Source organism: Bombina bombina, chromosome 5 (assembly GCF_027579735.1).
Source record: "Bombina bombina isolate aBomBom1 chromosome 5, aBomBom1.pri, whole genome shotgun sequence".
Lineage (NCBI taxonomy): Eukaryota > Metazoa > Chordata > Amphibia > Anura > Bombinatoridae > Bombina > Bombina bombina.
In genome coordinates this window covers 64570789-64859146 of record NC_069503.1, presented here as the reverse complement: position 1 = coordinate 64859146, position 288358 = coordinate 64570789, and the positions used below count along the sequence as shown (strand labels likewise).

At 39.5% G+C, this 288358-nt stretch overlaps 1 protein-coding gene and 1 pseudogene across 1 annotated transcript; both read right to left on the bottom strand.

Moving 5' to 3' along the window:
• Positions 1 to 69488: 69488 nt before the first annotated feature.
• Positions 69489 to 233288, bottom strand: LOC128659868 (gastrula zinc finger protein XlCGF26.1-like; the record flags this gene model as incomplete). The annotated part of the gene is made up of 3 exons (XM_053713445.1): positions 233278 to 233288; positions 137651 to 137767; positions 69489 to 70735 (listed from the first exon to the last, which is right to left on the bottom strand). Coding segments are annotated over exons 2-3 (1266 nt in total), but the record flags the coding sequence as incomplete, so codon positions are not given.
• Positions 233289 to 278128: 44840 nt separating this feature from the next.
• LOC128659205 (oocyte zinc finger protein XlCOF6-like) lies at positions 278129 to 279066 on the bottom strand (annotated as a pseudogene).
• Between the last annotated feature and the right edge of the window lie 9292 nt (positions 279067 to 288358).

Genomic DNA, 288358 nt, shown 5'->3' with positions numbered 1-288358 from the left:
AAACACTTAACAATTTAAAGAATTTTTAGCAGTCAAATATATGGTTTGAAGTATATATAAATATGTTATAATGTGGACTTAAGTGTTTGGATGTGCGCCAATACTTCTTGTTGTGTTGTTATGTTTAAATGTGGTAGATCAAGGTGCAAAACCGTGTGAACATGTCCTTTTGGGAGATAAGTTTAAATCTACGGGCAACACAGGAAAGCTTTGATATTCGTAGTTGCTTAAATTGCACTTGTAATTTTGTTATATACCTTATAACATGTACCCTCATGTTTTCTTCAATATGTCGGTCTTACAACTAGGGGATGTTAATTCCCGTATCAGAAAACATCTCTCAGTTATACATATAGGTAAAGCTAAACTCCCTTGGTACAGCACTTTACTTATTTTCACAATAAAAGTACTGACACCTTAGCCTGGAATATCACTGAAAGGAACCCTATATTAGGTAGAGGTGGGGATAGGAACAAACGCCTTGAACGTCAGGAAATGTTCTGGATATTCCGGCTAAAAAACAGGGTACCAACAGGATTAAACTCTGAATATGATTTAATTAATTTTTGGCAATAGATTTAGTGTTCTATTTTCTTATTTTATTCCTTTAGTTCTTTGTGTATTACCTTTTCACTATATATCTACATATTACATATTCACTTTATATCTGTTTGATTACATAGCAATATATTGTTTGTAATTCTACGCTATAATACACGATTTGACTGCATCTTTGAATCTTATTCTGCTTATAGATAACTTGTGGGAGGTTTGTTTGTACTTGCCAGAAATGGGATAATGTATCTATCTGACAATATGATTTTTTTGCAATAATTTTGGATTAGGTTTGATACTCATAAATCTTGGGTATGGTATATGTCATTTATCTGTATACATAATAGAATAAGGGCATATAGATTAGTTTGTTTGGCATCAACTTTTTTGTTCCCTTGTGAGACTGCCCATTGTTTCTCGCCTTTTTGTAACTTGAATTGAATTAAATTAATATCTCTCTCTATACCCTTTTCTACTACTATTTTGTATATCAGTTTCAGGTGTATCTCTTATATGGTTGTAGGCAAGATGTATATATACCTTGATATGTTTGCTGAATGATTATATGTTCATCCTGGGCAGCACTGGTAACATGTAACATTTGTTAGAGGGTGTGTTTATGCAAATTTTAATTTGTCAATTAACAATGAATACCTTTTTTTTAAAAAAAAAAATAGGTGCAGTGTACCACGATAGATCAGGCTATGACTATGGCTTTCGCCAAAATGCGTAAGCCTGATACACTACACCCTCTATGTTGTACCATGGACTCTGAGGTCTTTTTTTAAACCTGTGGAAATAAAGAATCTTTTATTTGTATACGGACCAATCGCTCTTGTCCTTTGTTGAAAGTTAAAAGGGAGAGGAAAACCCAGACTCCCAAGCTGCATAGAATCAAGGGACTATAGAAAATGCCCTTAAAACTGAAAGGGAGAAGAAAGAACCCCTTCTCCCTCCGTAGTGCTGGACTCCGCACCCAGGATCGAGCAAAACCGAAAGACAAATTGTCCCCGGGAGCCACTGAAGAACAGCATCAGAATATCTGAATATGTTCCTCCGAAAGTCATAGGGCTTCCAGCTGCAAAGGAAGATCTTAGCGAACACAAGCCCGCCTACCGAGCTAGTAAACCTGCACAGGAACTGACTTCAGAAGGAAGAACTCCAAAGTAGTGCAAACCACTCCGTCCCAAAAAGTCTGGAAGAGAAGAAACAGAAAAACAGCAACCAGCAGGGAAAACCTACCTGCCGAGGAGGGATCCACCGCGAAACCTCCAACCTAAGGAAGGCTCACAGGATCTCAACTATGATACGCAGTCAAAGATTCAACAGATCAAACAGATCCCTGACCCCTTGCCTCCGGGCAACGGGCCCCAGCACCCAAGTGACTGAACAAGTCTGAAAGACAAGAGAATTAAAACCCCTCAATCATCTTCTAAACAGCTAGCTAGCACACAATCAAGGTGCAAGAGCTGCAGCTGATTTCAAACTGCAAAACCTTTTGCTTGTTAGGCCAGCTAATCTAACCATCAGGTACAACACACTGGCCCAAGACCTTCAGGAAGGAAAAGGGAGGGACTACTGCCCTCTCTAAAAACGAAAAGAGCTTGGGTTCCAGAACCCAGACAGAGCTCCCTTCCCGAAGACTAAGGACACTCCCAAAAAGAGACTTCTACTGAAACTACAGTAATAGCATGTCACCAGAATCCAGCCCTTCACTCTGAACATCCTGCACTCAAGGCAGAGGAAACAGCCCCACTGAATAGGGGAGGAAAGAACCTTCACAAACCAGGCGGATACTGTAGAATGCCAAGACCACCCTAAAAGAGGAAAAACAAAAACAGAACAGCTCACCCGCACATTGGAATGGAGTGAAGCTGTAGGTGGACACAAAAAAGTCCAGCACCGAATGAAGAACCATCTGGTCGCTACGACCGGCCCAGTAGAAAAATCTAACTCTCTGAAAGAGATAAAAATTCTCCCATAGGAACATAAGATGTCCCAGAACCGGGAAACTGGGCTGTCCCAAATCATCCCTAAGGGACCTGGATACAGAACCCCCAAAATGTCCAGTCAAGAACCAGGACAAAAAAAAACCCGGGGACACCTGGAACCTGGATCCGGCTTTAAACAACCAATAAACACTGAGGAACCACCGGGTTACCCCATGTGGAGCAAATTGTGCACCACAGTTGGTGCAATCAAAGACATAACAAAGGCACCTTGGACACTGAACACTCACGTAAGTGTCCCAGACACAGAGTGCTTAGAAGACACCCACAGCGGGATTCAAACTCCCAACCTAAAGGGTGCTAGGCATAGATGAAGCCACACATTTAATCTGACTGACCCTAAAGGCTCTAGGGACAACCCCACTAAGTCCAATGACTAAGGGAAAATGTACAAAAGAACAGAGCCCAAACCTTAAAATCTGGATAAGAATATAACAGACTCCAAGATCCTTGCAGGATCTTCTTCCCAGAAGCCCCTACAGCTTGAGGATTAATGAATGAATGAGCATCCTAACCCCTTGCGGTTAAAAACCCAAAACGCCTAAGCAGGGGCAAACACAGGAAAAAAGGGAGACCACCTAATCTGCAAACCTTCAAAAATATGGAAGCAGACGAAACCCGGAAGTAGAAAATGGCCAAATATGCCCTAACTTCCTTAAAAAAGCTTGCTAGCACACCTTCAACGTGCAATTAGTAGCAGTTGATTTCAAACCTGAAACAGATGACCAGAAGGCCAACCCCCAAGGAAGGGAAAAAAAAGAGGCCCATTCAGCCTCGACCCATCATCAAGGAAACAGAGACCAAGCATGGACAATCCACAGGAAGCCTCAAGAAGAGATGCAGAAACTAACACCAGAACCTGGCTTCCCAAATCTCCATGGATCCTCTGAACCCTCCAACCCACTGAGCAAAAGAAGGTTCATAGGGCGCGTGCCTCGCGGGATGTGGACCTCCTCAGGGGTGGATGGCTTAGCAGACTCCAAGTTCCCCGATTCCAGGGCAGAGAGCACTCTTAAGCGGCATTTGGAACATAACTGATGGGAATGAATCACCCGGCGGGCCTCATATTCCTTTGCGAGAAGTAGAAATCTGAATCAAAGACAATCGTCTCAAAAAAATCTGATTCCTCCATAACTTGGAGATTATAAATATGGACAAAAAATAAACGGCACTTACACTCCCAATGGCTGGGGCCTCACACACCACTCCTATGACCTAGACTCTAGCAAAACAGATTCTCTCTGTCGCCACATGGTCCAGGAATATGATAAATGGAGGGCAAAAAAACGTGACCACACCCGATCACGACGCGCACCTTTCAGTCCAAACAAAAAAGCTTGCCAGTCCGTGAAGACAACACAGCTTGCAAAAAAGGCCTGTAATGCTCCGAATTAGCCATGAGCCCCTAATATTGCTGCACATTAGCAGCCAGAATCACATAACAAATATGATTTAAGTCCCCCCTCTGTTCAATAACCCTTAGGAGATCTTAACCCTTGATTCCAAAGACAAAAGGAGTCTCACCCTGGACCCTGTCTTCATCATTAACAATTCTATTCCATATTGAAAGTAAAATGAAACTATCTTACCAGACTATATACGCCGTGGAACAGGAACAACGGCTCTTCAAGTGTGACAGATTAGTAGCGTCACTTCTGACATGGACTTGAGGAGAGAAAGCAGGCAGCGAAACTCGGTCAACACTGATTGCTAATGGAGCTGTTAATACGATTTGGGTTGGCATCACAGAAAGACTCTTTCTGCATCTTCTGGACTCTAACTTTCATCCATGCTCTCGCTGAGAGGCTGACAGGACTACTCAGTCCCATTCCGAAGAGTACAACCCTCCATAAGAGACCTAAACCAAAATCATCTGACACTTCTCTGCCACCACCTCTGTGATAAGTGGCAAGAATGACTGGGGATGAGGGAAGTGGGGGCGGTATTTTAAGTCGTTGGCTGGGGGTGTTATTGCCCTCCTCCTGGTGGCCAAGTTCTGAATTCCAAAAGTAATGAATGCAGCTGTGGACTCTTCCCATTTATTAAGAAAATACACATATACACACACACAGACATACCCACCCATAAATACACACACACATAAAATACACATATACACACACAAACACACATATACACACACAGTCATACATACACATTTATTAAAGAAAAAAAAAATCTGTCTCCTAAAAGTATTTTGGCTGGCTCCTAGACTTAAAACAAATTTTTTAAAGCCCTGACTTACCTTTTCTGCTATGTGCTGTTACCCTGTACCACACTGGAGTTCAGGAAGGGGGAGGAAATGGACACGAGCATACACACACAACGTAACATACACAACGTACATACACACAGATACATACACACATACATACATACACACATAGCTAGATACATACATACAAACACACAGATACATACACACATAGCTAGATACATACATACAAAACACACACCACAGATACAACACAGATGCATACAAACACAGATACACACACACCACACACAGATACATACACACAGATACACACACACACACACACACACAGATACATACATACACACACACACACACACACAGATACATACACAAACACACAGATACATAACACACACAGAGATACATACATACACCACACACACACACAGATACATAACACACACACACAGGTACACAGATAGATAATACACACAGATGCATACACACACACACATACAGAGATACATACACAATACATACATACACACAAACACAGAGATACACACAAAACACACCACACAGGCCCGGACTGACCATAGGGCATACCGGGCATTTGTCCCGGTTGGGCTTGCCTAGTTACTTTAGCCCCACCCACTATTACAGCACATAGCGAGTGCTTGCAGTGTGGCAAAAAGGGCCGTTTCCCAAGCAGGCAGACCAGGCTGTTCCATTGTGCACAGTGACTGGGGATCTCTTACTTTTATTTTAAAAAACTTTTTTTGATTGTTGCAGTGCAGTCATTGGGGCAAGAGCGCTAACTGATGAAGCCTAAGGAGCACTTTGAAGCCTAAGGAGCACCCCTGCTGCTAACTGATGTAGAGCTGATTGTAGGCAGTTAGGCAGTTAGCCAGTTAGCGCGGGAATGCTCTTCATTCAGTCTGCGAGTGCTGCAGAGGCAGTTAGCGCGGGAGCAGGGAGTACGTTTTTTTTAGGTCACCAGTGTCTTTGGGACTGCAGTAGGTAAACAGCCGTATTTGAAGCTCCTCTACTCTTCTTTGAGAGACTGTCACTGCGTGACCTGACCTTACTAAACTCACCTCGCTAGAGTCAATTTAATTAAATATTTATTAGGTTTAAGGTATGCTCAAGAGCAGCAGAGGTTGTCCGTGGCTCAGCCGATCATCCCAGGGCCAGACAGCACTGTGTGAAGAATTATTACACTGATACGGATGCGACAGCCTCTGCAAGCAACGTAATTCTCCCAGATAAGCAGAGAATGTGGCAGTCACAGAAGTGTTGGAAGCATGATTCGGTGGACTAAGTTTGTGACAACAACAACACATAGGCTGTGTTGTACTATTGTACAAACAAGAATCGTTAGAAATGCCCTAAAATAATAATGGTTACAATTTCATTTCTATGTATAAAAACATTTAGGCAGCACAGAAAAATAGTATACAGACCCCACACACTTAAATAACAAAAGGCACTGTGTAAAGACATTACAGGAGCAGCACAGAATAATTGTATACAGACCCCACACAAATAAATAAACAAAAGGCACTGTGTAAAGACATTACAGGAGAGTGTAGGAGTGAATGAGGTAACAGGGGGGATGTAAATAATGTGTGCTGCCATGCAGGGCAGGACATAAAGGCTCCCAGCAGAACTCATGCTTTTCATTAACTTGTATGCTCCTGTTAGAAATAGTTGTTATGCTGTGAAAATTGCTTGTTCTCTAATCTTCCTCCTTTTTTTCTCCTTAATTTTAATATTTTTTTCCCATGTATGGGTCAGCATGCAATAGTTATACACACACACTTTCTAAAAGGGTGCCCCTCTCTGGGTGTTTGAAGATGTTGGGAGGTATAGTTAGGGTTGCCACCTTGGCCATGTTTTCCTGAACACTTATGAGTTACACATGCTGTAGGGTTTGTAGTCATATGATGTCCAGAGACACAGTACATGTTCCTCCCTGCTTACCCTGCAGCATGTGTAACATGTACGTGTCCAGGAAAAAACATGGCCGAGGTGGCAACCCTAGGTATAGTTCAATGACAGTGTTTTGAACCTCACTGATTCAGGAATCAAAACCATCGAATAACAATTAAAAAAAATCATTCAAAATACTTAATAACCACAAGTTACTAGTGCAGAATGTTTTCTTGTGCTGGTTGGGTTTCCCTACAATATTTCAATTGACCTTTATCCTAATTTGCAGTGCAATCAGTCCTGTAACAGTATTTTTTATAAATGGTCTATGAAAAGCCCACAGTAAATTAAAGAGTGTTATATTTATTTACACACTCATCACATATTATACATATTTATATATGTGGTATGCATGTTGTAGTGCGCATATGTAGGTGTATGTGTTGTGCGCATGTATAGGAGTGTGTTGTGTGTATATATGGTGTATGTGCATATGAGTGTGGTGGTGTATGTGTGGTGTGCATGCATATGTGTGTATGTATGAGTAATGAGCATGCATATGCGTGTTTAATGTGTGTGTGCCGTGCATATGGTGTGTTTATGTGGGCGGTTAAATAAAAAAATGGTGGTAATTCGTGGGCTGCTTTGTCTTAAAATGCCTGGGCCTATTTTTGGTCCCAGTCCGGCCCTGCATACACACACAGATACATACACAGATACATATATACACACACACATTTACACATACATACACACACAGATACATATATACACACACACACATTTACACATACATACATACACACACACACACACAGATACATACACACACAGATACATATATACACACACACATTTACACATACATACACACACAGATACATATATACACACACACACACATTTACACATACATACACACACAGATACATATATACACACACACACATTTACACATACATACACACACAGATACATATATACACACACACATATTTACACATACATACACACACAGATACATACATACACACACACACACACACACACATACACAGATACACACACACACACACACAGATACATACACACACAGATACATATATACACACACACACATTTACACATACATACATACACACACACGCATTAATGAACACAGCAAAACAAAAATCTGGCTCCTAAGTATTTTGGTTGGCTCCTAGAATAAATTTGTGGTTACCCTGTACCATACTGGAGTCCAAAAAAGGGAAGGAAAATGAAATAGAGGAGCATAGAAATTATTTACACTGAGATAGAATGGAACAGTGACACCTGCAGGTAGAAATTAAAAGTGCAGGCAAAAAAAATTTCTGCAGAAACAGTACATTTTCCGTGATTAGTTCGCACATTGCAGTATGTTCTGCCTTGGGGGTTATGGGTGTTCCATGAGCGAGGTCAGGGCAGGTGAAGTTGTTGGTGTTCTGAGTACAGAACCAGGTCACAGGGTGAGGTTAGGCCAGTTGTTAGACATGATCTGTCTAAAACAACAGAGGGGGAGAAATATTTTTTACCCTCCTCCACAGCTCAATGGGGGTTGCTCCTTCTTTATAACATCACTGACACAAAAGTTCTTAAAATATGCAGATATAAATATAATAGTTTATATTTGTTTAATGAGTGATCTATTTTATTTTCCCAGTAATTAAAGCCAGCATAATATCTATTTTACTCACCTAACTCATATGAGTTCATGCTGATAACAGGCTCCAATGTCTGTGCTCAGGAAGAAGGTTCCCTTATTCACTCCAGTTACATCAACACCGGATATCTCTCAGTGCTCTGGCCGTGTCTGTAAATACATATGTATAGAAACACATGCATATATATTTATATAAATATCTATATTTATACATGCGTTCCTATGGATCTCTATGTAAAACCACTTTTTTTTCTAACACCTGACATCGCATATCTTTCAGCACTTAAAATTTTTTTTTTTTTATTAGATATTGTTATTATTAGTGTAACTGTACTTTTAATTTCCCTTTTAAGTCTGGGATCATGTGACATAAACAGCAGCAGCTGAAGGTGCAGAATACACTTACTAAGGTCTTTACTAACAACAAGAATCAGTCACAGATCAGTGGGATAAACGTTCTGATGATAAACAGGTGCAGCTAATAGAAGTAAGAAATGTATTATAAAATAACCTCATTAGAAATAAAATAATATGCAGATCACAAGATATTTATGATTAGATCAGTATATGTGATGAGACTGATACAACAGGGCCATAAGCTGAGTGATATTTATTACTGGAGCAAATAGCAGCTTCACACTAATATTAAATGAAAATGGTTTATCTGGGCTCTACAGTTAATTATAAACCTATAGGGAAATACAGGATTCTGGTTGGCTGATACTTAAGAATCTGTTGCTTATTAGATAACAGGAACAACCCCCACAAATGTATTATTGGACAGACCTCCTCAAGCTTGAAAATATGGTTATGATTAAACTACAAACCTTCATTTTACAAAACTGCTATAAATCATTATATATTAAATTAGTTTTTCTAATGGAAGAACTAAACACATTTATTTGAGTGGTCTAGGAGAGAAGAACACAGAGGCGCCCAATGGCCTAATACCATATACCAGGTAAGCAAAAGTGAATACCTCACAATCAGGGACAGCACCCTAGGGTGCAACCAAGCAGATGGAACCTCACAGTTGCCCAGCTAACTGGATAGAAACAGCCAGAAGGTTCAGAGGGGGAATCCCCACTTGTAGAATCTCAAGATGTTCCTATATAGAGGGAAAACAGAGCCAACTATAGCCCAGCACAATTTGGTACAGGGGGGTGTTTATTAAGGGAATAAATACACTTACCATATTCCAAAGCACCTCCAGGTGCAATAAAAACAGGCTGGAGCATCTCAGCCGCCCAGCTGACTGATTCCAAGGGTTCAGCAGGTAACCAAAGTAACTCCCAAAAAGGTTCAGGGATAGTAAATATCACCAGATAAAACAGCAGCAAGTGTATAGATAAAAAAAATACTTTATTAAAAATAAAAAATAAATACATTTATTACCACATAGTGAAAATGATAGAAAACAAATTAAATAAATACAGTTGAATTTTTTTTATATAAACTCTGTTGTCTTAGTATGAAGTGAAATATTTTCTCTTTATCATAACAAAATACAGAACAATATTTTCTCATCATTATATAAAACACAACAGTGTGAGGCTGTTAATAAAGATTTATGTCAGGGTTTGCACATTACCGTTAGCAGAAGCTCTGTAAGTATGAAGTCTCTCTGGTTCCTCCTGTGATATCACTGAGTGTTACACAGATATTTATACTAATTTGTGAGTGTCACCTTTCTCTGTGTGACTCACATGAGTACAACTTGTCAGTTGGGAGACAATGAGAAGGGTCACACCTGGACTTTTGTTCTCATATAGAGGTATATTGTCCCTCTGGTGTCACATGAATACAGAGTCCCTGCCTCCCCCTCAGGGTGTGATTATCATATGGATAAGTAAGGAGGAAACAAACTGTTTATTTAAATGTAAGTTTGTTTCTGTTGTGCACCTAAAATATGTTTTTATTGATGGAAATTGTTATTTTAACAGAACTTAGTTGCAAACAGATGTATATATATTAACCTGTTATTAGATACATATGAGATACATATATAGGAGCAGTAATACACTACTGGGAGCTAGCTGAAACACATCTAGTTAGCCAATCACAAGAGATAAATGTGTGCAGGCACCAATCAGTAGCTACCTCTCACTAGTGTAGGATATGTGTGTATTCTTTTTAAACAAGAGATAAATGTGTGCAGGCACCAATCAGTAGCTAGCTCTCACTAGTGTAGGATATGTGCGTATTCTTTTTAACAAGAGATAAATGTGTGCAGGCACCAATCAGTAGCTAGCTCTCACTAGTGTAGGATATGTGCGTATTCTTTTTAACAAGAGATAAATGTGTGCAGGCACCAATCAGTAGCTACCTCTCACTAGTGTAGGATATGTGTGTATTCTTTTTAAACATGGGATACAAAGAAAACAAAATTAAATATAAAGTTATGTGTATGTGCGCTAACAGCTATGGGGATACATAGATGAAGGGATGGATATTTATGGTCTCTGTATCAGCTGAAATAAACAACCATATCTTATCTATGGTCTCTATACCAGCTTAAAAAAAGATAATGAAAATGATACAATGGCTGCTAAAAATGTAAACATTTATTATGATACAAACAATATTTCTAAAAATGCATACATATGACCGATCATAAAAATATATATTATATATATATATATATATATATAATAAATATATATATATATATGTAGCTGCAAAAAGGTAAGATATAAAATATGTAAAACGCAATATCTATGTATTGCTCAATGAACTAATAGTCCGTGCAAACTTTTAAAAGCAATAGTGGACTGGATAGGCAGTATCCTATTATCACGCGGTTATCTCCTTATGTCGCTTGGTAGTTGGAAATAATTCCTATTAACCAGTCTTGTGTACTTGTTGTGTAAACCTTAATAGGTATAATGGTAACCACCTCCGTATCTAATGATGTCAATCAGGTACTCAACTATAGTAATGTAAATGGAAATACACACGAAAGGTGGACACAACACCATAGAAGTAATCAACAAACACGAAATGAGTGGAAAGACCCTATTAATCAGAGGGATGACCAGTATAACTCACATGAATATAATAAGCATTCACAAAGGAACAGACAACAATACAAAGATCGGAACACAAATACATATACAGAAAAAAGACAATATCCTAAACCAATGGGAAATTAGCACACATAACAGATTTAGTTCACTGACTGAGGACAATACAATCACTGACAAACCATCACAAGCGACAAAAGCAAGTACATTGAAGTTTTTTTAGAAGAGGGCCCAATCCAGTCACAACGACCCTCCAAAAGGAACAAAGAAGACTAGAGGAGGTAGAGGAAGGGGAACCAGAAAGTGTAAAGAAGGCAACAAAGAAGTCAAAGTAAAAACAAAGGGTGATTTTTAATCTCAGTAAAATAGAACTAAGCCAAGAACAAACATCAATACTAAGCAAAGGTTTATCATTTGCTCCTGCTAACAAACTAAATAAGTTTGAAACTTTAATTAATGTGAACCAACTCACTAGAAAACTAGCCTCTAAAAAAATATTTCCGAAAAAAACCCGATTACAAATTCCTTAAACTATGACCCATCCACGTTTATACATACCAATTTAAAACAGAAATCGAGTTTTTTTTCCAACTCAAAAAAAAGGGATTGCGATAGAGATGTTTGAGAGAAAAGTGAAGGAAGACATTGACAAAATAGATACAAATAGGGAAATAAAATGGAACATGACTAAAAAAGAAAATTTGACCCGCAAAGGACTCTAAGAGAATAAAAACATCAATATAAACAGGTAGACAAGGGGGGAGGGTTTGTCATTATGGATACTGACAAATATCTTAAAGAAGCATACAGACTATTAGATGATTCAGTAACATATAAAAAACTCAAAAACAACCCGATAAAGAAAATGAAAAATACCTAGACAGTATGCTGTCAGAAGCCAAAGGAAAAGGAATAATTAACAACCAAGAACTAAAATTCCTGACAATAGAACACCCTAGAACACCTGGTGTTCTATTTTTTGCCAAAAATACATAAAGACCATTTTAAATCCACCAGGACCTCCCATAATATTGGGGATAGACTCACTAACCTCCAACCTTTCACAGTATGTGGGATTTTTTTCTCCAGAAATACGTAAGAAATATTACATCACACTTAAAAGATACAAAACATTCCTTAATATAATAAAAGATATTGAATGGTGTGAAAATTATATTACTGGCAACTTGTGACGTTAGCTCCCTATACACCTGCATAGAGCACACCAAAGGGCTAGAAGCTACGGAAAATAATTAAAAAAAGATCAAGATATGAATTCTACACACACAAAAATTCATTTTAGATTGTATGGCTTTTATTTTATGTAACAATTACTTCAAATTTGATGGTAACATACTATCTGCAACAAAGAGGGACTGCAATGGGCACGAGATTCGCACCCAGCTATGCCCACTTATTTGTGGGACAATTTGAGAAGATTTCTTAACAACAACTCCCTGGGGTGCGAATCTCGTGCTCTCCAAACGCTTCATAGATGATGTATTCATCATCTGGAAGGGTGATCAAGAGCTATTTCCCCTATTTATAGAAGATCTTAATAGCAATAACTTAGGACTAAAATTCAGTCATGAATCCAGTAAAGAACGAATTAGTTTCCTAGACATAGAGATATCCATACTAGACAACAAAATTACCACCACATTCTTTAAAAAAGTTGATGCCAATAACTACATCGAATATAACAGCAGTCACCCACGAAAAGTGGAAAAGAAACATACCAACAAGGGCAATTTTCACGAATTAGACGAAATTGTACGGATATCAATAGACTATGATAGACATGCACTAATTCTACAAAGAAAGGTTTTTAGAGAAAGGTTATAATGAAACAAAAAATTGTGGATACAAAAAATAAAGTCAGAGACATAGACAGAGAGAAACTATTGGAAGACCAATAAGCAAGAATATACAGAAGAAGGGGAATCTGATACATTTAATATACCAAACGCGGTAGAAACCTGATTACAATTTTGATTTGGAACAGAGTGAGCAGTGAGTAAAGCCACCAAATAGTCAAGCTCCAGAGGAGTTTCAGTGTCGGTTGGGATACGTGTGAATACCCAGTGAGATGACCAGTAAGCACAGAGACCGAGATGAGACAACTCACAAAGACACAAGCGGTGTGGACTAAGAGGCTCACAGCATCTAGAGGAAGTCCCGCCATTGGGAAATCTACCACTAACGAAGATCAGAACCCATTGGTACAACCAGTAAATGGGGGCTGGGAGACACAGCACTCCACTGGTCTTCATTCTTAACAACAACTCCCTGGGGTGCGAATCTCGTGCTCTACAAACGCTTCATAGATGATGTATTCATCATCTGGAAGGGTGATCAAGAGCTATTTCCCCTATTATAGAAGATCTTAATAGCAATAACTTAGGGACTAAAATTCAGTCATGAATCCAGTAAAGAACGAATTAGTTTCCTAGACATAGAGATATCCATACTAGACAACAAAATTAATACCACCACATTCTTTAAAAAAAGTTGATGCCAATAACTACATCGAATATAACAGCAGTCACCTACGAAAAGTTCCCCCATAAAAAAAACAGCCACCACGAAAAGTGGAAAAGATACATCCAAAAGGGCAATTTTCACGAATTAGACGAAAATTGTACGGATATCATAGACTATGATAGACAAGCACTAATTCTACAAGAAGGTTTTTAGAGAAAGGTTATAATGAAAACAAAAATTGTGGATACAAAAAATAAAGTCAGAGACATAGACAGAGAGAAACTATTGGAAGACAATAAGCAAGAATATACAGAAGAAGGGGAATCTGATACATTAATATACCAAAACCGTAGAAACCTGATTACAATTTGATTTGGAACAGAGGTGAGCAGTGAGTTAAAGCCACCAAATAGTCAAGCTCCAGAGGAGTTCAGTGTCGGTTTGGGATACGTGTGAATACCCAGTGAGATGACCAGTAAGCACAGAGACCGAGATGAGACAACTCACCAAAGACACAAGCGGTGTGGACTAAGAGGCTCACAGCATCTAGAGGATGTCCCGCCATTGGGAAATCTACCACTAAACGAAGATCAGAACCCATTGGTACAACCAGTAAATGGGGGCTGGGAGACACAGCACTCCACTGGTCTTCATTCTTAACAACAACTCCTGGGGTGCGAATCTCGTGCTCTACAAACGCTTCATAGATGATGTATTCATCATCTGGAAGGGTGATCAAGAGCTATTTCCCCTATTTATAGAAGATCTTATAGCAATAACTTAGGACTAAAATTCAGGTCATGAATCCAGTAAAAGAACGAGATTAGTTTTCCGTAGACATAGAGATATCCATACTAGACAACAAAATTAATACCACCACATTCTTTAAAAAAGTTGATGCCAATAACTACATCGAATATAACAGCAGTCACCACGAAAAAGTGGAAAAGAAACATACCAAAAGGGCAATTTTCACGAATTAGACGCAAATTGTACGGATATCATAGACTATGATAGACAAGCACTAATTCTACAAGAAAGGTTTTTAGAGAAAGGTTATAATGAAACAAAAATTGTGGATACAAAAAATAAAGTCAGAGACATAGACAGAGAGAAACTATTGGAAGACCATAAGCAAGAATATACAGAAGAAGGGGAATCTGATACATTTAATATACCATTTATAACAACATACTCAGCACAACATAAACAAATACAAAGTATCATAAAAAAAACACTGGCATCTAGCCAGAAGTGATCCAGTTATAGGGAAAAGACTCAATTTACACCAGATATAATATTCAGAAAAGCTACAAATTTAAAAAATATAATTTCACCAAGTGAATACAAACCTAAAATAACTAATAATCTAGTAAATCTAAAAGGGGAAAGAATAACAGGCTTTTTCCCTTGTCATGACTGCAAATCTTGTCAATACAGTTCTAAAACAAAATCAATAAAATCAACAAGCAACAACATGGTATTCAAGATTAATGAAATCATAAGATGTACAGATAATAACATCATATACATACTCCAGTGCTCGTGTAAGTTACAATATTTGGGTCCAAACGAGCAGAATTAGGGAACACTTTCGATGTATAGAACTGGAAAAAGATAAGTACTAGACTATATGCACATTTCAAAGAAACACCATAATAGCAATCTGAAGGAACTAACCTACTGGGGTATAAAAAAAGTAAGAGAGGAAGATAGAGGAGGAAACATGGAGAAGTTACTCCATAAGGAAGCTGAACTAATTTTCAAAATGGGAACTTTGTTCCCAAAAGGATTGAATAGTGAAACTGGACCTCAATTCCATCATCTAGATACATGACAGAATAGATATCTTTATAAAAAACAGCAAAAGGAAATGAAATAATAAATTGCAGATATATAGACTTTGGCCCATTTTAAGCCAAAGACTTTGTATCATGCAAGTTGGATTCAGATATAAACATAGGAAATCTAGTCTAAGACTAGGGCCGGCACCTCATTTATAGGCCTATATAAATTTCATTTACAGGCCTATATAAACTTAAGGTACCATTAAACACTATACCCAAAGCTATATACTCCCCTTTTGTGTCATATACATCCATTTTTTATGTATATCTACTTAGGCTTAAACCTATCTATATGAGTAACAAAGAAAAAGTTCACTAAGGCCTAGATTTAGAGTTCTGCGGTAGCCGTGAAAACCAGCGTTAGAGGCTCCTAACGCTGGTTTTGGCCGCCCGCTGGTATTTGGAGTCAGTGATTAAAGGTGTCTAACGCTCACTTTACAGCCGCGACTTTTCCATACCGCAGATCCCCCTACGCCATTTGCGTATCCTATCTTTTCAATGGGATCTTCCTAACGCCCGGTATTTAGAGTCGTTTCTGAAGTGAGCGTTAGAGCTCTAACGACAAAACTCCAGCCGCCCTGAAAATAGCAGGAGTTAAGAGCTTTCTGGGCTAACGCCAGTTCATAAAGCTCTTAACTACTGTACCCTAAAGTACACTAACACCCATAAACTACCTATGTACCCCTAAACCGAGCTCCCCCCACATCGCCGCCACTCGATTAAATATTTTAACCCCTAATCTGCCGACCCCGCCACCTACGTTATACTTATGTACCCCTAATCTGCTGCCCCTAACACCGCCGACCCCTATATTATATTTATTAACCCCTAACCTGCCCCCCACAACGTCGCCGCCAGCTACTTAAAAATAATTAACCCTAATCTTCCGACCCGCAAAGCGCCGCCACCTACGTTATCCCTATGTACCCCTAATCTGCTGCCACCTAACACCGCCGACCCCTATATTATATTTATTAACCCCTAATCTGCCCCCCCTCAACGTCGCCGACACCTGCCTACACTTATTAACCCCTAATCTGCCGAGCGGACCCGCACCGCTACTATAATAAAGTTATTAACCCCTAACCCGCCTCACTAACCCTATCATAAATAGTATTAACCCCCTAATCTGCCCTCCCTAACATCGCCGACACCTAACTTCAATTATTAACCCCTAATCTGACGACCGGAGCTCATCGCTACTATAATAAATGGATTAACCCCTAAAGCTAAGTCTAACCCTAACACTAACACCCCCCTAACTTAAATATAATTTACATCTAACGAAATTAATTAACTCTTATTAAATAAATGATTCCTATTTAAAGCTAAATACTTACCTGTAAAATAAATCCTAATATAGCTACAATATAAATTCATAATTATATTATAGCTATTTTAGGATTAATATTTATTTTTACAGGCAACTTTGTAATTATTTTAACCAGGTACAATAGCTATTAAATAGTTAAGAACTAATTTAATAGTTACCTAGTTAAAATAATAACAAATTTACCTGTAAAATAAATCCTAACCTAAGATATAATTAAACCTAACACTACCCTATCAATAAATTAATTAAATAACTACCTACAATTACCTACAATTAACCTAACACTACACTATCAATAAATTAATTAAACACAATTCCTACAAATAAATACAATTAAATAAACTAGCTAAAGTACAAAAAATAAAAAAGAACTAAGTTACAAAAAATAAAAAAATATTTACAAACATAAGAAAAATATTACAACAATTTTAAAACTAATTACACCTACTCTAAGCCCCCCTAATAAAATAACAAAGCCCCCCCAAAATAAAAAATTCCCTACCCTATTCTAATTAAAAAAGTTACAAGCTCTTTTACCTTACCAGCCCTGAACAGGGCCCTTTGCGGGGCATGCCCCAAGAATTTCAGCTCTTTTGCCTGTAAAAAAAACATACAATACACCCCCCCAACATTACAACCCACCACCCACATACCCCTAATCTAACCCAAACCCCCCTTAAATAAACCTAACACTAAGCCCCTGAAGATCTTCCTACCGTGTCTTCACCATCCAGGTTCACCGATCCGTCCTGAAGAGCTCTTCCGATGTCCTGATCCAAGCCCAAGCGGGGGGCTGAAGAGGTCCATGATCCGGTCAAAGTCTTCATCCAAGCGGGGCAGAAGAGGATCTTCCATCCGATTGAAGTCATCATCCAGGCGGCATCTTCTATGGTCTTCCATCCGGAGCGAAGCGGCAGGATCCTGAAGACCTCCAGCGCGGAACATCCATCCGGCCCGACGACTGAACGACGAATGACTGTTCCTTTAAGGGACGTCATCCAAGATGGCGTCCCTCGAATTCCGATTGGCTGATAGGATTCTATCAGCCAATCGGAATTAAGGTAGGAATTTTCTGATTGGCTGATGGAATCAGCCAATCAGAATCAAGTTCAATCCGATTGGCTGATCCAATCAGCCAATCAGATTGAGCTCGCATTCTATTGGCTGATCGGAAACAGCCAATAGAATGCAAGCTCAATCTGATTGGCTGATTGGATCAGCCAATCGGATTGAACTTGATTCTGATTGGCTGATTCCATCAGCCAATCAGAAAATTTCTACCTTAATTCCGATTGGCTGATAGAATCCTATCAGCCAATCGGAATTCGAGGGACGCCATCTTGGATGACGTCCCTTAAAGGAACAGTCATTCGTCGTTCAGTCGTCGGGCCGGATGGATGTTCCGCGCTGGAGGTCTTCAGGATCCTGCCGCTTCGCTCCGGATGGAAGACCATAGAAGATGCCGCCTGGATGATGACTTCAATCGGATGGAAGATCCTCTTCTGCCCCGCTTGGATGAGGACTTTGACCGGATCATGGACCTCTTCAGCCCCCCCGCTTGGGCTTGGATCAGGACATCGGAGGAGCTCTTCAGGACGGATCGGTGAACCTGGATGGTGAAGACAAGGTAGGAAGATCTTCAGGGGCTTAGTGTTAGGTTTATTTAAGGGGGGGTTTGGGTTAGATTAGGGGTATGTGGGTGGTGGGTTGTAATGTTGGGGGGGGTGTATTGTATGTTTTTTTTACAGGCAAAAGAGCTGAAATTCTTGGGGCATGCCCCGCAAAGGGCCCTGTTCAGGGCTGGTAAGGTGAAAGAGCTTGTAACTTTTTTAATTTAGAATAGGGTAGGGAATTTTTTATTTTGGGGGGCTTTGTTATTTTATTAGGGGGCTTAGAGTAGGTGTAATTAGTTTAAAATTGTTGTAATATTTTTCTTATGTTTGTAAATATTTTTTTATTTTTTGTAACTTAGTTCTTTTTTATTTTTTTGTACTTTAGCTAGTTTATTTAATTGTATTTATTCGTAGGAATTGTGTTTAATTAATTTATTGATAGTGTAGTGTTAGGTTAATTGTAGGTAATTGTAGGTAGTTTATTTAATTAATTTATTGATAGGGTAGTGTTAGGTTTAATTATATCTTAGGTTAGGATTTATTTTACAGGTAAATTTGTAATTATTTTTAACTAGGTAACTAATTAAATAGTTCTTAACTATTTAATAGCTATTGTACCTGGTTAAAATAATTACAAAGTTGCCCTGTAAAATAATATTAATCCTAAAATAGCTATAATATAATTATAATTTATATTGTAGCTATATTAGGATTTATTTTACAGGTAAGTATTTAGCTTTAAATAGGAATCATTTATTTAATAAGAGTTAATTATTTCGTTAGATGTAAATTATATTTAAGTTAGGGGGGTGTTAGTGTTAGGGTTAGACTTAGCTTTAGGGGTTAATACATTTATTAGAATAGCGGTGAGCTCCGGTCGTCAGATTAGGGGTTAATAATTGAAGGTAGGTGTCGGCGATGTTAGGGAGGGCAGATTAGGGGTTAATACTATTTATGATAGGGTTAGTGAGGCGGATTAGGGGTTAATAACTTTATTATAGTAGCGCTCAGGTCCGCTCGGCAGATTAGGGGTTATTAAGTGTAGGCAGGTGGAGGCGACGTTGTGGGGGGCAGATTAGGGGTTAATAAATATAATATAGGGGTCGGCGATGTTAGGGCAGCAGATTAGGGGTACATAGGGATAACGTAGGGTTGCGGCGGTTTACCGGAGCGGCAGATTAGGGGTTAAAAAAAATATGCAGGGGTCAGCGATAGCGGGGGCGACAGATTAGAGGTTAATAAGTGTAAGGTTAGGTTGTTTAGACTCGGGGTTCATGTTAGAGTGTTAGGTGCAGACGTAGGAAGTGTTTCCCCATAGAAAACAATGGGGCTCGCGTTAGGAGCTGAACGCTGCTTTTTTGCAGGTGTTAGGTTTTTTTTTCAGCTCAAACAGCCCCATTGTTTCCTATGGGAGAATCGTGCACGAGCACGTTTTTGAGGCTGGCCGCGTCCGTAAGCAACTCTGGTATCGAGAGTTGCATTTGCGGTAAAAAAGCTCTACGCTCCTTTTTTTGAGCCTAACGCAGCATTTGTTTGAACTCTCGATACCAGAGTTAAATTTATGGTGCGGCCAGAAAAAAAGCCCGCGGAGCGGTTAACAGCCCTTCTACCGCAAAACTCCAAATCTAGGCCTAAGTTTCTCAATGATACATTATAAGAGTAGGCTATTAAAATATTCCAAAGTTGATATGATATTATTCATAACAGTGGCAATTAAGAAAAATCATAACTAAGAGTATATATATTTAAAAAATTGGCAATACTAAGGATCACAAACGAACAAAGATTGAGACAAAATAAAAAATAAAAAAAGACAATATTATTCTGAACATCAGGAAAAGAAAGAAAGGCATTCAAGGGGTTAAGTAAAAAATCATGGAAGACGCTTCAAAACGGCCATAAGCTGTTGAATCAGGTATCTTGAGAAAGGCACAATGCCGAAACGCGTAGAAACCTGATTACAATTTGATTTGGAACAGAGTGAGCAGTGAGTAAAAGCCACCAATTAGTATAAACTCCAGAGGAGTTCAGTGTCGGTTGGGATACGTGTGAATAACCAGTGAGATGACCAGTAAGCACAGAGACCGAGATGAGACAACTCACAAAGACACAAGCGGTGTGGACTAAGAGGCTCACAGCATCTAGAGGAAGTCCCGCCATTGGGAAATCTACCACTAACGAAGATCAGAACCCATTGGTACAACCAGTAAATGGGGGCTGGGAGACACAGCACTCCACTGGTCTTCATTGTACAAACAGGGAAAACAGCTCAACAACAGTGCACTGTTCGATGTAAGGAGCTCACACATGCAGCGGAAAAAACGTATGTAACAAGCTGATAATTTAACTGCTCAAGTTTTGTAGAAAGGAGGACGCAAAGTAAGAATACACTCTGTATAAAAAGTACGAACAGTAAGGTGCCTAATCCTCAACATTGCAGCAACTGAAGTGTCAGTTTGTTTGTTTGTTTGTTTTTTCATAAGAAAAGAGAATAACCTATGGGAAGTGATTAACCCCAATATTGCCTTCACTCTTTATATATTGAAAAACGGACATTACTGTGTTGATACAATTTTCATGACCTCTATTACAAAGCTTATTCTGAGGGCTGTATATACCCTTTAAAGTGTAAACTTGTAGAGACATGTTTAACACTGTATAGGAAGATTTGTTAATTTGTTTCAATTATTTTAATTGCTACTGTTTCTTACAAAGTCTAGACTTATTTTACTTTATTTATATATATATCAATCTAACCTATTTTATTGTTTTTTTACTGGCCTATATCGGAACAGCCAATAGAATGCAGAGCTCAATCTGATTGGCTGATTGGATCAGCCAATCGGATTGAACTTGAATCTGATTGGCTGATTCAATCAGCCAATCAGATTTTTCCTACCTTAATTCCGATTGGCTGATAGAATCCTATCAGCCAATCAGAATTCGAGGGGCGCCATCTTGGATGACGTCACTTAAAGGAACCTTCATTCATCGGGAGTCGTCGGGAAGAAGAGGATGGATCCGCGTCGGCTGCTTCAAGATGGTCCCGCTCAGCGCCGGATGGATGAAGATAGAAGACGACGCCTGGATGAACATGTCTACCGGTCCCAGATGTCCACTTCTTGCCAGATAGGATGAAGACTTCGGACCCTCTTCTGGACGGATCGGTGATACCCGGCGTGGTGAAGATAAGGTAGGGAGATCTTCAGGGGCTTAGTGTTAGGTTTTTTTAAGGGGTGTTTGGGTTAGATTAGGGGTATGTGGGTGGTGGGTTGTAATGTTGGGGGGGGTATTGTATGTTTTTTTTAAATGCAAAAGAGCTGTTTTCTTTGGGGCATGCCCTGCAAAAGGCCCTTTTTAAGGGCTGGTAAGGTAAAAGAGCTGTTAAATTTTTATTTTAGAATAGGGTAGGGCATTTTTTTATTTTGGGGGGCTTTTGTTATTTTTTTAGGGGGCTTAGAGTAGGTGTAATTAGTTTTAAAATTCTTGTAATCTTTTTTATTTTTTGTAATTTAGTGTTTTTTTTTTGTAATTTAGTTTAGTTGATTTAATTGTAGATAATTGTAGATAGTTTAGTTAATTAATTTATTGATAGTGTAGTGTTAGGTTTAATTGTAACTTAGGTTAGGATTTATTTTACAGGTAATTTTGTAATTATTTTAACTAGGTAGCTATTAAATAGTTATTAACTATTTAATAGCTATTGTACCGAGTTAAAATAAATACAAAGTTGCCTGTAAAATAAATATAAATCCTAAAATAGCTACAATATAATTTAAAAATTACATTGTAGCTATTTTAGGGTTTATTTACAGGTAAGTATTTAGCTTTAAATGGGATTAATTCTATTTAATAAGATTTATTTTATTTCGTTAGATTTAAATTATATTAAACTTAGGGGGGTGTTAGTGTTAGGGTTAGACTTAGCTTTAGGGGGTTAATACATTTATTAGAGTAGCGGCGAGGTCCGGTCGGCAGATTAGGAGGTTAATACTTGAATTTAGGTTGTCGGCGATGTTAGGGAGGGCAGATTAGGGGTTAATACCTATTTATTATAGGGTTTTTTGAGGCGGGAGTGAGGCGGTTTTAGGGGTTAATACATTTATTATAGTGGCGGCGAGGTGTCCGGTCGGCAGATTAGAGGTCAATAAGTGTAGGTAGGTAGCGGCGACGTTGGGGGGGGGGCAGATTAGGGGTTAATAAATATAATATAGGGGTCGGCGATGTTAGGGGCAGCAGATTAGGGGTACATAGCTTTAATGTAGGTTGCGGCGGTGTACGGAACGGCAGAGTTAGGGGTTAATAATAAAATGCAGGGGTCAGCGATAGCGGGGGCGGCAGATTAGGGGTTAATAAGTGTAAGGTTAGGGGTGTTTAGACTCGGGGGTACATGTTAGGGTGTTAGGTGCAGACTTAGGAAGTGTTTCCCCATAGGAAACAATGGGGCTGCGTTAGGAGCTGAACGCTGCTTTTTTGCAGGTTGTTAGTTTTTTTTAAGCTCAAACTGCCCCGTTGTTTCCTATGGGGATATCGTGCACGAGCACGTTTTTGAAGCTGGCCGCGTCCGTAAGCAACGCTGGTATTTAGAGTTGAAGTGGCAGTAAATTATGCTCTAACGCTCCCTTTTTGGAGCCTAACGCAGCCCTTCAGAGAACTCTAAATACAAGCGTTGTTTAAAAGGTGCGGGGGAAAAAAAACATGCGTAGCTAACGCACTTCTTCTAACGCAAAACTCTAAATCTAGGTGAATGTGAGATATAGATAGTGCAAGAGGAGGAGAGAGAGTGATAGAGAGAGATTAATAGAGAGACAAATAAAGATAGATAAAAGTATATATATATATATATAGAATATAATATAGATATATATTTAAAAATAAATAAAAAAAGAGAGAGCGATCAAACTAAAATAGAGAGAGAGAAAGAGAGAAATAGAACTTATAAAGAGAGAGGTAGAAATAGAGAGAGTGTTGAAAGAGAGAGAGATGTAAGAGAAGATAGCAATAAAGTCATAAAGAAAGAGAGAGATAGAGAGAATGGTGTGTGTGACAGAGTAATATATAATTATTATTTGGAGTAGTGTGAGATAGAGAGAGAGCAAGATGGGGGAGAAGTATAAAGATAGATATAAAGAGAGAGTGAGCAAAATAAAGAGAGAAAGATAATGAAAGATAGAGACAAACATTTTTGAGAAAGATAAATAGAAAAAAGAAAGTTATTTACTAATCGAAATAATTTATAGATAGAAAAAAAAGAAAATGAAAAATAGATAAAGAAAGATAGAGGAGATAGAGGGGAAGAGAGAGAGAGAGAAAGAAATAGAGATAGAGAGTGAAAAATACAGTGGATGATAGAGAGAGTGGGGCAGAGAGAGAAATAAAAAGAGTTAGAGCAATAGACAGAGAGAATGTGTGTGTGAGAGAGAAATATAGAATTTGTGTTTTTTAATAGTGTTAGATAGAGACAAAGATAATTAAAAAGAGATAGAAAGAGATAGATATAGTCTTTGTGAGAGAACTATATAATTTGTGTTTGTGATAGTATGTGTGTGTGTGTGAGTGACTGAGTGAGTAATAGAGAGAGAGTGTGTGAGAGTACTATATAATGTGTTTTTTGTTTGTGTGAGTTATAGAGAATTGATAGAGAATATCAAAAATTAGGTGTGTGTGTGTGAGATTTAGTGAGTGATATTGGTGTCAGAAGATTGAGAAAGAGAGATAGAGAGAGATAGAGAGAGAGAGAGAGAGAGAGAGGAGAGAGAGAGAGAGAGAGAGGAGAGAGAGAGAGAGAGAGATAAGGAGAGAGAAAGAGTGAGAGAGAGAGAGAGAGAAGAGAGAGAGAGAGAGGAGTGTGTGTGTGTGTGTTTGTGATATAAAAAAAGAAAATTTGTGTTTATATGTTTGTTTCTAAAGTGTGGTTGACAGATAAAGAAGGATCTTATTTTTCCCTATCTATCGCCTAGATTTAGACTTCTGCGGCCAACAGGGGTGCGTTAGCTAACGCGTGCTTTTTTTCCCCCGCACCTTTTAAATACCGCTGGTATTTAGAGTTCACAGAATGGCTGGCTTTTCAGTGCGTTAGGCTCCAAAAAGGGAGCGTAGAGCATAATTTAAACGCCACTGCAACTCTAGATACCAGCCGTGCTTACGGACGCGGCCAGCTTCAAAAACGTGCTCGTGCACGATATCCCATAGAAAACAATGAGGTCATTTGAGCTGAAAAAAAAACTAACACCTGCAAAAAAAGCCGCGTTCAGCTCCTAACGCAGCCCCATTGTTTTCTATGGGGAAACACTTCCTACGTCTGCACCCTAACACTCTAACATGTACCCCCGAGTCTAAACACCCCTAACCTTACACTTATTAACCTCTAATCTGCCGCCCCCGCTATCGCTGACACCTGCATATTATTATTAACCCCTAATCTGCCGCTCCGTATACCGCCGCAGCATACATTATCCCAATGTACCCCTAATATTCTGCCCCTAACACTGCCGACCCCTATATTATATTTATTAACCCCCTAATCTGCCCCCCACAACGTCACCCCCCGCCAGCTACCTACAATAATTAACCCCTAATCTGCTGAGCGGAGCTCACCGCTACTATAATACATTTTTTAACCCCTAAAGCTAATTCTAACCCTAACACCCCCCTAAGTTAAATATAATTTTTATCTAACGAAATAAATTATTTCTTATTAAATAAATTATTCCTATTTAAAGCTAAATACTTACCTGTAAAATAAACCCTAATATAGCTACATATAAATTATAATTATATTATAGCTATTTTAGGATTTATATTTATTTTACAGGCAACTTTGTATTTATTTTAACCAGGTACAATAGCTATTAAATAGTAAAGAACTATTTAATAGTTACCTAGTTAAAATAATTACAAATTTACCTGTAAAATAAATCCTAACCTAAGTTACAATTAAACCTAACACTACACTATCATTAAATTAATTACATAAAATACCTCCAATTACCTACAATTAAACCTAACACTACACTATCAATAAATTAATTAAATACAATACCTACAAATAACTACAATTAAATAAACTAACTAAAGTACAAAAAATAAAAAAGAACTAAGTTAAAAAAATAAAAAAATATTTACAAACATTAGAAAAATATTACAACAATTTTAAACTAATTACACCTACTCTAAGCCCCCTAATAAAATAACAAAGACCCCCAAAATAAAAAAATGCCCTACCCTATTCTAAATTACAAAAGTTCAATGCTCTTTTACCTTACCAGCCCTTAAAAGGACCTTTTGTGGGGCATGCCCCAAAGAATTCAGCTCTTTTGCCTGTAAAAAAAAACATACAATACCCCCCCCCAACATTAAAACCCACCACCCACATACCCCTAATCTAACCCAAACCCCCCTTAAATAAACCTAACACTAAGCCCCTGAAGATCTTCCTACCTTATCTTCACCTCGCCGGGTATCACCGATCGGTCCTGGCTCCGAAATCTTCATCCAACCCAAGCGGGGGCTGGCGATCCATAATCCTGCGGCTGAAGAGGTCCAGAAGAGGCTCCAAAGTCTTCATCCTATCCGGGAAGAAGAGGCGATCCAGACCGGCAACCATCTTGATCCCAAGCGGCATCTTCTATCTTCATCCGATGAGGAACGGCTCCATCGTGAAGACCTCCAGCGCGGACCAATCTTCTTCCTCCGACGTCCAACTGAAGAATGACGGTTCCTTTAAGGGACGTCATCCAAGATGGCGTCCCTCGAATTCCGATTGGCTGATAGGATTCCATCAGCCAATCAGAATTTTCCTACCTTCATTCCGATTGGCTGATAGAATCCTATCTTAGCCAATCTTGGATGACGTCCCTTAAAGGAACCGTCATTCTTCAGTTGGACGTCGGAGGAAGAAGATTGGTCCGCGCTGGAGGTCTTCACGATGGAGCCGTTGCTCATCGGATGAAGATAGAAGATGCCGCTTGGATCAAGATGGTTGCCGGTCTGGATCGCCTCTTCTTCCCGGATAGGATGAAGACTTTGGAGCCTCTTCTGGACCTCTTCAGCCGCAGGATTATGGATCGCCAGCCCCCGCTTGGGTTGGATGAAGATTTCGGAGCCAGGACCGATCGGTGATACCCGGCGAGGTGAAGATAAGGTAGGAAGATCTTCAGGGGCTTAGTGTTAGGTTTATTTAAGGGGGGTTTGGGTTAGATTAGGGGTATGTGGGTGGTGGGTTTTAATGTTGGGGGGAGTATTGTATGTTTTTTTTTTTACAGGCAAAAAGCTGAATTCTTTGGGGCATGCCCCACAAAAGGTCATTTTAAGGGCTGGTAAGGTAAAAGAGCTTTGAACTTTTGTAATTTAGAATAGGGTAGGGCATTTTTTTATTTTGGGGGTCTTTGTTATTTTATTAGGGGGCTTAGAGTAGGTGTAATTAGTTTAAAATTGTTGTAATATTTTTCTAATGTTTGTAAATATTTTTTATTTTTTTGTAACAGTTCTTTTTTATTTTTTTGTACTTTAGTTAGTTTATTTAATTGTAGTTATTTGTAGGTATTGTATTTAATTAATTAATTTATTGATAGTGTAGTGTTAGGTTTAATTGTAGGTAATTGTAGGTATTTTATTTAATTAATTTATTGATAGTGTAGTGTTAGGTTTAATTGTAACTTAGGTTAGGATTTATTTTACAGGTAAATTTGTAATTATTTTAACTAGGTAACTATTAAATAGTTCTTAACTATTTAATAGCTATTGTACCTGGTTAAAATAAATACAAAGTTGCCTGTAAAATAAATATAAATCCTAAAATAGCTATAATATAATTATAATTTATATTGTAGCTATATTAGGGTTTATTTTACAGGTAAGTATTTAGCTTTAAATAGGAATAATTTATTTAATAAGAAATAATTTATTTCGTTAGATAAAAATTATATTTAACTTAGGGGGGTGTTAGGGTTAGACTTAGCTTTAAGGGGTTAATACATTTATTACAGTAGGGGCGAGATTAGGTCGGCAGATTAGGGGTTAATAATTGAAGTTAGGTGTCGGCGATGTTAGGGAGGGCAGATTAGGGGTTAATACTATTTATTATATGGTTATTGAGGCTGGGAGTGAGGCGGATTAGGGGTTAATAACTTTATTATAGTAGCGGTGCGGTCCGCGCTCAGCAGATTAGGGGTTAATAAGTGTAGGCAGGTGGAGGCGACATTGAGGGGGGCAGATTAGGGGTTAATAAATATAATATAGGGGTCGGCGGTGTTAGGGGCAGCAGATGGTAGGGGTACATAGCTATAATGTAGGTGGCGGTGGTGTACGGAGCGGCAGATTAGGGGTTAATAATAATATGCAGGGGTCATCGATAGCGGGGGCGGCAGATTAGGGGTTAATAAATATAATATAGGGGTCGGCGGTGTTAGGGGCAGCAGATTAGGGGTACATAGGGATAACGTAGTTGGCGGCAGTGTACGGAGCGGAAGATTAGGGGTTAAAAAATTTAAATATAGTGGCGGCGATGTGGGGGGACCTCGGTTTAGGGGTACATAGGTAGTTTATGGGTGTTAGTGTACTTTAGAGCACAGTAGTTAAGAGCTTTATAAACCGGCGTTAGCCCAGAAAGCTCTTAACTACTGACTTTTTTCTGCGGCTGGAGTTTTGTCGTTAGATTTCTAACGTTCACTTCAGCCACGACTCTAAATACCGGCGTTAGAAAGATCCCATTGAAAAGATAGGATACGCAATTGACGTAAGGGGATCTGCGGTATGGAAAAGTCGCGGCTGCAAAGTGAGCGTTAGACCCTTTCCTGACTGACTCCAAATACCGGCGGTAGCCCAAAACCAGCGTTAGGAGCCTCTAACGCTGGTTTTGACGGCTACCGCCCAACTCTAAATCTAGGCCTAAGTGTTTATTTCTATATAGATAGATAAATAGATAATGTACAATATATATATATATATATATATATAAATATATAACTTTTATTTATATATATATGTGTGATTTAAGAATATAGATAGATAAATAGATAATGATTGTGTCAGGAAAAGAAATATAAAATGTCTGTTTGTAAGATATAGCGAAAATTATTGTGTGAATTGAAAAGATGTTATATATATATATGTGTGTCTGTAAGTGTGTGTGAGTGTATATGATTGAGAAATATATATAAATACTTATTAATGAAATAGACTTATAGATAATTAATATATGTTTTTAGTTATGTGATTTAAACAAATAATGACATATACATAGCAAAAAACATTAAAATAATAATAAATAATAAATTCATATGTTATTACTTCACAACAGAGTGATTATAATATATATACATTTTATAAACCAAATTGCTATAACAATGTTAAATCAGTGATGATCAATATGATAATTAAAAAGTAATAAAGAATATATATATATAACATAATCAAGGGTCAATCAATGTAAAGATAAATAAAAACTTTTACATTTATTGACTTAGAAAAAAAATATATGTTTTTAACTACAAAATGATCAATCTATATAGATAATTATACTTCAATATATGAATACATAGGAATAGACAATATAATAACATATAAATATATTAACACTATTGTTCAATTCATAATGAATGTTCTAAATGCGAACAAAGAAAGAAAATGAATGCATAAACTAATTTGGTAAAAGATTTGGCATGATTATTCAATTGATGACGAAAATGTGTTAAAAAATAAATTAAATAGTGCATTTATGTTCCATATTAAAAATGAATATCAAAAAAATTAATGGCTAAGGTCCCAAAAGTTAATTTTAATTTTTTTATACTGACAAACATTCAAACATACAACTGGATGAATTAATTTGATTATTATAAGACATTGCAATATTAGGAGATCTAAAGATAAGCAAATATTTAGTATCATAGAAGAATATTAAAAAAAGATAATACAGATAAAGAGAAATATAAATAAAAAGTTATTAAAAAAATAGTGTATGCAATGTATAATCTATGCAATATAAATATATAGTTTTGTAACTTCAAATAAAGTAATCAACGATTTGCTATCTACACCTTATATATATGAGAGTCAGAAATATCCATTTTTAACAGATAAAGTAAAACAATACTTAGAACATATGCATAACTTTATCTATGTATTTATATTTTTAAACTATTGTAAATATCAAATTTTCAATAATGTAGAATTTATAATAATTAATGTCTTTATTATCAATATCTTTTTTTTAAAATGGGTTAATCAGTATCTTACATTAGAGATGCAGTTGTATAGAGTGATTATATTTTCATATAGAATACATCGTAAATGTCAATTTTATCATTAGTGAGAATCAAAGTAATATTCATAGTAAAGGTTTTAATATTACTGCCAAACTAATTGTTCGTTATTAAAGTTGAAATGTTTAACAACAGTCACTTTTATGGGCATTTGGAGATACGATATTTACCTGTTTTGATGGATCGAAACGACAGTGTAATTTTCCCCTGCTTTGTTCTATTGCGATCAGTAGTGACTGAGTCAATGTATCTAATTCCGACAGACCGGCTAATAAGCATGCACAAATCGTGAATGAGCATGACGACTAGGACGACACACGCAGTTACACGAATGCGCAATACTGAATGATGACGCGGGTAAAAAGGGGCAGGACGCCACGGTGGAAGTAAAGCAATTGGTTAGGAATTTCTGAAAATCTGTCAATCAAAAACGGATAAATGTCGGACGGACAATTGCAGCAATACGGATGGTAAATATAAATTAAAAAAACAAACGACATGCATAATTTTATAAAAATTGATGAATGAACATTATACTATTTTCAAAAGTTACTTAGGATACTGTTAACTTGAGAGGCGGACTTGACCTTCACTTTAAGGAAAGTATTCATAGCAACTTGACATTATACACCTTATAGTAAGATATAACTCCTGGGTCAAAAAGAAGCCACTGCTGGACAGATATGAGATGCTGCTATGTGCACTTTTAGTTTTCAGGACAAAAAATACACAATTTTCAGGCTTAAAGGGGACAGTCAAATCCAAAAAAACCTTTCATGATTCAAATAAAGAATGTAATTTTTAACAACTTTCCAATTTACTTTTATCACAAATTTTGCTTTGTTCTCTTGGTATTCTTAGTTGAAAGCTAAACCTAGGAGGCACATATGCTAATTTCTTAGACCTTGAAGGCCGCCTCTTCATTTGACAGTTTTTTCATCCCTAGAGGGTGTTAGTTTCATGTGTGTCATATAGATAACATTGAGCTCATGCATGTGAATTTACCGGAAGAGTGAGCACTAATTGGCTAAAATGCAAAAGAAAGAACTGAAGGGGGCAGTCTGCAGAGGCTTAGATACAAGGTAATTACAGAGGTAAACAGAATAATCCTAGGTGAACTCAGGAGCGTGCATGTGTCTTCAGACAGCAGAGTTTGCAAGAACATTTATAGCATTGTTTTACATAGTTACAAATACTGCTGCACAGAGTACTAAATACACGTGCACGCCCCTAAGCTCATGTAATATTAGCTTTCCTAGGTTTACTCTATAACAAAGGATACTAAAAAAAACAAACAAAGCAGGGTAATCAGGGGGGGGGGGGGGGGGGGCGGAGCTAACCGCCATTTAGGACAGCTCGCATGTTTGTGGGAGCTCAGCTAAGAAAAGCACAAAATACAGTGTTATCTGCTCCTTAAACTGTCTCAATCCACGTTTGAAGGACTAAACTTTGTGTCCCTACACAAAAGTGACCTCTTAGTGACTCTTTTGAGGTGTTCTGGCAGCACTTCTCACTAACTTTTGGGCCTTACAACTTGTGACGGAGATCTCCACGACACGGCACTCTCTTCTCAACACCCAAGTTTATGTCCTCCGGAGGGTCGGGGCTCCGCTCCAGGGACTAGATACCTGAGTGCACTTACTTTGGCTGGCAATAGCAGTGACCTATTACCCAGTGGCCTGAGACTGGATCGCCGGTGGAACCTGCTCCGGGGGCGTGTGGGGAGTACCCCTCGCATATACTCCAACCAAGAAGACCAGCTACACATCACTGCTGCACCGGAGGGTCGGGCTCCGCTCCGGTGTAGCTACACGACCCAGACTGCCAGACCGAGTCTTGTGTGAGGCCCTGGTGCACCCACGTGGCTCTTAGCCTTTTCAGATCTGCTTAAGGAGGGAGCCTGAACGGAAGCCTTGTGGAGCCTGTCTCTGCGGGGCAAGAAGACCGCTTAGAAGCCCACACAGAGCCCAGCCACCTCTACATCTACCGCTCTGGCTGGGAACATCGCCTGCAGCTCACAAGGCGCGAAAGGCCGCCATCTTGCATCATCGGCCTACCGGTCCTCTACTGTACTCCGCAGTCTGTACTTGATAATCCAGGAGGCCGCATCCCTGTACTACCTTAGGTGATACCCCTTATATTTTATACACTGCCCTCCCTCAGCCTCCCCCACCTCTACAACTCTCCTCCACACACTGCAGGGGGTCACGGAATCTACAATCCAGATCTGCCCCATCAGATTAACTCCTCAGGTTCCGGATCCCTATTATTGCCATTTGGGGGTTAAAAATACTAAGGATCTACGTCTAGTGGACTATTTTCAGGACATAAAAGGGTCCCCTTCTCCTATCAGGGCTGTCTCTAGAAGTCACAAAGGGGTATCAATTTGACCCATCTCCACAGAAGCTGATTATCTAAGGTGCCCCAGGCACTGGAATTTCCCACAGCCCCTGGGCAAGTTTGTATTCAGGCCCTCATAAAAGTTGTGTTCTTGCTTACCACATACACACTCCCACTAACTAAGGGATATAATTCAGGAACTTTTCTTGGTACTTTTATCTTTCCCCCTGACTGCAAAACCTCAGGAGGCTCATTCATGTTTACCCTCACCTCATCTGGCTATTTTTAGAAGACTTACCTCCAACTAAGCTGTGAGGCTGGGACAGGTACTTTAAGGCCATTTGTTCACTTACACAACAGGACCTGTGGCATTGAGGGCCCTGCACCTGCTTTCTCAGAAAGATTTGGTATACTGTATTGTCATACTCGCTTATAAATCACAACCTGCTGCACATATAGAACTGTGGTGTTGACTGTGTCTTTTAGTTAAGCTGACGTGGACTCTTAGATTGCATAACTCGAAGTCTCGGCTTCTGCGTTAGCTCAGGTGTCCCTGAACTTCCGCATTCAGGGTGTAGTGTTGTTGATCTAACCTGCATTTCTTTTTACAGGTACTAACTTATGGTGCACACACCACACTAGCCTAACACACCACTACATAACACCACTGGTTCAGATTAGTTCCTGATACACACCCCTCACTATTAATATTTCTGAGCAAATTGACCTAAGCCTACACTCGGATAATAGTGTGCACACTCCACGTTAGCCCAGCACATACTTAGACCACGCTGCTGGGTCAAATCAGACTTAATATACATTCCTCACTGTACACCCATGAGAACAAATAGAGTTAAGCTTACACTTAGGCAATAATACGCTACAAAGCTATACCTTTAGAGACTTGCCTTGAATAACATTGTATTGGTATTTACCGTATTTTTAGTTTGTTTGCAAGACCTTTCTGTGATAATAAGCCCCTAGGTGTTATCCCTGTGTGCTCATCCCTCACCTTTCCGCTCCTGCCCTGCTAGTCTGGGTGGGTCACTTCCATCTCCCCTTTTCCTTCCTACGGGTCGCATCCCCAAGTCCCCCTGAGGTGAGGGACTAGGCCTAACGCCCCTAGGTATCCCAAGGTACCCACTTTTTCTTGATCTTTTTTGTATTGTGTATTCCTACCATTTGTCTGTGAATCAAAAAGGTTAACCACTGTTTTCCAATCCCTCACCTCCCCGCTCCTGCCCGGCTCGTCCGGGGTGGGTCACCTCCAATCCCCTCTCCCCTTCCCTTTGGGTCGTATCCCCATTTCCCCTGAGGTGAGGGACCAGATTTGATGTATTGTATGTGAGTACTTACACCTAACATGCGATTGTTATAAATTATATGATAATCAGGCCCCGCTCTGGAGTAATACTTGACATTTACATGTGATTCACTAACTCTCTTTTCAGCAGAATTGTATAGCCCTTTGCAGATATACCTCAAATACCCTTTCTTTGGGGGCCATTGCCAGAACTTAGCCTTTACAACATGCCGCACTTAGGCAGGAAGCCACTTAATCAACATCGAAATCCAAGAAGACAGTCTACGGACCACTTCTCACAACAGCCTAAGGGCCCCCAGACATGGAACCCCAAGGAGAGTTGAGTGACCCTGACTCGCAAGATGAGAGTGTCCCAATCTAGTATTCAATCTGCGTCTGCCTCACAACACTACATTACTGAGAAAACACTAAAGAAATTGTTAGCCTAACAGACACAGGAAATTCAACGGAGTTCAGCAGAGCTCAAAAAAAGAGATCTCGGAAATTGGAGAGAGAGTGGACGCCCTAGAACGGAAGCCAAGATGACATAGTGGTGGACCAATCTAACCTCTTAGCCTACTAAGAAAGCCTGGCTGACCAAATCTCTCAATTGGAACTCAAGTTGGCAGATGTAGAGGACAGATCCAGGTGCAATAACATCGAGATTCCGCAGAATCCCCGAGTCGGTTGCGCCAACCGAGCTGCAGGACTTTTTGAGGGAACTGTTTTATACTTTGATAGGCAACCCAGAAGGCTTAACCAATACCATGGAGCGTGCACATAGGGCGCTGCACTCTAGAAACGTGGCTCAAGACAAACCGCGTGATGTAATAGTGTGCTTCCACAGTTTTCTATATAAGGATAGACTGATGCAAGCAGCCTTCAAGTAGCCATCTCTCAGCGAGAAATTTAAAGACATTCAGCTCCTCCCTGATCTCTCAGCTCACACTCTCCAACAGAGACGGCATTATCAATCTGTCACTATTACTCTACAGAAAAACAACATTAAGTACAGATGGGGGTACCCAGACTCGCCTTATCATCACTAAGGACAATCAAACCTTTGTGGCTGCAACTTTGGCCCCACGGCCTGGCTCTCCTTACCAACTAGGGTCTTAGACCAGAGCCTTCCCCCCAACGGGACCATCCCTACCCTAAGCTGCGCGCTTCCACGCCTGAGTGGTCTGTTAATGACCACAGTAGTAAAAAGGCAAAACTGCCCCAACCCACAATCATCTCTTGAAACCCATGGGCTTGCACTCTTCAACTTTTATATGGGTCTAATTTTGACCCCAAATCACAGCCACTTTGTGAACTTATGTTCTCATGTTTACTAGATTTATATTTGCAATACCTGTTGTATTTGTTTTTTGTCAAGTATGTTCTACTGATTATTATCACACTGTTTTAGACAAATGACTTATTACTCTTTCACTTTTAGTTTGTATTTTAGTACATATATGTTGCAGAGCGGGGCTGCTGTTGATGATGTTCTCAACTCTGTGTACTGCTCCGCCCCCACATAGAAGTCCACTCCAGGACTCTCTGAGGTGGACTATTTCCACCACACTTTTGGGCACTCTTCTTTGTGCCCCCCTACCTCCTCCCTTCTCCTCCCAATACTTCTCCCTCTACCCCTGCCCCTTGTTAACGACATAGTCTAAATACTCCATAGGGCTCTATACCCCCCACTCTTACCATCTGCTATGTCCACCATTAGGCTACTGACACATAATGTTAGAGGTCTTAGTTCTCCCCATAAACATAGCCTGTTACTTAGGTCACTAAAACACCATAACCCAGACGTGGTATTCCTACAGGAGACCCACTGGCTAGACAAAGAGCCTCTCAGGCTCACTTCCAAGTCCTATACTCATATTGAAACTGCCTCTTATGTTAAAAAAGCCAGAGGAGTAGCAATACTGTTACACAAGCGTCTGGCCTTTTGAACTTGTACAAGTCATCAGAGACCCTCAGGCAAGATACGTCATACTCATTTGTAAACTAAATCATGTCACTTACACCCTAGTGTCCATATATCTCCCGAACTCCAATCAGCCAAGATACCTTAAACACATCCTTCATGTCCTCTCCCAGGTTCAGCAGGGGAGGGTCCCTCATAGCTGGGGACTTTAACATGGTCCTGGGATCACACAATAGACAGAAGAACCAGGTCTCCAAATACAACACCCTCCCCAGCCAAACAACTTTCAATTAGTTTCCGACAAATAATGTCTGCCTCGGGCCTTTATGATATTTGGAGAGCTCTACACCCACGCGACCACGACTATACCCACTTCTCGCACCCCCACAAACTATACTCAAGGCTAGATTACATTTTTCTCCATGGCTGATACCCTTGATTTGATTAAGATGGCCAAAATATCCCTTTGTGCCTGGTCAGACCATGACCTAGTCCAGTCTGACATAACTTCTACTAACACTACTCATATTAGACCCAAATGGAGGTTACCCCACCAGATTCTGGAGGACGTACCCTTCAGAGAGGAACTTCGCAGAGATATTACTCACTTCATTCAAACTAACGACAATCTTTCTGTTAGAGACAACACTTTATGGGGAGCAGCCAAAGCTACAATTAGAGGTCTCCTTATTACTAAACAATCACACCTTAGAAAGCAGGCAGGCCTCACCCTCTCACAAGCTCATATCAAGTTGAGGCAACTAGAAGCACGCAATAGAAGTGCTGTCACCGCAAATACCACATCCCAAATTATTGCACTTAAAGATCACATTTCCCAGATTGAACTACGTAGAACCAAGCTTAACCTTACCAAGCTCAAGCACTTATTCTACTATAAAAGTAATAAGGCTAATACTCTGCTAGCGAACAAAATTAGAAATAGGTTGGGGGCACCCCGAATTCATTCCATAAGGTCCTCAGGTTCCCTTCTTCAGATTCCGTCCCAGATAGGCGAGGCTTTTGCTGATTACTACGCCAAGCTTTATAATATAGCCACAGCTGAGTCGCCTAGGTCCACTCCTCAGGAGGTTCTGGAGACTTATCTTGAGACTTTGTCACTCCCCATGCTAGCCCCGGAACAAGCTCCCCTTTTTCTCTCCCAGAAATTTTGAGAGTTATCAAGAACGCGAAGTCCTTCAAGTCCCCTGGCCCGGATGGCTACCCGGTTCATTTTTATAAGGTCTTTTATAAGAACTTGCCCCTTTACTATTAAAGTTTAATAATTTAGCTAGAAAAGAAGGCCGCTTTTAGAGAGAATTCCTAGAAGCCAATATTGTCACCATCCTAAAACCTGACAAGGACCCATCCCTTTGCGCGAGCTACAGGCCTATCTCCCTGATAAACACGGACATTAAGTTCTATTCAAAGATACTAGCTAATCGTCTCGCCAATCTGTTGCCTTCCCTGATTGACCCGGATCAGGTGGGATTCGTCCCTCTAAGAGAGGGCCCCAGACAACAAGAGGCGACTCCTCAATATTCTCACTCTTGCTTCATGACTTCGAAGGCCACTTGAGGTCATTTCTCTTGACGCCAAGAAGGCTTTCGACCGGGTCAGATGGCAATATCTTTGGGCGGTCCTCGAGAGATTTCACTTTCCCCCTGACTTCATAACGGCCATTCAGGCCCTCTACTCCACTCCTACTGCATCTGTGAGTGGTCTGGGCTTCCACTCCCCTCTCCATTACAAACGGCACCAGACAGGGGTGTCCCCTCTCGCCGCTTTTGTTCGCCCTCTCGATCGAACCCCTTGCAGAGCAGATAATATATGATCCCCAAATAAAGGGTGTCACCCTGTCGGGTACCTCGCACAAGATTGCACTATTTGCCGACGACGTCACCCTCTTCTCGTCGCATCCTGAGCATAGTATTCCCAGACTCCTGGATATACTCACCACTTTCGGCGCCCCACTCTTACTACAAACTGAATTTATCAAAAACTCAAGTGTATACACAAGGGTTTACAAGTGCGCAATTAGCTCCCCTCACTAAGAGTTATAATTTTACCTGGACAGAACAATCCGTTCTACACTTGGGTGTCCGGATCTCTAGCAGCCTTCCTCAAATAATTAAAGATAACTATCTCCCTCTCTTAACTTCACTTCACTCCTTGCGAAAAGACTGGATCCTGGCTAGGTAGGATCACGGCGTTGAAAATGTCGTTCCTCCCCAGGCCGACGTACTTATTCCGCTGCCTACCCATTAAAATACCGAGACATTTACTTCTCCAATTCCAGAGCGGGTATACCAAATTTATCTGGATGGGCAAACCGCCTAGAGTCGCACATAGAGTACTTCAACTCCCTAAATCCTCGGGTGGCATAGCTTCCCTGTCGGTGATCCGGTACTATGAAGGTGCAATGCTCACCCATGTTTCCCAATGGGGAGTAAAGACTTCTGATGCTAAATGGAAAACCATTGAACAGGCCTCACTACCCTTTCAAGTTACCTTGCGGGACATAATCTGGACCCCGTCACATTGCCGAAGAGAACTGGCCTTGGTCAACCCTGTTGTATGTGAATGTCTCTTCGGGCCTACAAGACTCTCATCCCAATAAATGGGCCCAATTAGGAATTAATCTTATATCGGACCTTTGGTTTTCGTCTCCCCGGGACTCCTTCAAACAACTATCCCAAATTAGCGGAGATATCCAGGTCCCTTCGTACTCATCTTTTGAATATCACAGGATTAAGAGTTTATTAAGCAGTTGGGGTTTTAAGCCCAACTTAGCTAGGCCATTAACCCTATGGGAGTCCATCTGAGCCAGGGGAAATAGGCTGTGTAGGCCCCTCTCTACTCATTACGTGCTATTAGGTGGCTCACAATGCCTGGAAACTCCTGCCCATCTGTCCCACTGGCAAACACTGATAGGGAAGCACACTACCCCTGAGGAGTGGGAGCGAGCCTTCTCTCTGACCCAGAAAGATATTCATTGCACAACGTTGTAAGAGACCTACTTTAAACTTATCTCTCACTGGTATTATGTACCCACTAGGTTAGCGAAAATCTTCCCGAGTGCGTCCCCTAAATGCTGGCGAAAACTGTGGCCACAGGGGCAATGCTTACCATATATGATGGGAGTGTCCTGTGATTCAACCTCTATGGCAAAAATGCTTTTCGGTCCTACAGAGTATCGGCATTAGGCTCCCCAGGCTGTTTACTTCAGCTCTTCTCCACCTAAACCTACATCCCCTACCTAAACACCACGCGTATATCTGTATTTACCTGTTTATGACTATCAAATACTCTATAGCATGCTCTTGGAAAAAGGAACTACCTCCCAGCTGGTCTGTAGTTTGTAATAATATGGCTTATATATATACCATGGAAAAGGATATCTTTTACAAATTAAATAAATCTGATCTGTTTGAGCTGGTCTGGGCAGATTGGAAAGAGCTTCACAACACAGACTGGAAACCCAACGCAGCTGCCCAGGACGCTTAGCTTTTTGACTGTACCCTCCCCACGTCTATTACCCATTTAACATGACTGCAACCACGCTTCAACTACCCCCATTCTATTCTCTCCCCAGACCCCCCCTTCCTCAACCCCCCCTCTTACTACCCCTCTCTTACATAAGGATTCTTGATACTTAGTGGTTATGATACCCTCTCCTTACTTTCAAGCTTATCATCCATGTTTAAAGGTTTGATAAGACAAGTTCAAACTCAGCATTTTTCATTAAGTGAAACTTTTTTCTTTAATTTTGACGCAATTGATTGTCTGTTATATTTCTGAGATCTGTCTCGACGAATTGGAGCTGCGTCTCCTTAAAATATGTACATTCATTTCACTGTTTCTCAATAAAAATATTTAAATCTTAAAAAAAACAAAAAAACACAAAGCAAAATAAAGTAAATTGAAAAGTTGGGTAAAATTGCTGCTCTATCTGAATTATCAGCGTTTAATTTTCACTGTCAGATTTGGCTTCTGTCTGATGTTGTTTTCCTAATTATTCTGTGATATTGGGTGTTTAATAATACAAAAAACACAAAATACTGGTCTGGATTACAATCACTTTTTATTTGCATGAAAAACATTGTATATCATTATATAGTAAACAGCAGCATTACATGATATATGCACACAATGGTATAAATATACCTAACACTTGTGCTCTTGATACAAAGGGATTTATCAGACATATAATGTTCCCTTTATATATACAGTATGTGCTATTATCAGTTCTTGTGGCTTCTAACTAACATGAAAACATCTAACAGACATAATATCAAGTTACAGAACATGACACACATATTACATACCCAGTATACATGTAGGTTATAGTAGCCATTTAAATTAAACTGATTATGATCACATGACACACATATTACATACCCAGTATACATGTAGGTTATAGTAGCCATTTAAATTAAACTGATTATGATCACATATGTACCGGTTACTGATATTGTGTCTCATGAAATAAAAAGGAAATTTATGCTTACCTGATAAATTGATTTCTTCTACGATACGACGAGTCCACAGATTCATCCTTACTTGTGGGATATTATCCTCCTGCTAACAGGAAGTGGCAAAGAGCACCACAGCAGAGCTGTCTATATAGCGCCTCCCTAGACTCCACCCCCCAGTCATTCGACCGAAGGTATAGGAAGAAAAAGGAGAAACTAAAAAGGTGCAGAGGTGACTGAAGTTTTGAAAAATAAAATAAATCTGTCTAAAAAGACAGGGCGGGCCGTGGACTCGTCGTATCATAGAAGAAATCAATTTATCAGGTAAGCATAAATAAAGAGATGATGAGTCCACGGATTCATCCTTACTTGTGGGATACAATACCAAAGCAACAGGACACGGATGAACGGGAGGGACAAGACAGATACCTAAATGGAAGGCACCACTGCTTAAAGAACCTTTCTCCCAAAAATAGCCTCAGAAGAAGCAAAAGTATCAAATTTGGAAAAATTGGAAAAAGTATGAAGGGAGGACCAAGTCGCAGCCTTACAAATCTGTTCAACAGAAGCATCGTTCTTAAAAGCCTATGTGGATGCCACAGCTCTAGTGGAATGAGCCGTAATTTTTTCAGGAGGCTGCTGTCCAGCAGTCTCGTATGCCAGGCGGATGATGCTTTTCAGCCAAAAAGAGAGAGAGGTAGCTGTAGCTTTTTGACCCCTATGTTTTCCAGAATTAACAATCAATAGAGAAGATGTTTGACGGAAATCCTTGGTCGCTTGTAAGTAAAACTTCAAGGCACGAACCACGTCCAAGTTATGTAACAGATGTTCCTTCTTAGAAGAAGGATTATGACACAAGGAAGGAACAAAAATTTCCTGATTAATATTCTTATTTGAAAAAACCTTAGGAAGGAATCCAGGTTTAGTACGCAAAACCACCTTATCAGAATGGAATATAAGGTAAGGTGAATCACATTGTAACGCAGAAAGCTCAGAAACTTTTCGAGCAGAAGAGATAGCAACTAAAAACAAAACTTTCCAAGATAACAGCTTAATATCTATGGAATACATGGGTTCAAACGGAACCCCTTGAAGAACATTAGAACTAAATTCAAACTCCATGGCGGAGCAATAGGTTTAAACACAGGCTTGATTCTGATTAAAGCCTGACAAAAAGACTGAACGTCTGGGACATCCGCCAGACGCCTGTGTAGTAAAATTGACAAAGCAGAAATTTGTCCCTTTAAGGAACTAGCTGATAATCCCTTCTCCAATCCTTCTTGGAGAAAGGACAAAATCCTAGGAATCCTAACCCTACTCCATGAGTAGCCCTTGGATTCACACCAATAAAGATATTTACTCCATATCTTATGGTAAATTTTTCTCGTGACAGGCTTGCAAGCCTGAATCAAAGTATTATTTACCGACTCAGAGAATCTCCGCTTAGATAAAATCAAGCGTTCAATCTCCAGGCAGTCAGCTGCAGAGAATTTAGATTTGGATGTTGGAACGGACCTTGAATGAGAAGGTCCTGCCTCAATGGTAGTTTCCACTGAGGTAGAGACGACATGTCCATTAGATCCGCATACCAAGTCCTGTGTGGCCACGCAGGCACTATTAGAATTACTGAAGCTCTCTCCTGTTTGATTCTTGCAATCACACGAGGCAGGAGAGGAAATGGTGGAAACACATAAGCCAGGTTGAACGACCAAAATACTGCTAGAGCATCTATCAGTACAGCCTGGGGATCCCTTGACCTGGACCCGTAGAGTGGAAGTTTGGCATTCTGTCGAGATGCCATCAGATCTAATTCCGGTGTGCCCCATTGATGAATCAAATTTGCAAACACCTCCGGATGGAGTTCCCATTCCCCCGGATGAAAAGTCTGACGACTTAGAAAATCCGCTTCCCAGTTTTCTACTCCTGGGATATAGATCGCTGAAAGATGGCAGGAGTGAGTCTCCGCCCATCGGATTATTTTGGATACCTCTATCATCGCTAGAGAACTCCTTGTTCCCCCCTGATGATTGATATATGCCACAGTCGTGATATTGTCCGACTGGAATCCTATGAATTTGGCCGAATCCAACTGAGGCCACGCCTGAAGCGTGTTGAATATCGCTCTCAATTCCAGAATATTGATTGGCAGTTGAGACTCCACCTGAGTCCACACACCCTGAGCCTTCAGGGAATCCCAGACTGCACCCCAGCCCAGGAGGCTGGCGTCCGTCGTCACTATTACCCCATGATATATGCAATAGTAACACCAGCACTTAGTTGTCATTGAATAAACTTTTATTGGAGTTACATATAAAGCAGCAATGTTTCGTGGTTAAACCACTTAGTCATGCTCTTTGAGCATGACTAAGTGGTTTAACCACGAAACGTTGCTGCTTTTTATGTAACTCCAATAAAAGTTTATTCAATGACAACTAAGTGCTGGTGTTACTATTGCATACATTAAGCTATTTGGGGAGACTGCAGCTGCCCCTTACACCGAGCACTCTTGGACACTGCAGTGCTGCATACCTTTATAACTGTTTGCTATTACCCCATGATGGCCTGCGGAAGCACATCCCCTGGGACAGATGATCCTGTGACAACCACCACCGAAGAGAGTCTTTGGTCCAGATTTATCTGAGGAGATAAATTCGCATAATCCCAATTCCACTGTCTTAGCATGCACAGCTGCAGTGGCCTGAGATGAAACCGAGCAAACGGGATGATGTCCATTGCCGCTACCATTAATCCAATGACTTCCATACACTGAGCCACTGATGGCCGAGAGATGGACTGCAGAGCTCGGCAAGTATTTCGAATTTTTGATTTTCTGACCTCCGTCAGAAATATTTTCATGTTTACCGAGTCTATCAGAGTTCCCAAGAATGGAACTCTTGTTTGTGGCACTAGTGAACTCTTTTCTACATTCACTTTCCAACCATGAGTTCTTAGAAATGACAACACAATGTCCGTGTGAGATTTGGTCAGATGATAAGTTGATGCCTGGATCAAAATATCATCCAGATAGGGCGCCACCGCTATGCCCCGCGGCCTGAGAACTGCTAGAAGGGACCCTAGGACTTTTGTGAAGATTCTGGGAGCTGTGGCCAACCCGAAGGGAAGAGCCACAAACTGATAATGTTTGTCCTGAAAGGCAAATCTTAGAAACTGATGATGATCCTTGTGGATAGGAATGTGTCATGATCCGGTGTACATGCGCTCAGGACACAGACCCTCGGGGCAGTGGTAGGGATTTGAAGACACCGACCCCTGACCCGGGGAAGAGTATCCTGGACGTGGATAGATGATATTCTGTGATTCATAGTTGCTAGAAGTTATTGTAGAATAAATGGAGAGTGCAACATTTGTATACAATATATTCTGACTTCACTGTGACTTATAGTTAGTTAATAGATGTAACTGCAGGATTCCATGAGAGAAAAAATATAGCAATGTGGAATGTTCAGGCTTTCAAAGTAATCTAGTAAAAGATTGACACTTAGATGCAAACTAAGGTTTGTTGCAGGTTCACAGTACATAATATTATATAAAGCTGTATGTCAGAGTTTAAGCACAGCTGCACAGGTACTTAGACAAGCTGCAAGTTTAGGCATTAATTACTGTTTGTGCATTTAGATGCAAACTTGGTTTGTTGCAGGTTCACAGTATATAATATTATAAAGAGCTGTATGTCAGTAATTAGCAGAGCAGCACAGGTGAAAGTTAAGTTTAAGGCATCAATTACTGTTTGCACATATATTGGAGAATCACATGAAAGCTTTTAATTGAACACATAGATGCAGAGTTCAGAATATGTTAACATATTTGCAGCAGGATATTTCAGCAATGACAACTTGTAGCAGAGAAATAGTTATAAAGTTCTGAGTAAGATGCTGTTGTAATTAGAGAGTGATGATAACCAAAAGTATGCTTGATTTATAATAAAGTTCTGAGTTTGTTAAGTAGCAGTGTCCAGGAAACAGAAAATGGAATTATTTGGATACTTGCGATTTGATGATTTTAGGCATTTGAATAGAAAATGCTGTAGGTTGAAATAGTTGGTAAATTCATACAGGAAACAGTCACAGACCTCTGTTGTTCAGGATCACAGCTTCAATGTTAATGCCCAGCACATTAGACCTGAGAAGGCTTAAAAAGAGGCTGAGGTAATCAGGTGCATGAATGATTAATCAGGCAGGCAAGCAAGCTGAATGTGAATACTGCCCAAATGCAGCAGTCAGAGAAGGAAGTCTTAAAGGGATAGTGACATTAGGCTGAGATATGTTACAGATCGCCCTCCTTAAAGGCGACCTCCGGGCGCCCAACACAATCCAAAAGGAGAGAGAACAAAAATGATATGGAGAACCGGTAGTAGGTGTATGGAGGTAGTGAGTCCAATTGGAAATCAAGAAAGGAGGGTTGGAGATCTCTTGAAAAAGTTGAATGACGAAGTAAAGGCCATGTAATTCAGGTATCAAAAGATCTTGAAAATGATGAGAGCAAAACTTGAAGTCAACTTTTTTGTAGTCATAGTGAGAATGCATGAACGCCACATACAATGAGGTTCCTACCACAGAATCATCCTGAGGGTAGATAGGCGTATGTTCTTCATGATAGATGAGCATGTACATAGCCAATGAAATGGCAGCCAGTCCTAGAGATATGAATAGGCTTTCCTCAGCTTCAGAAATAGAGATGCAGCATTCTGGATTGATAACCAGATTAACCACCTTTGGGTCAGAGATTTGAGTATCCTCAGAATTAACCTCTTGGCTGAGGATTAGATATACTCCAAAAGAAAAAGCTATAGCCACTTCTAACGCAATAGCAGGGCTTTCTTCAAAGTAGGAGATAGGAGTGTAGAGTGCAAGATTTGTCCAGTTCTTGCCATCTTCTAATTCAATATGAAATGTCTCCTTACTGGATTCAGAATCAAAAGTGTCCTCACTAAGAACAGGTATATGAATGCCCACACCAGGGCCAGGTTCAGGAATACCCACATCTGGGCAAGGTTCAGGAATATCCTCAATAGGATCAAGTGTAGGAATGCCCATGCCAGGGCAAGGTTCAGAAGTACCCACATCTGGGCAAGGTTCAGGAATATCCTCAGTAGGATCGGGTGAAGGAATGCCCATGCCAGGGCAAGGTTCAACTATAGAGAAAGGAAAAGAACCCACTTTAGAGCCAGGAACCATACTCTCTTCTGAGCAGAGGGCAAGGCTTTCTTCAGGGTTCATAAACAAAGAATTAACAAGACCCACTTTACAGCCAAGAACCATACTCGCTTCTGAGTAGAGGGCATGGCTATCTTCAGGATCAAGTATTATTACACCCATTTCTGGGTTAAACAAAGGAATACCCATACCAGGGTCAAAAACAGGAGAGTCCACCTTGATGTCAGGTTTAGTAGTATAATCATGGAAAACAGGAACAGGAATGGGCACAGGGGAATCTTCTTGAAGAACTTTTGTACAAGTTTCAGGTTCAAGAATGTCCACTTGCGAACTTGGTTCAAAGTTGTCCTCACAGGATTGAGTATCAGGAATCCCTGTACAGGAAACTGATGTAGTAGAAAATGTAGGTTGGTGCAAAGTATCTCCCAAGGGAAACAATTTCTTAGATGCAGTAACAGAAGAATTTTGAGAAGGTGATGTGTACTGAAATATGCCACACTCAGGTAGATGCGGAGGAATTGTGACACAAGATTCTGACTGAGAAGTTATCTGGAGTTCAGCAGGCATGCTTATTTGAGTTTGAATATCAGAGCTAAATTCTCCAGGGATTATCTCTGGTAAACTGAAAGGTTGTATATCTGGAACAGAATTATCTTTTGCTTCTAGCACAGGGTTTACAGGTATTGAGGCAGCATGAGAGGAATGCAAGAAATCAATAGTTGGAAACAGTTTTTGTAGTTGTTGTAGAGTCTGAGAAGAGATACCATTAGATGCTTTAAGAACAGACTGATAGTGACTATAGACATCATCCAGCTTGGTGTTGACAGTGTCAGGAGGCAAGAGAGGGTCTGGTACAACAGAAACTAAAACAGGGGAATCAGGCTGAGTTTCCTCTTTGCACTTCTGATTTTCTGTGGGCAGAAGGATTTTCTTCTTCTTCTTCTTCTTCTTCTTTTTCTTAGAGAGCTTAGATTTCTTCCCAGTATGAGGCTTCTTAGGTTGCTGCCATTGTGGCTTGTAGTAAGGTTGAGAACAGAAATCTTCTTCATCACTGGATGCATAATTCTGATGTGATAAATCAGCATGGTAGTTGAGGGGACCTTTTCTCCAAACAGCAGTCTGTAAACCAGATGTCTTTTCTTGCAGCTCTGAATCTGTCCAATCCAACGAATCCATGGTAATATCAGAAATAGGAAGATCAGTATTTCCATGAGAGGTTTCATGATGGGAGCTGTCTGTATCTTCCATATTATAAATATAACAACCAAGGATGTCATTATAGCCAATAGGTTGAGGTTTTGTCTGAGTTTGTGGCAAATTAAAGTTGCGCTCATACCAGTCTAATGCCAGTTCAGCTGGATCTGTGAAGTCATCCTCCATGTTGACATATTCAGACTCAGAATCAGTATCACCAGGATAGGTATTACAAACAGGAGGAGTAGATGGTTTTCTGGAACAGTAGTCATGTCTCTTTAAATCTTTAAAGGTCTGAATTTTTTCTGCTGAATCTATGAATGCATCCTCTTCAGTTACATAGTCAGACTCAGAATCAGTTTCACCAAAATGGAAATCACGTACATGAGGAACAGATGAAATTCTAGAATAGTGGTTCTGTCTCTTTAAATCTTTGAAAGCCTGATTTTTTTCTGCTGAAGCTATGGTTAAATCCTCTCCATTTTCATAGTCAGATTCAGGATCAGTTTCACCAAAATGGTAAGCACGAAATTGAGGAACAGATGACATTTTAGAAAAGTGGTTCTGTCTCTTTAAATCTTTAAAAATCTGAATTTTTTCTGCTGAAGCTATGGTTAAATCCTCTTCATTTTCATAGTCAGATTCAGGATCAGTTTCACCAAAATGGTAACCACGAACATGAGTAGAGGATTGTCTAGAATGGGAGTACTGTGTCTTTAAATTTTTTAAAGTTTGAAAATCTTCTGTTTTTCCTTTAGGGATTGCTTGGGTCTGAGTTATGTTGTAATTTTTTATTTTCCTTTGAGGGTCGGTGCATCCACTACCATTGCGGATCCCTTTTTTGGGCATTAACATTCTGTCATGATCCGGTGTACATGCGCTCAGGACACAGACCCTCGGGGCAGTGGTAGGGATTTGAAGACACCGACCCCTGACCCGGGGAAGAGTATCCTGGACGTGGATAGATGATATTCTGTGATTCATAGTTGCTAGAAGTTATTGTAGAATAAATGGAGAGTGCAACATTTGTATACAATATATTCTGACTTCACTGTGACTTATAGTTAGTTAATAGATGTAACTGCAGGATTCCATGAGAGAAAAAATATAGCAATGTGGAATGTTCAGGCTTTCAAAGTAATCTAGTAAAAGATTGACACTTAGATGCAAACTAAGGTTTGTTGCAGGTTCACAGTACATAATATTATATAAAGCTGTATGTCAGAGTTTAAGCACAGCTGCACAGGTACTTAGACAAGCTGCAAGTTTAGGCATTAATTACTGTTTGTGCATTTAGATGCAAACTTGGTTTGTTGCAGGTTCACAGTATATAATATTATAAAGAGCTGTATGTCAGTAATTAGCAGAGCAGCACAGGTGAAAGTTAAGTTTAAGGCATCAATTACTGTTTGCACATATATTGGAGAATCACATGAAAGCTTTTAATTGAACACATAGATGCAGAGTTCAGAATATGTTAACATATTTGCAGCAGGATATTTCAGCAATGACAACTTGTAGCAGAGAAATAGTTATAAAGTTCTGAGTAAGATGCTGTTGTAATTAGAGAGTGATGATAACCAAAAGTATGCTTGATTTATAATAAAGTTCTGAGTTTGTTAAGTAGCAGTGTCCAGGAAACAGAAAATGGAATTATTTGGATACTTGCGATTTGATGATTTTAGGCATTGGAATAGAAAATGCTGTAGGTTGAAATAGTTGGTAAATTCATACAGGAAACAGTCACAGACCTCTGTTGTTCAGGATCACAACTTCAATGTTAATGCCCAGCACATTAGACCTGAGAAGGCTTAAAAAGAGGCTGAGGTAATCAGGTGCATGAATGATTAATCAGGCAGGCAAGCAAGCTGAATGTGAATACTGCCCAAATGCAGCAGTCAGAGAAGGAAGTCTTAAAGGGATAGTGACATTAGGCTGAGATATGTTACAGAATGTGAAGGTACGTATCCTTCAGGTCCACGATGGTCATGTATTGACCCTCCTGGATCATTGGCAAAATTGTACGAATGGTCTCCATCTTGAACGATGGGACTCGGGAGAAATTTGTTTAGACATTTGAGATCTAAAATTGGTCTGAAGGTTCCCTCTTTTTTGGGAACCACAAATAGATTTGAGTAAAACCCCTGACCCTGTTCCAGTTTTGGAACTGGGCAAATTACACCTATTGTGTAGAGGTCTTTTACACAGTGTAAGAACGCCTTTCTTTTTTGTCTGGTCTACAGACAAACGTGAAAGATGAAATCTCCCCCTTGGGAGAAAATCCTTGAATTCCAGTTGGTACCCCTGGGTCACAATTTCCAATGCCCAGGGATCCTGTACATCCCTTGCCCAAGCCTGAGCAAAGAGAGAGAGTCTGCCCCCTACTAGATCCGGTCCCGGATCGGGGGTTGCCCCTTCATGCTGTCTTGGTAGCAGCAGCGGGCTTCTTGGCTTGTTTACCTTTATTCCAGGCCTGGTTAGATCTCCAGACCGACTTGGATTGAGCAAAGTTCCCTTCCTGCTTAGTGGAAGAAGAGGAAGCAGAGGGTACTCTGTTAAAATTTTGAAAGAAACGAAAATTATTGTCTTTACCCCTCATTTTGAGGGACTGGTCTTGAGGTAGGGCGTGGCCCTTACCTCCAGTAATGTCAGAGATGATTTCCTTCAGCTCTGGCCCGAATAGGCTCTTACCCTTGAAGGGAAAAGCTAAAAGCTTAGATTAGAGGATACGTCAGCAGACCATGATTTTAGCCATAACACTCTTTCGCCACTAATTTTGCAATTTGAAAAGCAGCATAAATAATAAATGAATTAGCTAACTTAAGAGCCTTTATTCTGTCTAAAATGTCCTCTAAAGGCGCCTCTACCTTCAGGGACTCCTCCAGAGCGTCAAACCAAAAAGCAGCTGCAGTAGTTACTGGAACAATGCAGGCTGTGGGCTGTAAGAGAAAACCCTGGTGAACAAACAACTTCTTTAGAAGGCCCTCTAATTTTTTATCCATAGGGTCTTTAAAAGCACAACTGTGCTCAATGGGTATAGTTGTACGCTTAGCTAGAGTCGATATAGCTCCCTCCACCTTAGGGACCAATTGCCAGGAGTCCTGTATGGTGTCAGCTATAGGGAACATTTTCTTAAAGTTAGGAGGGGGAGAAAACGGTATACCTGGTCTGTCCCATTCCCTTTAAACAATTTCCGAAATTCTCTTAGGAACCGGAAAAACATCCGTGTAAGTAGGTACCTCTAGATACTTATCCATCTTACACAATTTTTCTGGGGGAATTGTGATAGGGTCACAATCATCCAGAGTCGCCAAAACCTCCCTGGGCAACAGGGGGAGGTGTTCAAGTTTAAATTGAAAGATGTGACATCCGAATCTGTCTGAGGTAACCCATTTCCTGATTCTGAAATTTCTCCCTCAGACAGCAATTCCCTGACCCCCAAATCAGAACACTGAGAGGGTACATCGGAAATGGCCAATAAGGCATCAGAGGGTTCAGTATCTACATTAATACCTGGCCTACTGCGTTTACCCTGCAAAACTGGCAGTTTAGATAATACCTCTGTAAGGGTAGTTGACATAACTGCAGCCATATCTTGCAGAGTAAAAGAATTAGACGCACTAGAAGTACTTGGCTTCGCTTGAGTGGGCGTTAAAAGTTGTGACACATGGGGAGAATTAGATGGCATATCCTGATTCTCTTCAGACTGAGAATCATCCTTAGACACACTTTCTTTATTCAAAATATGTTCTTTACAGTGTAAGGCCCTTTCAGTACAAGAAGGACACAATGTAAGGGAGGTTCCACAATGGCTTATAAACACATAGAACACTGACTTTCTTCAATGTCAGACATGTTGAACAGACTAATAATAACAATACCAGTCGTTAAACCCTTTATTATATTTGAAAAAACTAATTTAGCAAAAACGGGTACTGCGCCTTTAAGAAATAAAAATGTACACTTTTTAAAAAAAAATATTTGTTATTTTTATTGAAAATTTTGATAGTTACAGACAATCTTTTTTGGTCGACATATGTCTTAACAGTGATATATAACATTATAATATAACAATTTTGGGTAGGTATCAATAGTACTGACCCCCTCCCAGAGTAATGCTACAACGTCCTATCATGTCCATAGTCTTTTAAGATCCTGTATTGCAGGCAGGATAGGATAGGCAGGGTGATCTAATACTCCAACGGGACATTGTTGAAATAACTAGGGGGGAGAGTAACAGTAAAACAGACAAACCAGCAAATTTGAATTAAACTTTAAACATGTGATATTTCATTCTGCAAAGTATCTTCATTTTTCTATTGAAGTCTTAATACGTATGTTCACTTTAGTACTATATTGATTACATACTATAAGACTATTAGACAGTAGACTAAAACAAAACAAAACAGGACAGGCATTCACTCAGTACTTCTGATCTTACCTTATGGGTATTTTATATATGTATGGTGTCAATTCTTTGGTCTACTAGGCATCACCGGCGACATCAAAGTACTCATGGCTCGCTGTCTCTAATGCAAAAGGTGCCTGGGGGGGGGGGGGTCATTATTGCCTATGTGACGGCTATCTTATGGAGCGACTCTTGCCATATAAATTTAACATTTAGGAAAGTGTCCATTTTATTACGACAGAGGTAGCCGTATTGTTCTAAGGATAGCTGATCCTCGATTTCCTCTAACCACATTGTCTCAGAGATAGTCGTGGGTTTTTTCCAGTGGCGAGCTATTAATTTCCTCGCACTGTTGAGGCCTATCTGTAGTACTAGTAATTTTAAGCGGCAGGTTAATTTGGGTAGGTCATTTAACAGGGCTATATTTGGGTTTAGTATGAACTCAGCGGAAAGGCTCTGCTTAAAGTGTGCCTCCACTGAGTTCCAAAGTGGACGAATTCTAGGGCACTGCCACCACATATGCATTAAGCTACCATGCCTACCGCAACCCCTCCAGCATCTGTCTGATGTGTTTGGATAGATACTATTTAGCCTCGACGGGGTTAAATACCAGCGAAGGAGAATTTTTAAACTTAGTTCTAATATCGACGCCGATGTTGAGGATCTCTTAATTAATCTGAAAATATTAGCCCAACTATCATGATCTAAGCTGATGGCTAGATCTAAATTCCATTTAGTGGTGAATGGTGGCAGGGAGTCAGCGTGGTTCTTAATGAGGAGTTTACGGGATAAGGATAGTGTACCTCTCGGTATGTGGCCTCCATAACATATTTGTTCAAAAGCGGTAAGCTTTCTTAGGTCAGTTTTAAACGGAGAGGTGTGAATAAAATGTTGCAACTGTGCATATTTTAACCAGTTTGTGAATCTACCGTCTGCTAGGTCGGTTAGTTTGTCTCTTTCTAAGAGTTTGCCTGCTTCAGTGAAATTAAATAACGGGATAGTGTAGTCCCATTCTGTAAGCCTTTGAAATCCTTTGTCTAATCCTCCCACCATCTCTACATTTAACACTATTGGGAATAAGGGAGATCTGATAGTGGAAATGTGTGGTTTAGAGGCTACTATGTGGTCCAAATTTTTAAATAATTATTTGTGTATGTCTAACTGTCGGCATTGCGGGGGCCTTAACTCACTCGGTACCCAGCATAGGGCGTGTACTAAGGGTGCTTTGAGTATGTGTGAGTCCAATGTGACCCAAGCTTTGTTCTCCTGCCTTTTGTGCCAGTCCATAATCCTTTGAAGTGTCACTGCCTGATAGTACTCTTCAATTTTGGGTAGGCCTAGTCCCCCATCCGTAGTTGGTCTGTACATTGTGTCCCTACTAATTCTAGGTTTGCATTTTCCCCAGACAAATGAGTTGAGGCTGTTTTGTAGTCGGGTCATATACCATCGGGGGATATGCATTGGAAGGGTCTTTAGGATGTAGGTGATTCTAGGGAGTGTGGTCATCTTTAAGGCCTGTATTCATCCCCACCAGGACAGTGGTTTATTGGTCCATGTCTTAAGATCTCTTTGCGTGTTGACAAGTAACGTGTTGTAATTTCTGTCGAAGAGTGTCACTTGGCTAGGGGAAAGATGTATTCCCAAATATTTGATTGCATCAGTTTTTAGTTTTAGTGGGCATATTGTAGATAGGGATTGGAATTGTGTGTCTGAAAGCGTGATGTTTAGGATTTCAGACTTTTGTTTGTTGACAAGGAAGTTAGAGTAATGACCAAATCTATCGAGCTCATTTAGTATTTCTGGGATAGTTGTGTGAGGGGAGGATACCGAAAACAAGAGGTCATCTGCATAGGCGGCTATTTTATAGTTTTGTTGGCCGAGTGAAATCCCTTCAATTTTGGGGTTCTTGCGGATATGGGAGGTTAAGACTTCCATCATTAAGATAAATAGAATTGGGGATAAGGGGCATCCCTGCCGCGTACCATTACGTATGGGGAGTGTGTCTGAAAGGGTGCCATTGACTTTGACTTTTGCATTTGGACAGGAATATAGACTGAAAATTCTATTGGTGATTTTTGGGCCGAATCCTATACTTTTTAGTGTTTCTAATAAAAATTGCCAATCTGTCCGATCGAATGCCTTTTCGGCATCTATGGCCATCAGCACCGACTCGATGTTGTGTTTCTTAGCATATTCTACGAGGGTCAAGGCTCTGAGGGTGTTGTCCCTGGCCTCTCGACCAGGGACAAAGCCCACCTGATCTGTGTGTACAATGTCTCGGAGGACTAGGTTTAAGCGATTAGCTAGAATTTTTCCCAATATCTTAATGTCTGTGTTGAGTAATGATATGGGCGATAGCTGCCCGGGTCCTCTTGCGGCTTATTAGGTTTCAAGATTACTGAGATGTGAGCAGCTAAAGAGTCTTTGGAAAATTGTACTCCCTCGTCTAGAGAGTTGAAGAGTTTAAGTAGATGAGGGGCCAGGATTGTGCTGTAAGTTTTATAATATTGGTTGGGGAGTCCGTCTGGCCCTGGACTCTTGCCTGTAGGTAGTTCTTTAATAGCTTTCAGAATCTCTGTTAGGGTGATAGGTGCCTCTAAGTTTGTCGCTTGTGTCTGTGTTAGTTTGTTTAGGGTGGCTGACTCTATATACGCCACTATATCTTGCGTGTGGGTTGGGGATACATTTATAGGTAAGTTGTATAATTACTGGTAGAAGGTTCTGAAGTGGGAAGCTATGTTTTTACTATCTAAGATTTGATCTCCTTGTCTAGTCTCTAGTTTATGGATGTATGTAAGAGTGTTCTTGTCTCTTAAGGTATTTGCAAGAATTTTGCCCGGTCAGTTCCCCTCGTAGAAATATTTTTTCCTAAGCGTCAGGGCCTTTCTCTGAGCTTCCGAGTAAAGCAGGGTCTTAAGCTCTTTTCTGGTGGAAGTCAGGGCTGTTAATGTGGATCGGTCTAAAGGAGAGCGTTTATGTTGCTCCTCTAGGGTGTGTAGTTTGCTAGCCAGCATATTGAGTTGGGTGTCGTGTTGTTTTTTAATGTATGCTTTATGTTTGATACATTCCCCACGGAACACTGCTTTGTGTGCTTCCCAGATATAACGTGGTTGTGTCTCAGGGATTGCGTTGAGGCTAAAATACTCGGTTAAGGTAGATGTAAGTTTTTGCGCTATGGGCGGGTGGTGTATCAGATAATTGTCTAACCTCCACATGAAAGGGTGTATTGGGGAATCCGGCCAGTTTATTGTCATGGAGATCATTGAGTGGTCCAACCAGGCCGTTGGTACAATCTCAGTATCTACCAATAAGGAGAGACTGGATTGGTCAAGGTACAGGTAGTCAATCCTAGAGTACATGGACCAGGGGTGGGAATAGAAGGAGTAACCTCGTTGTGTAGGATGTTGCACCCTCCAAGTGTCTATCAATCCTGATCGTTTGATGCAATTGTATGTTGAGTTAGGGGGACGTGGTGATTTATGTGTGTTGGCGGATGTGGTGTCTAAAGTCGGGTCCATAATGACGTTTAGGTCCCCTCCCATGACCACTGTGCCTTTTCTGGTGTCCCTTATCATCGATGTGAGTTTCTTATAAAATCTGCTCTTATTTGTATTTGGGGCGTACACGTTGACTAAGGTGATTGGTCTATTATGTATGAGGCCCACTAGTATTAGCACCCTACCCTCCTTGTCTGATGCAGTATGAAGCAATTTAAAGAGCAGGGAGCTATGTAGGAGAATACCCACACTGTTCTTTTTTTTCTCGTGGGAATTAAAGAAGCCTAGTGGAAAGTGTTTATTGGAAAACTTAGGTTCCTCTGCTCGAGGGAAATGTGTCTCTTGGACAAACACTATAGAACACTTTTGTTTCGCGAACCAGTTCAGGGCCACTGATCTTTTGGTGGGCGAATTCAGTCCCTTGGCGTTTTGCGTGGTCAATTTTAATCGTCTAGAAGTCATGTCTGTGTCGCGTGGTGGAGTTAGCTAGAGTGTTTGATGTGAACGTCTTACGGTAAACAGATGCCATATATTGGTAGTAGAGCTTTATGGTATTGCACGTGGTGAGGGGCCGTAGATGCCTTTGTAACATGTCAGCGGCGATGCCTGTAGTGATTGCGCACCGACAAGTTATTCTATACCTTGCAGAGATACTATAACAAAATACAAAGAAAACATTAAAAAACATGACAAAACATTTTATAAACAAAATCACATAACAATAACCTAAACTATACTCAGGGTTAGGGAAGTATTCCCAAGTCCCAATAGTAAACAATCGGGGGGAAGTAGTGATACTAAAAACAAACCACTTCTATTCCCCTCTCAGGGCTAGATTAATGTTCTTATAGATATTGAATTCCAGGGGTTTTTTTTGTTTTTTTTTCCCTTTTGTATTAAATTGAGTCTATTTCAAAAGCGGCCATATTTTCTTACAGGCCTGTCTCAGGTGGGTCGGCCTAAGCATTAGTAGGTAGAATAAGGTTATCAAGATAATCAGGGTGGGTCTGATGTAGGAGTCGGTGCTTTGTGGGAAGAAGCGTTGGCCATTTTACGTTTCCTCACTACCGTAGTCCACCTTTGTCTCTGTGGTTTTGAAAGTGGAAGGTCTGTGGTTGGGTCGTTATCTTCCTGTTCTGCCAGCTGAGGTATTTGCTTCGGTAAAGGGATATGAAGTTGTGAGCAAAAAGGGTTTAAGTCCTCTAATTCTTTAGAAGTGAATTCTTTATTGTCTTTAGACACTCTAATTGCGAAGGGGAATCCCCAGCGATAAGGGATGTTGTGCTCTTGTAGGTGAGCAGTGAGAAATTTGACATTTCTTCGTCTGGTGAGAGTGAGCGGACTAAGGTCCGCAAAGATTTGTATATTGTCACCATCTTTGTGGATTGGCGCTTTCTTTCTGGCAGCCGTTAGCAATCTTTCTTTGTCTTTATAGCTATGGCAGTGAAGTATGACATCTCTCGGTGGTGTTTTGGGCGGTGGTTTGGGTCGTAGTGCCCTATGTACTCTGTCCAAAGAGATGTTGGCTGCTTCTTCGTCATCTAAGAGAAATTCAAACAGGCCTTGTAGGTATTGTGGAAGTGCTGCAGCTTGAATGTTTTCGGATATGCCTCTAATTCTTAGGTTCTGGCGTCTGCCACGGTTGTCCAGATCTTCTATTTGCATCTGCATCTGTCTCATTTCCTCTGCTTGATGTTGTAACTGCATGGTGTGTAAATTTATTGGTTCTGATATTTCTTCTGCATGATCTTCCAGCTGAAGCACTCTGTTACCCAAGTCTGTGACATCTTTTTTGACATCTGCAAGGCCCTCTTTGATGAGTTGGCTGACTTGACTCATAAAGGACGCAAAGTCCTCTTTTGTCGGGAGAGATTGCAGGTCAGCTTTGGTTATAGGGGTATGAGAGTATGTGTGCATAGAGCCTGAATCTTCTTCTTGAAAACTGTCACTTGAGCCAGGGGAATTAGGTGGTATGGCGGTGCTTGTGTCCACAGTCTTGAAGTATGTGTTTAATTTTGTGGATGTTATTGCTGCTGCTTTGTTTTTGTCCCCTTTGGGGAGGCGTTTGGACGCCATTTTAGTATCTGCTAAGCGGTCTGGGCTGCTGTTTGCAATTATGGCAGACTGCCAGTGTAGAAGGTGGTGCAGGCACAGATGTCTTTTAACTTGTTTGGGAGTTGAAAATAATTTAATTTAATTCTTTCCTTTTTTATTATTATTATTTTTTTCCCCCTTTACTTTTCCTTCTCTTTTCTTATCCTTTTTGTTGATGTTAAGCTGCCTAGATAGGGCTAAATGAAAAAGGGCTGTGTGTGGGCTGAGGCCTCAGTACTGCTACGTGTGCTTTCAGTTGGGCTGTGAAGAGTCTGATGCCCTGTCTCTGTATCGAGTAAACGTTAGTTTCCAGAGGTAGATGAGGACCTAACTTCTCCTCTCAATCTGGCAAGGCTGCTTTAATTAAGCTCCTTATTCGTAGTGCTAGCTAGGTCAAAGTGATATGGTGGCCTCGCGGGCGCTCTACAGCCCAGTTAAGTAGAGCCGTTCCTTGCGTGATCCCAGCGGTGCTTTCTGCAATATTGGGGCGATAGTTTATTTGCCCTTTGTACCGCTGTTAGGTATGTGTGGGCCTTGCGGTTGTTATGTGCTGCGCTGCCGGGGTGTTGTGTGATCAGCTAGTTAAAATGGCGCTTCACTGCGCTATCTCACCCATCTGCCGACTACTGTAAATCCGTCATGTGAAGTGCTTGACAGTTGTGTTGGGCATTGATTTGCCCTCCGGGATTCACTGTGCGTCTTCTCAGACCTCTTGCTGTTTTTTTTTGCCTGGATTTCTCCGTTAATAAGCCCTTTGAGGGGAAATCCAAACGGAGCTTCACATATTTGCGGCCATGCTGGTGTCTGGCTCGGCTCCGCCCCCATAACTACTCAGTTTTAACAGTATATGTCCCAAAGTGCAATCGGATATTGCACCACAAGTAATCAGGACAATCAAACCGCTTTTTAGGTTAATATAAACACAAAAACGTTATGGAGACAAAAGTTTTCTAAAAACTGCCCCAGCACCTTGCCCCAGTTCTGCTGTGGCGCCTACCTGCCCTCAATTAGATAACCAACGGTCCGGTATCACTCTGGTACTTGTCCTCTAAGTCTGGGCCCAAACGGAGCTGATGGCTGCTGTTTTCAGAAAGAACTAACTGTGCACTAGAAGCACCAAAAAGAGGCTCCGCCCATCATGAACTATGTCCTGCCTGCCTCAGTAACCGCATGCGAATCAGTTTTAGCACAGCCATGAGGGATAAAGAACCTGCAATCAAAGTGAAACACTCAAATAACATAGCCATGTGAAACCCCAGAATCGCAAACATTGCAAGCCATGAACAATTTTATATGAAAAATAAATGTTAGGCTGCCCCAGTGTCTAATAGTTAGCCCTGAATTTTCTTTGCATCATGACAAAGTTAAACTCCATAGGATTTCAGTACCACCCTGATACACATAGGTCTACTGCTTACCCCTTCCCACCTTGGGAAACATGTCAGCCAATTCTGATATACTATAGTCTCTGTCAGAATAAATGACTGCACATACCTCAATGCTGCTTGTAGCATGAAAACGTTCCCCACACTGAAGATGTCTCCTGTACTCCTCAGCAACTCTGTGGGAACCGACATGGATCTAATTGACAACTGCTAAGATCATCAACCTCATGGCAGTAATCTTCTTCTATCTCCTGCCTGAGGAAAAATAGTACTTCCCGGTATCATTTAAAATAAAAAACTTCTTGATTGAAGAAAATAAAACTATAATTTTATCACCACTATCACTTTACCCTTCCTATTTCTAGCATAGGCAAAGAGAATGACTGGGGGTGGAGTCTAGGGAGGAGTTATATAGACAGCTCTGCTGTTGTGCTCTTTGCCACTTCCTGTTAGCAGGAGGATAATATCCCACAGGTAAGGATGAATCCGTGGACTCGTCGTATCTTGTAGAAGAAATCAGTTTCCTCTCAGTAATTCCTCTGGTATATAACATGTACAATGCTAAGCATCTATTGCTATAAGAAAAGGTTTATCCACATGATGTGAACATTAAATATATCTCCCAGATGTCAATCATTTGAGACTGATTTTTTTTTATTTATTTTTTTTAAATTTTATTATATCTTCAACATAATACACAGCATAGTCTATACAACCCGTGACAGACATCCATTCCTGTCTGTCCTGGTTGTTTACAGCTGCAAAATTATATTTAATATAGCAAGAGACATGATTCAAAGAAAAAAAAAAACAACAAAAGGGTACGTCAAAAAAGAGAGACAAGAAAAAGAGCACCAAGGAAACAGATTTAACGTCGGAATTAGAAGCAGAATCAATTAACATTTCTACAACTATCTTATTGTATACATCAAGCCACCTACTTGATTCCCTATGTGTGAGAATCATTATTGAGATCCTGTCGACCCATATTATAATAGATTCTGGCTAACTCTCAGTTACCTGATATTATTAAAACTTCTGTTTCCACCCTACTTATCAGGCAGCTCATGTACATAATTAATAATTATGCTTGCGAGGCTTCTTGCTTTTGTCCTGATTAACAGGGATAGCCTATATTTAATTCAGATAGCTGCCTGGTTCTACCCTGTCTGCTGATCAATGGTTAGGGCGTAGAGAAGCGAAAGAAAAAAAAAAAAAAAAAAAGGGGGGGGGGGGGGAGAAACCCCTCCCTCTCCCACATTTTCGGCAAAGTTATTCATCTTCAAACCAGACACTAGGCAGTGACCCCTGTTCAATCTGTTGTTGCACCCAACTAGACGTTTTGAACGGCCTGGTGAGTTGATATTGGGCTTGACTCGGGAGAAAATGGATGTAATACTTCCATTTATTAAAGAACCGGGCAATTTGTTTGGGGCTAGGGTTTCGTAAATTAAGCTGGTCCATAACGCTCTGGTATTGAATAGCATTTAATTTAATCTCCCCGCACAATTTCTGCCATGCGGCCATGATGAATTTAAATGAATAGAGTTGAGAGATGTTACCGGGGAGTTTAGCTGCGGGGTAGTGTAAGATTGCCTGCAGCGAAAATGGAGCTACCAGGCTGGGTTCTATTTCCAGAAATGTCACTCGCTCCCTCCCGACTATCCAATCTACCGCATACTTACATAGGGAAGCATAATTATAATATTTAATATTTGGACAAGCCATGCCACCAAATCTTCTAGGTAGGATTAATTTAGAAAGAGATATACGGGGTTTCTTATCCTTCCAAATAAATTTATTGAAGATCCTGTTGAGATATATAATATCTTTTTTATACAGGAGGAGGGGGAGATTCTGTAAGAAATACAGTAGTTTAGGAAATAGAACTACTTTAATCAACATGATCCTGGCTGTTAATGTTAATGGAAGATCCCCCCATAAAAGGAGTTTCTCCGTCATATCTCTAATGCACTGGTCGAAGTTTAGGGCATACCATAGTTTGGGGTTGCATGTCAGAACAATCCCCAGGTATCTAATTTGTTCCGTTTCATGAAATGGATGCGGTATAGGATTAGTGGGTTTATTTATCCAGAGCAGTTCTGATTTCTCGAAGTTAATTTTGTAGCCTGAGAAGGCGCTAAATAGGTTAAAGATCGAAAGTGCTCGTGGGATCGCCACTGCTGCATTGCTCAAATAGAGGAGTAGCTCATCTGCAAAAAGCGACAATACTACCTTTTGCCTCGCTAGATAGATACCTTGTAGCTCTTGTCTCAGTAGAATCTCGAGTGGTTCGAGAGCGATGTTGAATAGTAGGGGCGATAGTGGGCACCCTTGTCTCGTGCCTCTTTTTAGAGGGAACCTCCCTGTAGTGTCACCATTCACAATGATCGATGATAGAGGGATGTGGTATAGCGGGCGTATAAATTGCTGAATCACTCCGATCAAGCCAAACCTCTCTAAAGATGTAAAAAGGTGGTCGCATATAATAGAGTCAAACGCTTTTTCAGCGTCGACCGTAAGAATGGAGAGGTCCGGCTTGTGACGCGATCCCTTACCCTCATATTTGTTCCAAAAGTAATCCAATGCCAGCTGAACCCTACGCAGGTTCTTGACTGGGTTTCTGCCTGCCATGAAACCTGTTTGATCAACATGTATAATATGCTCTAGAGAAGATTTCAGCCTATTTGCTATGATGGCGGTAAGTATCTTGTAATCTTGGTTAAGTAAGGATATTGGCCTGTAGGATGTAGGTGACTCTGGGTCTTTACCTTTCTTAAGAATCAACACAATGTTGGATTCTGCGAATAGATGAGACTGTGTCTGACTATTGATATAATAGTCATTGAATAGTGTACAAAGACTGGTAGGTATCAAATCAATTAAGAGTTTATAGAACTCCGCTGGTAATGAGTCTGGGCCCGGGGCTTTTCCTATTTTGAGTTTCTTAATTATATTAATAATTTCTGTTGTCGTAATAGGCTCGCTTAGCTTCTGTAATTCTGATTGCTCTACTTGCGCCAAGATAATCTTCCGCCAAAATTGCTCCTTACTCTGAAGGTCAATGTTTTTGTGTGCATATAATTCCTGAAAAAAAAAATCCGAAAACGCCTTCCTAATTCCTGGAGCTTCAGTAAACCTCTTGTCTTTATATTTTAGAGCTGTAATGAAGTTCTTAGCTTGTCTGATTTTGGAAATTTTAACCAAGTACTTTGCTGAGTTTCCTTGGAACCCTGTAAAAAATGCTTTCCGCTTTTGGTCTTCGAGTATTGTGTATTGTTTAAGTTCTATATCGCGAGCTATTTTACTATCCTTATATTTTTTCCATGTAGTCGTAGAAGGGTCATTAATATAATCCCTATAATGGTTTCTAAGGATATTCGAGAGTTGTTCTTCTCTTTTTATCCTAATAGTCTTAACCCTGACCAGGTACGCTTTGATCTCCCCTCTAAATACTGCCTTGGCAGTTTCCTAAAATATCTCTGGTTTGTGACTGTACTCTGCATTCTCCGCCACGAACTGTCTCCATCTATTCTGTAACCATGATTTAAATTGCTTATTGTTAACAAGATACTGTGGGAAGAACAACCTAGAGTTACGTACCGAGAGGGGATCTTTTAAACCTATTTCTAATGTAATGATAGCGTGATCCGATACAATTTCCTGAATATTTGGCTTAATACCCATCCGTATTAGTTGTTTAGATACTAAGAAGAAATCTATTCTGGAAAAGGACTTGTGCACTACCGAGACACACGTATATTCTCTAATATCCGGGTTCTGTGCCCGCCATGTATCTTGTAGCACGAGTTTCTGGCATAGTCTTCGCAATATTTTTGCTTCTTGTGACTTCCTAGGAGTGTTCCTTACTCTAGACCGATCTAAAACATGCGAAAAGGCCATATTAAAATCTACTACCATCACAATATCTTTCAATATGTGGGGGAACAGTTTCAGACTAACAGTCTTCCAAAACATTACATCTACTGTGTTTGGCCCATACACATTACAGAATATAAAAGGGTTCCCCTTAAAGGGACAGTCTACACCTATACAAACATTCGCCCATACCTTAGATCCGGTGCCGATTTTCATAACTTACCCCTTCAACCCTAATGAGTCAGCGACAAAACTGAAGTTATTTGAAATCAAAAGTTTGATTTTATTAGTTAAAAATGGCTGACAAACGCCGCCCAATCCATTCTTCTCCTACCTTATCGTGGTGTTCTTTTTCTAGATAATACTCGTGCATGTAGCACCAAGTGACGTTGATATTCTCAAAACATGCCTGCGCATCTTTAGGGAAGTGAGGAAGCGGAATATGTCTAAGCTCTCTGTTTGAGATGTTTTGGTTCCGGATTTCTGGTTCCACTACTAGTGCGCATGCGCAAAATAACAAAAGCGCGAGACAGAATTTTAACTGGTGATCTACTTTTGATTGGACCATTGAAATTAACACGTCTACGATGTCGTCCTTAGGCGGAGCTGGGCGGCCATTTCTAACTGTCAAAATCAAACTTTTGATTTCAAATAACTTCAGTTGTGTCACTGACTCGTTAGGGTTGAAGGGGTGAGTTATGAAAATCGGCACTGGATCTAAGGTATGGGCGAATGTTTGTATAGGTATAGACTGTCCCTTTAACAACTATTTCCAAGATTTGATATCTCCCCTCTGCGTCGTTATCTACTGAGACAATATGATATTGCAGCTTCTTATGTAACAGAATTGTCAATCCTCTCTTTGTTTTCTCATAAGGAGTGTAAATCACCTCCCTGACCCACTTACATTTGAGTTTCACCGCCTCTGTTGGTTTCAGATGCGTCTCTTGGACAAAGGCTATGTCTGGATTCCTAGCCCCCAAATGTCTGATCATTAGTTTTCTTTTCATAGATGTGGAAATCCCACCTATGTTCCAAGAGGCCAGTTTTAGTTTAACCATCTATCTTAGTGTGTGTATGGGAAGAGAGCCGGAGAGGGAAAGCGAGGGAGAGAGAGAGAAGAAAAAAATAAATAAATAAAATAAAACCCTTCCACGCCCATTCCTTCTGCCTTGGTCCTACAGAAGTACATGTATTAGTGTAGCCAGCATTAGACTTCGATGTTTAAGGGGGAGTCCTGGCATACTTTCTTTACTACACTCCTTTGAATTTTGTGCCCTAAAGGTCCTAAAAGCAAATAAAAACTCCCTTCTTGGGAGAAAACTGTATTTTGCCATATCTCTTTTAAAATCTATCATAAACATTGACACTTTTTGTTTAAAAATCTATTGAGTCACCTAATAACTTGGTGGTAATCTTTTATTCAACCCCCATATTCCGGAAGAATTGTTGAATATCCTCCACTTTATTGAAAATGTTAATTTCACCTTCCCTGTCAATAATAATCTTGGCCGGGTAAACCAATCTAGCTTTATTGTTTGCCTTAATCAATTTAGAACAAAATGGTGCCTTTTGTCTACGCTTATTCTGAGTCTCGACAGAGAAATCCTGAAATAGTAGGATCTTATGTGGGCCCAGCATTATGTTGTTATTTTTACGGTATAGCCTCAGGATATGGAATTTGTCCTGGAAATTCAAAAACCTAATAATGACCACTCTAGGTCTAATTAATCCATCTGGGTTCTTTCTGGCGGCTCCCATTCTATGGGCTCTTTCTATCGGTAACCTTACATTTTCAGTATTGCTACCGACCATCTGGGGCAGTCTAGTAGAAGCAAAACTGATTAGGTCCTGATATTCTCCTGTCTCCGCAACCACTGATCTGTCCTCAAGGTCTGAGACCCTTGCTTCTATTTCATTCATCCTGGCAGAAAATTGCTTAACTTCACTGGTCAATGTGACCATCTCCTGTCTAAGTGTATCAAACTGTGGGGTAATAAGTGCTGAAATCTGTTGTAATAACAGAGTATTGTCTTGGTTATCCATACCTACTTCATTATGTACCTCTATGGTACTATCATTAGGTTTGGTTTTCTTCTCTCTCTGCTTAGGTGGCATGGTGGGTGAGTTAGACTTAGTGTGAGAAATAAACCTTTCCATAAGGAGATCCTAGTGATATATACAAATTATTGGCTCTCGCCTCAAGTGTGCACTATCAATTACGCTGTGAAGGAAAAACTAATACAATACAGTGATATTCTACTGACTCCTAATTCTCATAAGATAGTGTGTGTGGTGAAAATCAAGAAAAAATCAATCCAGAAGGAAAAAAAGAAAAAATCAAGCTTGTGAATGAGGTGAAACTGAGAATCTACTACTATGCAACCTAACAGTTGCAACGTGTAGGAATCTTTTTAAAAATGTGCAAAAATTTATAAACTAAGTGGGAGAGATCAAAGAAAGCCAGGAGATTGTTGCAATTAAGGTGACAGGCTTTGTAAGATTTGAACTGGTATGTGTATCTTTGCACTATCAAATAGTGTAGCTATAATACAACAACTCTACTTGCTCTAGTACTTCTAGGGAGTTTTCCTCTTATATCTCCCCTGATACTATTTCTGGACACAATAACCAGTGTTCAGGCTAAGTACATGTGTTTTTACCCCAAAAACTGAGTAATGCTCAAATATATAGGGTATTATATCCCCTTTTTAAGTCTGCTCCAACCTTTCATAATCTTACAGTCAAAACAATAATATTTCCTATAACGAGGAAGAAGTATAAACACACAATCCTCTTGCTAAATAGTAGACAGGAGAGGATAGGTTTACACATGCATGCATAATACATCAGTTAGGAGGACATAGGAGGGAGCAGGATAACGCTAAACAAGATCACATCCCTAAGCAACATTAATAGTTCCTTTCAACATTAGGCCTTTTTCAATATCCCCTTATAGCCAGTTAAGCCAAGCAAAGTTAGTAAAGTGGTTAATACAGTTCCCTGTTGCTTGAACCAGTGGTGACTCGGCGTCTCTCCCTAGCACTTTAACTAGTGCTGGGTAGCTTTACGGCAGCTATACTTTCTAGAGGGAATTGAAAGCTCCTATGCGGACTAGTAACTCAAAACGGTCTCCCTGGAGCCGGGGCCTTGCTGTACTTTACTTCTGTATAGTAAGACCGGTCACCTGATGCTTATAAAACAGACACTTATTTTGAAGCAGGCTTGTAGTGTTAGTATAAGCAGAAAAGCATGCAAGTCATTAGGGGCTGTTCAGCCAAAGCAAATATCATAGCAGCAACTGCTAGTTTTTAGCGTTGTTTCCGTGAGACTCTGGTCTATAGTCGCCCGTATTATTTAGTCAGCTCTAGCCACCAGATATGTTTAGCAGAGCCTTTAGCAGTGGACAAGCCTTGTCAGAGTCAAAGTGGAGTAGGCAGACCAAAACAAGGAGAGGGCCGGTACATGGTGTTAGTACAATTTTTATGAATGCAGCCAGCTTCAATGTCTCCCCCTTACCCCACTTAATATAGTGTGTCTTCGGCCATTGCTATGTTATCCAACTTATAGAATTTCATATAGGGGTGGGCTGTTCTTTAGTGTGGGGCCGTTTTCCTTATACTAGATTCAGGCTAGCCCCCTACTTTTGCTGCAGCGAAGTTCTTTAATATACAGCAAGCTTACTCTCCTCCAGCAGTGTTTGAATATAGTCAGACAAGACTACCACATTATTATGCAGTATTAGGATACCTCCCCCTACTCCTCCACACTGACTACACATCTTATGTGGTTAAGTAACCAGTGCCCGGTACCTTAATGTCCCGCCTCAGCTTCCACACAAGTGTCCAGTACCTGGCAGTATCTGTAGTGGTTTTAGATCAGACCGTTGGTCTTTTACCTCTGCACTCTGGATTACGCCTTGATACAATGTCAGGTGCGCCGGGCTGCAGGCTGTTCCGTCTACGGCGTTAGTTCAGCCGCCTCCTAGATGCGCCCACTCTGAGGTCCGGGTAGATCCTTCCGCGGCACTTCAGTTACTGCTGTTCAGGAGGCACCGTTATAGGAGGTGAGTGAACGGTTGAACGCCAAACGGCGTTATGACTCCGCTTGTGAGTCAAGTTGCGATGCGGTGCTTCTGGCACTACCAGCGTATAGGATCCGGACTCGGTATGTGCCAAACCGGCCAAGGATACAGGCAGTCTTGGGGAGTTGGAAATCGCTCTTCAGACTAGAGCTTCAAGCTAGCGCTCCGCACCACAGCTAGCTCCACCCCCGGAAGCTCCTGATGTTTTTTTTTTGTTTATATAATTTTCTAACACTCTATTCATATAAAGACTCCTTTATTCTGTAAATATAATTATATTCTCCTCTATGTAAAACAAACGTACAACTCCTAACACTGGCATATTAATAAACACTGGGGGTGCATTGGGGGTGAATGGTTGTGTAAACTGTTCAGTATGACGACAGATTTGTATATTCCTGTGTGGTGTTTAGATTCTATCACTTTTATATGAGAGAAACTGAGGTGCACATATATAGAGGAACAAAGGACAGCAGTAGAGCACTTCCAATCTGGGGCTTTTATAACTGGGATTTTGAAAGTATTATTGACAATAGGATCCTTTTTGATGCTTCTATTTAGAGAGTTTGTCCTCTTTAGGATAATTGTAAAGAGGTTTGTACACTGTGTATATAAAGTTTATTTGTGTGTAAATATTTGGTGTTACGGTATAACCCGGATATCAAGGGTTAATACCAGATGAAAGATGCCCTGAATACGGGATCAGCAACACACGAACCCAGTTAATTCCCCCCAAACATGAGACTAAGCTCCATCTTGAGGGTAAAACAGAATGAGTTTAATTGAGGGCTATATGCCCAGTATTTATGCAGGTCTCCCACCTGGTTGACACTCCCTAGGTGGGGGATTGGAAGAGTATAGTACATTAGATAGAGGGAAGACGCCCTTTTACAGGATACAATAGAATTACATTACTTAACCAAATAAACAATTAAACAAAAGAAAACAAGGGAGTCCTTCTTGGCACCTGACAGTCTGATTAAACAATGTGAAAACTTATCACTTAAACTTAATTACAGTAAACAATAGCTGATGTCAGGAAACCTGTTTTCAGAAAATAGTTTCTCAAAGCTGAACAAAGTTAACCCTTCCAGTACTGACAGAGGGGTCTGTCACACGGCTCCCTCCTGGTGGGATACTCCGGCACACCCGGCTTGGCCCTTTGGCAGGTCAACTTGAGGATGACCAGACTAGGAGGTGGTAGGAATGTCAGTTTGCCGGGACAATCCATCTGCATTCCTGTTATGAGAGAGAATTCCTGTCCGTATAAATTATGGTTCAACTTATTCAGTGCCCAGACCAGGGCTAAACAGTCCTTCAAGTTTTTGTTTTCAGAGACGCTTCTTTCCAGTTGGAAACAAATCTCATCTGCTTCTTTATGAGATTTTTGTACCTGCTCTTTATAGGTATCCACAAGCCCTTCATTCTGACGTAAGTTGCCCTTGAGTTTCTGCACCTCACTATGAGCCAGCGTCAGCTTTTTCTCCAGTGTCGCTAAGTTTGTCTTTACTGTTTCATGTTCCACTCTCAAGCTGGTGTTTTCTGTGGTCTGTCGGTACAGCTTGTCTAGCAGAGATTCCCATTCTAAACGTGCTTTTTCCTTTGCGCTCCTCTTGTCTCCCGCTAGCACTGTTATGTGATAGTTTAACATGACCATTTCATCCTCTACTTGACTCTTCTCCTTCATCACTACATTGTAACGGGACTTCCACGTATCAATAGCGGATAGAGATTTACTGAGCTCAGCGTCCTGGGGCTTAGCAGCAGGTGGGTTGGTCTTGGTGGCATGGGTCTGGGCACGGGTAGTCACAGGGTTAACAGGTAGGCGGAACACAGTGCCCCCTGCTACCCTCACAGCCACAGTGTCTCTGCTGTGCTGGTTCTCAGACACCAAGTTCTTTTGGAGCAAGGTCATGGTAGCCCCAGTATACAGTAGACCACTGATCTCCTTCCCATTCACTTTAACCAGTTGCCGGTGCTGTTGCCGGTTATCCCGGTGGGCAGCTTGCACAGGATCTGCTTCATGTAGGATGCCCCAGCATTCTTCCTCCTCTACACAGTGGGATGCAGGCAGAGGGTTACGTGGGTTTCCGCCGGGGGGTCTCCTCCAGGACTGTGCTTGGTTCGCTGTGTTTAGGGGACACTCTGGTCTCTTGTGCCCTAGTTACTTAAATCCAAAGCACCGAATAGGTTGTGAGTGGTCCCGTGAGTTGAACCGGGCTGTCTGAGGATAGTTTGTGGCTGAAGGCGGTGTGGTAGAGTGGTGTGCTGGGGGCTGGTAACTGGTAGCTGCTGGGGTGACTGTGGGTCAGTACTCCACTCTGGCAGGGGGCTTAGTGGTAGCAGTGTCCAGTTTGCGGGCATCCGTATACTCATCTGCCGAACGAGCAGCTTCATGCAGGGTGGAGGGTTTACGGTCCCGAACCCACTCTCTAACTCCTGCTGATAACTTGTCAAAGCAATGTTCCAACAGGAATAGCTGCAGCACCTCTTCCCCAGATACGGCTTGGCACCCCGCCATCCTGTGAGCTGCTGTGCGGTGCACCTTACATGCCCACTCAACGTAGGAATCTCCAGCTAGTTTAACAGTGTCTCTGAACCACCTCCTGTATGCCTGCGGTGTAATTGCATACCTGGAGAGCAGCGCCTCTTTTACAACATTATAATTCCCGACTTCCTCAACCGGAATGGCTCGAAAAGCCTCACTGGCCCGGCCGGATAATTTTCCGGATAATATTGTGACCCAGTCCTCTGCAGGTACCTTGTGTAGGGCACATTAATTCTCAAAATCCGCAAGGTACCCATCAATCTCTCCTTCTGTTTCCAGGAAGTTTTTAAAAGCTGCAAAATGTACCTTTCTCTTTTCCACTGGGGTTGCTGTGACTTGGGCTGCTGCAGCGCCGCTTTGGCGAAGTAGGTTGGCCTCCATAGCTGCTATGACCCGGTCGATAATTTCGTCAGACGGGTTGGGGCCATAATGTGCCAGTCTTATTTTAACCGCCCAGTCAAAGCTTGCTTCTTCGGGGGTTCTGTCTGATATGCTGGGCTCATTGGTTCCTTTGGGCCCTGGTACTCTGTCCATCTTGGTCAGTATTGTAATAATCTCCCTCTTCCTGAGGTTACTGGCTTGTCGGTCCCTTTGTTCTAGCAGGTCTTTAAGGGTTGCTCTTTTCAGCCTTTCACACGGTATTCCTATTAGGTCCGGATGTGTAGTTGCTCTTCTGGGCGATGAGGACCATCCCGTTGCTTGCCACCAATTATTATGGTATAACCCGGATATCAAGGGTTAATACCTGATGAAAGATGCCCTGAATACGGCATCAGCAACACACGAACCCAGTTAATTCCCCCCAAACATGAGACCAAGCTCCATCTTGAGGGTAAAACAGAATGAGTTTTATTGAGGGCTATATGCCCAGTATTTATGCAGGTCTCCAACCTGGTTGACACTCCCTAGTTGGGGGATTGGAAGAGTATAGTACATTAGATAAAGGGAAGATGCCATTTTACAGGATACAATAGAATTACATTACTTAACCAAATAAACAATTAAACACAAGAAAACAAGGGAGTCCTTCTTGACACCTGGCAGTGTGATTAAACAATGTGAACGCTTATCACTTAAACTTAATTACAGTAAACAATAGCTGATGTCAGGAAGCCTGTTTTCAGAAAATAGTTTCTCAAAGCTGAACAAAGTTAACCCGAGGGGTCTGTCACATTTGGTGTTTTGCAAAACCTGATTTAAAAAAAAAACTTTTTCCACTTTCTAAACATGTGAAAGGTTTCTTCCCTTGTGAATCCTTTCATGAGTTTTCAGATTACTCTTTTGTGTAAAACTTTTTCCACACTCTGTACATGTGAAAGGCTTTTCTGCTGTGTGAATCCTTCCATGACATTTCAGACTATTTATTTGTGTAAAACTTTTTCCACACTCTGTACATGTGAAAGGCTTTTCTCCTGTGTGAATCCTTTCATGCTTTTTCAGATCACTGTTTTGTGTAAAACATTTTCCACACTCTGTACATGTGAAAGGCTTTTCTCCTGTGTGAATACTTTCATGCTTTTTCAGACTACCCTTTTCTGTAAAACATTTTCCACACTCTGTACATGTGAAAGGCTTTTCTCCTGTGTGAATCATTTCATGAGTTTTCAGACTACCCTTTGCTGTAAAACCTTTTCCACACTCTATACACTCGAAAGGCTTTTCTCCTGTGTGAATCCTTTCATGAGTTTTCAGATGACTCTTTTGTGTAAAACCTTTCCCACACTCTGAACATGTGAAAGGCTTTTCTCCTGTGTGAATCCTTTCATGATTTTTCAGTTCACTGTTTTGTGTAAAACATTTTCCACACTCTGTACATGTGAAAGGCTTTTCTCCTGTGTGAATCCTTTCATGCTTTTTCAGATCACTGTTTTGTGTAAAACATTTTCCACACTCTGTACATGTGAACGATTTTTCTCCTGTGTGACTCCTTTCATGACTTTTCAGATTACTCATTTTTGTAAAACTTTTTCCACACTCTGTACATGTGAAATAATTTTCTCCTGTGTGAATCTTTTTATGACTTTTCAGATTTTCCATTCTTGTAAAACATTTGCCGCACTCAGTACATGTGTGTGGTTTCTCACCTGTGTGAATTTTGTAATGTTCTAGTAGAGAAGACTTCCATCTAAAGCTTTTCTCACATTCTGTACATTTGAAAGGTTTCTCCTTTGTATGAATCATTTTGCTAGACTGTAGACTTTTCCCTTCTTTAATATGTTTTGAAAACTCAGTAAATGTGTGTGGTTTATCCTCAGGGATAATAATTTCACTAGATAAGTCATAAATGTTGTCCTCTTGTTTGATGACTAAATTACTCTCTGTACATAATGATTGCTGCCAAGTCCCTGCCAAATCACCATCTCCTTTAAACATCTGCTGTGATATCCTCAATGTTTGTGAATTGTCATTGGTGTCTAAGACTATTGGAGTTTGCGGTATCATTCTGATGCTTCCTGAAGTGAAGGATGGATATGAACTATTGACGTGTTTGTCTACTTGAAAAGAAATGGAATAAAGAAAAATAAGACTGTTTATTCTTTATAATATAATCCATCTCAATAAAAAACATTTTTTATACTTGAAAATGTCTTCCGTTTTGTATTTTTAAATTTATTTACCTGTAAATCATAAATTAAAAAAGGATGACATAGAATGTAAACATTACTACATCATAGCAACCTAAATTACTGATTACTGATGAAAACAAGTTATAAGGCTCTATTAAACAAGGTGCGTGTGGATAATGTTCTGAGCCAGGGAACAAGTACATCTGTATTCTGGGCAAGAGAGGTGGCATCCACCATCCTCATTTAACATTGCACAAGCAAGTGCACATCCAGGCCTGCCCAGCTCATGCTCAACCAGTTGGTGAGAACGTGATGTCTTAATCATCAAAGACTAATAATCAGTGTGAGATGTTTTGAGAGGGTAAGAAGCAGTGTCCTTATGATATTCTTTAGCTTTCGACTGTGGTTGTTCTATTTAAATAAACAGCCAAAAACTTTATTAGTTTAAGAATACTTACTGGAAAATTAAGCACACAAATCAGTGGTTGTTTGTGGGGTAGGGAACACTCACTGGAGGAGTTGTGGGTGTTCCACACATGGGAACAAGCTAGGCTTAAAGGGCCATGATACCCACATGTTGAAACACTTGAAAGTGCTGCAGCATAGCTGTAAAAAGCTGACAGGGAAATATCACCTGAACATCTCTATGTAAAAAAGAAAGAAAGAAAGATATTTTACCTCAAAATGTCCTAAGTATTCACATCCCACTGTAAAGTGCTTTAAGCAGCAAATCAGTATTCCTGTCACGGGACAGGCAAGGGAGTGAGCATCGTGCACCCTCATCTTATTTTATTTCATTTCTTCCTTCCTTCCTTTTTTTTTTTTTTTTACCTGCAGCTGGACAGAAGATAAAGCATAACTTTTTACACAGCACTAAAAAATCTTCCTTTTGTACATAAAGATTATCAGGTGATATTTTCCTATCAGCTTTTTACAGTTATGCTGCATCACTTTCAAGTGATTAACCATATAAGTATTATGTCCCTTTAAGTGTAGTTATGGGCCCAGAGGCAGAACTTTTTTTTATTTTCTGCGATGAGAATTTTTTTAGTGTAAATGTTTCTGCAGTGTCTCAATGGACACACATATATATATATATATATATATATATATATATATATATATATATATATATATATATATATATAAATACACACACACTAGTTGAGGGATCCAAGCACTCACTGTTCGTTGTATTGCCTGGGTGCACTGTATGGTAGATAGGTAGAAACTTCTCAAGTAAAGAAGAGGCACTCACAGGTCTTAATAGGCATAAAGATTTTATTAGTTCATAGGTTCAGTCAACGTTTCGGTCCTCACAGAGACCTTTGTCAAGACTGTTCTCGGCTTACATCTATGTCTGGCGATCAGCAGTGAGGAAGAAGGTAACTTATTTTACACACCTTTGAAACGCGTTAGGAGATTACACTATTGAAAGACTTTTGCACTTGGATTTACCACTGCATACTGAATGATTCAGATACGAGTGTCAATCTGGAAAGTGTCTTTGATGTTGTAACTGATACCTCATATTGGATTGAGGTTTTTAAATGTGAGAATTGATTCTATATGTTTAATAAAATATTGTATTGGTTTGCATACAGTGTTGCACTATTTGTTTGTTCTTGCTCTTCCCTTATATAACCGCCATTTGGGACTGTGGAGAGGAACTGGCAGGACAGACTGGGAGGAAGAAAGTGTTCTTCTACCATACTGAGGTGGCATTGAAGTGGATATCTGAACTGCTGCACTGGAGACTGGCTTTCTTAAAGGTAAATCAGCCTTCTTAAAGGGACACAATACTTACCTCATTTGATTGGGGTAATTTCTTGTAAGTGGGCACTCTATTTATTATATGTATGGATCTTTTATGAGTAAACCCTGCATGCCATATATGGTGACCTGCTTACAGCTTTGATTTCTAAATGAAACTGTGTTGTATGGACTAATCCATTCATTTTATGGACTTACATTAACAAGAGGTTTGGGAGCGTGGATATATATACATACTTTATAGAGCATATGAATAGTTTAATTCATAACTGATTTGAAATTCACTGTGTATAATTTACCCAGATATCCGGTCCTTTTTCACTATTTGTCCTCTGTCTTATGATATCTTTAATGTGAACAGTGCGCCTGTAATACCACTCTTTTTACACACATTTCTCTATCTATTGGATCTAGGAGACTGTTAGGTGGGGACCTGACTTTTGTCCTCCTTCCAGGTATTAGGCTGCTGGCTCACATATTTAACACCTAGATCATTAGTCTTGGGGCTACACACTTAGCACTGAATTCTCTTTTCATACACACACATATATATATATATATATATACACACATATATATATATATACATACATATACACACACACATATATATATATATATATATACTTATAGGTGTATGTGTGTGCGTAGATATATATATATATACACACACACACACACACAGAGAAGCACACTCACAGGAACGAACAACTGGCTCAATACTATTGTTAGCCTTCTATGGCTATTTACCACCTGGGTGCAGCTTCTTTTAGAAGTAACAATAGTAACAGTAGTATTGAGCCAGTTGTTCTTTAAAAAGATGCACCCAGGTGGCAAATTGCCATAGAACAGGCTAACAATGGTATTGAGACAGTTGTTCATTCCTGTGAGTGCACTTCTCTCTGTGTGTATTTAGTCTCCCTATGGGAAAAAGGGGCAACCAGACGTGGACTCCTTGCTCAGTGTGCTTAGAGGAATATGGCTACACCTCACTGACGAGGCCCAATGAAGACCGAAAACGACCGTCTGGGGTTGCTGTGTTCTTTGTTCAGAGAGGAATTGCCTGGTATTTTGGCGCTGAACAGACCGTAATAGGCAGGATCAGACTGATATACTACAGGAAAGTTCTACTCTGTGAAAAGCATTACTGGGCAAAAAGAAGCTGCACCCAGGTGGTAAATCACCATAGAATAGGCTAACAATGGTATTGAGCCAGTTGTTTGTTCTTGTGAGTGCACTTCTCTATGTGTATATATATATATATATATATATATATATATATATATATATATATATATATATATATATATGATATAAAAAGTCTACACACCCCTGTTAAAATGTCAGGTTTCTGTGATGTAAAAAAATGAGACAAAGATAAATCATTTCAGAACTTTTTCCACCTTTAATGTGACCTATAAACTGTACAACTTGATTGAAAAACAAACTGAAACTTCTAGGTGAAGGGAAGTAAAAATAAAAACTAAAATAATATGGTTGTATACGTGTGAATACCCTCTTATAACCGGGGATGTAGCTGTGTTTAGAATTGAGCAATCAGATTCAAAATCATGTTAAATAGGAGTCAGTACACAACTGCCATCATTTAAAATGCTTCTGATTAAACCCAAATAAAGTTCAGCTGTTCTAGTAGGTCTTTCCTGACATTTTCTTAGTCGCAACCTACAGCAAAAGCCATGGTTCGCAGAGAACTTCCAAAGCATCAGAGGGATCTCATTGTTAAAAGGTATCAGTCAGGAGAATGGTACAAAAGAATTTCAAAGGCATTAGATATACCATGGAACACAGTGAAGACAGTCATCATCAAGTGGAGAAAATATGGCGCAACAGTGACATCACCAAGAACTGGACGTCCCTCCAAAATTGATGAAAAGACGAGAAGAAAACTGGTCCGGGAGGCTGCCAAGAGGCCTACAGCACCATTAAAGGAGCTGCAGGAATATCTGGCAAGTACTGGCTGTGTGATGCATTTGACAACAATTGCCATATTTTTCATATGTCTGGGCTATGGGGTAGAGTGGCAAGATGGAAGCCTTTGCTTACGAAAAAAACATCCAAGCCCAGCTAAATTTTGCAAAAACACATCTGAAGTGTCCCAAAAGCATGTCACAAAAGGTGTTCTGGTTTCATGAAACCAAGATTAAACTTTTTGGCCATAATTCCAAAAGATAACACTGCATATAACCAGAAGAACACCATACCCACAGTGAAGCATTTTGGTGGCAGCATCATGCTTTGGGGCTGTTTTTCTTCAGCTGGAACTGGGGCCTTAGTCAAGGTAGAGGGAATAATGAACAGTTCCAAATACCAGACAATATTGGCACAAAACCTTTAGGCTTCTGCTAGAAAGCTGAACATGAAGAGGAACTTCATCTTTCAGCATGACAACGACCCAAAGCATACATCCAAATCAACAAAGGAATGGCTTCACCAGAAGAAGATTAAAGTTTTGGAATGGCCCAGTCAGAGCCCAGAACTGAATCCAATCAAAAATCTGTGGGGTGATCTTAAGTGGGCTGTGCACAAGAGATGCCCTCACAATCTGACAGATTTGGAGTGTTTTTGCAAAGAAGAGTGGTCAAATTTTGCTAAGTCAAGATGTGCCATGCTGAAAAACTCATACCCAAAAAGACTGAGTGCTGTAATAAAATCAAAGGGTGCTTCAACAAAGTATTAGTTTAAGGGTGTGCACACTTATGCAACCATATTATTTTAGTTTTGTATTTCTACTTCCCTCCACCTAAAAGATTTTAGTTTGGTTTGCAATTGAGTTGTACAGTTTATAGGTCACATTAAAGGTGGAAAAATTTCTGAAATTATTTATCTTTGTCTCATTTTTTACATCACAGAAACATGACATTTTAACAGGGGTGTGTAGACTTTTTATATCCACTGTATATATATAGTATATATATATATATATATATATATATATGTCTGTGTGTGTATATATATATACATATATATATATATATATATATACACACACACACACATTATTTATATATATATATATATATATATATATATATATATATATATATATATATATATATATATATATATACATACACACATATACATACATACATACACATACGCACATATACACTCACACACACATACCCATACATGCATACATACACACAAAAACTTAAATTATGCTTACCTGATAATTTTCATTTCTTCAGACGGGAAGAGTCCACAGCTGCATTCATTACTTTTGGGAATTCCGAACCTAGCCTAGATGGAGGCAAAAACACCCCAGCCAAAGGCTTAAATACCTCCCCCACTTCCCTCATACCCCAGTCATTCTGCCGAGGGAACAAGGAACAGTAGGAAAAATATTAGGATGAAAAAGGTGCCAGAAGAACAAAAAAACATAATTTATGCAAGAACTTACCTGATAAATTAATTTCTTTCATATTGGCAAGAGTCCATGAGCTAGTGACGTATGGGATATACATTCCTACCAGGAGGGGCAAAGTTTCCCAAACCTTAAAATGCCTATAAATACACCCCTCACCACACCCACAATTCAGTTTTTTAATAACTTTATTTTTGCAAAATTTTTTTTACAGGTAAGCTTAAACACTACCACATAGCATTGTACAATATCTTGTCATCATAAGGTAATAACAATATGAAGTGTAACATGATCTTTTCATGGAATCTGAGTCTGAATTATGTCCATCGGATTATCCTGAGCCATGTGGAGCGGTCAAGTTCCCCGTATAATTAGGACTTTTAAGAGACCAAAAACTATACAAAACAATACAAAACAAAAACATAAATAGGTGTTGGCTAACTGCATCAATGAGTCTAGAGGATATTACAGGGTGGCATCATACCCAACAAGGGAAGAAATATGTGCCGGAGTAGTAACTGCACTATATTGGTGTCTACTTTCACACTCTGTTAGAATTATGTTGCATTTATAATAGTAGTGCAAAGTCAGGTTTTCCATGATAGGTATTGATGTCTGAGGATTCTAGCTATGTCAATAGGCCGATGCAGTCATGCCATCTAACAACATAAAAACATACAACATTAACTCATGACAATTTAAGTACCTTTGAGCTGTAGATAAAAGGGTAATCAAGTTGCTGCGTTGCTGCGTCGTCGGCGGATGGATGCGCCCAAGTCTCTGGGTCCCCACATGCAGTCATCAAGACTTCCAATGAGGTAGTGACTGTGTCAGTCTAGGTTAGTAGTGTGTTAGTTGGGAGTCAGGGTCTGAATTCGACTCTGGTATGCACCAGCGTCCTCGCAGATTCTCATTTAGCATGAATATGGAGTTTTGGAAGGGGCGCAGGAGTTTCTTCCTCAGTCCAACTGGTAGATACAACAAGTACGGGTCCCACTTAGTCATAAATGATTTAACTCTAACATCTCGGTCACTTTGTGTGTCTGCGTGTTCTGCCAGAAACTGTTGATGTATGGCATGGGTTAGTTTTTTAAAAGGAGGCTCTCTATTCTTGGCCCAATATTGCAGAATTAGTTTCCTAGCTACCAGCACCACCATATTATCGAATTTTCGGTGTTTTAGTGGTAATGAAATGTCTTGAAAGAAAAATATGACGGCTGCGTTTAGAGTTATGTGAACTGTGAGTACCTTAGATAGCCAAAATTTGACCTTGCCCCAAAACCTCTGCAGCTTAGGGCAGTCCCAAACTAGGTGTGTCCAGTCCGGGGCAGACAGTGAACATTTGGGGCAATCACTCGCCACATCTTTCACCCATTTAGCTCTGATTGTCGGTGTTATGTATGCGTGATGTAAGAATTTTACTTGTGTTTCTCTTAAGCTCGCGGACAAAGTCGTTTGTCTGACTGTAGCTATGCTACCCAAGATGTGTTCTGTTGTGACCTCAGGTACCCTTTGCCCCTGCCATTTAGCAATGATGCCCTGCAGTGTTTGCGTTTCATGGTGTGTGGCTATTGCCTTGTAAATGGGAGAGATTGAGTGGCTACCCTGGGAGGCCAAATTACATAGAGCGACAATTTTGTTAGAGGTTGGCGAGGTTAGTCCCTCAGTCAGAAGAGTTTGTGTGTAATGTCTACTCTGGAAATAGGCAAATTTGTGTGAGGCTGGTAGGGTGTATTGTGTTTGAAGGTCTGAAAAGGGGAGTGTCTGTTGCGTCGTAGGATTGATCAGTTGTGCTACCATAGTCAGTCCTTGTCGTTCCCAATGTTTAAAGGCAGTGGTGGTGTATCCCGGGAGAAAGTTAGGGTTCCCTTGAAGTGGTAAGTATTTGCTAAATTTGAATTCCATCCCCCACGTTTTGCAAAGTTTGGTCCAAGCTCTCAAGGTGTCCCTAAATAGTATATTGTGTTTTACGTGCGGGGGGAGCGAGGCTAGAGAGGTATGTGGCAAGAAGGCCGGATGTGTAGGTGCTAGGAGTTCTTTCTCTACGGGGGGTGAAAAATAATCAGATTGTGTTAGCCATCCTACGACTATTTTTGTTAGGGATGCCCAGTTGTACCACCTAAGATTGGGAAGACTGAGTCCACCAGAATCAACTGACATTGCAAGGTGGAGCCTGTTAATTCTTGGTTTCTTGTATTGCCAGACGAAGTTACCAAACATAGTCGTCAATGCATTTAAATCGCGCTTAGTCAATAGTAGAGGAAGCATTTGGAGGGGGTAGAGTAGTTTTGGTAATATAATCATTTTCAAAAGATGAATTCTCCCTGTAAGGGATAGTGGCAAGTTTCTCCAACCAGCCAGCTGGTTTTTAACAAGGGTTAGGGTTCTACTTATATTTAGATGGTACAACCTGTTCATGTCAGTGTGTAGCTGTATCCCCAAGTATGTGAAAGTGCCAGAGGTCACCTTTAGGCCTGTGTCCTGCAGTTGTGTTTTCTTAGTGTTTCGTAACCATGTGAGTTCAGATTTATCTAAGTTGATTTTGTAACCAGAAATCGCACTGAATTTGTCTAAGATACATAGGAGTTTGGGTATATTAATATGTGGGTTAGAGACATACAGAAGTAGGTCGTCCGCGTATAAAGATAGGTGTACTGTCTGCTTATGAATTTTTAGGCCTGCACTATGTTGGCGGATGTAACATGCGAGCGGTTCCATTGCCAAGTTGAAGAGCAGCGGGGAAAGAGGGCATCCCTGCCTGGTTCCCCTTTCCAATAGGAATGAGGGAGACACCTGACCATTGATTATAATAGAGGCTGAGGGTGAAGCATAGAGTTGTTGGAGTGTATTGAGAAAATTCCCTGAGATGCCAAATCTATCTAGTGAGGTATAGAGGTGGTCCCACTCTATTCGATCGAACGCTTTTTCAGCGTCGATGGCGAGCAGGCATGCGTCTCTGGGTTTCTGGTGTTCTGAATAGTGTGTGTTGTTGTAGTGAGATATGACTGCCAGTGTTTTTCTGATATCTATCACTGAGGTTCGTCTTTTAATAAAGCCCGTCTGATCTGGATGGACCAGATCAGGCAGTATCTCAGCTAGCCGCTCCGCCAGTATCTTAGTATATAACTTATAGTCGCTGTTAAGCAGCGAGATTGGTCTATATGAGGAGGGCATTGTATGATCCTTATTCGGCTTTTGTAGAACGCATATGTTGGCGTCAGTGAATCTCGTATCTGGGGTGGAAGTCCCTAGAAGGTAGTTGGTGTATGTGGAAGCTAGCGTTGGGGCTATGTCAGTGCTAAGGATCTTGTAGTACTCGATAGGAAGGAAGTCTGGGCCTGCGGCTTTCCCTATTTTTGAGCTACTAATGGCTCTCAGCACTTCCTGCACTTGTATGGGGGAGTTTAAGCTCTCTCTCTGGGGTTCAGACAGTCGGGGTAACAATGTGTTGTTCCAGAACGCATGCTTGTCCGTTTCTGCAATGTTTTGACTAGTGTATAATGTTTTATAATAAGTTATGAACTCCCTCATTATGTCCTTTGTATCAGTCCTGAGGTGTGTCCCAGATTTGATTGCAGATATGAAGGATTTAGGTGTATGAATTTTGACCAGGTTTGCTAGGAGTCTACCTGCCTTGTTACCGTGCCGGTAAAATCTGCCTTGTCTATGTATGTTAAATATATGGTCTAAAATTTGTAGGTGTGAGTCCCGTTCTTGTTTAGCATCATAATATTTGTGGCGATTCTGTGCTGTGGGGTTATTTAAATAGGTGTTGTAGGTAGAAGTCAGGTTAAAAAGTAGTTGTGTGGCAGTTTTCTTCTGCGACTTAGAATGATGTGCTGTGTAAGCTGTAATTCTGCCTCTAATAACTGTTTTGGACGCATGCCAAAATAAATCAGTGTTAGTTCTATGGCTGTCGTTGTCCAAGGTGTATTGTAGCCAGAAGGCCTTCAGTTGTTGTCGAAATTCTGCGTTAGTGTACAGATATGAGGGGAACTTCCAGGACTTTTTAAAAGGTGTTGTTTTGAAGAGTTGTAAAGTTAGTTTTATGGGAGCATGATCTGAAATTGTAATTGGGAGAATGGTGGTGTTTAGTATGTTAGGAGTGAGTTGAGGGGATGTGAGGAAGTAGTCGATGCGTGAGAAAGTGTGGTGCGTTTTCGAGACACAGGTATAGTCTTTGTGGTCAGGGTGTTGTAGCCTCCAGAGATCGTGTAATCCCAACCCCTCTCTAAATGCTGATATGATCTGCGTTTCTTGTTTGTGTTTGGGGTGCATTCTTTGTTTTGAAGAGGGGCGAGTTTGGTCATAGAACCTGTCTAATGGGCACGCTTGCGCCATATTAAAGTCTCCCCCCACTATAACCTGGGAGTCTGAGTGTTGGGCGATGAGTGACTGCATGGATGCCCAGAACTTCACATCGGAGTGATTGGGCCCGTACACATTACATAATTGGAATTTGTAGTCTTTGGAGTGTATGGAGGTGAAGATGTAACGTCCCTCATCATCTATTTTTGTGTTGGTGAAAGTTATAGGTAAGTTTTTCCTTACTAAGATTGCCACTCCACGTCTCCTTCCCCCTGAAGGTGAGTAGAGGATGTGCCCCACCCACCGTATTTTAAGTTTTTCATGTTCCTCAGCAGTGAGGTGTGTCTCTTGCAACATAGCTATGTCTGCATGTATGGAGTTAAGGTATTGTATAATTCTGCTCCTCTTGGCCGGGGAGGTAATTCCTCCCACATTCCAAGAGACTATATTAAGGTTTACGGCCATGTGTGAGGTCAATGAGGGAATGTGGGCACCAAGCACAATCCAGGATGAAAGTGGGAGGTGTCACAGAGAGTAGTGAGTCCAACCTGGGTCTGTATGTTGTCGGGGGAGGAGGAGTGTATATGTGCAGTAGTAATGCTGTTAGGACTTGGAATGGGGAGTATTGTGAAAGGAGACTTACTGGCATTAGAAATGAAGGACAGTCAGGTAGGGAGTTCATCTGTGGTCCAGTTGTCTGTGTGCAGCCAATCCATCCGCCGACCGCAGCCCCTAGGTATTCTGTTATGAGGGAAAGAAAAAGGAGGTTAAGGCACATTTGGCATTTGAAAGTATCTGCTAGGAGCAGTTGTTGCAAGGTGTACCCTGCGTATATGCATGTACATAGTAACTGAAAAAAGGGGGATAAGCCCACAACGTTAAACAAGTCGGTTAAGGAGACATTGTATGCGGTACTAAAAGAAATAAGATAACATACAGAAGAGAACAGTGAAAAAAGACAAATACATTCAAACAACAAAATAATAACTAGCAGGAACTGTCTCCCCAGGGAGTCTGGGGACTCTGTAGTGAAGAGAGTGGCAGGCCGCCAGGGCCACTCCCGCTCCTTGTCAATGTCCTGCAGAGTGGCTTTCCCAAGAGCAACCAGTCCAGCAATGGGAATGTCCACGGCCATGGGGGTTTCCTGTGTCCAGCGACACATGTAACCACAATCCAGCATCTGGAGGAAAAAAACGGATCACCTGTGGCATAGAGCATGATCAAATCTATTGGTCAGGTTGCAGTTTTTTCAGCGTCTAGGAAGGCTTTCAGCTCCTTAGGAGAGCGAAAGAATTTGGCACCTCTTGGGGTCTGTAATCTGAGCTTGGCCGGGTAGAGAAGCGCCACCTGTCTGCCCTCTTCATAGAGCTGTGAGCAGTAGGGGGCAAATTCTTTACGAAGTTTGGTCACCTCTGCCGAAAAGTCCTGAAATAGCAGAAGTTTTTTGCCCTCAAAGAGGACCTCCCCATCGTGAGATCTGTAAGCCCTTAACAGTGCCAGTTTTTCTTGGTAATTCAGGCATTTGAATATAACCTGACGAGGTCTAGCAGCTGTGGTGGTAGAAAGGCCAGTGTCTGGGCCAATGCGGTGGGCTCTTTCCACATCTAGTGGGAGGCGGTCTGGATCCATGCCCAAGATCTTAGGGAATGTGAGGGCTGTGAACTCCAATAAATCTTTGTTTTTGATACTTTCTGGGATCCCTATTATACGTAGGTTGTTTCGCCTACTGCGATTCTCAAGGTCGTCAACCTTGTCCTGGAGCGCCTGATTCTGACGTAGCAGTTGTCTGAGAGAGGTGGAGGTGTTATTCTGACGGTCTTCCATGTCTGAAATCCTCTGTTCCGCCTGATTCATTCTCGTTGAAAATTGGCGTACTTCACTAGTTAAAGTGTCCATACCTGCTTGCAGAGATTCCATTTTGGGCAGAAAGAAAGACTTCAGCTCCTGCAGGAGATTTGCTGAATCAGTAATCGCTAGATGAGCGGAGCTTGGTGAAGGAGGATTTTCAATCTGTGTTTCTGTAGTATGTCGTTGCCTCCTGTCAGTCTGCTTTGATTTGGACGTCATCTTGCCCTCTAGTGTGCTGGTAAGGGGTTTAAAGTACTTATCAACCTTCATGTGAGATGTAGGAAACTCTGATAATGCAGCAGCACAGTTCAGATAGGATTGTAGTAGAAAGTGATTATGCCACTAGGTGTCCCTGTTGATTAAAGATGAGGGAAGAATGTGTAAAAGACTTGCAGGGAGCACTCCTGTTTATCCTTTGTCAAAGGAAAAAAGTTTGAATCATGCAGTAACTTTACAGCTTCGTAGAGCGTGGTGTAGCCACATCAGCAGGGCCTGGAGAAAGTATGCTGCGGCTTTTATGATGTGTAAATGATTCTAATATTGTGGTACTCAAAATTTCAGGCTTAAATGGCATGGGCAAGTGTGTGAGGATTAAATACAAAAGGAAACAAGCAGTCTGTGAGATTGTGCTGTTTTCCGCCCGGCCTATGATGTTATTTGGGGCCTTCCCTTGATGTGAGCCTGTATCCCAGTACCTTGAGTGTGTCACCTTCCCTTGGCTTTACTTTTAAGTGCAATTGTGTGCTGTAGGGTTCTTTTCTACTTGCCAGATCCCCTCCGGTGTGTAGATCCGTGGGCAACAATAGCCCCTCTGCTTGCGGAGTAGTGCGGTGCACGTGGCAGGGGTCCGCTCTGGTATGGTGCAGTCTTGCGAGATTCTGTGGAATTTCCTCAGCTGTAGTCGGTACTCAGTCTCTAAGGCACCTCCTATATCCAAGGAGCTTGAGATGGATGCTCTGGGCCCGTTAGTGAGCTCCGGTGCGTAGCTTGATGCATGTGGGCTCAATCTAAGATGGCGCCCGGCAGTTTCTGTTTCTTCGCGCAGCGTTGCGCAATTATGTTTTCCCGGGGGCGAGGGCGATTTAAAAACCCTCCACTGAATGTCGCCGGTAGGGATTTACTCTCACCCCACAAGGCTGATGTGTGGGAAGGCGACTGGCAGCGAAAATAAAGAAGTTTGTAGCCCCAAGTTCACGGAGCTCTCACTCCCTGCTGCCAGTCGCTAGCTCCGCCCACCGGAAGTCCCCACCCACAATTCAGTTTAACGAATAGCCAAGAAGTGGGGTGATAAGAAAGGAGCGAAAGCATCAAAAATAAGGAATTGGAATAATTGTGCTTTATACAAAAAAAATCATAACCACACAAAAAGGGTGGGCCTCATGGACTCTTGCTAATATGAAAGAAATGAATTTATCAGGTAAGTTCTTACATAAATTATGTTTTATTTCATGTAATTAGCAAGAGTCCATGAGCTAGTGACGTATGGGATAGCAGATACCCAAGATGAGGAACTTCCACGCAAGAGTCACTAGAGAGGGAGGGATAAAATAAAGACAGCCAATTCCGCTGAAAAAATAATCCACAACCCAAATCAAAAAGTTTTAATCTTATAATGAAAAAAACTGAAATTATATGCAGAAGAATCAAACTGAAACAGCTGCCTGAAGTACTTTTCTACCAAAAACTGCTTCAGAAGAAGAAAAAACATAAAAATGGTAGAATTTAGTAAAAGTATGCAAAGAAGACCAAGTTGCTGCTTTGCAAATCTGATCAACAGAAGCTTCATTCCTAAAAGCCCAGGAAGTAGAAACTGACCTAGTAGAATGAGCCGTAATCCTTTGAGGCGGGGATTTACCAGACTCCACATAAACATGATGAATCAAAGACTTTAACCAAGACGCCAATGAAATGGCAGAAGCCTTCTGACATTTCCTAGAACCAGAAAAGATAACAAATAGACTAGAAGTCTTTCTGAAATCTTTAGTAGCTTCAACATAATATTTCAAAGCTCTTACTACATCCAAAGAATGTAAAGATCTCTCCAGAGAATTTTTAGGATTAGGACACAATGCAGGGACAACAATTTCTCTACTAATATTGTTAGAATTCACAACTTTAGGTAAAAAAATTAAATGAAGTCCGCAACACCGCCTTATCCTGATGAAAAATCAGAAAAGGAGATTCACAAGAAAGAGCAGATAACTCAGAAACTCTTCTAGCAGAAGAGATGGCCAAAAGGAACAAAACTTTCCAGGAAAGTAATTTAATATCCAGAGAATGCATAGGTTCAAACAGAGGAGCCTGTAAAGCCCTCAGAACCAAATTAAGACTCCAAGGAGGAGAGATTGACTTAATGAAAGGCTTGATACGAACCAAAGCCTGTACAAAACAATGAATATCAGGATGATTAGCAATCTTTCTGTGACAAAAAACAGAAAGAGCAAGGTACTTGCAGACAAACCTTTTTCCAAACCATCCTGAAGAAACTGTAAAATTCTAGGAATTCTAAAAGAATGCCAAGAGAATTTAAGTGAGGAACACCAAGAAATGTAAGTCTTCCAGACTCGGTAATAGATCTTTCTAGACACAGATTTACGAGCCTGTAACATAGTATTAATCACTGAGTCAGAGAAACCTCTATGACTAAGTATTAAGCGTTCAATCTCCATACCTTCAAATTTAATGATTTGAGATCCTGATGGAAAAATGGGCCTTGAGATAGAAGGTCTGGTCTTAACGGAAGTGTCCAAGGTTGGCAACTGGCCATCCAAACGAAATCCGCATACCAAAGCCTGTGTGGCCATGCTGGAGCCACCAGCAGTACAAACGAATGCTTTATTAGGATTTTGGAAATCACTTTTGGAAGAAGAACTAGAGGTGGAAAGATATAAGCAGGTTGATAATTCCAAGGAAGTGACAACACGTCCACCGCTTCCGCCTGAGGATCCCTGGATCTGGACAGATACCTAGGAAGTTTCTTGTTTAGATGAGAGGCCATCAGATCTATTTCTGGAAGTCCCCAGATTTGAACAATCTGAAGAAATACCTCTGGGTGAAGAGACCATTCGCCCGGATGTAACGTCTGGCGACTGAGATAATCCGCTTCCCAATTGTCTATACCTGGGATGTGAACCGCAGAAACTAGAAAGGAGCTGGATTCCACCCAAACAAGTATCCGAGATACTTCTTTCATAGCCTGAGGACTGTGAGTCCCCCCTTGATGATTGACATATGCCACGGTTGTGACATTGTCTGTCTGAAAACAAATAAACAATTCTCTCTTCAGAAGAGGCCAGAACTGAAGAGCTCTGAAAATCGCACGGAGTTCCAAAATGTTGATTGGTAATCTCGCCTCCTGAGATTCCCAAATCCCCTGCGCTGTCAGAGATCCCCATACAGCTCCCCAACCTGAAAGACTCGCATCTGTTGAGATCACAGTCCAGGTTGGACGAACAAAAGAGTTCCCTTGAACTAAACGATGGTGATCCAACCACCAAGTCAGAGAAGATCGAACATTGGGATTTAAGGATATTAATTGTGATATCTTTGTATAATCCCTGCACCATTGATTCAGCATACAAAGCTGGAGAGGTCTCATGTGAAAACGAGCAAACGGGATTGCGTCCGATGCAGCAGTTATGAGACCTAAAATTTCCATGCACAAAGCTACCGAAGGGAAAGATTGAGACTGAAGGTTTCGACAAGCTGAAACCAATTTCAGACGTCTTTTCTCTGTCAGAGACAAAGTCATGTACACTGAATCTATTTGGAAACCCAAAAAGTTACCCTTGTCTGAGGAATCAAGGAACTCTTTGGTAAATTGATCCTCCAACCATGTCTTTGAAGAAACAACACAAGTTGATTCGTGTGAGATTCTGCAGAATGTAAAGACTGAGCAAGTACCAAGATATCGTCCAAATAAGGAAATACCGCAATACCCTGCTCCCTGATTACAGAGAGAAGGGCACCGAGAACCTTCGAAAAGATCCTTGGAGCTGTTGCTAGGCCAAAAGGAAGAGCAACAAACTGGTAATGCTTGTCTAGAAAAGAGAATCTCAGGAACTGATAGTGGTCCGGATGAATTGGAATATGAAGATATGCATCCTGTAAGTCTATTGTGGACATATAATGCCCTTGCTGAACAAAAGGCAGAATAGTCCTTATAGTCACCATTTTGAATGTTGGTATCCTTACATAACGATTCAATATTTTTAGATCCAGAACTGGTCTGAAAGAATTCTCTTTCTTTGGAACAATGAACAGATTTGAATAAAACCCCAGGCCCCGTTCCAGAATTGGAACTGGCACAATTACCCCAGCTGACTCCAGGTCTGAAACACATTTCAGAAATGCTTGAGGCTTTACTGGGTTTACTGGAATGCGTGAGAGAAAGAATCTTCTCACAGGCGGTCTTACCTTGAAACCTTTTTGTACCCTTGTGAAACAATGTTCTGAATCCAAAGACTTTGAATCGAATTGATCCAGACATCTTTGAAAAATCGTAACCTGCCCCCTACCAGCTGTGCTGGAATGAGGGCCGCACCTTCCTGCGGATTTGGGAGCTGGTTTTGACTTTCTAAAAGGCTTCGATTTATTCCAGACTGGAGAAGGTTTCCAAATGGAAACTGTTCCTTTAGGGGAAGGGTCAGGCTTTTGTTCCTTATTCTGACGAAAGGAACGAAAATGATTAGTAGCCCTATATTTTTTATCCTGGGGCAAAAAGGCTCCCTTCCCCCCAGTAACAGTTGAAATTATTGAGTCTAACTGAGAACCAAATAATGTATTACCTTGGAAAGAAAGAGAAAGCAAAGTTGACTTAGAAGTCATATCTGCATTCCAAGACTTAAGCCATAAAGCTCTTCTGGCTAAAATAGCTAAAGACATATACCTGACATCAATTATAATGATATCAAAAATGGCATCACAAACAAAGTTATTAGCATGTTTAAGGAGTTTAACAAAGCTATAAGCATTATGGTCTGACACTTGTTGCTGCAGCTTCAACTTTCTGGTTGGAGGCTTTAGCGCAACATCAGCCAAAGAAATAGCAGGTCTAAGAAGATTACCTGAACACAAATAAGCCTTCCTTAGAAAGGATTCAAGCTTCCTATCTAAAGGATCTTTAAACGAAGTACTATCTGCCGTAGGAATAGTAGTACGTTTAGCAAGAGTAGAGATAGCCCCATCAACTTTGGGGATTTTCTCCCAAAACTCTAATCTATCAGACGGCAAAGGGTACAATTTCTTAAATCTTGGAGAAGGAGTAAATGAAGTACCCAGACTATTCCATTCCCTAGAAATTACTTCTGAAATAGCATCAGGAACTGGAAAAACTTCTGGAATAACTACATGAGGTTTAAAAACTGAATTTATTAGTTTTAATATCAAGAGGACTAGACTCCTCCATATCTAATGCAATCAACACTTATTTAAGTAAAGAACGAATAAACTCCATCTTAAACAAATATGAAGATTTATCAGTGTCAATATCTGAGGTAGAATCTTGTGAACCAGATAGATCCTCATCAGAAATAGATAAGTCAGAATGATGGCGGTCATTTAAAAATGAATCTGAAATATGAGAAGTTTAAAAAGACCTCTTACGTTTACTAAAAGGAGGAATAACAGACAGAGCCATCTGAATAGAATTAGAAACAAATTCTTTAACATTAACAGGAACATCCTGAGCATTAGGTGTTGAAGGAACAACAACAGGTAATGGATTATTACTAATGGAAATGCTATCTGCGTTTGATAGCTTATCATGACAACTAACACAAACTACAGCCGGAGGAACAGTTACCAAAAGTTTACAACAAATGCACTTAGCTTTGGTAGAACCGACAACAGGTAGCGCTTTTCCAGAAGTAGATTCTGATCCAGGGTCAGGTAGTGACATCTTGCAATATGTAAAAGAAAAAACAACATATAAATCAAAATGATCAAATTCCTTAAATGGCAGTTTCAGTAATGGGAAAAAATGCAAAATGAAAAACAAGCCTCTAGAAAACCAGAAGCAACTAAAAAGTGAGACTGAAATAATGTGAAAAAAACTGGCGCCAAGTATGACGCCCACATTTTTGGCGCCAAGTATAACGCCCACATATTTTGGCGCCAAGAATGACGCCCATATTTTTTGGCGCCAAAAAAATGTCCGCAATACACATATGTCAAAAAATGACGCAATTACGTGAAAACTTCCAGCGCAAATTATGACGCCGGAAATGACGAAATTGCATTATGCAATTTCCCAAAAAAATGAAACTGACAGTCTGAATGAAGGAATACTGAGTATCCTGAATCATGGCAAATATAAGTTTAAACACATATATTTAGAACTTTACATATAAAGTGCCCAACCATAGCTTTGAGCGTCATAAATAGAAATAAGACTTACTTACCCTAAGACACTCATCTACATATAGTAGATAGCCAAACCAGTACTGAAACGAGAATCAGTAGAGGTAATGGTATATAAGAGTATATAGTCGATCTGAAAAGGGAGGTAGGAGAAGAAATCTCTACGACCGATAACAGAGAACCTATGAAATAGATCCCCTAGAGGAAGACCATGGTATTCAAATAGGCAATACTCTCTTCACATCCCTCAGACATTCACTGCACTCTGAGAGGAAAACCGGGCTTCAGCCTGCTGCGAAGCGCATATCAACGTAGAAATCTAGCACAAACTTACTTCACCACCTCCATGGGAGGCAAAGTTTGTAAAACTGAATTGTGGGTGTGGTGAGGGGTGTATTTATAGGCATTTTAAGGTTTGGGAAACTTTGCCCCTCCTGGTAGGAATGTATATCCCATACGTCACTAGCTCATGGACTCTTGCTAATTACATGAAAGAAAAACAAAATTCATGCTTACCTGATAAATTTCTTTCTCTTGCGATGTATCGAGTCCACAGATTCATCCAATACTTGTGGGATATTCTCCTTCCCAACAGGAAGTGGCAAAGAGAGCACCCACAGCAGAGCTCTCTATATAGCTCCTCCTTTAACTCCACCACCCAATCATTCGACCAAAGGCTAGGAAGAAAAAGGAGAAACTATAGGGTGCAGAGGTGACTGAAGTTTTATAATAAAATATACTACCTGTCTTAAATAGACAAGGCGGGCTGTGGACTTGATACATCGCGAAAGAGAAAGAAATTTATCAGGTAAGCATACATTTTGTTTTCTCTTGCAAGATGTATTGAGTCCACGGATTCATCCAATACTTGTGGGATACCAATACCAAAGCTTTAGGACACGGATGAAGGGAGGGACAAGACAGGTACCTAAACGGAAGGCACCACTGCATGTAGAACCTTTCTCCCAAAAATAGCCTCCGAAGAAGCAAAAGTATCAAATTTGGAAAATTTGGAAAAAGTATGAAGCGAAAACCAAGTCGCCGCCTTACAAAACTGTTCAACAGAAGCCTCATTTTTAAAAGCCCATGTGGAAGCCACCGCTCTAGTAGAGTGAGCAGTAATCCTTTCAGGAGGCTGCTGGCCAGCAGTCTCATAAGCCAAACGGATGATGCTTTTCAGCCAAAAAGAAAGAGAGGTTGCCGTAGCCTTTTGACCTCTCCGCTTTCCAGGATAGACAGCAAACAATGATGATGTTTGACGGAAATCTTTAGTTGCTTGTAAGTAGAACTTTAAAGCACGAACCACATCTAGGTTGTACAACAGACGTTCCTTCTTGGAAGAAGGATTAGGACACAGAGAAGGAACAACAATTTCCTGATTGATATTCCTATTAGAAACAACCTTAGACAGAAATCCAGGTTTGGTACGCAAAACCACCTTATCAGCATGGAAAACAAGATAAGGTGAGTCACACTGTAAAGCAGATAATTCAGAAACTCTTCGAGCTGAAGAGATAGCTACTAAAAACAGAACTTTCCAAGATAAGAGCTTAATATCTATGGAATGCATAGGTTCAAACGGAACCCCTTGAAGAACTTTAAGAACTAAATTTAAACTCTATAGCGGAGCAACAGGTTTCAACACAGCCTGACAAAACGCCTGAACGTCTGGAACATCCGCCAGACGCTTGTGTAAAAGGATAGACAAAGCAAATATTTGTCCCTTTAAGGAACTAGCTGATAATCCCTTCTCCAATCCTTCTTGGAGAAAGGATAATAGCCTAGGAATCCTGATCTTACTCCATGAGTAACCCTTGGAATCACACCAGTAAAGATATTTACACCATAGCTTATGATAGATTTTTCTGGTGACAGGCTTTCGAGCCTGAATCAAGGTATCAATGACCGATTCAGAGAAACCACACTTTGCTAAAATCAAGCGTTCAATCTCCAAGCAGTCAGACGCAGAGAAAGTAGGTTTGGATGCTTGAATGGACCTTGAATCAGAATGTCCTGCCTCAGCGGCAGAGTCCATGGTGGGATGGATGACATGTCCACCAGGTCTGCATACCAAGTCCTGCGTGGCCACGCAGGTGCTATCAAAATTACAGAAGCTCTCTCCTGTTTGATTCTGGCAATCAGACGAGGAAGGAGAGGGAACGGTGGAAACACATAGGCCAGGATGAAGGACCAGGGCACTGCTAGAGCATCTATCAATACTGCCTGGGGATCCCTTGACCTGGACCCGTAACAAGGAAGCTTGACGTTCTGACGAGATGCCATCAGATCCACTTCTGGTGTTCCCCAAAGCTGAATCAGTTGGGCAAACACCTCCGGATGGAGCTCCCACTCCCCCGGATGAAAAGTCTGACGACTTAGGAAATCAGCCTCCCAGTTTTCTACCCCTGGGATATGGATTGCTGAAAGATGGCAAGAGTGAGTCTGACGACTTAGGAAATCTGCCTCCAAGTTCTCTACCCCTGGGATATGGATTGCTGAAAGGTGGCAAGAGTGAGTCGCTGCCCATCGGATTATTTTGGAAACCTCTATCATCGCTACAGAACTCAGTGTTCCCCCTTAATGATTGATATAAGCTACAGTCGTGATGATGTCCGACTGAAATCTGATGAATTTGGCCGCAGCCAGTTGAGGCCACGCCTGAAGTGCATTGAATATCGCTCTCAGTTCTAGAATGTTTATCTGGAGGAGAGTCTCCTCCTGAGACCATAACCCCTGTGCTTTCAGGGAGTTCCAGACTGCACCCCAGCCCAGTAGGCTGGCATCTGTCGTAACTATGACCCACTCTGGTCTGCGGAAACACATTCCCCGAGACAGGTGAACCTGTGACAACCACCAGAGAAGAGAATCTCTGGTCTCCTGATCCAGATCTATCTGAGGAGATAAATCTGCATAATCCCCATTTCACTGTTCGAGCATGCATAGTTGCAGTGGTCTGAGGTGTAAGCGAGCAAACGGAACTATGTCCATTGCCGCTGCCATTAGTCCGATTACCTCGATACACTGAGCCACTGACGGCCGAGGAATGGAATGAAGAGCTCGGCAGGTGGTTACGAGTTTTAATTTCCTGACCTCCGTCAGAAATATTTTCATTTCTACAGAGTCTATCAGAGTTCCTAGGAAGGAAACTCTTGTGAGGGGGAGAGAGAACTATTTTTTTTATGTTCACCTTCCACCCATGAGATCTCAGAAAAGCCAACACGATGTCTGTGTGAGACTTGGCTAGTTGGAAAGTTGACGCTTGAATTAAGATGTCGTCTAGATAAGGCGCCACTGCTATGCCCCGCGGTCTTAGAACCGTCAGAAGGGACCCTAGCACTTTTGTGAAAATTATGGGAGCCGTGGCCAACCCGAAGGGAAGGGCCACGAACTGGTAATGTCTGTCCAGGAAGGCGAACCTGAGAAATTGGTGATGATCTCTGTGAATAGGGATGTGCAGATACACATCCTTTAAGTCCACGGTGGCCATATATTGACCCTCCTGGATCAGTGGCAGAATAGTCTGAATAGTCTCAATCTTGAAAGACGGGACCCTGAGGAATTTGTTTAGGATCTTGAGATCCAAGATTGGTCTGAAAGTTCCTTCTTTTTTGGGAACCACAAACAGGTTGGAGTAAAACCCTTGCCCCTGTTCCACTCTTGGAACTGGGTGAATCACTCCCATGGTATGTAGGTCTACACAGTGTAAGAACGCCTCTCCTTTTGTCTGGTTTGCAGACAATTGGGGGGGAATCTTTGAAGTCCAGAAGATATCCCTGGGAAACTATTTCTAAAGCCCAGGAATCCTGAACATCTCTTGCCCAAGCCTGAGCAAAGAGAGAGTGTCTGCCCCCTACTAGATCCGGTCCCGGATCGGGGGCTACCCCTTCATGCTGTCTTGGAGGCAGCTGCAGGCTTCTTGGCCTGTTTACCCTTGTTCCAAGCCTGGTTAGCTCTCAAGACTGACTTGGATTGAGTAAAATTCCCCTTTTGCTTTGCAGCAGGGGAAGCTGAAGCGGGACCACTCTTGAAGTTTCGAAAAGAATGAAAATTATTTTGTTTGGTCCTCATCTTATTTGTATTATCCTGAGGGAGGGTATGGCCTTTCCCTCCATTGATGTCTGAAATAATTTCCTTCAGTTCAGGCCCAATTAGGGTCTTTCCTTTGAAAGGGATGGTCAAAAGCTTTGATTTTTATGACACATCAGCTGACCAGGACTTAAGCCATAACACTCTACGCGCTAAAATGGCAAAACCTGATTTTTTTGCCGCTAATTTAGCCAGTTGAAAAGCAGCATCTGTAATGAAAGAATTAGCCAGCTTAAGAGCCTTAATTCTATCCAGAATATCATCTAATGGGGTCTCCCCCTGAATAGCCTCTTCTAGAGCCTCAAACCAAAAAGCAGCTGCAGTAGTTACAGGAACAATGCACGCAATAGGTTGGAGAAGAAAATCTTGATGAACAAAAAATTTCTTTAGGTCTGGACCCTCTAATTTTTTATCCATAGGATCTTTGAAAGCACAACTGTCTTCAATAGGTCTAGTTGTACGCTTAGCTAGTGTAGAAACAGCTCCCTCCACCTTAGGGACCGTCTGCCACGAGTCCCGCATGGTGTCCACCATCCTCTTAGGGACCGGAAAAACGTCAGTGTAAGCAGGAACCTCTAAGTATTTGTCCATTTTACACAATTTCTCTGGAACCACAATAGTGTCACAATCATCCAGAGTCGCTAATACCTCCCTGAGCAACAAGTGGAGGTGTTCTAGCTTAAATTTAAAGGCCGTCGTATCAGAGTCTGTCTGAGGGAGCGTCTTTCATGAATCAGAAATCTCTCCCTCAGACAGCAAATCCCGTACCAACTATTTGTTCCCCATGTGGTGGGAAGAACAAACAAAACCCTTATGTGGCAGTCCAATGTGGATATCTCTAAATAGAGTCACAAGATTCGTGGATATATCAACACTTACCCCCCTTTTCACGGCTAATTATTCCCCGATGTACGGTACCTGTGTTTGTAGAAGCCGTTAGGTGGAAATCTCCCTATGCTGTCACCGATCTGTGTATCTAGCCCGGAGCTTCCACGCTCAACCAAGCCACTTCGTCAAGCGCCGCACACTGACTCACCCGGCTCACAGGTGTAACGTCACCAAAGGATGCCGACTTGTGGGGGGTAAGGAGTCCCTGATTCTTTAATTCAATCGTTGGTCCTCACTCATCCACTTCGTAGGAATACAGACTGGAACTTGTTAATTTTTTGAGTATGGAACTGCAGACTCCAAATACCGGCTTGATTCAGTGCATACAAAGAAATGCAGGAGTCGCAGAGGTAAAGTCAATTTCGTCAGCATTTATTTCCGATAAAACAGGTACACAAAAGAACAGCCCTTCAGTGGTATACAAGCTTACGCGTTTCGGCTTTATGCCGTAATCATAGCTCAGAGCTATGATTACGGGATAAAGCCGAAACACGTAAGCTTGTATACCACTGAAGGGCTGTTCTTTTGTATACCTGTTTTATTTGAAATAAATGCTGACAAAATTTACTTTACCTCTGCGACTCCTGCATTTCTTTGTATGCAGCAAATCCCGTACCCCTAATTCAGAACATTGTGAGGGTATATCGGATACGGCTACTAAAGCGTCAGAAAGCTCAGCATTTGTTCTTAACCCATAGCTATATCACGCTTCCCTTGTAACCCAGGTAGTTTAGATAAAACCTCTGTGAGGGTAGAATTCATAACTGCTGCCATGTCTTGTAAGGTAAATGAAGTAGACGCACTAGAGGTACTTGGCATCACTTGTGCGGGAGTTACTGGATGTGACACTTGGGGAGAACTAGATGGCATAACCTCATTTCTTTCTGTCTGAGAATCCTCTAACGCTACATTTTTAAGTGCTACAATATGCTCTTTAAAATTTATAGACATATCAGTACAAGTGGGACACATTCTAAGAGGGGGTTCCACAATGGCTTCTAAACATATTGAACAAGGAGTTTCCTTGTTGTCAGACATCTTTAACAGGCTAGTAATGAGACAAGCAAGCTTGGAAAACACTTTATTCAATGTAAAAACAACAATTTAAAAAAAACAGTACTGTGCCTTTAAGAGAAAAAAACATGTACACGTTCTGCAAAACTGCTTAAAAATGCAGCAAACTTTTCGAAATGTTTACAGTATATGCAGTAAGCCTTAGTAAGGTTGCCCCACTAGCAAAAACATAATTTTTGCTTACCTGACAAATTTCTCTTGTGGTGTATCCAGTCCACGGATCATCCATTACTTGTGGGATATTCTCATTCCCAACAGGAATTTGCAAGAGGACACCCACAGCAGAGCTGTTATATAGCACCTCCCCTAACTGCCATATCCAGTCATTCGACCGAAAACAAGCCGAGAAAGGAGAAACCATAGGGTGCAGTGGTGACTGTAGTTTAGATTTAAAAATTACCTGCCTTAAAATGACAGGGCGGGCCGTGGACTGGATACACCACAAGAGAAATAAATTTAGCAGGTAAGCATACATTATGTTTTCTCTTGTAAGGTGTATCCAGTCCACGGATCATCCATTACTTGTGGGATACCAATACCAAAGCTAAAGTACACGGATGAAGGGAGGGACAAGGCAGGTACTTAAACGGAATGTACCACTGCCTGTAAAACCTTTCTCCCAAAAATATCCTCCGAAGAAGCAAAAGTATAAAATTTGTAAAATTTTGAAAAAGTATGAAGCGAAGACCAAGTCGCCGACTTGCAAATCTGATCAACAGAAGCCTCATTTTTAAAGGCCCAAGTGGAAGCCACAGCTGTAGTAGAATGAGCTGTAATCCTTTCAGGAGGCTGCTGGCCAGCAGTCTCATAGGCTTAGCGGATTATGCTAGTTAAGCCAAAAAGAAAGAGAGGTTGCCGAAGCCTTTTGACCTCTCCTCTGTCCAGAGTAGACAACAAACAAAGCAGATGTTTGACTAAAATCTTTAGTAGCTTGTAAGTAAAACTTTAAAGCACGAACCACGTCCAGATTGTGTAATAGACGTTCCTTCTTTGAAGAAGGATTAGAACACAAGGATGGAACAACAATCTCTTGATTGATATTCTTGTTAGATACCACCTTAGGTAAAAACCCAGGTTTGGTACGCAGAACTACCTTATCCGTATGGAAGATCAGATAAGGAGAATCACATTGTAAAGCAGATAACTCGGAGACTCTACGAGCCGAGGAAAACAGAATTTATGTTTACCTGATAAATTACTTTCTCCAACGGTGTGTCCGGTCCACGGCGTCATCCTTACTTGTGGGATATTCTCTTCCCCAACAGGAAATGGCAAAGAGCCCAGCAAAGCTGGTCACATGATCCCTCCTAGGCTCCGCCTACCCCAGTCATTCGACCGACGTAAAGGAGGAATATTTGCATAGGAGAAACCATATGATACCGTGGTGACTGTAGTTAAAGAAAATAAATTATCAGACCTGATTAAAAAACCAGGGCGGGCCGTGGACTGGACACACCGTTGGAGAAAGTAATTTATCAGGTAAACATAAATTCTGTTTTCTCCAACATAGGTGTGTCCGGTCCACGGCGTCATCCTTACTTGTGGGAACCAATACCAAAGCTTTAGGACACGGATGAAGGGAGGGAGCAAATCAGGTCACCTAAATGGAAGGCACCACGGCTTGCAAAACCTTTCTCCCAAAAATAGCCTCAGAAGAAGCAAAAGTATCAAACTTGTAAAATTTGGTAAAAGTGTGCAGTGAAGACCAAGTCGCTGCCCGACATATCTGATCAACAGAAGCCTCGTTCTTGAAGGCCCATGTGGAAGCTACAGCCCTAGTGGAATGAGCTGTGATTCTTTCAGGAGGCTGCCGTCCGGCAGTCTCATAAGCCAATCTGATGATGCTTTTAATCCAAAAAGAGAGAGAGGTAGAAGTTGCTTTTTGACCTCTCCTTTTACCAGAATAAAAAACAAACAAGGAAGATGTTTGTCTAAAATCCTTTGTAGCATCTAAATAGAATTTTAGAGCGCGAACAACATCCAAATTGTGCAACAAACGTTCCTTCTTTGAAACTGGATTCGGACACAAAGAAGGCACGACTATCTCCTGGTTAATGTTTTTGTTAGAAACAACTTTCGGAAGAAAACCAGGTTTAGTACGTAAAACCACCTTATCTGCATGGAACACCAGATAAGGAGGAGAACACTGCAGAGCAGATAATTCTGAAACTCTTCTAGCAGAAGAAATTGCAACCAAAAACAAAACTTTCCAAGATAATAACTTAATATCAACGGAATGTAAGGGTTCAAACGGAACCCCCTGAAGAACTGAAAGAACTAAGTTGAGACTCCAAGGAGGAGTCAAAGGTTTGTAAACAGGCTTGATTCTAACCAGAGCCTGAACAAAGGCTTGAACATCTGGCACAGCTGCCAGCTTTTTGTGAAGTAACACAGACAAGGCAGAAATCTGTCCCTTCAAGGAACTTGCAGATAATCCTTTCTCCAATCCTTCTTGAAGAAAGGATAGAATCTTAGGAATTTTTACCTTGTCCCAAGGGAATCCTTTAGATTCACACCAACAGATATATTTTTTCCATATTTTGTGGTAAATTTTTCTAGTTACAGGCTTTCTGGCCTGAACAAGAGTATCAATAACAGAATCTGAGAACCCTCGTTTTGATAAGATCAAGCGTTCAATCTCCAAGCAGTCAGTTGGAGTGAGACCAGATTCGGATGTTCGAAAGGACCTTGAACAAGAAGGTCTCGTCTCAAAGGTAGCTTCCATGGTGGAGCCGATGACATATTCACCAGATCTGCATACCAAGTCCTGCGTGGCCACGCAGGAGCTATCAAGATCACCGATGCCCTCTCCTGATTGATCCTGGCTACCAGCCTGGGGATGAGAGGAAACGGCGGGAATACATAAGCTAGTTTGAAGGTCCAAGGTGCTACTAGTGCATCTACTAGAGTCGCCTTGGGATCCCTGGATCTGGACCCGTAGCAAGGAACCTTGAAGTTCTGACGAGAGGCCATCAGATCCATGTCTGGAATGCCCCACAGTTGAGTAATTTGGGCAAAGATTTCCGGATGGAGTTCCCACTCCCCCGGATGTAATGTCTGACGACTCAGAAAATCCGCTTCCCAATTTTCCACTCCTGGGATGTGGATTGCAGACAGGTGGCAGGAGTGAGTCTCCGCCCATTGAATGATTTTGGTCACTTCTTCCATCGCCAGGGAACTCCTTGTTCCCCCCTGATGGTTGATGTACGCAACAGTCGTCATGTTGTCTGATTGAAACCGTATGAACTTGGCCTTTGCTAGCTGAGGCCAAGCCTTGAGAGCATTGAGTATCGCTCTCAGTTCCAGAATATTTATCGGTAGAAGAGATTCTTCCCGAGACCAAAGACCCTGAGCTTTCAGGGGTCCCCAGACCGCGCCCCAGCCCATCAGACTGGCGTCGGTCGTGACAATGACCCATTCTGGCCTGCGGAAGTTCATCCCTTGTGACAGGTTGTCCAGGGACAGCCACCAACGGAGTGAATCTCTGGTCCTCTGATTTACTTGTATCGTCGGAGACAAGTCTGTATAGTCTCCATTCCACTGACTGAGCATGCACAGTTGTAATGGTCTTAGATGAATGCGCGCAAAAGGAACTATGTCCATTGCCGCTACCATCAAACCTATTACTTCCATGCACTGCGCTATGGAAGGAAGAGGAACGGAATGAAGTATTTGACAAGAGTTTAGAAGTTTTGTTTTTCTGGCCTCTGTCAGAAAAATCTTAATTTCTAAGGAGTCTATTATTGTTCCCAAGAAGGGAACCCTTGTTGACGGAGATAGAGAACTCTTTTCTACGTTCACTTTCCATCCGTGAGATCTGAGAAAGGCCAGGACTATGTCCGTGTGAGCCTTTGCTTGAGGAAGGGACGACGCTTGAATCAGAATGTCGTCCAAGTAAGGTACTACTGCAATGCCCCTTGGTCTTAGCACCGCTAGAAGGGACCCTAGTACCTTTGTGAAAATCCTTGGAGCAGTGGCTAATCCGAAAGGAAGTGCCACGAACTGGTAATGCTTGTCCAGGAATGCGAACCTTAGGAACCGATGATGTTCCTTGTGGATAGGAATATGTAGATACGCATCCTTTAAATCCACCGTGGTCATGAATTGACCTTCCTGGATGGAAGGAAGAATTGTTCGAATGGTTTCCATTTTGAACGATGGAACCTTGAGAAACTTGTTTAGGATCTTGAGATCTAAGATTGGTCTGAACGTTCCCTCTTTTTTGGGAACTACGAACAGATTGGAGTAGAACCCCATCCCTTGTTCCCCTAATGGAACAGGATGAATCACTCCCATTTTTAACAGGTCTTCTACACAATGTAAGAATGCCTGTTTTTTCATGTGGTCTGAAGACAATTGAGACCTGTGGAACCTCCCCCTTGGGGGAAGCCCCTTGAATTCCAGAAGATAACCTTGGGAGACTATTTCTAGTGCCCAAGGATCCAGAACATCTCTTGCCCAAGCCTGAGCGAAGAGAGAGAGTCTGCCCCCCACCAGATCCGGTCCCGGATCGGGGGCCAACATTTCATGCTGTCTTGGTAGCAGTGGCAGGTTTCTTGGCCTGCTTTCCCTTGTTCCAGCCTTGCATTGGTCTCCAGGCTGGCTTGGCTTGAGAAGTATTACCCTCTTGCTTAGAGGACGTAGCACTTGGGGCTGGTCCGTTTCTACGAAAGGGACGAAAATTAGGTTTATTTTTGGCCTTGAAAGACCTATCCTGAGGAAGGGCGTGGCCCTTACCCCCAGTGATATCAGAGATAATCTCTTTCAAGTCAGGGCCAAACAGCGTTTTCCCCTTGAAAGGAATGTTAAGCAATTTGTTCTTGGAAGACGCATCCGCTGACCAAGATTTCAACCAAAGCGCTCTGCGCGCCACAATAGCAAACCCAGAATTTTTCGCCGCTAACCTAGCCAATTGCAAAGTGGCGTCTAGGGTGAAAGAATTAGCCAATTTGAGAGCACGGATTCTGTCCATAATCTCCTCATAAGGAGGAGAATCACTAGTGATCGCCTTTTCTAGCTCATCGAACCAGAAACACGCGGCTGTAGTGACAGGGACAATGCATGAAATTGGTTGTAGAAGGTAACCTTGCTGAACAAACATCTTTTTAAGCAAACCTTCTAATTTTTTATCCATAGGATCTTTGAAAGCACAACTATCTTCTATGGGTATAGTGGTGCGTTTGTTTAAAGTAGAAACCGCCCCCTCGACCTTGGGGACTGTCTGCCATAAGTCCTTTCTGGGGTCGACCATAGGAAACAATTTTTTAAATATGGGGGGAGGGACGAAAGGTATACCGGGCCTTTCCCATTCTTTATTTACAATGTCCGCCACCCGCTTGGGTATAGGAAAAGCTTCTGGGGGCCCCGGGACCTCTAGGAACTTGTCCATTTTACATAGTTTCTCTGGGATGATCAAATTCTCACAATCATCCAGAGTGGATAACACCTCCTTAAGCAGAGCGCGGAGATGTTCCAACTTAAATTTAAATGTAATCACATCAGGTTCAGCTTGTTGAGAAATTTTCCCTGAATCTGAAATTTCTCCCTCAGACAAAACCTCCCTGGCCCCCTCAGACTGGTGTAGGGGCCCTTCAGAAACAATATCATCAGCGTCCTCATGCTCTTCAGTATTATCTAAAACAGAGCAGTCGCGCTTACGCTGATAAGTGGGCATTTTGGCTAAAATGTTTTTGATAGAATTATCCATTACAGCCGTTAATTGTTGCATAGTAAGGAGTATTGGCGCGCTAGATGTACTAGGGGCCTCCTGAGTGGGCAAGACTGGTGTAGACGAAGGAGGGGATGATGCAGTACCATGCTTACTCCCCTCACTTGAGGAATCATCTTGGGCATCATTTTCTCTAAATTTTGTGTCACATAAATCACATCTATTTAAATGAGAAGGAACCTTGGCTTCCCCACATTCAGAACACAGTCTATCTGGTAGTTCAGACATGTTAAACAGGCATAAACTTGATAACAAAGTACAAAAAAACGTTTTAAAATAAAACCGTTACTGTCACTTTAAATTTTAAACTGAACACACTTTATTACTGCAATTGCGAAAAAGTATGAAGGAATTGTTCAAAATTCACCAAAATTTCACCACAGTGTCTTAAAGCCTTAAAAGTATTGCACACCAAATTTGGAAGCTTTAACCCTTAAAATAACGGAACCGGAGCCGTTTTTATCTTTAACCCCTTTACAGTCCCTGGTATCTGCTTTGCTGAGACCCAACCAAGCCCAAAGGGGAATACGATACCAAATGACGCCTTCAGAAAGTCTTTTCTATGTATCAGAGCTCCTCACACATGCGACTGCATGTCATGCTTCTCAAAAACAAGTGCGCAATACCGGCGCGAAAATGAGACTCTGCCTATGATTAGGGAAAGCCCCTAGAGAATAAGGTGTCCAAAACAGTGCCTGCCGATATTATTTTACAAAATACCCAGATTAAAATGATTCCTCAAGGCTAAATATGTTTATATATGAATCGATTTAGCCCAGAAAATGTCTACAGTCTTAAAAAGCCCGTGTGAAGCCCTTATTTATTGTCTGTAATAAAAATGGCTTACCGGATCCCATAGGGAAAATGACAGCTTCCAGCATTACATCGTCTTGTTAGAATGTGTCATACCTCAAGCAGTAAAATTCTGCTCACTGTTCCCTCAACTGAAGTTAATTCCTCTCAACAGTCCTGTGTGGAACAGCCATCGATTTTAGTAACGGTTGCTAAAATCATTTTCCTCTTACAAACAGAAATCTTCATCTCTTTTCTGTTTCAGAGTAAATAGTACATACCAGCACTATTTTAAAATAACAAACTCTTGATTGAATAATAAAAACTACAGTTAAACACTAAAAAACTCTAAGCCATCTCCGTGGAGATGTTGCCTGTACAACGGCAAAGAGAATGACTGGGGTAGGCGGAGCCTAGGAGGGATCATGTGACCAGCTTTGCTGGGCTCTTTGCCATTTCCTGTTGGGGAAGAGAATATCCCACAAGTAAGGATGACGCCGTGGACCGGACACACCTATGTTGGAGAAATAGCTACCAAAAAAAGAACTTTCCAAGATAAAAGTTTGATATCTATGGAATGAAGAGGATCAAACGGAACTCCTTGAAGAACCTTAAGAACCAGATTTAAGCTCCATGGCGGAGCAACAGGTTTAAACACAGGCTTGATTCTAACTAAAGCCTGACAAAATGCCTGAACGTCTGGAACATCTGCCAGACGCTTGTGCAAAAGAATAGACAGAGCAGAAATCTGTCCCTTTAAGGAACTAGCTGACAATCCTTTTTCCAATCCTTCTTGGAGAAAAACATAATTTATGCTTACCTGATAAATTTATTTCTCTTGTAGTGTATCCAGTCCACGGATCATCCATTACTTGTGGGATATTCTCCTTCCCAACAGGAAGTTGCAAGAGGATCACCCACAGCAGAGCTGCTATATAGCTCCTCCCCTCACTGCCATATCCAGTCATTCGACCGAAACAAGCAGAGAAAGGAGAAACCATAGGGTGCAGTGGTGACTGTAGTTTAATTAAAATTTATACCTGCCTGAAAAGGACAGGGCAGGCCGTGGACTGGATACACTACAAGAGAAATAAATTTATCAGGTAAGCATAAATTATGTTTTCTCTTGTTAAGTGTATCCAGTCCACGGATCATCCATTACTTGTGGGATACCAATACCAAAGCTAAAGTACACGGATGATGGGAGGGACAAGGCAGGAACTTAAACGGAAGGAACCACTGCCTGTAGAACCTTTCTCCCAAAAACATCCTCCGAAGAAGCAAAAGTATCAAATTTGTAAAATTTGGAAAAAGTATGAAGCGAAGACCAAGTTGCAGCCTTGCAAATCTGTTCAACAGAGGCCTTATTTTTAAAGGCCCAGGTGGAAGCCACAGCTCTAGTAGAATGAGCTGTAATCCTTTCAGGAGGCTGCTGTCCAGCAGTCTCATAGGCTAAACGGATTATACTCTGAAGCCAAAAAGAAAGAGAGGTTGCCGAGGCAGGTTAGATGTTTGGTGAAAATCTTTAGTAGCCTGTAAGTAAAACTTCAAGGCACGGACTACGTCTAGATTATGCAAAAGACGTTATTTCTTTGAAGAAGGATTAGGACATAATGATGGAACAACAATCTCTTGATTGATATTCTTGTTAGAAACCACCTTAGGTAAAAACCCAGGTTTTGTACGCAGAACAACTTTATCTGAATGAAAGATCAGATAAGGAGAATCACAATGTAAGGCAGATAACTCCGAGACTCTTCGAGCCGAGGAAATAGCCAACAGAAAAAGAACTTTCCATGAAAGAAGTTTGATATCAATAGAATGAAGGGGTTAAAACGGAACCCCTTGAAGAACTTTAAGAACCAAGTTTAAGCTCCATGGAGGAGCAACAGGTTTAAACACAGGCTTAATTCTAACTAAAGCCTGACAAAATGCCTGAACGTCTGGAACTTCTGCCAGACGCTTCTGTAAAAGAATAGACAGAGCAGAAATCTGTCCCTTTAAAGAACTAGCTGATAATCCTTTGTCCAAACCCTCTTGGAGGAAGGACAATATCCTAGGAATCCTAACCCTACTCCATGAGTAATTCTGGGATTCACACCAATGAAGATATTTACGCCATATCTTGTGGTAAATTTTCCTGGTGACAGGCTTTCGTGCCTGTATTAAGGTATCAATTACTGACTCGGAGAAGCCACGCTTTGATAGGATGAATCGTTCAATCTCCATGCAGTCAGTCTCAGAGAAAGTAGATTCGGATGATTGAAAGGACCTTGTATTAGAAGGTCTTGTCTAAGAGGCAGAGTCCATGGTGGAAAGGATGACATGTCCACTAGGTCTGCATATCAGGTCCTGCGTGGCCACGCAGGCGCTATCAATATCACTGATGCTCTTTCCTGTTTGATTTTGGCAATCAGACGAGGGAGCAGAGGAAACGGTGGAAACACATAAGCCAGGTTGAAGAACCAAGGCGCTGCTAGAGCATCTATCAGTGCCGCTTCTGGGTCCCTGGACCTGGATCCGTAACAAGGAAGCTTGGCGTTCTGGCAAGACGCCATGAGATCCAATTCTGGTTTGCCCCAACGGAGAACCAATTGAGCAAACACCTCCGGATGGATCGCTGACAGGTGGCAAGAGTGAGTCTCTGCCCAGCGAATTATCTTGGAGACTTCTGACATCGCTAGGGAACTCCTGGTTCCCCCTTGATGGTTGATGTAAGCCACAGTCGTGATGTTGTCCGACTGAAATCTGATGAACCTCAGTGTTGCTAGCTGAGGCCAGGCGAGCATTGAATATTGCTCTTAACTCCAGAATATTTATTGGGAGGAGTTTCTCCTCCTGAGTCCATGAACCCTGAGCCTTCAGGGAGTTCCAGACTGCACCCCAACCTAGAAGGCTGGCATCTGTTGTTACAATTGTCCAATCTGGTCTGCGAAAGGTCATACCCTTGGACAGATGGGCCCGAGATAACCACCAGAGAAGAGAATCTCTGGTTTCCTGATCCAGATTTAGTAGAGGGGACAAATCTGTGTAATCCCCATTCCACTGACTGAGCATGCATAATTGCAGCGGTCTGAGATGCAGGCGCGCAAATGGCACTATGTCCATCGCCGCTACCATTAAGCCGATTACTTCCATGCACTGAGCCACCATGGGGCGCGGAATGGAGTGAAGAACATGGCAAGCATTTAGAAGTTTTGATAACCTGGACTCCGTCAGGTAAATTTTCATTTCTACAGAATCTATTAGAGTCCCTAGGAAGGAAACCCTTGTGAGAGGAGATAGAGAACTCTTTTCTTCGTTCACTTTCCACCCATGCGACCTCAGGAATGCCAGAACTATCTCTGTATGAGATTTGGCAATTTGAAAGCTTGACGCCTGTATCAGGATGTCGTCCAGGTAAGGAGCCACCGCTATGCCTCGCGGTCTTAGGACCGCCAGAAGTGAGCCCAGAACCTTTGTAAAAATTCTTGGGGCTGTAGCCAACCCGAATGGAAGAGCTACAAATTGGTAATGCCTGTCTAGAAAGGCAAACCTCAGGAACTGATGATGATTCTTGTGAATCGGAATGTGAAGGTAGGCATCCTTTAAGTCCACTGTGGTCATGTACTGACCCTCTTGGATCATGGGTAAAATGGTTCGAATAGTTTCCATCTTGAATGACGGAACTCTGAGGAATTTGTTTAGAATCTTTAAATCCAAAATTGGTCTGAAGGTTCCCTCTTTTTTGGGAACCACAAACAGATTTGAATAAAACCCCTGTCCTTGTTCCGTCCGCGGAACTGGATGGATCACTCCCATTACAAGGAGATCTTGTACGCAGCTTAGGAATGCCTCTTTCTTTATCTGGTTTGCAGATAATCTTGAAAGGTGAAATCTCCCTTGTGGAGGAGAAGCTTTGAAGTCCAGAAGATATCCCTGAGATATGATCTCCAACTCCCAGGGATCCTGAACATCTCTTGCCCACGCCTGGGCGAAGAGAGAGAGTCTGCCCCCTAGTAGATCCGCTGTCAGATAGGGGGCCGCTCCTTCATGCTGTCTTAGAGGCAGCAGCAGGCTTTCTGGCCTGCTTTCCCTTGTTCCAGGACTGGTTAGGTTTCCAGGCCTGCTTGGATTGAGCAAAAGTTCCCTCTTGTTTTGAAGCAGAGGAAGTTGATGCTGCACCTGCCTTGAAATTTCGAAAGGCACGAAAATTAGACTGTTTGGCCTTTGATTTGGCCCTGTCCTGAGGAAGGGTATGACCCTTACCTCCAGTAATGTCAGCAATAATTTCTTTCAAACCAGGCCCGAATAAGGTCTGCCCCTTGAAAGGAATGTTGAGTAATTTAGACTTTGAAGTCACATCAGCTGACCAGGATTTGAGCCATAGCGCCCTACGCGCCTGGATGGCGAATCCGGAATTCTTAGCCATTAGTTTAGTCAAATGAACAATGGCATCAGAAACAAATGAGTTAGCTAGCTTAAGAGTTCTAAGCTTGTCAACAATTTCAGTCAATGGAGCTATATGGATGGCCTCTTCCAGGGCCTCAAACCAGAATGCCGCCGCAGCAGTGACAGGCGCAATGCATGCAAGGGGCTGTAAAATAAAACCTTGTTGAATAAACATTTTCTTAAGGTAACTCTCTAATTTTTTATCCATTGGATCTGAAAAAGCACAACTGTCCTCAACCGGGATAGTGGTACGCTTTGCTAAAGTAGAAACTGCTCCCTCCACCTTAGGGACAGTCTGCCATAAGTCCCGTGTAGTGGCATCTATTGGAAACATTTTTCTAAATATAGGAGGTGGGGAAAAGGGCACACCGGGCCTATCCCACTCCTTACTAATAATTTCTGTAAGCCTTTTAGGTATTGGAAAAACATCAGTACTCACCGGCACTGCATAGTATTTATCCAGCCTACACAATTTCTCTGGCACTGCAATTGTGTCACAGTCATTCAGAGCAGCTAATACCTCCCCAAGCAATACACGGAGGTTCTCAAGCTTAAATTTAAAATTAGAAATCTCTGAATCAGGTCTCCGCGATTCAGAGACGTCACCCACAGACTGAAGCTCTCCGTCCTCAGGTTCTGCATATTGTGACGCAGTATCAGACATGGCTCTTACAGCATCTACGCGCTCTGTATCTCGTCTAACCCCAGAGCTATCACGCTTGCCTCTCAATTCAGGCAATCTGGATAATACCTCTGACAGGGTATTATTCATGATTGCAGCCATGTCCTGCAAAGTAATCGCTATGGGCGTCCCTGATGTACTTGGCGTCATATTAGCGTGCGTCCCTTGAGCGGGAGGCGAAGGGTCCGACACGTGGGGAGAGTTAGTCGCATAACTTCCCCCTCGACAGACCCCTCTGGTGACAATTCTTTTATAGATAAAGACTGATCTTTACTGTTTAAGGTGAAATCAATACATTTAGTACACATTCTCCTATGGGGCTCCACCATGGCTTTTAAACATAATGAACAAGTATCCTCTGTTTCAGACATGTTTATACAGACTAGCAATGAGACTAGCAAGCTTGGAAAACACTTTAAAGCAAGTTAACAAGCAATATAAAAAACGTTACTGTGCCTTTAAGAGAAACAAATTTTGACAAAATTTGAAATAACAGTGAAAAAAGGCAGTTACACTAACAAAATTTTTACAGTGTATGTAACACGTCAGCAGAGCATTGCACCCACTTGCACCTTAATAACAAAAAACGGAATAATAAATGACAAAAACGTTTTTTAAACACAGTCACAATAACTGCCACAGTCTACTGTGGTTGTTACCCTCCTCAAACACGACTTTGAAGCCTTTTGAGCCCTTCAGAGATGTCCTGTATCATGCAGAGGGAAGCTGAATGTCTCTGTCAGTATTTTTATCTGCACAGAAAAGCACTAAAATAGGCCCTTCCCACTCATATTACAACAGTGGAAAGCCTCAGGAAACTGTTTCTAGGCAAAAATCAAGCCAGCCATGTGGAAAAAAACTAGGCCCCAATAAGTCCTATCACCAAGCATATATAAAAACGATTAAACATGCCAGCAAACGTTTTATATTGCACTTTTATAAGAGTATGTATCTCTGTTAATAAGCCTGATACCAGTCGCTATCACTGCATTTAAGGCTTAAAGGGCCACTGTAAGTAAATATTTTCTATGCCTGTTACTAACTAACTACCCCAAATACACTTTTTATCAATAGCATTTCATTAACATATCTCTACCGTATATCAGAAATCTTGTCTGCAAATTTAATTGTTTTCCAAACCCACTCCGTGGGTATCCTTTGCTCTGTACCAATCCGTTTACAATACCTAGGTTTCAAAATGGCGCTTTAAACACAAAGTTATTGGTTTAAGTATTTTGAACACTCAGTGCTGAAAATAGTGGGCAGGATAACGTGACATCATCGGCGAATAAAAGATATAACTTTTAGGACGTTATGAAACTTCGTTTTGGAGAAAATATAGGTCAGTAGGTTTTAATTAATGTTTATTAACTTTAATATGTTAGTTGTTTGGCTTAAAAATTATAACAGAAAGTAATCCTTTAACTTACATTAATCCGGTATCAGCAGCATTTTTCTAGCAAATTCCATCCCTAGAAATATGTTAACTGCACATACCTTATTGCAGGAAAACCTGCACGCCATTCCCCCCCTGAAGTTACCTCACTCCTCAGAATATGTGAGAACGGCAGTGGATCTTAGTTACTTCTGCTAAGATCATAGAAATCACAGGCAGATTCTTCTTCTAATGCTGCCTGAGATGAAACAGTACACTCCGGTACCATTTAAAAATAACAAACTTTTGATTGAAGTTAAAAAACTAACTATAATACACCACTCTCCTCTTACTACGTCCATCTTTGTTGAGAGTTGCAAGAGAATGACTGGGTATGGCAGTGAGGGGAGGAGCTATATAGCAGCTCTGCTGTGGGTGATCCTCTTGCAACTTCCTGTTGGGAAGGAGAATATCCCACAAGTAATGGATGATCCGTGGACTGGATACACTTAACAAGAGAAAGATAATATCCTGGGAATCCTGACCCTACTCCATGAGTAACCCTTGGATTCACACCAATAAAGATATTTACTCCATATCTTATGGTAAATTTTCCTGGTGACAGGCTTTCGTGCCTGTATTAAGGTATCAATGACTGACTCGGAGAAACCACGCTTTGATAAAATCAATCATTCAATCTCCAGGCAGTCAGTCTCAGAGAAATTAGATTTGGATGATTGAAAGGACCTTGTAGTAGAAGGTCTTGTCTTAACAGCAGAGTCCAAGGTGGAAAGGATGACATCTCCACTAGATCTGCATACCAGGTCCTGCATGGCAACGCAGGCGCTATCAAAATCACTGATGCTCTCTCCTGCTTGATCTTGGCAATCAGTCGAGGGAGCAGAGGAAACGGTGGAAACACATAGGCCAGGTTGAAAGTCCAAGGCGCTGCTAGAGCATCTATCAGCATTGCCTCGGGATCCCTGGACCTGGATCCGTAACAAGGAAGCTTGGCGTTCTGGCGAGACGCCATGAGATCCAGTTCTGGTTTGCCCCAATGATGAATCAATTGAGCAAACACCTTCGCCTCCCAGTTCTCTACACCTGGGATATGGATAGCTGATAGGTGGCAAGAGTGAATCTCTGCCCAGCGAATTATCTTTGAAACTTCTAACATCGCTAGGGAACTCCTTGTTCCCCCTTGATGGTTGATGTAAGCCACAGTCGTGATGTTGTCTGACTGAAATCTGATGAACCTCAGAGTTACTAACTGAGGCCAAGCCTCAAGAGCATTGAATATCGCTCTCAGTTCCAGAATATTTATTGGAAGGAGTGTCTCCTCCTGAGTCCACGATCCCTGAGCCTTCAGGGAGTTCCAGACTGCACCCCAACCTAGAAGGTTGGCATCTGTCGTTACAATTGTCCAATCTTTCCTGCGAAAGGTCATACCTTTGGACAGATGGACCCGAGATAGCCACCAGAGAAGAGAATCCCTGGTCTCTTGATCCAGATTTAGTAGAGGCGACAAATCGGTGTAATCCCCATTCCACTGACTGAGCATGCATAGTTGCAGCGGTCTGAGACGTAGGCGTGCAAATGGCACTATGTCCATTGCCGCTACAATTAAGCTGATTACTTCCATGCACTGAGCCACCGAAGGGCGCGGAATGGAATGAAGAACACGGCAGGAATTTAGAAGCTTTGATGACCTGGATTCCGTCAGGTAAATTTTCATTTCCACAGAATCTATCAGAGTCCCTAGGAAGGAAACTCTTGTGAGTGGGGATAGAGAACTCTTTTCCTTGTTCACTTTCCACCCATACGACCTCAGAAATGCCAGTACTATGTCCGTATGAGACTTGGCAATTTGGAAGTTTGACACCTGTATCAGGATGTCGTCTAAATAAGGGGCCACTGCTATGCCCCGCGGCCTTAGGACCGCCAGAAGCGACCCCAGAACCTTCGTAAAAATTCTTGTGGCTGTAGCTAACCCAAAGGGAAGAGCTACAAACTGGTAATGCCTATCTAGAAAGGCAAACCTGAGAAACCGATGATGATCTTTGTGTATCGGAATGTGAAGATAAGCATCCTTTAAATCCACTGTAGTCATATATTGACCCTCCTGGATCATAGGTAGGATGGTACGAATAGTTTCCATCTTGAATGATGGAACTCTGAGGAATTTGTTTAAGATCTTTAGATCCAAAATTGGTCTGAAGGTTCCCTCTTTTTTGGGAACCACAAACAGATTTGAGTAAAATCCCTGTCCCTGTTCCTCCTTTGGAACTGGATGGATCACTCCCATAACTAGGAGGTCTTGTACACAGTGTAAGAATGCCTCTCTCTTTATCTGGTTTGCAGATAAATGTGAAAGGTGAAATCTCCCTTTTGGGGGGGAAGCTTTGAAGTCCAGAAGATATCCCTGAGATATAATTTCCAACGCCCAGGGATCCTGGACATCTCTTGCCCACGCCTGGGCGAAGAGTGAAAGTCTGCCCCCTACTAGATCCATTACCGGATAGGGGGCCGTTCCTTCATGCTGTCTTAGAGGCAGCAGCAGGCTTTTTGGCCTGCTTACCTTTGTTCCAGGTGTGGTTAGGTCTCCAGACCGTCTTGGACTGAGCAAAAGTTCACTCTTATTTTGCATTAGAGGAAGTTGATGCCGCACCTGCCTCTAAGTTTCGAAAGGTACGAAAATTAGACTGTTTGGCCCTTGATTTGGGCCTGTCCTGAGGAAGGGCATGACCTTTTCCTCCAGTGATATCAGTAATAATCTCCTTCAAACGAGGCCCAAATAGGGTCTGCCCCTTGAAGGGAATGTTAAGCAGCTTAGACTTTGAAGTAACGTCAGCTGACCATGATTTAAGCCATAGCGCTCTACGCGCCTGGATAGCAAAACCAGAATTCTTAGCCGTTAGTTTAGTCAAATGAACAATGGCATCAGAAACAAAAGAATTGGCTAGCTTAAGTGCTCTAAGCTTGTCAAGTATGTCATCCAATGGAGTCGCTACCTGTAAAGCCTCTTCCAGAGACTCAAACCAGAACGCCGCAGCAGCAGTGACAGGAGCAATGCATGCAAGGGACTGTAGGATAAAACCTTGTTGAATAAACATTTTCTTAAGGTAACCCTCTAATTTTTTTATCCATTGGATCTAAAAAAGCACAACTGTCCTCGACAGGGATAGTAGTACGCTTTGCTAGAGTAGAAATGGCTCCCTCCACCTTAGGGACTGTCTGCCATAAGTCCCGTGTGGTGGCGTCTATGGGAAACATTTTTCTAAAAATAGGAGGGGGAGAGAACGGCACACCTGGTCTATCCCATTCCTTATTAATAATTTCTGTAAACCTTTTAGGTATTGGAAAAACATCAGTACACACCGGCACTGCATAGTATTTATCCAGTCTACACAATTTCTCTGGCACTGCAATTGTATCACAGTCATTCAGAGCAGCTAAAACCTCCCTGAGCAACACGCGGAGGTGTTCAAGCTTAAATTTAAATGTAGAAATATCAGAATCAGGTTGCATCATCTTCCCTGAGTCAGAAACGTTACCTACAGACTGAAGCTCTCCTTCCTCAGCTTCTGCATATTGTGAGGCAGTATCAGACATGGTTCTTAAAGCGTCCGTATGCTCTGTATTTCGTCTAACCCCAGAGCTATCCCGCTTTCCTCTAAATTCAGGTAGTCTGGCTAATACCGCTGACAGTGTATTATCCATGACTGCCGCCATGTCTTGTAAAGTAAACGCTATGGGCGCCCTAGATGTACTTGGCGCCATTTGAGTGTGAGTCCCTTGAGCGGGAGTCAAAGGATCTGACACATGGGGAGAGTTAGTCGGCATAACTTCCCCCTCGTCAGATTCCTCTGGTGATAAATTTTTTAAAGACAGAATATGATCTTTATTGCTTAAAGTGAAATCAGTACATTTGGTACACATTCTAAGAGGGGGTTCCACCATGGCTTTTAAACATAATGAACAAGGAGTTTCCTCTATGTCAGATATGTTTGTACAGACTAGCAATGAGACTAGCAAGCTTGGAAAACACTTTAAATCAAGTTAACAAGCAAATATAAAAAAAACGGTACTGTGCCTTTAAGAGAAACAAATTTTGTCAGAATTTGAAAAACAGTGAAAAAAGGCAGTAAATCAAATGAAATTTTTACAGTGTATGTAATAAGCTAACAGAGCATTGCACCCACTTGCAAATGGATGATTAACCCCTTAGTTCAAAAAACGGATAAAAAAAACGATAGACGTTTTTTAACAGTCACAACAAACTGCCACAGCTCTGCTGTGGCCCTACCTTCCCCAATAAACGACTTTGGAAAGCCTTTGAGCCCTTTAGAGATGTCCTATAGCATTCAGGGGACTCCTGAGGGAAGCTGGATGTCTCAGTCTGTAATTTTAACTGCGCAAAAAAGCGCTAAAATAGGCCCCTCCCACTCATGCTACAACAGTGGAAAGCCTCAGGAAACGGTTTCTAGGCAAAATTTAAGCCAGCCATGTGGAAAAACTAGGCCCCAATAAAGTTTTATCACCAATATATATATAAAAACGCTTAAACATGCCAGCAAACGTTTTATATTGCAATTTTATAAGAGTATTACCTCTGAGAGTAAGCATGATACCAGTCGCTATTAAATCACTGTATCCAGGCTTACCTTACATTAATACGGTATCAGCAGCATTTTCTAGCATTTACATCTCTAGAAAAAATTGTAACTGCACATACCTCATAGCAGGATAACCTGCACGCCATTCTCCCGCTGAAGTTACCTCTCTCCTCAGACATATGTGAGAACAGCAATGGATCTTAGTTACAACCTGCTAAGATCATAGAAAACACAGGCAGATTCTTCTTCTATTTACTGCCTGGGATAAAATAGTACAACTCCGGTACCATTTAAAAATAACAAACTTTTGATTGAAGAAAAAAAACTAACTATATTTCCCCACTCTCTCTTACTACCTCCATGCTTGTTGAGAGTTGCAAGAGAATGACTGGATATGGCAGTTAGGGGAGGAGCTATATAACAGCTCTGCTGTGGGTGTCCTCTTGCAACTTCCTGTTGGGAATGAGAATATCCCACAAGTAATGGATGATCTGTGGACTGGATACACTTTACAAGAGAAAGAAGAAATTAAGCCCTTAATAACGAAACCCGATTGACAAGTATCAAAAAAACGGAAAAAACACAGTCAGCACCTTGCCACAGCTCTGCTGTGGCGCCTACCTGCCCTTAGGGGTTGAATCTGAGGGAACAAGGCTTCGTTTTGGCCCCAAATCGAGTCAGGACCCTCCTGTGTTGCAGCTTGCTGTCCAGTTAATGAAAAACAACTGCGCATCTAAGGCGCAAAATTAGGCCCCACCCACCTCTTACTCGATGTCTGTAAGGCCTTAAAGTAACACCATGTGTTTCAAACAGCCATGTGGGTTGTAAAACCTCAAAATAAGCCAAATAAGCCCTCTAAATAAAAGTCCCAAAAACGTTTTACCATTTTCTCAATAAAAACGTTTGCTCTATTATATAAGTGTCAACCAGAAGTAACTTAGCCCTTATGCAAGCTTGTAATACTACAATAAGTCTCTGATTACAGCTTCCCCTTCCCCTCATGGGGATACTGTCAGCCTTTTCTTGAAATATCACAGTCTTTCTAGAAAAAAATGACTGAACATACCTCAGTGCAGCATAGCATGCAAACCGTTCCTCAACTGAAGTTTCCTGTACTCCTCAGCCTCTGTGGGAACAGCAGTGGATCTTAGTTACAAATGCTAAGATCATTATCCTCCAGGCAGAAATCTTCATCTCTTTTCTGGTTGAGAGTAAATAGTACACACCAGTACCATTTAAAATAACAAACTCTTGCTAGAGAAAATAAAAACAAAATTTTTTGTCACCACAATCACTTTACCCTTCCTATTGCTTAGAGTCGGCAAAGAGAATGACTGGGGGGTGGAGTTAGGGGAGGAGCTATATAAACAGCTCTGCTGTGGGTGCTCTCTTTGCCACTTCCTGTTGGGAAGGAGAATATCCCACAAGTATTGGATGAATCCGTGGACTCGACACATAGCAAGAGAAACAAAAATTACAGCCGCCCCATATATATATATATATATATATATATATATATATATATATATATATATATATATATATATTATCAGGTATTTGTAGAGCGCCAACAGGTTCCGCAGCGCTGTAAACATAGTCGGGGTACAGGATAGCTTTTGTAGGGGTCAAGTGGGTAGAGGGCCCTGCCGAGAGTTTCACTGTTGTAGTCGGCTCTTATGAAGCGATCTGTAAACAGCTGGGCCCATAGGCTTACAATCTAAGGGGTTCAAGGGGAAAGCAATGGCGTTGGGAAAGGTTAGTGTTGGTTGTATGCATCCCTGAATAGTAGAGTTTTTAGGGAGTGCTTGAAGCTGTTAAAACTAGGGGAGAGTCTTATGGAGCGAGGCAGGGAATTCCACAAGATGGGGGCCAGTCTGGAGAAGTCCTGTAAACGTGAATGTGAGGAAGTAACAAGAGAGGAGGAGAGGAGGAGATCCTGAGCTGATCAAAGGGGAAGGGAGGGAGAGCATCTAGAGACAAATTCTGAGATGTAGGGGGGAGCAGTGCATTTGAGAGCTTTATATGTCAGGGTGAGGATTTTATGTTTAATCCTAGAGGCAAGAGGAAGCCAGTGAAGGAATTGGCAGAGAGGTGCAGCAGATGAAGAGGGACGAGTAAGGAAGATGAGCCTGGCAGAGGCATTCATAATGGATTGTAAAGGAGCTATGCGGCAGCTAGGTAGACCAGAGAGGACGGAATTGCAGTAGTCGAGGCGGGAAAGGATGAGAGAGTGGATTAAAATCTTGGTTGTATCTTGTGTAAGGAAATGTCTAATTTTAGCAATGTTTTTAAAGTGAAGCGGCAGGCTTTAGCAAAGGACTGGATGTGAGGAATGAAGTAAAGATCTGAGTCAAGTGTGACCCCAAGACATCGGGCGAGCGGGGTAGGGGTAATGATGGAATTATCAACAGTTATAGAAATTTTGGGGGTGGAAACATTGGAAGAAGGGGGAAAAAACATAATTTATGCTTACCTGATAAATTTATTTCTCTTGTAGTGTATCCAGTCCACGGATCATCCATTACTTGTGGGATATTCTCCTTCCCAACAGGAAGTTGCAAGAGGATCACCCACAGCAGAGCTGCTATATAGCTCCTCCCCTCACTGTCATATCCAGTCATTCGACCGAAACAAGACGAGAAAGGAGAAACCATAGGGTGCAGTGGTGACTGTAGTTTAATTAAAATTTAGACCTGCCTTAAAAGGACAGGGCGGGCCATGGACTGGATACACTACAAGAGAAATAAATTTATCAGGTAAGCATAAATTATGTTTTCTCTTGTTAAGTGTATCCAGTCCACGAATCATCCATTACTTGTGGGATACCAATACCAAAGCTAAAGTACACGGATAATGGGAGGGACAAGGCAGGAACCTAAACGGAAGGAACCACTGCCTGTAGAACCTTTCTCCCAAAAACAGCCTCCGAAGAAGCAAAAGTGTCAAATTTGTAAAATTTTGAAAATGTGTGAAGCGAAGACCAAGTCGCAGCCTTGCAAATCCATTCAACAGAGGCCTCATTTTTAAAGGCCCAGGTGGAAGCCACAGCTCTAGTAGAATGAGCTGTAATCCTTTCAGGGGGCTGCTGTCTCATAGGCTAAGCGTATTATGCTCCGAAGCGAGAGGTTGCCGAAGCTCTCCTCTGTCCAGAGTAAACGACAAACAGGGCAGATGTTTGACGAAAATCTTTAGTAGCCTGTAAGTAAAACTTCAAGGCACGGACTACGTCCAGATTATGTATAAGACGTTCCTTCTTTGAAGAAGGATTAGGACACAATGATGGAACAACAATCTATTGATTGATATTCCTGTTAGAAACCACCTTAGGTAAAAACCCAGGTTTGGTACACAGAACTACCTTGTCTGAATGAAAAATCAGATAAGGAGAATCACAATGTAAGGCAGATAACTCAGAGACTCTTCGAGCCGAGGAAATAGCCATCAAAAACAGAACTTTCCAAGATAAAAGTTTAATATCAATGGAATGAAGGGGTTCAAACGGAACTCCCTGAAGAACTTTAAGAACCAAGTTTAAGCTCCACGGGGGAGCAACAGTTTTAAACACAGGCTTAATCCTAACCAAAGCCTGACAAAATGCCTGGACGTCTGGAACTTCTGCCAGACGCTTGTGCAAAAGAATAGACAGAGCAGAGATCTGTCCTTTTAAAGAACTAGCTGATAAGCCTTTGTCCAAACCCTCTTGGAGAAAGAATCCTAACCTTACTCCATGAGTAACTCTTGGATTCACACCAATAAAGATATTTACACCATATCTTATGGTAGATTTTCCTGGTGACAGGCTTCCAAACCTGTATTAAGGTATCAATGACTGACTCGGAGAAGCCACGCCTTGATAGAATCAAGCGTTCAATCTCCATGCAGCCAGTCTCAGAGAAAGTAGATTTGGATGATTGAAAGGACCTTGTATTAGAAGGTCCTGCCTCAGAGGCAGAGTCAATGGTGGAAGAGATGACATGTCCACTAGGTCTGCATACCAGGTCCTGCGTGGCCACGCAGGCGCTATCAGAATCACCAATGCTCTCTCCTGTTTGATTTTGGCAATCAGTCGAGGGAGTAGAGGAAATGGTGGAAACACATAGGCCAGGTTGAAGAACCAAGGAGCTGCTAGAGCATCTATCAGCGTTGCTCCCGGGTCCCTGGACCTGGATCCGTAATAAGGAAGCTTGGCGTTCTGGCGAGACGCCATGAGATCCAGTTCTGGTTTGCCCCAACGATGGACCAGTTGAGCAAACACCTCCGGATGGAGTTCCCACTCCCCCGGATGAAAAGTCTGACGACTTAGAAAATCCGCCTCCCAGTTCTCTACGCCTGGGATGTGGATCGCTGACAGGTGGCAAGAGTGAGACTCTGCCCAGCGAATTATCTTTGAGACTTCTAACATCGCTAGGGAACTCCTGGTTCCCCCTTGATGGTTGATGTAAGCCACAGTCGTGATGTTGTCCGACTGAAATCTGATGAACCTCAGTGTTGCTAACTGAGGCCAAGCTAGAAGAGCATTGAATATTGCTCTTAACTCCAGAATATTTATTGGGAGGAATTTCTCCTCCTGAGTCCATGATCCCTGAGCCTTCAGGGAGTTCCAGACTGCGCCCCAACCTAGAAGGCTGGCATCTGTTGTTACAATCGTCCAATCTGGCCTGCGAAAGGTCATGAGTAATCCCCATTCCACTGACTTAGCATGCATAATTGCAACGGTCTGAGATGCAGGCGCGCAAATGGCACTATGTTCATTGCCACTACCATTAAGCCGATTACTTCCATGCACTGAGCCACTGACGGGCGTGGAATGGAATGAAGGACACGGCAAGCATTTAGAAGTTTTGATAACCTGGACTCCGTCAGGTAAATTTTCATCTCTACAGAATCTATAAGAGTCCCTAGGAAGGAGACTCTTGTGAGTGGTGATAGAGAACTCTTTTCCACGTTCACTTTCCACCCATGCGACCTCAGAAATGCCAGAACTATCTCTGTATGAGACTTGGCAATTTGAAAGCTTGACGCCTGTATCAGGATGTCGTCTAGATACGGAGCCACCGCTATGCCTCGCGGTCTTAGAACCTCCAGAAGTGAGCCCAGAACCTTTGTAAAAATTCTCAGGGCAGTGGCCAACCCGAAGGGAAGAGCTACAAATTGGTAATGCCTGTCTAGAAAGGCAAACCTTAGGAACGGATGATGATCTTTGTAAATCGGTATGTGAAGGTAGGCATCCTTTAAGTCCACTGTGGTCATGTACTGACCCTCTTGGATCATGGGTAGGATGGTCCGAATAGTTTCCATTTTGAATGATGGAACTCTGAGGAATTTGTTTAAGATCTTTAGATCCAAGATTGGTCTGAAGGTTCCCTCTTTCTTTGGAACCACAAACAGATTTGAATAAAATCCCTGTCCTTGTTCCATCCGCGGAACTGGATGGATCACTCCCATTACTAGGAGGTCTTGCACACAGCTTAGGAATGCCTCTTTCTTTATCTGGTTTGATGATAACCTTGAAAGATGAAATCTCCCTTGTGGAGGAGAAGCTTTGAAGTCCAGAAGATATCCCTGAGATATGATCTCCAACGCCCAGGGATCCTGAACATCTCTTGCCCACGCCTGGAGCGGAGAGAAAGTCTGCCCCCCACTAGATCCGTTTCCGGATAGGGGGCCGTTCCTTCATGCTGTCTTGGGGGCAGCAGCAGGCTTCCTGGCCTGCTTGCCTTTGTTCCAGGACTGGTTAGGTTTCCAGGCCTGTCTGGAATGAGCAACAGTTCCCTCTTGTTTTGAAGCGGAGGAAGTTGATGCTGCTCCTGCCTTGAAATTTCGAAAGGCACGAAAATTAGACTGTTTGGCCTTTGATTTGGCCCTGTCCTGAGGAATGGTATGACCCTTGCCTCCAGTAATGTCAGCAATAATTTCCTTCAAGCCAGGCCCGAATAAGGTCTGCCCCTTGAAAGGAATGTTGAGTAATTTAGACTTTGAAGTCACATCAGCTGACCAGGATTTAAGCCATAGCGCCCTACGCGCCTGGATGGCGAATCCGGAATTCTTAGCCGTTAGTTTAGTCAAATGAACAATGGCATCAGAAACAAATGAGTTAGCTAGCTTAAGCGTTCTAAGCTTGTCAATAATTTCATTCAATGGAGCTGTCTGGATGGCCTCAAACCAGAATGCCGCCGCAGCAGTGACAGGCGCAATGCATGCAAGGGGCTGTAAAATAAAACCTTGTTGAATAAACATTTTCTTAAGGTAACCCTCCAATTTTTTATCCATTGGATCTGAAAAAGCACAACTGTCCTCAACCGGGATAGTGGTACGCTTTGCTAAAGTAGAAACTGCTCCCTCCACCTTAGCGACCGTCTGCTATAAGTCCTGTGTAGTGGCGTCTATTGGAAACATTTTTCTAAATATAGGAGGTGGGGAAAAGGGCACACCGGATCTATCCCACTCCTTGCTAATAATTTCTGTAAGCCTTTTAGGTATAGGAAAAACGTCAGTACACACCGGCACCGCATAGTATCTATCCAGCCTACACAATTTCTCTGGAATTGCAACTGTGTTACAGTCATTCAGAGCAGCTAATATCTCCCCAAGCAATACACGGAGGTTCTCAAGCTCAAATTTAAAATTAGAAATCTCTGAATCAGGTTTCCCCGAGTCAGAGATGTCACCCACAGACTGAAGCTCTCCGTCCTCATGTTCTGCATACTGTGACGCAGTATCAGACATGGCTCTAACAGCATTTGCGCGCTCTGTATCTCTCCTAACCCCAGAGCTATCACGCTTGCCTCTTAATTCAGGCAATCTAGATAATACCTCTGACAGGGTATTATTCATGATTGCAGCCATGTCCTGCAAGGTAATCGCTATGGGCGTCCCTGATGTAATTGGCGCCATATTAGCGTGCGTCCCCTGAGCGGGAGGCGAAGGGTCTGACACGTGGGGAGAGTTAGTCAGCATAACTTCCCCCTCGACAGAACCCTCTGGTGATAATTCTTTTATAGATAAAGACTGATCTTTACTGTTTAAGGTGAAATCAATACATTTAGTACAGATTCTCCTATGGGGCTCCACCATGGCTTTCAAACATAATGAACAAGTAGGTTCCTCTGTGTCAGACATGTTTAAACAGACTAGCAATGAGACTAGCAAGCTTGGAAAACACTTTAAAACAAGTTTACAAGCAATATAAAAAACGTTACTGCGCCTTTAAGAAACACAAATTTTCCCAAATTTTGAAATAACAGTGAAAAAATGCAGTTACACTAACGAAATTTTTACAGTGTATGTAATAAGTTAGCAGAGCATTGCACCCACTTGCAAATGGATGATTAACCCCTTAATACCAAAAACGGAATAACAAATGACAAAAACGTTTTTTATGTTGAAAAGATTTTATTTAAGGATTTTACAAATACAATAAATCAATAATCAAATATTCCAATAGTCAAAGGTCATTCCAATAATAGAGTGAATACTCCAAAAATACATGTAATGTTATACAGGTTCGGAGTTAATACAGTTCGTTCTATGCATTCAATGTAGATGTTACAAACAATATTTCGCCTGGCCTAGTCCGCGTCCGCCCCCCCTCTCCTCCTGGTAGCTTCGTGATAATGTATGAAAGGTTCCCATTGTAACAGGAATGTTTTTTATCATTTAGGTATTCTGCTGAGGCACTTGCTTTATCAAAATGGTATATCATCTTTTTTTTTATCAGTTCGAAGCTCGGGGGGAGTCCCTTCCAAAATTGGGCTATACTTAGTCTAACTATTGTGCAAACCCATCTTCCTAGTTTGTTATTGTGTCTAGAGAGTCCCGGGATCGGGAAGTGGAGCAGCGCTTGTTCCATGGTTAGCTTTATTGTTTTTTCGAAGATCTTGCTCAAGAAATTTGAGGCTTGATCCCATATCTCTTTAACGTATCTACATTCCCACCACATATGTGGGTATGTCCCAAGCTCCCCACATCCTCTATAGCAGAACTTGGTCAATGGGTCCTCTTTTCCCCCTGATCTAGTCGGGAATAGGTACCATCTGAAGGCTACTTTAATAAAATTTTCTTTGAGGGTTTCGTTTTGTGTGAAAGATAAGCCATCGCTGAGATTTTCTCTCCAAGTCTCAATTGACCAAGTCCTCCCAGTGTCATTTTCCCATTTAAACATTAAGGGGGATTTGATATCAGAAGGGGGGTTGTTAAATAAGGTGTAAAGGGTTGAGATTCCACCTCTTATATGATAATCAGCCAGACAGAGCTTTTCTAGTGTGGTGGTTACAGGAGCTCTCTCGGCCCCCATGATTTGATATACTCTAGATTTAAGTTGGAGGTAATGGTACCAGATGTTCCTATCTTCTGTGTCTAGGGCCTGATATTGTGTAAAGGAAATAATTTTACCCTCTTTATATACATCTGCAATCCTGTAAAGCCCTTTGTTATGCCATTTCTGTTGTACAGTTCTATCGAATGAGGACGTTTGGGTTATCAATGGTGTGATCGTTGATCTTTTATTTAGTAATGGGAATTTAGAGTTCAATATCTTCCAGATGTGTAAAGTGTGTTGAATTGCAATGAATTCGCTTTTCTTATGAGTGGTGGGGGTATCTGGGGTCCATAATAGGTGTGAGAGTGGTGTAGTGTTCATAACGGCCGATTCAATGTTTAGCCACTGTGAATTGTTTTTAGTTTTGAACCAGTGTAAAGTTTGGGCAATGTGGGCTGAGTAATAGTATGGAATTAGATTTGGGAGACCCACTTCTCCTATCTTTTTGGGGGAACACATAAGTGTTTTGTTGATTCTGGCTCGTTTCCCCTGCCACACAAATCGTAAGATGTCTTTTTGAAGTTTATGTAAGTCAGAATGAGGAAGGGTGATGGGTAAGGAGCGAAATAAGTATAGTAATTTGGGTAATAGAGACATCTTGACTGAGATAATTCTACCATAAAGGGAGATTTTAAGTTTCATCCACTTGGTTAAAAGGGCTCTGATTTTCTTAAACATGGGGAGATAATTTATATTGTATAGAGAATGTATATTGTTGGTAAGATGGATTCCTAAATATTTAATAGACTTCTTGGGCCATCCAAAGGAAACGTTTAGCTCTATTAATTTTTTGGTGTGGGCTGGAATTCCAACTCCCAGAGCTTCGCATTTATCTCCGTTAATTTTATAGCCCGATAAAGTCCCGAATTGTTGGATGATTTTATATACTAGAGGAAGGGATAGTAGTGGTTTTGTTAATGTCAATATTACGTCATCCGCGAATAGAGAGATCTTGTGTTCAGAGTGTCCCACCTCAATTCCTGAAATGTCCCTACTTTCTCTGATTTTGATGGCCAGTGGTTCAATGCTTAAAGCAAATAAAAGTGGGGACAACGGGCAACCTTGTCTGGTGGCGTTGTTAATATGTATTGGTGAAGATTGGTAGCCAGATAATTTAACAAAAGCTGTCGGGAATGAATATAGAGATTTGATAGCATCATAAAACTCCCCTTTGATACCTACTCTTTCAAGTACTGCAAACATAAAACCCCAGTCAACTCTATCGAATGCCTTCTCTGCATCCAAAGACAGAAACAGAGAAGGCACCCGTCCCACAGTGGCCACGTTAATAAGATCTATAATTTTCCTCGTGTTATCTGGGGCTTCTCTTTGGGAAATAAATCCCACTTGATCTGGGTGAATTAATTTAAGAAGAAGTGGATTTAGACGATTTGCTAGAATTTTGGTAAATAGTTTGATATCCTGATTAATCAGGGAGATGGGCCTATAATTTTGGCAGTGTTGTTTGTTCTTGCCTGGTTTTGGGATCACTGAAATTCTGGCCATCAACATTTCTCTTGGTATTTCCTTACCCTGCATCAAAGCGTTGAATACTTTAACTAGTTGTGGTACTAGTAGTGGCTGTAGTGTTTTGTAGAAGATGCCAGGATAGCCGTCAGGGCCTGGGGCTTTGGATCCTTTAAGGTTTTTGATACTAAGTTTTATTTCTTCTTGTGTTATGGGGCGATTTAAGGAGTCTAATTCTTCCTCTGTTAGTGTTGGTAATTTACTATCTCCAAGAAACGATATTAAGTCTGGTGTTTTATTTTTGCCTTTATGTGAGTTAGGAATATTATACAGTTTATTGTAGTAATCGGCAAATAAGTTAGCAATATCTTGTGGGTCATTAGTGATTTTATTATCTGGGCATTGTATTTGTGGGACGGTTGTGGCCCTGACAATCTCTTTCAATTTATTTGCTAGCATCCGGTCTGGCTTGTTTCCGTAAATATAATATTGCGTGTTGACTACTCTGATTGATCTGATGGCCTCTGAGTTTAAGAGTGAATCTAATTCCGCGTTTTTGTTTTTAAGCTGGGTAGTTAGTGATCGTGAAGGATTGTTTCCTAGTTGTGACCTAAGTCGATTAGTCTCTAATTTTAAGCTTAGTAGTTTAGCCTCTCTCTGTTTTTTTTGCTTACTAGATTCGGATATGAGTAGGCCTCGTGTGTAGGCTTTCAATGCCCCCCATTCTAGTGCTGGATTGTTAGTAGAGTTATTGTTAATTTCTATGAATTCAGCCATTTGTTGTTTAATCAATTCTAAAGTTGGGCCTTCTTTAAGTAGTGATGCATTGAGTGTCCAAGATTTTGTTCTTTGTGGGTTAACTAGTCCCGCCATCGTTGTCTCCACTATGGAGTGGTCTGACCAAGAACAATTAGTAATGGTTGTATTGATTATTAGGTGGACCAGAATTTGGCTTATGAATATGTAGTCTATTCTTGATTGTGATGCATGCATGGGAGAGTAATATGTGTAGTCATGTACCCCTTGATTGAAAAAAACGTTTTTTAAACAGTCACAACAACTGCCACAGCTCTACTGTGGCTTTTTACCTCCCTCAATACGACTTTTGAAGCCTTTTGAGCCCTTCAGATAAGTCCTGGATCATGCAGGAAGAAGCTGGATGTCTGTGTCTGTAATTTTTGCTGTGCAAAAAAATGCCCAAATAGGCCCCTCCCACTCATATTACAACAGTGGGAAGCCTCAGGGAACTGTTTCTAGGCAAAATTCAAGCCAGCCATGTGGAAAAAACTAGGCCCCAATAAGTTTTATCACCAAACATATGTAAAAAAAATAAAAAATATTTTAACTGCACATACCTTATTGCAGGAAAACCTGACGCTATTCCCCCTCTGAAGTTACCTCACTCCTCAGAATATGTGAGAACAGCAAAGGATCTTAGTTACTTCTGCTAAGATCATAGAAAACGCAGGCAGATTCTTCTTCTAAATACTGCCTGAGATAAACAGTACACTCCGGTACCATTTAAAAATAACAAAATTTTGATTGAAGAAATAAACTAAGTATAAAACACCACAGTCCTCTTACAACCTCCATCTTAGTTGAGAGTTGCAAGAGAATGACTGGATATGGCAGTGAGGGGAGGAGCTATATAGCAGCTCTGCTGTGGGTGATCCTCTTGCAACTTCCTGTTGGGAAGGAGAATATCCCACAAGTAATGGATGATCCGTGGACTGGATACACTTAAGAGAAATAAGGAGTTCAGTTTTGGAGAGATTTAGCTTAAGGTAGTGAGAGGACATCCAAGAAGAGATGTGAGAAAGACAGTTAGTGACACGGGTTAGTAAGGAAGGAGGTAGGTCTGGTGTAGAGAGGTAGATTTGGGTGTCATGGGCATACAAAATGGTATTGAAACCCATGGGACTTTATTAAGGAACCTAGTGACGACGTGTAGATTGAGAAGAGAAGGGGACCAAGGTCAGAGCCTTGAGGTACCCCAACAGAAAGTGGTAACGGGGCAGAGGATGCTCCGGAGAAGGCTACACTAAATGTACGGTTAGTCAGATAGGAAGAGAACCACGAGAGAGCTGTGTCACAGATGCCGAAGGATTGGAGGGTTTGGAGCAGAAGAGGGTGGTCAACAGTGTCAAAGGCTGCAGACAGGTCAAGGAGGATAAGCAGAGAGAAGTGGCCTTTGGATTTTGCTGTAAGTAGGTCATTGGTAACCTTGACATATGCTGTCTCTGTAGAGTGATGGGAACGAAATCCAGATTGCAGGGGGTCAAGAAGAGAGTTTAGTGTAAGGAAATGGGATAGACGTGCGTAAACTAGCTTTTCGAGGAGCTTTGAGGCAAGAGGGAGTAGGGATATAGGGCGGTAATTGGAAGGGGATTTTGGATAAAGGGAAGGTTTTTTGAGGATAGGTGTGACCAGTGCATGTTTTATAGATGAGGGAAATATACCAGTGCTGAGGGAGAGGTTGAAAATGTGTGCGAGTATGGGGGTGAGGGTAGAAGAGAGGGAGGGGAGTAGCTGTGAGGGGATGGGGTTGAGGGGACGGGTAGTGAGGTGGGAGGACAGTATAAGGGCAGAATCTTCATCCTCATTAACAGGGGCAAAAGAGCTGCATTTTTGGATATTTGGGTTTTGGGTGATCCTGAGCTTTTGAGGGGGTGGGAGATTGGAAGTATGTTGAGAGCTGATTTCACTTCTGATGGAGTCAATTGTGTTGTTGAAGTGGCTTGCAAAATCTTGAGCTGAGAGAGAGGTTGTGTTAGGAGGTGGGGGTGGGCGGAGAAGAGTGTTGAACGTGTTGAACAGACATTTAGGGTTAGAGGAAAGAGTAGAGATGAGATTAGAAAAATATTGTTGCTTATAAAGATTAAGGGCAGAATAGCAGGAGTTCAGGATGAACTTGTAGTGAAGAAAGCCAGCTAAACTCAGAGATTTCCTCCAATGTCGCTTAGCAGTACGGGAGCATCTGCGTAGGTATCGTGTCAGAGGAGTATGCCAGGGCTTAGGATGAGAGTGGGGTTTCTGAGCTAAGGTTGGAGGGGCCAGAGTGTCAATGACCGATGTAAGGGTGGAATTATACTGGCAGAAGGATTGGTCAGGGCAGGAAAAGGAGGTGATGGATGAGAGGAGAGGTTTGAGAGAGAGCTAACGAGCTGATGCAGATCTAGTGACTTGGTGCTTCTGTGAAGTTTGGTGTGAGGGGTAGAGAGAGGGGGAGTTGTATAAAAAAACACAGGCGGTATGAGGTAAGCATAATTTAAGTTTTTCTTCATAAACGGGAAGAGTTCACAGCTGCATTCATTACTTTTGGGAAAACAATACCCAAGCTATAGAGGACACTGAATGCAAAACTGGGGGGGTACAAAAGGCGGCCCATTCTGAGGTTACCGCAGCCTGAAAACACCCAAACTCCCAAAGAAAAAACAGCTTCACCAGAAGCAGGAGGTAACTAAAAGGAAAAGGCCCAAGGAACCATCCAACAGTTAGAACCAGCAAGGCCCTTGTTAGAGACTGCTCAGGTTACTAGACTCAACTGAGTCAAAATGTCTCTGGGGAGACAAAGTCCCGCAGGCACTCAGCCTGCAAAATAAACTCACCCCTGACTAGAAGGGGAACATCTACATTCCCCCTGAAGGGAAGAAAAAGGACCCAGATAAGGGAGTCTAAAAGAACCCTCAGAACACAAAGGACTAGGGCAATAAAGAAAATCCAGGGTAACTCCAAGATAGTAAACCAGGATGAAATAGGGCAAAACCTGTGAAGGAACCCTACCGACCCAGGAGAGCAAAGGGAGGAAAACCCAGACCCCAATCTGCTCAGAAACCAAGGAACTAGAGAAATGCCCTGAAAACTGAAAGGGAGAAGAAAGAACCCCTCTCCTCGCCGAGTGCTAACTCGCACCCAGGATAGAGCAACCAAAAGACAAATCATCCCCACGAGCCACTGAAGAACAGCATTAGAATATCTGACTATGCTCCTCCAAAGCCATAGGCTTCCAGCTGCAAAGGAGATTTTAGCGAACACAAGCCGCCTACCCTAGCTAGTAAACTGCACAGGACTGTCTTCAGAAAGGAAGAACTCCAAAGTAGTGCAAAACCACTCTGTCCCAAAAAGGCTGGAAGAGAAGAAACATAAAAACAGAACCAGCAGGGAAAACTACCTGCCGAGGAGGGATCCACAGCGAAACCTCCAACTTAAGGAAGGCTCACAAGATCTAACTATGATACACTGGTCAAAGATCAACAGATCAAACAGATCCCTGACCCTCGCTCCGGGGCAACGGACCAGCACCCAAGTGACCAAAGAAGTCCGAAAGACAAGAGAATTAAAACCTCCCGATCATCTTCTAAACAGCTAGCTAGCACACAATCAAGCTGCAAAGTGCTGCAGCTAATTTCAGACTGCAAACATTTCGCTTGTTAGGCAGCTAATCTAACCATCAGGCTACAACAGCTGGCCCAAGAACTTCAGGAAGGAAAAGGGAGGGATCCGGCCCTCCCAAAAAGAGCTTGGGTTCCAGAACCCAGACAGAGCTCCCTTTCTGAAGACTAAGGAAACTCCTAAAAGGAGACCCTCTACTGAAACTACAGTAATAGCATGTCACCAGAAATCCAGCCCTTCACTCTGAACATCCTGCATGCAAGGTGGAGGAGACAAACCCACTGCATAGGGGAGGAAAGAACCTTCACGAACCAGGCGGATACTGTAGAATGCCAAGACCACCCCAAAAGGAGGGAAAACAAAGACAGAACAGCTCACCTGCACATAGGAATTAAGTGAAGCTGTAGGTGGACACAAAAAAGTCCAGCACCGAATTAAGAACCATCCGGTCCCTACAGCTGGCCCAGTAGAAAAATCTAACGCTCTGAAAGAGATCAAAATTATCCCCTAGGAACATAAGATGTCCCGGAACCGGGAAACAGGGCTGTCCTGAATTATCCCTAAGGGACCTGGATACAGAAACCCCAAAATGTCCAGTCAAGGACCAAGACAAAAAAAAAAAAACCCGGACACCCAGAATCTGGATCCAGCTTTAAACAACCAATAACCCCTGAGGAACCGCCGGGTTACCCCATCTGGAGCTAATTGTGCACCACAGTTGGCGCAATCATAGACATATCCAAGGCACTTTGGACACTGAACACTCACATAAGTGTCCCAGACACAGAGTGATTAGGAGACACCCACAGTAGGATTCAAACTCCCAACCTAAAGGTGCTAGGCAAAGATGAAGCCACACAGCTACTAACTGACCCTAAAGAATCTAGGGACAACCCCACTAAGTCCAAAGACTAAGGGAAAACATACAAGCCCAAACCTTAAAATCTGGATAAAAATATAACAGACTCCAAGATCCTTGCAGGATCATCTTCAAAGAAGCCCCTACAGCTTGAGGATTAATGAATGAACGAGCATCCTAACCCCTGGTGGTTGAAAACCCAAAACGCCTAAGCAGGGGCGAACACAGGAAAAAAAGGAGACCACCCAATCTGCAAACCTACAAAAATATGGAAGCAGACAAAAGCCGGAAGTAGAAAATGGCCAAATATGCCCTAACTTCCTTAAAACAGCTTGCTAGCACACCTTCAATGTGCAATTAGTAGCAGCTGGTTTCAAACCTGAAACAGATGACCAGAAGGCCAACCCCAAGAAAGGGAACAAAAAAGGCCCATAAGCCTTGACCCAAAGGAAGAGGTACCGTCATCAAGGAAACAGAATCCAAGAGGACAATCCCACAGAAGCCTAAAGAGGAGACGCAGAAACCGACACCAGAACCTGGCAACACGAATCTCCATGGATCCTCTGAACCTCCAACCCACTGGGCAGGAGAGAAACTCTAGCACCTGATCCAACAGAACCCAGGAGCCTACAGAGTACGCCTTAGCAGGATCCGACCTCGAAAAACCCGTCAGCTAAGTATGGAAGGACAATTAGGACTGAGGACAGTCCCCTCTTTTGCCCCCAGAAGAACAAACGAGGACCAGCCTAACGTCTAGGAACAAAGGGTCCCCTATAACTTGTAACAAAAACAAGAAACGAACTCCAAACAAGATAGAGCCACTCGGCACCCCAACTGGACCAGCCAAGTATAATGGGCACCACGTGTCTGAGAAAGACCCCAAGGGACAGAGAAAACTAGTATCCAATCAAGACCAGTCTGACACATAGGGCACCCAAGAAAATCCAAGGTCACAGAAGTCGCAGCCCTAAAAGGGATAGACAAATTAACAGACAAAACGGTAGACATAATATATCCTAACTTTTCACAAAACTTCCGTAGAAACCAATGCGACTACAAAATCGCTAGTATCAACTTCCAGAGAAGAAAATGTTTCCAAGGAAACAAAAATTACCACAAACATGAGCTTGTAAGTAAATAAAACACATCCTAACCGGATCAACATAATTAAGGGCAACACCCGCAGGTTAACGCCCAAGAAGACCGAACACACTAACAGGACCAGCCAGTCAGAGATTCATGTCTTTCAAAGCTCAGAACTGGAAGAAGATAACCAAAATGGAAAAATAAACATCAAAAGGAGATAAGGAGAGTATTACATCCCCATTTGTCTAACTTTGCTTGCCGTCTGGAACGGAAGACCGAGAATCCGCCAACCCATTAGGACTGGGATCCTCCAGCACTGCTAAAACATGCCTCAGCAGGACACGAAGGCGCGCCAGTCTATAACAAAATGCAAGACTTACCTCCACCGGAGCCACTGATGACCCTGGCCCTGAGGGCTGGACCCCTGAAAGCTCAGAGGAAACCACTTTCCCAGAGGGCTGAACTGGACCAGGCAATCCCATGCCTGACGCGCCCTGGTTAGTGGAACACGGACAATATCTGGGAAGATGTAAATGCACCAACACCAAAGATATGGCTATGGGGAACCATGCTGTAACTTCTGGAGGAAATAAACCACCTTCCGGAGAATGGGTACCGGCATGTGGGACACCTGCTTGCATAGCAAAAGAAGGTTCTAGGGTGCGTGCCTCACGGGATGTGGAATCTTCAGGGGCAGATGGCTCAGCAGACTCTAAGTTCCCCGATTCCGGGGCAGAGAGCAGTTTAAAGTGGCATTGGGAACATAACTTATGGGAATGAATCACCCAGGCCAATTCATATTCTTCGCAAGAAGCAGAATCTGAATCAGAATCCTCCATAACTTGGAGATTGTAAATATGGACATCAAATAAACGGCACCTTACACCTCCAATGGCTGGGGCACACCACCTCCTATGACCCAGACTCTAGTGAAACAGATTCTCTCTGTTGCCTCCGTCAGGAATACGGAAATGGAGGACAAAAAAACGTTACCACGCTCAATCACAAGGCGCACCTTTCAGTCCAAGAAAAAAGTGTGTCAATCCGTGAAGACCGCACGGTTTGCAATAAAAGGCCTGTATGCTCTGAAATAGCCACAAGCCCAAATATATTGCTACACATTAGCTATTGCTACACATTAGCAGACAGAATCACATAAACATGATTAAAGTTGACTTCCGGTGGGCGGACCTCAAGAGTGGAAGCAAAACTTCACAGCTCCGCTCTTGAAAACAAAAAAGGTACCACATTACCCCCCTTTTTCTTGGATCCGAGCTGAAAAGACCTTGGAGGGACAAGTCTCACACCCTCCCGGACACCAAAGCTGGGGTATTCATCAGATCCCCCTGCTGCACAGTCACCACGGGAGCGCGACACAGAGCGGCTCGAAATAAAGGCCGCAGGGGCACAGTCGCCACGAATCCCTGACCGCATTCACAGCATCGGAAACAGTCTAGCTGTCTAGGTACCTGGGGTTGGAGAGCAGCGCAGAACCCGGTAAGAAACTTGGCGATTGAAGGCCCTCATCTCCGGTGATTAGACACGTGGCACACCAGCTAAATCTGCAGTCCTGCAGCGCAACCATAAAAGCTGTTGATACAGGTGAACGCAACAACACTAGTGGTAAGGGAGGCTTGCTAATCACACATCGACCTGTTATTGGGACTCTAAAGCCCCCAACAAACTTTGGGGCTTTGTCTGGCAGATGCACAAATAAGGCAACCAGATTCGTCTAGCAATCATTGCAGCCTAAAGGATTGTTACAGTAAAAACTGGTGCGAATCTCCTTATTTGCAGCACGACTCTTTCTCCCATACCCCCTTTCTCATACTGTGGTGACAACACTGTAATGGAGGAGTAGGAGATGCGGTAGTCTCCCCCCCAAATACCCCACAACATCTTCTCAGCCTCACCTTTTATCTATATTAGTACACCAGTCCCTTATATTAGCTGAAAGACTGTAGTATCACTTGCATGAGGAGATATTACCTCCCTTACCAAAAACAAACGATCACTATGTCCAAACAGGGGCAACAAGAGAGGAGACTTAAGCAGCAAGTAGGAGGTGGCTGGGTCACAATCTGAGTCAATAGAGCCCTCTGACAACCCGCCTCAAGACACGCACCCTATTGTCTCGCAGCTTTCTGCTTTGTTTTTGCCGAAAATAGAACAGTTGCAAACGGGTCTTGATTCCCTTTCCTCTGAATTTAAAACTTTCTCAGCAAGGCTAAATGGGGTTGAACAGAGAGTGGCTGATACTGAAACGCAGCAAAGAGAAACTTCTTCAGGTATACTAGCTCTGCAAAAACAGAATAAGGATCTCAAAGAAAAACTGGATGACCTAGAAAATAGGTCACGGAGGAACAATATCAGAGTAGTAGGTGTTGCAGAATCGGTCCCGAGCTCAGAATTAGTGGACTTTGCTGAAAGGATTCTTCCAGAACTGCTACACTTCCCGCAGTCCCAAATCCCCTGTGTAGTCGAGAGGGCACACAGAGTGGGGCCCCAGCAGCGCAGAGACGAACCCCTAAGAACACACCAAATTATGATAAAATATCTCTGCTTCCAAGATAAAACTGCTTTATTAAAAGCCTACAGACAGAACCAGGGTCTCACATACGAAGGGAAGAAGGTATTCTTGTTTCAGGATTACTCTGCAGATGTCGCAAAGAAGAGAAGGGAGTTCTCTCCCTATTGCAAAGAGCTCCTGGAGAAGGGAGAAATGGTCTTGTTGCTATACCTGGCCCGCCTGAAACTGCAGACCAGAAATGGACCAAAGCTGTTTGACTCTCCGAAGCAATTACAGATCTTCCTCCAATCAGAAGAACAGCGACAGGCTCCTCGGAGGAGGGAGAGCCCCATACGAAATAATGAGGATCCTTGAACACTAGAGCTTATAGAAGTTGAGGTTGCCTTTGGGAACTTTCTTGGGACTGGTTTACACTACTTCATCATGCTGTTTTTTCCAGACTGAGGACGCTATCTAATTATCTTTGTACTGCCTGAAGCTGCAGTGCAGGACATATCCTTTTGACAATGTGGGGGGGGGGGGGGTTATTGTTTATTTAAGAAGTTACTAAAAACACTTAAGTATTGGTTCATAGTTGGTTTTGCACTTGAACAAAGTTTATAGTTTTATGCTCTGCCATTAGCGGTCACACAAGTTGTATGTTGGATCAGGGAACTATACTGTATTTTATACAACCTCAATGCCCATGCAAATGTTAATCTCTGTCTGGTTCTTACTCTCACTCTTTCTACTATCAAAGAACTCGGAGCAGGGTGTGGGGCGGTTCTGTTGGTCCTCCCTGGGGCGCCAGGTGGTGAGTACAGTCATCTTATTTCTCAGGTTATTGTAAAATCCCACTTTAACATATCTGCTGTTGCACATTTCCAGGGCTTCATTTCGCACACCCCCAGATCACCTTAGGGAATACCCCAATAACACGATATCACCTCAACATGAGTCTACGGGTTATGTCCTGGAATGTGGGGGGCATAACTTCCCCCATTAAGCGCAAATCCATCCTGAAGTATCTTAACTCTAAAAAAGTAGATATAGCTATTCTAGAAGAAACTCATCTCAAACTCAAACAGGGATGGGTTGGGGAGGTGATATTCACCCAGTATGAGGCGAGTAGGGCGCGGGAGGTAGCATTTCTGTTCCGGAAAAACCTCAACTACCAAATTATACACACTGTGTTGGACCCAGAGGGGAGATATGTCTTACTTAGAGTTAGGGTGGAGGGAACCCCCCCTGATTTTGGGAGGTGTATATGGTCCTCGTACACATAAGTCTGAGTTTTGGAGCTCCTTAAGAGTTAAACTTCTCCGTTTGGAAGGAGCTCCCCTTATTGTAGGGGGGGATTTTAATATAGCGCCAAAGGTCCCGGCAGACAGATATTATAACCCCACACTATCTCCTGCACACAAAAACTCATACAAAAACTCGAAAAGGGACTCCCTTGTACTGTCCAAATTCGCTGCAGGCATCTCATTGGTGGACATCTGGAGACAAAGAAACCCAGAGGTCAGGGACTTTACTTGCACCACACTTGCTAAAAACACGCACTCCTGAATAGACCTATTCTTAGTTTCGGTTGAACAACTTTCAAGAATTGAGGATACCAGAATAGAAGCCCCGCTCCTATCAGACCATGCTCTGATCCTCTTAAAGTTAAAGGTAGGGCAGGTAAGGAACCCCCCAGGGACATGGTCATTCCCAAAGTATCTATATCGAGACACCAATTTTAAAAATTGCCTAATTGGGGAGTGGCTGACGTTTAAAACTATGAACCAGCAACATGCAGGGAACCCCATCCTTTACTGGGAAACATGTAAGGCAGTACTTAGATGGGCGACAATGTCTTATGTAGCAGGAGCTAAGAGAAAAAGGAAATCTAGAGAGGAATTACTTCTTAAACAGCTCCTGAATGCAAGGAATAAATATCTTAGAAATCCCTCAGAACTAAATAGGAATCCATACAAAGAAATCAAATCTAGAAGAGACAACTCTAGCACAAAATGCAGTGAAGGATCTAAACTTTAACCATGCAAAATTTTACCGATATGGTAACAAGACAGGACAATTACTGGCCAGACTAACTAAACTGACAAAACCTGGTACTCGAATATATCTGCTATTAGACAGGGACAGACAACTCACACGACCAAAGAAAGAATCCAGGAGGCCTTTAGGGATTATTACATTAACCTATACAAAGGATAGGGGATACTAGACTCTGACAAAGAGACCTTTTGGTCCTCAGTGGATCTACCCACATTGCCTGAATCACAACTGAACTCGCTTAATACCCCAATTGTTGCCCAAGAAGTAGTAAAAATAATTGGGAAGGCCCCTCTTGAAAAAACGCCCGGCCCGGATGGACTCCCATCCGAGTTTTACAAGATTCTATCTGGTGAGGTTACAGAGACACTAACTGAGCTGTTTAATGGTATTCTGACAGGAGTGATCAATTTATCGTCGAGATTCACGGAGGCAAATGTCTGCCTGATCCTGAAACCTGACAGAGATCCTCTCAACACGGCATCATATCGTCCCATTTCATTGATGAATGTGGACTATAAACTTTTCACCAAAATTATGGCAGACAGGTTAGCGGTCATCCTCCCCAATATCATTCACCCCGATCAGATGGGCTTTGTGAAAGGGAGATCTGCGGTCACTAACCTCCGCACTTTACAGTATGTGTTAACACATCATTGGAATACCAATAACCTGGATAAAAGGCAGAATACATCAGAGGCCTGCGTTCTACTTGTAGATGCAGAAAAAGCCTTTGATATGGTCCTTTGGGACCACCTCTTCTTCACCCACACCAAACTGGGCATAACGGGCAATTTCGTGAGAGCTTTAAGAGCTAGCTACACTACTCCGGCAGCGTCGATAATAGTAGATATAACACCCACGAGACCTTTTAAGTTGGAAAGAGGCACGAGACAGGGATGCCCCCTGTCACCCCTCCTGTTTGATATAGCGCTCGAACCCCTGGCCATTAAGATCAGGAAGGAAACAGAGGGATTGAAAATAGGGCAGGAAACAAAACACTTATCCCTTTTTGCCGATGACATGTTGTTATATATATCCAACCCTGTAGTAAATATCAACAAAATAATGTCCATTCTCTGTGATTTTTGGAGAATATTGGGCTACAAAGTCAATACGGACAAAACGGAACTGGTCTGGTTGACCCCACACAGAGCTGAGGGTGTTTCACAATTTGACTTTAAAGTCGTACATAAATCTTTTAAGTACCTAGGCATTAAACTCTCGGCGGATCCACACTCGTGGTATGCAGCTAATTACTCCCCTCTGAAAAAAGAGGCGCAGGACATGGTGGCTCATTGGGCCAAAATTCCCCTTTCGGTCTCAGGCAGGATAGGACTTGTAAAGATGATACTTTTTCCAAAAATATTGTACCTCCTACAAATGATACCCTATGTTCTTAACAAAGGGGACTTAAAATTCTTGAACTCGTTGATTTTTCGCTTTATATGGGCCAATAAGAAGCATAGAATCAAAAGACAAAAGATGTATGGACCGGTGAAGACGGGGGGGCTATCAGTCCCCAATCTCGAATTGTATGCTTGGGCAGCCCAGGCCAAATATGTTTTGGACTGGCTAACAGATAAGCAAAATTTCACGATCCCTGGCTTGGAGAAACAAGCTATAACGCCGTGAACCCTCTAGGCTCTCCCTCACTTAAAGGCGACGCAAGCAGATAGATTACTGACTAAATACCCCCTCATGCAGCAACCGCTGTATGCCTGGAGGAAAATATGCAAGAAGCTTCAAATTAATCATGAGTTCACGAAATTTCTGCCAATACAAGGTAACCCCAACTTTATTCCGGGGCTTACCTCCAAACATTTCAGAGAGTGGAGGGATAGAGGTATTGACTCTGTCTCAAAGCTACTGGAACCGGATGGGAAGACAGTTTGTACATTTGTAAGTCTACAGACAGCCTTCAATATACCGAGGTCACACCACTTTGCATATCTGCAAATAAAACACTACATAACGTCATTGATCTCGCTAGGTGACATGCCGAGAAAGGACAGCCCTGTTAACTCACTGACCTCCACAATTCAACAAGGTTACACTTCCATATCACCAGTTTACAGACTGTTGGGGCGGGGAGACAATACTAATCAGTTAAGGACACTCAGTGAAAAATGGTCAGTCACCCTGAACACAGAAATCACACTTTCATCAGTACAGGATAGTATACAGAGGGTCAGGAAAGCATCTTTGGCCTTAGACATCAGGGAGACACACACAAAACTTATCAACCAGGCATTCATCACACCCAAGCTGTATAATGTCTGGGATCCAAACTCAGAGGGTAATTGTCCGAGATGCGCAGCGCCCAATGCAAACTTAATGCATATGATTTGGTATTGTCCAAGAGTGTACAAATTTTGGGGTATGCTGGCCTTTTGGGCGGGTAAGACACTCAATTCCCCCCTGTCCCTCTTGCCTCAGGACATGATCTTTTTGGGCTTCCATGGACAACCTCGAGACACAAAGGTACTTCTACATATAATAGTCTTGCAGGCTAGGAAACTCATCCTAACATTCTGGTTAAAAGGAGATCCACCCACACTTGCTCACCTTAAGGGAGAAATCCACCAACAGATGCTATATGAACAGGCAGATGCCTTGGGAGATCTGCAGGGTAGGTCAACACAATTTATGAAAAAATGGGGGACATTTATTAAAACATTGACCACTCCACAACAAACCCAGATACTATTCCCGCTCAGAAACACAATCTGCTTCCTAGATGCGCAACTAAGGGGGGAGTGGAGTCTTATCTTTATAGGGGATAGAGGTAGCGAGTCCCTAACTCAGGTTTATGCGTGGGAATGTGCCTGGCGCCCTGAGGAGTTGACCTTCAGAGATGGAAGGAGGGAGTTGGACTTTAGGATGGACACTACACTGGCTCTTTTAGGTCGAGGATGTAAGTTCTTTGGTGTCCCTTCCCTGGATGGAGGAGGGAAGGGGCAGACTGGAAGGATTAAGTGGTGGCTTTTAGGTAATTAAACTGGAAAAAATGTTGGCGTGCAGTGATAACTGTTGAAAGAGAAACTGTGAAACAATCAACCGTTATTTTATGTATGCTTATGATCATATTCTGTAAACAGAGGATATTCGCTTTCTTATTATTACATTTGTATCTCCAGGAATGTCGGAGACATCACTAACAGTCTACCTCTGTAAAACCATGGTGAATTTTCTTGAAATGTCATATTATTGTTTTTCTCTTTTTGTCTCTGTATTCCTTCAAATAAATAAAATATTTAAAAAACAAAAACAAAAAAAAAAAACATGATTAAAGTTCCCCCCTGTTCAATAACCCCTCTCAGGAGATATTAACCCTTTATTCCAAAGATAAAAAGAGCCCCACTGAGACCCTGTCTTCATCAACATTACATTCCATATTGAAAGTAAAATGAAACGATCTTACTGGAATCTATGCCGTGGAACAGGAACACAGCCCTTCAAGTGTGACAGATAGCAGCGTCCATGCTCTCGCTGAGAGTCTGACAAGACTACTTAAAACTCCAGTCCCATACCAAAGAGTACAACCCTCCATAAGAAACTAAACCAAAATCATCTGACACTTCTCTGCCAACCTCCTGTGACGAGAGGCAAAGAATGACTGGGGGATGAGGGAAGTGGGGCAGGTATTTAAGCCTTTGTCTGGGGTGTCTTTGCCTCCTCCTGGTGGCCAGGTTCTGAATTCCTAAAAGTAATGAATGCAGCTGTGGACTCTTCCCGTTTATGAAGAAAATACACATATACACACACACACACAGACATACCCACACATACATACATACACACACAAAAACACATATACACAAACACACATATACACACACAAAGTCATACATACAGACATACACACACATACATATACACACATACACATTTATTAAAGGAAAAAAAAATCTGGCTCCCAAAAGTATTTTTGTTGGCTCCTAGACTTAAAATGAATTTTTTAAGCCCTGACTTACCATTTCTGCTATGTGCTGTTACCCTGTACCACACTGGAGTTCAGGGAGGGGGATGAAATTGACACATACATACATACACACACACACACACACACACACACACACAGATACATACACACACAGATCCACACAGATACATACACACACAAACACAGATACATATATACACACACATACATACACACACACAGATACAAACACAGATACAAATATACATTTACACATACATACATGCACACACACATTAAAGAACAAAAAAACTAAAATCTGGCTCCTAAGTATTTTGGTTGGCTCTTAGACTCCTAGAATAAATTTGTTGTTACCCTGTACCGCACTGTGCGGTTACCCTGTACCGCACTGGAGTTCAGGAAGGGGAAGGAAATTGAAATAGAGGAATGTAGAAAATATTTACACTGAGATAGAATTTAACAGTGACACCTGCAGGCAGAAATTAAAAGTGCAGGCAAAAAAGAATTTCTGCAGAAACAGTAAATTTTCTGCAATGAGATCGTACATCTCAGTATGTTCTGCCTTGGCAGTTATGGGTGTTCCATGAGCGAGGTCAGGGCAGGTGAAGGCGATGGTGTTCTGAGTACAGAACCAGGTCAGAGGGTGAGGTTAGGCAGTTGTTAGACATGATCTGTCTAAAACAACAGAGGGGGGAGAGTATTTTTTACCTTCCTCCTCAGCTCAGTGGGGGTTGCTCCTTCTTTATAACGTCATTGACACCAAAGATGCAGATATAAATATAATAGCTTATTTGTTTAATGAGTGATCTGTTCTATTTTCCTGTAATTAAAGTCAGCATAATATCTATTTTACTCACCTAACACATATGAGTTCATGCTGATAACCAGGCTCCAATGTCTGTGCTCGGGAAAAAGGTTCCCTTATTCACTGCAATTACATCAATATCTGATATCTCTGAGTGCTCTGGTCGTGTCTGTAAAAAGTATATTAAATGGTTTTGTCAGGGTATAAGAATATCATCAAATAATATACACATGTATACTTATAAATAATAATATATCTATCTGTGTACACTAAATAATTCATTTAGTTTATGGAACCCAAAATGGACACTGTATGTAAACCAGCCCCCTCTCTCACTCATCAAATGAATTACTTGCAGAACAAAGAAATGTTTTCAAAGTAATCTTAGAGGAGACATTTGGTCTATTTAAAAAGTAATTTCAAAGAAAATAACAAAAGCTTAAACTGCTATTATAGATAGGACCATTGAACCATTTCTGTTAGGAATTATTGATAGCATGACTAGCACCATCTTGTTCTTCACCGCCATTTTGTCTTAGGCATCCATCTTGTCTAATGAATCTTTTATTATAGTGGTTTATTATGCAGTGAGAAATATGCTGATGTTTGGGAGACTTGCATAGATAGAATAGCCCTGAGAAAGACCCTGACGATGTGCTTGGATGCATCGTTATCTCTACAAGATGTCAAACGGCTGTGATTAGTGCTGGGCTAGGAGGCCCAGTTACTGTTTATCTGAAGTTAGGTATTTCTGTAGAAATGACTCCCTAACACTCATTTTCTTCCAATTATATTTTAAATGAGTTTCTTTGTTCTTATAGAAATACTATGTGAAATGATGTAATTATGAATACGTCACTTGTTAAACCTATATGCTGTAACTCTTGGCTATAAAAGTGCCTTACCACTTGTAAAAAACAGAATAGTTTTTGGAATCATAGCTGCTTGGTCTGAAATCTATTCTCATGGATATCCTCATCAAATACAGTAATTTCCAGCTGATATGGTGTATTCCCGGCCAAGCCCTGACTGACACGGCCCCCCTCTGACAACAACATCTAACAATTTCAAAAGACAAAAATTTCAATAAGAGATGGTCAATCTATAATAGCTATATATTCCAGGTTTTAGATCAGTGAAGATACACTTCTCCTAATTAAGATAGCACTTAAATTGCTTCAAAAGGAATGACCATGTTTATGTGTGTGTTATAAATCTTGGATCAAGCGTGATGATTCCCCTTCCTGATAAACAGGACATAGGAGAACCAGATTAAGATAGATAAACCCATGCAGGGATTTATATGGACAAAATGTCAGAGAAATAGATGGATTTCTTTTACAACTAAATTATCTTTTCAAACAAAGATAAACATAGTACTTAAGTGACAGGAAACCTGTGGTTGGTAGAGTCAATGGTCTGTACTTTGGGGGAGGATATGCTCAGAAGTCCTCTGAAATCTCTCACCCAAATCTTTGTGACTTGAAAAGAAACATGCTAACAGACACATGCGATAACAACACAATGGCTCACTGAATCTCTGACACTTGAATATATGTAATGCAGACATACATCTGGGGGAGGATAACACACAGCAAAAGCACAAGGCTTGCATTATAATTTCAAATTTCACTGTTTTAAAATAACTTGCACTTAGATTTCAGTAAAACATACTTCAGACAAAATGCATAAAATGTCTTAGCCTCTGTGTTTTTATGCATATGAATATAGATATTTGTGGACCTAAAAAGAAATGATTAATAACACTTATTTTTATTTCAGATCTACATAGACAAGATTCATGCATTCAGGATTTATTAGAAATATGAAATATATTATATTCATGTTGAGATGCAGTGCAGTACTGAATAAAAAATATGCTGTATTTGTATGAATATATATATCAGGATTTTAAATGCTATTAATTTTGGAGTAGTTAGCAGTATAAATTACTTTGATATAATATAATGTTAAAAACATAACTGTATTTAGCATTGGAATAATCAGAAAATTCACATGATGCTATCCTGCCTGGAATTCAGAGTGTAAGTAATTAACGCAAGAAATGATGATGATATTAAATAATCATTATATGGAAGATATTTAAATTGTATGGGATAAATGTTAGAAATGGTTAAATGAATGTTTGTTTGTCCACTGCCCACCGATGGCCAGAATCCAGTATAAAGATGCATTTCCATAGTGACAATACATTCCATAGGGCCAATCAAAGAGATGCTTCCCAGGTGACCAATGGGATGATCAATTTTCGCAAGGGCCTCCCACATGGTTTCATAAATGATTGAAAACATATTTAAGTCAATGCAAAAAGAGGAAAGGGAGGCTGCTGGGCTGACTTGTAACTGGAAATTGGCTGCGGTTGAAATACAAGTATTACAGCAATGCTAGCTAACTTTTCTCATTAATTGCAAAATATACTTATATTGTCTTCTGAGATGAAACAAGTTTTCTGAAGATTGCATTATCGATTTTGGTCATTCTGGTAAAGTATCTACATTTAAGATAAGCATTCTTTGTTGCTGTAGTAAATAAAATTAAAATAGTGCAGTTTGTATTTTATTACATTCATAGTCTGAGTACTTTAAAACATATATCCTAAATGCTAAGTTTATCTTTGCAAATATAGAGTTTTAACTCAGAATTGGTTTTAAATTGTAAGTAAATAAGAATTTATGTCAACTTAGATAAATTAGCAAAGGACAATTGTTTTTTGCATAGATAATAGATACTATTTTGATGTTTTAAATTATAATTGTGTTAGAATCAATTGTGACTATATAGTTAATTTTACCAGTCTGAATGTTAGCAGCTAATATCTGGGAATCTCATTGTGTTATTTGAATTAATTTCAATTGTAAATAAGGTTAGTTATAAAGCTAGTTTGGGTTGCTTTGTAAAGAGTATAGCATATTTTAATAATTCAAACGTGTATAGTATTGATTCATATTCTGATTCCTACAAATATATTTCAATGTGTTTATAGATATTAACTAATAAAAAAGAATTCAGGAATTTATATTAATTTTATGGTTTCTAGTATATGCATATTTTATTGTTTTTTTTAGTTTAAAGGATAATTATTAAATAGATTGTGTTATAACCCAGCCATATACTGACAGTTTATACAGATAATAATAAATAATGGTTCTGATTAACTGTACCTATGGTATGATTAAAGGCACGCATAACAATTCATGTGAAACAGATCAGCTGATTAGGTTATTAAATATGTGTTATTGATTCAGCACAAGAATTTAGTACAGTTAGCTCTGTGGGTGTTATAATTGCCATTAAATATGAATCTTCACAGTTTTATACAACATAATGGTAGAAAATCTATTTAAGTGGGGCCATATCACAACTTTACAAATAAATTATAATCTTTGTTTTCTATCATTTATATGAAACAATATTTTCTCCTGAAAGAAATGTTAAATATCAGTTGTTTAAATATAAGTTAAATTGCATACTGCAGTATTGGTATTGTACTTCCTACTAATTCTCCCTGTCAGACATTTTGTCATGTGCTCCACCCCCAATCCTTTAACTTCTCTTGGTCAATACTTAGTTGTCAGAATATACCAAGATGTACCCAATACAGAGGTGTTTTCAACTGGAACAGGTAGAATTAAGCTGGCTATTTCAGGTTCAGCAACAAGTGTGGATAATAACAATGTCCCTTTTTTAATATATTGACACTGAATCCTTTTAATCTTGTGACCAAATAAGATTATAATCCACCAAGGGGGAGAGGGGGGGACTGGTCATTTATTGCCACATTTCCAGTACCAGGGAAACAGCATGTTATACCTGGGAGGCCCCTAGGTCTATATTTAAAAATGGTCTTTTAAGCAAACCATATGACAGGGATTAATCCATGTTGGCCCATTCTCCCGGCACAAAAATACACAAGAACTCTTACCGTCCTCTGTCTCCCAGGAATCAGGCAGGTTCTTCACCCCACTCCTCTCCCTTACCTCTTTGCTCTGGCGTGCGCCACAATGCCTAAGTAGGCATTATATCGACTTCCTTCAATAAGATGCTCACATCTCAGTGCCTCCGGCCCAAGAATATCACCCTGCGCCTGGAGGCTGATTGATAGGGGAACGCTGAAAATCCCTGCAACACTTCCTGCTTCTTGCTCCACCCCAACGGAACATTATTTAATAATGTTCTAGAAGCGCAGGAATTACTGGCTGCTATTTAAATTGTTTCTTTTAAGTAACCAAGGTTCATCCCTATGGAAAATAGGGTCAATAAAATTTGTTTTTGTTTCTGTTGTCAGAGTGACCAAAGGTTAATTAACATAGGATATTTGCTCGGTAGGGGTATGTTAGGAGTTTTCTTTTGTGCTGTGTGGGGTTTTTTTTTGTATGCTTTGTCGCTCCATCTCTCTATGCATCATTTAAGTATACAGAATATCTTTAAATGGGGACACAGTTGAATATACTGTCATGGAATGTCGGGGGAATTTCCTCCCCAATAAAACATAAGCAAATAATAGTACAGCTGGGTAGACACGGCCCCGACATCGTCATGATTCAAGAAACACATCTTAAGGAGAATTAATTAAGCAAAGAGAATTCTAAATTTAATACCTGCCTGTCCGGTCAATGGAAAGAATTCCATCATAATAATAGAGGGCATTAGGATAAAATTGAAGTATATTGGGAAACAGCAAAAGCGGTTCTGAGGGGAAAGATAAAAGCATATATGTGTAATTGGAAAAGAAAACGGCAAGCTAGGGAATTACAACTATCTAATAAGCTCCGGAATGTATTAATACGATATAGATCGGAGAACACTAAGATCAATTGGGATAAATATTGTCATGCTAGAACACGAAAGAAACTTATTCTTAAAGCAAAAGTGTTTAAAGGAAGACAAGAAAATCAATAATCGATATAAGGGATATATTGGTTGCTCGGCTAAATATTTAGCAAAAATAACTAAGAATAGGAAGAGTAAAAACTACATAGCAGCAATGAAGGAAGGGGGCCATAGATATACTGATAACAAAAATATCAGAGGTCTTTTTTAAATTTTATCAAAATTTATATAAAAAAAGTTGAAGAAGATCTATCAAATAGAACAAACTTCTGGTCCAAAATTTTTGCTCCCAAGGTTTCAGAAAATGATTTTGAACTGATCAATAAACTATTCTCAGTATGTGAGATTTGTGAGGCTATTGGGGAATACAAACTGAATAAAGCGTCTGGCCCAGATTGGCTCCCTGCAGAGTTTTACAAAATTTTAGTAGAAGACATTAAATATACACTGACTAAACTGTTCACTTCGTATTATACTACTAATATGCTAATATCAAGTTATTTTTCCGCAGCTAACCCTCACGTCTATGCTAGCGAACAGATTAAATAAATGTCTGTATAAAATAATACAACTATCACCAAAAAAACATAATTTATGTAAGAACTTACCTGATAAATTCATTTCTTTCATATTAGCAAGAGTCCATGAGCTAGTGATGTATGGGATATACATTCCTACCAGGAGGGGCAAAGTTTCCCAAACCTCAAAATGCCTATAAATACACCCCTCACCACACCCACAAATCAGTTTAACGAATAGCCAAGAAGTGGGGTGATAAGAAAAAAAGTGCGAAAGCATAAAAAATAAGGAATTGGAATAATTGTGCTTTATACAAAAAAATCATAACCACCACAAAAAAGGGTGGGCCTCATGGACTCTTGCTAATATGAAAGAAATGAATTTATCAGGTAAGTTCTTACATAAATTATGTTTTCTTTCATGTAATTAGCAAGAGTCCATGAGCTAGTGACGTATGGGATAATGACTACCCAAGATATGGATCTTCCACGCAAGAGTCACTAGAGAGGGAGGGATAAAATAAAGACAGCCAATTCCGCTGAAAATAATCCACACCCAAAATAAAGTTTAAATCTTATAATGAAAAAAACTGAAATTATAAGCAGAAGAATCAAACTGAAACAGCTGTCTGAAGTACTTTTCTACCAAAAACTGCTTCAGAAGAAGAAAACACATCAAAATGGTAGAATTTAGTAAAAGTATGCAAAGAAGACCAAGTTGCTGCTTTGCAAATCTGATCAACAGAAGCTTCATTCCTAAAAGCCCAGGAAGTAGAAACTGACCTAGTAGAATGAGCTGTAATCCTTTGAGGCGGAGTTTTACCCGACTCGAAATAAGCATGATGAATTAAAGATTTCAACCAAGATGCCAAAGAAATGGCAGAGGCCTTCTGACCTTTCCTAGAACCGGAAAAGATAACAAATAGACTAGAAGTCTTTCGGAAATTCTTAGTAGCTTCAACATAATATTTCAAAGCTCTAACTACATCCAAGGAATGCAATGATTTCTCCTTAGAATTCTTAGGATTAGGACATAATGAAGGAACCACAATTTCTCTACTAATGTTGTTAGAATTCACAACCTTAGGTAAAAATTGAAAAGAAGTTCGCAACACCGCCTTATCCTGATGAAAAATCGGAAAAGGAGACTCACAAGAAAGAGCAGATAATTCAGAAACTCTTCTAGCAGAAGAGATGGCCAAAAGAAACAAAACTTTCCAAGAAAGAAATTTAATGTCCAATGAATGCATAGGTTCAAACGGAGGAGCTTGAAGAGCCCCCAGAACCAAATTCAAACTCCAAGGAGGAGAAATTGACTTAATGACAGGTTTTATACGAACCAAAGCTTGTACAAAACAATGAATATCAGGAAGATTAGCAATCTTTCTGTGAAAAAGAACAGAAAGAGCAGAGATTTGTCCTTTCAAGGAACTTGCAGACAAACCTTTATCCAAACCATCCTGAAGAAACTGTAAAATTCTCGGAATTCTAAAAGAATGCCAGGAAAAATGAAGAGAAAGACACCAAGAAATGTAAGTCTTCCAGACTCTATAATATATCTTCCTAGATACAGATTTACGAGCCTGTAACATAGTATTAATCACAGAGTCAGAGAAACCTCTTTGACTAAGAATCAAGCGTTCAATCTCCATACCTTTAAATTTAAGGATTTGAGATCCTGATGGAAAAAAGGACCTTGCGACAGAAGGTCTGGTCTTAACGGAAGAGTCCACGGTTGGCAAGAGGCCATCCGGACAAGATCCGCATACCAAAACCTGTGAGGCCATGCTGGAGCCACCAGCAGAACAAACGAGCATTCCTTCAGAATCTTGGAGATTACTCTTGGAAGAAGAACTAGAGGCGGAAAGATATAGGCAGGATGATACTTCCAAGGAAGTGACAATGCATCCACTGCTTCCGCTTGAGGATCCCTGGATCTGGACAGATACCTGGGAAGTTTCTTGTTCAGATGAGAAGCCATCAGATCTATTACTGGAAGTCCCCACATTTGAACAATCTGAAGAAATACCTCTGGGTGAAGAGACCATTCGCCCGGATGTAACGTTTGGCGGCTGAGATAATCCGCTTCCCAATTGTCTATACCTGGGATATGAACCGCAGAAATTAGACAGGAGCTGGATTCCGCCCAAACCAGAATTCGAGATACTTCTTTCATAGCCAGAGGACTGTGAGTCCCTCCTTGATGATTGATATATGCCACAGTTGTGACATTGTCTGTCTGAAAACAAATGAACGATTCTCTCTTTAGAAGAGGCCATGACTGAAGAGCTCTGAAAATTGCACGGAGTTCCAAAATATTGATTGGTAATCTCACCTCCTGAGATTCCCAAACCCCTTGTGCTGTCAGAGACCCCCAAACTGCTCCCCAACCTGTCAGACTTGCATCTGTTGAAATCACAGTCCAGGTTGGAAGAACAAAAGAAGCCACCTGAACTAAACGTTGGTGATCTGTCCACCACGTCAGAGAGTGTCGTACAAACGGTTTTAAAGATATCAATTTATGTATCTTTGTGAAATCCCTGCACCACTGGTTCAGCATACAGAGCTGAAGAGGTCGCATGTGAAAACGAGCAAAGGGGATCGCGTCCGATGCAGCAGTCATAAGACCTAGAATTTCCATGCATAAGGCTACCGAAGGGAATGATTGAGACTGAAGGTTTCGACAAGCTGAAACCAATTTTAGACGTATCTTGTCTGTCAGAGACAGAGTCATGGACACTGAATATATCTGGAAACCTAAAAAGGTTACCCTTGTCTGAGGAATCAATGAACTTTTCGGCAAATTGATCCTCCAACCATGATCTCGAAGAAACAATACGAGTCGATTCGTATGAGATTCTGCTAAATGTGAAGACTGAGCAAGTACCAAGATATCGTCCAAATAAGGAAATACCACAATACCCTGTTCTCTGATTACAGACAGAAGGGCACAGAGAACCTTTGTAAAAATCCTTGGAGCTGTTGCTAGGCCAAACGGCAGAGCCACAAATTGGTAATGCTTGTTTAGGAAAGAGAATCTCAGAAACTGATAGTGATCTGGATGAATCAGAATATGCAGATATGCATCCTGTAAATCTATTGTGGACATATAATGCCCTTGCTGAACAAAAGGCAGGATAGTCCTTATAGTTACCATTTTGAATGTTGGTATCCTTACATAATGATTCAATATTTTTAGATCCAGAACTGGTCTGAAGGAATTCTCCTTCTTTGGTACAATGAAGAGATTTGAATAAAACCCCAGTCCCTGTTCCAGAACTGGAACTGGCATAATTACTCCAGCCAACTCTAGATCTGAAACACATTTCAGAAATGCTTGAGCCTTCGCTGGATTTACTGGGACACGGGAAAGAAAAAATCTCTTTGCAGGAGGCCTTATTTTGAAGCCAATTCTGTACCCTTCTGAAACAATGTTCTGAATCCAAAGATTGTGAATTGAATTGATCCAAATTTCTTTGAAAAATCGTAATCTGCCCCCTACCAGCTGAGCTGGAATGAGGGCCGCACCTTCATGTGGACTTGGGAGCTGGCTTTAGTTTTCTAAAAGGCTTGGATTTATTCCAGACTGGAGAAGGTTTCCAAACTGATACCGCTCCTGTGGATGAAGGATCAGGCTTTTGTTCCTTATTGTGACGAAAGGAACGAAAATGATTATTAGACCTAAATTTACCTTTAGATTTTTTATCCTGTGGTAAAAAAGTTCCTTTCCCTCCAGTAACAGTTGAGATAATAGAATCCAACTGAGAACCAAATAATTTATTACCCTGGAAAGAAAGGGAAAGCAAAGTTGACTTAGAAGACATATCAGCATTCCAAGTTTTAAGCCATAAAGCTCTTCTAGCTAAAATAGCTAGAGACATATACCTGACATCAACTCTAATGATATCAAAGATGGCATCACAAATAAAGTTATTAGCATGTTGAAGAAGATTAACAATGCTATGAGAATTATGATCTGTTACTTGTTGCGCTAAAGCTTCTAACCAAAAAGTTGAAGCTGCAGCAACATCCGCTAAAGATATAGCAGGTCTAAGAAGATTACCTGAATATAAGTAAGCTTTCCTTAGAAAGGATTCAATCTTCCTATCTAAAGGATCCTTAAAGGAAGTACTATCTGCCGTAGGAATAGTAGTACGTTTAGCAAGAGTAGAGATAGCCCCATCAACTTTAGGGATTTTGTCCCAAAACTCTAATCTGTCAGTTGGCACAGGATATAATTGCTTAAAACGTTTAGAAGGAGTAAATGAATTACCCAAATTATTCCATTCCCTGGAGATTACTTCAGAAATAGCATCAGGGACAGGAAAAACTTCTGGAATAACTACAGGAGATTTAAAAACCTTATTTAAACGTTTAGATTTAGTATCAAGAGGACCAGAATCCTCTATTTCTAATGCAATTAATACTTCTTTAAGTAAAGAACGAATAAATTCCATTTTGAATAAATATGAAGATTTATCAGTATCAACCTCTGAAACAGAATCCTCTGAACCAGAAGAATCATTATCAGAATCAGAATGATGATGTTCATTTAAAAATTCATCTGAAAAATTAGAAGTTTTAAAAGACCTTTTACGTTTACTAGAAGGAGGAATAACAGACATAGCCTTCTTAATGGATTTAGACACAAAATCTCTTATGTTAACAGGAACACTAGTATTAGATGTTGATGGAACTGCAACAGGTAATGTAGTATTACTAAAGGAAATATTATCTGCATTAACAAGTTTGTCATGACATTCATTACAAACAACAGCTGGAGGAACAGATACCACAAGTTTACAGCAGATACACTTAACTTTGGTAGATCCAGCACCAGGCAGTGATTTTCCAGTAGTATCTTCTGACTCAGGGTCAATCTGGGACATCTTGCAATATGTAATAGAAAAAACATATAAAGCAAAATTGATCAAATTCCTTAAATGACAGTTTCAGGAATGGGAAAAAATGCCAGTGAACAAGCTTCTAGCAACCAGAAGCAATAAATAATGAGACTTAAATAATGTGGAGACAATAATGACGCCCATATTTTTTAGCGCCAAAAAAGACGCCCACATTATTTGGCGCCTAAATGCTTTTGGCCGCAAAAACGTCAAAAAAATGACGTAACTTCCAGCGACACGTATGACGCCGGAAATAGAAAAAAAAATTTGCGCCAAAAAAGTCCGCGCCAAGAATGACGCAATAAAATGAAGCATTTTCAGCCCCCGTGAGCCTAACAGCCCACAGGAAAAAAAGTCAATTTTAAGGTAAGAAAAAATGATAAATTCATATGCATTATCCCAAATATGAAACTGACTGTCTGAAATAAGGAACGTTGAACATCCTGAGTCAAGGCAAATAAATGTTTGAACACATATATTTAGAACTTTATAAAAAAGTGCCCAACCATAGCTTAGAGTGTCACAGAAAATAAGACTTACTTACCCCAGGACACTCATCTACACGTAGTAGAAAGCCAAACCAGTACTGAAACGAGAATCAGTAGAGGTAATGGTATATATAAGAGTATATCGTCGATCTGAAAAGGGAGGTAAGAGATGAATCTCTACGACCGATAACAGAGAACCTATGAAATAGACCCCGTAGAAGGAGATCATTGAATTCAAATAGGCAATACTCTCCTCACATCCCTCTGACATTCACTGCACGCTGAGAGGAAAACCGGGCTCCAACCTGCTGCGGAGCGCATATCAACGTAGAATCTAGCACAAACTTACTTCACCACCTCCATAGGAGGCAAAGTTTGTAAAACTGATTTGTGGGTGTGGTGAGGGGTGTATTTATAGGCATTTTGAGGTTTGGGAAACTTTGCCCCTCCTGGTAGGAATGTATATCCCATACGTCACTAGCTCATGGACTCTTGCTAATTACATGAAAGAAATGCAGCAGCACCACTTCTCATCATGAGTGGTGCTGCTGCATTTTTTGGTGATATTTGATTCTATTTGGATCTTTGCAGTGATCCTGTGTCAGCTTGCACACACCTTGGGTCTGAGTGCTGGATTTTCATTGCGTTTTCTGTATAAAATAATACATCCTGATCAAACGGGTTTTATACAGGGAAGGAATATGTCTCTAAACTTGCGCAAAGTGGAAGTCATTTTGGATTATTTTTGGAATACAAATCCTCAACAATTACCAAAAAAATCCAATAAAAAGAAGATGTTTGATACAGACTTGGCTCTGCTTTCGTTAGACGCAGAGAAAGCTTTTGACTCTATTTCTTGAAATCATCTGCTAGATTCATTATCTCAGTTTGGATTTATTGGAAGTTTTGTAGGTTTTATCCGGAAATTATATACAAATCCCTATTCTTATTTATTAATTAATGGTAACCCCTCAGCTAGAATTTTACTAGATCGTGGGACTAGATAAGGATGTCCCCTCTCCCCGTTGTTGTTCAATATATCTATAGAATCCTTTGCTATATGGCTCCGGTCTGAATTGATAGGGGTGAAATTTGGAACTGAGAAAATTAAATTATTATTGTATTCTGATGACTTACTGGTTTTCTTGGAAAACTCAAAAAAATCTATACCTTTATTATTAGATATGCTCACTATCTTTAGCTCGATTTCAGGTTATAAAATTAATCTGGAAAAAAGCGAATTGATGTAGATTATGAAGAAATCAGATAGCTATGTACATCATCCTTTTAAAACAACAGATTATATAAAATATCTGGGGATACAACTTCATAAAAATCCGAAATTTTGGTACAAGATGAATTTTCCCCAGGTCTTTAGTAAATCCTAGATCTTAAAAACTGGATGATCTCCCCATTTCTTTGTCTGCTAGAATCACCTTGATAAAAACAATCATATTTCCACAAATTTTGTACTTATTACAGAATTTACCAATTTTTAAAAAGAAAATAAATAAAATTGTATTCAATTTGTTCACAATTTTTATGGAAAAAGCAAAAAGCCAGCATATCAATAGTAAAACTCACAAAAAAAAAAGAAAATGTTGGGCTGGGGTTTCCAGATATTAAACTGTACAATTTGTAACGTTAGCTAGGACCGCTATGGACTGGCTAACGAATCTTAATAAATTCACCTCTAATGAACTTGAAACAGAAATAATCTAACCATTTTCTCTCAAGGCGATTCTGCACTGCTCAATAGGGAATCTCCCTAGCACTCTAACAAATCTAATAACCTTTAAGAATGTTATCACTGCATGGCAGAAGATTTGCTCCAATTTGGGAAAAGACGTTTAATGCTCTTCCCTTCTTCCGATATGTGGGAATCCAGAATTTATACCAGGAATCCAACAAACATTTTTTTAAATCATGGTCTCAAAAGGGGTTGATATATATATAGCTACTGTGTTGATGGTCCGAGATCAATATATGCATCAGAAAATTTTCTGTAGGCAAATGTTCTATTTCGTTATTGTAGGCTATTCTGCTTTCTAAACAGGGTCAGTTATATTTAAATAAAATTCAAGCTTCTTAGGCAATGCATTTTCCAGCAGTAGACTCTATTAATATTAGACATAGTCTTATGTTAATAGAAAAGCTTACAATTCCTATCGGTTGGAAGGAATCACATATCAAATTGATTCACAATGTTTATTTCTCTCCCTCTAAATTGACAAAATGCTTCCCAAACAATGATTTTTACTGTTCTAAATGCCATCTAGACAAAGCAGATATTCTACATATATTCTGGAAATGTCCAAAAATATCACAATTAAGGTCCAAATTGAATTTTTGGTACAACAAACTTTTTTCGGATCATTTTACGCTTAATGGTAGCTATATTTTTTCCTGCCGGACTCGGCAATTATTAGACCTTACTACTATCATAGTTATTGTACAATGATAATGATAATGCGGTACATGATATTGAAGAAGTGGAAGGATACTTCTCCAACTAGCTTTTCTAGTTTCATAAGTACCCTCTTACAACACATTACGTTTGAGATTCAGAATATTCATTTATTAAATGATAATAAGAGCCAGGATTTTTTTGACAAATGGTTGCCACTAATTAAAGCTCAAACATTGGTGATTCAAAAACAGTTATTATCTCCATTACTTAACACTAAATCATTTCTGTTGGCTGCTAAAGCTGGGCTGTTTCCTATTTCCTGGATGCCTGCTACTTTTGTAGCATAGTGGTTTGAAGACTATGTTAAAAAGAACAGTGTTGTAGAGGGATGGAGCGATTTATTTATTATTTATGGTTATGGTTTGTTTTTGTTTTTTGGGGGGATAAAAGGAAAAAAAATCTGCTCGGCTCACATGCATGATAGTACCAAAAGATTTAGGGATAATAAATATAGGTATTGCCCCTTATTGGTTTTTGAAATTAGGGTAATTTATCCAAATTGAGATAAATTTTTAGAAGATATGTGGTATTCATTTATTTTTCTGTGGTTTATGTATTTACTTATTATTTGTCATTTGTTTTATGCACATGAAATGTATGTAACTCCCTATTGCATGTCTGTCTTGTGAACTGGTTTAATAAAATAATTAAAAAAAAAAAATACTTAGTTGTCTTAAATCACACTGCAAGGGATGTGGGAGAGATAGGCACTAAAATGTTAATTTCAATTGTTTTCTTGGATGGAGTTAAGAAAATAAAGAATTTGTGTTTACATAGAGTGATAATATAATGAGATGTTCTTTTGGCAAATTCAGATTATTTAAAAGGACCATAAAATATAGAATTACAAAACCACAGATGCATAATAAAAATACAATGAAATAAAAGTTACTATGAAAGTTAAAAGAGCAAAAGGTTGTTTTCTGATAAATGTAGTTCTGCACCTGTACCATGTGACAGCTATCAGCCAATAACAGACTCCTGTACCATGTGACAGCTATCAGCCAATAACAGACTCCTGTACCATGTGACAGCTATCAGCCAATAACAGACTCCTGTACCATGTGACAGCTATCAGCCAATAACAGAGTCATATTTTTATATAATGTGATCTCCTGCATATGCTAAGTAGGAGCCGGAGCCTCAGGTCATTTAAAAGGCTGTGTACAATTTAATAATGAAAATAAATTACAAACAGCAAACAGTTATTTTACATAAAAATAAAGCTAAAGGTGAAATTTCCCATACACTTTATACTATTTTATACACCGGTAAAACAAGTCATTAGAAACACATTAAAGGGACAGCAAAGTCAAAATTTAAAACTTTTAAGATTCAAATATAAACATCTTTCTAATTTCCTTATATTATCAAATCTGCTTTATTCCCTTGCGGACCTTTGTGGCAAAGCATATAATGCACTATGGTGCGCTAGCTGCTGATTAGTGGCACATACAAGCCTCTTGCCATTGGCTCACCTTATGTGCTCAACTAGCTCCCAATAGTGCATTGGGCCTGCTTCAAAAAAGGATATACAGAGAATGAATCAAATATAATTGAAGTCAGTTGGAAAGTTGTTGAAAATTATATGTTGTATTTAAATGATGAAAAACATTTGAGGTTTCTTGTTATTTTAAGGGGAAAACAAATTTACAGGACACTGTCCCTTTAAGTCTGTGATCATGTGACAAACAGCAGCAGCTGAAGGTGCAGAATACACTTACTAAGGTCTTTACTAACAACAAGAATCAGTCACAGATCAGTGGGATAAACGTTCTGATGATAAACAGGTGCAGCTAATAGAAATAAGAAATGTATTATAAAATAACCTCATTAGAAATAAAATAATATGCAGATCACAAGATATTTATGATTAGATCAGTATATGTGATGAGACTGATACAACAGGGCCATAAGCTGAGTGATATTTATTACTGGAGCAAATAGCAGCTTCAGACTAATATTAAATGAAAATGGTTTAGCTGGGCTCTACAGTTAATTATAAACCTATAGGGAAATACAGGATTCAGGTTGGCTGATACCCAAGAGTCTGTTGCTCATTGGATAACAGGAACAACCCCCACAAATGTATTATAGGACAGACCTCCTCCAGCTTGAAAATATGGTTTGGTTTTGCTACAAACATTCATTATACAAAATGCTATAAATCATTATGTATTAAATTGGGATTTTTAAATGAAAGAACTTAAAGGGCCATGATACCCAAATGTTGAATCACTTGAAACTGATGAAGTATAACTGTAAAAAGCAGAGTAGAAAATATCAAATGAACATCTCTATGTAAAAAAGGAAGATATTTCACCTCAAATTCGGCTAGATTACGAGTTTTGTCGGTAAAAACTTGCGTTGCTAACAAAGCTTTTTTTTCCAGCGCTGACTTTAAACAACGCTGGTATTACAAGTTTTCTGAATGGCTGTGTTAGCCTCAAAAAAGTAAGCGTTGAGCAAATTTAGCTCCACTTCTCACTGTAATACCAGCGTTGCTTACGGTAGCGGTAAGCTGGCTAAAACGTGCTCGTGCACGATTTCCCCATAGGAAACAATGGGGCTGAGATGGCTGAAAAAAAAAACTAACACCTGCAAAAAAGCAGCATCCAGCTTCTAACGCAGCCCCATTGTTTCCTATGGGAAAATACTTTTAATGTCTACACCTAACATGAACCCCGAGTCTAAACACCCCTAATCTGCCGCCCCCGACATGGTCGCCATTTACATTATATTATTAACCCCTAATCTGCCACTCCGGACACCGCCGCCACCTACATTATACCTATGAACCCCTAATCTGCTGCCCCTAACACCGCCGCCACCTACATTATATTTATTAACCCCTAATCTGCCGTCCCCAATGTCGCCGCCACCTACCTATAATTATTAACCCCTAATCTGCTGCCCCAACGTCGCCGCCACTATACTGAATGTATTAACCCCTAAACCTAAGTCTAACCCTAACACCCCCCTAAGTTAAATATTATTTAAATAAATCTAAATAAAATTACTATAATTAAATAAATTAATCCTATTTAAAACTAAATACTTACTTATAAAATAAACCCTAATATAGCTACAATATAACTAATAGTTACATTATAGCTATTTTAGGAATTATTTTTATTTTACAGGCAACTTTGTATTTATTTTAACTAGGTACAATAGTTATTAAATAGTTATTAACTATTTAATATCTACCTAGATAAAATAAATACAAATATACCTGTAAAATAAACCCTAACCTAAGTTACAATTAGACCTAACACTACTCTATAATTAAATTAATTACTTAAACTACCTACAATTAAATACAATTAAATTAAATAAACTAAATTATGGAGAAAAAAAACACTAAATTACAGAAAATAAAAGAAATTACAATATTTTAAACTAATTACACCTAATCTAATCACCCTAATAAAATAAAAAAGTTCCCCAAAATAATAAAATTCCCTACCCTATACTAAATTACAAATAGGTAATTGATTTCATTATAGAGTAGTGTTATGTGTAATTGTAACTTAGGTTAGGGTTTATTTTACAGGTATATTTGTATTTATTTTATCTATGTAGTTATTAAATATTTAATAACTATTGTACCTAGTTAAAATAAATACAAAGTTGCCTGTAAAATAAAAACAAATCCTAAAATAGCTATAATGTAACTATTAGTTATATTGTAGCTATATTTTATAGGTAAGTATTTAGTTTTAAATAGGAATAATTTATTTAATTATAGTAATTTTATTTAGATTTATTAAAAATAGATTTAAGTTAGGGGAGTGTTAGGGTTAGACTTAGGTTTAGGGGTTAATTAATTTAATATAGTAGCGGCAACGTTGGGGGCAGCAGATTAGGGGTTAATAATTGTAGGTAGGTGGCGGCGATGTTAGGGACAGCAGACTAGGGGTTAATAAAAAAATTCTAGTATTTGGGAGGCGGGAGTGCGGCGGTTTTAGGGGTTAATACCTTTAATGTTAAATTCATTAACACAGAATAAAAATATAGAAAATAAATTAAATAAGTACAGTTGAGTTTTTTTTATATAGTTTCTTATATGAAGTGAAATATTTTATTTTTATCATAACAAAATACAGAACAATATTATCTCATCATTATATAAAACACAACAGTGTGAGGCTGTTAATAAAGATTTATGTCAGATTTTGCATATTACCGTTTAGCAGAAGCTCTGTAAGTATGAAGTCTCTCTGGTTCCTCCTGTGATATCACTGAGTGTTACATAGATATTTATACTAATGTGGGAGTGTCACCTTTCTCTGTGTGACTCACATGAGTACAACTTGTCAGTTGGGAGACAATGAGAGGGTCACAGCTGGACTTTTGTTCTCATATAGATGTCTATTGTCCCCTCTGGTGTCATATGAATACAGAGTCCCTGCCTCCCCCTCAGGGTGTGATTATCATATGGATAAGTAAGGAGGAAACAAACTGTTTATTTAAATGTAAGAGATTTTTCTGTTGTGCCCTAAAATATCTCAGGATACAGCATTATATTATGTTTTTATTGATGGAAATAGTTATTTTAACACAATTTAGTTGCAAACAGATTATAATATTAACATGTTATTAGATATATATGAGATACAATGCTGAATATATCAATACTAATAATTTGATAATTTTATTATTTTTTCAATAACTGTATTATCTAATGCTTCAGATGGTTTGAGAGGATAAGAAGCAGTGATCTTATAATAATTTAAGATTGTAGGTGCAGATGTTTGATTTAAACAGCCTAAAGAAATTGGGGTTCATGTCCCTTTAAGAAATCTTTTGTAAGTAAAATACTGGTTCATATTAAACAAACAGCAACACAGACCCTGGCTTTATAGTGTGATTAATAAGTACATCTGTGTGTAAATGTACCCAGGCTTTATAGTGTGATTTAATAAGTACATATATGTGTGTAAATGTACCCAGGCTTTATAGTGTGATTTAATAAGTACACCTGTGTGTAAATGTACCCAGGCTTTATAGTGTGATTTAATAAGTACATATCTGTGTGTAATGTACCTAGGCTTTATATTGTGATTTAATAAGTACATCTGTGTGTAAATATACCCAGGCTTTATAGTGTGATTTAATAAGTACATCTGTGTGTAAATGTACCCAGGCTTTATAGTGTGATTTAATAAGTAAATCTGTGTGTAACTGTACCCAGGCTTTATAGTGTGATTTAATAAGTACATCTGTGTGTAAATGTACCCAGGCTTTATAGTGTGATTTAATAAGTGCATCTGTGTGTAAATGTACCCAGGCTTTATAGTGTGATTTAATAAGTACATCTGTGTGTAAATGTACCCAGGCTTTATAGTGTGATTTAATAAGTACATCTGTGTGTAAATGTACCCAGGCTTTATAGTGTGATTTAATAAGTACATCTGTGTTTAAATGTACCCAGGCTTTATAGTGTGATTTAATAAGTACATCTGTGTGTAAATTTACCTAGGCTTTATAGTGTGATTTAATAAGTACATCTGTGTGTAAATGTACCCAGGCTTTATAGTGTGATTTAATAAGTACATCTGTGTGTAAATGTAACCAGGCTTTATAGTGTGATTTATTAAGTACATCTGTGTGTAAATGTATCCAGGCTTTATAGTGTGATTTAATAAGTACACCTGTGTGTAATGTACCCAGGCTTTATAGTTTGATTTAATAAGTACATCTGTGTGTAAATGTACCCTGGCTTTACAGTGTGATTTAATAAGTACATCTGTGTGTAAATGTACCCAGACTTTATAGTGTGATTTAATAAGTACATATCGGTGTGTAAATGTATCCAGGCTTTATAGTGTGATTTAATAAGTACATCTGTGTGTAAATGTACCCAGGCTTTATAGTGAGATTTAATAAGTACATCTGTGTGTAAATGTATCCAGGCTTTATAGTGTGATTTAATAAGTACATCTGTGTGTAAATGTATCCAGGCTTTATAGTGTGATTTAATAAGTACATCTGTGTGTAAATGTACCCAGGCTTTATAGTTTGATTTAATAAGTACATCTGTGTGTAAATGTACCCAGGCTTTATAGTGCAATTTAATAAGTACATATATGTGTGTAATGTACCCAGGCTTTATAGTGTGATTTAATAAGTACATACCTGTGTGTAATGTACCCAGGCTTTATAGTGTGATTTAATAAGTATATCTGTGTGTAAGTACATCAACGTGGATACAGGGATACAATAAGTACATCTGTGTGTAAATGTACCCAGGCTTTATAGTGTGATTTAATAAGTACATCTGTGTGTAAATGTATCCAGGCTTTATAGTGTGATTTAATAAGTACATCTGTGTGTAAATGTACCCAGGCTTTATAGTTTGATTTAATAAGTACATCTGTGTGTAAATGTATCCAGGCTTTATAGTGTGCTTTAATAAGTACATCTGTGTGTATAAATGTACCCAGACTTTATAGTGTGATTAATAAGTACATCTGTGTGTAAATGTACCCAGGCTTTATAGTGTGATTTAATAAGTACATCTGTATGTAAATGTACCCAGGCTTTATAGTGTGATTTAATAAGTACACATCTGTATTTAAATGTACCCAGGCTTTATAGTGTGATTTAATAAGTACATCTGTGTGTAAGTACATCGACGTGGATACAAGGATACTTATCATGAACAGAGGTCACAATATGAAGACAGAGGACACTATGACCGTCCCATCAGGATAACTTACCATGCCATAGAAACTTTGATGACAGGCCATTAAATAACCAATATCGCTTTAGACCATACAATTACAGATACTCACAGTATAATCAAAATAATAGAAGGGCATCCCCCCCACCCAGAAGGAACGATGAAAGAAGAATATCATTCTCAGATCAGAGAGGAGATTACCCGAACTCTGAGAGAAGGAACCATTTCCACACTAACTACAACGAACACAACCGTTACACACATAACGGGTACAGAAGAACAGAAGACCGAGTTGGAGGGAACACCCCCAGTATAATCATGATTTACCTAGAAATACACAAAGGAGGGACAATCAACAACAACATTCTGGGATGGAACCAGACCATCATAAACAGATGACACAGCCTCATAATCACGACACCATTGGAGGATTCATCACAATTTGACGTTGTATCAGAAACTCTTGAATGTACCAAATTTTAATCTATATTCATTTTTTGCACTATCCAAACATTTTTTGGACCTCACATACCTTTTTGATCACGTTCTTTTAAACCACATCACAGGTTTTGTCTTTGTTGTGAACATTGTTGTGAACATTTTTAGATTTTTATTGTGATTCTACTGGATTTTATCCATCATTCGCATTTATCACCATTATCAACCACCAGTTGGTTTAACATCTGGTTTACTTTTAGAACACAGCATTATTTTATACATTTATATATATATATATATATATATATATATATATATATATAATGTTTGTATGTTTTTAAGCTACAGTCATGGATCCATGCACATAATCTTTTTTACATTGTTGCAGTATTGTTATATATATTATATGTATTAAACATTTTTAAAACAATTTTATAGTATTTAGCAATCATCCAGTCCTGTGCCTTTTAAGCTTCTAGCACTTACTCTCTCCTTTCATTGTATTCCATCCTCTGTTAGCCCGCTAGGAGACTAACCTGTGAGTAAGCTTAAGGCCAAATATCTATTAGCGCTTAGTCCACTCCTACTTACACTGGTACTTATTCCTAGCTTTTGGTCCAAGCAGCTTTTAGATTTTTCTAGTTATAGCACACAAGAGTGCATTTACCAGTGCATTTTCTCCAATCTCACTCAACTAGACACCCAACTAGAGAACAGATTGTGTATTTATATTAGGACAGCACTAACATACCCGATTAGGGTCACTCTCTTGTCTTGACCAGACTAACACTCTCACACACCAATTATGGATTCATTATTAACATTAAGAAGAGATATCACACTAGATATTACAACATCCACAGATGAGAATTATGATGACCCAGATAGATTAGATATTCCATCTATCTTTAAAAATTTAGAAAAACTTCTTATATCTGAAGTCAAGTACAAAGCAGAGATCTCATTTCTAAAGAAATGTTTAGAATTAGACATTATCCCGAAGGGTTTGAGCATGAGAAAGGATTGTTCTTTCCAGCTAGCCGACCCTCTGTTTGCAGTCAAATGGGTGAACATCTTAATAGAGACATCAAGACAACTAATGAAACTAATTATCGAATTCAGAACATCTCTGATTTCGAAATTGGACGATGAAATTAAAGATGATGAGGTTCTGTTAACCAATCTGGATAGTACTGAATTAGAATCCAAAGAGCTAGCGTAGAGGAGAGATACTCTGATCAAACTGGTCACGAAAACTAGGGAAGTTATTATTTTAAAGAAAATGAAAAAACTTAGCAGAGAACTAGAAAAACATAATTTATGCTTACCTGATAAATTCCTTTCTTCTGTTGTGTGATCAGTCCACGGGTCATCATTACTTCTGGGATATTATCTGCTCCCCTACAGGAAGTGCAAGAGGATTCACCCAGCAGAGTTGCTATATAGCTCCTCCCCTCTACGTCACCTCCAGTCATTCGACCAAAGACCAACGAGAAAGGAGAAGCCAAGGGTGAAGTGGTGACTGAATTATAATTTAAAAAATATTTACCTGCCTTAAAAAAACAGGGCGGGCCGTGGACTGATCACACAACAGAAGAAAGGAATTTATCAGGTAAGCATAAATTATGTTTTCTTCTGTTATGTGTGATCAGTCCACGGGTCATCATTACTTCTGGGATACCAATACCAAAGCAAAAGTACACGGATGACGGGAGGGATAGGCAGGCTCATTATACAGAAGGAACCACTGCCTGAAGAACCTTTCTCCCAAAAATAGCCTCCGAAGAAGCAAAAGTGTCAAATTTGTAAAATTTGGAAAAAATATGAAGCGAAGACCAAGTTGCAGCCTTGCAAATCTGTTCAACAGAGGCCTCATTCTTAAAGGCCCAAGTGGAAGCCACAGCTCTAGTGGAATGAGCTGTAATTCTTTCAGGAGGCTGCTGTCCAGCAGTCTCATAGGCTAAACGTATTATGCTACGAAGCCAAAAAGAGAGAGAGGTAGCAGAAGCTTTTTGACCTCTCCTCTGTCCAGAATAAACGACAAACAGGGAAGAAGTTTGGCGAAAATCTTTAGTTGCCTGCAAGTAGAACTTGAGGGCACGAACTACATCCAGATTGTGTAGAAGACGTTCCTTCTTTGAAGAAGGATTTGGACACAAGGATGGAACAACAATCTCTTGATTGATATTCCTGTTAGAGACAACCTTAGGTAAGAACCCAGGTTTAGTACGCAGAACTACCTTGTCTGAGTGAAAGATCAGATAAGGAGAATCACAATGTAGGGCTGATAACTCAGAGACTCTTCGAGCCGAGGAAATAGCCATTAAAAATAGAACTTTCCAAGATAACAATTTTATATCAATGGAATGAAGGGGTTCAAACGGAACACCCTGTAAAACGTTAAGAACTAAGTTTAAACTCCATGGCGGAGCAACAGTTTTAAACACAGGCTTGATCCTAGCTAAAGCCTGACAAAAGGCCTGGATGTCTGAATTTTCTGACAGACGCCTGTGTAACAAGATGGACAGAGCTGAGATCTGTCCCTTTAATGAGCTAGCCGATAAACCCTTTTCTAAACCTTCTTGTAGAAAAGACAATATCCTAGGAATCCTAACCTTACTCCAGGAGTAATCTTTGGATTCACACCAGTATAGGTATTTACGCCATATTTTATGGTAAATCTTTCTGGTAACAGGCTTCCTAGCCTGTATCAGGGTATCAATAACCGACTCAGAAAAACCACGTTTTGATAAAATCAAGCGTTCAATTTCCAAGCAGTCAGCTTCAGAGAAGTTAGACTTTGATGTTTGAATGGACCCTGAATCAGAAGGTCCTGTCTTAGAGGTAGAGACCAAGGCGGACAGGATGACATGTCCACTAGATCTGCATACCAAGTCCTGCGCGGCCATGCAGGCGCTATTAGAATCACTGATGCTCTCTCCTGTTTGATCTTGGCAATCAATCGAGGAAGCAGCGGGAAGGGTGGAAACACATAAGCCATCCTGAAGTTCCAAGGTGCTGTCAAAGCATCTATCAGAACCGCTCCCGGATCCCTGGATCTGGATCCGTAGCAAGGAAGTTTGGCGTTCTGGCGAGACGCCATGAGATCTATCTCTGGTTTGCCCCAACGTCGAAGTATTTGGGCAAAGACCTCCGGATGAAGTTCCCACTCCCCCGGATGAAGAGTCTGGCGACTCAGGAAATCCGCCTCCCAGTTCTCCACTCCCGGGATGTGGATTGCTGACAGGTGGCAAGAGTGAGACTCTGCCCAGCGAATTATCTTTGATACTTCTATCATTGCTAGGGAGCTTCTTGTCCCTCCCTGATGGTTGATGTAAGCTACAGTCGTGATGTTGTCCGACTGAAACCTGATGAACCCCCGAGTCTTTAACTGGGGCCAAGCTAGAAGGGCATTGAGAACTGCTCTCAATTCCAGAATGTTTATTGGCAGGAGACTTTCCTCCTGACTCCATTGACCCTGAGCCTTCAGAGAATACCAGACAGCGCCCCAACCTAGAAGGCTGGCGTCTGTTGTTACAATTGTCCAGTCCGGCCTGCTGAACGGCATCCCCCTGGACAGATGTGGCCGAGAAAGCCACCATAGAAGAGAGTTTCTGGTCTCTTGATCCAGATTCAGAGTGGGGGACAAATCTGAGTAATCCCCATTCCACTGACTCAGCATGCACAATTGCAGCGGTCTGAGATGTAGACGTGCAAAGGGTACTATGTCCATTGCTGCTACCATTAAGCCGATCACCTCCATGCATTGAGCTACTGACGGGAGTTGAATGGAATGAAGGACACGGCATGCATTTAGAAGCTTTGTTAATCTGTCCTCTGTCAGATAAATCTTCATTTCTACAGAATCTATAAGAGTCCCCAAGAACGGAACTCTTGTGAGAGGCAAGAGAGAACTCTTCTTTTCGTTCACTTTCCATCCATGCGACCTTAGAAATGCCAGAACTAACTCTGTATGAGACTTGGCAGCTTGAAAGCTTGAAGCTTGTATCAGAATGTCGTCTAGGTACGGAGCTACCGAAATTCCTCGCGGTCTCAGAACCGCTAGAAGGGCACCCAGAACCTTTGTGAAGATTCTTGGAGCCGTAGCCAATCCGAATGGGAGGGCTACAAACTGGTAATGCCTGTCTAAGAAGGCAAACCTTAGATACCGGTAATGATCTTTGTGAATCGGTATGTGAAGGTAAGCATCCTTTAAATCCACTGTGGTCATGTACTGACCCTTTTGGATCATGGGTAAGATTGTCCGAATAGTTTCCATTTTGAACGATGGAACTCTTAGGAATTTGTTTAGGATCTTTAAATCCAAGATTGGCCTGAAAGTTCCCTCTTTTTTGGGAACCACAAACAGGTTTGAGTAAAACCCTTGTCCCTGTTCCGACCGCGGAACCGGATGGATCACTCCCATTAATAATAGATCTTGTACACAGCGTAGAAACGCGTCTTTCTTTAATTGGTTTGTTGACAACCTTGACAGATGAAATCTCCCTCTTGGAGGAGATAATTTGAAGTCTAGAAGGTATCCCTGAGATATGATCTCTAGCGCCCAGGGATCCTGGACATCTCTTGCCCAAGCCTGGGCGAAGAGAGAGAGTCTGCCCCCCACTAGATCCGGTCCCGGATCGGGGGCCCTCGGTTCATGCTGTCTTTGAGGCAGCAGCAGGTTTACTGGCCTGCTTGCCCTTGTTCCAGGACTGGTTAGGCTTCCAGCCTTGTCTGTAACGAGCAACAGTTCCTCCCTGTTTTGGAGCAGAGGAGGGTGGCGCTGCTCCTGCTTTGAAATTCCGAAAGGGACGAAAATTAGACTGTCTAGCCTTAGCTTTGGCTTTGTCTTGAGGTAGAGCGTGGCCCTTACCTCCTGTAATGTCAGCAATAATTTCTTTCAAACCGGGCCCAAATAAAGTTTGCCCCTTGAAAGGTATATTAAGTAATTTGGACTTAGAAGTTACATCAGCCGACCAGGATTTTAGCCACAGCGCCCTGCGTGCCTGGATGGCGAATCCTGAATTCTTAGCCGTAAGTTTGGTTAAATGTACTACGGCCTCCGAAATGAATGAATTAGCTAGTTTAAGGACTCTAAGCCTGTCCGTAATGTCGTCCAGCGTAGCTGAACTGAGGTTCTCTTCTAGAGACTCAATCCAAAATGCTGCCGCAGCCGAGATCGGCGCGATGCATGCAAGGGGTTGCAATATAAAACCTTGTTGAACAAACATTTTCTTAAGGTAACCCTCTAATTTTTTATCCATAGGATCTGAAAAGGCACAGCTATCCTCCACCGGGATAGTGGTACGCTTAGCTAAAGTAGAAACTGCTCCCTCCACCTTAGGGACCGTTTGCCATAAGTCCCGTGTGGTGGTGTCTATAGGAAACATCTTTCTAAATATTGGAGGGGGTGAGAACGGCACACCGGGTCTGTCCCACTCCTTAGTAACAATTTCAGTTAATCTCTTAGGTATAGGAAAAACGTCAGTACTCGCCGGTACCGCAAAGTATTTATCCAACCTACAAATTTTCTCTGGTATTGCAACAGCGTTACAATCGTTGAGAGCTGCTAAGACCTCCCCTAGTAATACACGGAGGTTTTCCAATTTAAACTTAAAATTTGAAATATCTGAATCCAATCTGTTTGGATCAGAACCGTCACCTACAGAATGAAGCTCTCCGTCCTCATGTTCTGCAAGCTGTGACGCAGTATCAGACATGGCCCTAGAATTATCAGCGCACTCTGTTCTCACCCCAGAGTGATCACGCTTGCCTCTTAGTTCTGGTAATTTAGCCAAAACTTCAGTCATAACAGTAGCCATATCTTGTAATGTTATCTGTAATGGCTGCCCAGATGTACTAGGCGCCATAACATCACGCACCTCCCGGGCGGGAGATGCAGGTACTGACACGTGAGGCGAGTTAGTCGGCATAACTCTCCCCTCGCTGTTTGGTGAAATTTGTTCAATTTGTACAGATTGGCTTTTATTTAAGGTAGCATCAATACAGCTAGTACATAAATTTCTATTGGGCTCCACCTTGGCATTGGAACAAATGACACAGGTATCTTCCTCTGAATCAGACATGTTTAACACACTAGCAAGAAACATGCAACTCGGTTACAAGTTTATTTAATAAAAACGTACTGTGCCTCAAAAAGCACTAAACGATTAAATGACAGTTGAAATAATGAACTGAAAAACAGTTATAGCATCACTCTTAACAAACAACACAACTTTTTAGCAAAGGTTTGTTCCCATTAGTAAAATAACACTAATTAAATTTTAAACATAAAAATTACAGAGCAACGTTTTAAATCACAGTCACTATTAAATCTCACAGCTCTGCTGAGAGAATCTACTTCCCTTCAAAGAAGTTTGAAGACCCCAGAGTTCTGTCAAAGATGAACCGGATCATGCAGAAAATATAAGTGTAACTGACTGAAAATTTTTTGATGCGTAGCAAAGAGCGCCAAAAAAAAAAACGGCCCCTCCCCCTCACACACAGCAGTGAGAGAGAAACGAAACTGTCATAATCAAAACAAGCAGACTGCCAAGTGGAAAAAATAATGCCCAAATATTTATTCACTCAGTACCTCAGAAATGCAAACGATTCTACATTCCAGCAAAAACGTTTAACATGAATTAAATACCTATTAAAAGGTTTAATGTACTTTTACAGAGTAATTCCGGTGAAATACCATCCCCAGAATACTGAAGTGTAGAGTATACATACATGTCATTATATCGGTATAGCAGGATTTTCTCATCAATTCCATTCAGAAAATAAAAACTGCTACATACCTCAATGCAGATTCAACTGCCCGCTGTCCCCTGATCTGAAGCTTTTACCTCCCTCAGATGGCCGAGAAACAGCAATATGATCTTAACTACTCCGGCTAAAATCATAATAAAAAACTCTGGTAGATTCTTCTTCAAACTCTGCCAGAGAAGTAATAACACGCTCCGGTGCTATTGTAAAATAACAAACTTTTGATTGAAGTTATAAAAACTAAGTATAATCACCATAGTCCTCTCACACCTCCTATCTAGTCTTTGGGTGCAAGAGAATGACTGGAGGTGACGTAGAGGGGAGGAGCTATATAGCAACTCTGCTGGGTGAATCCTCTTGCACTTCCTGTAGGGGAGCAGATAATATCCCAGAAGTAATGATGACCCGTGGACTGATCACACATAACAGAAGAAATAGAAAACTAATCGATTCAAACATCACCCAGATAGAAGATGAAATAATCGAAGACCAATCGGATCCTATCCAAAATACAACAGACCATGAGGCCAAAGACGAAGTCATGGATAAACAGAACATTTGGACAGAGGTCAGACACAAGAAACAACGGCAGGAACACTATCCCAACATACCAAATAGGTATCACAAGGCACAGAGGAAGTACTATTACTCCCCAAGAAGGTCATATAATAGGAACCTTCCATACACAGATAAATATTGGGATATTACATATGAGGGAAACCGATGTGGATACAGGGATACTTATCACGAACAGAGGTCACAATATGAGGACAGAGGACACTATGACCGTTCCATCAGGATAACTTACCACGCCATAGAAACTTTGATGACAGGCCATTAAATAACCAATATCGCTTTAGACCATACAATTACAGATACTCACAGTATAATCAAGATAATAGAAGGGTTCCCATAAGGAACGATGAAAGAAGAATATCATTCTCAGATCAGACAGGAGATTACCCAAACTCTGAGAGAAGGAACAATTTCCACACTAACTACAACAAACACAACCGTTACACACATAACGGGTACAGAATACCGAGCTGGAGGGAACACCCCAGTATAATCATGACTTACCTAGAAATACACAAAGGAGGGACAATCAACAACAACATTCTGGGATGGAACCAGACCATCATAAACAGATGACACAGCCGCATAATCACGACACCATTGGAGGATTCATCACAATTTGACTTTGTATCAGAAACTCTTGAATGTACCATATTTTTCATTCTATATTAATTTTTTGCACTATCCAAAAAATTTTTGGACCTTACATACCTTTTTGATCACGTTCTTTTAAACCACATCACAGGTTTTATCTTTGTTGTGAACATTGTTGTGAACATTTTTAGATTTTTATTGTGATTCTACTGGATTTTATCCATCATTCGCATTTATCACCATTATCAACCACAAGTTGGTTTAACATCTGGTTTACTTTTAGAACACAGCATTATTTTATACATTTCTATATATCTATATAATGTTTGTATGTTTTTAAGCTACAGTCATGGATCCATGAACATCATCTTTTTTTACATTGTTGCAGTATTGTTATATATATTATATGTATTAAAAAAATTTAAAACAATTTTATAGTATTTAGCAATCATCCAGTCCTGTGCCTTTTAAGCTTCTAGCGCTTACTCTCTCCTTTCATTGTATTCCATCCTCTGTTAGCCCGCTAGGAGACTAACCTGTGAGTAAGCTTAAGGCCAAATATCTATTAGCGCTTAGTCCACTCCAACTTACACTGTGTGTAAATGTACCCAGGCTTTATAGTGTGATTTAATAAGTACATCTGTGTGTAAATGTACCCAGGCTTTATAGTGTGATTTAATAAGTACATCTGTGTGTAAATGTACCCAGGCTTTATAGTATGATTTAATAAGTACATCTGTATGTAAATGTACCCAGGCTTTATAGTGTGATTTAATAAGTACATCTGTGTGTAAATGTACCCAGGGTTTATAGCGTGATTTAATAAGTACATCTGTGTGTAAATGTACCCAGGCTTTATAATGTGATTTAATAAGTACATCTGTGTGTAAATGTACCCAGGATTTATAGTGTGATGTAATAAGTACATCTGTGTGTAATGTACCCAGGCTTTATAGTGTGATTTAATAAGTACATATCTGTGTGTAATGTACCCAGGCTTTATAATGTGCTTTAATAAGTACATCTGTGTGTAAATGTATCAAGGGTTTAGAGTGTGATTTAATAAGTACATATGTGTGTAAATGTATCAAGGGTTTAGAGTGTGATTTAATAAGTACATATGTGTGTAATGTACCCAGGGTTTATAGTGTGATTTAATAAGTACATCTGTGTGTAAATGTATCAAGGGTTTAGAGTGTGATTTAATAAGTACATATGTGTGTAATGTACCCAGGGTTTATAGTGTGATTTAATAAGTACATATGTGTGTAAATGTACCCAGGCTTTATAATGTGATTTAATAAGTACATATCTGTGTGTAAATGTACCCAGAATTTATAATGTGTTTTGTTTTTGTTTTTTGGAATAAAGGGAGATTTATTGAAAATCTTTGACAAAAACAACAATTTTGAGAGGACAATGTTTCCAAAAAAGAAGAGAGCAGTAACAAAAACATAATTAAGTTATCAAGCCAAATACATTGTTATACCATTTTCTAACATCAAATCTGCATATGCTCGTTTTAATAAACCAGGTTTCCTAAGTTACGACACAAGATGGGCTGCTTTCCCCCTCCCATCCTTCCTTCTCCCTTATTCCCATTTTTATCTTACTGACCACAGAAAAAGAAAATTAAATTTCCCTCAAATTTCAATACATAATATGCAAGATTTATAATATCTCTTTACAATATATTATTAAATAGCACAAAAATAATTGTACTTTCCCCACAGCTAATGGTAGGGAAGGGTAAATCCATAAAACAACCCCAACGAAGAGAAAAAAAAAATAGAAGGAAAAAAAAAAAAAAAAAAAAGGGGAACTACCCCGCCACTCCTCATCCCCTGTGCCCCATCATCCTAGTCAAAAAGCCATTCTCCCCTCAATCTGTAATTTGCTATATAGACTGTGTTCTCAAATTCTTTAAGGATTTGTTTCTGTTCCTCTAAATCTAGAACCTTTATCCACTTCCCCCATTTATCAAAAAAACTTATAATATTAATTTCAATATGAAACAGAGTATCTTGTAGCTCAATATAGAACTGTTTGTGAATACTTTCCTTTAGGGCCACGAGAGAAGGGGGATTATCATTCTTCCACCCTTTCAAAATAAGATTCCTCCCTAATAAAGTTACTGTCGTTATGAATTTTCTATTCTGTAGTTGCTCTTTCTTATACTGTAATAGAAGAAAAAAATCTGCTCTGCTTGTAATATGAATGGAGTCCCATAAATCTTATTTATCAGAAAATTTATCCTGCCCCAAAATCTTTGTATTTTAGGACATAGGCCAAAAACTATGTATCAAGTTTGTACTATTTTGTCTGCATTTTGTACAGTATGTTCCTTCCCCACACCTCCCCATTTAGCTATCCTCTCTGGTGTAATGTATGCCATCCATAATATCTTAATGTGTTGTTCTCGCATCGGAATAGCTAATGATGCCTCTTCTACCCTTTGCACACTTTTCAGTACTGTCTGCTCTTGAAGATGCAGAAAAAACATTTCTCTCCATTTTATCACCCCTGCCTCAATATATTGTTTATGATTTATGTTATTAACTATATTATATAAGAGTGAGATGGAGTATTTACTATTTTTGATGAGATTAATCACTGGTATTAATGGTGTAAGTTCCCAAGTATCCCCTTGTAACCAAATTATTTTCAAGCAATAGTGTCTAATTTGTAGGAAGGAAAAAACATAATTTATGTAAGAACTTACCTGATAAATTAATTTCTTTCATATTAGCAAGAGTCCATGAGCTAGTGACGTATGGGATATACATTCCTACCAGGAGGGGCAAAGTTTCCCAAACCTCAAAATGCCTATAAATACACCCCTCACCACACCCACAAATCAGTTTAACGAATAGCCAAGAAGTGGGGTGATAAGAAAAAAGTGCGAAAGCATAAAAAATAAGGAATTGGAATAATTGTGCTTTATACAAAAAAAATCATAACCACCACAAAAAAGGGTGGGCCTCATGGACTCTTGCTAATATGAAAGAAATGAATTTATCAGGTAAGTTCTTACATAAATTATGTTTTCTTTCATGTAATTAGCAAGAGTCCATGAGCTAGTGACGTATGGGATAATAAATACCCAAGATGTGGAACTTCCACGCAAGAGTCACTAGAGAGGGAGGGAAAACATAAAGACAGCCAATTCCGCTGAGAAATAATCCACACCCCAAAATAAAGTTTTAATCTTATAATGAAAAAAAACTGCTTCAGAAGAAGAAAACACATCAAATGGTAGAATTTAGTAAAAGTATGCAAAGAAGACCAAGTTGCTGCTTTGCAAATCTGATCAACCGAAGCTTCATTCCTAAACGCCCAGGAAGTAGAAACTGACCTAGTAGAAAGAGCTGTAATTCTTTGAGGCGGAGTTTTACCCGACTCGACATAAGCATGATGAATCAAAGACTTTAACCAAGATGCCAAAGAAATGGCAGAAGCCTTCTGGCCTTTCCTGGAACCGGAAAAGATAACAAATAGACTAGAAGTCTTTCGGAAATCTTTAGTAGCTTCAACATAATATTTCAAAGCTCTAACTACATCCAATGAATGTAACGATCTTTCCTTAGAATTCTTAGGATTAGGACACAATGAAGGAACCACAATTTCTCTACTAATGTTGTTAATAATTCACAACCTTAGGTAAAAATTTAAATGAAGTCCGCAACACCGCCTTATCCTGATGAAAATCAGAAAAGGAGATTCACAAGAAAGAGCAGATAACTCAGAAACTCTTCTAGCAGAAGAGATGGCCAAAAGAAACAAAACTTTCCAAGAAAGTAATTTAATATCCAGAGAATGCATAGGTTAAAACGGAGGAGCTTGTAGAGCCCCCAGAACCAAATTCAAACTCCAAGGAGGAGAAATTGACTTAATGACAGGTTTTATACGAACCAAAGCCTGTACAAAACAATGAATATCAGGAAGATTAGCAATCTTTCTGTGAAACAGAACAGAAAGAGCAGAAATTTGTCCTTTCAAGGAACTTGCAGACAAACCTTTATCCAGACCATCCTGAAGAAACTGTAAAATTCTAGGAATTCTAAAAGAATGCCAGGAAAAATGATGAGAAGAACACCAAGAAATGTAAGTCTTCCAGACTCGATAATATATCTTCCTAGACACAGATTTACAAGCCTGTAACATAGTATTAATTACGGAGTCAGAGAAACCTCTATGACTGAGAATCAAGCGTTCAATCTCCATACCTTCAAATTTAAATGATTTGAGATCCTGATGGAAAAAAAAGGACCTTGAGATAGAAGGTCTGGTCTTAACGGAAGAGTCCAAGGTTGGCAAGTAGCCATCCGAACAAGATCCGCATACCAAAACCTGTGAGGCCATGCTGGAGCCACCAGCAGAACAAACGAACGCTCCTTTAGAATCTTGGAGATCACTCTTGAAAGAAGAACTAGAGGCGGAAAGATATAGGCAGGATGATACTTCCAAGGAAGCAACAATGCATCCACTGCCTCCGCCTGAGGATCCCTGGATCTGGACAGATACCTGGGAAGTTTTCTTGTTTAGATGAGAAGCCATCAGATCTATTTCTGGAAGTCCCCAGATTTGAAAAAATCTGAAGAAATACCTCTGGGGTGAAGAGACCATTCGCCCGGATGTAACGTCTGGCGACTGAGATAATCCGCTTCCCAATTGTCTATACCTGGGATGTGAACCGCAGAAATTAGACAGGAGCTGGATTCCACCCATACAAGTATCCGAGATACTTCTTTCATAGCCAGAGGACTGTGAGTCCCCCCTTGATGATTGACATATGCCACGGTTTTGACATTGTCCGTCTGAAAACAAATGAATGATTCTCTCTTCAGAAGAGGCCATGACTGAAGAGCTCTGAAAATCGCACAGAGTTCCAAAATGTTGATTGGTAATCTCGCCTCCTGAGATTCCCAAACCCCCTGCGCTGTCAGAGACCCCCATACAGCTACCCAACCTGTCAGACTTGCATCTGTTGAGATCACAGTCCAGGTTGGAAGAACAAAAGAAGCCCCTTGAACTAAATGATGGTGATTTGTCCACCACGTCAGAGAGTGTCATACAATCGGATTTAAAGATATTAACTGTGATATCTTTGTATAATCCCTGCACCACTGGTTCAGCATACAAAGCTGAAGAGGTCGCATGTGAAAACGAGCAAAGGGGATCGCGTCCGATGCAGCAGTCATAAGACCTAGAATTTCCATGCATAAGGCTACCGAAGGGAATGATTGAGACTGAAGGTTTCGACAAGCTGAAACCAATTTCAGACGTCTCTTGTCCGTCAGAGACAAAGTCATGGACACTGAATCTATTTGGAAACCTAAAAAGGTTACCTTTGTCCGAAGAATCAATGAGCTCTTTGGTAAATTGATCCTCCAACCATGTTCTTGAAGAAACGACACAAGTCGATTCATATGAGATTCTGCTAAATGTGAAGACTGAGCAAGTACCAAGATATCGTCCAAATAAGGAAATACCACAATACCCCTGTTACTTGATTACAGATAGAAGGGCACCGAGAACCTTTGAAAAAATCCTTGGAACCGTTGCTAGGCCGAACGGCAGAGCCACAAACTGGTAATGCTTGTCTAGAAAAGAGAATCTCAGAAACTGAAAGTGATCTGGATGAATCGGAATATGCAGATATGCATCTTGTAAATCTATTGTAGACATATAATGCCCTTGCTGAACAAAAGGCAGAATAGTCCTTACAGTTACCATTTTGAATGTTGGTATCCTTACATAACGATTCAATATTTTTAAATCCAGAACTGGTCTGAAGGATTTCTCCTTCTTTGGTACAATGAATAGATTTGAGTAAAACCCCAGACCCTGTTCCAGAACTGGAACTGGCACAATTACTCCAGCCAACTCTAGATCTGAAACACATTTCAGAAACGCCTGAGCCTTCACTGGATTTATTGGAATGCGAGAAAGAAAAAATCTTCTTGCAGGTGGTCTTACCTTGAAACCTATTCTGTACCCTTGTGAAACAATGTTCTGAATCCAAAGATTGTGAATCGAATTGATCCAAATTTCTTTGAAAAATCGTAATCTGCCCCCTACCAGCTGTGCTGGAATGAGGGCCGCACCTTCATGTGGACTTGGGAGCTGGCTTTGGCTTTCTAAAAGGCTTGGATTTATTCCAGACTGGAGACGGTTTCCAAACAGAAACCGTTCCTTTAGGGGAAGGATCAGGCTTCTGTTCCTTATTCTGATGAAAGGAACAAAAAACTATTAGCAGCCCTATATTTACCTTTAGATTTTTTATCCTGAGGCAAAAAAAGTTCCTTTCCCCCCAGTAACAGTTGAAATAATAGAATGAAACTGGTAACCAAACAATTTATTACCTTGGAAAGAAAGGGAAAGCAAAGTTGACTTAGAAGACATATCAGCATTCCAAGTTTTAAGCCATAAAGCTCTTCTAGCTAAAATAGCTAAAGACATATACCTGACATCAACTCTAATGATATCAAAGATGGCATCACAAATAAAGTTATTAGCATGTTGAAGAAGTTTAACAATGCTATGAGTATTATGATCTGACACTTGTTGTGCCAAAGCCTCCAACCAAAAGGTGGAAGCTGCAGCAACATCAGCCAAAGAAATAGCAGGCCTAAGAAGATTACCTGAACATAAATAAGCTTTCCTTAGAAATGATTCAATCTTCCTATCTAAAGGATCCTTAAAGGAAGTACTATCTGCCGTAGGAATAGTAGTACGTTTAGCGAGAGTAGAGATAGCCCCATCAACTTTAGGGATTTTGTCCCAAAACTCTAATCTGTCAGATGGCACAGGATACAATTTCTTAAACCTTTTAGAAGGAGTAAATGAATTACCCAGATTATTCCATTCCCTGGAAATTACTTCAGAAATAGCATCAGGTACAGGAAAAACTTCCGGAATAACTATAGGAGGTTTAAAAACCGAATTTAAACGCTTAGTAGATTTAGTATCAAGAGGACTAGATTCCTCCATCTCTAATGCGATTAAAACTTCTTTAAGTAAAGAATGAATAAATTCCATTTTAAATAAATATGAAGATTTATCAGTGTCAATATCTGAAACAGAATCCTCTGGACCAGAAAAATCATCATCAGAAACAGACAAATCAGAATGATGATGTTCATTTAAAAATTCATCTGAAAAATGAGAAGTTTTAAAAGACCTTTTACGTTTACTGGAAGGAGGAATAACAGACATAGCCTTCCTAATAGATTTAGAAACAAAATCTCTTATATTAACAGGAACATCCTGAGTATTAGATGTTGATGGAACAGCAACAGGTAATGGAATATTACTAAAGGAAATACTATCTGCATTAGCAAGTTTATCATGACATTCATCACAAACTACAGCCGGAGGAACAGTTACCACAAGTTTACAACAAATGCACTTAACTTTGGTAGAACCAGCATCAGGCAGCGTTTTTCCAGAAGTAGCTTCTGATCCAGTGTCAATCTGAGACATCTTGCAATATGTAAGAGAAAAAACAACATATAAAGCAAAATCTATCAAATTCCTTTGTCAAGGTATTTGAAATATTATTAAATAATATATAGAAGTATATTTATCTTTATTTAATAAATCTATGGATGTGCACATGGTCTTTAAAACAAAAGATTATTTCTAAGAGATCTCCCACACTCATTGTTAAAGTTATGCTAAACACACAGTGGGGGACAATGGAACATGAGGCATATATATATATATATATATATATATAATATATATATATATATATATATATATATATATATATATATATATATATATATATGTTTTGAGAACATAAAAGATCTTACTTGTCAGCCGTATTTGGTCAGTTCAGGATTTAACCCAACTGCTAGCGTGGATATTAAAACACACGCTAGCACACTGAGAAATATCCAGGACGTGACCCACTCAGGAAACAAAATAAGCAGGGTATCAGAACTTCCCAAAAGAATATTAATTCAAAAATATCTTCTTGAGGATAGAATTATTTTACAGGAGATAGCGTTCCTTTCTCAGGAAAATAGAAACAAACAAAGCTTATGTCCCTTTAAGCAGGTTGATAGTGGATAAATGAATATGCTTCTTTCTTGCAGGTTTGCAACAAACTAAGAATGTCCTTTTAAGCAGGTTGATAGCAAACAAAAATAATAATGTCCTTTTAGCAGAAATAAAGCAAACAAAAAATAAAGTCCCTTTAAGCAGGTGTCCGCAAACAAATGTTAATGTCCTTTTAAGCAGGATTGTCAGCAAAGAAATGATAATGTCCTTATTAGCAGGATTAAAGCAAACAAAGATAATGTCCCTTTAAGCAGGTGTCAGCAAACAAATGATAATGTCCTTTTAAGCAAGATTGTAAGCAAACAAATGATAAGGTCCTTATTAGCAGGGTTAAAGCAAACAAAGATAATGTCCCTTTAAGCAGGTGTCCGCAAACAAATGATAATGTCCTTTTAAGCAAGATTGTAAGCAAACAAATGATAAGGTCCTTATTAGCAGGATTAAAGCAAACAAAGATAATGTCCCTTTAAGCAGGTGTCAGCAAACAAATGATAATGTCCTTTTAGGCAGTTAGCAGGCAATCAAGATTTGGAAGCAAGAGGCATTGGCAAAACAAAGTCGAGGAGGATAGGGTCAGGTTTCAAAATTGTACTCACTCAGACAGGGACCGGCAGAAGAGAGAGAGAGAAAAAACAAACGGGCACCGAGTAAATCTCCCGCCGAGATTTTAAAGGCAGAGAGAGGCCGCCACGTCATAGGGGTTGTCAGAGAATGCGTCACGTTGCCTAGCAACGTGACGTAGAACCCCAGAAGAGATCCGGGAGCCGCGGCGACACGGCGATGAACGGCAATTCATGACATCACCCCCCCTCAAGGACCCCTCCGGGGGACAGGACCAGGCCTAGTAGGGTGGAACTTGTGAAAGGCCTTAATTAAGGCAGGGGCATGCACCTGCCGGGCAGGTTCCCAGGAACGTTCAGTAACAGGATAACCTTTCCAATGAATGAGATAATACAGTTTCTTCCCACGAAGTTTGGAATCCAGGATGTGACTGACCTCAAATTCAGGTAGGCCTTGAACCAAAAGAGGTGGAGGTTTGAGCAGAGGTTTAGAATACCTATTAGATAATACAGGTTTCAAAAGAGATATGTGAAATACCGGATGGGCTTTGAGGGTCTTGGGCAGAGCAATTCGGTAAGCAGTAGGACATACTTGACCCAGTATTCGGAAAGGACCCACATATCGTGGCCCCAATTTGGTGGAAGGCTGTTTGAGGCGAAGATGACGTGAAGAAACCCAAACCTTATCGCCAGGCCGATATTTGGGAGCCCTCCGTCGCCGAAGATCAGAATAGAACTTATAACGTTCAGAAGCCTTGGAAAGAAGAAGGTGTATTTTCTTCCAATGACGAGTTAACCTCCTGGCGGATAGATCAGAAGCAGGATTTTCAGTGGAAGAGGTGTGTAGAGGAAACGTTCTGGGTTGAAATCCCATAGGCTGCATGAAAAGGAGAGGTCCGAAGAGAGGAGTTTGTAACGTGTGTTATGAGCCAATTCCTGCTAGTGGAAGGTAACCAGTCCAATTAGAATGATGATGATCCACATAATGCCTCAAATAAGTTTCAAGGCACTGGTTAACCCCTTTCGGTTTGGCCCATTAGACTCCGGATGATGTGACGTAGACAAAGAGATAGTTGTTCCAAAGTGTTTGCAGAGTGATCTCCAAAACCGAGAAACAAATTGTACTCCTCTATCCGAAACAATGTTCAGAGGGAAGCCATGTAATCTCACAATGTGTAAGAGAAAAGTTCGGAAAGTCTTTTGGCAGATGGTAAACCAGGTAAAGGAATGAAGTGAGCTGTCTTAGTGAACCTGTCAACAACCACCCAGATAGTGTTGTTTCCAGCTGAAAGAGGAAGATCGGTAATAAAATCCATGGATAAATGGGTCCAAGGCTGATGAGGAATGGGTAACGGTTGAAGTAAACCGGAGGGAAGTTGACGAGGAGTCTTGTTGCTGGCACACTGTGTACATACTGAGACATAATCTGTAACATCTTGAGACAGAGTAGGCCACCAGACATGTTGCTTGAGCTTTCGAGCGGTGTTACTGATGCCAGGATGTCCAGAGAGAGGACTGTCATGAGCCCAATATAGAATCTTGGAACGAAGACGTTTAGGAACAAAGAGTAGGCCATCAGGAGGTTTGCAAGACAAAGGAAGATCCTTTTGAGCAGATTGTAAGTCATGTAACCACGAGGTTGATAACTGGGCTAAGACTTTATGAGGTTGAAGTATGGTACCAGTTTCAGGAGTTGAAGTGTCTTGAAATTGTCTGGAAAGGGCGTCAGCCTTGATGTTCTTAGAACCGGGAATATAAGACAGATTGTAATGAAAACGTGAGAAGAACAAAGACCAACGTGCTTGTCTGGAGTTCAGTCGTTTGGCCGTTTGAAGATAGAGAAGGTTTTTATGATCTGTGAGTATAGTAAACGGCAAAGAAGTGCCTTCCAACCAATGCCTCCATTCATCCAGTGCCATTTTAATAGCAAGTAACTCCTTATTACCTACATCATAATTTAATTCAGAAGGAGAAAATTTCTTGGAGAAGAATCCCACAGGGTGGATCTTTCCTGTGTCAGGTATACGTTGGGAAAGAACAGCCCCAGCAGCAACTGATGAAGCATCCACTTCAAGAATAAATTGAAAATCCGGATTTGGGTGACGCAGGATAGGTGCAGAAGAGAAAGCTTTTTTTGAGAGAATCAAAAGCTTCAACAGCTTCAGGAGGCCAATCTTTACAGTTTTGTCCTTTCCTGGTGAGAGACGAAAGAGGTGACGTTATAGTAGCAAAACCTTTGATGAATTTCCTGTAATAACTGGCAAATCCCAGGAAACGTTGCAGAGCTTTAAGAGAATCAGGTTTAGGCCACTCCAAAATGGCAGAGAGTTTAGTTGGATCCATTTCAAATCCTGATTCAGAGATTACATATCCCAAAAAGGGAATGGACCTTTGATGAAAAGAAACATTTCTCCAGTTTGGCAAATAGATGGTTATCTCTTAAACGTTGAAAGTACTTTCCTGACGTGATGTATATGATCTTGGTAGTTCTGAGAAAAAATTAATATATCGTCAAGGTAAATGATAACAAAAATATTCAAGAAATCCCGAAAAATCTCATTCACGAAGTGTTGAAAAAACAGCAGGGGCATTACACAGCCCCAAACGGCATGACAAGATACTCATAATGCCCAAATCGAGTGTTAAAGGCTGTCTTCCACTCATCACCCTTGCGCATACGGATAAGATTGTATGCTCCACGGAGATCGAGCTTGGTAAAAATGGTGGAACCTTGAAGATATGTGAATAATTCAGGTATTAGGGGTTAAAGGATAACTGTTCTTGATGGTTGATTTGATTTAACCCTCTGTAATCGATACAAGGTCGCAGTCCGCCATCCTTCTTTCCCACAAAGAAGAACCCAGCCCCTACAGGAGAAGAGGAGGGTCGAATGAATCCTCTGGCCAAATTATCTTTGATATATTCTTCCAAGGCTACATTTTCAGGCCTAGAAAGTGGGTAAGTTTTGCCTCGAGGATAAGGAGCTCCAGGGAGAAGATCAATAGGGCAATCAAATGAACGGTGAGGAGGAAGACGTTCTGCTTCTTTTTTAGAAAAGACATCGACAAAATCTTGATACTGCGTAGGTAGAGGACCAGAAGTATCGGTAGTAAGAGCAATAGTGAGTGGTATTTTAGTAAGTGGTTGAAGACAGTTAGTATGGCAAGATAATCCCCAGGAGGTGAGTTCACCATGGGTCCAAGAAAAGGTAGGATTATGTAACTGAAGCCACGGAAGACCCAGGATTATGGGAAATTGAGGAGTAGTAATCACATCAAAACATATCCTCTCACAATGAAGTACTCCGACAGAAAAAAGTATGGGTATAGTAGTAAACTGGATGAGTCCGGAACCCAAAGGATCTCCCACTAACAGTAGAGACGGAAACTGAAAACTTCTTTCTTAGTAAGGGAATAGTGTGAGTAGACACAAAAGTGGAGTCAATGAACACTCCTCCAGCACCAGAATCAATAAGAGCTTGGGTATGAATCTTGTTATCACCCAATTGAAGGGTTACAGGAACAAAGAGTTTATTAAAGAGGGAATGAACTTGTTTTTGGCTTAACTTAGTTCCCTGGACAGAAGTTAAGCCCTGGCTTTTACTGGCCTGGTAGGACAATCCCTTAATAAATGCCCTTTAAGGCCACAGTATAGACACAGGCCAAGAGAACGTCTTCTCAAACGCTCAGTTTCGGTTAATTTTATGGTTCCTACTTCCATAGGTTCAGCTTGATCAGGAGAAGGAGAGGCAGTTGTTACCGGGTTAGAAAAACGAGGAGCCAGACGAAAAGGAGTTCGAGTTGAGGACCTCTGATTTCTTTCTCTTTCTTGTTGGCGGTTCACGGTATCTAGAATCAAGACTGATGCAAAGATTTATTAAGGCTTCTAGGGAGTCTGGAAGTTCCCGATACACCAATTCATCTTTGAGACGTTCTGAAAGTCCCTTTGCGAAAAGCTGCTCTAAGAGCTCCCTGATTCAATTAGTTTCAGATGCAAGAGTGCGGAACTCAATGGCATATTGAGACACTGATTGACCACCCTGACGTAGGTCTAATAGAGAAGCTTCAGCAGCGGAAGTCCTTCCAGGTTTGTCAAACACGTTAGAAAAAACAGAAAGAAAAGCATCCACATCCTGAAGTATAAGATCATCTTTTTCTAACAGAGGTGATACCCAGGCCAAAGCTCTTCCTTTCATTAAGGAAATAAGGAATGTAATCCGAGATGAGGGAGTAGTAGCAAAAAGGGTAGGACTGTTACGAAAGTGAAGTCGACATTGATTCAAAAAACCCCTACAATCTTCAGGATTCCCATCATATTTATCTGGAAGAGGAATCCTAGGACTCAATGTCCTTGTGATTGGTTGTTGGGAATAGGAGGAGAGGATGCCTCAATGTTAGGATTGGGAGGGATAGGAGCAACCAAGCTCTGTAATAATGTAGTGATTTGATCCAGCTTAGTATCCAAGGATTGCAAGTGGGTAGCATGAGATCCCAGTAACTGTCCCTGGTGAGTCACGGCCATGGATAATTCAGTGGGGTCCATTTATGGCCCGTTTGTAATGTCAGCCGTATTTGGTCAGTTCAGGATTTAACCAACTGCTAGCGTGGATATTAAAACACACGCTAGCACACTGAGAAATATCCAGGACGTGACCCACTCAGGAAACAAAATAAGCAGGGTATCAGAACTTCCCAAAAGAATATTAATTCAAAAATATCTTCTTGAGGATAGAATTATTTTACAGGAGATAGCGTTCCTTTCTCAGGAAAATAGAAAACAAACAAAGCTTATGTCCCTTTAAGCAGGTTGATAGTGGATAAATGAATATGCTTCTTTCTTGCAGGTTTGCAACAAACTAAGAAATGTCCTTTTAAGCAGGTTGATAGCAAACAAAAATAATAATGTCCTTTTAGCAGAAATAAAGCAAACAAAAAATAAAGTCCCTTTAAGCAGGTGTCCGCAACAAATGTTAATGTCCTTTTAAGCAGGATTGTCAGCAAAGAAATGATAATGTCCTTATTATCAGGATTAAAGCAAACAAAGATAATGTCCCTTTAAGCAGGTGTCAGCAAACAAATGATAATGTCCTTTTAAGCAAGATTGTAAGCAAACAAATGATAAGGTCCTTATTAGCAGGGTTAAAGCAAACAAAGATAATGTCCCTTTAAGCAGGTGTCCGCAAAACAAATATGATAATGTCCTTTTAAGCAAGATTGTAAGCAAACAAATGATAAGGTCCTTATTAGCAGGATTAAAGCAAACAAAAGATAATGTCCCTTTAAGCAGGTGTCAGCAAACAAATGATAATGTCCTTTTAGGCAGTTAGCAGGCAATCAAGATTTGGAAGCAAGAGGCATTGGGCCAAAACAAAGTCGAGGAGGATAGGGTCAGGTTTCAAAATTGTACTCACTCAGACAGGGACCGGCAGAAGAGAGAGAGAGAAAAAACAAACGGGCACCGATGTAAATCTCCCGCCGAGATTTTAAAGGCAGAGAGAAGGCCGCCACGTCATATGGGGTTGTCAGAGAATGCGTCACGTTGCCTAGCAACGTGACGTAGAACCCCAGAAGAGGATCCGGGAGCCGCGGCGACACGGCGATGAACGGCAATTCATGACATTACTTAGCCTCTGTGTTTTTAAGAATATAAATAAATACTTGTGAACCTGGAAAGAAATAATTGATGATACTTAATTTTTATTTCAGATGGACCATAGACATATGAATGCTTGGATCATTTCTAATAATTATTTCTATTTTTATTGCAGACAACCATTGGTCATGAGCATCAAATCTATGCACTTAGAAAGAGATGAATGCCTGCATGAAATGAAATGTCATATCATATGAATGTGAAAATAAATGTTTATAAAGTTTTAAATACATCTCTTAAAATATAGTGAGATGAAGATATGGAAGTTACTTTGATGTGATATGACTATGAAATATAAACTTTCTGTTAGGCTAAATGAAATATAAATTATTTTAATATAATGCTAGATGTATTTGATGTTTCATATCAAAATGATCAGAAAATTCATTAAGATATAACTTATCCAAAACAAATGTTGTGAATAATTGCTATAAAAAGTTATGGTCTGATTAAATAATCATTTTATAAAAGTAATTAAGTTGTTTAAAATGTTTAGAAATTTTAAAGGTGAATTTGTTTCGTTTGTATGCCTGCTGCCACCTAGTGTTATGATGTGAAATTGCAGCCAATGAGATGATTGGTTGTTGCAAAGAATGCATTTCCTTGACAACACATTTACCAAGTAAACCAATCCATGTTCAGTTGCAAAGACACCAATCCAAGACCAGGCCGTGGGCGTTTCCAATATTCACCACAATGACTGATAAAAATAAAAAAACGGGAGGGGTGAGATCAGATGAATTAAACCCCAGCATAGAGACTAAAAAAGGAGAGTTGTGTTGACTGATCCAGAAAGGAATAACTGCTGCAGTTATTATTAAAGCACACACCTACTATTGGACTCCATATGCATTATTCCCAAATTTGAAATTTCTGAGGTGAAATTGCGATCTGTTGCAAAACATTGGAAACTGGATTGCTGTTTGGTGATGTATACAAAAGTTTTATTGTAAGATAAGTCATATGCATAGCCTTTACAGTTAACAGATTTAAAGAAGCAATTTGTATTTCAAGTTAATATTTTATAAGCCTAGGTATTGTTTAAATTTGTATCTAGGTAGACTAAGTGATTTATCTATGAAAGTTCTGGTGTTTTAAGTCAAATTACTGTATTAGGATAAATTGCAGCTAAATAGCAGAATATATATATTATCCTATTGCTTAAGAGCACAGTTTTAAAATTGTATTGTTTGGATGTTAAAAGATTTGTAAATAAGGCTGGTTTTTAAGATAAGCGTGTATGAATTTTGCATAGCATAATTAATAGTTTTCAAGCGCATATAATATTATTTCATTCTCTTTTATTGCAAATATATTTCAATATGTTTATGGATATTAACTAAATAAAAGAATTCAGATATTTATATTAATTGTATGGTCTAGTAGGTGCATGTTGGTTAAGGGTTTCTATTTTTAAGGAAAATTATTATTTATATTGTATTTCAACCCTGCATAAGCTGATATTTATCTGGATAGCACTACTAAGATTTTCATAAATTTACTGACATAATAATTGGAGGCACCTGTTCTGAGATTTAATAATATCATCATAATTGATATAATATATTTGTAAGTAAATAGAAATTATTATAAAAAGAGAAAAAAAAAAAAAAATCATATTTCGATATTAATATTTTGAAGATATAATTTTTGAAAAGTTGAAATATTGATTTTCATATCTCAAGATTGATATTAATATTATTAAAGATTAATTTTGAAAAAATTAATAAAAATATTAATTTTTCATATTTCAAAATTAATCAAAAATATTAATTTTCATATTTTCAAAATTAATCAAAATTATTAATTTTTTCATATTTCGGAATATTAATTTTTCATATTTCATAATTTAATAATATAATAATATATATATTTTTTTTTAAATATAAAATTTTTCTCTCTTTTTATTGGCAAAAATTGTATTAGCGTTTTAGTTTAACTGAATACTAAACTAATATAATAATGTCTGTAGCCAGAAGTGACTCATTTAATTCTATACATAGCGATGAAAATGGTCCCATTTACCATACCTATTACTAAAGGTCAGGTCCTTAAGAAAGATATCTTAAGTTACATTAAACGGAAGTTAAATATCGCTGGTAAATTAAATGATTTTATGGATATGCTTGAAACTAGAGCTAAAAATATTACCGTTAATAATAATATGTGGAATGAAGAGAATTAATTCTTCCAGGAATTATTAATGATTAATCAATGCAAAACTCCCAAAAAGCGAGAAGAACTAATACTAAAATCTTGGCCCCTGTTAATATGCATTATGACGAAATGTCGTGTTTGTGTCACAGACAAACGATTGCAAATACAGGAGCTAGAAAATAGTATTCGTTCCTGACGCAGACGCGAAGAGGATTTAAAAATAGCCAAAAATAAAATGGATGAATTTGCCCAAAACCTAACAGCCTTAGATAAGCATAACATCGAATTACTCGCACAGATACAAGATTTAAATAAACAGCTTGCGCAAGCCAGAAGGAATTAAGCGATTTAAAAAGGTCATATCGCCATAATGAAAACCCTTATATTAACAGTGAGAATAATACAGATAATGCTAACTCCTTTAGCGAACGCGTCAGGGACGAGGTACAAAAATATATAGAACAATATAGACAAATGACCCTAACGGGTCAGAAATAGATTTCCCGAATAGACAATCCCCTCAGGATGTAAATCCAGAGGACAGCTGTAGCGCAGCGGTGCAGGGAAGGGAAACTCTAACCAGAGAAGCCCAAAATAATTTGAATAAAGTATACGATTCCCCATAAAATAATCACCTTCGTACAACGCGCGAGTACTATATTCTCCAATAAGGGAACAACATCTGTGATTGATCATTTAGAGGCTTTTGAAAATGCGTTAGCTATAATGAATGTTACCAGTGAGAAATTGAAAATTGAATTTCTGCCCTGGGTATTTACAGTAAGCATCGCAAATTCTTTGCTTCACTAAAGGATATGAATATTCATTCCTGGAATGGGGTAAAAACGACAATGCAGAAAAGAATTCGGGGCAATATCGCACTAAAAACTGCCGCGAAAATCGTGGTATATGGTTTAAAGTTGTTGTGCGAATCAGAGTCCAATCGAATTCCTTTCTGTATTGAAAAAAATGCGTACAGTATGGCTGAAGATAATCCCAAATTTGATGGCTCAGAATTTGTAAATTTATTTTTTGAAGCATTGCCTACACCCATCAAAATTAACTTAGCTAGAGATTTTGATGAGGACTGCTCATTGGAATGGCTGATCAAAGAGAGTACAAAATTATACTCTATTCAGCAATCCAGTGAACAGGGGGTGAAAAAGGAGTCAAAACCCAAAATTGTAGCAGAAAACTAGGGTGTCACCTAAACCCCTCCAATTTGGAGTCTAAAAAGAGACTTATGCAGAGGTGGCCAGTCAAAACAGGCCATCTCCACAGAGGTTTAATTCTGCCCCTCCCCCTACACAGGTTGAGGCGCAGGGAGACTATACCCCAAAGTGGGGGACATATTCAGGTGAATAATTACTCACAAAGAGAATACTCACCAAATAATTGGTATCCGCGCGAAGAGTAGATACAATAGACGGTGAAGATATTCTCAGGGTAACCAGACACCCCAGGTATATAATGCTCCCCAAAGTACTAATGCTGAACAAGCTGAACCCCCAGTGGCAACCACACCAGAATAGAAATAACGGCCTGATTCTGAGGGAACCCAATGGTCCAAGGAATCATTACATGGGGCACCAGGAGATAGACCCAGGGGTAGAGGTAACTTGTACAATCAGGTAGATATGCTGTTTACCCAGTTAAATCGGTTGAGCGAACAAATCGCTAATATGAGTCAAAAATCTACGACTCAGCAAGGCCGAACAATACTCTTTTTAGGGGTACAGCCAGTGGTCAGCAGTGGACCACAGGCACAGTCATAAATACTGCAGTATCACCTAAAGGGGAGGGGAGAGATTTACAAAATGTAATAATAGATATCAATGATACTAATCATGTTCTCTCCCCACAGACCGGAAACGGACAATTTAGCTGTGATGACAGGCAACCTCATCCGGGAAAAATTAACAAACCTCTTCCTTTGCAGCACTCTCTTAACCTTGTCTCCACAGATGCAGTACAAAAGAATCCAGCCGACCCTGTCATAGAGGAAACAGGTAGGTATGAAGCTTCTTCTGCATCGGAAAGCATGGCAAACTCAGGTAACACGTGGCGAAGCCCACAAATATATGATAACGCCAACTTTATGTGTGAAATGGTAGAAACTGCAGGAAGATATTATGTATTAGTTGAGCTGCAAGATTCAGTCTCCAACCCTATCAAGGGATTAATTGACACTGGGTCACAGGCAACTATCTTATCCCACAGGTACTACACACAGCTAAATGAGCTAACACCCCACAAATCTAAAATAAAAGTTTGACGGTTCTCTAATAGGTGTTGGGGGGTGACTCCCTAAGAGTTTACGGTACTGCCTGGTTAAAATTTAAATTGGGGAACAGGGTCATAAGACACCCTGTCATTATAGTGGATCTGCCAACTGATCGTTTTAATTATTGGTTAGTGATCTCCTGAAGCGATTAAGCACCATAATTGATTGCATAAAATAATGTAATTTGGTCACAAGTTAAATGGCCTATCAATATGAAAAATCTGGTATATCTCACGCCTGACATAGCTGTCACGTGGTGGAAGAGAAACCAGATGCTGTGGAGATTAATTTCAGGAATAACTCTATACCTGAAATCACTATTCTACAAATAGATGATCAGACTCCTTTTAGTGGCTCTGATGGTAATACTTTTAAAATTCGCCTGGAAAGATAGCGAATATTTCCCTAGATGGCGATGTATTTAACCATATCACTCCACAAGGGGGATCATTAAAATCCCTAAGGGGGGAGGCCACGCTCAATACCTCACAGAGATTGAGAGAGTTAAAGAGGATCTATTTATCCCTATACAAGTACATGCACCTTGGTAAAACCAAGTATGCTAAAATAAACTTAAAACAGGAAGCCAGCTACATAAGCGAAGGGTTTATTAGCGCAAATAGCTGAACCTAAAGTGATTAAATATCTTTCTCCCCAAGACCACAGTGTCAACGGCCTGGATGACAGGTCTGAAAGCTATAACATCACAGCTAAGTGCTTATTATCTATCTCTATTGGTAATAAGTCAGTGAAACACCTGTTTTTAGTTTTAAATACTCCCCATAATCAAATATACATTGGCAATGATATCTTACATAGATATGCCATACAAATAGAATTTGATTAACTCTTGCCTCTGGAGCAGGTTTAAAGGGGGACCCTGGAAGTATTTCAGGATGAAAATGCAGCCCTGAAATCAAACCAGCAATTTGCCATATGCTGTGAATATGCAGGTATCTAGCGATGTTATAATTCCTGCTGGGGCTGATAAATTTCTTTTACCCTTACAGGTAAAGAGAGGTCAGAAATTAAAAAACTTCTGAAACACTGATTTGCCTCTCCCATAGAATACAAAATCTGGGTGTCACCAGTAACCTACACTCCTATGGTAAATATTGGAACTGTTCCAATACATATTATTGTGCATAACATGGACCCCACAGAATATAACCTTATCCAAGGGAACTACCATAGGATATGCCACTGGAATCAAGTTATTACACTTTTGGATTCCAGAATAATGTAATTGGGCTAATACCAGAAGGATACCTAACTGAAGACAATTAATAGAACAATCCTTTGCATCTATGCCAGAGGGTCTATTTAATGTTCAGTCTATTTATCCCTTCAGCTCAGAGGAAGGCATCTGTAAAATTGAAGAAGCCTCTCTAGTGTTTGATCAGCCAATCAAACAGCAAGATTACCCCAATACCCAGAGTCATGGGAGCAATGTAACTATAACCAAGGGGATCTCACCTCTAGATTGGAAGAAGCCTATGAAATAGGACAGCCTGAAATCTTTCCAGGATTTCAGCAAATAGTCGAAGAGCAAATATCCTTAGCTAATGCCTGTTCCAGCGATGATGAACGCCAACAGCTGCGAGAACTCCTGATGGAGTACAAGGATATTTTCGCTAAGGATTCTTATGACTGTGGTACTACAGACTTGCACATTGCAAGGATACAAACAGATCCTAATGCGCCACCTGTATTTGTCAAACAATACAGACTTCCCTTAGCCTCATATGATTCTCTTGCAGAGATCATAAGGAATCTGGAAGAAAGAGGTATTATCAGACAGGTGCACAGCTCTTATAATAATCCTATTCTAGGTGTCCTTAAGCCCAATGGACAATGGCGTTTGTGTGCTGACTTAAGACAGCTAAACAAACGAGTATACATGTCTGGCTGGCCTGTACAATACATTGACCAGTGCCTAGCACAAATGCAGGGATCCAAAATATTCACTGCCATTGATTGTTGCACAGGGATATTGGACCATAAAGGTACATGAAGAGGACCAATATAAGCTAGCATTCTCCTTCCAAAAGGTCCAATATGCATTCCAGAGACTTCCATTTGGATCCATAAATTCTGGACATGAATTTGCTGTATTCATGCATAAGGCTATGCCTGACGCACTGGAAAGGGTGACCTTATCTTATGTTGATGATGTTTTAATCAAAAGCACAGACTTTGAAAAACACATCGCAGAGCTTAAACACGTCCTCAGCCAACTTAAAAGGGCAGCAGGTGTCAAATTATCCCTGCAAAAAGCTCAATGGTGCCGCACTCGTTGTAAACTTCTTGGGACATAGAAGTTACCTCTGAAGGATTAAATCCCCAGAAGAAAAAGGTGGAAGCTATAGTGAATTCTAAAAACCCAACTAACTTAAAAGGAATCGAGATCATTCCTGGGTATGACAAATTATTCTCGCAAATTCATTGACAATTATGCGGAATTAGCTAAAACCACTACTACTTCTTCTAAAGAAAAATGTGAAATGGCACTGGAGTGAGTCTCAAGAGACAGCCATCAGAGAGCTGAAGAGAAAACTCACTCAAGCACCTTGCTTAGCGTACCCTGAAGGTGGTAAACCTTTCTTCTTAGAGACAGGTTACACAGATATGAGCATGAGTGCTGTTTTATACCTAAAAGCATGATAATTTGAACAAAGCCATTGCTTATGCGAGCAAAAATCTATCCCCAGTAGAAATAAAGTTTAACGATTGCGAAAACCGCCCTCTTATCTACTGTAGGGGCTCAACAAAATTTCCGCAGCTATATACAGGGCGAGAAAATTATTGTAGAAACGGCCCACCAGCCTTTGCTATATTTGCAAAGTGAGAGAATAAGAGATGGGGAATTTGTCTAATAGCCGCATAACAGCGTGGACTCTTTCCTTACAAGGCTGGCCCTTAGAAATTCGATACAAGCAGAATAAAAAGAATCCAGTCGCACAAGGGCTTGCTGAGCTCCACGACTGTACTGCTAGAGATCCTGGGGAAGAATTATCAGAAGATGATTTTCTGGAGGAACAATTGCTTTCCCCATATAAAAACATAATTTATGTAAGAAACTTACGCTGATAAATTCATTTCTTTCATATTAGCAAGAGTCCATGAGCTAGTGACGTATGGGATATACATTCCTAACAGGAGGGGCAAAGTTTTCCCAAACCTCAAAATGCCTATAAATACACCCCTCACCACACCCACAAATCAGTTTAACGAAATAGCCAAGAAGTGGGGTGATAAGAAAAAAGTGCGAAAGCATATAAAATAAGGAATTGGAATAATTGTGCTTTATACAAAAAAATCATAACCACCACAAAAAGGGTGGGCCTCATGGACTCTTGCTAATATGAAAGGAAATGAATTTATCAGGTAAGTTCTTACATCAAATTATGTTTTTCTTTCATGTAATTAGCAAGAGTCCATGAGCTAGTGACGTATGGATAATGACTACCCCAAGATGTGGATCTTTCCACGCAAGAGTCACTAGAGAGGGAGGGATAAAATAAAGACAGCCAATTCCTGCTGAAAATAATCCACACCAAAAATAAAGTTTAATGAAAACATAAGCAGAAGATTCAAAACTGAAACCGCTTGCCTGAAGTACTTTTCTACCAAAAACTGCTTCAGAAGAAGGAAAACATCAAAATGGTAGAATTTAGTAAAAGTATGCAAAGAGGACCAAGTTGCTGCTTTGCAAATCTGATCAACCGAAGCTTCATTCCTAAACGCCTAGGAAGTAGAAACTGACCTAGTAGAATGAGCTGTAATCCTTTGAGGCGGAGTTTTACCCGACTCGACATAGGCATGATGATTAAAAGATTTCAACCAAGATGCCAAAGAAATGGCAGAAGCTTTTCTGGCCTTTTTCTAGAACCGGAAAAGATAACAAATAGACTAGAAGTCTTTCGGAAAGATTTAGTAGCTTCAACATAATATTTCAAAGCTCTAACAAGAATGCAACGATTTCTCCTTAGAATTCTTAGGATTAGGACATAATGAAGGAACCACAATTTTCTCTACTAATGTTGTTGGAATTCACAACCTTAGGTAAAAATTGAAAAGAAGTTCGCAACACCACCACCGCCTTATCCTGATGAAAAATCAGAAAAGGAGACTCACAAGAAAGAGCAGATAATTTCAGAGACTCTTCTGGCAGAAGAGATCGTCCAAAAGGAACAAAAACTTTCCACGAAAGTAAATTAATGTCCAATGAATGACATGGGTTCAAAAGGAGGAGCTTGAAGCGCCCCCAGAACCAAATTCAAACTCCAAGGAGGAGAAATTTACTTAATGACAGGTTTTATACGAACCAAAGCTTGTACCAAAACCAATGAATATCAGGAAGATTAGCAATCTTTCTGTGAAAAAGAACAGAAAGAGCAGAGATTTGTCCTTTCAAGGAACTTGCGGAACAAACCTTTATCTAAACCATCTGAAGAAAATGTAAAATTCTCGGTATTCTAAAGAATGCCAAGAAAAATGATGAGAAAGACACCAAGAAATATAAGTCTTCCTAGACTCTATAATATAATCTCTCTAGATACAGATTTACGAGCCTGTAACATAGTATTAATCAACAGAGTCCCGAGAAACCCTCTTTGACCAAGAATCAAGCGTTCACCTCTCCATACCTTTAAATTTAAGATTTGCGATCCTGATGGAAAAAAGGACCCTTCGCGACCAGAGGTACCTGGTCTTAATGGAAGAGTCCACGGTTGGCAAGAGGCCATCCGGACCAAGATCCGCATACCAAACACTCGTGAGGCCATTGCCGGAGCTACCAGCAGAACAAACGAGCATTCTTCAGAATCTTGGAGATTACTCTTGGAAGAAGAACTATGAGGCGGAAAGATATAGGCAGGATGATACTTCCAAGGAAGTGATAATGCATCCACTGCCTCCGCCTGAGGATCCCGGGATCTGGACAGATACCTGGGAAGTTTCTTGTTTAGATGAGACGCCATCAGATCTATTTCTGGAAGTTCCCACATTTGAACAATCTGAAGAAATACCTCTGGGTGAAGAGACCATTCGCCCGGATGCAACGTTTGGCGACTGAGATAATCCGCTTCCCAATTGTCTATAACCTGGGATATGAACCGCAGAGATTAAACAGGAGCTGGATTCGCCCAAACCAGAAATTCGAGATACTTCTTTCATAGCCAGAGGACTGTGAGTCCCCTCCTTGATGATTGATGTATGCCACAGTTGTGACATTGTCTGTCTGAAAACAAATGAACGATTCTCTCTCTCAGGAAGAGGCCAAGACTGAAGAGCTCTGAATAATTTCCACGGAGTTCCAAAATATTGATCGGTAATCTCACCTCTGAGATTCCCAAACTCCTTGTGCCATCAGAGATCCCCACACAGCTCCCCCAACCTGTAAGACTTGCATCTGTTGAAATTACAGTCCAGGTTGGAAGAACAAAAGAAGCCCCCTGAATTAAACGATGGTGATCTGTCCACCACGTCAGAGAGTGTCCGTACAATCGGTTTTTAAAGATATTAATTGAGATATCTTTGTGTGTAATCCCTGCACCATTTGATTCAGCATACAGAGCTGAAGAGGTCGCATGTGAAAACGAGCAAAGGGGATAGGGTTCGATGCAGCAGTCATAAGACCTATGAATTTCCATGCATAAGGCTACCGAAGGGAATGATTGTGACTGAAGGTTTCGACAAGCTGAAATCAATTTTAGACGTCTCTTGTCTGTCAAAGACAGAGTCATGGACACTGAATCTATCTGGAAACCCAGAAAGGTTACCCTTGTCTGAGGAATCAATGAACTTTTTAGTGAATTGATCCTCCAACCATGATCTTGAAGAAACAACACAAGTCGATTCGTATGAGATTCTACTAAATGTAAAGACTGAGCAAGTACCAAGATATCGTCCAAATAAGGAAATACCACAATACCCTGTTCTCTGATTACAGACAGAAGGGCACCGAGAACCTTTGTAAAAATTCTTGGAGCTGTAGCTAGGCCAAACGGCAGAGCCACAAACTGGTAATGCTTGTCCAGGAAAGAGAATCTCAGGAACTGATAGTGATCTGGATGAATCGGAATATGCAGATATGCATCCTGTAAATCTATTGTGGACATATAATGCCCTTGCTGAACAAAAGGCAAGATAGTCCTTACAGTTACCATTTTGAATGTTGGTATCCTTACATAACGATTCAATATTTTTAGATCCAGAACTGGTCTGAAGGAATTCTCCTTCTTTGGTACAATGAAGAGTTTCGAATAAAACCCCAGCCCCTGTTCCAGAACTGGAACTGGCATAATTACTCCAGCCAACTCTAGATCTGAAACACATTTCAGAAATGCTTGAGCTTTCACTGGATTTACTGGGACACGGGAAAGAAAAAATCTCTTTGCAGGAGGTCTTATCTTGAAACCAATTCTGTACCCTTCTGAAACGATGTTCTGAAACCAAAGATTGTGAACAGAATTGATCCAAATTTCTTTGAAAAAACGTAACCTGCCCCCTACCAGCTGAGCTGGAATGAGGGCCGCACCTTCATGTGGACTTAGAAGCTGGCTTTGCTTTTCTAGAAGGCTTGGATTTGTTCCAGACTGGAGATGGTTTCCAAACTGAAACTGCTCCTGAGGAAGAAGGATCAGGCTTTTGTTCTTTGTTGAAACGAAAGGAACGAAAACGATTATTAGCCCTGTTTTTACCCTTAGATTTTTTATCCTGTGGTAAAAAAGTTCCTTTCCCACCAGTAACAGTTGAGATAATAGAATCCAACTGAGAACCAAATAATTTGTTACCCTGGAAAGAAAGGGAAAGTAGAGTTGATTTAGAAGACATATCAGTATTCCAAGTTTTAAGCCATAAAGCTCTTCTAGCTAAAATAGCTAGAGACATAAACCTGACATCAACTCTGATAATATCAAAAATGGCATCACAGATAAAATTATTAGCATGTTGAAGAAGAAGAATAATATTATGAGAATCATGATCTGTTACTTGTTGCGCTAAAGTTTCCAACCAAAAAGTTGAAGCTGCAGCATCATCCAATGATATAGCAGGTCTAAGAAGATTACCTGAACACAGATAAGCTTTTCTTAGAAAGGATTCAATTTTCCTATCCAAAGGATCCTTAAACGAAGTACCATCTGCCGTAGGAATAGTAGTACGTTTAGCAAGGGTAGAAATAGCCCCATCAACTTTAGGGATTGTGTCCCAAAATTCTAATCTGTCAGATGGCATAGGATATAATTGCTTAAAACGTTTAGAAGGAGTAAATGAATTACCCAAATTATTCCACACTCTGGAAATTACTTCAGAAATAGCACCAGGAACAAGAAAAACTTCTGGAATAACCACAGGAGATTTAAAGACCTTATCTAAACGTTTAGATTTAGTATCAAGAGGACCAGAATCCTCAATTTCTAAAGCAATTAGGACTTCTTTAAGTAAAGAACGAATAAATTCCATTTTAAATAAATATGAAGATTTATCAGCATCAACCTCTGAGACAGAATCCTCTGAACCAGAAGAGTCATTAGAATCAGAATGATGATGTTCATTTAAAAATTCATCTATATAAAGAGAAGTTTTAAAATATTTTTTATGTTTACTAGAAGGAGGAATGACAGACATAGCCTTCTTGATGGATTCAGAAACAAAATCTCTTATCAGGAACACTCTGAACATTAGATGTTGATGGAACTGCAACAGGTAATGGTACTTTACTAAAGGAAATATTATCTGCATTAACAAGTTTGTCATGACAATTAATACAAACAACAGCTGGAGGAACAGCTACCAAAAGTTTACAGCAGATACACTTAGCTTTGGTAGTTCCAGCACCAGACAGCGATTTTCCTGAAGTATCTTCTGACTCAGATGCAACGTGAGACATCTTGCAATATGTAAGAGAAAAAACAACATATAAAGCAAAATTGATCAAATTCCTTAAATGACAGTTTCAGGAATGGGAAAAAATGCCAAGGAATAAGCTTCTAGCAACCAGAAGCAATGAAAAATGAGACTTAAATAATGTGGAGACAAAAGCGACGCCCATATTTTTTAAGCGCCAAATAAGACGCCCACATTATTTGGCGCCTAAATGCTTTTGGCGCCAAAAATGACGCCACATCCAGAACGCCGACATTTTTGGCGCAAAAGAACGTAAAAAAAAATGACGCAACTTGCGGCGACACGTATGACGCCGGAAACAGAAAAGATTTTTTGCGCCAAAAAAGTCCGCGCCAAGAATGACGCAATAAAATGAAGCATTTTCAGCCCCCGCGAGCCTAACAGCCCACAGGGAAAAAAAGTCAAATTTTTTAAGGTAAGAAAAATGATTGATTCAAATGCATTACTCCCAAATATGAAACTGACTGTCTGAAAATAAGGGATTGTGGAACATACTGAGTCAAGGCAAATAAATTTTGAATACATATATTTAGAACTTTATTAAAAAAGTGGCCCAACCATAGCTTAGAGTGTCACAGAAAATAAGACTTACTTACCCCAGGACACTCATCTACATGTTTTGTAGAAAGCCAAACCAGTACTGAAACGAAAATCAGCAGAGGTAATGGTATATATATATAAGAGTATATCGTCGATCTGAAAAGGGAGGTAAGAGATGAATCTCTACAGACCGATAACAGAGAACCTATGAAATAGACCCCCGTAGAAGGAGATCATTGAATTCAAACAGGCAATACTCTCCTCACATCCCTCTGACATTCACTGCACGCTGAGAGGAAAACCGGGCTCCAACCTGCTGCGGAGCGCATATCAACGTAGGAATCTAGCACAAACTTACTTCACACACCTCCATAGGAGGCAAAGTTTGTAAAAACTGATTTGTGGGGTGTGGGTGAGGGGTGTATTTATAGGCATTTTGATCTTTGGGAAACTTTGCCCCTCCTAAGGTAGGATGTATATCCCATACGTCACTAGCTCATGGACTACTTGCTAATTACATGAAAGAAATATACAATGTGAGGACCATTATCAAACATTACCTTGGGTGTATGTTGATGGTTTGTTCTTACCATGCCACGTATTGATAAAGAGCGCAGATTAGTCCGCTGGCATTGGTTATAACTGGGGCAAATGGATTCCCAAATATATCTATAGGTTTCAACATTGGACCAAGGATCCAGTCAAGTTGCAGAACTAACTGATTGTTTTCAAAAAACCATTGAAATGGCTATTGAACATGGTATTCCTGAATTTGTGATCATAACTGACTCAAATTATGTGTGCGACAGTTTTGTTGAATACCTGCCAACCTGGAAAAGGAATGGGCATGCAGAAAAACAATAACAAACCAGTCAAGCATGGCAAGTTTGTTCTGCGAGATTGATAATCTGGTGGTATCCAATGATCTCACCATACACTGGAAAAAGACCAAGGGTCCATTCCAGAGTTCTAGGTTTCGGATAAGGAAGGCAATGATTTTGCGGATTCGTTAGCCAAACAAGGAGCCATAACTGGAGAACTCCTTAATATTGACCACTTAATGGGTGCAATTCAGGTAGAAGCCATTACCCAGAAACCAGGCACAAACAACAGATGTGAGCCTAACTTGGTACAAATGGAGTCAGGATTCTCCTAGTAAGGACCTGATCACTAGTCAAAAAGAAGACCCCATTGTAGGCATCTTCTATAAAACACATAGAAGATCCTGGAAAGCAACCCCCATCTCAAAAGATGATTGTATAGGCAAAGAAGATCTGAGAATCTTAATAAAATCTAGATCAAAATTCAAGTTACAGGATGGTTTTGTTAATTAGAACCTCCAAAACTGGTATCCAGCAGTGGGTAGTACCCACCAAGTTCCGAGGTCTAATGCTTCAACATGCCCATGATGCTCCCACATCTGGTCATCGCGGTGCCAAACTCACGTATGAAATATACGTGATTACGCTTTTTGGCCACACATGTTGAAAGATGTTCAAACCCTACTGTCAAGGGTGTTTAATCAGCCCACAGTTTCAACCCACTGCACCAACGCATAGAGCGCCACTGCAGAAAAGGGGGCTGGTAATGCCATGGTCAGATATACAAATTGATTTTATTGGTCCAGTAACTAGATCATCAAGAGGTAACAAATACATGTTAACTAGTGACATGCCTGTTCACTAAATGGGTAGAGTGCATTAGTGCACCTAACAATAGTGCTGAAACATGTGCAGCATTGCTTATCAACCATGTATTTTCCAGATTTGGTTTGCCCCAAAGAATCGAGTCAGATCGGGGGACCCACTTCACTAGCGAAGTGATGACCAAAATGTGGGAAAATACTAGGGGTAAAAAGAAAGCTCCATATTGCTTATAGAGCTGCCTCAAGTGGTGGTGTAGGAGCGTTACAACCAGTCCATTGTTAAAATCCTCAAAAAGTTTGTGAGTGAAACAGGTAAAGACTGGGATGTAAAACTACCTCTAGTCTTAATGGCATTAAGAGCAACTCCAAGTAGTGCTACCAAAATGTCACCTTTTGAACTGATGACTGGTAGAAGAATGGTTCTACCTCAGCATCTGCTGTACCGTACATCAGACCAAAACTTGATAAACGCTGCCAATACACATCAATATGTGGAGAACTTAAGAAAACATCTGCAATATGCCTTTGGCATTTGCTCAAAGGAATTTAGAAAGAGCCGCAACTGCCACTAAAACCTATTATGATCCTCAAAACATCCAAAAAGGAATATGAAATAAATGATAAAGTTTATCTTTATAACTTTGGAAGAGATCAGGTTAGGGAGAAGAAATTTCTTCCCTCATGGAAAGGTCCTTTTGTCATTACTGACAAAATATCTCCAGTAGCCTATAAAATACGGATCCCCAAAAATGAAAGTTTCATAGATAAATGGGTCCATATAAATCAATTGCGAGCGTGTCATCCAAGATCCCCAACTACAAGTCATAGAGGGAGAATGAAGTGTCATATCCCCAAATGAACTAAAGACATACTTGTAGTTCAAAGATGCCTAGCTGATAAACATGAAGGCTCAAAATCAACAGACTATCTACATAGAAGACTGTCCATGATGTGTACGGTCAACATCCTCACCAAATACCACTAACTTTGATCCAATTCAAATATATGTGTCCTACATATTTTTGAATTAGAAAGGGAGATTTATGTCAAGGTATTTGAAATATTATTAAATAATATATAGAAGTATATTTACCTTTATTTAATAAATCTATGGATGTGCACATGGTCTGTAAAACAAAGGATTATTTCTAAGAGATCTCCCACACTCATTGTTAAAGTTATGCTAAACACACAGTGGGGGACAATGGAACATGAGGCTCATATACCAAAGTTGCTATAATCAACTTACAGTTTGAGACAGGATGAGTCATAAAAGGCAAATTAAGAGGATAAATTGTCAGATAGGTGACACCACACAAAATATATGGAGACGAAATGTCTGAAATACCCTTTTGGAACTGATCAGAATCATAGGGAAACAGCTTTTATGCACATAGGTGTTAATTATCCCTAAACATCAAATATACATCTGCACCGTTAGTTAAACAGAAAATATGCTGTATTAAGACTTTTACAACTATTCGTGGATTGACCCCATGTGGGGCAGTAAAGGCCTTGGGAAACAAAAGACAGATGCTGAGGTGTGACTCTGAAGCACTAAAGCAGACAGCAAATAAACATTTTTTTTCCTCTCTGTTTAAATGCATGGCCCAGAATGTATTAAATATAGAAATTTGGGAAATTGTCTAATTCTCTATTATTATTACATGTATATTTGCTAAGCTTGGGAGGTAACTATTTTAGTCAGTCAAAAATGTGTAATAACCTCTGTTTGTTTATATTTTTCAGACATATAATCTCAGATCTACATAGAAATGTATGTGCATATATATATATATATGTATATATATATATATATATATATATATATATGTTTTGAAAACATAAAAGATCTTACTTAGCCTCTGTGTTTTTAAGAATATAAATAAATACTTGTGAACCTGGAAAGAAATAATTGATGATACTTAATTTTATTTCAGATGGACCATAGACATATGAATGCTTGGATCATTTCTAATAATTATTTCTATTTTTATTGCAGACAACCACTGGTCCTGAGCATCAATCTATGCACTTAGAAAGAAGATGGAATGCCTGCATGAAATGAAATGTCATATCATGATGAATGTGAAAAAATGTTTATAAAGTTTTTAAATACATCTCTTAAAATATAGTGAGATGAAGATATGGAAGTTACTTTGATGTGATATGACTATGAAATATAAACTTTCTGTTAGGCTAAATGAAATATAAATTATTTTAATATAATGCTAGATGTATTTGATGTTTCACTATCAAAATGATCAGAAAATTCATTAAGATATAACTTATCCAAAACAAATGTTGTGAATAATTGCTATAAAAAGTTATGGTCTCGATTAAATAATCATTTTATAAAAGTAATACGTTGTTTAAAATGTTTAGAAATTTTAAAGGTGAATTTGTTTCGTTTGTATGCCTGCTGCCACCTAGTGTTATGATGCGAAATTGCAGCCATGAGATGATTGGTTGTTGCAAAGAATGCATTTCCTTGACAACAACATTTACCAAGTAAACCAATCCATGTTCAGTTGCAAAGAACCAATCCAAGACAAAGGCCGTGGGCGTTTCCAATATTCACCAATGACTGATAAAAATCAAAAACGGGGAGGGGTGAGATCAGATGATTTAAACCCTCCAGCATAGAGACTAAAAAAGGAGAGTTGTGTTGACTGATCCAGAAAGGAATAACTGCTGCAGTTATTATTAAAGCACACACCTACTATTGGACTCCATATGCATTATTCCCAAATTTTGAAATTCTGAGGTGAAATTGGATCTGTTGCAAAACATTAGAAACTGGATTGCTGTTTGGTGATGTATACAAAAGTTTTATTGTAAGATAAGTCATATGCATAGCCTTTACAGTTAACAGATTTTAAAGAAGCAATTTGTATTTCAAGTTAATATTTTATAAGCCTAGGTATTGTTTAAATTTGTATCTGGTAGACTAAGTGATTTATCTATGAAAGTTCTGGTGTTTTAAGTCAAATTATGTATTAGGATAAATTGCAGCTAAATAGGCAAGAATATATATATTATCCTATTGCTTAAGGAGCACAGTTTAAAATTGTATTGTTTTGGATGTTAAAAGATTTGTAAATAAGGCTGGTTTTTAAGATAGCGTGTATGAATTTTGCATAGCATATTTAAATAGTTTTCAAGCGCATATAATATTATTTCATTTCCTTTTATTGCAAATATATTTCAATATGTTTATGGATATTAACTAAATAAAAGAATTCAGATATTTATATTAATTGTATGGTCTAGTAGGTGCATGTTGGTTAAGGGTTTCTATTTTTAAGGAAAATTATTATTTATATTGTATTACAACCCTGCCATAATGCTTGATATATTATCTGGATAGCACTACTAAGATTTTCATAAATATACTGACATAATAATTGGAGGCACTGTTCTGAGATTTAATAATATTCATCATAATTGAATATAATATATTTGTAAGTAAATAGAAATTATTATAAAAGACAAAAAAAAAATTAAAAAATTCATATTTCGATATAAATATTTGAAGATATAATTTTTGAAAAGTTGAAATATTGATTTTCATATCTCGAGATTGGATATTAATATTATTAAAGATTAATTTTGAAAATTAATAAAAATATTTTTTCATATTCAAAATTAATCAAAAATATTAAATTTTTTCATATTTTTAAAATTAAATCAAAATTATTAATTTTTCATATTTCAGAATATTAATTTTTCATATTTCAAAATTAATAATATTTTTTTTTTTTTTTAAATATAAAATTTTTCTCTCTTTTTATTGGCAAAAATTGTATTAGCGTTTTAGTTTAACTGAATACTAAACTAATATAATAATGTCTGTAGCCAGAAGTGACTCATTTAAATTCTATACATAGCGATGGAAAATGGTCCCATTTACCATACCTATTACTAAAGGTCAGGTCCTTAAGAAAGATATCTTAAGTTACATTAAGGGAAGTTAAATATCGCTGGTAAATTAAATGATTTTATGGATATGCCTTGAAACTAGAGCTAAAAATAATACCGTTAATAATAATATGTGGGGCGGGGCTGGCCAGCAACTGAACCAGTCGCATGTTCTGGAGCTCCGTAAAAATAGCATCTATGAAAGCCTCATATTGTGGATATAACCCCAAAAAGAGAATTGCTGAACTACTGCCTAATCATACTAGGTGAAGCCCTGAATATGCTGATAAGTGCTTGGTAATTTATCGATCTATGCTGAGCTGAAAATCTGTTTAGGATTTGGGCCGTAGCACCAAGCCAGCGCATCTTGGCATATTTTTACACCCTGCTGGGATATTACACACTACACTATGAACCGGCCTAACAGATCTTAAACCTGTGGTCTTTTTAATGCCTGAGGTGTGTCACAGTACTAGCCGCTATGGAACCGCAAATAACGTACTCCGCTGTCAGAGAACTTCTACAAGAGCATGGAGAAAGCTATGTAAGAGACTGGATTGCCCTTATTTGTATGTCTCAAAGCAATGTGCATGCATAGTGACGGCCTCATGGTGGAGCGCAATGCGGTGCAGGAACCGCAGAACAGCATGGCACTTGTAGCTCCTCAAGTCTGCTCTCTTCCGTTGATGCTGACAGGCACAGACCCTGGGGGACTACATCTCTCTCAGCTAGCACATATATGCGGTCACTAGCAGCTTATCCCAAGGAGGAGGAGGACTGCGGGTGACAGTTACTGAGAGTCTGGTGCTACCAACGAGACATATTCCTTACAGCTCTCCACACAGACTTCTGTCAGCCGCTGGGCTGGTACAGCTCTTAGAGTGCCTTGGGGGTTGGACTATCCACACTCGCTCCGACTGGACGGCTGTGGGAACTGGCAGATCCGGAAGATCCTACAGATTCTCCAAGCTAGATCACCATGGCATCATGCTCCCCAGAGTCTCCGGTCCAGCATCGGATAAGTGAGGGGTTGTATCTTTGAGGATGTGTTGACGTCTGAGGGGATTGCCGATGATGAGACACTCTCTCTATGTATATAAATTGATGTCCCAAATAATATACTATGATGCTTGTTGCGGCTTGTAATGAAGGCCCTAGGGCCTGATATTTGAACTTGCACTCTGTATTATTAGATATACTGTTAGATTTGGTAGATGTTTATGCACCATGTTTGCCCCATTTTAATACTATTTGAAAAACTAAGTATTGCTCTCACATGCATAGTCTGTCTATTTGGCTTAGTTTAGTTGGCTACATCAAATATTCCACTCTAGGTTTGGTTGGTATATGTGAATTAGTTTTCCTTTGTACCTATATGTGTCCTCCCCTCCCCCCCCTCTATACATAATAGCAGTTTATATGATCTACTGTCCTCCATGTTTGTGATGTCTGTGCAGCCTGTATGCTAAATTTACTTGTTTCTCAAGGCTAGGTATTGTTCTATGCACATAAACCACAGGGAACAGCTATTTAGTATTGCTTAGGTGTGTAAATGGGGAATGATGTATTGTGCAGGGCTACTCATACATGATCTGATTATCTAGTTACCATGGCGTGTAGGGTCTATGTTTAATTGCAACGCTGGAGACCAAGGTTCATGTTCTGCCAAGTAGACTAAGGGTCTGTATATTAACTTTTTGATACTACTATAAGAGATGAGATGTGAGGACGAAAACACATTTATATTTATGCCCTTTCTGCGACACCAGGGGCTTATGAATGTACTCGTTTTAAAGCTTGCTTATGAATGGTCCCCATTTAATAACGCCGCAGCTTGTCCCCCAGAAGACCTAACTTTTGATAGTTTGATAATTCTGTCCTGTGGTTGAAAAATCTGTATTGAAAATTCCCTTTTGAATGTATTTTCTATTTGCAGGCTGTACTTTCTTTTTGACAGTATTCTAGAGGATCACTACTTTACTTACGCTCATGAGTGTTCTTCAGAGACCCTTGATATTGTTATAGCTTAGTGCTTAAAGCAAGTTATCCGATTGCTTAAGCAGTGTAAAGAAAAGAAAACAAAAAATCTTGAGGTACTTGCAACGGGATCCAAGAGTGGTCCCTCTATTATATTATGCCTTCCCCTATCTTCAGTAATGCCTTTCCATGTAAGGTCCATGAGTGGCCTTTTGAGTATGATAGGGAGGGTTAACTTCTATATAGGCACTGTATATTAATATGTCATGGAATGTAATCACTTACTGTACTACATTATTTACTGTTTGTTTGCCTATCCTTAGTACCTCAATAAAAAACTATTTAAAATAATAATAATATGTGGAATGAAGAGAATGAATTCTTCCAGGAATTATTAATGATTAATCAATGCAAAACTCCCAAAAAGCGAGAAGAACTAATACTAAAATCTTGGCCCCTGTTAATATGCATTATTGACAAAATGTCGTTTTGTGTCACAGACAAACGATTGCAAATACAGGAGCTAGAAAATAGTATTCGTTCCTCACGCAGACGCGAAGAGGATTTAAAAATAGCCAAAAATAAAATGGATGAATTTGCCAAAACCTAACAGCCTTAGATAAGCATAACATCGAATTACTCGCACAGATACAAGACTTAAATAAACAGCTTGCGCAAAGCCAGAAGGAATTAAGCGATTTAAAAAGGTCTTTTCGCCATAATGAAAACCCTTATATTAACAGTGAGAATAATAAAGATAATGCTAACTCCTTTAGCGAACGCGTCAGGGACGAGGTACAAAAATATATAGAACAATATAGACAAATGACCCCTAACGGGTCAGAAATAGATTTCCCGAATAGACAATCCCCTCAGGATGTAAATCCAGAGGACAGCTGTAGCGCAGCCGGTGCGGGGAAGGGAAACTCTAACAGAGAAGCCCAAAATAATTCGAATAAAGTAAACGATTCCCATAAAATAATCACCTTCGTACAACGCGCTGTACCTATATTCTCCAATAAGGGAACAACATCTGTGATTGATCATTTAGAGGCTTTTGAAAATGCGTTAGCTATAATGAATGTTACAAGTGAGAAATTGAAAATTGAATTTCTGCCCTGGGTAATTGACAGTAAGCATCACAAATTCTTTGCTTCACTAAAGGATATGAATATTCATTCCTGGAATGGGGTTTAAAACGACAATGCAGAAAAGAATTCGGGCAATATCGCACTAAAACTGCCGGCGAAAATAGTGGTATATGGTTTAAAGTGTTGTGCGAATCAGAGTCCAATCGAATTCCTTTCTGTATTGAAAAATGCGTACAGTATGGCTGAAGATAATCCCAAATTTGATGGCTCAGAATTTGTAAATTTATTTTTTTGAAGCATTAGCTAGAGATTTTGATGAGGACTGCTCATTGGAATGGCTGATCAAAGAGAGTACAAAATTATACTCTATTCAGCAATCCAGTGAACAGGGGGTGAAAAAGGAGTCAAAATTGTAGCAGAAACTAGGGTGTCACCTAAACCCCTCAATTTGGAGTCTAAAAAGAGAACTTATGCAGAGGTGGCCAGTCAAAACAGGCCATCTCCACAGAGGTTTAATTCTGCCCCTCCCCCTACACAGGTTGAGGCGCAGGGAGACTATAACCAAAGTGGGGGACATATTCAGGTGAATAATTACTCACAAAGAGAATACTCACCAAATAATTGGTATCCGCGCAAGAGTAGATACAATAGAACGGCGAAGATATTCTCAGGGTAACCAGACACCCCAGGTATATAATGCCTCCCCAAAGTACTAATGCTGAACAAGCTGAACCCCAGGGGCAACCACACCAGAATAGAAATAACGGCCCTGATTCTGAGGGAACCCAATGGTCCAGGAATCATTACAATGGGGCACCAGGAGATAGACCCAGGGGTAGAGGTAACTTGTACAATCAGGTAGATATGCTGTTTACCCAGTTAAATCGGTTGAGCGGAAACAAATCGCTAATATGAGTCAAAAATCTACGACTCAGCAACCGAACAATACTTTTTTAGGGGTACAGCCAGTGGTCAGCAGTGGACCACAGGCACAGTCATAAATACTGCAGTATCACCTAAAGGGGAGGGGAGAGATTTACAAAATGTAATAATAGATATCAATGATACTAATCATGTTCTCTCCCACAGACCGGAAACGGACAATTTAGCTGTGATGACAGGCAACCTCATTCCGGGAAAAATTAACAAACCTCTTCCTTTGCAGCACTCTCTTAACCTTGTCTCCACAGATGCAGTACAAAAGAATCCAGCCGACCCTGTCATAGAGGAAACAGGTAGGTATGAAGCTTCTTCTGCATCGGAAAGCATGGCAAACTCAGGTAACACGTGGCGAAGCCCACAAATATATGATAACGCCAACTTTATGTGTGAAATGGTAGAAACTGCAGGAAGATATTATGTATTAGTTGAGCTGCAAGATTCAGTCTCCAACCCTATCAAGGATTAATTGACACTGGGTCACAGGCAACTATCTTATCCCACAGGTACTACACACAGCTAAATGAGCTAACACCCCACAAACCTAAAATAAAAGAGTTTGGCGGTTCTCTAATAGGTGTTGGGGGTGACTCCCTAAAAGTTTACGGTACTGTCTGGTTAAAATTTAAATTGGGGAACAGGGTCATAAGACACCCTGTCATTATAGTGTATCTGCCAACTGATCGTTTAATTATTGGTAGTGATCTCCTGAAGCGATTAAGCACCATAATTGATTGCATAAATAATGTAATTTGGTCACAAGTTAAACGGCCTATCAATTATGAAAAATCTGGTATATCTCACGCCCGACATAGCTGTCACGTGGTGGAAGAGAAACCAGATGCTGTGGAGATTCATTTCAGGAATAACTCTATACCTGAAATCACTATTCTACAAATAGATGATCAGACTCCTTTTAGTGGCTCTGATGGTAATACTTTTAAAATTTTGCCTGGAAAGATAGCGAATATTTCCCTAGATGGCGATGTATTAACCATATCACTCCACAAGGGGGATCATAAAATCCCTAAGGGGGGAGGCCACGCTCAATACCTCACAGGGATTGAGAGAGTTAAAGCGGATCTATTTATCCCTATACAAGTACATGACCTTGGTAAAACCAAGCATGCTAAAATAAACTTAAAACAGGAAGCCAGCTACATAAGCGAAGGTTTATTAGCGCAAATAGCTGAACCTAAAGTGATTAAATATCTTTCTCCCCAAGACCACAGTGTCAACGGCCTGGATGACAGGTCTGAAAGCTATAACATCACAGCTAAGTGCTTATTATCTATCTCTATTGGTAATAAGTCAGTGAAACACCTGTTTTTAGTTTTAAATACTTCCCATAATCAAATATACATTGGCAATTATATCTTACATAGATATGCCATACAAATAGATTTGATTAACTCTTGCCTCTGGAGCAGGTTAAAGGGGGACCCTGAAAGTATTTCAGGATGAAAATGCAGCCCTGAAATCAAACCAGCAATTGCCATATGCTGTGAATATGCAGGTATCTAGCGATGTTATAATTCCTGCTGGGGCTGATAAATTTCTTTTACCCTTACAGGTAAAGAGAGGTCAGAAATTAAAAACTTCTGAAACACTGATTTGCCTCTCCCATAGAATACAAAATCTGGGTGTCACAGTAACCTACACTCCTATGGTAAATATTGGAACTGTTCCAATACATATTATTGTGCATAACATGACCCCACAGGATATAACCTTATCCAAGGGAACTACCATAGGATATGCACTGGAATCAAGTTATTACACTTTTGGATTCCAGAATAATGTAATTGGGCTAATACCTGAAGGATACCTAACTGAAGAACAATTAATAGAACAATCCTTTGCATCTATGCCAGAGGGTCTATTTAATGTTCAGTCTATTTATCCCTTCAGCTCAGAGGAAGGCATCTGTAAAATTGAAGAAGCCTCTCTAGTGTTTGATCAGCCAATCAAACAGCAAGATTACCCCAATACCCAGAGTCATGGGAGCAATGTAACTATAACCAAGGGGATCTCCACCTCTAGATTGGAAGAAGCCTATGAAATAGGACAGCCTGAAATCTTTCCAGGATTTCAGCAAATAGTCGAAGAGCAAATATCCTTAGCTAATGGCTGTTCCAGCGATGATGAACGCCAACAGCTGCGAGAACTCCTGATGGAGTACAAGGATATTTTCGCTAAGGATTCTTATGACTGTGGTACTACAGACTTGCACATTGCAAGGATACAAACAGATCCTAATGCGCCACCTGTATTTGTCAAACAATACAGACTTCCCTTAGCCTCATATGATTCTCTTGCAGAGATCATAAGGAATCTGGAAGAAAGAGGTATTATCAGACAGGTGCACAGCTCTTATAATAATCCTATTCTAGGTGTCCTTAAGCCCAATGGACAAATGGCGTTTGTGTGCTGACTTAAGACAGCTAAACAAACGAGTATACATGTCTGGCTGGCCTGTACAATACATTGACCAGTGCCTAGCACAAATGCAGGGATCCAAAATATTCACTGCCATTGATTGTGCACAGGGATATTGGACCATAAAGGTAAATGAAGAGGACCAATATAAGCTAGCATTCTCCTTCCAAAAGGTCCAATATGCATTCCAGAGACTTCCATTTGGATACATAAATTCTGGACATGAATTTGCTGTATTCATGCATAAGGCTATGCCTGACGCACTGGAAAGGGTGACCTTATCTTATGTTGATGATGTTTTAATCAAAAGCACAGACTTTGAAAAACACATCGCAGAGCTTAAACACGTCCTCAGCCAACTTAAAAGGGCAGCAGGTGTCCAAATTAATTATCTCTGAAGGATTAAATCCCCAGAAGAAAAAGGTGGAAGCTATAGTGAATTCTAAAAAACCCAACTAACTTAAAGGAATTGAGATCATTCCTGGGTATGACAAATTATTCTCGCAAATTTATTGACAATTATGCGGAATTAGCTAAACCACTACTACTTCTTCTAAAGAAAAATGTGAAATGGCACTGGAGTGAGTCTCAAGAGACAGCCATCAGAGAGCTGAGAGAAAACTCACTCAAGCACCTTGCTTAGCGTACCCTGAAGGTGGTAAACCTTTCTTCATAGAGACAGGTTACACAGATATGAGCATGAGTGCTGTTTTATACCAAAAGCATGATAATTTGAACAAAGCCATTGCTTATGCGAGCAAAAAATCTATCCCCAGTAGAAATAAAGTTTAACGATTGCGAAAACGCCCTCTTATCTACTGTAGGGGCTCAACAAAATTTCCGCAGCTATATACAGGGCGAGAAAATTATTGTAGAAACGGCCCACCAGCCTTTGCTATATTTGCAAAGTGAGAGAATAAGAGATGGGAATTTGTCTAATAGCCGCATAACAGCGTGGACTCTTTCCTTACAAGGCTGGCCCTTAGAAATTTGCTACAAGCAGAATAAAAAGAATCCAGTCGCACAAGGGCTTGCTGAGCTCCATGACTGTACTGCTAGAGATCCTGGGGAAGAATAATCAGAAGATGATTTTCTGGAGGAACAATTGCTTTCCCATATAAAATATACAATGAGGACCATTATCAAACATTACCTTGGGTGTATGTTGATGGTTGTTCTTACCATGCCACTATTGATAATGAGCGCAGATTAGTCGCTGGCATTGGTATAACTGGGGCAAATGGATTCCCAAATATATCTATAGGTTTCAACATTGGACCAAGATCCAGTCAAGTTGCAGAACTAACTGCTGTTTTCAAAACCATTGAAATGGCTATTGAACATGGTATTCATGAATTTGTGATCATAACTGACTCAAATTATGTGCGCGACAGTTTTGTTGAATACCTGCCAACCTGGAAAAGGAATGGCATGCAGAAAAGCAATAACAAACCAGTCAAGCATGGCAAGTTGTTCTGCGAGATTGATAATCTGGTGGTATCCAATGATCTAACCATACACTGGAAAAAGACCAAGGGTCATTCCAGAGTTCTAGGTCTGGATAAGGAAGGCAATGATTTTGCGGATTCGTTAGCCAAACAAGGAGCCATAACTGGAGAACTCCTTAATATTGACCACTTAATGGGTGCAATTCAGGTAGAAGCCATTACCAGAAACCAGGCAAAACAACAGAGTGAGCCTAACTTGGTACAATGGAGTCAGGATTCTCCTAGTAAGGACCTGATCACTAGTCAAAAAGAAGACCCCATTGTAGGCATCTTCTATAAACACATAGAAGATCCTGAAAGCAACCCCATCTCAAAAGATGATTGTATTGGCAAAGAAGATCTGAGAATATTAATAAAATCTAGATCAAAATTCAAGTTACAGGATGGTTTGTTAATTAGAACCTCCAAAACTGGTATCCAGCAGTGGGTAGTACCCACCAAGTTCCGAGGTCTAATGCTTCAACATGCCCATGATGCTCCCACATCTGGTCATCGCGGTGCCAAACTCACGTATGAAATATTACGTGATTACGCTTTTTGGCCACACATGTTGAAAGATGTTCAAACCTACTGTCAAGGGTGTTTAATCTTCCCACAGTTTCAACCCACTGCACCAACGCATAGAGCGCCACTGCAGAAAAGGGGGATGGTAATGCCATGGTCAGATATACAAATTGATTTTATTGGTCCAGTAACTAGATCATCAAGAGGTAACAAATACATGTTAACTGTGACATGCCTGTTCACTAAATGGGTAGAGTGCATTAGTGCACCTAACAATAGTGCTGAAACATGTGCAGCATTGCTCATCAACCATGTATTTTCCAGATTTGGTTTGCCCCAAAGAATCGAGTCAGATCGGGAGACCCACTTCACTAGCGAAGTGATGACCAAAATGTGGAAAATACTAGGGGTAAAAAGAAAGCTCCATATTGCTTATAGAGCTGCCTCAAGTGGTGGTGTAGAGCGTTACAACCAGTCCATTGTTAAATCCTCAAAAAGTTTGTGAGTGAAACAGGTAAAGACTGGGATGTAAAACTACCTCTAGTCTTAATGGCATTAAGAGCAACTCCAAGTAGTGCTACCAAAATGTCACCTTTTGAACTGATGACTGGTAGAAGAATGGTTCTACCTCAGCATCTGCTGTACCCGTACATCAGACCAAAACTTGATAAACGCTGCCAATACACATCAATATGTGGAGAACTTAAGAAAACATCTGCAATATGCCTTTGCATTTGCTCAAAGGAATTTAGAAAGAGCCACAACTGCCACTAAAACCTATTATGATCTCAAAACATCCAAAAAGGAATATGAAATAAATGATAAAGTTTATCTTTATAACTTTGGAAGAGATCAGGTTAGGGAGAAGAAATTTCTTCCCTCATGGAAAGGTCCTTTTGTCATTACTGACAAAATATCTCCAGTAGCCTATAAAATACGGATCCCCAAAAATGAAAGTTTCATAGATAAATGGGTCCATATAAATCAATTGCGAGCGTGTCATCCAAGATCCCAACTACAAGTCATAGAGGGAGAATGAAGTGTCATATCCCCAAATGAACTAAAGACATACTGTAGTTCAAAGATGCCTAGCTGATAAACATGAAGGCTCAAAATCAACAGACTATCTACATAGAAGACTGTCCATGATGTGTACGGTCAACATCCTCACCAAATACCACTAACTTTGATCCAATTCAAATACATGTGTCCTACATATTTTTGAATTAGAAAGGGGGATTTATGTCAAGGTATTTGAAATATTATTAAATAATATATAGAAGTATATTTATCTTTATTTAATAAATCTATGGATGTGCACATGGTCTGTAAAACAAAGGATTATTTCTAAGAGATCTCCCACACTCATTGTTAAAGTTATGCTAAACACACAGTGGGGGACAATGGAACATGAGGCTCATACCAAAGTTGCTATAATCAACTTACAGTTTGAGACAGGATGAGTCATAAAAGGCAAATTAAGAGGATAGATTGTCAGATAGGTGACACCACACAAAATATATGGAGACGAAATGTCTGAAATACCCTTTTGGAACTGATCAGAATCATAGGGAAACAGCTTTTATGCACATAGGTGTTAATTATCTCTAAACATCAAATACACATCTGCACTGTTAGTTAAACAGAAAATATGCTGTATTAAGACTTTTACAACTACTCGTGGATTGACCCCATGTGGGGCAGTAAAGGCCTTGGGAAACAAAAGACAGATGCTGAGGTGTGACTCTGAAGCACTAAAGCAGACAGCAAATAAACATTTTTTTTCCTCTCTGTTTAAATGCATGGCCCAGAATGTATTAAATATAGAAATTTGGGAAATTGTCTAATTCTCTATTATTATTTCATGTATATTTGCTAAGCTTGGGAGGTAACTATTTTAGTCAGTCAAAAATGTGTAATAACCTCTGTTTTGTTTATATTTTTCAGACATATAATCTCAGATTTACATAGAAATGTATGTGCATATATATATATATATATATATATGTTTTGAAAACATAAAAGATCTTACTTAGCCTCTGTGTTTTTAAGAATATAAATAAATACTTGTGAACCTGGAAAGAAATAATTGATGATACTTAATCTTATTTCAGATGGACCATAGACATATGAATGCTTGGATCATTTCTAATAATTATTTCTATTTTTATTGCAGACAACCACTGGTCATGAGCATCAATCTATGCACATAGAAAGAGATGGAATGCCTGCATGAAATGAAATGTCATATCATATGAATGTGAAATAAATGTTTATAAAGTTTTAAATACATCTCTTAAAATATAGTGAGATGAAGATATGGAAGTTACTTTGATGTGATATGACTATGAAATTTAAACTTTCTGTTAGGCTAAATGAAATATAAATTATTTTAATATAATGCTAGATGTATTTGATGTTTCATATCAAAATGATCAGAAAATTCATTAAGATATAACTTATCCAAAACAAATGTTGTGAATAATTGCTATAAAAAGTTATGGTCTGATTAAATAATCATTTTATAAAAGTAATTAAGTTGTTTAAAATGTTTAGAAATTTTAAAGGTGAATTTGTTTCGTTTGTATGCCTGCTGCCACCTAGTGTTATGATGCGAAATTGCAGCCATGAGATGATTGGTTGTTGCAAAGAATGCATTTCCTTGACAACACATTTACCAAGTAAACCAATCCATGTTCAGTTGCAAAGAACCAATCCAAGACAAGGCCGTGGGCGTTTCCAATATTCACCAATGACTGATAAAAAATAAAAAATGGGGAGGGGTGAGATCAGATGATTTAAACCCCAGCATAGAGACTAAAAAAGGAGAGTTTTGTTGACTGATCCAGAAAGGAATAACTGCTGCAGTTATTATTAAAGCACACACCTACTATTGGACTCCATATGCATTATTCCCAAATTTTGAAATTTCTGAGGTGAAATTGGATCTGTTGCAAAACATTGGAAACTGGATTGCTGTTTGGTGATGTATACAAAAGTTTTATTGTAAGATAAGTCATATGCATAGCCTTTACAGTTAACAGATTTAAAGAAGCAATTTGTATTTCAAGTTAATATTTTATAAGCCTAGGTATTGTTTAAATTTGTATCTGGTAGACTAAGTGATTTATCTATGAAAGTTCTGGTGTTTTAAGTCAAATTATGTATTAGGATAAATTGCAGCTAAATAGCAGAATATATATATTATGCTATTGCTTAAGAGCACAGTTTAAAATTGTATTGTTTGGATGTTAAAAGATTTGTAAATAAGGCTGGTTTTTAAGATAAGCGTGTATGAATTTTGCATAGCATATTTAAATAGTTTTCAAGCGCATATAATATTATTTCATTTCCTTTTATTGCAAATATATTTCAATATGTTTATGGATATTAACTAAATAAAAGAATTCAGATATATATATTAATTGTATGGTCTAGTAGATGCATGTTGGTTAAGGGTTTCTATTTTTAAGGAAAATTATTATTTATATTGTATTACAACCCTGCCATAAGCTGATATATTATCTGGATAGCACTACTAAGATTTTCATAAATATACTGACACCTTAAATGACAGTTTCAGGAATGGGAAAAAATGCCAATGAACAAGCCTCTAGTAACCAGAAGCAAATAAAAAATTAGACTTAAATAATGTGGAGACAATAATGACGGCTATATTTTTTAGCACCAAAAAACACGCCCACATTATTGGCGCCTAAATGCTTTTGGCACCAAGAATGACGCCACATCCGGCGACGCCGACATTTTTGGCGCAAAACGTCAAAAAAAAAAAAATTACGCAATCACGAACAACTTCCGGCGACAAGTATGACGCCGGAAATGACAAAGAAATTTTTTGCGACAAAAAAGTCTGCGCCGAGAATGACGCAATAAAATGAAGCATTTTTAGCCCCCGCGAGCCTAACAGCCCACAGGGAAAAAAGTCAATTTTAAGGTAAGAAAAAATTGATTATTCATATGCATTATCCCAAATAATGAAACTGACTGTCTGAAATAAGGAATATTGATCATCCTGAATCAAGGCAAATAAATGTTTAAACACATATATTTAGAACTTTATATAAACGTGCCCAACCATAGCTTAGAGTGTCACAAAAAATAAGACTTACTTACCCCAGGACACTCATCTACATGTAGTAGAAAGCCAAACCAGTACTGAAACGAGAATCAGTAGAGGTAATGGTATATAAGAGTATATCGTCGATCTGAAAAGGGAGGTAAGAGATGAATCTCTACGACCGATAACAGAGAACCTATGAAACAGATCGCGTAGAAGGAGACCATTGAATTCAAATAGGCAATACTCTCTTCACATCCCTCTGACATTCACTGCACACTGAGAGGAAAACCGGGCTCCAGCCTGCTGCGAAGCGCATATCAACGTAGAATCTAGCACAAACTTACTTCACCACCTCCACGGGAGGCAAAGTTTGTAAAACTGATTTGTGGGTGTGGTGAGGGGTGTATTTGTAGGCATTTTGAGGTTTGGGAAACTTTGCCCCTCATGGTAGGAATGTATATCCCATACATCACTAGCTCATGGACTCTTGCTAATTACATGAAAGAAAAAGTGTTTGTCAGGGAATATTTGTTTTTAATAACCTCAAACTCTTCAACCTTCAGTATGTCCTGATTTCTTTTTATTAACTGGATAATTTTAGATAGTCCTTCTCTCGCCATGTTGCAAAGGGACAAACCCTGTTTGAATTCATAATTCCCTTCAATGGTCAAAAATTGGGATGCATAGAACTTAATTCCTAGGTGTCTACATAACCTATGCCATGCCACCACTGTATCTTTAAAAAAAATCTAATCTTTTAACATAAAGTGGGAGATTTTTGGCCTCTAAGTGGAGAATATTTTTTAGGTAGAGAGGTTTTACCAGCCTATTTTCTATTTCTAAGAGGGTAAAATGATTACTCTCCAAAAGCCAGTCTAAGGCAATTTTTGCTACAGCCACTAGATTATATATTACTAACGCCTAGATTTAGAGTTCTGCGTTAGCCGTCCAAACCAGCGTTAGGGGGTCCTAACGCTGGTTTTTACCGCCCGCTGGTATTTAGAGTCAGTCAGGAAAGGGTCTAACGCTCACTTTCCAGCCGCGACTTTTCCATACCGCAGATCCCCTTACGTCAATTGCGTATCCTATCTTTTCAATGGGATCTTTCTAACGCCGGTATTTAGAGTCTTGGCTGAAGTGAGCGTTAGACCCTCTAACGACAAGACTCCAGCCGCAGAAAAAAGTCAGGAGTTAAGAGCTTTATGGGCTAACGCCGGTTCATAAAGCTCTTAACTACTGTGCTCTAAAGTACACTAACACCCATAAACTACCTATGCACCCCAAAACCGAGGTCCCCCCACATCGCTGCCACTCTAATAAAAATTTTTAACCCCTAATCTGCCGACCGCACACTGCTGCAACCTACATTATCCCTATGTACCCCTAATCTGCTGCCCCTAACATCGCCGACCCCTATATTATATTTATTAACCCCTAATCTGCCCCCCCCAACGTCGCCGCTACCTACCTACACTTATTAACCCCTAATCGGACCTCACCGCTACTATAATAAATGTATTAACCCCTAAAGCTAAGTCTAACCCTAACCCTAACACCCCCTTAAATTAAATATAATTTAAATCTAACGAAATAAAATAAATCTTATTAAATAAATTATTCCTATTTAAAGCTAAATACCTACCTGTAAAATAAACCCTAATATAAATATACAATATAAATAATAATTACATTGTAGCTATTTTAGGATTTATATTTATTTTACAGGCAAGTTTGTATTTATTTTAACCAGGTACAATAGCTATTAAATAGTTAAGGGCTTAGAGTAGGTGTAATTAGTTTAAAATTCTTGTAATCTTTTTTTTTTTTTTTTGTAATTTAGTGTTTTGTTTTTTTTGTAATTTAGTGTTTGTTTTTTTTGTAATTTAGTTTAGTTGATTTAATTGTAAGTAATTGTAGGTAGTTTAAAAGGAAAGGAGGAGAGAAGCGCAGGACACGATTCAAGTGTAGATATAACTTTAATACACAAAGCACACACAGTATTGTACTCACAAGAGAAAAAGCAATAAAAAGCACTTCTGGTGTTTAACAGTGCCTCGTAGCCATACAGCTTGGATAGTGTTTGCGTAGGAATCCACAATATCAGTCCTTAATTTTTTTGGATATCCCCACACTACTCGTTATATCCAGGGAGGTAACGATTGCCGCAAGTATACCAGTCTCAATAGCTGCCTCAATGTTAAACCGCTACGTCAGGGACACACCTGCACACACCCTCTGCTCCGTACCAATAGGATTACCCCTAGTGCTGAGCTCACTGCACACGAGGACCTACGGTGGCTTCACTGGGTGAAAAGTAAGAACTACTAGAGCTGTGTTCTACGCGTTTGGTCCCGGACGTCGGGACTTTCTCAAGAACTAAGGACATAGACAGGGTCAGGACCTATTTCTACCCAGGATAACCGGGTATCCTCCCATTATTAATAGGAACACTGGGCAAATAGAAAAATTGATTAAAATGGCTTAAAATCGCCTCGGTCCTGGCTCTAAATATGTCCCCACTGTCTAATTCATACAAAATACATTAATATTAACCAAGAGAAGTACACTGATAAATATACATACAATAAGCAATAAATACATATTGTTGTAAAATTGATGACATATAAAATGCATCAGATTCTATTTAAAATTAATAGTTAGGTTATAAAAGTAAATATAGAAATATCTAAAAATATATATTCAGGTTACCACCAATAAGACATAGTAATAAATATGTAACTATGAAATAAATACACAATAAATATGAAATTTCATCACTTAATTAAAAATGGACCTATGAAAATAAAATTAAAATTGTTATTTTATATTAACAGATCTAAAACAAATATACCCATATTCAAACACTTCCTAATAAGAATAGGTACAGGGAGGGACAAGCCCTATGTGTAAATATATATTTGGAAATCAAAAGACATGTATTATTAAAAAGTGATATACACCTATGCTCCCTAAATGTAATATACCTAACCAGAGGTAGTCTTTGCCGTTTCATAGAAAAGCAGCAATATCCAATTCAATATTCAAGCCCTTTGGATCAAGGCAATCAAGAGTCTTGATCCAAAAGGTTTCCCTCTGTCTCAATCTTAAAAGGCGGTTGGTGTCCCATTTATTAATCGCCACCCATTCGACTATATTAACTGAAAGGTCTTCAGGATTCTGATTATGATGTAATTTAAAGTGATAGGACACGCTATGATTTTCAAAGCCGCCTCTATATTTCGGATATGCTCTCTAAGCCTATATTTTATTTTACGTTTAGTACACCCGATGTAAATTTTCCCACATTTCCAAGATAATTGGTCTACCACATATGTGGTGTGGCAAGTGTATCTATGCTTACAATTATACGTTCTACTACCATTGTAATTGACAAAGGCAGCATTATTATCTGCAATCCTAGGACACATGATACAGTCTTTCTGTTTACAAGGGTAAAGACCCACAGACCGTCCACACCAGCTGGTTAATTGACCACAACTGGTAGGTTGGCGTAGTTTAGTAGGAGCAATATAGTTTTTAATATCCCTATTCTTCCTATAAATTACATCTGGTTTGGACCCTAAAATGTTGCCCAGGATTGGATCCAATTTTAAGACCTTCCAATGTTTGGTTAATATATTTTTGATTTTGTAATGCTGGTTGTTGTATTTAGTTACGAATTTCGGTGGTTTTCCAATTGAATCATTGAATCTAGACAGCGACTTATGTTTTGTTTTGATTAAATCTGATCTATTCATATTATCCACTTTAGTTTTAGTTTTGTTAAAAGAACAGGATCATATCCCTTTTCTAGAAATTTTTTGGTTTTTACTTCACAATATTCTTTTCATAGGGATTGTTCTTCCATATCAAGTTGTTCTCAAAATGGGATACATATAAGTTCGCATACGAAGGGGCGAATGTTGTCCCCATCGCAGTCCCCTGTATTTGTTTGTAGTACACATTTTCAAATAAAAAATAATTATGTGTCAAAATAAAATGAATTGCATCCACAATAAAATCAATTTGATCTCTAGGGAGTCTGGAACTATTCAATATGTCTTGAATTACTGATATGCCTAATGAATGGGGTATGCTGGTATATAAAGCCGAAGCGTCACATGTTACCCACACATAATCCTCTCCCCAGGGTAAACCCTCTAGTTTGTTAATTACATCTATTGTGTCTCTGAGATAGGCTCTTGTGTCTAATACCATAGGTTGTAAGTAAAAGTCTATATATTTGGACAAATTGTCACACAATGAGCCTATCCCAGAGACAATAGGTCTTCCCGGGGGGGTGTAAGGGATCCTTGTGGACCTTAGGCAAATGATAAAAACTAGCAATTTTAGGTGCTACTTCGTAAAGGAATTTGAATTCCTCCATGTTAAGTACATTTAGAGTTTTAGCTTCTGTCAGAAATACAAGTAACTCCTTCTTGTATTTTTCTGTTGGATTAAAAGATAGAGGAAGATATGTTTTATTATCTTGTAGTAATCGAAAAGCCTCCTTCAGATAATCTTTCCTGTTTTGCACGACAATCCCCCCCCCTCGGTGGAGACTATAACAAAATTTATGACTCATATAAATAACAATACGTATAATTTGTCATTTACATATGAAAAATCAGTTACATCAATAGCTTTTATTGATCTGACCCTTTTTTATGATGATACCACCAAATTAGTGGCAGTAAAGAATTATCACAAACCTACTGACAGAAATGGCCTACTCAATGCCAATAATGGTCATCTCAAACAGTGGAAAAGTAATATTCCACTGGGCCAATATCAACGGATTAAACGCAATTGTAAACATAGTGATGACTATAATAGAGAGGCAGGGGTTTTAACCAAAAAAATTATAGAAAAGGGATATGATCCTGTTCTTTTAAACAAAACTAAAGTGGATAATATGAATAGATCAGATTTAATCAAAACAAAACATAAGTCGCTGTCTAGATTCAATGATTCAATTGGAAAACCACCGAAATTCGTAACTAAATACAACAACCAGCATTACAAAATCAAAAATATATTAACCAAGCATTGGAAGGTCTTAAAATTGGATCCAATCCTGGGCAACATTTTAGGGTCCAAACCAGATGTAATTTATAGGAAGAATAGGGATATTAAAAACTATATTGCTCCTACTAAACTACACCAACCTACCAGTTGTGGTCAATTAACCAGCTGGTGTGGAGGGTCTGTGGGTCTTTACCCTTGTAAACAGAAAGACTGTATCATGTGTCCTAGGATTGCAGATAATAATGCTGCCTTTGTCAATTACAATGGTAGTAGAACGTATAATTGTAAGCATAGATACACTTGCCACACCACATATGTGGTAGACCAATCATCTTGCAAATGTGGGAAAATTTACATTGGGCGTACTAAACGTAAAATAAAATATAGGCTTAGAGAGCATATCCGAAATATAGAGGCGGGCTTTGAAAATCATAGCGTGTCCTATCACTTTAAATTACATCAGAATCAGAATCCTGAAGACCTTTCAGTTAATATAGTCGAATGGGTGGCCATTAATAAATGGGACACCAACCGCCTTTTAAGATTGAGACAGAGGGAAACCTTTTGGATCAAGACTCTTGATTGCCTTGATCCAAAGGGCTTGAATATTGAATTGGATATTGCTGCTTTTCTATGAAACGGCAAAGACTACCTCTGCTCTCTGGTTAGGTATATTAGATTTAGGGAGCATAGGTGTATATCACTTTTTAATAATACATGTCTTTTGATTTCCAAATATATATTTTCACATAGGGTTTGTCCCTCCCTGTACCTATTCTTATTAGGAAGTGTTTTAATATGGGTATATTTGTTTTAGATCTGTTAATATAAAACAACAATTTTAATTTTATTTTCATAGGTCCATTTTTAATTAAAGGGACATGACACCCACATTTTTTCTTTCATGATTTAGAAAGAGAATGTAATTTTAAACATCTTTCTAATTTACTTATATTATCTATTTTGTTTTATTTTCTTGATATTCTTTGCTGAAAAGCATATCTAGATATGCTCAGTAGCTGCTGATTGGTTGCTGCACATAGAAGCCTCGTGTAATTGGCTCACCATGTGCATTGCTTTATCTTCAACTAAGGATATCTAAAAAGTGAAGCAAAATAAATAATAGAAGTAAATTGTAATGTTGTTTATATTTCTATTCTCTATCTGAATCATGAAAGAAAGATTTTGGGTTTAGTGGCCCTTTAAGTGATGAAATTTCATATTTATTGTGTATTTATTTCATAGTTACATATTTATTACTATGTCTTATTGGTGGTAACCTGAATATATATTTTTAGATATTTCTATATTTACTTTTATAACCCAACTATTAATTTTAAATAGATTCTGATGCATTTTATATATCATCAATTTTAAAACAATATGTATTTATTGCTTATTGTATGTATATTTATCAGTGTACTTCTCTTGGTTAATATTAATGTATTTTGTATGAATTAGACAGTGGGGACATATTTAGAGCCAGGACCGAGGCGATTTTAAGCCATTTTAATCAATTTTTCTATTTGCCCAGTGCTCCTATTAATAATGGGAGGATACTCGGTTATCCTGGGTATAAATAGGTCCTGACCCTGTCTATGTCCTTAGTTCTTGAGAAAGTCCCGACGTCCAGGACGAAACGTGTAGAACACAGCTCTAGTAGTTCTTACTTTTCACCCAGTGAAGCCACCGTAGGTCCTCGTGTGCAGTGAGCTCAGCACTAGGGGTAATCCTATTGGTACGGAGCAGAGGGTGTGTGCAGGTGTGTCCCTGACGTAGCGGTTTAACATTGAGGCAGCTATTGAGACTGGTATACTTGCGGCAATCGTTACCTCCCTGGATATAACGAGTAGTGTGGGGATATCCAAAAAAATTTAAGGAGTGATATTGTGGATTCCTACGCAAACACTATCCAAGCTGTATGGCTACGAGGGACTGTTAAACACCAGACATGCTTTTTATTGCTTTTTCTCTTGTGAGTACAATACTGTGTGTGCTTTGTGTATTAAAGTTATATCTACACTTGAATCGTGTCCTGCGCTTCTCTCCTCCTTTCCTTTTAGACTATGTGCATTTGAGATTCGTGGAAATATCTCTTTTTAAGAGGAGCTGTGGAACGTTCAGGATCCATTACTTTTGCTACCTGGTTACGGACCCTACTTTAACAAGTATCCGAGGATATAGACTGCATTATTGACTATATGTATTTGTTTTACTTTGTGATATAATTTAATATAATAATGCAGGTTTTATAATAATTTATTGATTAATGTTTTAATATCATATTCTATCTATTTTATCCAGTTTTTATTATTCATCTACAGGGTGTTAATTGCGCTACTTTATTACTCTGTTGAGTAATTTGGGTGTTTGAATTGTAGGTAGTTTATTTAATTAATTTATTGATAGTGTAGTGTTAGGTTTAATTGTAACTTAGGTTAGGATTTATTTTACAGGTAATTTTGTAATTATTTTAACTAGGTAGCTATTAAATAGTTATTAACTATTTAATAGCTATTGTACCTGGTTAAAATAAATACAAAGTTGCCTGTAAAATAAATATAAATCCTAAAATAGCTACAATGTAATTATTATTTATTTTGTAGCTATATTAGGGTTTATTTTACAGGTAAGTATTTAGCTTTAAATAGGAATAATTTATTTAATAAGATTTATTTTATTTCATTAGATTTAAATTATATTTAACTTAGGGGGTTGTTAGGGTTAGGGTTAGACTTAGCTTTAGGGGTTAATACATTTATTATAGTAGCGGTGAGGTCCGGTCGGCAGATTAGGGGTTAATAAGTGTAGGTAGGTAGCGGCGACGTTGGGGGGGCAGATTAGGGGTTAATAAATATAATATAGGGGTCGGCGATGTTAGGGGCAGCAGATTAGGGGTACATAGGTATAATGTAGGTGCGGCGGTGTCCGGAGCGGCAGATTAGGGGTTAATAGTGTAATGCAGGGGTCAGCGATAGCGGGGGCGGCAGATTAGGGGTTAATAAGTGTAAGGTTAGGGGTGTTTAGACTCGGGGTACATGTTAGGGTGTTAGGTGCAGACTTAGGAAGTGTTTCCCCATAGGAAACAATGGGGCTGCGTTAGGAGCTGAACGCTGCTTTTTTGCAGGTGTTAGGTTTTTTTCAGCTCAAACTGCCCCATTGTTTCCTATGGGGGAATCGTGCACGAGCACGTTTTTGAAGCTGGCCGCGTCCGTAAGCAACGCTGGTATTGAGAGTTGAAGTGGCGGTAAATATGCCTGTACGCTCCCTTTTTGGAGCCTAATGCAGCCCTTCAGAGAACTCTCAATACCAGCGTTATTTAAAAGGTGCGGGGGGAAAAAAACCACGCGTAGCTAATGCACCCCTTCTAACGCAAAACTCTAAATCTAGGCGTAAGTTAGGGAGTCCCATTCCCAGGAGCTTTTTTTTAAGAACTAATTTTTGATAACTGATTCTAGGTTTCTTGTTCATCCAAATATATTCTTTAATAGTAGAATTGATTATCTTAATCTCATATTTCTTGATTAGTAGAGGTACATTCTGAAATATATATATAGCAGTCTTGGGAGTGCTATCATTTTAAGCAAGTTTATCTTACCCGAAATAGAGAGTGGGAGAGAAGCCCACCTTTTAAGGGTTTCACAAAATTGTCTGACCCCTTTACTGATATTCAAGGAGTACCATTCTGTTGGGTCAACAGATATTTTAACCCCCAAGTATGTCAAGTGTTTACTTGCTTCCCTGAATATTTTAGTCTCTGATTCTTGATTTTTCTGAATCCACAGATCTTCAGACTTACGTCTGTTAATACGGTATCCTGAAAAAGAGCTGAAGTTTTCTATAATCTGACAGATTTTATTGAAATTTTTACTTGAATTTCTAGAGAATACAAGCAAATCATCGGCATAAACAGCCAATTGTTTACTACTGCCCCCTATTTCAATCCCTTGTATGTTTTTCCTTAAAGCAATCAGTAAGGGTTCTAAAGCAATATTAGAAATTAGGGGTGACAGGGGACATTCCTGCCTTGTCCCTCAAAGGAGGGGAAAAAATGTTGTTTTGTTATTATTTATAATTAATGTTGCCCTGGATTCTCTATATAACATCTTGATCATGTTAAAGCAATTACCTAGATAACCAAATTTAGAGAGGGAGGTTAGAAGATGATCCCATATGACGGAATCAAAAGCTTTGCTTGCGTCTAGTGATACTATTAAAATATCCTCTTTATTTTCTTATTATATTTACTGCTATACCATTGGTCTAGAATTGTTAAGAAAACCTTCCTCAAGTTAGTATTCGAGGATCTACCTTTCATGAATCCTGTTTGATCTGAATGTATTACAGTATCTAATGAGGCCTCTATCCTTTTGGCTACTAAGCTTGTCCAAATCTTATAGTCGATGTTCAAAAGTGAAATCGACCTATACGAGTCAATTAGCTGTGGATCTTTTCATGGCTGAGGGATTACAATTATTGTAGATTCATTAAAATCTTCCAATGGTTTCAGTTGACCTTGCCAGAACTTATTTAACAAAATAGTTAATATTGGTGTTATTTCTTCGATAAGAATTTTATAAAACTCGGATGGAAAGCCATCCGGTCCTGCCGCTTTATTATTGGCCATTGCTTTAATTGTCTGGCTTACTTCCTTTTCTGTAATAGGTTCATTAATTCTCACTAGATGGTTTTTTTCTAACCTCGGATTGGTCATTGAGTCCCAAAATTTTTCTTTCTTATCTAGGTTTATAGGCTGAGTTGAATAAAGTTCTGTAAAGTGTTCCAGGAAGACTTTTTGTATATCCCCTGTATTGGTCCAGATATGCCCTTTATCTTTGATTTTCTTTATAATATTTTGGGTTTTATGGTTTTTATCTATTCTTGCCAGGAAGCTACCAACCTTATTCCCATATCTATAATATTGTGTACATAGCTTTATATTCTCTTTAATTTCATTTTGAATAAAGTAGTTATCCATGTTTTTTTTTGCCTGAATATATTTCTTCCAATTAGCTGTAGTTTTTTCCTGAATATATTTGAAATACTTATTGATTAAGCAATTAGTTACTTGTTTTCTATTGTAATGAGCTGATTGTGGTTGTGGATCTCAACTGCGGAAAATATATGATTGTATGCCTTACTTTAAGATACAATGAAGAAGTTACAATGTATCTGTCTGTATGGCAGCTGAAAGTTACTATTTGATTTAAATTCCTGATCAGTATTTCTGAATCAGGTTGCACAGCAGTTGTTAACCAAACGCTCCGTGGATGGGATACACTTTTCCTGATAGTCACTGAGCACACAGGAGGAGCGTTAGGTCAGTACAGATGCAGCAGGCTGTTAGTCAATTGGAGTGTGATACACGCTGATAGCTGTGCTGTTTGTGAGAGCTGACAGGCAGATGGGTGGAGCAGGTATTAAGTGCTGTGCTGTAGAGTTACTCACAAAAGTTCAGACTGAAGTTTATCACGCTACTCCTGAAGCGTTTGAAGAGGAATATGAGGAGGTATCCTGTGAGTGTGGTCCAATGTAAGTTAAGCGTCTGTACAAGTTATAAAGTTCACAACTTATATCGGATGAGACTGCAGTTGCGGTTTGGAAAACACTTGATCTGCCAGAGGCAATTAAGCAGGAAAATAATGCAGCAGCGGTGTTTGTTAATCCAAATTAGGAAATGTTCAGACTTAGTATATAAGTCTCTTTCAGTTGTTCTAGTAGGCTCCGTATTAGAAAAGGTTTAAATACCTTCAGATAGTTAGACTTGAACAGAGAGAGGTAAATCCCTGCAGCAGGTCTGTGAAGCTGTATGCTAAACTGGAAACAATACTGAAGCAGGGAGGGAGGCGTGTCCAGGCTTTAAATAACCTTGCTAGGTGTGAGCACAGGTAAAAATTAAAGGGACAGAAAGGAATAAGGAAATCCATGACATACCCCCCACCTCAGGGTAGGTGCCCCGCAGCTACGAATCTAGGTCGTTCTGGATTCCTCCTGTGAAACAGGGATACCAATTTGGGAGCATGAACATTCAAGGAAGGTTCCCAAGAGTCATTCTCCTCAGAGAATCCCTTCCAACGGATTAAGTATTGAAGAGTTCCACGGTAAATACGGGAGTCCAGGATGGCATCAACTTCGTATTCCGTGTCCCAATCTTGTAAGATGAGAGGAGGAATCTGGCTGGCCACCTGTCTAGTTTCGCAATGAGGTTTTAACAAGGAGACGTGGAAGGTGGGATGAAGTCGAAAAGTAGAAGGCAGATCCAAGGTAACAGCATTTTGGTTCACAATCTTTGAGATAGGATAAGGACCAATGAAGACAGCACTAAGTTTCTTGCTGGGGGTTTTCAGTTTTATGTAATGAGCTGATTGTGGTTGTGGATCTCAACTGCGGAAAATATATGATTGTATGCCTTACTTTAAGATACAATGAGGAAGTTACAATGTATCTGTCTGTATGGCAGCTGAAAGTTACTATTTGATTTAAATTCCTGATCAGTATTTCTGAATCAGGTTGCACAGCAGTTGTTAACCAAACGCTCCGTGGATGGGATACACTTTTCCTGATAGTCACTGAGCACACAGGAGGAGCATTAGGTCAGTACAGATGCAGCAGGCTGTTAGTCAATTGGAGTGTGATACACGCTGATAGCTGTGCTGTTTGTGAGAGCTGACAGGCAGATGGGTGGAGCAGGTATTAAGTGCTGTGCTGTAGAGTTACTCACAAAAGTTCAGACTGAAGTTTATCACGCTACTCCTGAAGCGTTTGAAGAGGAATATGAGGAGGTATCCTGTGAGTGTGGTCCAATGTAAGTTAAGCGTCTGTACAAGTTATAAAGTTCACAACTTATATCGGATGAGACTGCAGTTGCGGTTTGGAAAACACTTGATCTGCCAGAGGCAATTAAGCAGGAAAATAATGCAGCAGCGGTGTTTGTTAATCCAAATTAGGAAATGTTCAGACTTAGTATATAAGTCTCTTTCAGTTGTTCTAGTAGGCTCCGTATTAGAAAAGGTTTAAATACCTTCAGATAGTTAGACTTGAACAGAGAGAGGTAAATCCCTGCAGCAGGTCTGTGAAGCTGTATGCTAAACTGGAAACAATACTGAAGCAGGGAGGGAGGCGTGTCCAGGCTTTAAATAACCTTGCTAGGTGTGAGCACAGGTAAAAATTAAAGGGACAGAAAGGAATAAGGAAATCCATGACATCTATATAAATTCATTTTATTCTTTAATCTTATTAAGAACGTCGTGATCTCACCTCTGAGTACCGCTTTTGTGGCATTCCAAAATATATGAGTTTTCTCAAGGAAGTCACTATTGAAGCTGTTATAATCTGCCCATTTCTCTTTCAAGAAATTTATAAACAGTATTTTTTATCAAATATTTTGGAAAGAAAAACTGATTATTCTTCCTCTCCTTTTGTTTAAAGTTCACTTCAATTACAATAGGGGCATGATCTGAGATTGTTATCATATCGATATGAGCTTCTTTGATACAGTCCACTAACTTCTCTGAAATAAGAAAAAGATCTATCCTGGACAGAGTTTTTTTAGCTTTCGATAGGCATGTAAACTCCTTTTCATCTGGGTGCATAGTTCTATAGATATCTAATATTTTTAGGTCCTGCTGGAATCTTTTTATGATATGACTTTCTCTCTTTCTTCTTGCAAGTGTAGTTTTATCTAGTGTCTTCTCCCCTGATAATTGGTCAATACCTCCTCTACTTCTATCCAGAGTAGAATTTGGGGCAATATTGAAATCTCCGCCAATAATTATATCATTATCAGAGTGTTTAAATAATTTGTCCCGAATATTCTGCCAGAACCCTATGTTTTCTTCATTTGGGCCATATATGTTGCATATAACAATTTTTTTTATTACCAATTTCTACTTCCATTATAATATATCTACCTTCCACGTCTCTCACTACATTATCTATCTTGTACTCTAATGTTTTACTAAAGAGAACAGCTACACCTTTTTTCCTTTGGTGACCCAATGTGTATATAACTTCTGTAACCCAACCCACTTTCAATTTGGCTGCTTCTTCCCCCTTCAGGTGTGTTTCCTGTAGTAACAGAATTTGAGCTCCCAATTTTTTAGCATATCTCAAGATAGATTTACGTTTGATCGGGGATGTAACTCCGCCCACATTCCAAGACACAATTTTGAAGTTCATTTAATTAGATTACAAGGGTTACTAACTCGAAAGGGCTCAAGGGACATACAAGGGGGGGGGAGATAAAAAAAAAAAAAAAAAAAAACCATATCCCTTCCTTCATTTTTATTCTGTACATTTATATTCTTAAAAACATAAAATGAATGCATTATTACAATTGTAATGATACAACCAAGAACCTTAACCATTATAGTTTCTCCAGACTATCACCATGATTTTTTAGGAACATATTAACTTCATTAATTTTAGTAAATAACTTGTTCCCCTCCTTAGTTTGGATGCTAAGCCTAGCTGGATATAAAAGTCTAGCTCTCCATCCCTCCTGCATCAATTTAGTACATATTGGCGCCATTATGCGTCTTAATTGAGGTCTCAAAAGAAAAATCATTGAACAATAAAAATTTTCTTCCCTTGTAATTGATCTCACCATTTGCCTTCCGATAGGCATTCATAATTTTAATCTTATCTTGGAAGTTCAGTAATTTCATAACAACAGGTCTGCTAATTTTATTTCTCCCCGCCTCATCCCTTTCTGGTCCTATTCTATGTATTCTCTCAATAACTATGTCTTGGTCTACGCCTTTAATGTTTAATAAGCCCATTAGATCTATCTCCACAAATCTCTTGAGATCTTTCTCCTGAATATCTTCAGGAAGGCCAATAAGGCGGATATTGCTTCTTCTGGCCCTATTCTCTAGGTCCTCTAATTTATTTTTTATATTTTCAATCTGAGCTGATATAGTGAGTAGAGTCTGTTCCCTTTAATTAAATCTTCATTATTAGAATTAGGTATAGTACTCGCTTCAACTATTCCACCATGGGGTTCCAGCGGGATCCTGTGCCCTTTTTTTTCCTGATTTTTACTTCTAGAGGACATAATTGGAGAAGTATTTTTACTTTTGTTTAAAGGGACAGTATACTGTAAAAAAGTTTTTCCCTTAATGTGTTTACAATTGCTTTTTTTTACCAACTGCAGAGTAAAAAATTTATGAAAATTAGCTTTTTAAGGTTTATTTCTGTATATTAAAGCTCTGGTTTTGTGTTTTGAAGCCACAGCCTAATAAAATAGGTTGAGCTTGTAGGTATAATCAGATCTCATTACTGTATCACATTGTGCACATATACCTGCTTCTTTATCTTATATCTGTCCTTAAAACAATCACCAATACTTTGAGAGAACAATGGAAAATCAAAATTTTATTACCTTATCTCTGCAATATCTCACTGAGAGTGTAATTTCTTCTGCTGGCTGTGATTACAAAGCTTATCTATAGCTGGTACGCGCGGCCACAAACTTTCAGAATAGGTGGGGATACCACATGCTAAATTAACAATTTCAAATGCCAATATAAGGGTAAAGGAGCTACTTGTAAACAATTTAATACACTCCAGCAGGTAAAGTGGATAATTGGGAACAAATTAAAGGGGAGAAAATTTTTGAGTAAACTGTCCCTTTAAATATTTTTCTATATATGTGTTAAGAAAAAAAAAGAAAAAGAGGTGAAATATGTGTGTATTAACGTTTGTCAGTAAGAAAATTGAGAGAGAAGATATTTAATGTATCCTAATATTGTGCAATCTCTATTGCTATACAATAGCAATTTTGTGTTATTAAGTGAATTGTAAAGTAAACAATACGAGCTAAAGCATTTGTTTTCTTTGCTGGATATTAATATAGTTTTTTTTATTACTAAATGCAGTATAAATTTAAGTGGTGCCTTATTTCTGGCTAGAGATAGGTATAGGTCCTATTGTGCAGAGTTTATCTTTTACCCCCAAGAGTAACTATTGTATATGGTGTGCGCAACTTTATTACATCTGTTTCAGAACCTATTGCTTTTAAATTTCCTTAGAAAATAAGTTAAAAAATATGGTGTAGAGGCGCTTACAGCTGTGGGTATTACTGCTCTTAATGAGTAGGTATTGATCGTGTTATTTAAATGCATATCTCTACAGAACTTTTTATTTAATCACAAACTCTGTAATGAAAATTTTATATCCAAGCTCTTAAATAATAATCTCTTTACCAACAAGGTCAAAATTAAAATTAAAATGATTTATTATGGCTTATTAATAATACACAACAATAATAAGATTTTTCACAACACATTCATACTCTCATTCATAAAACCCTTTAATAAACTTGGCTGTACATAAATAGCCTAGCTAATAGTTTCAAATTTATAATATTGCCTTAAAAAAATGTAGCTATATAATCGACACAGTTTATAATATGTATAAGGAAAGTCCCAGTATTCACTCCAAGTCTCGCGGAGTAAGCGTTTGGCAACGGCTAGTATTTGGCTTTTCTGACAATGGATATAAATTTATATTCACTCTGAGTCTTTTACGTTCAAAAGATTCTTTTTCAAACAGTCAGATCACAGTCCTCAATCTGATCCACAAGCCTTAGAACATACAGAGACCAGGGATAATTATCTTTAGAGATGTTCAGTTGTAATTCGATATAATAGGCTGTACCGTATAAGTGTTACCTTAAACTTGAATAATGTCAGTCTCCAAAGGTACTCTTACCACCTTGGTTCAATCCTCTGCCTGCTGCTCTCACTTGCAGGTCTCAGCAAATACAGCTTCACACTCACCGGGATTCTTCACGCTGCTAGCTTGGCGTCTGACGTCACCGGTTACCCTCAGCTGTGTAATTTTGATATATTGGATTCTGATATACTTGCGCAAGTAATCTTTTCTCCAGTGGCCCTCCAACCTTTCTCTCTGCTCTTAGTACTCTGTACGCAGAGGTTTCTCGGGCTCAAAATTTTATCCTCCTTCCGACGCACAGTTTAGATCTATGCAGATTTCACCAAGTGTTCAGTATTTCTACGCGTTTCACCCCACTTAGACCAGGACTTTCTCAAGATACTGTTTACACTCACACCTGCTTCTTAAATACCCCTTTTCAGATCCGGTGCAAATTAGAGAAGAGTAACTTCCTCACCCAAGGCTTCATTTTGTGGGATCCTCATGTTTATTTTTCGCCGTTAAATGCCAAATGTTAACCTTAGTAATAGGGATTTTTAACTACATAGAAAAGTGTATACTGTTACAATTTATCCTTGCCAAACTTTATCCTTAGTAATTGGGATTTGGACTACGTTAAAAAGTTGTATACTGTTACTCACTAAATTGCATGTCTAAAAAATAAATAATATAAAAAACTATCAATTTCATCTCATATATAACAATATAAATAGTATAAAAAGCTATCAAATTCATCTCATATCTATAACAATTTAACCATATACTAAATTATTTAAAATGACCTTGGTATCATAACACAAATGCATGCTAAAAAAATTAATTGATTAAATCAGTAATTCTTTTTACATATATAAATTATTCCTATATAAATTTATTCCCAAAATATGTCTGATCTTATCTACAGGGCCTCCTACTAAAAACAAATAGAAAACCGACTAAAGAATGTTCCTCATTTAAAATGTATAAAAAGTATAAAAAGACACTTATATTGCACTTCAAAGGTCTACCTCTCCAGATACTTCATTCCCAAAGTATGTCTGTTCTTATCAACAGTGCTTCCTATTAAGAACTAATTCAAAACCAACTAAAAGATATTTCTCATTAAAATTGTATAAAAACACTTATATTGCACTTCAAATGTCTACCTATCCAGATATTTCCTACTTAAAAGAAACTAATAACATTAAACTTCTATGATTCATAAAAAAGGTGTAATTTCTATTTCTGAATTAAGCCCATGGGGGTACAACGAATTAAAATTGTAAATCATTTCTGCTTCTTTTCTTAGGAGTTTATTTTCATAGTCTCCCCCTCTCCAATCCCATTTGACTTTACATAAATCCCAGAATTTAAAATCTTTAAGATTATTCTGGTGGACTTCTTTGAAGTGTTGATAGAGGTGGTACCCCCATGGGCTTAATTCAGAAATAGAAATTACACCTTTTTTTATGAATCATAGAAGTTTAATGTTATTAGTTTCTTTTAAGTAGGAAATATCTGGATAGGTAGACCTTTGAAGTGCAATATAAGTGTTTTTATACAATTTTAATGAGAAATATCTTTTAGTTGGTTTTGAATTAGTTCTTAATAGGAAGCACTGTTGATAAGAACAGACATACTTTGGGAATGAAGTATCTGGAGAGGTAGACCTTTGAAGTGCAATATAAGTGTCTTTTTATACATTTTAAATGAGGAACATTCTTTAGTCGGTTTTCTATTTGTTTTTAGTAGGAGGCCCTGTAGATAAGATCAGACATATTTTGGGAATAAATTTATATAGGAATAATTTATATATGTAAAAAGAATTACTGATTTAATCAATTAATTTTTTTAGCATGCATTTGTGTTATGATACCAAGGTCATTTTAAATAATTTAGTATATGGTTAAATTGTTATAGATATGAGATGAATTTGATAGCTTTTTATACTATTTATATTGTTATAGATATGAGATGAAATTGATAGTTTTTTATATTATTTATTTTTTAGACATGCAATTTAGTGAGTAACAGTATACAACTTTTTAACGTAGTCCAAATCCCAATTACTAAGGATAAAGTTTGGCAAGGATAAATTGTAACAGTATACACTTTTCTATGTAGTTAAAAATCCCTATTACTAAGGTTAACGTTTGGCATTTAACGGAGAAAAATAAACATGAGGATCCCACAAAATGAAGTTTGGCAAGGATGAATTGTAACAGTATACACTGTTCTATGTAGTTAAAAAATCCCAATTACTAAGGATAACGTTTGGCATTTAACGGCGAAAAATAAACATGAGGATCCCACAAAATGAAGCCTTGGGAGAGGAAGTTACTCTTCTCTAATTTGCACCGGATCTGAAAAGGGGTATTTAAGAAGCAGGTGTGAGTGTAAACAGTATCTTGAGAAAGCCATGGTCTAAGTGGGGTGAAACGCGTAGAAATACTGAACACTTGGTGAAATCTGCATAGATCTAAACTGTGCGTCGGAAGGAGGATAAAATTTTGAGCCCGAGAAACCTCTGCGTACAGAGTACTAAGAGCAGAGAGAAAGGTTGGAGGGCCACTGGAGAAAAGATTACTTGCGCAAGTATATCAGAATCCAATACATCAACATTACACAGCTGAGGGTAACCGGTGACGTCAGACGCCAAGCTAGCAGCGTGAAGAATCCCGGTGAGTGTGAAGCTGTATTTGCTGAGACCTGTAAGTGAGAGCAGCAGGCAGAGGATTGAACCAAGGTGGTAAGAGTACCTTTGGAGACTGACATTATTCATGTTTAAGGTAACACTTATACGGTACAGCCTATTATATCGAATTACAACTGAACATCTCTAAAGATAATTATCCCTGGTCTCCGTATGTTCTAAGGCTTGTGGATCAGATTGAGGACTGTGATCTGACTGTTTGAAAAAGAATCTTTTGAACGTAAAAGACTCAGAGTGAATATAAATTTATATCCATTGTCAGAAAAGCCAAATACTAGCCGTTGCCAAACGCTTACTCCGCGAGACTTGGAGTGAATACTGGGACTTTCCTTATACATATTATAAACTGTGTCGATTATATAGCTACATTTTTTTAAGGCAATATTATAAATTTGAAACTATTAGCTAGGCTATTTATGTACAGCCAAGTTTATTAAAGGGTTTTATGAATGAGAGTATGAATGTGTTGTGAAAAATCTTATTATTGTTGTGTATTATTAATAAGCCATAATAAATCATTTTAATTTTAATTTTGACCTTGTTGGTAAAGAGATTATTATTTAAGAGCTTGGATATAACATTTTCATTACAGAGTTTGTGATTAAACAAAAAGTTCTGTAGAGATATGCATTTAAATAACACGATCAATACCTACTCATTAAGAGCAGTAATACCCACAGCTGTAAGCGCCTCTACACCATATTTTTTAACTTATTTTCTATCTAAAACTGTCTAGGAAGGAGACGGTAATCGTAGAAAGCAAGGTGGGCACAGTCTAGAGCATCACACACACCAATTTTTAAATTTCCTTAGCCAATATATCTGTTGGTCTATGTCTTAATGTTACAATTGATATTTTTTAAAAGATTTTAAGACGTTTTTAACCTTGCAATAAGTTGTCTAAATAATCCACGTGCAGTATCTTATATATCTATGAGGAAGTGTTTGCGAGCTTGGGGTTAACCACTGCTCTACATCTGTTAATCTTAGAGTCCTTTACTATGTGTATTCTACAAAATGCATAAAAGTTCTTTCTGGTTTTTTCTGCTATAGTTCAAGTCTCCTGAACACCCTTTGAGTTGTTTGTGTTATATATACAAAATGGTTTTCAGTGTAGGAGAACACCAGATTTCCTTTTCCCAGAGAGAATGAATGTTCCCAATCTTCAGGGGTTCTTAACTTTATTTTAGTCCAAATACAAATCTTGGTAATTTTCCTCAAATAATCCCAGTGTTACCCTGGATGAGAGCTCTGCCGCACAGTATGTATTAACCCTTCACTGGCACAGAGAGCAGCACAGTGTGTATTAACCCTTCACTAGCACAGAGAGCAGCACAGTGTGTATTAACCCTTCACTGGCACAGAGAGCAGCACAGTGTGTATTAACCCTTCACTAGCACAGAGAGCAGCACAATGTGTATTAACCCTTCACTAGCACAGAGAGCAGCACAGTATGTATTAACCCTTCACTGGCACAGAGAGCAGCACAGTGTGTATTAACCCTTTACTAGCACACAGAGCAGCACAGTGTGTATTAACCCTTCACTAGCACACAGAGCTGCACAGTGTGTATTAACCCTTCACTGGCACAGAGAGCTGAACAGTGTGTATTAACCCTTCACTGGCACAGAGAGCTGCACAGTGTGTATTAACCCTTTACTAGCACACAGAGCAGCACAGTGTGTATTAACCCTTCACTAGCACACAGAGCTGCACAGTGTGTATTAACCCTTCACTGGCACAGAGAGCTGAACAGTGTGTATTAACCCTTCACTGGCACAGAGAGCTGCACAGTGTGTATTAACCCTTCACTAGCACACAGAGCTGCACAGTGTGTATTAACCCTTCACTGGCACAGAGAGCTGCACAGTGTGTATTAACCCTTCACTGGCACAGAGAGCTGCACAGTGTGTATTAACCCTTCACTAGCACAGAGAACCGCACAGTGTGTATTAACCCTTCACTAGCACAGAGAGCTGCACAGTGTGTATTAACCCTTCATTGGGACACAGAGAGCTGCACAGTGTGTATTAACCCTTCACTAGCACAGAGAGCTGCACAGTGTGTATTAACCCTTCACTAGCACAAATAGAAGCACAGTGTGTATTAACCCCTTCACTAGCACAAATAACAGTGTGCATAAAACCCTTCACTAGCACAAATAGCAGCACAGTGTGTATTAACTCTTCACTAGTACAGAGAACAGCACAGTGTGTATTAACCCCTTCCCTATGACAGAGAGCAGCAAAGTGTGTATTAACCCCTTCCCTATGACAGAGAGCAGCACAGTGTGTATTAACCCCTTCACTAGCACAAATAGCATTACAGTATGTATTAACCCTTCACTAGCACAGAGAGTAACACTCTGTATTAACCCTTCACTAGCACAGAGAATAGTAATGTGTATTAACCCCTTCACTAGCACAAATAGCAGCACAGTGTGTATTAACCCCTTCACTACATTGTGTATCAATCCTTTACTAGCACAGAGAGCAGCAGTGTGTATTAACCCTTCACTAGCACAGAGAGCAGCACATTGTGTATGAACCCTTTACTAGCACAGAGAGCTGCACAGTGTGTATTAACCCTTCACTAGCACAGAAAGCAGCACAGTGTGTATTAACCCTTCACTAGCACAGAGAGCAGCACATTGTGTATGAACCCTTTACTAGCACAGAGAGCTGCACAGTGTGTATTAACTCCTTCACTAGCACAGAGAGTAACACACTCTGTATTAACCCTTCACTAGCACAAATAGCAGCACAGTGTGTATTAACCCTTCCCTAGGACAGAGCGCAGCACAGTGTGTATTAACCCTTCACTAGCACAGTGAGCAGTACAGTGTGTATTAACCCCTTCACTAGCACAAATAGCAGCAGTGTGTATTAACCCTTCACTAGCACAGAGAGCAGCACAGTGTGTATTAGCCCCTTCCCTATGACAGAGCGCAGCACAGTGTGTATTAACCCTTCACTAGCACAGTGAGCAGTACAGTGTGTATTAACCCCTTCACTAGCACAAATAGCAGCAGTGTGTATTAACCCTTCACTAGCACAAATAGCAGCAGTGTGTATTAACCCCTTCCCTATGACAGAGAGCAGCACAGTGAGTATTAATCCCTTCAATAGCACAGAGAGTAATTTACTGTGTATTAATCCTTCACTAGCACAGAGAGCAGCACAGTGTGTATTAACCCTTCACTAGCACAGATAGCTGCACAGTGTGTATTAACCCTTCACTAGCACAGAGAGCAGCACAGTGTGTATTAACCCTTCAGTAGCACAGAGAGCAGCACAGTGTGTATTAACCCTTCACTAGCACAGAGAGCAGAACAGTGTGTATTAACCCTTCACTAGCACATATAGCAGCACATTGTGTATTAACCCTTCACTAGAACAGAGCAGCACAGTGTGTATTAACCCTTCACTAGCACAGAGAGCTGCACAGTGTGTATTAACCCTTCACTGGCACAGAGAGCAGCACAGTGTGTATTAACCCTTCACTGGCACAGAGAGCTGCACAGTGTGTATTAACCCTTTACTTCCATAAAAAAGAAGAAAATTAATTAGTACTCCATTGCCTGGCACAAGCAGACATGTAACATGCATTCAAAGAACAACAACATTTATAACAATTGTAAACATTTTAAGAAGACCAGAAAGTAACTAAAACGTTTTATCACACAGTACACACAGCCTGACTCACCCACGAGCTGCAGCTGCACAGGAAGTAAATGGGAGGGGAACAAAGAGCAGTTCAATACTGAACTACATCTCCCAGAATACATGCTGAAAAGTCACATGTTAAGCAGCAGCCAATCAGACAAAAGAACAAAATGCAAACATTTTAAAGACAAATTGGATGCTTTGTAACATTGTTTAAATGCTGCAAATTCATAAAATTAGTAACTGAGCACATTGTCACTGTCATATCCTCTACTAGTGCATTACAGCTACACTATATACATAAAGCTACACAATATATATTAGCACTTTCACTAGCACTGAGAAGAGCTGCACTTTGTATTAACCCCTTAAACAGCACAGCACAGAGATTTACACATTGTAGTAACCCCTTCACTAGCACAGAGAGCAGCACAGTGTGTATTAACCCTTCACTAGCACAGTGAGCAGCACATTGTGTATTAACCCTTCACTAGCACAGTGAGCTGCACATTGTGTATTAACCCTTCACTAGCACAGAGAGCTGCACAGTGTGTATTAACCCTTCACAAGCACAGAGAGCTGCACAGTGTGTATTAACCCCTCACTAGCACAGAGAGCAGCACAGTGTGTATTAACCCTTCACTAGCACAGAGAGCAGCACAGTGTGTATTAACCCATCACTAGCACAGAGAGCAGCACAGTGTGTATTAACCCCTCACTAGCACAGAGAGCAGCACAGTGTGTATTAACCCATCACTAGCACAGAGAGCAGCACAGTGTGTATTAACCCTTCACTAGCACAGAGAGCAGCACAGTGTGTATTAACCCTTCACTAGCACAGAGAGCAGCACAGTGTGTATTAACCCTTCACTAGCACAGAGAGCAGCACAGTGTGTATTAAACCTTCACTAGCACAGAGAGCAGCACAGTGTGTATTAACCCTTCACTAGCACAGAGAGCTGCACTGTGTGTATTAACCCCTCACTAGCACAGAGAGCAGCACAGTGTGTATTAACCCATCACTAGCACAGAGAGCAGCACAGTGTGTATTAACCCTTCACAAGCACAGAGAGCTGCACAGTGTGTATTTACATACCCCCCAACTGTCCCGATTTTCGCGTGACAGTCCCGATTTTAGGGGTCTGCCCCCCTGTCCCAGGTTGCTAGCCATCTGTCCGCATTTGCCCCATGCATTTAAAAAAAAAAAAATTCTATTGGGCCCATAGTCAGAAGCAGCTGGCTTTGCTCTCACAGGGTTAGATACCTGTTAGATTCCCTGTGGAAAAGGAATGGTGTGTGGGTTAAGCAGGAGTAAGAAGGCTGTATACACTCTGACCACGGGTAATGGTGACCTCTCTAACCTACCTCTGGTAATGATGATATCTAACCCCTGGTGATAATACTAGCATGTCTTCAGTTTTATACAATGAGCAGTGGCAGCCGCAGACTGCCAGCTAATGTGCTTGCCAACCCCAGGACCCCATACAATGAATGTAGTGCGTATGTCTATCTGTATCCATAACTGTGTGTGTGTATCTGTATGTATAAGTGTATGCTATGTAGTGTGTGTATATCTTCATGTATAAGTGTATGCTATGTAGTGTGTGTATATCTGCATGTATAAGTTTATGCTATGTAGTGTGTGTGTGTCTGCATGTATAAGTGTAAGCTATGTAGTGTGTGTATGTGTATCTGCATGTATAAGTGTATGCTATGTAGTGTGTGTGTGTGTGTATCTTCATGTGTAAGTGTATACTATGTAGTGTGTGTGTATCTGCATGTATAAGTGTATGCTATGTAGTGTAAGAGTATCTGCATGTATAAGTGTATACTATGTAGTGTCTGTGTATCTGCATGTATAAGTGTATGCTGCATGTATAAGTGTATGCTATGTAGTGTGTGTGTGTGTATCTTTATGTATGTGTATGCTATGTAGTATGTGTGTGTATCTTCACGTGTAAGTGTATGCTATGTAGTGTGTATCTGCATGTATAAGTGTGTATCTGCATGTATAAGTGTATACTATGTAGTGTCTGTGTATCTGCATGTATAAGTGTATGCTATGTAGTGTGTGTGTGTATCTTCATGTGTAAGTGTATGCTATGTAGTGTGTGTATCTTCACGTGTAAGTGTATGCTATGTAGTGTGTGTGTATCTTCATGTGTAAGTGTATGCTATGTAGTGTGTGTGTATCTGCATGTATAAGTGTAAGCTATGTAGTGTGTGTGTGTGTATCTGAATGTATATGTATATGCTATGCAGGGGGTGTATGTGTATCTGCATGTATAAGTGTATGCTATGTAGTGAGTGTGTGTATCTGAATGTATAAGTGTATGCTATGCAGTGGGTGTGTGTGTATCTGTATGTATAAGTTTATGCTATGTAGTGTGTGTGTATCTGCATGTGTTAGTGTATGCTATGTAGTGTGTGTGTATCTGAATGTATAAGTGTATGCTATGTAGTGTGTGTGTATCTGAATGTATAAGTGTATGCTATGCAGTGTGTGTATGTGTATCTGAATGTATAAGTGTATGCTATGTAGTGTGTGTGTATCTGAATGTATAAGTGTATGCTATGTAGTGTGTGTGTATCTGAATGTATAAGTGTATGCTATGCAGTGTGTGTATGTGTATCTGAATGTATAAGTGTATGCTATGCAGTGTGTGTATGTGTATCTGCATGTATAAGTGTATGCTATGTAGTGTGTGTGTATCTGCATGTATAAGTGTATGCTATGTAGTGTGTGTGTATCTGAATGTATAAGTGTATGCTATGTAGTGTGTGTGTATCTGAATGTATAAGTGTATGCTATGTAGTGTGTGTATCTGAATGTATAAGTGTATGCTATGTAGTGTGTGTGTATCTGAATGTATAAGTGTATGCTATGTAGTGTGTGTGTATCTGCATGTATAAGTGTATGCTATGTAGTGTGTGTGTATCTGAATGTATAAGTGTATGCTATGTAGTGTGTGTGTATCTGAATGTATAAGTGTATGTTATGGGTGTTATGTTTAGCTTATATGCAACTCTATGATTTATTTCTATTGCACTTATTTCCTGTTCCTGTTAGTTCTATGCTAAGATCATGGCTTCTGTACACTAATGCCTTGTGCTGTCATTATTTACACCACATGAAACATGGTGTCAGAAGTATCTGAATCTGTGCTGTTTCTACCAATCTGATGCTAAGAACTTGCCAGTCTTGCAGTGAGAGACTTTAGAGCTGATTGTGCCTCCTGTAGCAATCACAGTCCTGTGCTGAAAGCTGAGCACTGAAAGCAAGAAAACCAGCACCATGGCAGCTGCTAACAGCATTCCACTGCCTGAGGCAATGAGGGTGAGTGGGGATTGCAGCAGTAACTGGGACACCTTTAGAGCTGAGTTTGAGGATTACTCCCTAGCCACAGGGCTAAATGAGAAGCCTGCAGCAGTGCAAGCAGCCACACTGAGGAGGGTGATGGGCAGTGAATGCCACCATGTTTACAAGCATAATTTAAACCTCACAGAGGAGCAGAAGAGTCACACTAAAGCCAACCTAGATGCATTAGAAGCTTTTTTCAGACCTTCTAAAAATGTCATATATGAAAGATATATATTTGGCAGCTGCAAGCAAGAAGAAGGTGAAGCAATAGACAACGTTGTCACACGGCTTAGAGAAAAAGCTGCAAGCTGTGAGTATGGCTCTCTGAGAGATGAACTTATTTGTGACAAAATAATTCTAGGTATTAATAGTGAAAGCACACGCCGCCGCCTATTGAGGGAACATGATTTAAACCTACAAGCAGCAATTGAGATATGTCGCACTGCAGAACTTACTGACAAACATATGAGAGCTATGGAGCAGGATAAACAGACTGACAGTATCAATGCAGCCTCCAAGCAACAGCTAAGCTTGAAGAACCACCAGCACAAGTTTCAGCACAAAAATCACCTACGCAACTCACCTATGAGCAAGCCTGCATCCTGCAAGTACTGTGGCAGTGTGCATGTACGAGAGAAAAAACAGTGCCCTGCTTATGGGAAAATCTGTAGAGCATGTGGTAGACTAAATCATTTTGCTGGAGTATGTCTGTCAAGTAGAATGGAAGCAAGAAAGATGCACACAATTGAGAAAACGTCAGATTCTGAGGATGCACATTTACATAGCACTGAGGTGGTTTACTCAAAAGAATGCATTGGTGCTGTAAAATCTAAGGGCCAAAAATGGTTTGTAAATGTCAGACTAAATAATATATGCCAACCCTGTCAGCTGGACTCAGGTGCAACATGTGATGTCATGAGTTTAAAAGACAAGATGAAACTGGCACCTAGGGTACCTCTTCAACCAAGTAGCACTAAATTGAAGTTATATTCAGGGAAACTAATGGATTCATTGGGACTTTTCCAAACAGAATGCAGCATACGTGAACGTATTCACAAACTTGAGTTTGAGATTGTTGAGGCCAATCAGAAACCGCTATTGTCTGGTTCAACATGTGAGCGCCTGGGTCTAATGCAGTTCACCATTCCTGCTGAACTACACAATGTTGATAATCAGCCTGCAAAATCCCTGACTAGGCCACTGACAAAACAGCAAATCCTAAGTGTCTATAATGATGTGTTTGATGGCCCAGTAGTATCTGTTCCAGGAGAGGTACATTTTGAACTTGATCCTAGCATTCCACCAGTACAATGTGCCCCACGCAATGTGCCAGTAGCCACTACGCCGCAGGTCAAAGCACAACTGGATAAGTATGAAGCTGAAGGACATCTTACTTCAGTATCAGAGCCTACGGATTGGATAAGCAACATGGTAGTTATTAGGAAGCCTGAGAAGATCAGAATTTGCATTGATCCCAAGTTTCTGAACATGGCCCTGAAACGGTCACACTACTTAAAGCCAACACTTGACGACGTTTTGCACAAACTACCCAAAGCACAGGTTTTTACACTTGTTGATGCAAGAGATGCCTTTTTACAGTGCAAACTGGATGAAAAGAGTAGCTACATGACCACCTTCTGGACTCCTTGGGGCAGAAAGAGATGGCTGAAACTGCCATTTGGAGTCTCTGTAGCACCAGAGGTGTATCAGCGAAAGCAGCATGAACTATTATGGGGGCTCCACGGAAATGAGCCAATAGCCAATGACATTCTTATAGTTGGCTGTGGTAATACAGATGAAGAAGTTGAGCATGACCATGATGAGAATCTAAAAGCGCTACTGGATCGTTGCAGGCAGGTGATGCTGAGACTCAACGTAAAGAAATTGCAGTTCAAGGTGCAAGAAGTTCGTTTCCATGGACATATCCTGTCCTCACAAGGATTAAAAGCTGACCCAGATAAGATTAGAGCCATTGTAGACATGCCACACCCTGGTGATGCCAAAGTGGTACAGCGTTTTATTGGCTTTGTCACATACCTAGCAAAATTCATGCCGCACTTGTCTGAGGTGTGTCAGCCATTGAGAAGACTTCTGGACAAAGATGCAGTTTGGCACTGTCTTCCCAAGCATGACCAGGCAGTGGAGGAGATAAAACGCTTGGTCACTGCTGCCCCAGTGTTGAAATATTATGATGTCACAAAACCTGTCGCAATGCAAAGTGACTCAAGCAAAAATGGCCTAGGATGTTTTCTATTGCAAGAAGGTCAGCCAGTTACATATGCGTCCAGAGCTCTTTCATCAGCCGAGCAGAATTATGCTCAAATTGAAAAGGAGTGTTTAAGCATTGTGTTTGCTTGCCAGCGTTTTCATCATTATCTTTATGGCCGGGATACAATCAGAGCTGAAACTGATCACAAACCGCTAATAGCCATATTCAAAAAGCCACTTTTATGTGCTCCCAGGCGTTTGCAGAGCATGATGCTTACATTGCAGCATTACAACCTCAATGTTGTCTACAAGCCAGGATGTGAAATGTATATCAGTGATACCCTGAGCAGAGCTACAACGGATCATGTGGCACCCGGAGGTGAGCATGAGCATCATAGTTTGTTTGCTGCAACAGGAACAAACTTTCTTTGCTGAAGTCAATCAAACGGACTATCTAAATGTCACGGATCAGCGGCTACATCAGCTCATACAGCACACAGACAGAGATGCAACTTTACAAGCACTGAAGTCTATTGTTCTGATTGGGTGGCCAGATGAAAAGGATGCAGCACCTGCAATTGTGAAAGAATATTGGTCCTTCAGAAATGAGATCAGCGTACAAAATGGTATCTTATACAAAGGTCCAAGAGTCATAATACCAAAGTCACTTAGAGCAGAGATGTTATTATGCATACACTCAAGTCACATTGGGGGTGAGGCATGCTACAGACAAGCTCGTGATACTCTTTACTGGCCCAACATGCAAGGTGAAGTCAAAGACTTTGTCAGCAATTGTCCCACTTGCAATGAATATGCACATTTGCAACAAAAAGAAACCATGATGTCACATGAGATACCTACACATCCTTGGCAGATCGTCAGTATAGACTTATTCAACTACGCAGGAAAAGAATATCTGATATTAGTTGATCATTACTCAGACTTCTGGGAAATTGAACTTCTTCCTGACTTATCCACTGAAACTACAGTTAAGAGGTGCAAGGCTCAGTTTGCACGTCATGGACAACCAGATAAAGTGATCTCTGATAACAGCCCTCAGTTTGCAAGCTTACAATTCAGGAAATTTGCCACTGAATGGGAGTTTGAGCATGTGACTTCTTCACCACATCATCCACAGGCTAACGGCAAAGATGAATCTGCTGTGAAGATTGTTAAAAATTTATGCAAGAAAGCACAAAGTGATGGTAAAGACCTGTGGAAGGCCATCTTACATTGGAGAAACACTCCAACCGAGGGCATGGATAGTAGTCCGGCACAGAGACTGATGTCAAGGAGATTAAAGACCTCCTTACCAGTTGCCAACAAGCTACTTGAACCCTCTGTGATACATGGTATACCAGAAAAGTTACGACTTAAGAGGCAAGTGTTCAAGGCACGATATGACACATCTGCCAGAGATTTGCCTGAATTGAATATTGGGGAACGAATCCATATGAAACCCCTGCATGGAGATCGAACAAGTCATTGGAGAATGGGTACCTGTCTGCAAAAAGTTGCACCACGCTCCTATCTTGTGGACATTGAAGTAACCCTCTATCGCCTCAATCGTGTGGATCTACGAGTGGCTGAGCAGCCTGATTCTCAATATCCAGTTGACAGATCAGACTCATCTGATATTATAAGGGCACACTCACCCATTGGCAGTAAGGAATATACAGAGGTGATGCCACAGACTAATATTAATGACAGTCCTGAGCAAGCAGGTATACCTCATGGCAGTCAAGCACAGAGCATGCCAGCAAGTATTGAGAATAGACATGTGCGGTTCGTTTCGGATTTATTCGGAAATTCGAAAAATTCGGTAAATTCGGAGATTCGGATCGATTCGGATTTCCAAATTAAAATACTTCCGAATCTACCGAATGAATCCGAAATAGCTGCCGTATCTCCGAATAAATCCGAATTATTTCGGTAAAATTCGGCATTTCCCCATAGGAAACAATGGGAGTTTCGGCTGAAAAAAAACTAACACTGCAGCTCGATTGTTTCCTATGGGGAAACACTAAGTCTGCACCTAACACCATAACATGTACCCCGAGTCTCGAAACACCCCTAATCTAACACTTATTAACCCCTAATCTGCCGCCCCCGCTATCGCTGACACCTGCATTATTTTATTAACCCCTAATCTGCCGACCGAATATCGCCGCCGCCTACATTATAGCTATTAACCCCTAATCTGCTGTCCCTAACACCGCCGACCCCTACATTATAGTTATTAACCCCTAATCTGCCCCCCCCAATGTCGCCGCAATCTAACTACAAGTATTAACCCCTAATCTGCCGACCCGATATCGCCGCCGCCTACATTATAGCTAATAACCCCTAATCTGCTGTCCCTAACACCGCCGACCCCTACATTATAGTTATTAACCCCTAATCTGCCCCCCCAACGTCGCCGCAATCTAACTACAAGTATTAACCCCTAATCTGCCGACCCGATATCGCCGCCGCCTACATTATAGCTATTAACCCCTAATCTGCTGTCCCTAACACCGCCGACCCCTACATTATAGTTATTAACCCCTAATCTGCCCCCCCCAACGTCGCCGCAATCTAACTACAAGTATTAACCCCTAATCTGCCGTCCGCAAATCGCCGCCACTATAATAAATGTATTAACCCCTAAACCGCCGCACTCCCGCCTCGCAAACACTATAATACATTTTATTAACCCCTAATCTGCCCTCCCTAACATCGCCGCCACCTACCTACAATTATTAACCCCTAATCTCCTGCCCACAACATCGCCGCTACTATAATAAGGTTATTAACCCCTAAACCTAAGTCTAACCCTAACACTAACACCCCCTAACTTAAATATAATTTAAATAAAACGAAATAAATTTACTATAGTTAAATAAATGAATCCTATTTAAAACGAAATACTTACCTGTAAAATAAACCCTAATATAGCTACAATATAACTAATAGTTACATTGTAGCTATTTTAGCATTTATATTTATTTTACAGGCAACTTTGTATTTATTTTAACTAGGTACAATAGCTATTAAATAGTTAATAACTATTTAATAACTACCTAGCTAAAATAAATACAAATTTACCTGTAAAATAAATCCTAACCTAAGTTACAATTACACCTAACACTACACTATAATTAAATAAATGAATCCTATTTAAAACTAAATACTTACCTGTAAAATAAACCCTAATATAGCTGCAATATAACTAATAGTTACATTGTAGCTATTTTAGCATTTATATTTATTTTACAGGCAACTTTGTATTTATTTTAACTAGGTACAATAGCTATTAAATAGTTATTGACTAATTAATAGCTACCTAGTTAAAATAATTTCAAAATTACCTGTAAAATAAATCCTAACCTAAGTTACAATTAAACCTAACACTACACTATCATTAAATAAATTAACTACAAGTACCTACAATTATCTACAATTAAATAAACTAAAGTACAAAAAAACCCCCACTAAATTACAAAAAAAAAAAATTACTAAATTACAAAAAATAAAAAAATATTACAAGAATTTTAAACTAATTACACCTAATCTAAGCCCCCTAATAAAATAACAAAGCCCCCCAAAATAAAAAAAAATGCCCTACCCTATACTAAATTACAAAAGTTAACAGCTCTATTACCTTACCAACCCTTAAAAGGGCCTTTTGCGGGGCATGCTCCAAAGAAAACAGCTCTTTTGCCTGTAAAAAAAAACACAATACCCCCCCCCCACATTACAACCCACCACCCACATACCCCTACTCTAACCCAAACCCCCCTTAAATAAACCTAACACTACCCCCCTGAAGATCTCCCTACCTTGAGTCGTGTTCACCCAGCCGGGCCGAAGTCTTCATCCGATGGGGCAGAAGAGTACATCCAGACCGGCAGAAGTCTTCATCCAAGCGGGGCAAGAAGAGGTCTTCCATCCATCATACAAGTACCAAAATACAAACAAACACTAAATTACCAAAAATAATAAAATATTACAATAATTTTAAACTAATTACACCTAATCTAAGCCCCCTACTAGCTATTAATATAGCTACAATATAACTAATAGTTACATTGTAGCTATTTTAGGATTTATATTTATTTTACAGGCAACTTTGTATTTATTTTAACTAGGTACAATAGTTATTAAATAGTTAATAACTATTTAATAACTACCTAGCTAAAATAAATACAAATTTACCTGTAAAATAAATCATAACCTAAGTTACAATTACACCTAACACTACACTATCATTAAATTAATTAAATAAATGAATCCTATATAAAACTAAAGACTTACCTGTAAAATAAACCCTAATATAGCTGCAATATAACTAATAGTTACATTGTAGCTATTTTAGCATTTATATTTATTTTACAGGCAACTTTGTATTTATTTTAACTAGGTACAATAGCTATTAAATAGTTATTGACTTATTAATAGCTACCTAGTTAAAATAATTACAAAATTACCTGTAATATAAATCCTAACCTAAGTTACAATTAAACCTAACACTACACTATCATTAAATAAATTAACTACAAGTACCTACAATTAAATACAATTAAATAAACTAAACTAAAGTACAAAACCCCCCCCACTAAATTACAAAAAATAAAAAAATATTACAAGAATTTTAAACTAATTACACCTAATCTAAGCCCCCTAATAAAATAACAAAGCCCCCCAAAATAAAAAATGCCCTACCCTATACTAAATTACAAAAGTTAACAGCTCTATTACCTTACCAGCCCTTAAAAGGGCCTTTTGCGGGGCATGCCCCAAAGAAAGGCCCTTTTGCCTGTAAAAAAAACACATTACCCCCCCCCCCCACATTACAACCCACCACCCACATACCCCTACTCTAACCCAAACCCCCCTTAAATAAACCTAACACTACCCCCCTGAAGATCTCCCTACCTTGAGTTGTGTTCACCCAGCCGGGCCGAAGTCTTCATCCGATGGGGCAGAAGAGGACATCCAGACCGGCAGAAGTCTTCATCCAAGCGGGGCAAGAAGATGTCTTCCATCCATCAGAAAAGTACCAAAAAACAAACAAACACTAAATTACCAAAAATAATAAAATATTACAATAATTTTAAACTAATTACACCTAATCTAAGCCCCCTACTAGCTATTAATATAGCTACAACTAATAGTTACATTGTAGCTATTTTAGGATTTATATTTATTTTACAGGCAACTTTGTATTTATTTTAACTAGGTACAATAGTTATTAAATAGTTAATAACTATTTAATAACTACCTAGCTAAAATAAATACAAATTTACCTGTAAAATAAATCCTAACCTAAGTTACAATTACACCTAACACTACACTATCATTAAATTAATTAAATAAATGAATCCTATTTAAAACTAAATACTTACCTGTAAAATAAACCCTAATATAGCTACAATATAACTAATAGTTACATTGTAGCTATTTTAGGATTTATATTTATTTTACAGGCAACTTTGTATTTATTTTAACTAGGTACAATAGCTATTAAATAGATATGTACTGTTTAATAGCTACCTAGTTAAAATAATTACAAAATTACCTGTAAAATAAATCCTAACCTAAGTTACAATTAAACCTAACACTACACTATCATTAAATAAATTAACTACAAGTACCTACAATTAAATACAATGAAATAAACTAAACTAAAGTACAAAAAAACAAACACTAAATTACAAAAAATAAAAAAAATTACAAGAATTTTAAACTAATTACACCTAATCTAAGCCCCCTAATAAAATAACAAAGCCCCCCAAAATAAAAAAAATGCCCTACCCTATACTAAATTACAAAAGTTAACAGCTCTATTACCTTACCAGCCCTTAAAAGGGCCTTTTGCGGGGGCATGCCCCAAAGAAAACAGCTCTTTTGCCTGTAAAAAAAAAAACACAATACCCCCCCCCACATTACAACCCACCACCCACATACCCCTACTCTAACCCAAACCCCCCTTAAATAAACCTAACACTACCCCCCTGAAGATCTCCCTACCGTGTCTTCACCCAGCGGGCCGAAGTCTTCATCCGATGGGGCAGAAGAGGACATCCAGACCGGCAGAAGTCTTCATCCAAGCGGGGCAAGAAGAGGTCTTCCATCCATCAGAAGTCTTGATCCAGGCGGCATCTTCTCTGTTCATCCATCCGGAGCGGAGCGGCAGCATCCTGAAGAGACATCCGACGCAGAGCATCCTCTTCTTTCTTGATCCGACGACTCAATGACTGTACCTTTAAGTGACGTCATCCAAGATGGCATCCCTTGAATTAAGGTAGGAATATTCTGATTGGCTGATGGAATCAGCCAATCAGATTCAAGTTCAATCCGATTGGCTGATCCAATCAGCCAATCAGATTGACCTCACATTCTATTGGCTGTTCCGATCAGCCAATAGAATGCGAGGTCAATCTGATTGGCTGATTGGATCAGCCAATCGGATTGAACTTGAATCTGATTGGCTGATTGAATCAGCCAATCAGATTTTTCCTACCTTAATTCCGATTGGCTGATAGAATCCTATCAGCCAATCGGAATTCAAGGGACGCCATCTTGGATGACGTCACTTAAAGGTACAGTCATTGAGTCGTCGGATCAAGAAAGAAGAGGATGCTCTGCGTCGGATGTCTCTTCAGGATGCTGCCGCTCCGCTCCGGATGGATGAACAGAGAAGATGCCGCCTGGATCAAGACTTCTGATGGATGGAAGACCTCTTCTTGCCCCGCTTGGATGAAGACTTCTGCCGGTCTGGATGTCCTCTTCTGCCCCATCGGATGAAGACTTCGGCCCGCTGGGTGAAGACACGGTAGGGAGATCTTCAGGGGGGTAGTGTTAGGTTTATTTAAGGGGGGTTTGGGTTAGAGTAGGGGTATGTGGGTGGTGGGTTGTAATGTGGGGGGGGGGGGTATTGTGTTTTTTTTTACAGGCAAAAGAGCTGTTTTCTTTGGGGCATGCCCCGCAAAAGGCCCTTTTAAGGGCTGGTAAGGTAATAGAGCTGTTAACTTTTGTAATTTAGTATAGGGTAGGGCATTTTTTTTATTTTGGGGGGCTTTGTTATTTTATTAGGAGGCTTAGATTAGGTGTAATTAGTTTAAAATTCTTGTAATATTTTTTTATTTTTTGTAATTTAGTGTTTGTTTTTTTGTACTTTAGTTTAGTTTATTTCATTGTATTTAATTGTAGGTACTTGTAGTTAATTTATTTAATTTATTTCATGATAGTGTAGTGTTAGGTTTAATTGTAACTTAGTTTAGGATTTATTTTACAGGTAATTTTGTAATTATTTTAACTAGGTAGCTATTAAACAGTAAATATCTATTTAATAGCTATTTTACCTAGTTAAAATAAATACAAAGTTGCCTGTAAAATAAATATAAATGCTAAAATAGCTACAATGTAACTATTAGTTATATTGTAGCTATATTAGGGTTTATTTTACAGGTAAGTATTTAGTTTTAAATAGGATTCATTTATTTAATTAATTCAATGATAGTGTAGTGTTAGGTGTAATTGTAACTTAGGTTAGGATTTATTTTACAGGTAAATTTGTATTTATTTTAGCTAGGTAGTTATTAAATAGTTATTAACTATTTAATAACTATTGTACCTAGTTAAAATAAATACAAAGTTGCCTGTAAAATAAATATAAATCCTAAAATAGCTACAATGTAACTATTAGTTATATTGTAGCTATATTAATAGCTAGTAGGGGGCTTAGATTAGGTGTAATTAGTTTAAAATTATTGTAATATTTTATTATTTTTGGTAATTTAGTGTTTGTTTGTTTTTTGGTACTTTTCTGATGGATGGAAGACATCTTCTTGCCCCGCTTGGATGAAGACTTCTGCCGGTCTGGATGTCCTCTTCTGCCCCATCGGATGAAGACTTCGGCCCGGCTGGGTGAACACGACTCAAGGTAGGGAGATCTTCAGGGGGGTAGTGTTAGGTTTATTTAAGGGGGGTTTGGGTTAGAGTAGGGGTATGTGGGTGGTGGGTTGTAATGTGGGGAGGGTATTGTGTTTTTTTTTACAGGCAAAAGAGCTGTTTTCTTTGGGGCATGCCCCCGCAAAAGGCCCTTTTAAGGGCTGGTAAGGTAATAGAGCTGTTAACTTTTGTAATTTAGTATAGGGTAGGGCATTTTTTTATTTTGGGAGGCTTTGTTATTTTATTAGGGGGCTTAGATTAGGTGTAATTAGTTTAAAATTCTTGTAATATTTTTTTATTTTTTGTAATTTAGTGGGGGGGGGGGTTGTACTTTAGTTTAGTTTATTTAATTGTATTTAATTGTAGGTACTTGTAGTTAATTTATTTAATGATAGTGTAGTGTTAGGTTTAATTGTAACTTAGGTTAGGATTTATTTTACAGGTAATTTTGTAATTATTTTAACTAGGTAGCTATTAAATAGTCAATATCTATTTAATAGCTATTGAACCTAGTTAAAATAAATACAAAGTTGCCTGTAAAATAAATATAAATGCTAAAATAGCTACAATGTAACTATTAGTTATATTGCAGCTATATTAGGGTTTATTTTACAGGTAAGTCTTTAGTTTTATATAGGATTCATTTATTTAATTAATTTAATGATAGTGTAGTGTTAGGTGTAATTGTAACTTAGGTTATGATTTATTTTACAGGTAAATTTGTATTTATTTTAGCTAGTTAGTTATTAAATAGTTATTAACTATTTAATAACTATTGTACCTAGTTAAAATAAATACAAAGTTGCCTGTAAAATAAATATAAATCCTAAAATAGCTACAATGTAACTATTAGTTATATTGTAGCTATATTAATAGCTAGTAGGGGGCTTAGATTAGGTGTAATTAGTTTAAAATTATTGTAATATTTTATTATTTTTGGTAATTTAGTGTTTGTTTGTATTTTGGTACTTGTATGATGGATGGAAGACCTCTTCTTGCCCCGCTTGGATGAAGACTTCTGCCGGTCTGGATGTACTCTTCTGCCCCATCGGATGAAGACTTCTGCCCGGCTGGGTGAACACGACTCAAGGTAGGGAGATCTTCAGGGGGGTAGTGTTAGGTTTATTTAAGGGGGGTTTGGGTTAGAGTAGGGGTATGTGGGTGGTGGGTTGTAATGTGGGGGGGGTATTGTGTTTTTTTTTACAGGCAAAAGAGCTGCTTTCTTTGGGGCATGCCCCGCAAAAGGCCCTTTTAAGGGTTGGTAAGGTAATAGAGCTGTTAACTTTTGTAATTTAGTGTAGGGTAGGGCATTTTTTTTTATTTTGGGGGGCTTTGTTATTTTATTAGGGGGCTTAGATTAGGTGTAATTAGTTTAAAATTCTTGTAATATTTTTTTATTTTTTGTAATTTAGTGTTTGTTTGTTTTTGTAATTTAGTGGGGGGGTTTTTGTACTTTAGTTTATTTAATTGTAGATAATTGTAGGTACTTGTAGTTAATTTATTTAATGATAGTGTAGTGTTAGGTTTAATTGTAACAGGTTAGGATTTATTTTACAGGTAATTTTGTAATTATTTTAACTAGGTAGCTATTAATTAGTCAATAACTATTTATTAGCTATTGTACCTAGTTAAAATAAATACAAAGTTGCCTGTAAAATAAATATAAATGCTAAAATAGCTACAATGTAACTATTAGTTATATTGCAGCTATATTAGGGTTTATTTTACAGGTAAGTATTTAGTTTTAAATAGGATTCATTTATTTAATTATAGTGTAGTGTTAGGTGTAATTGTAACTTAGGTTAGGATTTATTTTACAGGTAAATGTGTATTTATTTTAGCTAGGTAGTTATTAAATAGTTATTAACTATTTAATAACTATTGTACCTAGTTAAAATAAATACAAAGTTGCCTGTAAAATAAATATAAATGCTAAAATAGCTACAATGTAACTATTAGTTATATTGTAGCTATATTAGGGTTTATTTTACAGGTAAGTATTTAGTTTTAAATAGGATTCATTTATTTAACTATAGTAAATTTATTTTGTTTTATTTAAATTATATTTAAGTTAGGGGGTGTTAGTGTTAGGGTTAGACTTAGGTTTAGGGGTTAATAACCTTATTATAGTAGCGTCGACGTTGTGGGCAGGAGATTAGGGGTTAATAATTGTAGGTAGGTGGCGGCGATGTTAGGGAGGGCAGATTAGGGGTTAATAAAATGTATTATAGTGTTTGCGAGGCGGGAGTGCGGCGGTTTAGGGGTTAATACATTTATTATAGTGGCGGCGATTTGCGGTCGGCAGATTAGGGGTTAATACTTGTAGTTAGATTGCGGCGACGTTGGGGGGGGGCAGATTAGGGGTTAATAACTATAATGTAGGGGTCGGCGGTGTTAGGGACAGCAGATTAGGGGTTAATAGCTATAATGTAGGCGGCGATATCGGGTCGGCAGATTAGGGGTTAATACTTGTAGTTAGATTGCAGCGACGTGGGGGGCAGATTATGGGTTAATAACTATAATGTAGGGGTCGGCGGTGTTAGGGACAGCAGATTAGGGGTTAATAGCTATAATGTAGGCGGCGGCGATATCGGGTCGGCAGATTAGGGGTTAATACTTGTAGTTAGATTGCGGCGACGTTGGGGGGGGCAGATTAGGGGTTAATAACTATAATGTAGGGGTCGGCGGTGTTAGGGACAGCAGATTAGGGGTTTATAGCTATAATGTAAGCGGCGATATCGGGTCGGCAGATTAGGGGTTAATACTTGTAGTTAGATTGCGGCGACGTTGGGGGGGGCAGATTAGGGGTTAATAACTATAATGTAGGGGTCGGCGGTGTTAGGGACAGCAGATTAGGGGTTAATAGCTATAATGTAGGCGGCGGCGATATCGGGTCGGCAGATTAGGGGTTAATACTTGTAGTTAGATTGCAGTGACGTGGGGGGGCAGATTAGGGGTTAATAACTATAATGTAGGGGTCGGCGGTGTTAGGGACAGCAGATTAGGGGTTAATAGCTATAATGTAGGCGGCGGCGATATCGGGTCGGCAGATTAGGGGTTAATACTTGTAGTTAGATTGCGGCGACGTTGGGGGGGCAGATTAGGGGTTAATAACTATAATGTAGGGGTCGGCGGTGTTAGGGACAGCAGATTAGGGGTTAATAGCTATAATGTAGGCGGCGGCGATATCGGGTCGGCAGATTAGGGGTTAATACTTGTAGTTAGATTGCGGCGACGTTGGGGGGGCAGATTAGGGGTTAATAACTATAATGTAGGGGTCGGCGGTGTTAGGGACAGCAGATTAGGGGTTAATAGCTATAATGTAGGCGGCGACGATATCGGGTCGGCAGATTAGGGGTTAATACTTGTAGTTAGATTGCAGCGACGTGGGGGGGCAGATTAGGGGTTAATAACTATAATGTAGGGGTCGGCGGTGCTAGGGACAGCAGATTAGGGGTTAATAGCTATAATGTAGGCGGCGGCGATATCGGGTCGGCAGATTAGGGGTTAATACTTGTAGTTAGATTGCGGCGACGTTGGGGGGGGCAGATTAGGGGTTAATAACTATAATGTAGGGGTCGGCGGTGTTAGGGACAGCAGATTAGGGGTTAATAGCTATAATGTAGGCGGCGGCGATATCGGGTCGGCAGATTAGGGGTTAATACTTGTAGTTAGATTGTGGCGACGTTGGGGGGGGCAGATTAGGGGTTAATAACTATAATGTAGGGGTCGGCGGTGTTAGGGACAGCAGATTAGGGGTTAATAGCTATAATGTAGGCGGCGGCGATATCGGGGCGGCAGATTAGGGGTTAATACTTGTAGTTAGATTGCGGCGACGTTGGGGGGGGCAGATTAGGGGTTAATAACTATAATGTAGGGGTCGGCGATGTTAGGGACAGCAGATTAGGGGTTAATAGCTATAATGTAGGCGGCGATATCGGGTCGGCAGATTAGGGGTTAATACTTGTAGTTAGATTGCGGCGACGTTGGGGGGGGCAGATTAGGGGTTAATAACTATAATGTAGGGGTTGGCGGTGTTAGGGACAACAGATTAGGGGTTAATAGTTATAATGTAGGTTGCGGCGATATCCGATCGGCAGATTAGGGGTTAAATAATGTTATTATAGGGTTTGCGATGTGGGGGGGCCTCGGTTTAGTGGTTCATAGGTAGTTTATGGGTGTTAGTGACTTAGTGTACTAAAACATACCGAATTTCGGAACCGAATAGAACCGAATTCAGCCGAATCCGAATAAATCCGAAACGAATTTATTCAAATTTTGCCGAATCCGATTCGATCCGAACCGAAATTCGAAAAGTCCGAATCGATCCGAACCGAAAACGAACCGAATTTTTTAGCCGTGCGCATGTCTAATTGAGAAGAGCCCATTAACCTCAGAGAGGGCTAAGAAACTCTTTGTAAAGTCAGAACGAAAAAATGCACCCCCTAGGAAGGGTTTCATCGACCCATTCGAGGAGAAGTACGGAAGTGTTCCCAGGCACCCCACCAACGTAGTGGAGGGTAAGAGTTGATCTTATAACATTGTGAACTGGCATTCCCACCCGTGACTACTAGGCTCTGGGACATACTTTAACACTTTGAATGGGATTTTACCCTTTCCATGGGACAATGGACTCTGTACCAATCTGAGTGACTTTCCATACTGACCGGGGTCCAAAAATTGATACACAGATTATTGGGACCTGAATTCCCCACCTTTATGTGCTTCGATACACGTTTAGAGCACTTGGGGATTTTTGTTCTGAACACATTCTCGCTTTGATGATTATTTTTTAAGAAACTCTTTGTACAAGGAGGGCCAGTCTTCACCCGTAGTGGCAGACATTCACAACCGCCCAAGAGACTTAGGCCTAGATTTAGAGTTCGGCGGTAGCCGTCAAAACCAGCGTTAGAGGCTCCTAACGCTGGTTTTGGCCGCCCGCTGGTATTTGGAGTCAGTGATTAAAGGGTCTAACGCTCACTTTACAGCCGCGACTTTTCCATACCGCAGATCCCCCTACGCCATTTGCGTAGCCTATCTTTTCAATGGGATCTTTCTAACGCCGGTATTTAGAGTCGTTTCTGCAGTGAGCGTTAGAGCTCTAACGACAAGATTCCAGCCGCCTGAAAAAAGCAGGAGTTAAGAGCTTTCTGGCTAACGCCGGTTCATAAAGCTCTTAACTACTGTACCCTAAAGTACACTAACACCCATAAACTACCTATGTACCCCTAAACCGAGGTCCCCCCACATCGCCGCCACTCGATTAAAATTTTTAACCCCTAATCTGCCGACCGCCACCTACGTTATACTTATGTACCCCTAATCTGCTGCCCCTAACCCCGCCGACCCCTATATTATATTTATTAACCCCTAACTTGCCCCACACAACGTCGCCGCAAGCTACTTAAAATAATTAACCCCTAATCTTCTGACCGCAAATCGCCGCCACCTACGTTATCCCTATGTACCCCTAATCTTCTGCCCCTAACATCGCCGACCCCTACGTTATATTTATTAACCCCTAATCTGCCCCCCACAACGTCGCCGACACCTACCTACACTTATTAACCCCTAATCTGCCGAGCGGACCTGAGCGCTACTATAATAAAGTTATTAACCCCTAATCCGCCTCACTAACCCTATCATAAATAGTATTAACCCCTAATCTGCCCTCCCTAACATCGCCGACACCTACCTTCAATTATTAACCCCTAATCTGCCGACCGGAGCTCACCGCTATTCTAATAAATGTATTAACCCCTAAAGCTAAGTCTAACCCTAACACTAACACCCCCCTAAGTTAAATATAATTTTTATCTAACGAAATAAATTAACTCTTATTAAATAAATGATTCCTATTTAAAGCTAAATACTTACCTGTAAAATAAATCCTAATATAGCTACAATATAAATTACATTTATATTATAGCTATTTTAGGATTAATATTTATTTTACAGGTAACTTTGTATTTATTTTAACCAGGTACAATAGCTATTAAATAGTTAAGAACTATTTAATAGTTACCTAGTTAAAATAATTACAAATTTACCTGTAAAATAAATCCTAACCTAAGGTATAATTAAACCTAACACTACCCTATCAATAAAATAATTAAATAAACTACCTACAATTACCTACAATTAACCTAACACTACACTATCAATAAATTAATTAAACACAATTGCTACAAATAAATACAATTAAATAAACTATCTAAAGTACAAAAAATAAAAAAGAACTAAGTTACAGAAAATAAAAAAATATTTACAAACATAAGAAAAATATTACAACAATTTTAAACTAATTACACCTACTCTAAGCCCCCTAATAAAATAACAAAGACCCCCAAAATAAAAAATTCCCTACCCTATTCTAAATTTAAAAAGTTACAAGCTCTTTTACCTTACCAGCCCTGAACAGGGCCCTTTGCGGGGCATGCCCCAAGAAGTTCAGCTCTTTTGCCTGTAAAAGAAAACATACAATACCCCCCCCCCCCCCAACATTACAACCCACCACCCACATACCCCTAATCTAACCCAAACCCCCCTTAAATAAACCTAACACTAAGCCCCTGATGATCTTCCTACCTTGTCTTCACCATGCCAGGTTCACCGATCCGTCCTGGCTCCAAGATCTTCATCCAACCCAAGCGGGGGCTAGACATCCACTGAAGAAGTCCAGAAGAGGGTCCAAAGTCTTCCTCCTATCCGGCAAGAAGAGGACATCCGGACCGGCAAACATCTTCTCCAAGCGGCATCTTCTATGTTCTTCCATCCGATGACGACCGGCTCCATCTTGAAGACCTCCAGCGCGGATCCATCCTCTTCTTCCGACGACTAGACGACGAATGACGGTTCCTTTAAGGGACGTCATCCAAGATGGCGTCCCTCGAATTCAGATTGGCTGATAGGATTCTATCAGCCAATCGGAATTAAGGTAGGAATTTTCTGATTGGCTGATGGAATCAGCCAATCAGAATCAAGTTCAATCCGATTGGCTGATCCAATCAGCCAATCAGATTGAGCTCGCATTCTATTGGCTGTTCCGATCAGCCAATAGAATGCGAGCTCAATCTGATTGGCTGATTGGATCGGCCAATCGGATTGAACTAGATTCTGATTGGCTGATTCCATCAGCCAATCAGAAAATTCCTACCTTAATTCCGATTGGCTGATAGAATCCTATCAGCCAATCGGAATTCGAGGGACGCCATCTTGGATGACGTCCCTTAAAGGAACCGTCATTCGTCGTCTAGTCGTCGGAAGAAGAGGATGGATCCGCGCTGGAGGTCTTCAAGATGGAGCCGGTCGTCATCGGATGGAAGAACATAGAAGATGCCGCTTGGAGAAGATGTTTGCCGGTCCGGATGTCCTCTTCTTGCCGGATAGGAGGAAGACTTTGGACCCTCTTCTGGACTTCTTCAGTGGATGTCTAGCCCCCGCTTGGGTTGGATGAAGATCTTGGAGCCAGGACGGATCGGTGAACCTGGCATGGTGAAGACAAGGTAGGAAGATCATCAGGGGCTTAGTGTTAGGTTTATTTAAGGGGGGTTTGGGTTAGATTAGGGGTATGTGGGTGGTGGGTTGTAATGTTGGGGGGGGGGGGTATTGTATGTTTTCTTTTACAGGCAAAAGAGCTGAACTTCTTGGGGCATGCCCCGCAAAGGGCCCTGTTCAGGGCTGGTAAGGTAAAAGAGCTTGTAACTTTTTAAATTTAGAATAGGGTAGGGAATTTTTTATTTTGGGGGTCTTTGTTATTTTATTAGGGGGCTTAGAGTAGGTGTAATTAGTTTAAAATTGTTGTAATATTTTTCTTATGTTTGTAAATATTTTTTTATTTTCTGTAACTTAGTTCTTTTTTATTTTTTGTACTTTAGATAGTTTATTTAATTGTATTTATTTGTAGCAATTGTGTTTAATTAATTTATTGATAGTGTAGTGTTAGGTTAATTGTAGGTAATTGTAGGTAGTTTATTTAATTATTTTATTGATAGGGTAGTGTTAGGTTTAATTATAACTTAGTTAAGGATTTATTTTACAGGTAAATTTGTAATTATTTTAACTAGGTAACTATTAAATAGTTCTTAACTATTTAATAGCTATTGTACCTGGTTAAAATAAATACAAAGTTACCTGTAAAATAAATATTAATCCTAAAATAGCTATAATATAAATGTAATTTATATTGTAGCTATATTAGGATTTATTTTACAGGTAAGTATTTAGCTTTAAATAGGAATCATTTATTTAATAAGAGTTAATTTATTTCGTTAGATAAAAATTATATTTAACTTAGGGGGGTGTTAGTGTTAGGGTTAGACTTAGCTTTAGGGGTTAATACATTTATTAGAATAGCGGAGAGCTCCGGTCGGCAGATTAGGGGTTAATAATTGAAGGTAGGTGTCGGCGATGTTAGGGAGGGCAGATTAGGGGTTAATACTATTTATGATAGGGTTAGTGAGGCGGATTAGGGGTTAATAACTTTATTATAGTAGCGCTCAGGTCCGCTCGGCAGATTAGGGGTTAATAAGTGTAGGTAGGTGTCGGCGACGTTGTGGGGGGCAGATTAGGGGTTAATAAATATAACATAGGGGTCGGCGATGTTAGGGCAGCAGATTAGGGGTACATAGGGATAACGTAGGTGGCGGCGGTTTACGGAGCGGCAGATTAGGGGTTAAAAGTGTAATGCAGGGGTCAGCGATAGCGGGGGCGGCAGATTAGGGGTTAATAAGTGTAAGGTTAGGGGTGTTTAGACTCGGGGTACATGTTAGAGTGTTAGGTGCAGACGTAGGAAGTGTTTCCCCATTGGAAACAATGGGGCTGCGTTAGGAGCTGAACGCTGCTTTTTTGCAGGTGTTAGGTTTTTTTTCAGCTCAAACAGCCCCATTGTTTCCTATGGGAGAATCGTGCACGAGCACGTTTTTGAGGCCGGCCGCGTCCGTAAGCAACTCTGGTATCGAGAGTTGTATTTGCGGTAAAAATGCTCTACGCTCCTTTTTTGGAGCCTAACGCAGCATTTGTTTGAACTCTCGATACCAGAGTTAAATTTATGGTGCGGCCAGAAAAAAACCCGCGGAGCGTTAACAGCCCTTTTACCGCCAAACTCCAAATCTAGCCGTTAGCCTGTAGAATGTATTATTACAAGGACTCATCCAAATTTCACAATGTTGATTTATTAACACTAAAAGAGGGAGATGTTATTGGTGTTATGTTTAGCTTATATGCAACTCTATGATTTATTTCTATTGCATTTGTTTCCTGTTTGGCATTTCCAGCACAGTGAGTATTAACCCTTCATTAGCACAGATAGCAGCATAGTGTGTATTAACCCTTCACTGGCACAGCGAGCAGCACAGTGAGTATTAACCCTTCACTAGCACAGATAGCAGCATAGTGTGTATTAACCCTTCACTGGCACAGAGAGTTGTACAGTGTGAATTAACCATTCACTAGCACAAGAGCTGCACAGCATGTATTAACCCTTCACTGGCACAGAGAGCTGCACAGTGTGTATTAACCCTTCACTAGCACAGAGAGCAGCACAGTGTGTATTAACCCTTCACTGGCACAGAGAGCAGCACAGTGGGTATTAACCCTTCACTCGCACAGAAAGCAGCACAGTGGGTATTAACCCTTCACTAGCACAGAGAGAAGCACAGTGGGTATTAACCCTTCTCTAGCACAGAGAGTTGAACTGCGCTTACTATCCCATTGCCTGGCACAAGCAGATGAATAACATGCATTAAAAGAACAACATTTATAACAATTATAAACTTTTTAAGAAGACCAGAAAGTGACACAAATGTTTTATCACACAATACACACAGCCTGACTCACTCACCCAGCAGCAGCTGCACAGGAAGTAAATGGGAGGGGAACAAAGGTCAGTTCAATACTGAACTACATCTCCCAGAATACACGCTGAGAAGTCACATGTTAAGCAGCGGCCAATCAGACAAAAGAAATATATGCAACCATTTCAAAGACAAATTGGATGCTTTTTAACATTGTTTAAATGCTGCAAATTCATAATTTCATAAATTCATAAATTCATCATTAGTAACTGAGCACATTGTCACTGTCATATCCTCTACTAGTGCACAGTGGCGGCTGGTGAATTTTTAGGATGGGGGTGCACAAGACCCTGCCCCTATTAGAAAGCCACGCCCCTTTGAAAAACCACGCCCCTTTTAAAACCCACGCCCCTTTTAACAAGCCACACCCATTTTTAAAAGCCACAGCCCTTTGTGAAAGTTACGCCCATCAAATGGCCCCACCCATTTGAACCAGCAGTGTTTTTGGTCGTCGTCTTCTTGAAATATCCAGCCTCGGCCTGGGGGTAACTTCAACTGAAGTTTGTGACTGATTCCTCAACATTATTCTCAGGTATCTGCTGATATTGAGTGGAATCCATGAGACCCTCAACAATATTCCCAGTAGTACAGGTCTTTGGAGGTGGTCTGTGGGCTGTTTTTGACCGTTCTTATCATCCTTTGCCTATCCGATATTATACTTGGCCTTAACAAGAACTGTGCATGTGGTCTTCCATATCCTCACCATGCTGACTATGTTCCTCACAGTGGACACTGACATCTTAAATCTATGAAATAGCTTTTTGTAGCCTTCCTCTAAACCATGATGTTGAACAATCTTTGTTTTTAAGTCATTTGAGAGTTGTTTTGTGGCCCCCATGTTGCCACTCTTCAGAGGAGAGTCATAGAGAACAACTTGCAATTGGCCACCTTAAAACCTTTTCTCATGATTGGATACACCTGTCTATAAAGTTTAAGGCTTAATGGGCTCACCAAACCAATTTTGTCTTCCAATTAATCAGTGCTAGGTAGTTACAGGTATTCAAATCAACAAAATAACAAGGGTGCACAAATGTATGCACCTGTCTAATTTTGTTTTGATGCATATTGCACATTTTCTGTTAATCCAATAAACCTAATTTCACTACTGAATTTTTACTGTGTCCTTCATTTATTTGATAGATCAAAATGAAATTACTGATCCAAACAGCCAATTATTTATAACTGAAAATCATGGAAATTGTCAGAGGTGCCTAAACTTTTGCATACAACTGTATATGATTTCATGCACTCAAACTGTATTAAAGTAATGCACTCAGATATGAAATATATTTTTATGAAATGTAACATCAATTATATACTATGCTCCAATACAGCTCACAGGCAGGATATCTAAAAAATATACAAAGGGAACATTTGTTAAAGTTTAAGCTTCAAAAGATTCTTTACTTCATCGCTTAATGAGATTAGATCTCTATAAACAAGATAACCATGTTACCTCTCTGGGGTGACAGAGAAACAATTCTGTACTTTAGTTCAGGTATGCTCAATCTTCAGGAAAGTAAGTAATTATCCCTTGTATGATATACAAATGATGAGACTAACAATACTTTTGAAGGTGTGAATCAACATATATGTCTGGAAAGGTTTTCTAGCTCAGAATCGATGCAAGCATATAGAAGACAAAATTTCATATGAAATGACTTGTACCTAATTTTCATATAGTTTTATATACTCCTATACTTTATTAAGGAATGACTTCAAATATGGAATATATTTATATTAAAGTGGGATAATAAGGAAATATAAATATCGTTACAATAAATTAATCACTACAGAATTCTAATTAAATGCAATGTAATATCAGAATATGAAATGATTAATCAATTGATTTCAAATAGTTAATAGTATAGCTGATTATTAGTATCATACTAAGTATTAAATTACAATCCTTTTAAGTCTCCCAATATTTAATGAATCATCGCGTTCATCATGTCCTCGAAGTGAAAGCTCAAATGCGATGGAAAATAGAATACAATTCATAATTTTGGAAAGAACATAACGATTTGTGGTTACTTGATCATTGTGTTTTTTAACATTCAAACAATATGCACTGACAAGTTGTTGGTGAATATCAATCCTTTATAGCAAATTAAACTCTAATGGGGAGTATAAATGTGATTGGTAGCAATTATTTATATTTTTGGAGTTAAATGTGAAAAATCGGCGACACCATAACTCACCCAACTTGAATCACCACTTTGTTTTTCAAACAGGAGACAATAAAAACAAGATCCTGTTTGCAAAATGACTATTAAGTTAATCTCTTAAGATATTATCAGTAGTAAGTATATATATATATTTATATATATATTTATAATATTTAATATTATGACCATGTCTAATATTTACATTAATATACAAGAATCCATACTCTTCAGTATACTCATGTCTAGTCTTAAAATATACATGCTCAGTTAAATTATATAATAACATATATATTAACCAAATGATTAATCAAAGCTGCGAAATAAGTATCTTTAATGTAAATTTATGAAAATATATATATTCCTGGATTTAAAGAACCTTCCACTTGATAGAGAAATAAAACCACATCTCAATTATTGTTGCCCTAGCCCCCAGTGTTCGATATTAGGCAATGCAGCCAAAGGCCGTGGCAACATTAAGATAAATACACCAACATTTTACTTTCTACAAAAGAAGATTATTTCTATTACACTAGTGCTTAATAATTAACTTCAAAGGTAAAGATTAAAACAGAATGTTGATCACTCAAGTACAATTTTTGTAAATTAAGTCAATCCGTCTGTCTTTTTTTGAGGCAAATAAATCAATAACATTTTCGGTGAATGTAGGCATGTCATTGATCAATTGTTTTTCAATTGTGAGCATGGCTAGAGCAATCAGTCTTTCCTCAGTCATGGTGCTCCTTACAAATGTCTTAACTCGTTTTAAAGTTGAGAAACATCTCTCAGTCTCAACAGTTGTCACGCGAATAGTCGAAATAATTTGCAACAGTTTGTAGGTCTCCGAGAAAGTACTGTCCAAGTTATTTTCTATTACAAACTGTAGAAGACTGATGGCACCATTCATATTTCGGAAATCTGGTCTTCTGTAAATTACTCCTAGTTCAGTTTTCAGGCGATCTTTCTGCAATATGTCATAAACAGCTGATGTTTGTTCAAGAAGCTGATTTGGAAAAATTTTCTCGTAATCTGCAAATTTTTCAGCTTGGAGGAGAGAAACAGCCGAGTAGTGAGTTATAAAAGAAAATCTATCTTTTACTTGATTCGTGATAACATCGCATTTCTCTTTAGCTGCCACAGTCTGAGTAATGTGAATATTTTCTCTCTCCCTTTTCCTAGATGTTTCCTCTGTTTCTGATATGTCATGGTCACTGTGTCCATTCTTTTCCTTTCGTTTTCCATTGTCTGCTGGAAAGTGTTAACATGTTTTCGAATAAGTGCCGCATCTGTTTGTGTTTTCTGAAGTTGGTTGTATAACATATCTACATGTGGCATAATATTGTGAAAAACTGAAAGCCAAAACACAAATACAGAGTCTTGTAACATACGCCGAATAGCCCCTGCTTGATTTATTGCTATTTCTTTTTTCGATGTTGACTCTATTTTTTCCATACATTCAATTAACTGTTCCCTGTTTTCAAACACTGTATTGATGGTTCGACTCTTGAAATTCCACCTGGTGGCTGAACCATGAGGTATCCTTCTTCTAACAATTTCATCTAGAATAGCTATCCGTTGTAGCGAGTTACTAAAAAAGTTAGTAATGTCACTTAGGTTAGAAAAAAATACTCAAACTTGTTGATTCTGACTGCTTGCTTGGCTGACAATCAAATTGAGTTGATGTGCGTAGCAATGCACAAAATGTGCATTCTTGTAGGTACGTTTAATTATAGCCTGAACACCTGCATGCTGACCACTCATCACGCTTGCACCGTCGTAACTCTGGGATATCAATTTTTCGGGGTTGTCTATAACTTTTTCCAAAGTATTTTGGATACATGTAGCTATAGATTCTGCATCATGTCCAGCTGGATAAGTGAATTCCCAGAATCTCTCAACCGGTTGACCGTTACCTATAATGTATCGAAAAACAACAACCAATTGGAAGGCAGATGAAACATCAGTAGTTTCATCTGCTATCACTGCTACAAAACTTGCTGTTGAGATTTCCTTTTTTATTTGTTTCTGGCAAACAGTAAGCATACAGTCTAATAAATCGTTTTGAATTTCTTTTGACGTTCCTTTAAAAACAGTGGCACTAGCGAGATGTTCTTTTAGAGATGCATCAAGTTCTGCTGAGAAGTTTATAAGACCTCTGAAAATGCCTGGATTTAATGAATCCTCGCGTTCATCATGTCCTCGAAGTGCAAGTTCAAATGCGCCGCAAAATAAAATACAATTAATTATTTTCGAAAGAACATAACGATTTTTCGTTACTTGCTCATTATGTTTTTTAATATTTAACCGATATGCACTGTCAAGTTGTTGTCGAATATCAATCCTTGCTAGCAAATTAAACTCTAATGTGGAGTTTAAATGTGATTGTGAACAATTATGTTTATTTTTTTATTTAAATGTGATAAATCGGCGACACCAGAACTCACCCAGCTTGATTCACCAAGCTGGGTGAGACAATAAAAACAAAAGAGTCTGTTAGATAATTCATAGCCACAAATCCATGGATATTTATCATATACCTCGGGTTTGAATTCTCTTTTGAAATCTCTAGTTTTACATTTTGTCACCTGGATAAGGTTAAGCCTAGGTGTTGGCCTGAGCATTTTAATTTCAATTTTTCTTTCCATGGGTAACGTTGAACAATGTAATTGCTTTAGCTCAGACACACTGATTTTACTAAGTGCCATCTTAACTGTTAGTTTACACACAAAGAACAGTCCTTTGCTGTTATAAAATATATAACTTTAACTAGGTAAGTTGCCTTGCGGCTCTTATAAAATATATAACTTGTAGGTTAGTAGTTTTGCTGTTATAATATATATATATATATATATATATATATATATAACTTTGAGACAAGTAGTTTTGCTGTTATAATATATATATAACCTTTAGACAAGTAGTATTGCTGTTATAAAATATAAAACTTGACTTAATAGGCAAGTAGTTTCGCGGTTGTTATCAAATATATAACTTGTAGGTAATTAGCTTTGCAGCTGTTATAAATTATACAACGTGTAGGTAAGTATCTGTGAAGCTGTTATAAAATATAGAATTGTTTTAAAAACTCTGAGACTCTCTGCAATCTGCTAATAATTCTAAACTTAAATAGTGTTTTAACTAGTATAATTACAGCAGGCAGCAGCCGTGACAGCCGTCAACGGGCAAGGTCAATTACAGTCTAAAACTAGTAGGCAAGTAGTTTTGCGGTTGTTCTAAAATATATAACTTGTAGGACTGTAGGTAAGTAGCTGTGAAGCTGTTATAAAATATATAATTGTTTTAAAAACTCAGACTCTCTGCAATCTGCAAATAATTCTAAACTAAAATAGTGTTTTAAACTTTTAACTAGTATAATTAATTTACAGCAGGCAGCAGCCGTGACAGCCGTCAATGGTCAAGGTCAACTACTGTCTAAAACTAGTAGGCAAGTAGTTTTGCGGTTGTTCTTAAATATATAACTTGTAGGACTGTAGGTAAGTAGCTGTGAAGCTGTTATAAAATATATAATTGTTTTAAAAACTCTGAGACTCTCTGCAATCTGCTAATAATTCTAAACTAAAATAGTGTTTTAACTAGTATAATTACAGCAGGCAGCAGCCGTGACAGCCGTTAACGGTCTAGGTCAACTACTGTCTAAAACTAGTAGGCAATAAGGCAAGTAGTTTTACGGGTGTTATGAAATATATAACTTGTAGGTAAATAGCTGTGAAGCTGTTAAAAAATATACACTTGTGGTAATATAACTAATATAATTATAATTTATATTTTATAATAAATTATACAGTTAATATAGCAGCACAGCAGTTAACTACTTTTTTGAAAAGAAAAAAAAAACTTATTTTTTTTGCAAAACTTGCAATCTAATTAATGATCTGCTAAATAAAATACTTAAAATATAAGAATAAATAAAGGCAATCAAATAAAAGTAAGTAGCACTCCCTAGTCCTACTCTAGTCTAATGATTCTAATCTAAGTATCTGGCTGCTGCAAATTCAAAAAGTAAAGGTATTTTTCTGAGTCAGTGTCAGTCACTACACTGACAGACTGACTCAATCTGACTAACTGTTCTGTTCAGGGGACAGGGCCCCAGGCAAGAACTAAGAAGCCTCTCTCAAATAAAATTATGTCCACCGTCCAGCAGGAGGGGAGCTAGTTTTTTTTTTAAAAAATTCTGCCCAAGCAGCCCAAGTGAGTCAGTGAAAGTTCCTCCGGCTCCACTAACTTTCCCTCTCTACTAGTCTCTAGGCTCTAAATAACAGTCAGCAGACAGCAGTAAGTAGTAAGTGCTGTGTAACTGTAATTCAATAACAGCAGTTACAGCACAGCACACAGGTCAGTATTGTAAGTAATACAATTTTTGGGATCGTTAACTTCGCTCAGTTCACTCCTCTCCGCTCAACAGCAAACTCAACACTGAATTTTTCGCGCCGTTGATGCGGGGGAGGAGCCGGTGATGACGTCACTGGCATCATGGTGCAGCCTATCAGAGGGCACAGGCTGAACTTGGCTAGAACGCCTGTTGATGCAGGGGAGGAGCCGGTGATGACGTATCCGGCATCACCGTGCAGCCTATCAGAGCACAGCTGAACTTGGCTCCTTTAACATGTCCCTCCCCACTCGCACAGTTCAGCTTGTGCGATCAGGCATCTATATAGAATCGCTTTGAGGCTGGCCCAGATGCCTGCAGTGAACATAGACATCACTGACAGGCAGGGTATAGGGCTCTATCGCACGTGCGATTTTTTTAAAGAAACACACACCAAAAAAAATTTTTTTACTTTTATTTAAAAAAAAACATCAGAATTTTATTTTTGGGGGTTAAAAATAAAATATAATTTTTCCAATAGGGGGCTATTGGAAAAAACATAATTTATGTAAGAACTTACCTGATAAATTCATTTCTTTCATATTAGCAAGAGTCCATGAGCTAGTGACGTATGGGATATACATTCCTACCAGGAGGGGCAAAGTTTCCCAAACCTTAAAATGCCTATAAATACACCCCTCACCACACCCACAATTCAGTTTAACGAATAGCCAAGAAGTGGGGTGATAAGAAAGGAGCAAAAGCATCAAAAATAAGGAAATGGAATAATTGTGCTTTATACAAAAAAATCATAACCACCACAAAAAAGGGTGGGCCTCATGGACTCTTGCTAATATGAAAGAAATGAATTTATCAGGTAAGTTCTTACATAAATTATGTTTTCTTTCATGTAATTAGCAAGAGTCCATGAGCTAGTGACGTATGGGATAGCAGATACCCAAGATGTGGAACTTCCACGCAAGAGTCACTAGAGAGGGAGGGATAAAATAAAGACAGCCAATTCCGCTGAAAAATAATCCACTACCCAAATCAAAAAGTTTCAATTTTTATAATGAAAAAAACTGAAATTATAAGCAGAAGAATCAAACTGAAACAGCTGCCTGAAGTACCATTCTACCAAAACTGCTTCTAAAGAAGAGAACACATCAAAATGGTAGAATATAGTAAAAGTATGCCAAGCAGACCAAGTCATTACTTTGCAATTCTGATCAACAGAAGCTTCATTCTTAAAAAGCCCAGGAAGTAGAAACTTACCTAGTAGAATGAGCCGTAATCCTCCGAGGCGGGAATCCACCCGACTCCAAATAAGCATGATGAATCAAAAGTTTAACCAAGATGCCAAATAAATGGCAGAAGCCTTTTGACCTTCCTAAAACCAGAAAAAATAACAAATAGACTAGAAGTCTATCTGAAATCTGAATAGCTTCAACATAGGATTTTAAAACTCTTACCATATCCAAAGAATGTAAGAATCTTACCAAAGAAGTCTTAGGAAAACAATAATTCCTCCCTAATGTTGTTAGAATTTACAACTTTAGGTAAGAATTGAAATGAGGACAGCAAAAACCACCTTATCCTGATGAAAAAAAATCAGAAAAAGGAGATTCACAAGAAAGAACAGATAATTCAAAAACTGTTCTAGCTGAAGAGATGTCCATAAAGAACAATACTTTCCATGAAAGTAATTAATGTCCAGAGCAAGCATATGCTCAAATAGAAGAGCCTGAAAAGCCTTCAGAACCAAATTAAGACTCCAAGGAGGAGAAAATTGGCTTAATGATGGGTTTGATACAAATCAAAACCTGAACAAAATGATGAATATCAGGAAGCAACACTGCCTTATCCTGATGAAAAATCAGAAAAGGAGATTCACAAGAAAGAGCAGATAACTCAGAAACTCTTCTAGCAGAAGAGATAGCCAAAAGGAACAATACTTTCCAAGAAAGTAAATTAATGTTCAGAGAATGCATAGGTTCAAACGGAGGAGCCTGTAAAGCCCTCAGCACCAAATTGAAACTCCAAAGAGGAGAGATTGACTTAATGACAGGCTTGATACAAACCAAAACCTGTACAAAACAATGAATATCAGGATGATTAGCAATCTTTCTGTGAAAAAAGAACAGAAAGAGTAGAAATTTGTCCTATCAAGGAACTGAAGACAAACCCTTATCCAAACCAACCTGAAGAAATTATAAAATTCTAGGAATTCTAAAAGAATGCCAAGAAAATTGAAATGTAGGTCTTCCAAACTCGATAATACATCTTTCTAGAGACAGATTTACGAGCCTGAAACATAGTATTAATCACTGAGTCAGAGAAACCTCTATGACTTACTACTAAGCGTTCAATTTCCATACCTCCAAATTTAATGATTTGAGATCCTGATGGAAAAATGGGCCTTGAGATAGAAGGTCTGGCCTTAACGGAAGTGTCCAAGGTTGGCAACTGGCCATCCGAATGAGATCCGCATACCAAAACCTGAGAGGCCATGCTGGAGCCACCAGCAGTACAAACAAACACTCCATTAGAATTTTGGAAATCACTTTTGGAAGAAGAACTAGAGGCGGAAAGATATAGGCAAAATGATAATTCCAAGGAAATGTCAATGCATACACTACTTCCGCTTGAGGATCCCCGGACCTGAATAAGCCCCTGGGAAGTTCTTTATTCAGATGAGATGCCAACAGATCTATTTCTGGAAACCCTCACATCTGAAAAATTGAAAAACATATCTGGGTAAGAGAGACCATTCTCCCGGAAATAAAGCTTGATTAACAGAGATAATCCGCTTCCCAAATGCCTATACCTGGGAAAAAGACCACAGAATTTAGATAGGAGCTGGATTTAGCCCAAGCAAATATCCGAGATACTTCTCTCCCAGCCTAAGGACTGATAGTCCCACCCTAATGATTGACATACACCACAGTTGTGACATTGTCTGAAAAACAATAAACGTCTCTTCTTCAAAAAGAAACTAACTGAAGAACTCTGAGAATGCACAGAGTTCTAAAATATCAAATGGTAATCTCGCCTCCTGAGATTTCCAAACCCCTTGTGCTGACAGAGATCCTCAGACAGCCTCCCAACCAAAAAGACTCACATCTGTAGAGATCATGGTCCAGGTTGAAAGAAACGAAGAGACCTGTAAAACTAAATGATGGTGATCTTAACCACCAAATCAAGATAGTTAAACATTAGGATTTGAAGATTTAAAATGTGAAATCCTAGAATCCCTGCACCATTATTCAGCATAAAAAACTGGAAAGGTTTTCTATGAAAATGAGCAAAGGGAATTGAATCCAACGCTGCAGCCATAAAACCTATAACTTCCATGCATATATAGCAACTGAAGGAAATAATAGAGACTGAAGGTACCGACAGACGGAACCCAATAAAATTGTCACTTGTCTGTTAGAGACAAAGACAGTGACACAAACTATCTGGAAACCTAAAAAAGGTGACCCTTGTGTGAGGAATCAAGAGCTTTTGAAAAAAAGATCCTCTAACTATGTCCTGAAAGAACAAAGTTGAATCATATGAGATTCCGCAGCCTCAGAAAATAATCTGAATGAAAACAGAAAATGAAGATATGCATTTATTGTATCTAATGAAAACAAATAATGCCATCACTGACCAACAAAAGGCAGAATAGACCATATAAATACCAATCTAAAAGATGGTACATTTATATAACAAAAAAGATTTTCTATCTTTGGAACAATGAATAGTTTTGAATAAAACCCCAAAACCCAGTTCCTAAAAATGGAACTGGAAGAAATACCCCAGAAGATTCCAGGTCTGAGCAGCGCTTGAGCCCCAACGGGTGATCAGCCGCGCTTTCAACATTACCCAAAATATATAGGACCGAAACACACTTAAAGAAAGTGTTAGCCTTACTGGAATAGCTGGAATATCATAGAGAAAAAAAGACTTCTCACAGACGGTTTTACTCTGAACTTATTCTGTACCAAAAATCAAAGAAATTTGCAAAACAACAAATTTCAAAAAAATCTTAACCTGCCCCTTACCAGCCAAGCTGGAATACGGCACATACATTGCAATTTTAGGGAGCTGATTTTGAACTAAAAAATTTCCAATTAAAAACATGTTACTTGAGAAAGAATTCAGGAATTTGTTCCTTAATAAGAACAACCAAACGAATATAAGCTTAAAGTTTTAAGTCTTAGAACTCAATCTTGAAGCCCAGAGTAACTGTTAAGAATTGAATCCAATTATAAACCAAATAATTGATTATCTTAGAAAAAAGAAATATGGATTTTTAGAAATCACAAAATTCTTCTAGCTAAAACAGCTAAAGACATAGATTAAACCTCATTTGCAAAAATATTCAATAAAATGAAGACACAAATGAAATTATTAGCATGATAGCCCAGTTAAAGGACCAGTCAACACACTGGACATGCATAATCAACAAATGCAAAACAACAAGACAAATGCAACAGCACCTAGTCTAGTAGATTTTGTCCCTTTAACAATGCTAAAAATAAATCATAATCTGATACTTGATCTTAAAGTAAACAGAAAAAAATGAAGCAATTGCAACATCATTCAAATAAATCACAGGTCCAAGAAAAGTACCTGAAAATAAATAATTTTCCTTAAATAAGATACAACCATCTAAAGGAAAATAAATACTATTTTGCTATAGAAACAAATAGCATAATTAGCAGGAGTAGAGATAGCCCCATTAAATTTGAGAACCCTCAAAATTGAAAATAACTGCCGGCAAAGAATATAGTTTAAAACCTTTGAAGAAGGAATAAAAGAAAATTCTCAGCCTATTCCATTCCCTAGTATGAGGAACTGGAAAAAAACCTCTGAAAACACAGAAGAATAAATAAGCAGAAATAAAATGTTAGCTAGTCTTGAAAAAGAACTAGATACCTTAATATCCAAAATAATCAACACCTTTTCAAGAAAGAACAAATGTACTTTAATAAAAAAATAAAGTAGATTTGTTACTGTCAATATCTGATGAAGAAAATTCTAAATGAGAAAAAACATCATCAGAGAAGGATAAATCAGTATGTTGTTGGTCATTTGAAACTTCAATAATTAAAAAAGAAGTTTGAAAAAGACCTAAAAATTTTATTAGAAGGCACGATGTCAGACAAAGCCTTTAAAATAGAATCAGAAAAATATTCTTATAAATCTTCTAAGTATATCTTGTACATAAGATGTAAAAAGAATAGCAATATATAAAGCATAAATACTAATGGATTCTGCATGTAAAAGTTTATCATGAAACTTATAACAAACCATAGCTAAAGATAAACATTCATAACATTTAAAATAAATGAACTTAGCTTTGGTAGGACTGAACTCAGTCAACAGGAATCCCTCAGTACGTTTTGAAACAGGAACAGTGAAATCTTGCAATATGTAATGAAAAAAACAACATTTAAAGCAAAATTATCAAATTCCTTAAATGACAGTTTCAGGAATGGGAAAGAATGCAAAATAATAAGCTTCTAGAAAACCAGAAGCAATGAAAAAGTGAGGTTTAAATAATGTGAGGAAAAAAAGTGGAACAAAAAAAGACGCCCACATTTTTTGGCGCCAAATATGACGCCCACATTATTGGCGCCAAATACAACGCCCATATTTTTGACGCCAAGTATGACGCCACATCCTCTGACGTCGAAACCGACGCCCACATTTTTTGGCGCAAATAAATGTCTGAATACGCATGCGTCAAAAAATGACGTTAACAGAATACAACTTCCGGCGTCAACTACGGCGCCGGAAATGACAAATTTTTGCGCCAAAAAAGTCTGCGCCAAGAATGATGCAATAAAAAGAAATATTTTCTGCCCCCGCGAGCCTAACAGCACGCAGGGAAAAGTGGTCAATTAAAAATTTTCAAGGTAAGGAAAAATAAATGAATTGAAATGCATTATCCCAAATGATGAAACTGACAGTCTGAATTTTAAAGGAATACTGATTATCCTGAATCATGGCAAATATAAGTTTAAAGACATATATTTAGAACTTTACATATAAAGTGCCCAACCATAGCTTAGAGTGTCACAAAAAAATAAGACTTACTTACCCCAGGACACTCATCCACATATAGTAGATAGCCAAACCAGTACTGCAACGAGAATCAGTAGAGGTAATGGTATATAAGAGTATATCGTCGATCTGAAAAGGGAGGTAGGAGAAGAAATCTCTACGACCGATAACAGAGAACCTATGAAATAGATCCCCTAGAGGAAGACCATTGAATTCAAATAGGCAATAATCTCTTCACATCCCTCTGACATTCACTGCACTCTGAGAGGAAAACCGGGCTTCAACCTGTTGCAAAGCGCATATCAACGTAGAATCTAGCACAAACTTACTTCACCACCTCCACGGGAGTCAAAGTTTGTAAAACTGAATTGTGGGTGTGGTGAGGGGTGTATTTATAGGCATTTTAAGGTTTGAGAAACTTTGCCCCTCCTGGTAGGAATGTATATCCCATACGTCACTAGCTCATGGACTCTTGCTAATTACATGAAAGAAATTATATTTTATTCAGCATAATTATTTTTTTTCTCAGCATCTGACAGGGGGGCACGTGCGCGAGTGCACAAATGGAGGAGCCTCCACTGCTAGTGCATTACAGCTACACTATATACATAAAGCTACACTATATACAGAGACATCCCAACTCTCCCTGAAGTTCAGGGAGTCTCCCTGATTGTAATAGCGACTCCCTGATGCCAGCAAATGGAATGCAAATCTCCCTGAAACTCCAAGTACCATGATCCAATATGGCCCAAATCAGGAAAAGTGTTTTTTTTTTTAAAGGAATGCCTTTAGTTGCTGGGACGTTATAGAACAAATAAATTGTAGCCTGGGCAAAGTAAAATAAACTTGAAAACGTTTTTGTCAGTAATTTCAGAAGTCTCTTTTTTGCCCAATACCTATTTTAGGGAGCTGCAAGCAAATCAATCCATTAATAATACAACAGGAATCACTTTCTTTGCACTTTGCATTGCTGACGATACACTGGCATAGTTTATTAACCCCTTAGTGACCAGAGCACTTTTCCATTTGTTGACCGTTTGGGACCAAGGCTATTTTTACATTTTTGTGGTGTTTGTGTTTAGCTGTAATTTTCCTCTTACTCATTTACTGTACCCACACATATTATATACCGTTTTTCTCGCCATTAAATGGACTTTCTAAGGATACCATTATTTTCATCATATCTTATAATTTACTATTAAAAAAATTATAAAATATGAAGAAAAAATTAAAAAAAACAAAAACATTATTTCAAACTTTTCCCCCAAAATCTGTTGCCCTTCTACAACCACCAAAAAACACCCATGCTAAATCGTTTCTAAATTTTGTCCTGAATTTAGAAATACCCAATGTTTACATGTTCTTTGCTTTTTTTGCAAGTTATAAGGCAATAAATACAAGTAGAACTTTGCTATTTCCAAACCACTTTTTTTCAAAATTAGTGCTAGTTACATTGGGACACTGATATCTTTCAGGAATCCCTAAATATCCCTTGACATGTATATATTTTTTTAGAAGACATACCAAAGTATTTATCTAGGCCCATTTTGGTATATTTTATGTCACCATTTCACCGCCAAATGCGATCAAATAAAAAAAATTGTTCACTTTTTCACAAATTTTTTCACAAACTTTAGGTTTCTCACTGAAATTATTTACAAACAACTTGTGCAATTATGGCATAAATGGTTGTAAATGCTTCTCTGGGATCCCCTTTCTTTAGAAATAGCAGACATATATGGCTTTGACGTTGCTTTTTGGTAATTAGAAGGCCGCTAAATGCCACTGCGCACCACACATGTATTATGCGCAGCAGTGAAGGGGTTAATTGCTTGTAGGGTTAATTTTAGCTTTGTAGAGAAGGACAGGCGGCACTCCAGGATAAAAGTTAAAAAGTCATTCTTTATTCCAAAATTCTCTAAAATAACAACACTCATGTTGCAAACAAAAGGTGGAGGAGGAAACCTTACATGTTTCGTACCCTGCGGCACTTAATCATAGGTATAATCTCCCTCACATGTGTGGACAATTTAAACCCTGAACAACCAATCAGTTGTCGACAGTGTAGTTACTATGTCAACCATACAAAATAAACACAAGTCCTCACAGTGCGGTATGAGTACACATACACAAAAGAAAAATATATATATAAAAAAGATATTATTTTAAAATACCTCTCTCACTACTTAATTTTAGCTTTAGTGTAGTGTAGTAAACAACCCCAAGTATTGATCTAGGCCCATTTTGGTATATTTCATGCCTCCATTTCACCGCCAGGGAATCCTAAGTGCATTTAATAGTAGTCCTGTTTTTTCTTTTGTTGAATATTCCCATTAACTTCTATTATCTAATTTGCTTCATTCTTTAGATATCCTTTCTTAAAGAAATAGCAATGCATATGTGTGAACCAATCACACAAGGCATCTGTGTGCAGCCACCAATCAGCAGCTACTGAGCATATCTAGATATGCTTTTCAGCAAAGGATATCAAGAGAATAAAGCAAATTGGTCAATAGAAGTAAATTAGAAAGTTGTTTAAAATTGCATGCTCTTTCTAAATCATGAAAGAAAAAAATGTGGGTTTCATGACCCTTTAATCTAAGGTAAGACTTTAAGATGACTAAGTAGTGTAGACTGTCCCTTTAACTCCTGCAAAGTCATCTATAGAACAGACATGTACTAATTGGAGCTATCTGAGCATATCTGGTGAGCCAATGACAAGAGGCACATGTGTGTAGCCACCAGTCAGCTCCCAGTAGTACATAAGTTTGATAACAGAAGTGAAATTAAAAGTGTCATAACATTTCACATTCAATCTGAATCATGAAAGTGTAATTTCCTATACCTTTAAGTATGATTTAAGTAACAGAAAATGTCTGTGTATAAAGTCTTGCTGGTGATTAATAGTCTGGGTTGGTGAAAGTCAGGGGTTAATTTGATATTGTTTTATGTACTGTTAAAAGGTCAGCAACGTCAAAATTAAACATAAATGGATTGGATAGAACATGACATTTCAAACAACTTTCCAATTTTCATTTATTATCCATTGTGATTAGCTCTCTTACGGCTAGATTTGGAGTTTGGCGGTAAAAGGGCTGTTAACGCTCCGCGGGTTTTTTTCTGGCCGCACCATAAATTTAACTCTGGTATCGAGAGTTCAAACAAATGCTGCGTTAGGCTCCAAAAAAGGAGCGTAGAGCATTTTTACCGCAAATACAACTCTCGATACCAGAGTTGCTTACGGACGCGGCCGGCCTCAAAAACGTGCTCGTGCACGATTCTCCCATAGGAAACAATGGGGCTGTTTGAGCTGAAAAAAAAACCTAACACCTGCAAAAAAGCAGCGTTCAGCTCCTAACGCAGCCCCATTGTTTCCTATGGGGAAACACTTCCTACGTCTGCACCTAACACTCTAACATGTACCCCGAGTCTAAACACCCCTAGCCTTACACTTATTAACCCCTAATCTGCCGCCCCCGCTATCGCTGACCCCTGCATTACACTTTTAACCCCTAATCTGCCGCTCCGTAAACCGCCGCAACTTACATTATCCCTATGTACCCCTAATCTGCTGCCCCTAACCCCGCCGACCCCTATATTATATTTATTAACCCCTAACCTGCCCCCCACAACGTCGCCGACACCTACCTTCAATTATTAACCCCTAATCTGCCGACCGGAGCTCACCGCTATTCTAATAAATGTATTAACCCCTAAAGCTAAGTCTAACCCTAACACTAACACCCCCCTAAGTTAAATATAATTTTTATCTAACGAAATAAATTAACTCTTATTAAATAAATGATTCCTATTTAAAGCTAAATACTTACCTGTAAAATAAATCCTAATATAGCTACAATATAAATTACATTTATATTATAGCTATTTTAGGATTAATATTTATTTTACAGGTAACTTTGTATTTATTTTAACCAGGTACAATAGCTATTAAATAGTTAAGAACTATTTAATAGTTACCTAGTTAAAATAATTACAAATTTACCTGTAAAATAAATCCTAACCTAAGTTATAATTAAACCTAACACTACCCTATCAATAAAATAATTAAATAAACTACCTACAATTACCTACAATTAACCTAACACTACACTATCAATAAATTAATTAAACACAATTGCTACAAATAAATACAATTAAATAAACTATCTAAAGTACAAAAAATAAAAAAGAACTAAGTTACAGAAAATAAAAAAATATTTACAAACATAAGAAAAATATTACAACAATTTTAAACTAATTACACCTACTCTAAGCCCCCTAATAAAATAACAAAGACCCCCAAAATAAAAAATTCCCTACCCTATTCTAAAATACAAAAATTACAAGCTCTTTTACCTTACCAGCCCTGAACAGGGCCCTTTGCGGGGCATGCCCCAAGAAGTTCAGCTCTTTTGCCTGTAAAAGAAAACATACAATACCCCCCCCAACATTACAACCCACCACCCACATACCCCTAATCTAACCCAAACCCCCCTTAAATAAACCTAACACTAAGCCCCTGATGATCTTCCTACCTTGTCTTCACCATGCCAGGTTCACCGATCCGTCCTGGCTCCAAGATCTTCATCCAACCCAAGCGGGGGCTAGACATCCACTGAAGAAGTCCAGAAGAGGGTCCAAAGTCTTCCTCCTATCCGGCAAGAAGAGGACATCCGGACCGGCAAACATCTTCTCCAAGCGGCATCTTCTATGTTCTTCCATCCGATGACGACCGGCTCCATCTTGAAGACCTCCAGCGCGGATCCATCCTCTTCTTCCGACGACTAGACGACGAATGACGGTTCCTTTAAGGGACGTCATCCAAGATGGCGTCCCTCAAATTCCGATTGGCTGATAGGATTCTATCAGCCAATCGGAATTAAGGTAGGAATTTTCTGATTGGCTGATGGAATCAGCCAATCAGAATCAAGTTCAATCCGATTGGCTGATCCAATCAGCCAATCAGATTGAGCTCGCATTCTATTGGCTGTTCCGATCAGCCAATAGAATGCGAGCTCAATCTGATTGGCTGATTTGATCAGCCAATCGGATTGATCTTGATTCTGATTGGCTGATTCCATCAGCCAATCAGAAAATTCCTACCTTAATTCCGATTGGCTGATAGAATCCTATCAGCCAATCGGAATTCGAGGGACGCCATCTTGGATGACGTCCCTTAAAGGAACCGTCATTCGTCGTCTAGTCGTCGGAAGAAGAGGATGGATCCGCGCTGGAGGTCTTCAAGATGGAGCCGGTTGTCATCGGATGGAAGAACATAGAAGATGCCGCTTGGAGAAGATGTTTGCCGGTCCGGATGTCCTCTTCTTGCCGGATAGGAGGAAGACTTTGGACCCTCTTCTGGACTTCTTCAGTGGATGTCTAGCCCCCGCTTGGGTTGGATGAAGATCTTGGAGCCAGGACGGATCGGTGAACCTGGCATGGTGAAGACAAGGTAGGAAGATCATCAGGGGCTTAGTGTTAGGTTTATTTAAGGGGGGTTTGGGTTAGATTAGGGGTATGTGGGTGGTGGGTTGTAATGTTGGGGGGGGGGGTATTGTATGTTTTCTTTTACAGGCAAAAGAGCTGAACTTCTTGGGGCATGCCCCGCAAAGGGCCCGGTTCAGGGCTGGTAAGGTAAAAGAGCTTGTAACTTTTTAAATTTAGAATAGGGTAGGGAATTTTTTATTTTGGGGGTCTTTGTTATTTTATTAGGGGGCTTAGAGTAGGTGTAATTAGTTTAAAATTGTTGTAATATTTTTCTTATGTTTGTAAATATTTTTTTATTTTCTGTAACTTAGTTCTTTTTTATTTTTTGTACTTTAGATAGTTTATTTAATTGTATTTATTTGTAGCAATTGTGTTTAATTAATTTATTGATAGTGTAGTGTTAGGTTAATTGTAGGTAATTGTAGGTAGTTTATTTAATTATTTTATTGATAGGGTAGTGTTAGGTTTAATTATATCTTAGGTTAGGATTTATTTTACAGGTAAATTTGTAATTATTTTAACTAGGTAACTATTAAATAGTTCTTAACTATTTAATAGCTATTGTACCTGGTTAAAATAAATACAAAGTTGCCTGTAAAATAAATATTAATCCTAAAATAGCTATAATATAATTATAATTTATATTGTAGCTATATTAGGATTTATTTTACAGGTAAGTATTTAGCTTTAAATAGGAATCATTTATTTAATAAGAGTTAATTTATTTCGTTAGATAAAAATTATATTTAACTTAGGGGGGTGTTAGTGTTAGGGTTAGACTTAGCTTTAGGGGTTAATACATTTATTAGAATAGCGGTGAGCTCCGGTCGGCAGATTAGGGGTTAATAATTGAAGGTAGGTGTCGGCGATGTTAGGGAGGGCAGATTAGGGGTTAATACTATTTATGATAGGGTTAGTGAGGCGGATTAGGGGTTAATAACTTTATTATAGTAGCGCTCAGGTCCGCTCGGCAGATTAGGGGTTAATAAGTGTAGGTAGGTGTCAGCGACGTTGTGGGGGGCAGATTAGGGGTTAATAAATATAACATAGGGGTCGGCGATGTTAGGGGCAGAAGATTAGGGGTACATAGGGATAACGTAGGTGGCGGCGATTTGCGGTCGGAAGATTAGGGGTTAATTATTTTAAGTAGCTTGCGGCGACGTTGTGTGGGGCAGGTTAGGGGTTAATAAATATAATATAGGGGTCGGCGGGGTTAGGGGCAGCAGATTAGGGGTACATAAGTATAACGTAGGTGGCGGTCGGCAGATTAGGGGTTAAAAATTTTAATCGAGTGGCGGCGGTGTGGGGGGAGCTCGGTTTAGGGGTACATAGGTAGTTTATGGGTGTTAGTGTACTTTAGGGTACAGTAGTTAAGAGCTTTATGAACCGGCGTTAGCCAGAAAGCTCTTAACTCCTGCTTTTTTCAGGCGGCTGGAATCTTGTCGTTAGAGCTCTAACGCTCACTGCAGAAACGACTCTAAATACCAGCGTTAGAAAGATCCCATTGAAAAGATAGGCTACGCAAATGGCGTAGGGGGATCTGCGGTATGGAAAAGTCGCGGCTGTAAAGTGAGCGTTAGACCCTTTAATCACTGACTCCAAATACCAGCGGGCGGCCAAAACCAGCGTTAGGAGCCTCTAACGCTGGTTTTGACGGCTACCGCCGAACTCTAAATCTAGGCCTGAGTATCCTTTGTTAAAAAGTGCACGCCCCTAAGATCATAATATCAGCCTCCTAGGTTTACTCTATAACAAAGGATACCAAAAGAACAAAGCAAATTGGATAATAGAAGTAAATTAAAAAGTTAGGTAAAATTGCTGCTCCTATCTGAATTATCAGCGTTTAACCTTTTCTGTCAGATTTGGCTTCTGTCTGATGTTGTTTTCCTAATTACTCTGTGATATTGTGTGTTTAATTATACAAAAAACACAAAATACTGGTCTGGATTAAAATCACTTTTTATTTGCATGAAAAAACATTGTATATCATTATATAGTAAACAGCAGCATTACATGATATATGCACACAATGGTATAAATATACCTAACACTTGTGCTCTTGATACAAAGGGATTTATCAGACATATAATGTTCCCTTTATATATACAGTATGTGCTATTATCAGTTCTTGTGGCTTCTAACTAACATGAAAACATCTAACAGACATAGGGGCCCATTTATAAAGCTCCGTATGGAGCTTGGGGGGCCGTGTTTCTGGAGAGCCTTCAAGCTCGCCAGAAACACCAGTTATGAAGCAGGGGTCTAAAGACCGCTGCTCCATAACCTGTCCGCCTGCTCTGAGGAGACGGACAGACATCGCCGCAAATCAACCCGATCAAATATGATCGGGTTGAGTGACACCCCCCTGCTGTCGGCCGATTGGCCGCAAATCTGCAGGGGGCGGCGTTGCACCAGCAGTTCACAAGAGCTGCTGGTGCAGTGCTGAATGCGGAGAGCGTATTGCTCTCCAAATTCAGCGATATCTGTCGGATCATGTCCGACAGACATATGATAAATAGGCCCCATAATATCAAGAACATGACACACATATTACATACCCAGTATACATGTAGGTTATAGTAGCCATTTAAATTAAACTGATTATGATCACGACACACATATTACATACCCAGTATACGTGTAGGTTATAGTAGCCATTTAAATTAAACTGATTATGATCACGTATGTACCGGTTACTGATATTGTGTCTCATTAAATAAAATCAGTTTCCCCTCAGTAATTCCTCTGGTATATAACATGTACAATGCTAAGCATCTATTGCTATAAGAAAAGGTTTATCCATATGATGTGCACAATAAATATATCTCCCAGATGTCAATCATTTGAGACTGATGTTCTTATTTATATAATTTTCTAACACTCTGACATATAAAGACTCCTTTATTCTGTAAATATAATTATTTCCTCCCCTATGTAAAACAAACGTACAACTCCTAACACTGGCATATTAATAAACAACACTGGGGGTGCTTTGGTGGTGAATGGCTGTGTAAACTGGTCAGTATGAGGACAGATTTGTATATTCCTGTGTGGTGTTTGGATTCTATCACATTTATATGAGAGAAATTGAGGTGCACAGGAGCACTTAAAATCTGGGGCTTTTTTAACTGGGATTTAGAAAGTATTATTTACAATATCATTCTTTTTGATGCTTCTATTTAGAGAGTTTGTCCTCTGTACGACAATTGTAAAAAAGGTTTGTACACTGTGTATATAAAGTTCATTTGTGTGTAAATATTTGGTGTTTTGTGATACCTGATTTCAATAAAAAACCTTTTTTCCACTCTCTAAACATATGAAAGGTTTCTTCCCTTGAGAATCCTTTCACGAGTTTTCAGAAATTTCATTTGTATAAAACTTTTTGAACACTCTGTACATGTGAAAGGATTTTCTCCTGTGTGAATCCTTTCATGAGTTTTCAGACAATGCATTTGTGTAAAACTTTTTCCACACTCTGTACATGTGAAAGGCTTTTCTCCTGTGTGAATCCTCTCATGTCTTTTCAGATTACTCTTTTGTGTATAACTTTTTCCACACCCTGTACATTTGAAAGGCTTTTCCCCTGTGTGAATCCTCTCATGTTTTTTCAGACAACCCATTTGTGTAAAACTTTTTCCACACTCTGTACATGTGAAAGGATTTTCTCCTGTGTGAATCCTTTCATGAGTTTTCAGACAATGCATTTGTGTAAAACTTTTTCCACACTCTGTACACTTGAAAGGCTTTTCCCCTGTGTGAATTACTTTTCTCCTGTGTGAATCCTCTCATGTTTTTTCAGATTACTCTTTTGTGTATAACTTTTTCCACACTCTGTACATTTGAAAGGCTTTTCCCCTGTGTGAATCCTCTCATGTTTTTTCAGACAACCCATTCGTGTAAAACTTTTTCCACACTCTGTACATGTGAAAGGCTTTTCTCCTGTGTGAATCCTTTCATGAGTTTTCAGACAATGCATTTGTGTAAAACTTTTTCCACACTGTGTACATGTGAAAGGCCTTTCCCCTGTGTGAATCCTTTCATGAGTTTTCAGATCACTCTTTACTGTAAATCCTTTTCCACACTCTGTACATGTAAAATGCTTTTCTCCTGTGTGACTCCTTTCATGAGTTTTCAGACAATGCATTTGTGTAAAACTTTTTCCACACTCTGTACATGTAAAAGGCGTTTTCCCTGTGTGAATCTTTTCATGACTTTTCAGATAATTCATTTGTGTAAAACATTTGCCGCACTCAGTACATGTGTGTGGTTTCTCACCTGTGTGAATTTTGTGGTGTTCTAGTAGAGGAGACTTCCATCTAAAGCTTCTCTCACATTCTGTACATTTGAAAGGTTTCTCCTTTGTATGAACCATTTGGCTAGACTGTAGACTTTTCCCTTCTTTTCTATGTTTTGAAATCTCAGTAAATGTGTGTGGTTTATCCTCTGGGATAATAATTTCACTAGATAAGTCAGAAATGTTGTCCTCTTGTTTGATGACTAAATTACTCTCTGTACATAATGATTGCTGCCCAGTTCCTGCCAATTTACCATCTCTTTAAACATCTGCTGTGATATCCCCAATGTTTGTGAATAGTCATTGGTGTCTAAGACTATTGGAGTTTGCAGTATCATTCTCATGCTTCCTGTAGTGAAGGATGGATATGAACTATTGACGTGTTTGTCTACATAAAAAGAAATGGAATGAAGAAAAATAAGACTGTTTATTCTTTATAATATAATCCATCTAAATAAAAAAACATTATTTTATACTCAAAAATATCTTCCGTTTTGTATTTTTAAATGTATTTACCTGTAAATCACAAATTAAAAAAGCATAACATAGAATGTAAACATTGCTACCTCACAGTAAACTAAATTAATGATTACTGATGAAAAGAAGTTATATGGCCCCATTAAACAAGGTGCATGTGGATAAAGTTCTCAGCCAGGGAACAAGTACATCTGTATTCTGTGCAAGAGAGGTGGCACCCATTGCACAAGCTGGAGAAGTGAAGAAAAAAAGAGAGAGTTGTATGTGTGTACCAGTATGGAAACAGGATAATCATAGAAGTATCCCCAATCCAGGGTACTCACATTTTCATGGAGCACTCAGACAGGCTGGATATTTGACAGCAACCCAGCTCACTGATCTCCCCGATGCAGGAACACTGGAACTCTGGATCACCAGGGACTCAGGAATGTTGGAATATCTGCAGCTGATTGCTCCCAGTGGGAGTGATTGGTATATGATAGGCAGGCAAGGCAAGGTTCCAATATAAAAAGAAAATGTATGCTTAACTGATAAAGTTATTTCTTTTACGATATGACGAGTCCACGGATTTCATCCTCACTTATGGGATTTCACCTCCTGGTCAGCAGGAGGAGGCAAAGTGCACCACAGCAGAGCTGTATATATAGCTCCTCCCTTCCCTCCCACTCCAGTCATTCGACCAAAGTTAGGAAGAGAAAGGAAAAGCCAAAGGTGCAGAGGTGACTGAAGTTTAACAAAAATAAATAAATACCTGTCTTAGAAATGACAGGGTGGGCCGTGGACTCGTCATATCGTAAAAGAAATAAATTTATCAGGTAAGCATAAATTTCCTTTTCTTTTACAAGATGTGACGAGTCAACGGATTTCATCCTTACTTATGGGATACAATACCAAAGCTATAGGACACAGATGAAAGGGAGGGACAAGACAGGAACCTAAACGGAAGGCACCACTGCTTGAAGAACCTTTCTCCCAAAACCAGCCTCAGATGAAGCAAAAGTATCAAATTTGTAAAATTTTAAAAAAAGTGTGAAGAGACGACCAAGTTGCAGCCTTGCAAATCTGTTCAACAGAAGCATCGTTTTTAAATGCCCATGAAGAAGCAACAGCCTTAGTGGAATGAGCCGTAATCCTTTCAAGAGGCTGCTGTCCAGCAGTCTCATATGCCAGATGGATGATACTCTTCAGCCAAAAAGAAAGAGAGGTAGCCGTAGCTTTCTGGCCCCTATGTTTTCCAGAAAAAAACAATAAATAATAAAGATGATTAACAAAATTCTTTAGTTGCCTGCAAGTAAAACTTCACAGCACGGACCACGCCCAAGTTATGCAACAGACGCTCCTTCTTAGAAGAAGGATTAGGACACAATGAAGGAACAACAATTTCCTGATTAATATTCTTATTAGAAACAACCTTGGGAAGGAAACCAGATTTGGTACGTAAAACCACCTTATCAGAATGGAAAATAAGATAAGGAGAGTCACATTGTAACGCTGAAAGCTCAGAAACTCTACGAGCAGAAGAAATAGCAACCAAAAAATAAAACCTTCCAAGATAACAACTTAATATCTATGGAATGCATGTGTTCAAACGGAACCCCTTGAAGAACATTAAGAACTAAATTCAAACTCCAGGGTGGAGCAATTGGTCTAAACACAGGCTTGATCCATGCATATGATTAAGGGCTACTGAGCCCAAAACGTCATGTTTTTACCTCCAGGTACTAATAAAGCTTGAAAGATAAACTACTGTGGTGCTGCTGGATTTTCTTTGATTTGGATATTTGGGAGTCTTTGAGCAGTGGCTCCTCCAGCTTTGCACACCTAATTTGTACCACTGGTGCTTGAGTCATTTGAGACTTTGGACAGGCTTGATCCTAGTCGGAGCCTGACAAAAAGACTGAACGTTTGGAACATCTGCCAAACGCTTGTGTAGTAAAATCGACAAAGCAGAAATTTGTACCTTTAAGGAACTTGCTGACAACCCTCTCTCCAATCCTTCTTGGAGAAAAGATAAAATCCTGAGAATCCTAACTCTACTCCATGAGTAGCCCTTGGATTCACACCAATAAAGATATTCATGCCATATCTTATGGTAGATCTTTCTAGTGACAGGCTTACATGCCTGAATCAAAGTATCAATGACCGAATCAGAGAACCCCTCTTAGATAAAATCAACCGTTCCATCTCCAAGCAGTCAGCTGCAGAGAAACTAGATTCGGATGATGGAAGGGTCCCTGAATGAGAAGGTCCTGCCTCAATGGAAGCTTCCACGGCGGCAGAGAGGACATGTCCACCAGATTGGCATACCAAGTCTTGCGAGGCCATGCAGGAGCGATTAGAATTACAGAAGCCCTCTCCTGTTTGATCCATGCAATTACCCGGGGAAGGAGAGCAAACGGTGGAGACACATAAGCTAGGTTGAACGACCAAGGCACTGCCAAGGCATCTATCAGTTCGGCTTGAGGATCCCTGGACCTGGATCCGTATCTTGGTAGCTTGGCATTCTGACGAGACGTCATCAGATCCAATTCCGGTCTGCCCCATCTGAGAATCAGGGTGGCAAAGACCTCCGGATGGAGTTCCCACTCCCCCGGATGAAATGTCTGTCTGCTTAAAAAGTCCGCTTCCCAGTTGTCCACTCCTGGGATGTAGATTGCTGACAGATAACAAGAGTGAGCTTCCGCCCACCGAATTATCTTGGATACTTCTGTCATCACTAAGGAACTCCTCGTTCCTCCCTGATGATTGATGTAAGCCACAGTCGTGATGTTGTCCGACTGAAATCGGATGAATTTGGCCAAAGCCAACTGAGGCCAAGCCTGAAGTGCATTGAATATTGCTCTCAATTCCAGAATATTGATTGGAAGTAGAGACTCTGATGAGTCCACACCCCCTGAGCCTTCAGGGAATTCCAGACCGCACCCCAACCTAGTAGACTGGCGTCCATTGTCACTATCACCCAAGAGGGTCTGCGGAAGCACGTCCCTTGGGACAGATGATCCGGCGACAACCACCAAAGAAGAGAGTCTCTTGAATCCTGATCCAGATTTATCTGAGGAGACAAATTTGCATAATCTCCATTCCACTGCCCGAGCATGCACAGTTGTAGTGGTCTGAGATGAAAGCGTGCAAACGGAATGATGCCACCATCAATCCAATCACCTCCATGCACTGAGCCACTGATGGTCGAGGATTGGACTGAAGGGCTCAGCATGTATTTAAAATCTTTAACTTTCTGACTTCCGTCACGAAAATTTTCATGGCTATAGAATCTATTAGAGTTCCCAAGAAAGGAACCCTTGTCTGTGGAATTAGTGAACTCTTTTCTAGATTCATCTTCCACCCGTGAGTCCTCAGAAAGGACAGAACCATGTCTGTATGAGACTTTGTCAGTTGGTAAGACGATGCCTGGATCAGAATATCGTCCAGATAAGGCGCTACTGCAATGCCCCACGGCCTGAGAACCACCAGAAGAGACCCTAGAACCTTCGTGAAGATCCTGGGTGCTGTGGCCAACCCAAAGGGAAGAGCCACGAACTGAAAATGTTTGTCCAGGAAGGCAAACCTTAGGAACTGGTGATGATCCTTGTGAATAGGAATATGAAGATATGCATCCTTCAAGTCCACGGTAGTCATATATTGACCCTCCTGGATCAATGGCAGAATTGTTCGAATAGTCTCCATCTTGAAGGATGGGACTCTGAGAAACTTGTTTAGACTCTTTAGAACTAAAATGAGACGAAACGTGCCTTCTTTTTTGGGGACCATGAAAAGATTTGAGTAAAATGCCTGCCTCTGTTCCAGTTTTGGAACGGGACAAATTACACCCATAGTAGAGAGGTCTTTTACACAACGTAAGAACAGTCAATCAAAAGTCCAGTGCACTTAAGCACCAACTGCTTGCTGCCAGGGTTCCTGCAAACCCCTTAACAGATATACACAAAAAAGGAAGCAGCATAAATAATTACCAAGTTTATTATGGCACAAAAAAAGTCCACAACGTTTCGGGGTGTTACCCCTTAATCATGTGAATTCAAAGTAGCACTCAAACATGTCCTTAAATATCTATACACAGGTGTAATTAGGAAACAATTAGCAAACAGCTAATATGTTTAACTTTTTTACTTACATTACACCCTCTAGTGGTAGTCTCCTAGTATTGCATCATTAAATTTTATTATTTCTCAATCATTCAACAAATGACACAAAGAGAACAAAGTGCCCACAAATAACTTAAAAATAGAATTAAAAACATGGAAAGCAGCCTATCAGTATAATAACATCTATTTCATAAGAAAATAGACCAATCCAGTTCTCTGTTCATACCTTTTGGTTGTAAAGTCCCTAACTTGAAGATCCAAAAAGCTTCTCTTCTTTTTAATAAATTCTCCCTATTTCCACCTCTCCTAGGTCTATGTACCTGCTCAATGATTTGAAACCTGAGTTGTGAAATGTTATGTTTGGCCTTAATGAAGTGGTATGCTACAGGGGCATCTAAATCCCCTCTTCTGATACTGGACTTATGTTCGTTCATTCTTTTGCGTGCCTTACGTGTCGTCTCACCCACATAGAGGAGCCCACATGGGCATTTGATAAGATAAACTATATACTCGCTATTGCAATTGCAATAGCCATTAATATAAAACCTCTTTCCTGTATGCGGGTGAAAAAACACTGCACCTTTGATCATGTTGCTACAGCTAAAACACCCCAAACAGGGGTAACAACCCTTATTAGCACTAGTAATATACCTTGTGCCACCTGTTTTAGCTGTACCAACATCATTCCTGACCAGCTTATCCCTAAGAGAGGGAGCACGTCTGAAAGCAGGCATAAAATAATCCTTAAAGGCCTTAATATCGGGATTACATTCATGTAAGATATGCAAATGCTTTCTCAGAATACTTATTACCTTACTACTCTTTTTATTAAATTCAGTGATAAAGGTTATCCCATCATCTGTCCCTTTATCTTTTTTAGCTTTCTTATTACTTATTATTATCCTGTCTAGACCTCCCTTCTACCTTTTCCAAGTTAGATTTAATAATCGTATCAGGGTAACCACGTTCGCTGAATAATTGGCCCATTTCATTAAGTCTTTGATTAGACAAAACTGGATCAGATACAATTTTTTTTATTATATTTTATTAAAGAAGAGAAGCTTTTTGGATCTTCAAGTTAGGGACTTTACAACCAAAAGGTATGAACAGAGACCTGGATTGGTCTATTTTCTTATGAAATAGATGTTATTATACTGATAGGCTGCTTTCCATGTTTTTAATTCTATTTTTAAGTTATTTGTGGGCACTTTGTTCTTTTGTGTCATTTGTTGAAGGATTGAGAAATAATAAAATTTAATGATGCAATACTAGGAGACTACCACTAGAGGGTGTAATGCAAGTAAAAAAAGTTAAACATATCAGCTGTTTGCTGATTGTTTCCTAATTACCCCTGTGTATAGATATTTAAGGACATGTTTGAGTGCTACTTTGTATTCACATGATTAAGGGGTAACACCCCGAAATGTTGTGGACTTTTTTTGTGCCATAATAAACTTGGTAATTATTTATGCTGCTGCCTTCTTTGTGTACATCTGTTAAGGGGTTTGCTGGAACCCTGGCAGAGAGCAGTTGGTGCTTAAGTGTGCTGGACTTTTGATTGACTGTGATTTATCTATTACCTGCATTGTCCTTTGCACCTTATTACCATGGAAGGTGATATGCCTGACCAGGAGACCAATGTATTTGGCTACAGTGAAATGGAAGCAGCCAGGATCACGACTCTGGTGAGGGGCTCAAGAGACTTCTTAAAAACTACCCCGGCAGAGCTTTCTGGCAAAGAATACACCAATTTATCTAAAAAACATCTAGCTTACGAGCTGCACTCCACAACTCTAGCTGAATATCATAGAGTTAAAAAAATACCCCGGGGATTGAGGATGACGGCTCGCCCAACTTTGATGCTAACTAACAAAGAATACTGTGAGAAGTTGGAGCGCATCCTCAATAAATGTTCTCTGGATTTGATTACTCTTACAGTGGAGTGTCTGCAGAAAGAAATGGAGGAACAAGATAATACCCTAAGAGAGATGGAGAGGAACTTGCAAGCTACATTACTAGCTGATGGGGCCGCTAAGGTGCTGACAGACACCAAAGAGTCAGTTGATGAGCTACGTAAACAGTTGGAGCAGCGCAAGCGCAGTAAGTTTCTGAGAGACGCAGAGGATTATCAGACAGGTCACGTGTATCGTTGGACACGCGACCCAGCAGCAAGAGACCGGAAGGAAGGAAGGTGCTCCTGGCGTAGACACGCACGCAGGGGTAATGACAAGGAAAGCGGATGCTCTTCATCCGGTTCATCAGAAAGGCCGTCGGGGGACTCAGACTGCGATGCCGCTGTGGCTTCGTCAAGCACCACCGGAGAGAAAAAAGGAAAAACGGGGGTACGCCCCACTCGTCAAACCAGGTCGAAGGTAAAGAACTATCCTCACTAATTGTTAATACCTCACCTGTGACACTGGACCGGGATGAATTATTAATTCTTAAGAAAGGACTTTCTTATGTCCCTAATAAGACCTGATTATTTTGTACTTTATCAAGATTTAGACCGTCTATTTCGCACATTAAAATTAAAAACATATTTTGCAAAGATTGATGGTAGTACTGAAAAAACTGTACAAGATTCACCAAGCATAAAAACATTGGGGCTCAGGAGTAACAGTACCTTTACCCCAGATACACAGAATCAGAAGTATTGAAACATTTTCTAAATTAGTCCTCCATGATATTGAGGCCTTTCATGATTCTAAGACATGTAATAGTGAGAGGTATTGTCACAATTTTTCTAAAACTGATTATGCTGCTGTTGGGTCATTGAGGGATAGGAAAGATATCATTTTAAGGCAGGCTGACAAGGGAGGTGCCATGGTTATACTTGATAGGAGATATTATATTGATGAGATTTTGGTTCAATTAAGTCATCAGGAGGTTTATGGCAAATTAGACAGATATCCTATATTTCAGATTAAAAAGGAAATATCGCATGTGGTTAAAAAAGCAGAAAGAAATGGGCTTATTGATGTTAAAACCTTAGAGTACCTTTGTGTGGATGACTGTATTACACCTATTTTTTATACTTTGCCAAAGGTTCATAAAGATGATAAAAGACCACCAGGAAGCCCTATTGTGGCAAGTACCAATTCAATATTTTCTAATATTGCCATATTTCTAGATAAGATCTTAAGACCCTTTGTTATAACCTCACAATCATACATCAGGGATACTGATGATTTTTTGGTCAAATTGGAGAATCTGCAATTGGAGGATGGTAAATATATCCTATACTCACTTGATGTTGTTAGCCTGTACACCTCCATAACCCACTCTAGTGGTATGGGGGCGGTGACCAATGTTTTGAAATCTAGTGGTAAATACTCTCATCAACAATGTGAATTCCTTATGGAACTATTAGATATAATACTGAGATTTAATTATTTGTTATTTCAGGACCAATTTTTCATTCAAAGGCAAGGCACTGCCATGGGTTCCAATGTCGCCCCGAATTACGCCAATATATACATGAATATGTATGAAGAACGTTTTGTTTTTGAAAATTTGTTATTTCAGCAATATGGCGCCACCTGGTGGCGCTATATTGATATTTTCGGCGTGTGGCGGGGGAACATTGGGACCCTGCATAAATTTGTCGATGACCTTAACAGCTGCTCGAGATATATACAGTTCACCCTGACTTGGAGTGAAGAACGTATAGAGTTTCTGGATACCTCTATCTATAGGGAGCAGAATTCTTTAAGGGCAGATATTTATAGAAAAACTATTGATCACAATAATCTTTTGCGTTATGAGAGTGCTCATCCACCTGCTCTTTTGAATTCTCTTCCCTATAGTCAGTTCCTTAGAGTTAAAAAAATTGCATCTGATCCAGTTTTGTCTAATCAAAGACTTAATGAAATGGGCCAATTATTCAGCGAACGTGGTTACACTGATACGATTATTAAATCTAACTTGGAAAAGGTAGAAGGGAGGTCTAGACAGGATAATAATAAGTAATAAGAAAGCTAAAAAAGATAAAAGGGACAGATGATAGGATAACCTTTATCACTGAATTTAATAAACAGAGTAGTAAGGTAATAAGTATTCTGAGAAAGCATTGGCATATTTTACATGAATGTAATCCCGATATTAAGGCCTTTAAGGATAATTTTATGCCTGCTTTCAGACGTGCTCCCTCTTAGGGATAAGCTGGTCAGGAATGATGTTGGTACAGCTAAAACAGGTGGCACAAGGTATATTACTAGTGCTAATAAGGGTTGTTACCCCTGTTTGGGGTGTTTTAGCTGTAGCAACATGATCAAAGGTGCAGTGTTTTTTCACCCGCATACAGGAAAGAGGTTTTATATTAATGGCTATTGCAATTGCAATAGCGAGTATATAATTTATCTTATCAAATGCCCATGTGGGCTCCTCTATGTGGGTGAGACGACACGTAAGGAACGCAAAAGAATGAACGAACATAAGTCCAGTATCAGGAGAGGGGATTTAGATGCCCCTGTAGCATACCACTTCATTAAGGCCAAACATAACATTTCACAACTCAGGTTTCAAATCATTGAGCAGGTACATAGACCTAGGAGAGGTGGAAATAGGGAGAATTTATTAAAAAGTTAGGGACTTTACAACCAAAAGGTATGAACAGAGACCTGGATTGGTCTATTTTCTTATGAAATAGATGTTATTATACTGATATGCTGCTTTCCATGTTTTTAATTCTATTTTTAAGTTATTTGTGGGCACTTTGTTCTCTTTGTGTCATTTGTTGAAGGATTGAGAAATAATAAAATTTAATGATGCAATACTAGGAGACTACCACTAAAGGGTGTAATGTAAGTAAAAAAGTTAAACATATCAGCTGTTTGCTAATTGTTTCCTAATTACAT